This window comes from Ixodes scapularis, unplaced genomic scaffold (genome assembly GCF_016920785.2).
Source record: "Ixodes scapularis isolate PalLabHiFi unplaced genomic scaffold, ASM1692078v2 PGA_scaffold11__112_contigs__length_91849675, whole genome shotgun sequence".
Taxonomy (NCBI): Eukaryota; Metazoa; Arthropoda; class Arachnida; order Ixodida; family Ixodidae; genus Ixodes; species Ixodes scapularis.
In genome coordinates this window covers 30,841,483-31,106,705 of record NW_024609837.1, presented here as the reverse complement: position 1 = coordinate 31,106,705, position 265,223 = coordinate 30,841,483, and the positions used below count along the sequence as shown (strand labels likewise).

At 46.7% G+C, this 265,223-nt stretch overlaps 8 protein-coding genes and 3 pseudogenes across 8 annotated transcripts; 1 reads left to right on the top strand and 10 right to left on the bottom strand.

Moving 5' to 3' along the window:
* Positions 1–13,879: 13,879 nt before the first annotated feature.
* LOC115319901 (legumain-like) lies at positions 13,880–15,205 on the bottom strand. Its single transcript, XM_042289099.1, has one exon. It carries the CDS (start codon positions 15,203–15,205, stop codon positions 13,880–13,882), a length of 1,326 nt encoding a protein of 441 aa, XP_042145033.1.
* A 13,692-nt stretch (positions 15,206–28,897) lies between these two features.
* On the bottom strand, positions 28,898–30,126 carry LOC115319903 (annotated as a pseudogene).
* A 4,537-nt stretch (positions 30,127–34,663) lies between these two features.
* Positions 34,664–36,192, bottom strand: LOC115331573 (legumain). Its single transcript, XM_040217667.3, has one exon. It carries the CDS (start codon positions 36,081–36,083, stop codon positions 34,758–34,760), a length of 1,326 nt encoding a protein of 441 aa, XP_040073601.2. The 5' UTR covers positions 36,084–36,192; the 3' UTR covers positions 34,664–34,757.
* Positions 36,193–64,262: 28,070 nt separating this feature from the next.
* LOC120846041 (legumain-like) lies at positions 64,263–64,979 on the bottom strand (the record flags this gene model as incomplete). The annotated part of the gene is made up of 1 exon (XM_040217652.2): positions 64,263–64,979. A coding segment is annotated over one exon (717 nt), but the record flags the coding sequence as incomplete, so codon positions are not given.
* A 1,407-nt stretch (positions 64,980–66,386) lies between these two features.
* On the bottom strand, positions 66,387–67,170 carry LOC120846052 (annotated as a pseudogene).
* Positions 67,171–71,556: 4,386 nt separating this feature from the next.
* LOC121835013 (legumain-like) lies at positions 71,557–73,049 on the bottom strand. Its single transcript, XM_042288872.1, has one exon. The coding sequence runs from the start codon at positions 72,960–72,962 to the stop codon at positions 71,637–71,639; it is 1,326 nt and encodes a 441-aa protein (XP_042144806.1). The 5' UTR covers positions 72,963–73,049; the 3' UTR covers positions 71,557–71,636.
* Positions 73,050–84,486: 11,437 nt separating this feature from the next.
* LOC120846053 (legumain) lies at positions 84,487–85,994 on the bottom strand. Its single transcript, XM_040217668.3, has one exon. It carries the CDS (start codon positions 85,890–85,892, stop codon positions 84,567–84,569), a length of 1,326 nt encoding a protein of 441 aa, XP_040073602.2. The 5' UTR covers positions 85,893–85,994; the 3' UTR covers positions 84,487–84,566.
* A 6,560-nt stretch (positions 85,995–92,554) lies between these two features.
* Positions 92,555–96,092, bottom strand: LOC121835042 (annotated as a pseudogene).
* A 30,868-nt stretch (positions 96,093–126,960) lies between these two features.
* LOC8034299 (legumain-like) lies at positions 126,961–128,286 on the bottom strand. Its single transcript, XM_002408726.4, has one exon. The coding sequence runs from the start codon at positions 128,284–128,286 to the stop codon at positions 126,961–126,963; it is 1,326 nt and encodes a 441-aa protein (XP_002408770.4).
* Positions 128,287–133,314: 5,028 nt separating this feature from the next.
* LOC8040604 (chitinase-3-like protein 1) lies at positions 133,315–134,715 on the top strand. The gene has a single exon (XM_002414345.3). It carries the CDS (start codon positions 133,315–133,317, stop codon positions 134,713–134,715), a length of 1,401 nt encoding a protein of 466 aa, XP_002414390.3.
* Positions 134,716–143,468: 8,753 nt separating this feature from the next.
* On the bottom strand, positions 143,469–255,663 carry LOC8040606 (calpain-C). Its single transcript, XM_029993694.4, has 19 exons — positions 255,615–255,663; positions 217,392–217,583; positions 215,346–215,415; positions 196,675–196,933; positions 172,911–173,097; positions 167,421–167,495; positions 164,835–164,926; positions 162,729–162,806; positions 161,352–161,524; positions 160,218–160,336; positions 157,959–158,048; positions 156,408–156,526; positions 156,253–156,298; positions 154,397–154,520; positions 151,515–151,573; positions 149,492–149,639; positions 146,997–147,113; positions 144,488–144,546; positions 143,469–143,544 (listed from the first exon to the last, which is right to left on the bottom strand). The coding sequence occupies exons 2-19, from the start codon at positions 217,545–217,547 to the stop codon at positions 143,518–143,520; spliced, it is 1,998 nt and encodes a 665-aa protein (XP_029849554.1). The 5' UTR covers positions 217,548–217,583; positions 255,615–255,663; the 3' UTR covers positions 143,469–143,517.
* Positions 255,664–265,223: the final 9,560 nt, after the last annotated feature.

Sequence of the window (265,223 nt, the reverse complement as noted above, 5' to 3'; positions counted from 1 at the left end):
AAAGAGGGCCTCCTCATGGGTGGCATCTTGTTTCCCATTGACTGCATAAGCATTCTGGCTCTAACAGTATATTGTTCCAAGCATAGAGGAAGAAAAGGTGAAGAATTAACTGTGGTTGCTGGTATCTGGACGATTGAACTTGCACCGCCGTGTCACCGTTAATTGTGAAATTTCTGGTTCCCTGTATATGAAATATACATCGACATCTGAAGTCTAGATACGAGTCCCGGCACATAAACAATTGCACTGAGATTTCCTGACCCAAAATTTGTATTCGATGTATGACAATTTTGTCGGGTATGACCAAGGTAGTGCTGCAAACCTTTTTTCCACGCTATACTGATATCATGAAAGACGCAAAATGGTGCCTAGGGAGCATGTTTTATTGTGCATGGAAATTCTGCACCCCCATGAGGGGCAGCACGAGTGTGGTCAGTGAAGATGACTGCTGGCTATCTGCAGCTGCTTGTCCCTCCACAGCCTGCAAACAAAGTACACGAAAAGGGTGAATGTTTATAAAAAACAAGCATTTTTAAAGACTATGTTACAGAAATTGCATAGAACAAGAGAATCCCAGGGGTGTGGTGAGCAGTAGTGTTATGTAAAAATTAAATAGCGCAAAGGTTAGACAAAGGACAAAGGACAGAACATGTAGACAGGACAAGCGCTAACTCACAACTGGCGTTTTAATAGAAAAGAAGAAAAGGAAGCAGCATAGAAATACGCCGAAAAAGGAAGAAAAAAGATTTATAATAAAAGGAAAAAGTGAAAGGTATATACAAGAATGAATAAAAGAAAAGAGAAGAAAATGAGAGAAAGGGGAGCTGCGTAACTAAATTAATTCCTGGGAATATATTGAAATTAAGAAAAGGCTGTAGCTTAAAGAAAGAAGAAGTTGAGAAGACTAGAAGTTCCCGCTGAATCAACCTCAAGTTGGCCACCGAAGGTAAGTTAATTCTTTTTCAGTTAAAGCCACTGAAGGTGCACTCACACAGGCGTCTTCCTTGTCTTTGATGGTTAAGGCCTCGTAGATTTCTCTTGAAGTTTTATCGCGGAACCGTCGTAGGATTTTCGTTTTTGTCAGGATCGGTAGGCATTTACAGTCTCTAACATGTACTGCGAGATGTCCCGCAGGAGTTGAATTGAGTGAGGAGGCGTGTTCCCGCAACCTGGTGTTGACGCAGCGGCCTGTCTGCCCGACGTATATCTTGCCACAAGTGAACGGTATTTCATAAATTACCTGGCTTTGGCAAGGTACATATAATTGCTTGTATTTGACGGTGCACGGTACTTCTCGATCTTGCGGATTATTTATCTTTGGACATAGCTTCTTGAGCTTGTTAGGTGCAAAAAATATGACAGGGATGCTATATCTAGACGCCACCTTTTTCAGGTTATGCGAGACCTGGTGGATATAGGGTATCACTGCAGGACGCTGTCTTGGGGGTTTTGTATTTTCCTTTCCCTTTCGAGGGCGGATCATTCTTTCAACTGCCTCACACAAGATGGTATTTGAATAGCCAGAAGTCGCAAGCCGTTGCAATTGCTCTTCAAAGCTCTGTCCCGCCTTGTGTTCGCACGATTTCTTGAGGGCCGCGTTGAGACAGTTGTTGATGATTCCCGTCTTTATGAGCTTTGAATGCGAAGACTCATATTGAAGTAATCTTTTCTGCGACCTTGGTTTATACATCCAACACGAGTGGTATTCTTGGAATTTTAGGTGTAGATTGAGAAATTGTAGGGAGAAGTCTGTAGGTAGCTCGTAGGTAAACTTTAGCCCTTGAGAATTTTGCGTAAAGATTGCTCGGATGTTGTTGATTTGCGTCTCCTCTTTTTCACCTGGTTTTTTGCTTAGAAGCACGAGATAGTCGTCAACGTACCTGTATACTTTTGGTACCTGGTCGTTGGTTATTTGCTGAGCGATGGCTCGATCGCACAGAGACAAAAAGATGTCGCATAGCACCGGAGCTACGCAGGAACCGATGCAGATTCCCTTCTTTTGCAGGTAGTGATTGTTGTCAAAAGTGACGACTGTGGATGCAAGGTAGTATGTCAGCAGTTCCATGGATGAATCCAGATGTAAGCCAGAGTTGTTTTGGAAAGAAACTGTACCATTGTGCTCAATACAATCTCTAACGGCTTCGAACAGACGGTCATGAGGTATGGAATAGAACAAATCTTCCACGTCAAGGGAGAAACCTTTGGTGGCCAACTTGAGGTTGATTCAGCGGGAACTTCTAGTCTTCTCAACTTCTTCTTTCTTTAAGCTACAGCCTTTTCTTAATTTCAATATATTCCCAGGAATTAATTTAGTTACGCAGCTCCCCTTTCTCTCATTTTCTTCTCTTTTCTTTTATTCATTCTTGTATATACCTTTCACTTTTTCCTTTTATTATAAATCTTTTTTCTTCCTTTTTCGGCGTATTTCTATGCTGCTTCCTTTTCTTCTTTTCTATTAAAACGCCAGTTGTGAGTTAGCGCTTGTCCTGTCTACATGTTCTGTCCTTTGTCTTTTGTCTAACCTTTGCGCTATTTAATTTTTACATCATGCATATCCAACTAGCCCACCTCAGTATCTTAGAGCAGTAGTGTATGGCATACCACTGCTTTTATCTTCTTTTAGAACTCTTATGCAGTGCTCGGAATATCAAGAATGCGAGACTCCTGAAAGACATTTTGTTTATGCGGGCACCTTCCTAACCAAGGAACTGCTCAGACCAGCAAGCTCATGCTGTGGGTCTTCCAGTACAACACGCAACCTATGAAGCAAGCAGCCTTGAGCAATGTGCACCTAGCATGATCCAATTACTTTGCAGCAGACAGGCCTGCTCTGTCCATGACATGAAAAATGGAAAGCGAAAAGTTGGAAATCACTCACTTCGAAACACAACACAAGGTCCGAAAATGAAAAGGAGCGAAAACAGAAGAGTCCTGCATTCGCTTTCCTTTATCTGTCATAACTGATTCCCAATGACGAGTTAACTGTTGTTCCCGACAATGTTTTTGGTGCTGTGGAAGTCCAGCTCTTCCGCACTGCACTGAGCAAACAACAAAGACTGTGAGCCCAAGCTGCTCTGGGTGTAACTCAATAAAGCAAGGACGAAGAAACTTGGCCTGGAATAATTCATTAGTGCCATATGACACAAGTTTTCTTTCGACGGTTCTCCAAACAATGCTTGCCAGCCAATTTTAGACCTTGACTTGAGCTTAAACCTTGAGCAAGCGCGCCCGTGGCCATTCGGCCACGGGCGCGCTCGCTCGGAGACGTGCGGGGAAATATGTGCGAGTGCAGGCACTTGGGCTAAGCCCAGGCAGAAGTTTAAACCGTCAAGTGATGATGACAAAGTTTGTCCGTGTTTGTCCAGTTCAGTACGCAGAAAATATTGCTCTGTGTGGTGGCGAGAACCATCTGGACCGGAGGCACCGTCTTTTTCCTGACACAGTCTCATTAACTGGATCTGTGTCTTGTCCGACACAAAACTCAAGTAACCATGTGTGGATTGTCTCTGCACCATGTGTACACTTAAGTTTTTGTAAGTCTTGCTGAGGTGTCACCTTGTTAGAAACATCAACAACAACCTTGGGAGCTACCGACCAGGCACAATAGGTTAATGACAGCATCTTCTACATAGTTATGCACAATGCAGGTCATGTTCACATTTTTGTACAATTGCTGAGATGGGTACAAAAGCTGTCACTTTGGGCCACTGGAGCCAGCGCAGTTCACCATGATCATAGTGTAGCAAAGCTGCAACCCCACAACATCAATGGCCACCAGCATGAGGTTACCGACGGCACTCATGCATAATATATGTCCTGACACAGGCGCAAACCACGTATTATGGAGATGAATCCAGACTGTTTTTTATACCTACCATTTGGTGGTGGTGGAGCTGCCATCTGTGCTGGGTCCTCACTAGCACCTTTAGCCACAGCAGATGAGTCCTGCATCATCCAATCAAACACAAGTTAACGCACAACAAATTGGCAGCCTTTCTGGTTCCGCGTTGATGTAATGCACATTGCCTACACTTTAGAATTCAGGTATAGGAGTGCCTCCTGCACAGCTCTAGAGAAATTAACTCGTCAGCTTGAGCGCTACGATCCGAGCTTTCAAAGAAACATCACGAGGCAGCACACTCGTGCAAAGTCAATAAGACCAAAAACAACACAGTGTCTGTTTACTACAAGTAGCAAGTTTTAGGAGACCGTTACCGTGTTCTGCGGTGGCCACGGTACGGCTGGTAAGGCTTTAAGCGCGCTGAAAAGCATGCTTCAAAGTTACAGCGCGAGCTCCCAGTAGCGATTTCGCTGCGCACGCAACGGTACGCTAAAACCGCCCATTGAGATGCCATGCACTTACTTACCGACACTGTAGCCGAGATGCCGTGTGGCGACGGAAGAGGCGCGTCCGCCCTCGAAATCATGCGCCTTCTTCCGTGTCTTAGCGAGGAACCTTTTTCATATGGGCCAAGATTCTGTCCTACTCCTCGAGTTCAGCGAGGACAGTTGGTTCACGTCCCCCACCAGACTGCCGAGTGGTAATCGCGACGTGAAAAAGCCCGACTTGACAGCAAAAATTCCAAAAGTGAGGCAAATCTTCGTACAGACACACGAGCACTTTACGTGCGACACCCACCGTCGGCCATGACGATTCATCACGATCGCGATGCAGCTCACGCATTGCGATCACCTAAATTGTTTCACTTACGTAAAAAGACATGATTCATGCGACCTAGACTTGACACCGGTAATTATATTTAGATTGTACCGCATTATACATTTTCAGAAGTTAAAAATGTTGCTTTTACAAGACCCTTCGATGCGGCGTTGCGCATTTCCTTCTAGGGACATATTTTGGGGACAAATCCCGATGAAGTTTCAACTCAATCGCCACTCTCCGTCGACGTCATCAACGCGCCGCGATGAAGTTCCCTGCCAGTTGAGTTCGCCGCCGATTGAGATTAGGCTCCTCCCACCGGCAACGTCACGATGAAGTTTCTTCATCGCTTTTTCCAGCATAGACAGACAGGCCAACCTGTCCTTGCGCGGTTCAGAGCTCGCCGCTCCCTGCCGCAGAAGAAAGGGGCCAATGGTAGGTGTCGTAGATAGTGACGTTGCGATGCCATGGCAACGCGCAAGCCGCTTTTCCGCGTGTCTTTCACGTTGCAAAGGAGCGTAGCGTTGTTTCGTTCCGTCTGCTATCCCTATTTCCCCAATGCCTTCCCCAACGGAGAGGTTATTCCTCGAAACTGTGCCACTGTTTCTCTTTTTATTCGCGACTCCAGCGACCTATAGGGGGCGCCACCACCAAACAAACATGGCGGCTGAGTCCAGGTCGCGTCGGCTCGGCCGGGCCGCCTGAACAGGTGGCGCGTTCAATTTAACAGATTTTCTTTTGTTTAATGCCTAATTTTATAGGTATTTGAACTGAGACGGTTTAGTGTAGCCGGTGCACATAAACTTGCAGAGCATAGTTTTGTTTTCCAATTGTGTTTTTTGTTCTTTTCATGTCAAACTTTCGTTTCGGAGATTTCGTTCGAAACCGAAACTATGGGCTCTCGAGAGACGGTAATATACTAATCAGTTTTGATCATCTAAGGAAAGCGGCAATGAATGCAGAATTCTCCCACCGACAGTAATTTTCAGCCAACTCGGATGCCTCGATCATGCGACTTATCTGTCCGCGAAATCGAGCTTTTGTGCGTATCCGCGTTTAAGAAACAGCTCGAGTCGTCTGCTTGGTCAACAACACAGGCTGCAGGAAAATTACGAAAATTAAGCAAGCGCTTCTTGAGCCAAGGAGCATGTTAACCCGCCGGCACCCCACTAAGCAGCTGATACTTGTATTTCAATTCAGGTTTTAGTAGAAATCGAAAAGTCATTTTGATGAGCGGATTATGTATTATATTACGTACTATGGTCCCACTAAAGCGATATTAGTATATTCTTCGGTTTGAAATATGAGCTTAGTTAACTAGCTATTATGTGAACTTCTGAATAAAAATATATATAAGAGAGAGAGATACTAAGTTAAACTTAACCAAATGGTTCTAACCAGTAGCACGGAGACGAATGCGGACAAACTGAAGAGAGCCTTCATTGGAGATTCACGCAGAACCTCTCTGGCATTGAACTTGACTTCGAAACCTGAACAGAAAAAATGAGTATTTTTGTGGTCGGTCAGCCTGAGCAATGTAGACGTATATTGCTGCTGGCTTAATTCGACAGAGGTATAATATAAATATTGGAGGCTTGATAGATCATAATGCCGTGACAGCTTCTAACGTTGCGAGACGCGTCCCCCACCTTTTGAAAACAGATAATTTCCCTCATTCATCATTTGCAGCGAGCAAGTTTTCCTGAATCAAGTAATTGCGAAATCAGCCCAACTCCTTCAGTGTGGTCCAGAGGCTTTTTCGGCGGAAAGCAGCCAAGATGAATAGCCAACGCACCGACCGGCGTGGGTGGCTCAAACTTGAGGCTAATCGAACACAACCAAACTCAAGAAAAGCAGCTGTCGAACCTTCCATTCACTTGATTGCAGCATTGGTGTTCCCTCCAGTGAAATGCCTCGTCTGTCGTCCTCCCACTGTTCTACATCCTCATAAAGAAACCCCTTATCAGTTACCAAGTAGTCGTCATTTTGAATGTGATTCGAGACAGACAAGAAATCAAAACGTTTTTCCACGATTCCTCCCCATCCAAGAAATCGAAAACACGTGATGGAATGAAGCAATCTATCTGAGGCTTCACCACACTAATGAACACTCAGGCAAACTTAAGAAATTTTCGGACCTTCGTGAAATTACGCTGTTCGCCATCGCACCGACAACACGTGTCCGCGCAAGCCCCCAGAGATGCGGAGGGGCGCGGAGCGACCTGGACCGGCTGGTTCCCGGTTTTCCCGCTTGGTGGCGTCCGTTTTGCTGGAGTCGCGAATATGACAATACGCAGCCAGACTACATGAGGACGCTCAGAACAACCGCTGGGAAATTATACGCCTCGCAAGTGGGCTCATTTTCGTCTTCTGCGCATGAGAAAGGAAGTAGCGGTAACGTCAGAACGCCCAGCCCTAATTGGCTGATGGCGACCCCCTATCTGAGCGTCGTCTGCTCCTTTGCAACGTCGTCTGCTCCTTTGCAACGTCGTCTGCTCGCAACGTCGTCTGCGTCTGTCTTAACTTTCCTGCGACTTTCGGAAGTCGAGCGAGCTCGACTTCGCCTTTCAGAGAGGGCAGACGAAATAACTCGAGCGGCACGTTGTTTTTGTCCAACAACTAGCAGACGCGAATAAAGGAGGGGAAGTCAAAGGACTCACTGGCGAGGTTCCGAGGCGCCGAGGTTTGTTTGCTAAGAAGCGAGAGGTGAGCGTGTAAGTGTCCGCAAGTTCCCTCCCAAATACTTTTTCCCTCCTTTCGTGTGCCGCGAGACACCTCATTCTTTAACGGCGTCGGCGGGTTGGCGCAGCTAACGTCGTCTGCTTTACGTAGCCATGGCTGCTTTACCTTTCCTGCGTCTGTCGGAGATTCACCGCTTTTTCACCGGCGAGAGTCACCGTTGCCCCGGGAAACAAGGAGATAACAAGAGGAAGAAATTGACCTTTTAATATAAAATTGAGGTCAGCGATCAAGGTATGATACGGGAAGGGTTCACAAGGGTCGCGCGGGCATATTCCATTCAGCACGCATGCCGGTCGTGGGCAGACGGTCGCCGAGTCGCGGAGTGCCTGCTAGGCCTAACTGCCGTACTCCCTTGGTCGCGTTCGATGGAATCGTGGCCGTTGGAGCTTTTCCTGGGTGTTTCTGGATCCAGCGTTCTTGTTCGTCGTGGTCTTTTTCAAGTACTTTTTACTTTTTTCTTGCTGCTTGAAGTCGGGACGCGTGAGAAGCGCACGTAGAAAAATAAACGTCCGTGGGTCGTCGCGACCGCATCGCTGTCGGCCATGCTGACTTGATCGTAAGAAGTGCGTAAGACAGCTTCGGAGCTGTCGTAAGATTTCGTCGTAACCTGCGCAAAACGTACGATAATTTCGTTTCTTGAATACGAATTTGTTCTTAAGTTTTGTCTTACGCACATTTTTGGCGTAAGATCGTTCCGTGGCCTCTGCACTTCCGAAAGTCGCAGGAAATTCAAGAAAGACGCAGACGACGTAGCGAGCAGACGACGTTGCAAAGGAGCAGACGACGCTCAGATAGGGGGTCGCCATCAGCCAATCAGGGCTCGGCGTTCTGACGTCACCGCTACCCCCTGCGCAAGAAGCAGACGAACTTGCCCTCCGCATTGGAAAGAAATTCGAAATTACAGGTGAGTTTCTCCGTGACACTTGTTGCATGTCGTCTGTGTTGTGACAGATGTGTTGATTTGGTAATACTCTCGAAAGTAGCCTTGATCTCTGGTGCGCAGCCGGTGTTTCGGTAGTACCAACCAACACCTCGGTGCGCTACGGAAGGCCGTAGCGCTCCGAGGCGCCAAGATGCTCGAGGCTCCTGGACTCGAGGCACCAAGATGGCGGCTCAATGTTTTTTTATTTACTGTGGTCAGCATGAGGTTTTAGAAAGCATTTCTGTTTGTGTAAAAACAATCGAAAAAAGTTATTTTTATAGGAAATGTTATTCGAGATAAGTACAACAAGACAGGAGCGTGATGTTTTCATAAAGTTTTAGTTTACAAGGTTTTGCAGCAGAATTAATATTGCTTTTCTACAACTATGTCTCACAGCTGATTTCAGGTAGCGGTTAATTGCGGCGCGTCCGTTTGGGAGACGGGGGTCCGCATCCCTGAGACCCCTTCCTATGTTTCGGTGCCAAAATGGCCGATTAAGGCCAAGATAGAGCAGTCACAGCGGACCCTATCAAATGCGATACTCCCGAACCAATACAAGCAGCCGTGAAGTTTCACGAGTAGCCGCGGCGGCAGAAATGGCGGGGTTGCGATCGCCATTATTTCGGTTCTCGAGTACGGATCGGTGCCACTTTTTCAGAGCAGGATCTATGGCAGTTTCCCAAGTGAGTTGTTCTAGTAACGTTGGCTTCAGCATAGAGGCTCGACACAGGGGATGTACGGAACGCACCGGTGGCAAGTCGTATCCCCATGTGATGGATTGTATCCCATATTTTCAGTGTTGATGCACTCGCTGATCCATACACCAAACATCCCTAACTTAGGCGTTACCGTGAGATGGACCCGTAGATTGTTAGCGGGCACAAAGGGCCGGAACCCTAAGTCATGTAGGAGAAAATTGTATGAATATTAAGGGATTTATGGCATTTTAGTTTTAACGTTTTGATACGGTGGCTGAGAGCAGTGTTGGACAAAATACTCGATAAAAGTATTTAAGTTAAGTTACTAAATACCCGCGTCATAAAGTATTTAAAATACTACTCAAGTTACTTTCACTGCAAAGTATCTTGAGTAGAGTACAAATACTTAGAAATGTTTTTCAGTTACTTTTGAAGATACTTCCGCATTTCTTAATTTGTATCGACGTCACTGACAACGACAATTATACAGCTACGCAAATATGGGTTACCAGAATGGTTTATTAGCACGCAACAACACAAAACGGAAAAAAAAAGAAAAGTATGGTAGGGCTATTTAATGCAGTCCGACTATAAAGAGCAAAATATTGTCACGAATGGTAAATGATGAGGCGGCGAATAACTGAAGAAACTAAACGTTTAATGGGGCGAACTTGTTCCTAAAACAAAAGAGAGAAAGGCTAGCGTCGCAGGCGTCGTTGTCGGCGTAACAGCAGGATCGACCGCTGGGGCGAGACTGACTCCGGACCGCCACTCGGAGCACCTTTTGTACCCGCGTGTGTTTCTGGAACACTCGGCGAAGAAAGTTCGGCGCGTAGACATTCGTAACTCGATCAGACGACAAAATTCTCGAACTTACCGGTACGTCAAGTTGAAGAAATAAATAGAAGAGAAGTCCGCTTTCTGGTATCGAACCCGGAGCCTCCGCGCGAAAGCCAAGCGCGGTAACCATTCGGCCACGCGCTTGCTGGGCAACGCACATGGAAATATCGCTGATAGTGGTAACAAAACATTTCTGGGACAACAAGAAAGAGGTCGCTTTTGCTTCAGCTTCAGCGTTCGGCTCGAGTTCGTGTTCTCCGATGAGGGGGAGGAGGGGCTCTTTTGTTACCACTCCGGCCTGCATGAAGAATGCAGCATGCACCCTGCCCAGCTCAGCACATAAGCCCAAGTGGGTCAAGCTCGCATCGTCTGACGACTGCTTTCGAGGCAGATCCGGCACTTAACGTCACTTCACTAATTGTTGGTATTTTTTCATTACACTATGCCCCGCGCTTTATTAAAAAAATGACACGAACATGCCCACAAGGCCTGTGGGACTGTGCACAGGCCTTGTGTTGGGTAAACACCGAGGTGTGGGGGTGACAAACGGGTAAAAGCGCTTCGCCAATAGTGACATCGCTGAATATCACATCTTGCGGCGCACCTTAGACGCATCGTTTAACTACAATCCATATTCCCTATACGCTATAAAATTCACTATAAACGAACTTGGGACACGGTTATGAGTGAATGGATAACAAAGAGAACCCACATAATAGCCACGGCAGTGGTCGCACCCTCTTCAAAAAGGTCGTTTCCCGGTCTGCTTGCGCCTCAGGGCAAGCAGACCGGGATCTTTACTCCCGTAAAACCACACCTTTGGTTTGAGGATTTTTTTGAGGGGAAACTTTATAGAAACAAAAGGCGCCTTTGGGAAGGCGAGGGGAGAACCTTCATTGTACGAACTTTGGGCTGAAATATGACTCACTGTCGGCAAAAAAGCGATATTTTCACGAGCTCAGTCAAAGTCACCGTAGCTAATCGGAGCTAGAAACAGGAATCGGTTGCTTGAAAAAATTTTCACGTTTGCCCGTGCACGCCCACCCCACTTCATACCGAAAAACTCGGAAAATGGCGGAATGTCAAAAATGTATTTAAGATAAAGAGTACAAGATACTCGGAATTGTAATTAAAATAGAGTATTAAATACTCTCTCTATCAAAGGTATTTGCAAGATGCCAAGATACTCCAAAAAGTATTTAAGATACAGTATCTTGAGTAGAGTATTTGAGATAGGCACAAGTCTGGCTGAGAGCGCGCGCTTAGAGTGAAACATAAGCCATACAAACTTATACTCCGTTTTTATCTGATCTGGTGCATTGTATATGGCCAACGAGGGCATCGGCAACACTCAACGTTTTCGTGAAAAACGGAAGAAGTTTTCTGGGTGGACAACTTGAAACCTTCATTGTCAGCCCATCTTGACACATTATTAATTAGCCCCGAGAAGATGGAGTGGCTCCACTTGGCGACTTCTTGTCGTAACGTAGTAGCAAGGATCACGTGACCGCTTGTGCTCTTCGTTGACAGCATGCGGTTGAGGTTATCGTCCGCAATTTACGGTTAATTAGTAAACTCGAACGAGAGTTTAGGGTTGCCTTTGACCTAATCCTTTGGTTGTACTCAGAGGTCGGCATTTTTGGTTGAACTCACTCACATCTAGCTCTAAGCATAAAGTCGCGCTTTGTTGGGATACAAGGGCGCATCATCACAAGTGTGGTGGAGAAGTATTTTGTTCACGGTGTGGCAGTGTTTGTTCGCGACAGCTTCGTACAAGTATGGAGGGAGCGTCTGCATCGCTGTTTATTCATGTGTGAACTATTCTTATTCCAACACGGACCATCGTGTGTGTGTATCTTTTTTTCCTGCATAGCATATCGCGAACTTCTCGTTTAGGGTGCAAACTCTCGACAGTGTACAGAGTTCCTTTCTATAACGGGTGTGGATGGTCTCCAACAAATTATCACCTCGGCAACCCGTCGTGACGCGATATTAAATCTGTTTTTCACTAATAAACCCGAATGTGTGACGTACTACACTATCAAGGAGCATATGAGTGATCATGCTTTGATTCAAATCGAAACATCATTAGGAGTAACGCGCTCTAAAAATACGCCGAAAGAGATATTCACATTTTCACGAACCAATATTGAAGGACTGACAGTAGCCATAACGAACTTTGAACGGTATTACGTCTTACCAAATTGTGACCGATCCGCAAGTGAAAACTGACTGCTCATTCAAAATACTTTCATAAAACTACTCGAAATATTTGTTCCCAAAACTTCAGTTCGATGTGATGATGCATCTTCCTGGTTTAATAACAATTTAGAACGTATGTTAAATAAAAAGAAAAGATTATTCGGAAATGCGAACAAAACAAATAATTTTGATGTTTGGTCATCATACCACTCCTTCACAAAATTGTGTAAAAGCGAAATAAAGAAAGCGAAATTGTCAAATTATCATCACTGGTGCTAATTCTAGCATTTTTATTTAACAGGTTAGAAAATAAAAAAAATAGTGTAAAATCAATAAAACATTTTAGCTAGTCGGAGAAATCCATGTAAGATGATATTAATTGTGGGTATAGCATATGGTGCTATCAAAGTCGTGACTTTTGACAATCGAAACTTTCGAATTGGCCGCTAACCTTCCGGACCAAGTGCCCCAAAATAAAAATATTACAATAAAAAAAGTCCCGTTTTTTATCACAAATTAATAACCAAATTATTTTATTTTATTTTTATGCGCCGATGTTTTGCCAATCTCAGCCTTCGCAGTTCGAAGGAACCCCTAGCCGCTTGCTGGTCTGCTCACTGAGCGAGTTTTGTGGGCGTTGGATGGCCGGTGAAGAACAATAGCGAGTTTCAGTCTTGCGTTTACCAGCGAACGCAAGCATTGTGAGTTTGCTTTAGCGTTGCGCGTTTTACACTGCGAGTAAGCAAAGCCTAAAATTTCCGGCCTTCGAAACCAATCACGCACAAAAAATTGGCGCAGTACTGCCGCGCGTTCCCTGTCCGCGATTGGTTCAGTCGGTGACAGCAAACAAACAAACGCAGTAGGGTGGAAAGTTGGGCTAGTTGGTAGTTATTCATCTTGGTTTTAAAAGCGCACAAAAGACGAGGACAGAGTAAGAAACACAAACGACGGACGAGCGCTCACTCGCAATTGATAGGTTTTATTGGAACCTCAGAACATGGTATATTGCATTCCTCTATCCTGTGGCAAAGTGTACGTGGGCCAAACTGGTCGCTGTGTTAATGAAAGGCTTAGGGAGCACCGTGCCTCTCTTCGAGCGACTCTGTCGGGCCACCTGGCTGTCCACTGTGACAGGTGCGGCTGCTCTCCAGCGTTCGGTGACACAAATATTTTGGGCACGTATAAAGAACAGAGGGCGAGAGAGATCTTGGAGGCCTTTCAGATAGCTTCTCGGGGAGAGGGATGCATAAGCCAACCCTCCCTTGCACTGACTGAGGCCGAGGTGGCGTTTCTATAGACAACGACACGTGTCAACACGTAAACATCGTGATTTTACAGTTTTTAAGGTGTATAGTTTGACAACAAGGAGCTGCGGTGCGCATGAGCGATTGGGGGGGGGGGGGGGGGGGGATGCTTTTTTTTGTGTCTTCTGAGGTTCCAATAAAATCTATCAGTTGCGAGTGAGCACTCGTCCATCGTTTGTGTTTCTTAATCTGTCCTCGTCTTTTGTGCGCTTTTAAAACCAAGATGAAACAAACGCAGAAACGCGATCAGCGCTGTGACGTCACACTTTTTGCGATGTTTGATTGGCTCTACCAAATTATGACGTCGGCTGCGGTCGAACCTAAAGTAAAACGGAGTTTAGTGGCTTACTTTTTCAAAGCTGCATACTCTAAATATTTCACCTAGTTTGCCTTTCCCAAAGCAAAGCAAAGGCATAAAATAAAGGGCACGCGCACGCGTGGATGAATTTATTGATTAGTGTGTTAGATCAACCAGAAAAATGAAGAGGCTAAATCAACGGGAAGTACAACACTAGACGATGCCGACGACCGTTGGATGCGTGCAGACATTGTCCATCGCTTCGCAAATCTGACTGACGGAAATTTTTTGTTCGCACATGTGGACGAGCAAGTGCAAGTGGGTGACAGCGTGAGGGTTAGTTGAGAGTTCAAAGCACGTGGCGTCGAAGTATCGCACGGCTTGCTCGTAGCAGATGTGGTCCCTCAGAGGAATCTTCGCCTCGAGCAACTGCTCAGTCTTCTCAGCATCACCGAGCGTCACAAACGACACCAGCTCCACCATTTTTTCCTTCAGGAAAGCACGGCTTCGAAGAATTTCTTCGAGCTCGTGCTTCAGTGAAAGCTTGATCTGAGGGTCCGTCGCCTTCTGAAGTTTCTTGCGAACAATGGCAATGGGCACATCCCTGCTGTCGACGGCATCCAAGGGTGCAAAGGGCAAATTTATGGAAAGAGCAGACTTGGCGCCTTGGAAATCACTGACCTTCAGGTTGGCTATCTTCAAGTCACCAAATTCTATGACGTGACTCGTGTTGGTCTGAGATCTGACGAACTTGAACTGTTCCTGGAGGGTTACCATGTCCAGACCCTCGCGATCAGAGTGTTTCATCCAATTGACGCTGTACAAATTTCCCAAAAATGTTTTTCTGGAATCGTCCCAATAACAGGCGTAGGATTTTTCGTCACTGTTGGCCGCCGTCGTCGCATACACGTTGATGTCGTCTGGCAAGAGGTTTTCGAACATTGACCCGGAGTAACAAGCTTCGGGGTAGAAGACCAGTTTTCCAAACGCTTTCTGCTCGTGCATCAGTTTTATGACACGGATCAAGTTTGTCGCTTGAAGGTAGTCGTTCGGGAAAACAATTAGGCCAGGACTACCATGATCAGAAAAGTAGACGAACACGTGGTCGTTTGGACCACTTGCGATTACCTTCCCGCTGCCTCCTTCGATTTTCTTACCCTGCAGGATGCTCAAGAAGTTCTCCGGAGTGACGAGGTCTCCCGCGTAGTCCTTGGGCACTCCTTCGTAAACGTTGGAGCCATTGGGATGGTTGAGGATGATTCCGGGCGTTGGATTGGATGGGTCTTGAGCGATGTCGTCGTACATCATAACCACTATGTGTTCATCTGAAATGCCGTGGTTGTGCAGAACATGGTACGCGTGACAGATGTCTGCCTGGTGGCGATAGTCACTATATCCCTTAGATCCCGCCACCAGAAGGGCCCAGTGCTTTGCGTCAGCACTTGCTTGGGCATTGGAAGTAGGTGCGAAGGATGCGATTGCAACAAGGAAAAGAATAGCTACAGCCAGGGGCGAAATAATTGACCGTAGTGAAAGCATGGTGACTGCAGTCAAAGTACCCCATTTGCCACTTCTGACGGCGTTTTTAAAGAGTACGTTACCTAAGTATACTGATTTTAATTTCTTCGAATGGTGACACCGGTCACGGGACAGATTCAAGATTACCCGGAATCCTGATACCGATTGTGCGTTGTAAGATTATATTGTTTTAGTGCTGTTCTACTCGTCGCACAGAACACCTTTGAGTCAAGCTTCCAGATAGCGTCCGGTGCGCTGATAACCCTACTAGTGGCTCACTATCTGGAGGCAGCTTTTTCACTTTAGACATTTTTGCAGGCTTAGAGTGTTCCTAAATATCAAAAAAGCTATAGAAGAATTACTCGTTTATGACGAAACAATTATACGAAAAAAATGTTACGTCTACAGTTCCGATGTATCTGCTTTTTTTTCTTTTCGAGAACTGATCGAGACAGAAAAGACACGAGGACACCATGGAACATGTTTGAAGGGATGTGACGGTGCTAGGGCAACAACATGCTCATCATTGATGATTTTAATGAACATATCAACACATTTCATGGTTTCATGCATCTTACTCAGGACATGGTAGCAAAGGTTGTGTGTCCCTTCTAGAAGATCGAGTAAAGGAGTGGCGCAACAGGCTACATGGAATACGAAGTACCTGCTTCGGTGTTTATGTATACTGTGTTTATACAGTGTTTATACAGTGGAGATATTTACATATAAATATCTCCACTGTATTGGAAAAATACTTTCTGCAAACTGCTTGATATGTGAAGAAGTGGAGTCACTGGACCACCTTTTATGCAACTGCTCAATTTATGATGGGGAAAGAGAGGTGCCAATTGAAGAACTCTCCCAACTGGACTCCCGACCGTTCTCTCTCCAAAAGGTCTTTTATTTATTTATTTATTTATTTATTTATTTACCCTCAAGGCCCGAGGCATTATAGAGGAGAGTGGATTACATTTCATAAGATAGTACAACATTGTGAAGTTATTAATAAAAACAAATAAAAGGCTCCTAATCATACGATGATAGCTAAGGCGTTCTTGAAAAGATTGTGGTCTTGGATGGCTGCCGTAGGTGCGGGAAGGCGATTCCACTCATCTGATGTGTGTGGGAAAAGGACTGAAAAAAAGCGTTAGTTTTGCAGAGTGGAATTCAACCTGGATGAGATATACGGGGGAGGCAAAATAAAATCGTCGCGCAGATATGGGTGATGAAAGAGCTTGTGAAATAGACATAGTCGAAATAATTTACGGCGAGATGCTAGAGTTGGTAGGTTGAGGCTAGATTTCATTGAGCTTATGCTGGCAGTTCTGTTATAGTTCGATAGGATAAAACGAACTGAATTATTTTGAACCATTTCAAGTGAACCTATTAAGTTTTTTTGGTAAGGATCCCACACAGATGAAGCATATTCAAGTTTTGAACGGATTAATGTTTTATATCACAAAAGTTTTAAAGACAAAGGAGCTTTTGAAAAGTTACGTCGGATGTACCCAAGCGTTGTTAGTAACATACGAGATGTGAGCGTTCCAGGTGAGATCGGCTGTAATGTGAATACCAAGGTATTTGTAAGAAGTGACGGCATCAAGGGGACGGTGATTTAGACAGCAGGTGGAAAAAACTATTAGCTTTTCTAGATACGCGCTTATATTTGCATTTATTAACGTTTAGGTCCATATAGCATGCTTTGCACCATTCCGAGATGGCATTAAGGTCCGACTGAAGATTAGTTATATCGTCGTCACGAGTTATTTCACGAAAAACCACGCAGTCATCGGCAAACAAGAGATTGTTAGAAGAAACGCAAGAAGGTAGATCGTTTATGTAGATAAGGAAAAGGAGAGTACCAAGAACAGAACCCTGTGGCACACCCGAGTAAACACCGGTTGGCTGCGAGTTAGAGTTGTTAGCTGAACCAAACTGTGAACGGTTAAGAAGAAAACATTCAATCCATGTGAGAAGCTTGTGATCAAGGTTAAGTTGGTGTAGTTTATGTAGTAAAAGTTTATGGCATACCTTTTCAACTGCTTTAGAGAAGTCTAAAAAAATGCAATCGTCAAATGAGGAATGATCAAGAATGAGGTTTAGTTTATGCGTAAATGATACCGATTGAGTTCCACAGGAGCAAGTTTTGCGGAAGCCATGCTGTGAAGGTGTGGAAAAGCAGTTTGATTCAAAGCATGTAACGAATATGAAAACAGAATGTGCTCAAGAAGTTTGCAAGGAATGCTGGTTAGTGAGATGGGTCGGTAATTGAGGGGAAAAGACTTGCTACCTGATTTATGGAGTGCAATCACCTTGCCGACCTTCCATTCCCCAGGAAGATAACCGTAGTCGAGCGACTGCTGAAAAATCTCAGAAAGTATAATAGAAGAATATACACTTGTACTTTTCAAAAACTTGGAATCGCATCCACTAGACGAAGAAGGTTTAAGTGATCTAATGAGGCTCTCTACACCAGTAGGTTCGATGAGCATGGGAGACATGGCGAGAAAGTCAAAGCCATGAGTATCGGGTATGGGGACACCTGACGTAACAGAAAAGTTGCATGAAAACACTTCAGTCAGCACCAATGCACACTGGCTAGGTGGAATTACGTTTCCAGTGCTGTCAGATAAAGTGATCGTATCCTCATCTTTTGGTTGTTTAACACGCCAAAATTTTCTAATGTCGTTTATTAACATTGATGGCAAAGTGCTTTGATGAAATTCTTCCCTAGCATTTTTTAGCGCAGGAGCGTGGAGCGTGGGAGAGTCCAGAAAAGCTGGCTGATGCGACCAAATACCTACTACGTTTTTTACGTGATACCCAACTTTTTTGTCGTCTTCAAGAAGCAGATATGGAGCTCCATGTTATTTTGATGTGTTTGTATTAATTTCATCCCCTTACCCTTCTTTGGTATCCCCTATTCCCCTTCCCCAGCGGAGTGAAACCGGTTAATGCAAACCGCATGAAGCGATCTCTCTGTCTCTCTAAATAAACATCGTCTGCTCCGGTAAACTTCAATAGTCAATTATTTGTTTAAAAATTGGTTGAACATATTTAGAGACGCATCTGAACTATTATCCAAAGTTAAAAGTCACCAGAACCTTCTTTTTTGACGAAGGTATCAAATTTGTGAATTCGGTCTGAGAGGCTCTATCGGCATTAGTGAGAACGTGATGTCAGATGTTGTAATATAGGGACAGAACAGATTGATCCCCACAGGTAAGAAGAAGTTCGATGGTGTAAAGTGAGTCTTGCTAAAACTTATATATTAAAACAAAAGTGCAAAATGGTGTGTTGTTTAGACTGCCTTCTCCACTTGCAAGTCATACAAACATGTAACGTTATCGCACTTGAGTGCGGGCAAAAATATGTTGGTCTTCAGAGTTTAATTATTTATTTTGGTTTGTGTACACCAGTGGTAACTCTGTCTTGCCATCGTTCTCCTTTGACAATCGTGGGATCAGTGACTTAAAGGGCAACTCCGCTTCATTTTTGGTTTTGAAAAAACAATGCAGTCCTCTTCAGTATCACCTAGGAAGACCACACGTGAAATCTTACGACGCAGTTCTGTCTAAATGTTTCTTGAACGGTCCGGCAAACTTTGCAACTCGCCAAGTTGCCGAAATCGGCTGCCTTGAGCGGGCGAATTCAGGCGCAACCAACAGCGCGGTCAAGGCTACGGCATGGGCGGAGCCAACATTGAGCTAAACGCCATCTACATGGCCCCCTTTTGCTTGTTTTCACTTCTCCGGGCAAGCGTAGCGCATGACGTCAGCAACGTTGCCTCTCGGCGCTCAGCAGTGTCCACGTGATTGGCGTAACGCGCCTGCGCAGCGCGCTTCTTGGGAGCCGTCCGGCCGCCCGCCGTGGTTCCGCCGTTACCGCCGTCGTCGTCTCACCGATTGTGATTATTGTCTTTCGGAGTTTCGTCCACACTACGACACCACGTGCGCGCACACTTATGCCGCAGTTGTGCAGACGTCGTCGAATGCCGTAGACACCAAAACGTGGCGAAGAGTGCGGTGCAGACGACACTCGCGCCTGCCACACGGCCTCCCCGATCCCGCCCGTCATTGGGCCGAGGATCACGTGACATCTCGTACCACGTGATGGCCATGTACTTGGCGACCCGAGGCCAATGTTGCCGGGCGGAGCCGAAGTTTCGGTTTCGATTTCCGCTCGTGTTTAAAATCAGATTTAAAAATATATATCCCATTTTTCGCGAAGCAAACGACGTAGTGTGTTTTACTAGGGCTTTTTAATTCGAAATCAATCATTATCCCGAAATCTTCGGAATTCAGCGGAGTTGCCCTTTAACAGTCTCTACAGAAGGGGTCCTTGGCAGCCTACTACGGATGGACTGTCGTGTGGCCGGAATGAAATTTCTAACGCTTTCCTAAAAAGAGGTATTTAGGTAAAGGTTCTAAAAAAATGAAAGCCGCCGTTTACAACTCCCTGCAACGCCGAATTATACGCGCAGCTCTTGAGGAGGAGGAGGGGAAAGTACGGAGAGGAGGCTATCGTGTCGCCTTTTTGCTATTTTTACGCCTGCGAGCCCTGTTTATCGCTGAAGCTCCGCTGGATAAATGTTCCGGGCACCCGGGCACCCGTGGGATCTGGACTGTCGACTCCCCAGCGGGAGGATCTCCACCAATACCGCCGCCAACCTAGTGCACTGCTCGGTTGCCATTAGGCCTAAAAGCCTGCCACTGCCGTCCGCCCGCCCGCACGTCGCCTGGCTGCTACTCATTGCCGGAGACGTCTCGCTCAACCCTGGCCCGCGGAACCCTGGACCACGCCCCATCTGCCCCCGATGCTGTAAGCCTGTTTACGACAATGCGGCCGCATTACAATGCGACCGATGTGACGCTTGGCTGCATAGGAAGTGCGAACGCCTCGCATTGTTCACGTATCGGCGCTTGTCAAACTGTGTTGAACCCTGGTACTGCGGCATGTGCCAGCTGCCTTCATTTGACGACAGCCTCTTCGAGGCATCGTCGACCACCTCCCGTGACATCTCTACTGCCGAGCCCGCACCTTCGACCAAGTGCTCGCTTCGCAAGCCGGCCGTGTCAGCACCTCTCGCGGTATGGTTCTCAAATGTTCGCTCTGTGAAGAACAAGCTGCGAGACTTACATACACTCCTGGCAACTTCGCCAGCCACCGTTGTGGCGCTATGTGAAACGTGGCTGGATGACTCCATCTACGACAGTCAACTTGCCGACCCCAACCGCTTCGCCGTCTACCGGAAAGATCGCTCACATCATGGTGGAGGCGTGATGATCCTAGTGCCACGCCAACTTGTGAGCCGCAGACGCACCGACCTGGAACGCCCTGACCTGGAGGCTGTGTTTGTAGAGATTGTACACAAGCAGGGAAAAATGCTGCTAGGCTCTGTGTATTGCCCGCCTACCAAGCAAGCAGAAAGCTATGGGCTACTTAATCAGTCTCTTCAGTCTCTCGACCCCAAGGCGTACTCGAACATTTGCATTTCTGGCGACTTCAATGCTCACATTGACTACTCCGACCTCACCTCCCCCATCCCCTCGAACCAAACCCATGACCTCCTGCTTGATATCATGGAGACTTCTGGGTATACCCAGGTGTACAGTGAGCCTTCATATACCTCTGCGGCAAAGAAGGAGTCCTTCCTCGACTTGGCTCTTGTCAGCAACATGGCACTCACTTCAGAATGTTGTTTGGAGCCCAGCCTTGCTGGTTCAGACCATAGTGCCATTCTCCTCAAGACTGTGTTCTCTGTGCCTAAGTTCGGTCGTTATGCCAAGGAAGTCCGAAATTTCTCTGCGACTGACACGACACATCTGAACAGACTTGTTCACCTTGCCCCCTGGTCCATGGTCCTTGACGTGCCCTCGCCTGACATTGGGTATGAAACTTGGTTGGGCTTTATGGACGCCATTCAGCGTGACTGTGTTCCTGTGAGATTTGTCTCTGGCTGCAGTAGGTCTCCCTGGATCACTAAGGAAATTACCAGATTCTCCCATCGCAAGAAGCGACTGTTTCGGAAGGCCAAGGTGCAGCGCCGCCCTGAGATCCTTGCCCTCGCTAGACAAGCTCAAAAAGAATTGAAAAAACTCGTCCACCTCTCACACCGACAGTATGTGCAGAGAATTGCCGAAAAGGCTGCCCGCTCCCCCAAACTGTTCTGGGCCTACATTAACAGCCAAAGAAAATCTTCCGCCATGCCAGAATTCACTTGTGACGGCAACATTTTACAAAGCCCATATGACATTGCTGAGCTTTTCAACGATCATTTTTCTCTGCGTGGACACTGCCACAAGACTGCTTAAAGTATGCAACGTTCAACACAGTTCCTGGATCTCCTTCCTTTACCACACCTACCATCACGGAAGACGACACCATAAGGGCATTACTTCGGATCAAGCCCACACAGTGCGCTGGGCCTGATGGACTTCACCCGGCGCTCCTTAGTGCCTGCTCCGCCTCGATTTGTCCTGTCCTTACTAGAATGTTCGGAAGCCTTCTTTCTAGCGGCTCCGTCCCACGACAATGGAAGACGACACACATCACTCCAATTCACAAGGGCAACAGTGTACCACTCTCTACTGTGTCCTCTTATCGACCAATATCTTCCACATCCATAATCTGCCGCACAATGGAGCGTATTCTCAATGCCAAAATCCTTGACTATCTGGAGTCCGAAGCACTACTATCACCACACCAATTCGGCTTTCGTAAGAACCGCAGTTGTGAACTCGCTCTCGCCACCGCTGTCAACAGACTCAGCAATAGCTTGGATGGCAGAATCCCCTGCGAAGTTGTCCAGCTAGATTTCAAACAGGCTTTCGACAAGGTAGACCATAGCCTACTCCTTCAGAAAATCCGACGCCTAGGATTTACAGGAAGCTGTTTTGACTGGATGTCCAACTTTCTGACTGGTCGTCGCCAACGGGTTGTCTATCACGGAGCTTCCTCCACCTGGTCTGATGTACTCTCGGGCATACCACAGGGCAGTGTTTTTGGACCGACCTTTTTCAACATCTTTATAAATGACATCACCGTCAACGTGGTCTCCAAACCCCTGCTCTACGCCGACGACTTGACCCTGATTATGCCGGTAGCTCGTCCCAGCGTTGACTACCCACGCCTGCAAGAAGACCTCAACGCTGTCGTCCGGTGGTCTCGGATGAACCGCTTGCCTCTGAACGAGGCAAAGTGTACCTCAATGCTTGTTCACCACCATCAGCAGCAGCCTTCCCGCCAAGCTCCCAACCTTGCCGGGACCCCCTTGCGTCGGGTTGCTGCCATAAGGCTCCTTGGTGTAACCCTTGACAGCAAGTTGCGCTTCACTAACCATATCAGCAGTGTTCTATCCAAAGCCCGAAGGATGCCCGGCTTTGCTCTGCGGGTATCCAGGGGAATGGGCCCACAAACTCTGAAACACCTCTTCACTGCACTGGTGCTCCCGCACCTAGAGTATTGCAGTTCTATTTGGGATCCTGCGCAAGTACACTTAGTAGCTGCTCTGGAGAGTGTTCAGCGACGAGCAGCATACGCCAGCCTTCGCCAGCGGTCCCCGCTGGTACGCCCTTATCGGGATACCGGAACAGCCCAACTGCTGCGCACGGTTCACTGGACCCCATTGTCCACTCGTCGCAAAGTCTCCTCGATGCGACTCCTGGCTCTCGTTCTCCAATTTGACGAAAAATCGCTGCCTCTTTTGCAAGTGCGGAAAACCCGTACAGGGACCCTACAGCCCCTTCTATCTCGCACAGAGCGTCATAGAGGCTCTTTCCTGGTGCGGTCAGTAGACCTATGGCGCTCACTGCCCTGTGAACTGACGGACAATCTCCCCACAAATAAGGATGAATGTAGAACGTTCTGCAGTGCCATCGCCAGACACCTGCGTGCTGAATGAACCGAAAGTGTAATGTAGCATCCCGGTTTGCCCTGGGGTGGGTTGTGGCGGAGGCTGCGGACCATCGAGCGGGTTGGTGTAGCAGAGCGCCCTACGTGACCACTGACTGTAGGGTGCAGTGGGGCGCCTGCGCCGCTGGCTGGTTTTGGGGCTTCCGCGTTGTCGGCCACGACTCACTATAGGGATTTCCCAGTCGTCCTTCTTTTCCTTTATTTTTTTTCTCCTTTTGGTGCTGCAGGCCTTTGGCATGGACACTCGGTCTTTCTGCTCTCACCGGCATCTCTTTCTGAGTGCAAATAAATATTATCATTATCATTTTCATTATCATCCCCTCCTCCTCTCCTGCTCGCCTCCTATTTAGGGGGAAATTTTCCCCGCTAAGTTTAGCGGAAAAATTTTCCGCTAAATTTAGCGGGGAAAATTTCCCGCTAGATTTAGCGGAGAAAATTTCCCGTTAGATTTAGCGGGGAAAATTTTCCGCTGAATGTAGCGGGGAAAATTTTCCGCTAAATTTAGCATAACAGCTGCGGTACCTTCGGGCTGATAACAGTACGGAGTGAAGAGAAAGGGGGGGGGGGGGGTCTTTAAGGTTGTGCTCATCGAAGTAAAACACCACCTCCTACAGATGAATAGGCCGGACAGCTGAGTTTTCTGCGTCATCTCAAGAGGCAAGCGTCGGGCATTGATTGGACGCGAGCACTTCGTCAGCATTTGGCTGAAACTCCTGTCCTCACTGCTTTGATACAAGCCTTAGCCAAATTCTGACGCAACACTCGGACCTAATCCTTGCTCCGCGTCTGTCCCTATAGGTGACGTTGATAATTAAGCTCCATCACCTTGTAATCCAGGAGTTATTGAGTAAGGGAAAATAGCTTACTCGTGAATACTTCTCACTCCGCGAATATTCAGTGGCCTTGGAGGAACCGACATTTGCGTTGTTGAAACCGTTGGACGCGCGCAGCCTTGTAGGTTCGGGGGGGGGGGGGGGGGGGGGGGGCTGCCGCCATCTACCGTTGTTGAAACCCGTCAAGAGAGCGGAGACAGTCGTCTCTGCTGTCTCAGCCAGTCCGGTATCTCGGTGTGCTGGCGGGGAGCAGCCCCACCCGGCGCAGCGCTAAAACGCGAGGGAGTGTGTACAGCGCGATGCATATGCGTTCTCTGGGACGCGGTGTTTCCATACCGCCCAGGGAGGATATGGTGCTGTAGGCTTGCCGTTGAATACAAATAAGCGGAATAGGGTGTATTTTCCCAGTAAAGTATTTGGTTAGGGCACACACTCGCAGCCCCCTCTCCACTCTGCGGTTTTACCAGCCTCCAGGTGGCGCAGCATGCACCCAAGGCCCCGCGTTCCGACCTTCGCGTTACATTCCCTGTCGATGGCACATGCCGATTATGTGGTCAAAAGTGCTAACCACATATTAGATCACTCAAAAAGAAACTTCATCCTCGCTTCGACTTCACTGGAACTAATTCCTCGTACAAAACACTCGTCCGCCCTACCTTTGAATATGTAGCTGTTATGTGGAAACCCAGTCTTTCATCGCAAATAACTTCAATTTACTCCGTCCGAAATCACTCATCACGCTTCATTTTAGGCAAATATCACAGCACTGCCAGCATTATTGTAACAGCGGCTAACTTTCTGCGGCACTTTCGACAAGAAATGTGCGCGTGGACAGCATCAATAGAAAGTGGGAACACATAAGGGACGATACAGGCAGGATAATCTTCTTCGTATACGTTCGTTGTGTGTCTCCACTTTCTAGATGTTTAGAAAGCACCAACACGCTAAAATAGTGCAATCATCAATAGACTTTCATGCACGCACCCCCGTACCTTCGACTGCATAGCCATAAAAAGTTGTCCACGAGTATGCCATGAAAATGTTTTTTTTTTAGGTTTGCGGTCTTTAACGCACCGCCGTATATTTTATTCGTGTTCTTAAAATGAATATTTCATTACAACGCTGTATTTTTCCATAAACTAATAAATTCATAACTCTGCATGTTTTCTTCATTGATAATAATCATAAAGTTTTTATTCCTGGTTTTAAAACGCAATTTTAAGAGGTTCTTCATTACCTCATACGTCGACCGATTGGATCCGCCTTTCAGCTTTGATGTAGCGATAGTGTGTGGGGATTGCTACCGAGCTCGCAACTATAGGTCAGAGCTAACCGGGCTCGTGCCCCAACTCCCACGCCCGCAGTGTACTCGCGTATCAACCACTGCGGCGGGTTCTCTGGTTTGCTGCCCAAAACGCAACTCTTACCGAAGAGTCAAACGCACCACAACGATGTGCAGGGTGTCAAAGCGTTTAATTAGCGCAGCACACTAATTACAACAATGGGTATCGTTAAGGAGCATAGCGACTCACTCACCGATACGCCTCCTGCGAGCCGGCTGGAGCAAATATGAGGAGGCCGGTCCAACACAACCAACCGCCACCAAATCCCACTCGAGAGTCCCCAATGGATGAAGGCCCTATCCTTCCCACGTGCATCCCCAGCCTTCGGCTCTTAAGGGTCCTTTTCTCCGTGTCACTAGTTGCGTGCAGTACAGGTGAAGGCAACGCCAGGCGACGGGACGAAGGGCAAGCGCTAGACAGGCTGGGGAAGAGGAGAGAGACCTCTTCTCCTCTCTGACGTTCCTAATGCTCTCCCTATCTCCCCTCGCCCTCCACTGCCCACCTCTCCTGTCCTGCGTTCTTAGTGCTCGCCCTTTCTCTCTTCGCCTGGTCCAATTGCCTTCGCCCCCACTGCACACAACTAGTGGTACGGACTCGCTTACCAAACTGGCGGTTGTTGTTAGAGTCGGAGCTGCGTGCTGGTATACCATTTGCAGAGCCTGTGTAGTGTGCTGGCTTCACTGAGCGACAGAAATTATTCCCGTGTATACGAAGAAGTTAGGGTGGTATGCACGCAGGTCACTTCTTTATCCTAAAGAAAATGAACAAATCCGGTGTTTAGCGTAATATTTACACCAGGGGGCATGTTTTAATTCCGGAACGATGCCGAAACTAATTCCTATTTTGGATTTAATTTCTGAGAAAATTTCTTAATTCCGGTTTTTCTCCTATCTCAGAATGTGCGTCGCTTCGTAATTATTGAGCTGGAAAGATTGTTCCCCAAAGTTTTATTTTGTGACATATGTGTCTGATCTTGGCACTCCAGTATATTTTAGAGAGTTAGTGTCCCTTTAAAAACAGGGTCTTTCCTACACATTAGAGGTAACAAGAATATTGTAGTTGTTAAAAAATCTGTGCTGATATGTGTGTGTTCTTGATGAATTTTTTTTACTCACATAATTGTTATTCCAAATAATTAACGGCGGGTCGTGCAATGGGTTTGAATGAGTTGAGTTAATTAATTGTTTTATAATTATTCCCATCTAAAGAAGAAAATAGTTAAACCAAAAGTTTACAAAATATCACCATTGGTGATAAATTTAGAATATGTTAACGAAACTTATAATTAAGAAAAGTTGTTTTTACTACAAAATACCATAAACGGAATTCGTGTAAGAGAACAGAAGTGTGTCTACTTTTTAAGCAAGGTGTGATGCACATGACTTTATATTACATCCTGTGTTTGTCTATATTGATAGCGATGTCAGAGTTTTTCACATGCCAAAAAGAAAAACCGATATCTTTCCGGAAAGACTATTATGGTTAAGTGGCGTTTTTTTGTGATTGTAGCGTTTATTGGGGGCCTAGATGACCGCAATTCGTATTACTGCTCTTCACTCATGAACTATCCGTGGGCAAGTCTATTAAGTTCCTTTACCTCGCACTTGAGTTTAAGGATGGACATGTGTGCTGGAGGTAAGAACCTCGTTCAAGTAAAGTTGTTTTTTTCCATTTGCATCCTGCCATTCTAAAACCGTAAAACGGAGTGTTGCATGCCAACACGGCACTCGTATCAGCGCTGCGCAAGTCATGCAACCATCAAGCTGACGCCAGCTTTCAGAAGCAGATGGCCCGGCTTCGTGACTCTGGGTACCCAGGTGTCCTCCTTGGAGCCGTATGTGAGACAATATGCAGAAAATTCTCAAGAGGATCACCAAGTACCGAGCGAGGTAGACAGACTTCACGAGAGAACTTCGCAGTAGCCCCCTACATCCACGGTGTCACCCACCGGCTCAAAAAGATCGCTGCACGACGAAATATCAGGGTGGTGTGCTCGGCACCGAACAGAGGGAACTCTATGTGCCGCAGAGTTAATCGGGCCAAGAACCGCCAGCCAACCTGCAACAGCGCGCACAGGACTAAGTACGCCATGTGCCAGACTGGTGTAGTGTACAAGATTCCAATGTCATGTGGGAGCTGCTACATTGGGCAGACGGGACGCTTCGTTAATGACAGAGTCAGGGAGCACGCGGCGTCGGTGCAGGGCACGGGAGCTGGGCACCTTGCAGCCCATTGCCGCACGTGCGGGTGCTGGCCCAATTTTAGCAGCGTCTCCATTATTAACAGACACAGAAATGTCTTTGCGCGCGAGATTCTCGAGGCCCTGGCCATTGAGCAAACCGCCGATGACTGCGTGAGCATGCCCTCCATCACGGTCAGCAAGAAAGAAAGGCAGTGTTTGCAGTGTGGCACGGCCCCGTGAAAGGGAATAAGAGGGATATGTGTCGGCGGTGGTATGTCGGTTGGATCAGAAGGCGTTAGTGACCAAATTTAGTAATTTAATGTAATTAATTACTTTTATTTAGTATTTTAATATAGTAGTGTAATGTAAGGATTTAGGGTGATTCATTGGCATTACTTTAGGTGTGAATCTTTGGGTCGAAGTGATGAAGAAGAAATATAAAGTCTTAGTTGATAGTCAGCGGTGTGTATGTCTCTGTTTCTCCCTGTCTGTGTTTTGTCCCTATCGTTATAGTTGATAATTTACCTAAATTATGTACCAACTAGCTCAACTTCAGCCTGTTTTAATTAAGGTGTTTTAATTTGTTGTTTCTTCAAACGCGCGAGCAACTATGGTAATCCAAAGTTTTTAAATTATTAACACTGGTGCCAATTCCAGCATTTCTAATTAACAAGTTATAAAATTAAATTGGTCCGAAATCAACGAAAACGTTTTAGCTAGTTGGAGAAATTAATGTAAAATGATATGACTTGTGGGTAAAGCACACTGTGCAATCGAAGTCGTGACCTCTCACCATCGGCAAAACTTTCGAATTTGCCGCCAATCCTTCAGGACCAAATGCCCCCACAAAAATAATAAGAACAAAACAAGAATTCCGTTTTCTTTATTACAAATGTTTCCAAAATGACTATTTTATTTTATTTTTATGTGCCGACAATTTTCCAATCTCAGCCTTCGCAGTTAAAAGGGACGCCTAGCCGCTTGCTCGTCTGCTCACTGCAGCACTTTTTGTTTGTGTTAGAAGACCGGTGAAAAAGTGTCGAGTTTTAGTAATGCATATACGAGCGAACACAAGTACTGTGTGCTTGCGTTAGCGTTGCGTGTTCCATACTTCGAGTATGCAAAGCCTAAAATTTCCGGTCTTTTAAACCAATAAAGTACAAAAAATTGGCGGAGGATTACGGCGCGCTCTCTGTGCGTGATTGGTTCAGTCGGTGACACCAAACAAACAAACGCAGAAACGCGATCAGCGCTGTGACGTCACACTTTTGGCGCTGTTTAATTGGCTCCACCTAATCGTGGCGTCATCTGCGGTCAAATTAGAAGTTAAACAGAGTTTATAGGCTTAACGTTTTCAACGCAGTATACGCTCTAAATATTTCACCTACTTCGCATTTCCGAAAGCAAAGCAAAGGCATAAAATAAAGGGCACTCGCGCGTGTGGATAAATTTATTCATTAGCGTGTTACATCAACTAGAAAAATGAAAAGGCTGTATCGACGGGAAGTACAGCACTAGACAATGCCGACGGCGGTTGGATGGGTGCAGACATTGGCCATCGCTTCGCGAATCTCACTGATGGAAATCATTTCTTCGCACATGTTGACGAGCAAGCGCAAGTGGGCGAGGGCGTGGGGGTTAGCCGAGAGTTCGAAGCACTTGGCGTCGAAGTATCGCACGGCTTGCTTGTAACAGGTGTGGTCCCTCAGAGGAATCTTCGCCTTGAGAAACTGCTCAGTCTTCTCATCGTCCCCCAGCGTCACAAACGACAAGAGCTCCACCATTTTTTCCTTCAGGAAAGCACGGTTTCGAAGCATTTGGTCGAGCTCGTATTTCAATGAAAGCTTGATCTGAGGGTCCGTCGCCTTCTGAAGCTTTTTCCGAACAATAGAAATGGGAGCATCCCTGCTGTCGACTGCATCCAAGGGTGCCTTGGGCAAAACTATGAGAGGAGGAGACTTGGCGCCTTGGAACTCACTGACCTTTAGGTTGGCTATCTTCAAGTCACCGAACTGCATGACGTGGCTCGTGTTGGTCTCAGACCTGACGATCTTGAACTGCTTCAGGAGGGTTTCCTTGTGCAGATCCTCGCGATCCGAGTCTTCCATCCATTTGACGCTGTACACATCTCCCAAATATGCTTGTCTGAAATCGTCAGAATAACAGGCGTAGGATGATTCGACGCTGCTGGCCGCCGTCGTCGCCTACACGTTGATGTCGTCTGGCAAAAGTTTTTCGAACATCGACCCGGACTCAGAAGCCTCGACGTAGAAGACCAGTTTTCCAAACTTTTCCTGCTCGTGCATCAGTTTTATGACGCCGATCAGGTCTGTCGCGTGAAGCTCGTCGTCCGGGAAAGCAATCAGTTCATAGGCGCCTTGACCATCAACGTAGACGAACACGTGATCGTTCGGACCGCTTGCGATTACCTTCCCGCTGCCTCCTTTGATTTTCTTCCCCTGCAGGATGCTCAAGAAGTTCTTCGGAGTGACGAGGTCTCCCGTGTAGTCCTTGGGGACTCCTTCGTAAACGTTGGAGCCGTTCAGGTGGTTGATGAGGATTCCGGGCGTTGGATTGGATGGGTCGTGAGCGATGTCGTCGTACATCATAACCACGATGCGTTCATCTGGAATGCCGGTTATGCGAAACATGGTACGCGTGACAGATGTCTGCCTAGTGACGATAGTTGTAATATCCATGAGAACCTGCCAGAAGAAGGGCCGAGATCTTTGCGTCGGCACTTGCTTTGGCTTTGGAAATAGGTATGGAGGAGCCGATTGAAGCTAAGAAAAGAAAAGCTAGCGCCAGAGGCAAAATAATTGACCGTAGTGACAGCATGGTGACTGCTGTCAAAGCACCCAATTTTTCATTTCCGACGGTCTTTTTAGAATAGAAAGTTATCTACGTATTCTGCCTTCGATTTCGTACAATGTCGATGAGAGACAATGCTACTTGTAACACCGGTCGCGGGACAGGGATGCTAGAATACCCGGATCCCTGATACCGGTCGTAAGTTGAAAGATTACATTGTTCTTGTGCTGTTCTTATCGTCTCCAATAATGACTGTGATCAAGCTTCGAGATAGCTGCCAGTGCGTTGATAACCGTACTAGTGGCTCACATACATGAAGGCAGCTTTTTAGTTTTAGCCATTTTAGAGGTTTAGGGTGTTCCTAAATATCAAATAACGTATGAAAGAATGACTCGTTAAGGATAAAACTATTATACGGAATAAATATTACGTTTTCAGTTTCGATTTATATACTTTTGTTACTCTCCGAGAAATCAGCGAGAAAGAAGAAACACAAGGACACCATGGAACATGTTGGAAGGGATGTGATGGTGCAAGGAAAAGAACGTGCGCATCATTGATTATTTTAATGAACATATCAACACATTTCATGGTTGGGAAGATGCCAATAACCGGAGACTAGCAGAGGACCAAAAGCTAGAAGTGGTGAACTTCCACGGATCATGTAAAAAAAGATGTTCCTGATCTACAAGCAACAGAGTTTGCACCGACTACATGTCCGGTCGCTTAAAGCGTCGGGTGTTTTTTTTTTTTGGGTTCTTTTTTTGCGTTTCCATACGAAAGAATATGGCAAGAAAACAGTAGACAGTTCGCTCAACCGGCTAAGGCGGTGCTTACGACGAGAACTTAGAAGATGCCGTAAGAAAAATCGCAAACATTTTTGAGGCCGTACCTTACAGAGGACATGGTAGCAAAGGTTGAATATCCCTTCGAGAAGAGTGACTGGTTTATCAAATGTCACGAATGACAATTGATGAGGCAATAATAACTGAATAAACTAAACGTTAAATGGGACGAACTTGTGCCCAAAACAAAAAGGAAACAGAAGATAACTGTAGAGCGTCGCGGACGTCGATGGCAGCGTTACAGCAGGATCGTACGATGGGGCGAGACTCACTCTGGCGCGCTACGCGAAGCCCCTTATGTACACGCGTGGGCTTCTGGAATAATCGGCGCAGAAAGTTCGACGCGTAGAACATTCGGACCTTGAACAAGCACCAGGATTTTCAAATTTACTAGAACACTAAATTGCAGGGATAAACAAAAGACACGTCGCTCCCACGAATCGAACCCTCGCTTTTCGCGTGGGAGGCAGGCACAATACCCGTTAAGCCTTTTTTTTTTTATTGTTCACAAGTTACACATTACATATTAAAAACCCATGTACTCCGACTTGAAGCCGTTGAGAGCATTAAAATTCCTTCATTCCTGTTAGCTCTTCTAACAGGTCAACCCAGCCTGGTGGGGTTTCGAAACGTTCAACAACGCTCTTCATTTGCACAACGAGTTCGACAAAACACAGGCGGGCCGACTTAGCGTGCTGCTGTGCGTAGCACACCGCCACACGGGACTCCCAAAGGCTATGCAATCTTAATTCCATAAACATGTCTTAGGGTACGCTTTCACGGTTCTCCACCGGGAAGAAACGAATTGAAAAACGCTTGACCTGTAAATCCTTTTTCAAAGTCCGTTGCAAAACGTCCCAGAACACTGCATCCCAGCAGTACAAGAAAGCATGTTCAATCGTCTCAGGTTGTTTGAAAATTAGACAATTTACACTCCACGGGATGTAAATGCCTCGTCTATCAATACCTTCACCGGCAACGTTTCGCTATGTAGACGGAAGAAAAAGGTTTTGACACAAGGCGGGACGCACATTTTCTTTACACGGATAAGAACATCTTGTCCCGGACACGAAACATAAGGAAGTCTATAAAACGGAGCAGAGAAAAGCACCTCAAGGAGGTCGCGCGTCAACTTTTTAAGCGTTACTGTTGATAAATATTCCCGTGAAAACCTTACGTCCAAAAGGTAAAAGGCTTCTGTAACTTCCTTTGTAAACCCAACGGGTTTGGCTCGAGGCGTCGAGTCTGACGCGACAAAAAAGAACGTTCGGGCATATCCGAGCCTTGTCTGAAACATCTTTTGTAAAAGGTGTTGTCTCTGGTCACGCAAAAAAAGAAACCGTGGCACAGTTTGACGAATGAAAATATGCGACAGTCCAACCCCTCCCTTAGCCACACGACGGAACAGATTGTCCCGACAGATCCGCTCGCTTGACGACATTCAGATAAACAGTGCGAACACGCGGTTCACCTTCTGGATATAGATTCGGGGGCAGCATAGCACCTGTAGGACATACCAAATCTTCCCGGTCAGAAAGATGTTTCAGACGGTTGCTCGCGTAAAAATAGACAGATCACGATTACACCATAAGGCTGCGCGTTTCTTTGTGTCCTCGACAACATTTTCCCAGTAAGGCTTCGTTTTCCTCGGGCGCTGCAGTGGGATTCCTAGGTACTTGCACGGGGTGCACTCCCATCGAATACCTTCGTACAAAGCTGGTGTTGCAGCCCAAGTACCGTGCCAAACGCCGGAATACGGATCGAGGTTGACCACCGCAGCCGTGGTGGCGCAAAATGACCATGTCAGTTTTAAAACCTCTTCTACGCTTCTTTTGTTACTATAAAACACGGCAACATCGTCTGCGTAAGACAACGCTTTTTTCTCGACTGAGTCCATTCTAAAACCGTGTACTTGTTCACATTGAATAACGCTCAGACAAAAGGGCTCCAAGTAGAACGCAGACAACAACAGTGACATGGGACACCCTTGTCTTACGGAGGAAGATACAGGTATTTTAGGGGTCAAAGAGTTGTTAATAACTAATTGTGTAACACACCCAGTGTACGACATGCGTGTTCTCTCCAAAAGAACTCCCCCTATGTTAGCGCGTTCTAGCACTTTCCAAAGAACCTCGTGTCGCACACGATCAAAGGCCTTCTGTAAATCTATCTGCAGCATCGCCACTTGGCCTCCTTCGTTGGTAAGTGTCTAAAATTGTTCGCGCGAAATGTATGTTTGTTTGGATACAACTTCCCCGTATACCACATGTTTGGTGTTCACCTACTAAATTACATGTGACTTGCCGGAGTCTCTTAGTTAAAACCCGTGCAAAAATGTTATAATCATAAAGCTACATAAAGTGATCGATCGGTACTTGCTTACGCGCCTTGCCGCCATTCACATCAGTTCCTTTTGTTATAAGCGCAGTATATGGTTTCAGAAATAAGGGTGGTAATGCTTTAAATTCATACGCGAATGACTTCCAGAAAAAAGGGGATACTAAAACTTTGAACTTTTGATAAAATTCTGCACTTATCCCGTCAAGTCTTGGCGTTTTATGAAGCGGCAAACCATCTATTGCCGTTCTATTTCTCCAAGCGTAATTGGTTTCTCCAACCACTCTTTTTTATCATCTGTAAGCTGTGGTGTTCCTTCAAGTAAGCTGTTAAACTCGTCCGTGTTGATCTGCTGTTGGCAACCTACAAATAACTGTTTATAATATCCAAGAAATGCATTCTTGGATATCATAAACTTTTTGACACCACTTATAGTACCATTAAAACTAATCATCGTTATCTCCTTATCTTGCGCGTACTTCCTTTCTTCGGCCAGGGTACACCGAGTGGGCTGCATGCATAACCGAAACTTATCGTTTCTAGCTCACACGATCGCACCGCGATAACGCTCTTGGTGTAAGTTATCCATGTGGCTTCTTGCTTCTTTTATTTCTGCCATGAAACCGAAAACCTCAATGAGGTTGCAGTATTAAATAAATAAAAAATATTAAATAGAAGACTCTCATATTCGCAGTTCGTACCATCGTACCATATCGAGTGTGCGAAAATGGTTTCCTAAGACTCTCTAAAGTGAAACGGAGTATAGTTCTGTACGGCCATAAACGCACGTTTTGCCGATCTCAGCTTTCGCAGTTCGAAGGAACGCCTAGCCGATTGCTCGTCTGCTCACTGCAACACCTTTTGCTGGCGTTGGAAGACCGGTGAAAAAGAATAGCGAGTTCCAGTAATCTGTATACGAGCGAACGCAAGCAATCTGTGTTTGCTGCAGGATTGTGGCGCTTTCCCTGTGCGTGATTGGTTCGGTCAGTGACACCAAACAAACAAACGCAGACACGCGATCAGCGCTGTGACGTCACATGTGAAGTCACAGCGCTGATCTTCTGGTGCTGCTTGATGGGCTCCACCGAATTTTGGCGTCGGCTGCGGTCGAACGTAAAGTAAAACGGAGTTTATAGGCTGACTTTTTCAGAGCAGTATACACTCTAAATAACTCACCTACTTTGCATTTCCCAAAACAGAGCAAAGGCATAAAATTAAGGACAGTTCGCGCGTGTGGGTAAATGTATTGATTAGTTTGTTACATCGACCTAGAAAAATGAAAAGGCTGAACCAACGAGAAGTACAACACTAGACAATGCCGACGACTGTTGGATGGGTGCAGACATTGTCCATCGCTTCGCGAATCTCACTAACGGAAATTTTTTCTTCGCACATGTTGACGAGCACGCGCAAGTGAGCGAGGGCGTGAGGGTTAGCAGAGAGTTCGAAGCACGTGGCGTCAAAGTATCGCACGGCTTGCTCGTAGCAGGTGTGGTCCCTCAGCGGAATCTTCGCCTTTAGCAACTGCTCAGTCTTACCAGCGTCACCGAGCGTCACAAACGACACGAGCTCCACCATTTTTTCCTTCAGGAAAGCACGGTTTCGAAGCATTTGGTCGAGCTCGTGTTTCAGTGAAAGCTTGATCTGAGGGTCCGTCGCCTTCTGAAGTTTCTTGCGAACAATGGCAATGGGCACATCCCTGCTGTCGACGGCATCCAAAGGTGCTTCGGGCAAAACAATGGGAGGAGGAGACTTGGCGCCTTGGAACTCACTGACCTTCAGGTTGGCGATCTTCAAGTCACCGAATTCCATGACGTGGCTCGTGTTGGTCTCAGACCTGACGATCTTGAACTGTTTCAGGAGGGTTTCCTTGTGTAGGTCCTCGCGATCCGAGTCTTCCATCCATTTGACGCTGTACACATCTCCCAAATATGTTTGTCTGAAATCGTCCCAATAACAGGCGTAAGATGATTCGTCACTGTTGGCCGCCGTCGTCGCATACACGTTGATGTCGTCTGGCAAGAGGTTTTCGAACATCGACCCGGACTCACAAGCCTCGACGTAGAAGACCAGTTTTCCAAACTTTTTCTGCTCGTGCATCTGTTTTATGACGCGGCTGAGGTCTGTCGCGTGAAGGTCGTCGTTCGGGAAAGCGATTAGTCCAGGAGCACCATGATCAGCAAAGTAGACGAACACGTGGTCGTTCGGACCGCTTGCTATTACCTTCCCGCTGCCTCCTTTGATTTTCTTCCCCTGCAGGATGCTCAAGAAGTTCTTCGGAGTGACGAGGTCTCCCGTGTAGTCCTTCGGGACTCCTTCGTAAACGTTGGAGCCGTTCAGGTGGTTGATGAGGATTCCGGGCGTTGGATTGGATGGGTCGTGAGCGATGTCGTCGTACATCATAACCACGATACGTTCATCTGGAATGCCATGGTTGTGCAGAACATGGTAGGCGTGACAGATGTCTGCCTGGTGGCGATAGTTGAAATAATAATTAGAACCTGCCACAAGAAGAGCCCAGAGCTTCGCGTCGGCACTTGCTTCAGCTTTGGAGTTAGGTATGGAGCTTCCGATTGCAAGTGAAAAAAGAAGAGCTAGCGCCAGAGGCGAAATAATTGACCGTAGTGTAAGCATGGCGACTGCAGTCAAGATACCCAATTTGCCGCTTCTGACGGTGTTTTTAAAGAGTGCGTTATCTACGTATAGCTACGTATTCTGCCTTCGATTTCGTCGAATGCGACTGAGAGACAATGCATCGCGTGACACCGGTCACGGGACAGGGATGCTAGGTTAGCCGGATTCCTGATACCGATTGTGAGTCGAAAGATTACATTCTTCTCGTGCTGTTCTACTCGCCGCCAACAATGCCTGTGCGTCAAACTTCGAGATTGCTGCCGGCGCTTTGATAACCATACTAGTGGCTTGCTATTTGGAGGCAGCTTTTTCGTTTTAGCTTTTCTTTTAAGCTTAGTGTTCCTAAATAGCAAATAAGCTATGCAAGAATTACTCGTTAATGATGAAACGATTATACGGAATAAATATTACGTTTACAGTTCCGATTTACATACTTTTGCTTCTCCCTGAGAAGTGGGCGAAACAGAAGAGTCACGAGGACACCATGGAACATGTTGGAAGGAATGTGACGATGCAAGAGCGTGGTCATCATTGATGATTTCAACCTACATATCAACAAATAGCATGGCTGGGAAGGTACTAATAACAGTAGACTCGCAGAGAATGCACAACTGGAAGCGGTGAACCTCTCCGAATCATGCAAAGAAAGATATTCCTGGTGTGCTAGGGACTGAAGTTGTGCAGTCTACATGTCCGATCGCTCGGAGCGTCGAGCGTTTTTTTTTTTTTTTTGCGTGCTTATACGGGCGCTTAGAGTTTACACTTAGCAGAACTGGCCGAAGCCGGTACTTACGAGGACAACTTAGAAAACGTCGAGAGAACGATCGCATGGACTTCTAATGGCGTATGCACCTTACTGAGGACATGGTGGCAGAGGTTGTATATCCCCTCGAGAAGATTGAGTAAAGGAGGGGCGCAAGAGGCTATATGGAGAACGGAGTACCTGCTTCGGTGAAACTTGGATAGTCAATGATTTGTATGAGAATTGGTTCAACGTATTCATAAACGCATCATGAACTATTATCCCAAATTAAAAGTCACGAGAACCTTTTTTTTTGACGAGGGTATTGAATTTGTGAGTTCGGTCTGAGAGGCTGAGAGGTTAGGTGCGGCAACATTGGAGAGTAGCCAAAGTGGTGCCTATATATATCAGAGTGGGGGGAAAAAGTGTTTGCGATTATAGACGAGTCTAGTTGTTGAGTACGTGTAGTATAGCTTCTTGAACATGTATATTTCAAGCACGTCACACGTTTTCCAGAATCTGCAGTGTTTATAATAAATTAACAACAGGGGTTCCGTAAAGGGTGCTCGAAATTGACAGAACTTCTCCACACGGTCCATAACTGTACTACAGTAATGGATAATAGTGGTCAAGTCGATGCGAACGGCGTATAAATATTTATCCCGCTCTTCACTAGAATATGATGACAACTTATGGGACCCTCATTCACAATTGTATATAGCCAGTTAAAAAGGGTTAAAAACCTCTTAGGTTTATTTATAATTCGTGTGAAAAATAATAACGTATGTTGCGTCTGGACTGCCTGAGTTGTCATGTCAAAGGAAAGTAAAGCGTTTAGACATTCTTCATACCATTCCAAATAGGCAGTGATGTATTTAGTATTAGGCTGAAACTTTCACTCTTTCTAACGCACCAGCAAGGGGGAAATCGCCAGTAGCCCTTTCCCCTCTTCTCTTTCGCTCTCAAAATGGCGCTACTCACGATAAAACGGTCTATTAGAGGTCTCTAGGTAAAATCTTTGGAATATCATCAGCGACCCCCGGATTTTTCAAGACGCTCTTATGCCTGTATAACTCCAAGAATCTATCATTCGAAATGTTCATTTTTACATGGATATGTGCGCATCAAGTTCCATGGCAAGAAATGCTGACTTTTCAGTTGATTTACAGCTGGCGCGATGTCTGAACGGCTCCTTGTTTTAGGCTTCGTCCCATACCTTGTTCATTGAAGCTCCCATCAAGCGACTGTTTGCCGTAATAAGTATTGAACCCTCCTGAGTGTTTGGTGCTTGGCGAGGTTCCATTTGAACTCACTTCTCAAGGAGAATAAAGTGCCGTTGACAAAGGCTCATCACGTGCCTACCGCTGGCTTGAGGGTACAGGGGCAGAAACGGGGTTGTAGTCGAAAATTTCAAATATTTCCGAGTATGATATTTATACGTTTACGATACGGCGAAAGCGCGATTTGCAAGCTAGAGAACGCGCTCAAAATACAACACTTGTTGAAGCGGCAGTTAATGAATACACCATAAGCAGAAGTACTTCGACATACCTTAACCGAGTTCCCTTGACTTGTGACTTCACAACAGATCAAGTGTAGTGCTGCAGCACCGCGAATCCAAACCGGATCCCGCAATGATCAGAGACGACACAAGGAGAAAAGTGGCGACCAGCTTCCCACGAAGGCTCTATTTCAGCTTCCAACTTACTAAAAACAGGTGCTTTTCAAACAAAGACCTCTTGCCATTTTCCCGACGGACCCTGTCTGCCCCATCTGCCCAACCCCCTCCCACTACAGACAACACACGGACACAGCACAGCCCCCAAAACGGGAGAAGGTCGCCATTTTTCAACATGCCGGTGGAGTGACGTCCAAGCAAACACGTTTTTCCTCTTTTTTCTTTTCTCTCTTTCTCTCTCTCTCTTATGTGTTTTCAATTTTCTCGGGTGCCTTTTTTTTTAGTTCGCATTTGTTCTGTATTAGCAGGGTGTTGCCATGGATGACGTTGAGAGCGCGGTTCGTTCTTCGTTGTTCATCTGGAATGTTATCTGAAACAGCAACGACGATGGCATGAAGGCGTTTATACTGCCCCTGAATGTGCTTTTTGAGTGGAACGTGCCGTGCATCAAGTGTGTCGTTGCGGATTTTGAGTTCGATATTGGACTACCCATGAAGGTTTGTCACGGGGAGACGCAGAGACGAGGCTCGATTTGTTTCTGTAACTCAGTTTTAGCGATTGAAGTGACCATTTTTCTGACTACGAGACTCCGGTGTTGAAAGCACGGCTTCTACAAACTGTTAAGTTTCATTTGAAAGAAAAAAAGTGTTAGTATTTGAAGGTGTTGAGTTTGGATAAATGCTCATTTTTTTGCGGGAAGGTAAATTGCGTGAATGAGACTTGTGAAATGTCAGCAGATCATTTTTGACGAGATAGTTGGGTGAAGTCGAGTCAACACATTCCCCAGCTTTTGCACACGGTACCTAGTTTGAACCAGATGGTCCTTTCGGGGAGCAACGGGGGTTCAGAGGACCAAATGCTGCCGTTAGTTCCTTGAGGCCAACTTTTTTATTAGAGTGTAGTGGCAGCATTGAAAGTACCCAATTTGCCGCTTCTGATGGTCTTTTTAAAAAGTTCGTTATCTACGCACTTTCCTTCCATTTCGTCGAATGTCACTGAGGGATAATGCTACTTGTGACACTGGTCACTGGACAGGGGTGCTAGAATACGCGGATTCGTGGTACCGATTATGAGTTGAAAGATTACATTGTTTTTGTGCTGTTCTCATCGTCGCGAACACTGCATGTGATTCAAGCTTCGAGATAGCTGCCGGTGCGTTGATAACCGTACTGGTGGCTCACTACCTGGAGGCAGCTTTTTTAGTTTTAGCCATTTTGGAGACTTGGAGTGTTCCTCAGTATCAGATAAGTTATAGAAGTATTACTCGTGAATGATAAAACGATTGTGAGGGTAAAAGCGCTAAAAACAACGGACGAGTAAACGAAACGAACAACACAGAGCGCTCTGTGTTGTTTGTTTCTTTTACTCGTCCGTTGTTTTTAGCGCCTTTACCCTCACAAAGTTGGATCACCAACTAGCCCAAGTGCATACCCTTCTACAATGAAACGATTGTAGAGAATAAAGTTTACGTTTACAGTTCCGATTTATATGTTCTTGGTTCTCTCCGAGAGGTGAGCGAAACAATAAAAACACGAGGACTCTATGGAACATCTTGGAAGGTATGTGACGTTGCTAGGGCAAGATTGTGCTCATCATTTATGATTGTAATGAACATAACACATTTTATGATTGGGAAGATGCCAATAACCTGACACTAGCAGAGGACCTAAAGCTGGAAGTGGTGAACCTCCTCAAATTATGCAAAAAAATATTCCTGTGTGCAAGGGGCAGACTTTGTATAGACGTTTTCTTTTTTTCTGTCGTTCTCAGTTACGTGGGTTGGTATCTGGTATGCGGGACGAAAAAATAATAAAACTTTTCAAGCTGGAATATGCGAGAAAGTATAGGGGAGGGAAAACAAGAATGTGTGACGGTCAGGCATTTTTCGTAAACACCTTCCAGCGGCGTGGAGAGATCAAAACGATGCTTTACCGCATACCAGAAGTGATGACATTCAAGATGGCTGCGCCCTTGTGGGAAAGGTGTATAGACTACATGTCCAATCGCTCGGGGCGTCGGATGCTTTTTTTTTTTTTTGTGCTATGCGGAAGAGTATCGCGAGCATAGAGTTAACAGTTTCCACAACCAGCTGAAGCCGGTGCTTACGAGGACAACTTAGTAGACGTCGAGAGAAAGATCGCAAGGATTTGTGAGGCTGTACCTTACTGAGAACATGGTAACAAATGTTGTATATTCCTTTGAGAAGATCGAGTAAAGGATGCCAATGACCTATACTCCGTGTAGCCAGAGGCTACACGGAATGGAGTACCTGTTTCGGTAAAACTTTGATAATCAATGATTTGTCTGCAAATTGGTTCAACACATTGATAGACACCCCTGAACTATTAACTCAGTTTAAAAGTCACCAGAAGCTTTTCTCTTCTTTTTTTTTGCGAAGTTATATAATTTTTCAATTTTGTGTGGCAGATTTTATTGGCGTCACTGAGAACCTGACGTCAGATTTTGTTACAGGGGTAGTGCAGATCCCTCCCCACAGGTAAAAATGTTTGATGTTGTGAAGTCTTGCTAAAACTCACACATTTAAAAGACGTTCAAAACACTGTGTTGTTTAGACTGCCGGCTCAACTTGCAAGTGATACATGTGAAGGCATCGCACTTGAGTGCGGGGAAAAATATGCGGGTTTTGAGAGTGAATTTTTCAAAACACACATTTTGAAGTGAATTGAGTGAATAAGTGAGTGAATTTTTAATTTCTTTTCTTCTGTGTACAGAATTGGTAACTCTGTCTTGCCATCATTCACTTTCAACAATCGTGGGATCAGCGACTTATCAGTCTCTACAGAAGGGATCCTTGACGGCCTAGGACGGGTAGACATTAGGAAGTCGTGGGGCCAGAATAGAATTCCTACCGCTTCCCTAAAAAAAGGTATGCCGAATGGTGTTTGGAGTTTGTTGACGTGATTTAATCTTGCAGCTTAAAAACGGGTCGGGTGCTACAAGATTGGAGAGTAGCCAAAATAGTGCCTATACAGGTGTTTATTTTTAAGCGTAACATGTTTTTTTATATTTTTTTAAATAAACTGTCAGAGCATCGTCTATGGCGTTTTTCACAGATAGGTGGTAGGGCTAGGTGGACATTACACTCCGGAAAAAAATGGAACTACCAGACGACTAATTAACAAAAAAAAAACAACACAGAGTAACTTTTTAAGTGCAGTTTTTAGGACGGTGGTTTATATGTTAAATTTCGAGGCAGTATTTGTTTAAGAGTATCCCAATTTTTTTAAAACCCCGAAAAGCGCACATAGTTTGAGCTGTGAATTCTCGAAATTTTGCCATTCAGTCCAGCGCAAACCGAAACCAAGCGTATGAGGAACGTCGGAAGCACCATGGCCATCCTACGTCGAAGGGCAAAGCCCAGTGACGAAATTCCCGTCATGATTTTGATTGACGGCCGAGTGAAGCCCGCTCATTTGGACAGTTTTAATTTAAACAGTGACGCCAGCCTCACAACTGTCCTTACAACAAAACCACCGACAGGATAACGTCCTAAGAATGTTAGTTTCCAAGAGAACAAGTCTACCCGCAAATTTCCCCGGCTCCTCGCAAAAAAAAAAAAAAAAGGAGGGGGGGGGGAACTATATAGCGGCCAGTTAAAGGGGCACTGACAACCTCCAAATATTTTGTTTTCATTTTTTGGCAGGTGATTTATTATGGTTGTCGGAAGACTACCCAATTCATATTTTGCAACAGAGTCACGTATATTTTTTACTAAAGCCAAAAAACGCAACTGCTCGAAACCGAAACTGAAACCCGCGCACAGAGGTAGGAGAAGTGGAGAGGAGAAAGTAAGTGGCGGAAGTCACGTAGCTACATCCGACCGCGCGCTTTTTTTTTCTCTTTTTTTTTTCACCTCCATTTTTCTTTTCTTTTTTTGTGCGCAGCAGACGACATGCGTGGCGGGAACTGTGCGCCGTGCGATTCCTTCGCAGTTACGTTTGTTCCGCTCGCTGTTCTGTACTTCAACATGAGTTGTTTTGTACATTTAGGAGTTGGAGGTGAGTAGTGAGTGCCCGTGGTGAATTTCCGTGATCGGCTCCGAAAAGAATACCTCACAAGTCTTGCGTCTGAAAAAAGTGGCATTGTGCGGCAGTCTGCACATGTTTCCGAAATATAAACGGGATCGGCACTAATGGCTGGCTGCGATTCCCGTAGAACATTTGCGGGCACTTCGGAAAACGGACGATACCCGGGTTATATGCTCCTTGCATTTACTGCAAAGTGATTACATTGAGTTCGCAGGTGTCAAAAAGGAAATCCCATACCATTTAGTTCAGCGGCGTTTCGCCCACAAGATTTGTTTTTTTCAGTGATAATTGTAAAAAAAAAAGAAATGTAAATATCGCGAAATGTTTTCTTTTTCTTTTTCTTTTTTTTAAGTAGGCTTACACGGGATCGAACTTGGTTTCGTCGCGTGTGAAGCGGACATGTTTCCACTGCGCTACCGGGGAAACTCTCTTATTATAGTAATAATGCAGCCGGTCGACTGTAAGTTGGAAAGTTTGCTGCCAATTTTCCTCCGGCAAAAACACTCCCGGGTCCAAGTCTGGCAGCACCAAGGAGGTTATACGTACTAGGAGGGGGCACGTTGGAACATTGGTGAAGCCTATGTCATAAAAAGCTTAAACGCTATTGTGCCCAACGGTGACCGCAGATCTCTCTGGCGATTGGTGCGTGTGATAACACACCACCGCCAACCTCGTCCTCCTCCTCCTTCTTCTTCCCTGTTCCTCCTTGGGTCCTTTCGCCACCAGCATCTCATTAAATAATTGTTGTGAGTCGAAAGATGTCTCGTCTTGTCCGTCCTTTTGTTTATTCTTTCTGATAATTTAATCATCAACAATGCGCTCACCATAAATTTAGTGATTTGAAGAGTCGTGGAATAAAAGCGATACGCTTCGAATGGTTTAATTACAGTTGATTGATATTCTATGACTCTCATATAAAATGTTCCCGGGGAACATTGCGATGTTTGTTTATGTTCAGTCTAAATTCTCAGTTTAGTGCGTGCGCCGAGGCATTCATGTCAAAAAAAAAAAAAAAATAGAGATATCGTTCAGGCGAAAATGTATTTCCAAGTTGGCAAAGTCTATCTGGAATAATGAGCACAAGATAGGTGATCAGACATGTAACTTAGATAGAGTAGAAAACACTCCGAACTACCTGTATTTGCAAGATGCCAAAATACTATCAAAAATATTTGAAGTCACGGTGTTTGCCGCCCCCAAGCGGCAAACACCGTGAAGCTGTTCGAGAGACGCCGCAAAGCGTCAGACGCGTCCGTCTCGGCGTCACCGCGTGCCGGCGTCGCCGCGTGCCGGCGTCGCTCTCGCTGTGAGGCGCTGCGAGACGCGCTGACGGCGACGCTGACGCTAGTTGGGAGGCATTGCGTGAATTCACTTTTATGACGTTGGGGGCGGGGGTGCGGTATCGATATACGCCTCGCAAGTGGGCTCATTTTCGTCTTCTGCGCATGCGAAAGGAAGTAGCGGTGACGTCAGAACGCCGAGCCCTGATTGGCTGATCGCGACCCCCTATCTGAGCGTCGTCTGCTCCTTTGCAACGTCGTCTGCTCGCAACATCGTCTGTTGTCGTAACATGCGACAACAACCCAGACATGTCACCCCCCTTTTCCTTCCCCTACCCCCGAGCAGTGGGAGACACTGCTGCCCAGCTCCCTCCCTCAAGATCAGCTCTTGCTGGTGGAGAGAGCCGATCGAGCCAGGACGGCACATTGGTACCTGAATTGAGGATCCACCCCACAGCGTAAAACGCTTGTCCTCCTCCTCTGCGTCTGTCTTACCTTTCCTGCGATTTTCGGAGCGAACCCGACTTCGCCTTTAAGAGAGGGCAGACGAAATAACTCGAGCGGTACGTTGTTTTTGTCTAACAACTAGCAGACGCGCATCCAGGAGGGAAGTCAAAGGACTCACTGGCGAGGTGTCCCGGGGCGCCGAGGTTTGTTTGCTTAGAACCGAGAGTGAGCGTGCTAGTGTCCGCAAGTTCCCTCCCAAATACTTTTTCCCTCCATTCGTGTGCGGCGAGACCCCTCATTCTTTAACGGCGTCGGCGGGTTGGCGCAGTTAACGTAGTCTGCTTTACCTTTCCTGCGTCTGTCGGAGATTCACCGCTTTTTCACCGGCGGGAGTCACCGTTGCCTCGGGAAGCAAGGAGATAACAAGAGGTAGAAATTGACCTCTTAATCTAAAATGGAGGTCAGCGATCAAAGTGTAATGCGGGAAGGGTTCACAAGGGTCGCGCGGGCATATTCCATTCAGCACGCCAGCCGGTCGTGGGCAGACGGTCGCCGAGTCGCGGAGTGCCTGCTAGGCCTAACTGCCCAGCTCGTTTGGTCGTGTTCGGTGGAATCCTGGCCGTTGGAGCTTTTCCCGGGTGTTTGTGGATCCAGCGTTCTTGTTCGTCGTGGTCTGTTTCAAGTACTTCTTAATTTTTTTTTTTTGCTGCTTGACGTTGGGACGCGTCAGAAGCGCACGTAGAAAAATAAACATCCGTGGGTCGTCGCGACCGTGACACTGTCGGCCATGTTGATTTGATCAAAGACAGCTTAGGAGCTGCCGTAGGATTTCGTCGTAACCTGCGCAAAACTTACGAAAATTTCGTTTCGTGAATACGAACTTGTTCTTAAGTTTTGTCTTACGCACATTTTTGGCGTAAGATCGTTTCGTGAATCTGGCCTCTGCGCTTCCGAAAGTCGCAGGAAAGGTAAGACAGACGCAGACGACGTTGCGAGCAGACGACGTTGCAAAGGAGCAGACGACGCTCAGATAGGGGGTCGCGATCAGCCAATCAGGGCTCGGCGTTCTGACGTCACCGCTACCCCCTGCGCAAGCAGCAGACGAACTTGCCCTCCACATAAATCACACATCTTCTATGCTTGAAGCTTGATTCCGACGCGCAGCATTCGAGTCGGCACGCGGCATTCGAACCACGGATATTGTGGTGACTCGTGTTTGCAGACTGCCTTATGTATAATGTATGAGCAGTGTGACCCCGGTCTTGCAAGAGCAGTGTGACCCCGGTCTTGCAAGTAGGGTTGGGCGCTTAATTGATTAAATTTCCGATTAATTGATTAACGTTTTAATCACGATCAAATTCTTTAACTGGTTATTCGGTTGAACTAAAAAAACGAGTGAACAATTTTTAACAAATTTTACGTTTTTTTATATTTGTTTACCGCTCTGTTTTTTTATTCTTAGAATGCAAACAAACGCCACCCTCTTTTTCGGCAGAAAACTTTTCAATAAGAACAACATTAGTCATGGTTAAGGCAGGGCTGGTTCCAGCGAGAAGGCCTTGTTTATTGTACGAAATGTTCATTAAATTTTCTTGGTGTCCGTCGCGAACACGGCGTCCAGCTAGCCCAGCGCACGCAGAAGGGGCGCTCTTCAAAGACTGCATATGGCCGGCAGGCGGAGCTTCCCCCAAAACGCACAGTCCAACAGCTTTTTTTCACTATATTATCGCTTTCAGCTCGCCGGACGTTGCTTAATTGAAATTTGGCTCAACAATAACATTTCTGGTTGTGAAATGGTTCTTTAAGAGTTCAATGTAACTAGAAAAGACGGAGATACTACAGGAGGTGGGGTGGCCATACTGTATGGGAAAATATCAGCAATCGTGAAACTGGAGGATATCTCCAGTGTCGAGGGCGTATCCTGTAAAGCGACGATAAATGTAACAACGTATTTCCTTGGAGTCGCCCACAGGCCCCCAAATTCCGCCATTTCAGTTCTCCAAACTCAAATCTTATCTCGCGCAGTAGGTAACGAGCCAAACCAAGCTATCTTGCGCGGAGACTTCAACTTACTTAACATAGATTGGCTCAACTATTTTTCAGGCAGTGTTGACCTTGAACACAAGGAAGAATTGCTGGACCTAGTTTTTACATTTGACTTACCGCAAAAAGTGAAACTTTTTGCAGGAATCCACGGCAACTCGCAGTCTATCTTAGATCTTGTTTTTCTTGGAAATTCTGTATCAAAGTTATCTTCTCCTGAAGTGGTTGCGGGAATTTCTGACCACAAGGTTGTACTACTATCGCCCTCGAACGAGGTTGTCAAAGATAAGACTGATGTCACCAATGTGCTGGACTTCGCTGACGCTGATGATACATCAGTCTTAGATAGCTTTGATTTACAATTTGATGAGTTTTTCTTAATTTCATCAGAGTGCCGTTCTGCTGTTAACCAATTGTGGCTTATGTTTAAGAACATTGTGAACCATTGTATTAAAATGTATATGCCAGTACGAACTATAAATCGAAACCGTAACAATCCATGAATCTCACGCGAATTCATTCATTTGAAACGTCAATTATGACGTTTAAAGGCGAAATGTATAAACCCTTATAAATCAGTCCCTAAAAGCACCATTGAAGATCTTTACGTCAAGTTAAAAGAAGAAATGAAAGCAGATAAACACAAGTTTCTTAACATCTCTCTTCCCAACGTTCTAAAATCGTCGCCTAGAAAGTTTTCAAATGGTATCTTACAAAGCACTACAAACAAAAATATGTTTACAATTGATGGCGCTCTTGAAACAGACTCCAGAAAAATGGCTGATCAATTCAGCACACAGTTGAAATCTGTGTTCACACGTGATAATGGCATCGTGGCCCCTTTTACCGAGTTTGACCACTTACCAATCCTTGAGAACGTGCGTGTGTCTGAACAGGGGAATTGTAACTTATCTCTTAGACATAGACCCACGGAAGTCTAGTGGGCCAGATGGCTTGCCAAGCCCGTTTCTAAAACGATATGCAGAGCTTGTGTAGAAATATCTAGTCATCATATTCAATAGGTCTGTAAATGAAGGCGTCGTGCCGATCGATTGGAGGGTGGCAAGAATTAAACCGCTACATAAAACGGGAAACAAAGAGCTGATTACTAATTATAGACCTATCTCATTAACCTGTTCCGTTTGCAAAGTCCTTGAATACATTGTTATTAAGCGCATTTTTGAATTTCTCGAAAAGCATAACGTACTGCCGAGCAGCCAACACTGCTTCAGACGAGGATTTTCCACAACTGTTCAATTGCTTGAGACAGTTCATGAGTTAACCTCTGCCCTTAACAAGAAAAGTCAGGTAAATGTCATCTTTATCGATTCCGCGAAAGCGTTCGATAAAGTGTCGCAAGCAAACCTCCTATAAAGAAAAAAATGAATAACTAGTTAAAAACAATGAAGTTATTGGTTGGATAGGCCTACTTAAAAAAAAAGCTACCGATATCTGAAATTTATTAATTAGGAGTCTTCTCTACTTTCAGTGGTCTCTGGTGTCCCCCAGGGATCGGTACTTGCGCCTTTGTTGTTCTTGATATTTATCAACAATATTCCAGACGAGATTTACGCAAAAACACGTCTTTATGCCGATGATTGTGTGCTGCATATTGAAGTCAAGTGCGTTGATTACCAAATTAAGCTTAACGATGATTTGAACACAATTTTGAAATGGTGTGAAACATGGCAAATATGTATAACTTATGACAAAAGTGTTTGTATGTTCGTCGAAAATAAAAAAAATAATGAAGCCACATTTATTTTCCTATCACATGAACTAACATATCCTAAAAGAAGTTACTGAAATCAGATATCTGGGTCTCTGTATCAGTTCCGATCTTAGGTGAGATAAACAAATCAATTTAATTTCCTCTAACGCCCTCCGTAGACTATTTTGTCTCAGACGAACACTAAAATCAGCCACTTCAGATACTCGACTCCTGGCGTACAAGACTCTTATCCGACCGACCTAAGAGCATGCAAACATTATTTGGGACCCATTTACACGGGTAAGAATTAATCGCATACAACGAATACAAAATAAAGCTGTCAGATGTATTTTTAATGCCTATAGGCGTCTATTTCCGAGCTTAGCAAACAGCTTGAGTTTGTCCCGGTACAAAAACGAAACCGTGTATGAAGACTTCGATTTTTATTGCAATTAATTAAGGGGCAATATAAAATTAACGTTGACGAATACATCACTTTTCTACTGGTTATGCCACGCGAGGAAGAACCCCACTTACCATTGCACCTTACCAACCGCGCATCAACAGTTTGATATTCTCCTTTTTTCCTCATTCCATTGTAGAATGGAATGGGCTTTCTTAGGAAATTACTAACAAAGACTCTGTAAATGCATTTGTTTCCGCTTTGTGTTCTGAATGAGTAACCGTTGGGTACCTTATCGCTTCGTTTTATGTTACTTTCCACCCTGCTACGATCCCTCGTAAGGATCAGCAGGATTTGTAAATGCAAATAAATAAAGTTAATAACTAATCTGTCTGCGCGTCCAGTCGGTGTCCTATCTGTCGGGCGTGTGACGTTCACGCAGCGATGGACACCCTTTGAACCCATCAGACAGCCGTTGGAATTTTCGTTCGCGACTTTTTTCTTTCTTTTTTTAGATTGAAGTCAGGTGTAATGAATAAAGTGATTTCACTCAGAGAAATATTTTTAAAGAATGTACGTGTTTTTGATTTTTGCGAAATTGAGAGAATTAGTTTGTGTGTTTATTGCTTCAAAATAATGCCTTGTACTATTAAAAAAAAAAAAAGATTAGTCTTGCACTTCATTTTGACAAGTTCTTCGCAATGCTAGCAAAGAAACTAGCGCGAGCCTGCGAATTTGAAAGCGATACGTGTGCTGATATAAGGAACATGTTCTGCAAAGCTACGTCCGTGCACCCGTACCTTCAATAGTGCTACACAGATGTCGGATAGATGAGGAAAGCACATTATTTCACTTTGATTTCGTTTGGACCTTGATAGAACGCAAGCTTCATACTTAGTGGTTCTGGAGGGCGATAGTGGGGAACTGGACTCGCCGACTGTAGGTACCTATGGGTGTATTCAGTAAAAGTCCCGACATGCGGTTCGTGCAAGGGTTGAAGCTGTCAAGCCGCTTTACATAAGGCCTGTTCAAACAAACAGCAAAGCGCTATTTCAGCGCTATCAATCAGCGCAAGAAATAGCTCTGCCTTTGCTGATGCAGCCTTGAACTGACGCTATATTACTGATACAGCGCTGATACAACGCTGCATTAGTGATAAGTTAAGTTCAAGTCAGCGCTGCCGCAGCGCCGTTCCTAGTGTTCGTTTAGCGCTCCTATGTATATGTCTGTACCGGCCTTTAATTAAAACGTCAGCTGTAATATATCTCCAAGCGCTGGATCTAAGCGATTACGCCAAGCTTCGAAGGGCTACACTCACAGACAATTCGCTAGGACGACATTCGTTTCCATTATCGTGAAGCCCGCGGGAAAAGCAAAATTGAGTGCGTTTTTTATTTTACAAACAGATAAACAAACATAATAAAAATGCATAATAGGAAACCATGCGGTGTTTAGAGCGCAGCTCATAGACCTTTCCAAAAACCGCTTTCTGTGCGATGCCATTTCTGTCTTCTGGGCTGTAGAAGGCGTTCTGCGCGTGCGCAATAGATGCGTTCCACGAAATATGAGACGCCACGCATGCGTCCACAGTACAATGACTCAGCATTTTTCGACTGGAATATAAGAGCTGGAACGGGTCTATAGGCGCCCGTTTCCTGCTTGAGCGGTGTCGCCGTCACCGTCGGCGTCGGCATCGGCGTAACCACGTGTTGCATTTTGTAAACGTGCCATAATGCAACGCGCGGGTCTCACTCGTGACCCGCACGTTTCATTATGGGACGTTTCCCATAATAACGTCAAGCGTGACGTTCCGAGGGTCACGCGCGTTGCATTATGGGAAACGTCGCGTGGTGCAACGCGTGGGTCTCACTCGTGACCCGCGCGTTGCATTGTGGGACGTTTCTTATATTGACGTCACACGTGATGTCACGAGTGACGTAAAGGGTGACCCGCGCGTTGCATTATGGGGCGTTTCCCATGATGACGTAACGAATCACGTCACGAGGGTCCCGCACGTTCCATCATGAGACGTTGCCTATAATGACGTCACGCGTGACGTCATGGTCACTCGTGAAGGTCACGACCTTCACATTAGAGGTCAAGTGAAGGTCACGACCTTCACGTGACCTTCATTTCACGTCAAGGTTCCTCGTGAAGGTCACGACGAAAGTCACAACCTTCACAGTGAAGGTCACAATCTTCACGTGATCTTTACTTCACGAGGTCTTCATGAGTGACGTCACGAGAGTCACGAGTGACGTCGCGAGGGGGAGGAAGAAGGGAGGTTAATGAGAGGAGGAGGGAGGAGAGGAAGAGGAAGGAGGAGTTGAGGAGGGGAAGGAGAGGAGGAGGAAGGACGAGGAGACCAGGAGGAGGAGGGGAGGAGAGGGTATGGAGGAGGAGGGGGAATACCCTCCTCTCTGTACCCTCCCCTCCTCCTCCTCAAGAGCTGTGCTCTAATTTGGCATTACAGGGAGTTGTAAGCGTCTTTAATTATTGTTATGTTTTCTTCTTTCCTGCTGCTCTTCACGGAGCTTCATTGAACAAGCTGTTTTGGTTATTATCATTGTTCCTAGTGAAGGCTCTCAAGGCAGCCGAGTATGTAGTCTAACACTGTGAGTTAGGAACTTTCAAGAATTAAAGTTGCAACCTATGCTCGTCTGTTTTAGTCTGTGGAAAGGAGCTGTGAAATGGCTTTATACACCAACGTGCGGGCATGACGTCATGCCGCTGCGGTGGCGCTGCTGTCGGCGCGGCGCATGCGCGCGCAGACGCTCCACTTGACGGGAGTCTGGCTCCTGCTCAAACGCAGTGCCCACACCTCGAGTGGGCTCGTTTTTAGCAGCGCGTTGGCCCGTCGGCGCTCGAAGAAGGTATGGCTTCTGCGAACTGCAACAACAAAAAGAACTTCCTTATTCACGGTTTGTAAATAAGTGGGTTGCGTCCTCGAGGCATCAAGCATAAATTAGCGTGTCTCAAAAAAAAAAAAAAAGGAAAAAAAAAAGAAAAAGAAAAAAAGATGGTGCTTTTTTTGACTGCAAAACTAAAGTATGCAGCGCCGAATGCGGACTCTCGCCTTAAATGTAGCGCTAGCGGTCCGGGAGAGATGCCAGAGTTTCAGAGTGAGCCGTCATCTTCAAAAGTTCCGAGTGATTTGTGAAACTTTCAATGGGAAAATCGAGCCTGTTCTTTCTAGTCTGTCCCACTCAGCCCCATGTAGTCGTGGGCTGCGTCGGCCAATATCTTACCATTTACATTTGTGATGATCGCTAGTATCGCCACGGCGAAGAAGACGAAGCGCGCTTTGGAAGCGCGCGCCAGGGGAACGCGAACAGATATAAAAATGGTAGCCTAAGACCGAACGCTGTCGCTTCTTGGTCATCACGTTACATTTACGCTGCTGGTCAACATACGCTGCTGGTCAACGCCGCCGTGGGTAACACTTCAGAAGCCACTACGCGACCCATGGGCGATGCCATTGCGGCGTTGACCAGCAGCGTGGCGGACCTTCGCGCCACAGTGAACAGTTTCATCGAGTCGCAGTGTCACTTCCAGGAGCACAGCCAAAGCTTTCCCCGCGGAAACACTCCTAGGAGGCGACCACGATGTTTTCAGTGTGGCGGTACCGGCCACCTCGCAAGATCGTGTGCAAACTTTGACCAGCGTGCGCCACTGCGAAGTGACAACCCTACATTTGTAGAACGTGGAAATCAGGGAATTCTTCCGCACCCCCAAATAACGGTGAAGGGGAAAGTGGGCGGAATTTTCATGAACATGCTTGTCGACTTCGGGTCGTCAGCGACCATTTTACGAGGCGACAAGTGGCTTGAGCTCTCGCGCGACAACCCTGACCTTGATTTCGCTCACCGAGAGGGAGTCATTGGCCTTAACGGCGCCGCCTTCGAAGTATGGGGAACATGCAGCTTAAACATTGAGGTTGCAGATCTCTCAGTGAGCCATCCTGTCATTGTTATTCCCGGCATCCTACATGAGTTCGTCCTGGGACTGGACTTTTTAATAAAACACCGATTTCGGGTTGACTTCAGCGAGAGAAAACTCGAACGAAAAGTAGAGAGCCCGTGTGCCCAGACCCAAAGAGTTCAGCTTTCTGTCGCGTCGGTCCTGCCACCGAGGACCGCAACCATCGTTTTCGAGACCATTTCACCGAATGCGGCAGAGTTCGGTAGTGGGCTTCTCGAACCTCGCCCGGATCTCCTCGTGAAAAGGAATACTGAAGTCACCTGGAGCGTGTTGACAGTGTCCGATAAGCTACCAGTATGTGTCATCAACCATTCCGAAGAGCCGGTCACCTTATTCAAGGGTACAAGTCTCGGAACCCTGCACGCTTTTGAACACCCTGAAGGCGAGTACTCCGCTGCTCCGCTTGATAAGAGGCACGCGCAGGCGGCACGAGACAGCGTCTGCTCTGCAACGAAAAGAGAGAAATGGACACTCACCTCGCTGAAAGATGAGCTTGCCACATCACAACACCTCCAGGGTAATCGACAAAAACTGATCGAAGGTACGCTTCTTGACTTCGAAGATGTAATTTCTCAAGGTGATTGGGACTTGGGGAGAACGTCAGTTCTGACGCATTCGATCGACACTGGTGCGGCCGGCCCAATCAAAGAACCCCCGCGCCGCTTACCTCCAAACCGCCGCGAAGTTGTGACCACGAAAACGCATGAAATGCTGGACACGGGAATAATTCGTCCTTCTAACAGCCCGTGGGCTGCGCCCGTCGTTCTGGTGAAAAAGAAGGACGGAAACTTGCGCTTCTGCGTAGATTACCGTCGGCTGAACGAGGTCACACACAAGGACGCATATCCACTGCCTAGGATCGATGACACTGGCGAAGCCCTGAACGGTGCTAAATATTTCAGCACCATCGAGCTGGCGTCAGGATATTGGCAGGTAGAGATGTCGACGGGGTCTCGAGAGAAAACAGCGTTTGCCATACATCAAGGACTCTTCGAATTTAATGTCGTTTCATTTGGGCTGTGCAACGCTCCTGCGACGTTTCAACGGTTGATGCAAATAATCATGGAAATATTTGACTTCTGTCTTTGCTATCTCGACGATCTTATCATCTTCAGCAAAACGGAAGCCGAACATGTCATGCATCTTCGACAAGTTCTCAAGGCGTTTAGAGATGCAGGTCTCAAGTTGAAACTTTCAAAGTGCCGCTTCTTCAGCAATAGCGTTTTGTACTTGGGCCACAAAATTTCGGCTACTAGAATCGGAACCGACGAGACGAAAACAGAAAAGGTCTCGAAGTGGCCACAGCCTTTAAGCGTCGAGGATCTTCGCTCATTCTTAGGACTTGCCTCGTACTATCGGAAATGTTTTGCAAACTTTGCCGGCATCGCGGCCCCACTTCACAAATTGTTGGAGAAGCAAGTTCAACTCGCCTGGACACAACAGTGCCAAGACTCTTTCGAAGAGCTCAAACAGCGCCTCATGAACTCTCCAGTTCTGGCGTTTCCAAATTTCGACCTACCCTTTATCCTCGACACGGACGCAAGTGAAAACGGTATCGGAGCGGTACTATCCCAAGTACAGGATGGGAAGGAGAGGGTAATCGCCTACGGCAGTCGTACCCTCACGAAGCCTGAACGCCGCTACAGTGTGACCAGGAAAGAAATGTTGGCCCTGGTTTATTTCGTCCGTTACTTTAGTCACTACCTGCTTGGACGGCGATTCACATGCAGGACGGATCATAGCGCGCTTCAATGGCTACATAGCTTCAAAGAACCGGAAAGCCAAGACGCTCGCTGGATTGACCAACTCAGCGAGTATGACTTTATCGTTTCGCATCGGCCGGGAAAACAACATGGAAATTCAGATTCGCGGTCCCGACGGCCTTCCCCGGCGTGTGAAGGCCAACATGTCGCGCTCATGGCAGTTGCACAGTCTTCATTCACCATGACAGACCTTCGAGAAGAACAACGACGTGACCCGCAGCTTTCGCCCATCATCAACGCCCTGCTTGCAGGCACGCCTAGAGTGCCTTCATACACACGCGCGCTTTTGCTTGAGTGGTGACATCTGAGCCATTTTTCCGCCCAATCGTTTTTTTATGCATTTTGAAGCGCGCGCACTCTGGTTGCACTCAGCTCGAGCGCGTAGGTTTGGCTAATGCATAGACGCCATTGTACCTCCCAAGTCACGTACCGAGTACGCCAGAGCGTCACGCGCTGGTACATTTAGGGCAACAATGCATGTCTTCACCCTGAGACAGACAGACATGTAGGCACCCTAGGCACGCCGGCAGGAGAGATTCGTCGATGCAGCGCGGGAGTGCTCTTCCGCAACCGGCAGAAGCTAAGGCTCGTCGACGGCTGCCTCATGTGGGCAAAAACACCAGAGTCAACCCCTGTTCCCGTGATCCCCGAGACATGGATACCGCTGGCCCTAGGCTCCGTTCATGATGCACCGGGGGGCGGACATCTTGGGCGTGCCAACACATTAAAGAAGGCCGCAGAAAGGTTTTTCTGGATTCGAATGGGGGGGCACCCAGTGTAGCCGACTGGTGCTCGAGATGTGTTAAGTGCTCCGCTCGTAAGGCACCAAACCCCAGACCACGAGCACCACTGATTCAGGAAGCGGCCACCTTCCCTTTTGAGCGAGTGGGTATTGACATCACTGGTCCGTTTCCAACGACGGAAAAAGGCCACAAGTACATCGTGGTGGTGAGCGACTATTTTACTCGATGGGTTGAAGCGTTCCCTCTGAAGACTCAAGAAAGCAAGGAGGTCGCCAATTGCCTCGTCCACAACTTCTTCAGTCGCCACGGAATACCGTCAGCACTACACTGTGACCAAGGCAGAACTTTCGAGAGCAACGTCTTTCAAGAAATGTGTTCAATTTTGGGCATCAGAAAGACAAGGACCTCCCCTTACCACCCCCAGTCGGACGGATTGGTTGAGCGATTCAATCGCACGCTGGTGAACAGCTTGAGTGCGTACGTCAATGGCACACGGACTGACTGGGACATCAAGCTCCCTCTCGTTATGATGTCGTATCGCTCGAGCGTGCATGAATCAACTGGTTACAGTCCTCATTATCTGCTCTTCGGCAGACACATGAATATACCAGCTGACATGGTGCTAGACGTGCACGTCCATACTAACATGGCGTCAACGTCCAGTTATGAGCAACACGCAGTGCGCCTAGTGACAACATTACAAAGGGCTCGCGACCACGCAATTGTAAACGACGTGAAAGCAAAGGATGCACAGAAGCGCCACTACGACAGCACGACCAGTGAAGAAGACTACGAACCTGGTGACAGAGTTCTTCTACATTCTCCCGCTGTGCCGCGAGGACAGTCCTCGAAGTTATATTTGCCATGGTTGGTTCCTTATGTAGTCCTCAAGAAGCTTCCTAACAACGTGTACAGAATCCAGGAAGAAACTGGAAAAAGGAAGCGGCGGGTTGTACACCATAACCGTTTGAAGCGGGTAGTCGATGGGAAGGAGCCAGTCTTGTTGCCTGCCAGGACGTTATCACACGTCACGGATAATGACCTGCCTTTATCTGCACCAGCACTCAAAGACTTCCCCGATACTATCATCACAGAAAACAAAGATAACGACCCGACTTCTACTCGCCCAGCGGTCCCAGACTACCCAGACATAATAGACATTGAAGGTGATGATCTGTACGTCGATGCGGTCGAAAGTCTACCACCGGTACAAGCAGCTGAGGATCCGAACCTGGCCGACGCTCATGAGAACCCACCGCTGTTAGACATCCTCGACAGCGAGCTTCACGTTGACGACCAAGTAAAAGAAAACGGTGACCAGGGCACTGACGGAGGCCCGCACAATACGCCACCAGCGAACGGTGTCGAACTCCAGGACGACGATCAACTTCCAGTCGTTCTTTTGCCCCCTGATGACGTCACTCCAACAGATTTGCCTGTAGACGTGCCGCAGCAGGCAAAGCCAGCAGAGCGATACGTCCTTCGGCCACGAGAAACATTGAGTCGACCCGCGCGGTATCGCGATTGTAGCGCTTCTAGCGTGAGAAGCCTAGTGCCGGGACGGCAACTACCTCGTGAAGGGGGATAGTGTGATGATCGCTAGTATCGCCACGGCGAAGAAGACGAAGCGCGCTCTGGAAGCGCGCGCCAGGGGAACGCGAACATGGTAGCCTAAAGCCTAGTTCACATGCAGCGGTTTTGGCCCTAGAGCGGCGCGATTTCTGCCGTCGCGGCGCTCTGGCCAGCACCAGCAATTCTGCGGCACGAGCGCCGCGACGGCAGAAATCGCGCCGCTCTAGGGCCAAAATCGCTTCATGTGAAACCCGCTTAAGACCGAACTACAGTGTCCTAGAGGGGGTTGTAGTGGCAAGAGCGGCGGCCGCTTTGTGAAGATTTTGCGCGTAGACGACACCATGGCGCTGCTGTTCTGTGCCCTAGGAGCGTGCCCCCGTCAGCCCCATCATCAGCGCTGTTCGGCGCTTACTACTGTGGTTGGACTGGCGCTTTTCGCGGTGCGAAACAACTGCTAATGTTTTTCTGTATACTCTGTTTCACCTTATGATGTACCGCAGGAAAGGCTGCAGGCGCGAGCTTCTTGCTCTGGGTCACATCTCGGCGGAACAAGCTCTCGTGAATTAAGAGCAGCTGCCAACGCTATAAGCTCGCGCTTCTAGCCTTTGCTGCGGTACAACATAAGGTGAAACGAAGAATAGTAGTAAATTGTAGTTCTGCCTTTGGACTAATGCCTCTAGAGTGTCTACGGTGCTACATTTTGGAGACGCGTACCGTCACCCTCGTCGTCTTCTTCGTTCATCGCACACGTGCCATTAATTCTCCTAGGGCACAGAACTCCAGCGCCACACGCGGTATCTACGTCGACCGTCTTCACGCGCTTCATTCTAAGCGGGCGCCGCTCTTGCCACTACACCCTCTAGAACACTGTAACCGAACGCTGTCGCTTCTTGGCCATCACGTTACACATTCTTAAGAAAATCGTTTATAACCTGTGAATAAGATAACGGTCAGTTTGTAAAAGTTTGCATCTGGTCCGGACCGCTAAAGCTACATTTGGGCAGAGACTGAGAGCTCGTTCGTTAACGTGCATTTTATGTTTAATAAAAAAAAATTATTTTTGTTTCGTTAGAAAAGAAATTTTATGTAAAATTTCATTCACATGTCTTCGATATGCTTCAAACTTTTATCGGACGTCGTTTCACCGAACACGATTTTAAAGAGTAAGCGGGCATTTAATCGAATGGCGAGACCGTAATCAAATGTCTTGGTGGTCTCCTATTCTTGCTGATTTTTGTTAAGCGATGCCAACTGTAATTGCGTCGGTGAACCGTGTCTTGTTCGGGAAGAGTAAATTAATAAAAGCTGCGTACTGAAATGACGCCTTCAAAGAAGCTTTCATTAATCTGCGAAACGTGGCGCCCCATCCATGTCTCCTCCATCAGTCGAACTGTAAGCCATGCGAACAACGATCTCCTCGTCTCACCCCCGCGTGAAAGTTTCGTAAATCAAAGTCTCCGCCGAATCCAGCTGTCGCCAACAATAACTGGAAAATCAACCGGGATGACGTCGTCCTCCAGCTGCATCACTTGGTGTTAGGGGGTAGACAACGTACCATTTTCTCGACTGCGGAGGTGGCACAACAGAGAGACGCCTAGCTTGGCACAAGCTTAACAATCCCATGGGCCTAACTAGGGCATAACACGGGTTTGCTCCAAAGCGTTAGCGCAAGGGTAATTTTGTTTCGTGTTTCTCTGGATTTTCTCTGGCTCGCCACATAGATGCGAAAGTGTCAGAGTTAAGCCAAATATATCACGCTTGAATCGAAGAGCCAGCAGCGAAGCTTAATTCTGGAATTTGTTTTGGCAATAGGCCCGTTTCTCTCGGCCAGGGGGCGCTGTAGCATACACAAGACACGACCACAAAAGAGGCGCCTTTGCAAGCATCTGCGAGACGCGACCATTTAATGCTGACATGAAGGGGCGTCTTAGCGTCCCATCATGTACCGTCCACGGGCGTAGACAAGCGTCTCTCAGTTTCCCTCGGCGTCTGCTCACGGTTCACGCGCACTAGCACAGCGTTTGAAAGGAACGCAACGCTGAGCACAGTAGAGACGCGACCAAAAAATACCCTATGTTTCTCGGCAGGGCCGCTGCTCACAACTTCAGAACTACAGGTCTATTTAAGCTTAAAGTTGTCAGATGGAAACCAAACTTCAAAAACAAATACCTCCGACTTGCATAACAATACCAAAAATTTATAAGACGTTTCGTCTGCTATGCGGGAGACATCATCAGTGCGGCCTAGGAACTCTAAGAGCAGTCGAACGCTTGCTTCTTCCTTTTCTTCATCCGTAGCGCTGGTTCTGCCGACTTTTTTGTCCATGGCATACGGGAGACATCATCATCGTCGGCTCTCGTTTCAACTTCTTTTACGTCAGTCGTAGATGGGAAGTTAAATGAAAAGTCATTTCATGATGTCGGTGAGGGGGCTGCGGTTAGACTTACAGGCGGATGGGTCACTGCGAATACACCATGATTCCAGAAATCTTCTGGGGCCCCACCGTTGTTCGCGTACCAGGTTCACAGTGTTCGCAATGTCAAAAGTGTGACCAGTCCTCCAACAATGGTCACAACATTGTTGGACAGCAAGTGAAGCAGTGGAGCCGCGGAGCCGCAAGCGGCTCTGCGGCTCCACTGCTCCACTTGCTTTCCTGATCATGTGACGACGCAACACATACGCGCTTAAGCCCAGACTGTGCGAAAGGCGTCCGCCATTGAATTTCAAAAGCTCTACCGCTCTCTCTCTTTCTTCTAACAACCAAAATACACTTGTGGCGCTACCTAAATGCGAGAAGTTGAACTATCAACGAGTGAGTGCTTGCGTACGATAGTGCCGTGACCAGTGCTATTTGACTTGGCATCTTCCTTTTCCGTATTGTAGGAGCACTTCGACGCGACTCGTCTTTACTCTTGGCCATCTCCTTCCCGAGATCACCGCCGGCCTCGTAATCTAGTGGCGTGGTCGCTGCACCACTCAAATTATTTTTCCAAGGTCTGCACAGGCAGAGTTCATGATAACTAGCAACAGACCAGATTGCAGTACGTGCGCAGCAACGGCGCGCAGTTTTGAAGCATGATCAAGCTGAGCCAGAAAGTACTCAACTGCACTCTCTTACATGCTATCTATCGTTGCTAGTTCATCGTTTCGCGTTCATACAGCGCCACCGATATCTTTCGGTCGTCGTTTGGTTCTTTCAACCGAATTTGTCCGCAACTGTAAACATTGCTCTATACGTAGTGGTCTCTGGCGGCGATGGTTGGGTCCGTTGACACGAAGCGTGAGATTACGATGAGCTTTCACGACGCTTCTGCAAAGTTCATTTCACATCACAGAGCATGCATGTTCTCCTTAGAAAATTAGTAGGGGTTTGTTCTGCGCAGGCACTGTGAACACCGCGCTCAAATAGGGCGCCCAGTGAATACTAAAATCCCCGATGACCTTTCTGAGCTCAGTGAATGCCACATATATACAGTGTAGTATTAAGTGTGCTTCTCTAGTTTTTAAACAAATGGTTCCTCCAGCGTACCAACCACGGCGCCGATCATCAACACGCCCATAGACATCATGGACCCATGATCAATTTTGGATACGAGTACTCCTCCGTTTAACTCCAAATCAATAGCCTTCAGCATCCGACGGAGAACATCTTGTACATTCTCCTTGGGCTTTCCTGCTTTGCAGGGGGCTGACAACAGCCGGCATTCCACAAGAGGCAGCATTTAAGCCAGTATCCGTTCTCAGCAGTCCCCTTCCAGGCTCTGCGTATATCTTCAATAATGTAGGCCAAGAACTAATCACTACAACAATTGCGTTTGGCGTATATTTAGACAGTAGGTAGCTAGTCAGCCCCAATGGCGATCTGGTGTTTACTCTGTATATGAAGCATTTTGCTAATGCAGTACGACCTTTATAGCATGGAGCCTTTAACCTGCATCACGCGATTGCAAGGAATGACCGCACGCTGGTAGGATGCTCATCCAGATGGAAAGGGGCAGAGGTTGGGATTGAGTCCTAGATTCGTGGGTCCTGAAGCTAGAGCTTTCGCTCAACGTGCTCCAAGCTCTCGGCCATTGATCCCCTCCCCCCGCTCCGCCCCCCCCCCCCCACACACGCACACACAAGCAACTCCGAAGTACACTAGCTTTTTAATATATTGTTAGTACCTGCCTAAAAGCGCAGCGTAGCAGCCGATGGGCTAGCAATCGTGATTTCAGTGAGTGTGGACGCCTCTTCATGGAAGTGTCAGACCTACAAACAGAGAAAGATATATCATACTGTAGAAGCTAAATAAAAAAAATGAAAGCCGTTTACAATTCCCTGTAACGCCGGTTAGAGCGCAGCTTTTGAGGAGGAAGATGGAAGCGTACTGAGAAATAGGTGACTCCCTGAGGTCACGTGACCTCAAGGGGTCACGTGACGTCAAGGGGGTCACGTGACCTCATGGGGTCACGTGACCTTTGGGGGTCACGTGACCTCGGGGGTCACGTGACCTGAAGGGGTAACATGACCTTAGGGGGGTCACATGACCTCAGGGGGTCATGTGACCTAGGGGTGTCACGTGACCTGGGTGGGTCACGTGACCTTATGGGGTCACGTGACCTCAGGGGGTCACGTGACTTCTGGGGGTCATGTGACCTCCGGGGGTCACGTGACTTCTGGGGGTCACGTGACCTCAAGGGGGTCACGTGACCTCAAAGGGGTCACGTGACTTCTGGGGGTCACGTGACTTCAGGGGGTCACGTGACCTAGGGGGGTCACGTGACCTAGGGGGTCACGTGGCCTTGGGGGGTCACGTGACCTGGGTGGGTCACGTGACCTCGGGGGGTCACGTGACCTCGGGGGGTCACGTGACATCGCGGTTACGCCGACGGCGACGCCAATGGCGACGCCGACGGCGACGCCGACGCCGCTCAAGCCGGAAACGGGCCCCTAAGAGCTGCGCTCTAAAACCAAAAACTTACTACCCGTCAGCCGAAACTGATACGAAGGACACGAAAGAGGGTACACTTACAGGGGCAAAGAACAACGCACACAGCTCTTTCAGGGACAGAGGGCACACAGTGCTTATGGTGACAGTGGACAACACACAGTTCCGAAAGAGCTGTGTGTGTTGTCCCTTGTCCCTATAAGAGTATACTTTTTCTTCTCTTCTGTATTTCATCTCCAACGTGCTCCCTCCCACATGCATAATACAAAAATGCAGAGATTCCCACAGAATAATATTGAACTTTCAACCCCCCGGCGGTTGCTACCAATATCGCCCTATGTTCAGTACTAACACACTGGCTTTATTTAACATGGTTAGCCTCTTGGTTAAAAGAAACAATTGGAAAATTCCTTTAAAAAATCAAGCGGGTTCAAATCAAAAGACACTGAACATTCTTTCAAACTAACTTATATTATATCATGCAACGGACGATGGGAACTTCTATTAAGGAGAAAAAATGACGGGGCGGTGACTGCTGCCATCTGTCGAATTCAACTAGTCAAAGCGCGGTATCGACCATGTCAAGCATACAAAAAGCTATGTCAGGTCTCATGAGGATATTTGAAATACTTAGCACGTGCTATTTGTCGAAATGTATATATGGAAAAAGGATGCGCTGTGTAGGTAAGCACCCGCGTCCCGTTTCTTTTTTTAATGATGATTTTAGTCTACGTAAGGGGCAGATCCTTTGTCTGACTTCACAGTTGCTCGTGACCAAGCGACCGAGTCGGTCGCGAAATGTCAAGTATCTGTTTTTATTAAACTTTGGTTAGAGGTGTTACAAAACTCAATCACTTCCAAAATAATACCAAAACAAGCTTGGTAGAAGAGAGCCAAACCCTTGCGATAAAAGCAGTGCCGGCAACCAGTGTGAGTATATATATATATATATATATATATATATGCACTCATTTACACAATGCGTCGCAAAAGTTAGGCTGCATTAACGACATTAAGTGGCAAGTTGCTTTACACCTCTGAAATGGAAGACGGGCAAGGTGCGTTGTCTAATTCCTCGTCAGACAGGCAGTTCTCCGCTCACTCATTTTGAGTTTTGTAAATCCCAAAACATTGCAAAAGGTCATTCAGACGCTCGTGCGCACACTAGACGTTTTGAGCTTGGTAACACCAGCCTTGTGGCATCAAGTCTGTTTTAATTCAGCATTTGCCATGGCGGCGTTTTATGCTTTTTGACAGACAAAACATATGGTGAAATAGTTTCTATGCTCTCTCTGATGTGTAGACTCTATGGCAAACAGCCACATCCAAGTCTAGGACAGGCTTGCACGAATCACCGAATCTCCACAAAGAATTTCTGCAATCTCAAATGGATCGTCTTCCGGATGTATTCCTTTTTGTCCTGCAGGTCGTTCACCCCTTGGTAGTGCTCTTGTTTTGTAACTTGAGGTGCACATGTCTTGTTGTCTGCACTTGTGTTATGTTTTGATTTTGACTCTAAATGATTTAACATAATTTCTAATCCCCTTCAAATTAGCTGCGACTGTTATTACCTCGTCAACAATGTCACTTAAGTATTTTACGCGATTTCAAGCCTTCTGCTTCAGTTCTTACTTATCGGCATGAGTCACTATTGCCTTCAAACAATATTTCCTTCTTTTTCAGCCCTTACTCACGAGCTAAAATCAGAAAACACACACCAGATTAGGCTGGCAAAATGTTCTGCTTTGAAACAGGGCACAACTCAAACTGCAAGAGAAAACCCTGCCGACACAAATTCTCACCTGTATACCGATCAAAAGTTCGTAAAAAGACACAGCTGACCTTGCTCCCACTGCGGAACTGATCCACGGTCGTATTATGCGATGCGTTTTGTAGGTTCCCGATGATGGAACGCGCTGACGGCGATCCTTGTTGACGCGTCGGCCTTGCAGGGTTGCGCATGGTTCATCATGTTCTGCTTTCGCTGTCAGCTTTGAAATAAAACGTCGTGCTTACAATAGTTATTCTTGCAGCTCGCCGCAGATGTAAACAAGCCGATTTTTCGTAGTTTCTCACCGCTGATTGTGCATCGGCTGCCAAACTGCAATTGATGACCAGATGGGGAGGCTCAAGCTTGCAAACGAAGGTTGCAACCAAACTGCATGTGACCGTTTGCAATCTATGCTTTTTGCTTGTTTATGATCTCATACGGGGCCCCAGGTACATCGATAGTGTTACTGTTTCTTAATTCACAGTAACTAAAACACCTGCTCACCATAGAAAGAAATTTTGCAACGCAATTCAACGTGGGACGGCCTGCACGATTTCGAGGTGAGGGATCATGTGAAAACTCTGACATTACTCCTAATTGTTTGTTTCCAACAGACCAGCAAAACAATCTTCTTGAAACCATTAAAAATACATCGCTTTTTTTTTCTAAAAATCATTTATAAGCTTGCGCTCCACCAACCGCGTCGAGAGATGCACCCGGGACAAAAGGGACAACAATGTAATTTTTGCAATTTACCCATCGCCCGTCTTCATCCTTGTAATGTCCATTTTATACTTGCTCACCTGAGTCTTTGTTTGACTGAAAGAAGTCTTTCATCAGACGTTATTCATAAAACTTGCCCTCACTAGTCTGGTGTAAATGTAATAAGGCTTTGAAAGCAACCCAGCAAGCAAGGTGGCTGGGTTGCGAAATTAAGCAAAAATGTTTGACCTGATTTCTGTTCGTTGACGTGGTGTGCGCAGGTCTGATTTACGTCTTGTTTACGGAGCTGATAAACAATGGGTGGCTTCAAATGGAAAGGCTTCATAAAGCTCACAGTCAAGAGCTAGACTATACCGACTATTCTTTCATGAGTGCATATATAGTCCATCGCTCGGCGAATGTCATAAATGGAAATGTTTTCTTCGCACATGTTTACAAGCAAGCGCAAGTGCGCGAGGGAGTGTGGGTTAGCCGAGAGTTCGAAGCATTTGGCGTCGAAGTGGCTTGCGGCTTGCTCGTAACAGCTGTGGTCCCTCAGGGGAATCTTTACTTTGAGCAACAGCTCGCTCTTTTCAGCGTCGCCACGCGTCACAAACTTCACAAGCGCCGCCATCTTGCCCTTGAGGAAAGTACGGAGTAGCAGCATCCGATCCAGATCTTGCTTCAGCGAGAGTGCAACCTGAGGGTCCGTCGCATTCATGAGTTTATGGCGGACAATGTCAACGGGCAGATCTCTGCTGGGAACTGTGTCCAGAGGTGCCTTGGCCAAAACTTCAAAAGGGCCACCTTCTGCGCCTTGGAACTCACTAATCTTCATTCTCCCCATCTTCAAGTCACCATACTCCATGACGTGGCTTGTGTAAGTCTCAGACTTGACGATTTCTAACTGGTCCTGGAGCGTTTCATAACCCGGGATCCCGCACCGAGTGTCATGCATCCAGTTGACGCTGTAGACATCTCCCAAATACGTGTTCCTAAATTTGTCGTAGTAACACGCTGCGGACGGTTCCTCGCCGTTTGCCGCCGTCGTCGCATACACGCTGATGTCGTCAGTCAAGAGGTGTTGGGCTCCAAACCTCGCCTGTTGGACACCGATTCAGTGGACGCCGCCATCGCTGCCATGAAATATTGGGGCAAACAACAGTGTTGCCACGGAAATGCCGTGGCAACGAAGGTTGTTTGCCCCAAAAATCAATTTGACGAGCTCCCCATTGGTTGAGAAGAGTTCGTGGTCACGCCTACTTCCGTTACACTTCTCTCCATGTATGGAGAATACGGACGCCACCTCCTGCCCCTTACAACGCCACCTCCTGCCCCTTATGCTGCAGAGTAACTCTGCGTCCTTTATAGGAAGAAATTAGCGTTGTGATGGCGGCCATTTTGCTGCACCCCATCTCACAGATACCAACCCTACCAAAAAAAGGAAATAATTCATGATAACTTTCCACTATCTGGATTATGGAACTAGAAATATGTTTCTGGAAACCTTAAATCCAGATGAAAAGCAAAGAAATATTTAAAAAAAAAACTTTACATACAGATGGAATTGAGATAGTACATTTCCAGTTCCATAATCCCGATAGCGAAAACTTATTCTGGGTTTTTCGGCACAGTGCAGAGAAAGCACAGTCGCACGATGTCTGCTCAGCAGACTGCTTTGTTTTGTGCGAGCACCCGTGAAGAGAGGAAACGTTTCAATGTCACGCGCTGCTGCCTGTGACGGCAGTGCATAGGACTGCAGTGCACACAACTGTGCGATTGTGTTTGTGACATCTCGAGTTTTTTCTGTGTGTGTAAAGAAAACGATTCCATACTCCGTTTCACTTTGAGCCCATAATGCGGCTGACACTGCGAGGCAATGGAGCCAATCTAACAGCGCCAAAAGTGCATCGCCAAGGAGGACGTTTTCTTCGTGGGTTTGCTATGATCGGCTAAACCAATCGCGTACAGAAAATTGGCAGGATTGCGGCGAATTCACTGTGCTCAATTGGTTCAGTCGGTGATAATAAACAAACAAAAGCACTACGTGATCATCGCTGTGACGCCACACTTTTTGCGCTGCTTGTTTGGCTCCCCCGAATTGTGGCGTCGGCTGCGGTTGAACCTAAAGTAAAACGGAGTTTAGTGGAGTGCAAGTTCGTCTGCTTCTCGCACAGGGCTTGCGATGATGTCAGCACGCCGAGCTCTTATTGGCTGACTGAAAACAAAATAGTGGGTAGACTTCGAGGAATCTCTTCGCATTATCCTTTCAATCAAAGCCAATCAGAGCTCGACATCGCTCTGACGTCACTGCATCCCCTGTGCAAGAAGCAGACGACTTCCTCTCCGCACAGGCTTGCTCATTCAAAGCAGTATGATCTGTAAGTAATTAACCTACTTTACCTTTCTCAAAGCAAACGCATAACATAAAGGATACTCGCGCGTGTGGGTTTATTTAATTATTAGTATATATATGTTATATCAACTAGAAAAATGAAGAGGCTGAACCAACAGGAAGTACAACACTAGACAATGCCGACGACTGTTGGATGGGTGCAGACATTGTCCATCGCTTCGCGAATCTCTCTAAAGGCTCTTTTTTTTCTTCGCACATGGTGACGAGCAAGCGCAAGTGGGCAAGGGCGTGAGGGTTAGCAGAGAGTTCGAAGCATGGGGCGTCGAAGTATCGCACGGCTTGCTCGTAGCAGGTGTGGTCCCTCAGCGGAATCTTCGCCTTGAGCAACTGCTCAGTCTTCTCAGCTTCACCCAGCGTCACAAACGACACGAGCTCCACCATTTTTTCTTTCAGGAAAGCGCGATTTCGAAGCATTTCGTCGAGCTCGTGCTTCAGTGAAAGCGTGATCTGAGGGTCTGTCGCCTTCTGAAGTTTCTTGCGAACAATAGCAATGGGCACATCCCTGCTGTCGACTGCATCCAAGGGTGCTTTGGGAAAAACTATGGGAGGAGCAGACTTCGCGCCTTGGAAATCACTGACCTTCAGGTTGGCTATCTTCAAGTCACCGAATTCCATGACGTGGCTCGTGTTGGTCTCAGACCGGACGATCCTGAACTGTTTCAGGTGTTTTTTTTTTTGTTTTTTTTTGTAGGTCTTCGCGATTTGAGTCTTCCACCGGACTGCCTTTCCTGCGTTGTAGTGTGTGTGCGTGTGTGTATTTGTATGTGGGGGAAGGGGGGGGGGAAGCACACGCGTGCGGAGGAGGGAGTTCGAGCTGATGATAATTCAAGTGCTACCTTTTTAATCGAAGTGTCATCGAATTTAATCAAGTGTACACCCGTTTAGCCAGTCTCCCCAAATGCAACGTCTATTAGTTATCCCTCTCTCTCTCTCCCTTTCTCTCTCTTTCTCTTTGCCTCTCTTTATTTCTATCTATGTGTACACATATTTAATTCATGTTGCAAGGAAATTAATCTAGGTGCAAACAATTTAACTAACGTCTCAAATTTAACTGAAAGTTCTTGATTTTCATTCTAAAACAACTCCTTAATATACCCATATTCCGCATATTAGGTATCACCGCTGATCACTATGTTTTGACACTCTAGTGGTCCAAGGTACCTAAAACACATAAAAGATGTTTCAGTGGATATCACGTTTCACGACCACGAAACAAGGCCGGGCGGATAGGTGGGAAGCTGCAAAACCAAAAAAATATCACTCATACGGCGATATATCTACCGGATCACTGTATTTTTCGGAAAAGAAGTGCGCAATTGAACCCGGCCGACGAGGCCGACGAGACAAAGCACGTCACGATTCCCTTCTCTCTCCCCCTTGCTACGTCCCGTCAAGCTGGTGAACCGAAGCGAGGAGGAGAGAAGCGAGGCCGCTTCTCCTCATTCTCAAATTCTCCCGGAGGACAGTTACGTCAAAGAACTCGCTTGATCGCGCCCTTCTTTTCCAAAAGTACGGCCATCCGTTTGAGATATCGATGTACGAGTGATGTTTTGGAGTTCCTTGCGTCCGGTTCAACATTTCTGCAGCCTTACTTTGCGAAATACAAATTTCGGTTCAGTATCCCTTTAAGGCATCAAGTGCTTTATTTTATTTTTTTTTTGCGTTCCCATACGAAAGAATATGGCGAGCATACAGTTAACAGCTCGCACAACCGGCTGAGCTTACGACGACAACTTAGAAGATGCCGTGAGAAAAGTCGCAAAGATTTGTGAGGCCGTACCTTACAGAGGACATGGGAGCAAAGGTTGACTATCCCTTCGAGAAGAGTGACTGGTTTATCAAATGTCACGAATGACAATTGATGAGGCGATGATAAATAAAGAAACTAAACGTTTAATGGGACGAACTTGTGCCCAAAACAAAAAGGAAACACAAGATAACAGTAGAGCGTCGCGGGCGTCGATGGCAGCGTAACAGCAGGATCGTACGATGGCGCGAGACTAACTCTGGCGCGCTGCGCGGAGCCCCTTATGTACACGCGTGGGCTTCTGAAATAATCGGCGCAGAAAGGTCGACGCGTAGAACATTCGGACCTCGAACAAGCGCCAGAACTCTCGAATTTATCAGAACATTAAATTGCAGCAATAAACAAAAGACACGTCGCTCCCACGAATCGAACCCTCGCTTTTCGCGTGGGAGGCAGGCACAATAACCGTTAGGCAACGCGCGCGCTTTTTTTTTTTTTTTTTATTGTGCACAAGTCACACATTACATATTAAAAACCCATGTACTCCGACTTGGAGCCGTTGAGAGCATTAAAATTCCTTCATTCCTGTTAGCTCTTCTAACAGGTCAACCCAGCTTGGCGGGGTTTCAAAACGTTCAACAACGCTCTTCACTTGCACAACGAGTTCGACAAAACACAGGCGACTTGGGGTGCTGCTCTGCGTAGCACACCGTCATACGGGACTTCCAAAGGCTATGCAATCCCAATTCCATAAACATGTCTTAGGGTACGCTTTCATGCTTCTTTACCGGGAAGAAACGAATTGAAAAACGCTTGACCTGTAAATCCTTCTTCTAAGTCCGTTGCAAAAGGCCCCAGAAGAACACTGCATCCCAGCAGTACAAGAAAGCATGTTCAATCGTCTCAGGTTGTTTGAAAAGTAGACAATTTACACTCCACGGGACGTAAATGCCTCGTCTATCAAGCCATACCTTCAGCGGCAGCGTTTAGCTATGGAGACGGAAGAAAAAGGTTTTGACACAAGGCGGGACGCACATTTCCTCTACACGGGTAAGAACATCTTGTCCCGGACACGAAACATAGGGACGTCTATACAACGGTGCAGGGAACAGCACCTCAATGAGGTCGCGCGTCAACTTTTTGCGCGTTACTGTTGATAAATATTTCCGTGGAAACCTTACGTCCAAAAAATAAAAGGCTTTTATAACTTCTTTTGTAAATCCAACGGGTTTGGCTGAAGGCCCCGAGTCTGACGCGCAAAAAAAGGACGGTCTGCCTTGTCTGAAACATTGTTCGTAAAAGGGGGTGCCGCTGGTCACGCAGAAAAAGAAACCATGACACAGTTTGACGAATAAAAAGATACGACAGTCCAACCCCTCCCTTAGCCACACAACGAAACAGATTGTCCTGACACATCGGCTCGCTTGACGACAACCAGATAAACAGTGCGAACATGTGGTGCATCTTCTTGATATGGATTCGGGGGCAGCATAGCACCTGTAGGACATACCAAATCTTCGCGGTCAAGAAGGTGTTACACTCGGTTGTTCGCGTAAAAATAGACAGGTCACAATTACGCCATGAGGCTGTGCGTTTCTTTATGTCCTCGACGACATTTTCCCAGTAAGTTTTTTTCTCCTCAGGTGCTATAGTGGGACCCCTAGGTACTTGCACGGGGTGCATTCCCATCAAATACCTTCGTACAAAGCTGGTGTTGCAGCCCAAGTACCGTGTCAAACGCCGGAACACTTATCGAGGTGGACTACCGCAGCCGTGGTGGCGCAAAATTACTGTCAGTTTGAAAACCTCCTCTACGCTTCTTTTGTCACTACAAAATACGGCAATATCGTCTGCGTAAGACAGCACTTTTGTCTAGACTGAGTCTATTTTAAAACCGTGTATTTGTTCACATTGAATAACACTCAGACAAAAGGGCTTTAAGTACAACGCAAACAACAACGGTGACATGAGACACCCCTGTCTAACGGAGGAAGATACAGGTATTTTAGGGGTCAAAGAGTTGTTAATAACTAATTGTGTAACACACCCAGTGTGTTACACAATGCGTGTTCACTCCAAAAGAGCTCCCCCTACATTAGTGCTTTATAGCACTTTCCAAAGCACCTCGTGTCGGACACGATCAAAGGCCTTCTGTAAATTCATCTGCACCATAGCCACTTGGCCTCCTTCGTTGCCAAAAGTGTCTAAAGTTGTTCGCGCGACATGTATGTTTGTTTGGATACACCTTTGGTGTTCACAGACTAAAATACATATCCCTTGCTGGAGTCTCTTAGTTAAAACCCGTGCAAAAATTTTATAATCGACGCTACATGAAGTAATCGGTCGGTACTCGGTCACGCGCCTTGCCGCATTCGCATCAGTGCCTTTCGGTATAAGCACAGTATATGTTTTCAGAAAGAAGGGTGGTAATGCTTTAAATTCATACGCCTCGCGAACGACTTCCAGGAAAAAAGGTCATACTAAATCTTCTAACTTTCGATAAAATTCTTCACTTATCCTGTCAGGTCCGGGAGTCTTATGAGCCGGCAAACCATCTATTGCCCGTTCTATCTACCATCTGTAAGCTGTGGTGTTCTTTGCAGAAAGCTGTCAATCTTGTCCGTGTTAATCTGCTGTTGGCAGCCTCCAAATAACTGTTTACCATATCCAAGAAAGGAATTCTCTATAAACATTTTGTCACCACTTATAGTACCATTGTGACTAATCATCGTTATCTCCTTATCTTGCGCGTACTTCCTTTCTTCGGCCAGGGCACACCGAGTGGGCTGCATGCCTAACCGAAACTTATCGTTTCTAGCTCACACGATCTCACCGCGATAACCCTCTTGGTGTAAGTTATCTATCTGGCTTCTTACTTTTTTTGATTTCTGCCACGAAACCGAAAACCTCAATGAGCTTGCAGTATTAAATAAATAACAAATATTAAATAGAAGACTCTCATATTCGCAGTTCGTACCTGAGGGCCCATCGTACCATATCGAGTGTGCAAATATGGTTTCCTGAAACTCTCTAAAGTGAAACGGAGTATAGTTCTGTACGGCCATAAACGCACCCTTTGCCGATCTCAGCCTTCGCAGTTCGAAGGAACGCCTAGCAGATTGCTCGTCTGCTCACAGCAGCACGTTTTGCTGGCGTTGGAAGACCGGTGAAAAAGAATAGCTAGTTCCAGTAATGTGTATACGAGCGAACGCAAGCAATGTGTGTTTGCTGCAGGATTGCGGCGCGTTCCCTGTGCGTGATTGGTTCGGTCGGCGACACCAAACAAACAAACGCAGAAACGCGATCAGCGCTGTGACGCCACACTTCTGGTGCTGCTTGATTGGCTCCACCGAATTTTGGCGCCGGCTGCGGTCGAAAGTAAAGTAAAACGGGGTTTATAGGCTTGGGTTTTTTCAGTGCAGTATACACTCTAAATAACTCACCTACTTTGCCTTTCCCAAAACAGAGCAAAGGCACAAAATTAAGGACAATTCGCGCCTGTGGATAAATTTATTCATTAGTGTGTTACATCGAACTAGAAAAATGAGAAGGCTGAACCAACGAGGAGTACATTACTAGACAATGCCCACGACTGTTGGATGGGTGCAGACATTGTCCATCGCTTCGCGAATCTCACTAACGGAAATTTTTTCTTCGCACATGTTGACGAGTAAGCGCAAGTGGGCGAGGGCGTGAGGGTTAGCAGAGAGTTCGAAGCACGTGGCGTCAAAGTATCGCACGGCTTGCTCGTAGCAGGTGTGGTCCCTCAGCGGAATCTTCGCCTTGAGCAACTGCTCAGTCTTCTCAGCGTCACCCAGCGTCACAAACGACACGAGCTCCACCATTTTTTCCTTCAGGAAAGCACGGTTTCGAAGCATTTGGTCGAGCTCGTGCTTCAGTAAAACCTTGATCTGAGGGTCCGTCGCCTTCTGAAGTTTCTTGCGAACAATGGCAATGGGCACATCCCTGCTGTCGACGGCATCCAAGGGTGCCTCGGGCAAAACAATGGGAGGAGGAGACTTGGCGCCTTGGAACTCACTGACCTTCAGGTTGGCGATCTTCAAGTCACCGAATTCCGTGACGTGGCTCGTTTTGGTCTCAGACCGGACGATCTTAAACTGCTTCAGGAGGGTTTCCTTGTGTAGGTCCTCGCGATCCGAGTCTTCCATCCATTTGACGCTGTACACATCTCCCAAATATGTTTGTCTGAAATCGTCCCAATAACAGGCGTAAGATGATTCGTCACTGTTGGCCGCCGTCGTCGCATACACGTTGATGTCGTCTGGCAAGAGGTTTTCGAACATCGACCCGGACTCAGAAGCCTCGACGTAGAAGACCAGTTTTCCAAACTTTTCCTGCTCGTGCATCAGTTTTATGACGCCGATCAGGTCTGTCGCGTGAAGCTCGTCGTCCGGGAAAGCAATCAGTTCATAGGCGTCTTGACCATCAACGTAGACGAACACGTGATCGTTCGGACCGCTTGCGATTACCTTCCCGCTGCCTCCTTTGATTTTCTTCCCCTGCAGGATGCTCAAGAAGTTCTTCGGAGTGACGAGGTCTCCCGTGTAGTCCTTGGGCACTCCTGCGTAAACGTCGGAGCCGTTCAGGTGGTTGATGATGATTCCGGGCGTTGGATTGGATTGGTCGCGAGCGATGTCGTCGTACATCATAACCACGATGCGTTCATCTGGAATGCCATGGTTGTGCAGGACATGGTAGGCGTGACAGATGTCTGCCTGGTGGCGATAGTTGTAATAATAATGAGAACCTGCCACAAGAAGAGCCCAGAGCTTCGCGTCGGCACTTGCTTCGGCTTTGGTGGTAGGTATGGAGGTTCCGATTCCAACTAAAAAAAGAAGAGCTAGCGCCAGCGGCGAAATAATTAACCGTAGTGAAATCATGGCGACTGCAGTCAAAATACCCGATTTGCCGCTTCTGACAGTGTTTTTAAAGAGTACGTTATCTACGTATTCCCCTTCGATTTCGTCGAATGCGACTGAGGGACAATGCTTCCTGTGACACCGGTCACGGGACAGGGATCCTAGAATAGCCGGATTCCTGATAACGATTGTGAGTCGAAAGATTACATTCTTCTCATGCTGTTCTACTCGCAGCCAACAATGCCTGTGAGTCAAGCTTCGAGATTGCTGCGGGCGCCTTGATAAGCATACTAGTGGCTAACTATTTGGAGGCAGCTTTTCCGTTTTAGCTTTTCTTTTAAGCTTAGAGTGCTCCTAAATAGCAAATAAGCTATGCAAGAATTACTCGTAAAGGATAAAACTATTATACGGAATAAATACTACGTTTGCAGTTTCGATTTATATACTCTTGTTACTCTCCGAGAAATGAATGAGAAAGAAGAAACACAAGGACACCATGGAACATGTTGGAAGGGATGTAATGGTGCAAGGAAAAGAACGTGCGCATCATTGATGATTTTAATGAACATATCAACACATTTCATGGTTGGGAAGATGCCAATAACCGGAGACTAGCAGAGGACCTAAAGCTGGAAGTGGCGAACCTCCGCGGATCATGTAAAAAAATATATGTTCCTGATCTACAAGGGGCAGAGTTTGCACAGACTACATGTCCTTTCGCTTAAGACGTCGGGTGCTTTTTGTTTTGCGTTCCCATACGAAAGAATACGGCAAGCATACAGTTGACAGTTCGCACAACCGGCTGAAGCTGTTGCTTACGACGACAACTTAGAAAATGCCGTGAGAAAAATCGCAAAGATTTTTGAGGCCGTACCTTACAGAGGACGTGGTAGCAAAGGTTGAATATCCCTTCGAGAAGAGTGACTGGTTTATCAAATGTCACGAATGACAATTGATGAGGCGATGATAACCGAAGAAACTAAACGTTTAATGGAACGAATTGTGCCCAAAACAAAAAGGAAACAGAAGATAACAGTAGAGCGTCGCGGGCGTCGATGGCAGCGTAACAGCCGGATCGTACGATGGGGCGAGACTGACTCTGGCGCGCTACGCTAAGCCCCTTATGTACAGAGCGCGACACTGTTAGCTCGAACAAGCGATCTCCGGGATTTCCAGTTTTTTCTTTGAAACCCAAAGATTTCATCCAAGTTATTATTGCCGCGGAAAGAGCTCGTTTAGTTCTATAATGTAAGCGATGAAACTTTGTGCTCGCTAATACTATTTAGAAGTAAAATGCGACAATGCGCAGATGTCGTGTTCTCGCTAACAGTTGTGGGGATCCGTCCGGCCGCCCCACCCGTCTTTCCCGCATTTACCCCGCTCCTTCGCCCGTTCTTCCCGCGCCCCTGCCAGGGCCGAACATTCCTGCTCACCCGGATCCCTGGACGGGAGAGTGTCACCATACGGCGCGTCATCCCGGCTCGGAGATCGTGCGGGGACTGTGGCGGGGGCGTGCCTGTACACGTGGACGAGTCGTGGTGGGCACGTGATCGGTGGGGGGGGGGGGGGCGAGTATATAAAACGGGGAACAGAGACAAAGGAAGGCTCTCTCTCTTGCGGCCGACTTGGGGATCAACAAGTCAAAGAGGCCAGCTTGGACGGCGGGGGACGCTGGCGCGGGGAGTGCGGGCACTACGTCGAGTGGCGGACTCAACAAACGGACCAGACAGCGACCCTGGACGACGACGTCCCCATGACGCGGTGTGGACGAACACCGCTGGGACTCGGAGGAGCTGCTATGGCAGCGGACTCTCCCCCGGCCTCACTGATGACCGTCGCCCGATCCCGAAACCCCCCTAGGCAATGAGTGAGTAAGTAAACCCTTTTGCCGAGGGCGAAGTATTGCTGTGTCATATTCATCGGGGAACAGGGACTGAGGGAATCGGAGCTAGAAGAAGCCCGCACAAACTGGCGCCGCAACGTGGGTCGATCCTGATTTTCGATCAGGCTGGCATTTCGATTCCTAACCTGTTTCTGGCTGAATGTTTCGCGCTCTTTTTGGGGGTCATCTTTGTCGCGGGAGCGCCGCACGACGTTTCGTTGCGGGAGCACCACACGGAGGCCCTGACATTATCGCCTGTCTGACTAGGAGGCGCGGATTTGGACCGCTGTTTTAAGGGACTAACCCTTGTCCCCAGCCTGTCAGGAATTTGCTTGTCCCCGTTACGAGAAGCGCCTCGAGTATTCACTGTTCAGCGCACCGTTGGATGCTGGCAGGTTGATCCTGCTGCGCAAGAGGGCTGTGTGCGTCGACATTACCGCACTTCCCGAGCCCTGTAGCGTGGGGCGTCACCTTACCTATGACTCCGGCCGTTCACGTCCGCTGGGAAAGATGCCAGCTCACGGTTTGGGGGATGTGATGCGCCTAACCCCCTTTACTCGCGTATCGATGTATTGTTTTGGACCGCTTGTTACCGAATGGACGCGTTAAAGAGGCATCGCTCTGGGTTGACAACGCTCCCATTGCGAATGGCGGTTGCATGGACTGTGTTTGGAAATTATTCCCGCATTGCATTTTGTCCGGGAGGAGACTAGCGTCTCGGTTTGACCGCATGCTAGCTCCCAGTTGGCCTTGCTTGAGCTGTCAGCGCGGTTTTGAGCTTGGTTAATTGACAGCGTCTCAAGGTACGGATGCGCTCTTGTGGTTCCGACCAAGATCACTTTGAACGAGTACCTTGTGGCCAGAGGCTACACTTAGGGGCTAAGCCCCCTAAACGTTGGCGGGTACGTGATGTCTAATGCGTAGACATCAAAATCCAGAAAGCCACAGAGTTTCCGTTTTCACTTTATCAGTGGCTGTGCGTGTGTAATGCTCCGTGGAGTCCAGTCTGACGCGATGGGCATGACCCGCGCGTATCTGGTTGTAGAGTCGTGAGGTTGATTCCGTTTGATTGTGCGCACAGTTGGTTCCGGATCCTCACACCGCCATATCGAGGTTGAGCCTCGCGGCGGTAGTTACTCTTTCATTTCGTTTTCTCCGTCTCCGGAGGAGCGGCGGCTAGCGCGCGCTGTGCGCAGCCGCCGGATACAGTACGGTTCATGACCTTGTTTGGGTTCGCGTCGGGACGCGAGTACGTAGAGTGCGTAATTGGTCGGGCAGAGACCCGGATTAGAGCTAAATTATAAATTTAGGGGAGAAATGATAGCTAGGATTGGAAAGAGCTGTGCTCGTGCAGTGAAAAGCTGCACGAGGGGAATGGCGGTCTTGCGAAGATGTGACGAGTTGTTCATAGTTTTATCCTGCACAGATGCGTGCTTGGCCCGGGAAAACGTACGGTTCACGTCGGCGGGTACGTGCCCGGGAAGCCTAGAAATTATGGCAGCGGCATGGCCGTCGGCGGCCTATAACTGTTTTGCGTTGGGTCAGCCCGTCGCTGTACAAACTGCAGCATTTGCATGAATGGGTAGCGGGTGTTGGAATGCGGCGGTAAATGCGGTAGACACTTCGACGCTGCGGAAACTGTTTATGCAGAGCAAATATAGTTTATTAGCTCGTCCATTTCCAGGACCGGCCGGTTAGATTATTTGGCATTTCGGTATCGCCCCCGTTGCGCGGACGTTGAGAGGTGCGCGTGTGGGATACTTATATTGTTCGAACCTTGCCTGTCTTTACAGTCGCAAGAAGACTTTTCAGTCATGTGGCGTGTTGACTTGGCTGGGGGAGAGCTTTGTGCGTAACCTACTGCGTTTGTATGTGGACACGTTGCTCGATTCGAGAACATTGAAGAGTCGCGTGACGCGTTGACGCCGTACTTTTATTGCTCGATCCCCGCCGGCCTTCACATCAGCTGGAAGACTTTTTAGTTGCGGTGTCGGGGTTTGACAGGGGGAGAACTCTAACGTGCGTCGATGCGCTTGTCGCGGTTGTCGAGCCCCTGCGGGGTTCGGTGCGGACCGCCGTTAAGCGCTCGTTGCTCCTGTTGGGTGGTCACCTCCGAGCGGTGAAGCGGTAACGTCTGTTACATGCCCAGACGTTACGGACATAGCCGTGTAAATAGGCTGTCCAATGAGATCTGCTGTTCGCACGATCCAGGTACTGTTCCCTTTGTACTGGTGTAAGTGGCCGGTACCACGGAACAACGGCCTCTCAGTAAGGTGATTACCCCTTCTGATGAAGGCGTGCTGCGTAGCTTGGCTGTAGCGTGTTTATGGCTCGGGTGTCGCGAACGACGAGTGCATGGGTGCCTGTCTTGGGTAATTGCTACTGTTGACAGCGTGTTTTTTCGAGTCGCACCTCGCGAACGGGACTGGATTTGTGGCCGTTTCTGTTTTACGGAAGGTTATTGTTAGTTTTTGAGGTTTTGTGCGTTCTTCGTGACTGTGTTGGATATCAATATTGTTGTCAGAGGCGTGTGGTTCTAACGCCCTGGTAGATTGTTTTCTTTTTTAAAAGAATGCGGTGGAGTGTTATAGGAGCAAACGTTGTATAGTGGGCGTAGGCACGATTTGGGTATGCAGTGAGTGCTCATACTTTTTAGTTAAGGAATGGTTTTCCTCTTATATACCTCTTGAACGTGTAGCGTGACGTTTTTGATGATTGCCTGCCTGTTGGTATTGAAGTGAAGAGCTTTGTTTTTATTTCGTGGCATGGTTCAACGATCGCAAGATTTTAGTTTCGTCGCGCTCTCTGATATAACGTGCCGGTATTCGTTTTTGCGCGATTCGCTGTCTGTTACATTAGGAACGGAAGCGAACTTTAAGAGCCGGCGTGTGGTGTGTGCCCGAGTGCCCATGCGTGTTGTGAGCTGTGGTGCTCCGGACCAGTTCGTGCACCGTGCTCCGTCGGTCACGAGCTTCCCAGTGAATGGACGTTCACCGCTGACCTGCTTGGTTCGATGCCATCATCGTCATCGAGGGTGCTCGTCGTCATCGGCGACATTCAGCCGAGCGAGCTCCCTGCCAAGGGTCCTGGGGACCACGCAACCTCAAGCACCCCGGAGTCCGAGCCTTAAAGGACCCATGAAACGAATTTTGGGCTGGAGTAAATCAATTTATATTCGGGTTTTACTAATAGCACATCGTTCAGTGGGCCAAAAGAACAAAGGTAGAAAGTCAGAAGCCTGACTTTCGCTACAAAAATTTGCAAAACATAGCGGACTATTTCGTACCTCCTTCCCTTCGTAAACTCTCCGCCTTTTCACTGTGATACATCCGCGGACCCCGCAGCGCGTCACCGGGCTACTAGCCACCATAACCGGGCCCCCGCAGCGCGTCACCAGGGCCCAAGCGCACGTCACACGACACCGGACCTCACTTAATCCCTTTACCCCTAAGCTGACATTGCGGTGGAAGCTACGCGCTTGCCGGACCAGTCAGCCGCCTCCCTTTCATCACCTGACCTCATTCTCTGCGGGTCGGTATGCGCGAGAGGGTGTGATCACGTGGAAAATGTGTGGCTGGCCCAACGAGCACGTAGCTTCCACAGCACTATCAGCTTCGGGGTGAACGGGGTGGGGAAAGCAACTATAGGCTCCTTGCACTGACGTCACATCGCACACATTTGAACACCAAGTAAAAGGAGGAGAGGGAAGCTGCTTTTGTAAGAATTTTGAGTGACAGGTTAATCTTCTATAATCTTCTGGGAGGAGAATGGCGACGCGTGTGCAAATCCGGGAAGCACAAAGGAGGGTCCTGATAAGAGGGGAGCTCCCTCTTCCCCTCTTCTCTGGAGGGCAACGGAAATTACGTCCTGTGCAAGGAGCCTATAGGCTCCTTGCACATGACGTCATTTCTGATTCCCTCCAGAGAAGAGGGGGAGAAGGAGCTCCCCTCTTATCAGGACCCTCCTTTGTGCCTTCCGGATTTGCACAGGCGTCGCTATTCTCCTCCCAGAAGATTATAGAAGATTAACCCGTCACTCAAAATTCTTACAAAAGCAGCTTCCCTCTCCTCCTTTTACTTGGTGTGCAAATGTGTCCGATGTGACGTCAATGCAAGGAGCCTATAGTTGGTTACAAGTCAAGAAGGTAGGAGAAGCTCCTCCCACAAGTGTGATGCGCCCGTTTCAAATCTCTCCGCAGTCGAAAGAAGAGTTCACTGGAAACGCTCCTTGTTCCGCTTCAATGGATTCCCACTTGTCTCCGATCCCACTTTTTAAGAAAGCGACCTTTGTATTCATCGGAGAGGGAACCGAGCCCCTGAAAGCAGCCTTTGTATCCATCGGGGGGGAAGCTAATCCCCGAAAGTCGTATTTGTTTCCGTCGGTGGGGGGGAACTCTAATCTCCCTCTCGTGGCTTCCACAATGCTAAGTCAAAGTCGAAAGATAAAGCAAATATGTACAGAAAGGCAAGACCCTCCTCGCGCGTTGGCCGCGACGTCAAGGAAACGGTGGGACGCCATTGGATGCGGAGGTGGCGGAGGGATATCTGATTCCCTTTGAGGGGCATTTGCCGCTACCTTCTTAAAGGAGTCATGAAACGCTTTTTCAACTTTTTTCTGTTTAGCTTTCCTTCTCAACTCATTAATCGCGCATTGTACCAAACAGTTCAAGAAGTCGGAAAGGGGGGAGTCCCCTCTTGCTCGGAATCTCGCTTGACTAGCCGGACACAGCCATTGTCCCCCTAGAAGATTAGCCCGTCGCTCAAAATTCCGACTAGTTGCTTTCCCCACCCCGTTGACCCCGAAGCTGACAGTGCTGTGGAAGCTACGTGCTCGTTGGGCCAGCCACACATTTTCCACGTGATCATGCCCTCTCGCGCTTACCGACCCGCAGAGAATGAGGTCAGGTGATGAAAGGGAGACGGCTGATTGGTCCGGCAAGCGCGTAGCTTCCACCGCAATGTCAGCTTAGGGGTAAAGGGATGAAGTGAGGTCCGGTGTCGTGTGACGTGCGCTTGGGCCCTGGTGACGCGCTGCGGGGGCCCGGTTATGGTGGCTAGTAGCCCGGTGACGCGCTGCGGGGTCCGCGGATGTATCACAGTGAAAAGGCGGAGAGTTTACGAAGGGAAGGAGGTACGAAATAGTCCGCTATGTTTTGCAAATTTTCGTAGCGAAAGTCATGCTTCTGACTTTCTACCTTTGTTCTTTTGGCCCACTGAACGATGTGTTATTAGTAAAATCCCAATATAAATTGATTTACTCCAGCCTAAAATTCGTTTCATGGGTCCTTTAACCTGTAACTGACTATAGTCGGAATTTCGAGCGACGGGCTAATCTTCTAGGGGGACAATGGCTGTGTCCGGGCTACACAAGGGAGATTCCGAGCAAGAGGGGGCTTCCCCCTTTCCGACTTCTTGAACTGTTTGGTACAATGCGCGATTTATGAGTTGAGGAGGAAAGCTAAACAGAAAAAAGTTGAAAAAGCGTTTCATGACTCCTTTAAAGGCCGACGACCAGACTCGAGATTCTGCAAGGCAGAAGACCCTCCTCTCCACGCGTTCGGGCGAGGGAAGCGAAGGATGGAAAGAAGGGACCAAGAGGGGCGGGCATGGGTGGAAAGGGTAGGGGGAGAGGAGGAAGCGGGTGAAAAGTGGAAAGCGCGAACTGGTCGTCGGTCTTTAAGGGAGGGGAGGTGTGGGGATCCGTCCGGCCGCCCCACCCTGAAGTCCCGTCTTTCCCGCATTTCCCCCGCTCCTTCGCCCGTTCTTCCCGCGCCCTGCCAGGGCCCAACATTCCTGCTCACCCGGATCCTTGGACGGGGGAGTGTCACCATTCGGCGCGTCATCCCGGCTCGGAGATCGTGCGGGGGCGTGCGTGTACACGTGGACGGGTCGTGGTGGGCACGTGATCGGTGGGGGGGGCGAGGATATAAAAAGGGGAACAGAGAAAAAGGAAGGCTCTCTCTCTCTTGCGGCTGACTAGGGGATCAACAAGTCAAGGAGGCGAGCTCGGACGGCGGGGGACGCTGGCGCGGGGAGTGCGGGCACTACGTCGAGTGGCGGACTCGACAAACGGACCAGACAGCGACCCTGCACGACGACGTCCCCATGACGCGGTGTGGACGAACACCGCTGGTACTCGGAGAAGCTGCTGTGGCAGCGGGTTCTCCCCCGGCCTCACTGATGACCGTCCCCCGATCCCGAAACCCCCAGGCAATGAGTGAGTGAATAGACCCTTTTGCCGAGAGCGAAGTATTGCTGTGTCATATTCATCCGGGAACAGGGGCTGAGGGAATCGGAGCTAGAAGATGCCCGCATAGTGTCGTGATGTGTACACGCGTGGGCTTCTGAAATAATCGGCGCAGAAATTGCGACGCGTAGAACATTCGGACCTAGAACAAGCACCAGGATTCTCGAATTTACCAAAACACTAAATTGCAGGGATAAACAAAAGACACGTCGCTCCCACGAATCGAACCCTCGCTTTTTGCGTGGGAGGCAGACACGATGAACCGTTAAGCCACGCGCGCGCTTTTCTTTTTTTTTTTTTGTGTGCGCAAGTCACACATTACATATTAAAAGCCCATATACTCCGACTTCGAGCCGTTGGAAGCATAAAAATTCCTTTATTCCCTTTAGCTCCTCCGACAGGTCAACCCAGCCTGGCGGGGTTTCAAAACGTTCAACAACGCTCTTCACTTGCACAACGAGTTCGACAAAACACAGGCGGGCCAACTTAGGGTGCTGCTCTGCGTAGCACACCGCCATACGGGACTTCCAAAGGCTATGCAATCCTAATTCCATAAACATGTCTTAGGGTACGCTTTCATGCTTCTTTACCGGGAAGAAACGAATTGAAAAACGCTTGACCTGTAAATCCGTTGCAAAAGGTCCCAGAAGAACACTGCATCCCAGCAGTACAAGAAAGCATGTTCAATCGTCTCAGGTTGTTTGCAAAGTAGACAATTTACACTCCACGGGACGTAAATGCTTCGTCTATCAAGCCATACCTTCAGCGGCAACGTTTCGCTATGGAGACGGAAGAAAAAGGTTTTGACACAAGGCGGGACGCACATTTCCTTTACACGGATAAGAACATCTCGTCCCGGACACGAAACATAAGGACGTCTATACAACGGTGCAGGGAAAAGCACCTCAATGAGGTCGCGCGTCAACTTTTTGCGCGTTACTGTTGATAAATATTTCCGTGAAAACCTTACGTCCAAAAAATAAAAGGCTTTTATAACTTCTTTTGTAAATCCAACGGGTTTGGATGAAGGCCCCGAGTCTGACGCGCAAAAAAGGATGGTAGGACGTATCTGAGCCTTGTCTGAAACACTGTTCGTAAAAGGGGGTGTTCTTGGTCACGCAGAAAAAGAAACCGTGACTCAGTTTGACGAATAAAAAGATGCGACAGTCCAACCCTCCCTTTGCCACACGACGAAACAGGTTGTCCTGACACATCGGCTCGCTTGACGACAACCAGATAAACAGTGCGAACACGTGGTGCATCTTCTTGATATGGATTCGGTGGCAGCATAGCACCTGTAGGACATACCAAATCTTCGCGGTCAAGAAGATGTTACACACGGTTGCTCGCGTAGAAATAGACAGGTCACAATTACGCCATGAGGCTGTGCGTTTCTTTATGTCCTCGACGACATTTTCCCAAGTAAAACTTTGTTTTCCTCAGGTGCTGTAACGGGACCCCTAGGCACTTGCACCGGGTGCACTCCCATCGAATACCTTCGTACAAAGCTGGTGTTGTAGCCCAAGTACTGTGCCAAACGCCGGAACACTTATCGAGGTTGACCACCGCACCCGTGGTGGCGTAAAATGACTGTGTCAGTCTTAAAAGCTCCTCTATGCTTCTTTTGTCAATACAAAATACGGCAATATCGTCTGCGTAAGAACGCACTTTTGTCTCGACTGAGTCTATCCTAAAACCGTGTACTTGTTCACATTGAATAACACTTAGACAAAAGGGCTCTAAGTACAACGCAAACAACAACGGTGACATGGGACACCCCCGTCTAACAGAGGAAGATACAGGTATTTTAGGGGTCAAAGAGTTGTTAATAACTAATTGTGTAACACACCCAGCGTACGACCATGCGTGTTCCCTCCAAAATAACTCCCCCTACATTAGCGCGTTATAGCACTTTCCAAAGCACCTCGTGTCGGACGTGATCAAAGGCCTTTTGTAAATCTATCTCCAGCATCGCCACTCGGCCTCCTTTGTTGCTAAAAGTGTCTAAAATTGCTCGCGCGACATGCACGTTTGTTTGGATACACCTTCCCCGTTTACCACATGTTTTGTGTTCACCGACTAAATGACATATAACTTGTTGGAGTCTCTTAGTTAAAACCCGTGCAAAAATTTTATAATCGACGCTACATAAAGTAATCGGTCGGTACTCGCTCACGCGCCTTGCCGCATTCGCATCAGTGCCTTTCGGTATAAGCACAGTATAGGTTTTCAGAAAGAAGGGTGGTAATGCTTTAAATTCATACGCCTCGCGAACGACTTCCAGGAAAAAAGGGGATACTAAATCTGTGAACTTTTGATAAAATTCTTGACTTATCCCGTCAGGTCCGGGTGTTTTATGAACCGGCAAGCTACCTATTGCCCGTTCTATTTCTCCAAGCGTAATTGGTTCCTCCAACCACTCTTTTTTATCATCTGTAAGCTGTGGTGTTCCATGCATTAAGCTGTCAATCTCGTCCGTGTTAATCCGCTGTTGGCAGCCTCCAAATAACTGTTTATAATATCCAAGAAAGGTAACTCTATAAACTTTTTGTCACCACTTATATTATCATTGTGACTAATCATCGTTCTTTCTTTATCTTGCGCGTACTTCCTTTCTTCGGCCAGGGCACACCGAGTTGGCTGCACGCCTAACAGAAACATATCTGCTCTAGCTCGCACGATGGCACCGCGATAACGCTCTTGGTGTAAGTTATCTATGTGGCGTCTTGCTTCTTTTATTTCTGCCACGAAACGGAAAACCTCAATGAGGTTGCAGTATTGAATAAATAAAAAAATATTAAATAGAAGACTCTCATATATGCAGTTCGTACCTGAGGGCCCATCATAACCATATCGAATGTGCAAAAATGGTTTCCTAAAACTCTCTAAAGGGGAACGGAGTATACTTCTGTACGACCATAAACGCACGTTTTGCCGATCTGAGCCTTCGCAGATCGAAGGAACGCCTAGCCGATTGCTTGTCTGCTCACTGCAGCACGTTTTGCTGGCGTTGGAAGACCGGTGAAAAAGAATAGCGAGTTCCAGTAATGGTGAATACGAGTGAACGCAAGCTATGTGTGTTTGCTTTAGCGCTGCGTGTTCCCTACTGCGAGTGCGCAATGCCTAAATTTTGTTTTTCGGTCTTCAAAAACCAATCACTCACAAAAAAAAATTGGCGCAGGATTGCGGCGCGTTTCTTGTGCGTGATTGGTTCAGTCGGTGGCACCAAACAAACAAACGCAGAATTAGCGATCAGCGCTGTGACGTCAGACTTCTGGTGCTGCTTGATTGGCTTCACCGAATTTTGGAGTCGGCTGCGGTTGAACGAAATGTAAAACGGAGTTTATAGGCTGGGCTTTTTCAGCCTACTCTGTCTTTCCCAAAGCAGAGCAAAGGCATACAATTAAGGACACTTCGCGCGTGTGCATAAATTTATTGATTAGTGTGTTACATCGAACTAGAAAAATACAAAGACTGAACCAACAAGAAGTACAACACTAGACAATGCCGACGACTGTTGGATGGGTGCAGACATTGTCCATCGCTTCGCGAATTTCACTAACGGAAATTTTTTCTTCGCACACGTTGACGAGCACGCGCAAGTGGGCGAGGGCGTGAGGGTTAGCAGAGAGTTCGAAGCACGTGGCGTCAAAGTATCGCACGGCTTGCTCGTAGCAGGTGTGGTCCCTCAGCGGAATCTTCGCCTTGAGCAACTGCTCAGTCTTCTCAGCGTCACCGAGCGTCACAAACGACACGAGCTCCACCATTTTTTCCTTCAGGAAAGCACGGTTTCGAAGCATTTGGTCGAGCTCGTGCTTCAGTGAAAGCTTGATCTGAGGGTCCGTCGCCTTCTGAAGTTTCTTGCGAACAATGGCAATGGGCACATCCCTGCTGTCGACGGCATCCAAAGGTGCTTCGGGCAAAACAATGGGAGGAGGAGACTTGGCGCCTTGGAACTCACTGACCTTCAGGTTGGCGATCTTCAAGTCACCGAATTCCATGACGTGGCTCGTGTTGGTCTCAGACCTGACGATCTTGAACTGTTTCAGGAGGGTTTCCTTGTGTAGGTCCTCTCGATCCGAGTCTTCCATCCATTTGACGCTGTACACATCTCCCAAATATGTTTCTCTGAAATTGTCATAATAACAGGCGTAGGATGATTCGTCACTGTTGGCCGCCGTCGTCGCATACACGTTGATGTCGTCTGGCAAGAGGTTTTCGAACATCGACCCGGACTCACAAGCCTCGACGTAGAAGACCAGTTTTCCAAACTTTTTCTGCTCGTGCATCTGTTTTATGACGCGGCTGAGGTCTGTCGCGTGAAGGTCCTCGTTCGGGAAAGCGATTAGTCCAGGAGCACCATGATCAGAAAAGAAGACGAACACGTGGTCGTTCGGACCGCTTGCTATTACCTTCCCGCTGCCTCCTTTGATTTTCTTCCCCTGCAGGATGCTCAAGAAGTTCTTCGGAGTGACGAGGTCTCCCGTGTAGTCCTTGGGGACTCCTTCGTAAACGTTGGAGCCGTTCAGGTGGTTGATGAGGATTCCGGGCGTTGGATTGGATGGGTCGTGAGCGATGTCGTCGTACATCATAACCACAATGCGTTCATCTGGAATGCCATGGTTGTGCAGAACATGGTACGCGTGACAGATGTCTGCCTGGTGGCGATAGTTGTAATATCCATTAGAACCTGCCACAAGAAGAGCCCAGAGCTTCGCGTCGGCACTTGCTTCAGCTTTGGAGTTAGGTATGGAGCTTCCGATTGCAAGTGAAAAAAGAAGAGCTAGCGCCAGAGGCGAAATAATTGACCGTAGTGTAAGCATGGCGAATGCAGTCAGGATACCCAATTTGCCGCTTCTGACGGTGTTTTTAAAGAGTGCGTTATCTACGTATAGCTACGTATTCTCCCTTCGATTTCGTCGAATGCGACTGAGAGACAATGCATCTTGTGACACCGGTCACGGGACAGGGATGCTAGATTAGCCGGATTCCTGATACCGATTGTGAGTCGAAAGATTACATTCTTCTCGTGCTGTTCTACTCGCCGCCAACAATGCCTGTGCGTCAAACGTCGAGATTGCTGCCGGCACTTTGATAACCATACTAGTGGCTTGCTATTTGGAGGCAGCTTTTTCGTTTTAGCTTTTCTTTTAAGCTTAGTGTTCCTAAATAGCAAATAAGCTATGCAAGAATTACTCGTTAATGATGAAACGATTATACGGAATAAATATTACGTTTACAGTTCCGATTTACATACTTTTGCTTCTTCCTGAGAAGTGAGCGAGACAGAAGGGTCACGAGGACACCATGGAACATGTTGGAAGGAATGTGACGATGCAAGAGCGTGCTCATCATTGATGATTTCAACCTACATATCAACAAATAGCATGCTGGGAAGGTACCAATAACAGTAGACTCGCAGAGAATGCACAACTGGAAGCGGTGAACCTCTCCGAATCATGCAAAGAAGGATATTCCTGGTGTGCTAGGGACTGAAGTTGTGCAGTCTACATGTCCGATCGCTCGGGGCGTCGAGCGTTTATTTTTTTTTTTTTTTGCGTGCTTATACGGGCGCTTAGAGTTTACACTTAGCAGAACTGGCCGAAGCCGGTACTTACGAGGACAACTTAGAAAACGTCGAGAGAACGATCGCATGGACCTCTAATGGCGTATGCACCTTTCTGAGGACATGGTGGCAGAGGTTGTATATCCCCTCGAGAAGATTGAGTAAAGGAGGGGCGCAAGAGGCTATATGGAGAACGGAGTACCTGCTTCGGTGAAACTTGGATAGTCAATGATTTGTATGAGAATTGGTTCAACGTATTCATAAACGCATCATGAACTATTATCCCAAATTAAAAGTCACGAGAACCTTTTTTTTGACGAGGGTATTGAATTTTTGAGTTCGGTCTGAGAGGCTGAGAGGTTAGGTGCCGCAACATTGGAGAGTAGCCAAAGTAGTGACTATATATATCAGAGTGGGGGGAAAAAGTGTTTGCGATTATAGACGAGTCTAGTTGTTGAGTACGTGTAGTATAGCTTCTTGAACATTTATATTTCAAGCACGTCACACGTTTTCCAGAATCTGCAGTGTTTATAATAAATTAACAACAGGGGTTCCGTAAAGGGTGCTCGAAATTGACAGAACTTCTCCACACGGTCCATAACTGTACTACAGTAATGGATAATAGTGGTCAAGTCGATGCGAACGGCGTATAAATATTTATCCCGCTCTTCACTAGAATATGATGACAACTTATGGGACTCTCATTCACAATCGTATATAGCCAGTTGGAGGGGGTTAAAAACCTCTTAGGTTTATTCATAATTCGTGTGAAAAATAATAACGTATGTTGCGTCTGGACTGCCTGAGTTGTCATGTCAAAGGAAAGTAAAGCGTTTAGACATTCTTCATACCATTCCAAATAGGCAGTGGTGTATTTAGTATTAGGCTGAAACTTTCACTCTTTGTAACGCACCAGCAAGGGGGAAATCGCCAGTAGCCCTTTCCCCTCTTCTCTTTCGCTCTCAAAATGGCGCTGCTCACGATACAACGGTCTATTGGAGGTCTCTAGGTAAAATCTTTGGAATATCATCAACGACCCCCGGATTTTTCAAGACGCTCTTATGCCTGTATAACTCCAAGAATCTATCATTCGAAATGTTCATTTTTACATGGATATGTGCGCATCAAGTTCCATGGCAAGAAATGCTGTCTTTTCAGTTGATTTACAGCTGGCGCGATGTCTGAACAACTCCTTGTTTTAAGCTTCGTCCCATACCTTGTTCATTGAAGCACCCATCAAGCGACTGTTTGCCGTAATAAGTATTGAACCCTCCTGAGTGTTTGGTGCTTGGCGAGGTTCCATTTGAACTCACTTCTCAACGAGAATAAAGTTCCGTTAACAAAGGCTCATCACGTGCCTACCGCTGGCTCGAGGGTACAAGGGCGGAAACGAGGTTGCAGTCGAAAATTTGAAATATTTGCGAGTATGATGTCTATATGTTTACGATACTGCGAAAGCGCGATTTTCAAGCTAGAGAACGCGCTCAAAATACAACACTTTTTGAAGCGGCAGTTAATGAATAGACCATAAATAGAAGTAGTTCGACATACCTTAACCGAGTTCCCTTGACCTGTGACTTCAGAACAGATCAAGTGTAGTGCTGCAGCACCGCGAATCCAAACCGGATCCCGCAATGATCAGAGACGACACAAGGAGAAAAAACGGCGACCAGCTTCCCAGGAAGGCTCTATTTCAGCTTTCAACTTACTAAAAACAGGTTCTTTTCAAACAAAGACCTCTTGCCATTTTCCCGACGGACCCTATCTGCCCCATCTGCCCAACCCCCTCCCACTACAGACAACACACGGACACAGCACAGCCCCTAAAACGGGAGAAGGTCGCCATTTTTCAACGTGCCGGTCGAGTGACGTCCAAGCAAACACGTTTTTTTCTCTTTTTTAATTTTCTTTTCTCTCTTTCTCTCTCTCTCTCTTATGTTTTTTCAATTTTCTCGGGTGCCTTTTTTTTTAGTTCGCATTTGTTCTGTATTAGCAGGGTGTTGCCATGGATGACGTTGAGAGCGCGGTTCGTTCTTCGTTGTTCATCTGGAATGTTATCTGAAACAGCAACGACGATGGCATGAAGGCGTTTATACTGCCCCTGAATGTGCTGTGATGAACAGAACAGCGCACACAAAGACAAGGACAGAGAAAAGGAACTGTCTTTGTGTGCGCTGTTCTGTTCATCATGTCATCATAGCAACTCGCCCAACTTACAACACCCCTGAATGTGCTTTTTGAGTGGAACGTGCCGTGCATCAAGTGTGTCGTTGCGGATTTTGAGTTCGATATTGGACTACCCAGGAAGGTTTGTCACGGGGAGACGCAGAGACGAGGCTCGACTTGTTTCTGTAACTCAGTTTTAGCGATTGAAGTGACCATTTTTTCTGACTACGAGACTCCGGTGTTGAAAGCGCGGGTTTTACAAACTGTTAAGTTTCATTTGAAAGAAAAAAAGTGTTAGTATTTGAAGGTGTTGCGTTTGGATAAATGCTCATTTTTTTGCAAGAAGGTAAATTGCGTGAATGAGACTTGTGAAATGTCAACAGATCATTTTTGACGAGATAGTTGGGTGAAGTCGAGTCAACACATTCCCCAGCTTTTGCACACGGCACCTAGCTTGAACCAGATGGTCCTTTCGGGGAGCAACGGGGGTTCAGAGGACCAAATGCTGCCGTTAGTCCCTTGAGGCCAACTTTTTTATTAGAGTGTAGTGACAGCATAGTGACTGCAGTGAAAGTACCCAATTTGCCGCTTCTGATGGTCTTTTTAAAAAGTTCGTTATCCACGCACTTTCCTTCCATTTCGTCGAATGTCACTGAGAGATAATGCTACTTGTGATACTGGTCACGGGACAGGGGTGGTAGAATACGCGGATTCGTGGTACCGATTATGAGTTGAAAGATTACATTGTTTTTGTGCTGTTCTCATCGTCGCGAACACTGCATGTGATTCAAGCTTCGAGATAGCTGCCGGTGCGTTGATAACCGTACTAGTGGCTCACTACCTGGAGGCAGCTTTTTTAGTTTTAGCCATTTTGGAGACTTGGAGTGTTCCTCAGTATCAGATAAGTTATAGAAGTATTACTCGTGAATGATAAAAAGATTGTGAGGGTAAAAGCGCTAAAAACAACGGACGAGTAAACGAAACGAACAGCGCGGAGCGCTCTGTGTTGTTTGTTTCTTTTACTCGTCCGTTGTTTTTAGCGCTTTTACCCTCACAAAGTTGGATCACCAACTAGCCCAAGTGCATACCCTTCTACAATAAAACGATTATAGAGAATAAAGTTTAAGTTTACAGTTCCGATTTATATGTTCTTGGTTCTCTCCGAGAGGTGAGCGAAACAATAAAAACACCAGGACTCTATGGAACATCTTGGAAGGTATGTGACGTTGCTAGGGCAAGATTCTGCTCATCATTTATGATTGTAATGAACATAACACATTTTATGATTGGGAAGATGCCAATAACCTGACACTCGCAGAGGACCTAAAGCTGGAAGTGGTGAACCTCCTCAAATTATGCAAAAGAATATTCCTGTGTGCAAGGGGCAGACTTTGTATAGACGCTTTCTTTTTTTCTGTCGTTCTCAGTTACGTGGGTTGGTATCTGGTATGCGGGACGAAACAATAATAAAACTTTTCAAGCTGGAATATGCGAGAAAGTATAGGGGAGGCAAAACAAGAATGTGTGACGGTCAGGCATTTTTCGTAAACACCTTCCAGCGGCGTGGAGAGATCAAAACGATGCTTTACCGCATACCAGAAGTGATGACATTCAAGATGGCTGCGCCCTTGTGGGAAAGGTGTATAGACTACATGTCCGATCGCTCGGGGCGTCGGATGCTTTTTTGTTTTGTTTTGTTTTTTATGCTATGCGGAAGAGTATCGCGAGCATAGAGTTAACAGTTACCACAACCAGATGAAGCCGGTGCTTACGAGGACAACTTAGTAGACGTCGAGAGAAAGATCGCAAGGATTTGTGAGGCTGTACCTTACTGAGAAGTTAGAACATGGTAACAAATGTTTTATATTCCTTCGAGAAGATCGAGTAAAGGATGCCAATGACCTATACTCCGTGTAGGCAGAGGCTACACGGAATGGAGTACCTGTTTTGGTAAAACTTTGATAGTCAATAATTTGTCTGCAAATTGGTTCAACACATTGATAGACACCCCTGAACTATTAACTCAGTTTAAAAGTCACCAGAAGCTTTTCTCTTCTTTTTTTTGCGAAGTTACATAATTTTTGAATTTTGTGTGGCAGATTTTATTGGCGTCACTGAGAACCTGACGTCAGATTTTGTTACAGGGGTAGTGCAGATCCCTCCCCACAGGTAAAAATGTTTGATGTTGTGAAGTAAGTCTTGCTAAAACTCACACATTTAAAAGACGTTCAAAACACTGTGTTGCTTAGACTGCCTGCTCAACTTGCAAGTGATACATGTGAAGGCATCGCACTTGAGTGCGGGGAAAAATATGTGGATTTTGAGAGTGAATTTCTCAAAACCCACATTTTGAAGTGAATTGAGTGAACGAGTGAGTGAATTTTGAATTTCTTTTCTTCTGTGTACAGAATTGGTAACTCTGTCTTGCCATCATTCACTTTCAACAATCGTGGGATCAGCGACTTATCAGTCTCTACAGAAGGGATCCTTGACGGCCTAGGACGGGTAGACATTAGGAAGTCGTGGGGCCAGAATGGAATTCCTACCGCTTTCCTAAAAAAAGGTATGCCGAATGGTGTTTGGAGTTTGTTGACGTGATTTAATCTTGCAGCTTAAAAACGGGTCGGGTGCTACAAGATTGGAGAGTAGCCAAAATAGTGCCTTACAGGTGTTTCTTTTTAAGCGTAACATGTTTTATTTTTATTTTTTTTTAAATAAACTGTCAGGGCATCGCCTATGGCGTTTTTCACAGATAGGTGGTAGGGCTAGGCGGACATTACACTCCGGAAAAAATGAAACTACCAGACGACTAATTAACAAAAAAAAAAAAAAAAAACACAAAGTGCAGTTTTTAGGACCGTGGTTTATATGTTAAATTTCGAGGCAGTATTTGTTTAAGAGTATCCCAATTTTTTTTAAAACCCCGAAAAGCGCACATAGTTTGAGCTATAAATTGTCGAAATTTTGCCATTCAGTCCAGCGCAAACCGAAACCAAGCGAATGAGGAACGTCAGAAGCACCATGGCCATCCTACGTCGAAGGGCAAAGCCCAGTGACGAAATTCCCGTCATGATTTTGATTGACGGCCGAGTGAAGCCCGCTCATTTGGCCAGTTTTAATTTAAACAGTGACGCCAGCCTCACAACTGTCCTTACAACAAAACCACCGAGAGGATAACGTCCTAAGAATTACCAGTTCTGACGAATGGTACTTACCTGAAGTTAGAGCGGGAATTATACGAAGCCTATGGAAGCACTTACTATCAAGTTCACAACTGCTTTCCCTTCTATACCGGAACTGACGTCAACGTTTCAAAGCTATTTTGAAAATAAAAAATAGGTGGCGCCTTAGGCGCTCCCCCTTAGGGAAGTATTCTCCCCTTCCGTCTTCATCTTTCCGAGTTAATGGTTACAGCACAGCTTGCGGCTGCATTGAGATGGTGGGGCCCCCACAAGAAAGATAGAGTATAGGCACTTGTGCACTCAGAACACTTTTATTTCCTGTTCTGGTGATGGCACCTGGTTGGAGCTCTCGCTATGCGTTAACTCTGGTGCCACGTTGAACCACCTCGACCTGCGACAGGGAAGAGAATGTGATAATTTACCCCGAAAATGGGCAGGGATGTGGTGGGAGTGGGAACTTGATAGTAAGTTCTTCCATAGGCTTCGTATAATTCCCGCTCTAACTTCAGGTAAGTACCATTCGTCAGAACTGGTAATTATACTTCAGCCTCTGTCGCACTTACTATCAAGTTCACAACTGCTTGTTCAAAGCTTTCGCATGTGTTCTTAGCACCTGGGTTCCAAAGTGAGCCCGGGTATCTGATTGCCGTCGGTAAAAGCGGTTAAATGTCGCCTCGGAGGACCAGTCGGCTGCTGCTAAGATGTCGGCAAGTGGTACTCCGACCTCCACAGCTTTGGAGGTGGCCGCTCCTCGCGTTGAGTGCGCTTTGAAAACCGACGTGTCAATGCCCGCAAGCGTTAGTGTGTGTTTTATCCAGTGAGCTACTGTGTCCCGTCCTGCTGGGCGGAAAGGCTTCTGCGTAGTGAGCAGAAGCTGCGTGTGGGCGCCTCGGAGTCCTGCAGTTCGTTCGAGGTACACCTGCAAGCATTCCACTGGACACAATTCCCGAACCTCTTCGAATGCTGGGAAGAAGAGGGTGGGAAGGGGTTTAGATGCCCCCGAAGTCTTTCTGAGGCCACTGAGCCCAAGCTCCCAACCCGCGGATTGTTTACGGATGTGGCATGTTGAAAGCAGGCACAAGTCTGACGTCCTGCCTGCTGAGGCAAGGGCTAATAGCATAGCTAGCTTGCTAGTGAGCATCTTGAGGCTAAGATCTTTGTTAGGACCCCACGACTGCAGGAGGGTTGTCACCGTTTCAACCCTCCAAGTTGTGGGGTATCGGGGTTTGGGGGGGTTAGAATTAAACACTCCCTTCATAAGGCGCACAACTGATGGGTGTTCCCCTAGAGGGCAACCGTCAAAGTTATGCAAGATCTGAGACAAGGCAGAACGGTAACACCCTATTCGCGTCTCCAGCTCGACGCTCGCCCTCCCGCGGCGGAAACGGGAAGCGCTCTAGTGAGGGTCCCCCGATTCTCCTCAGCGGGCATGGCGGAACTGCTCGCGATCATGGCTCGCGAAATGTCGTTTCCGGATGCAAACAACTCTCTTCACTGTTCCAACGTAGTGCTGCAGCCGGTATGGGATTGTACCTTACTGGAGAGTTTTCGTATTGCGCATAGAAGCAAACGCAAGCGGTGTGCGTTTGCGTTAGAGTTGCGTGCCCCACGTTGTGCGTGCGCCTCATCGCCACGCGCCATCCAAGACCGCAATTTCGGGCTCCGCGCACGCGCAGTGTGGAACGCGCAAAGTTAACTTAAACACAAAGGGCTTGAGTTCGCTCGTATACGCAATATTAAAACTCACTACTGTTTCACCGGCTTCCATCATCAACGAAACGTGCTGCAGTGAGAAGACGTGCAAACAGGCAGGCGTTCCTTCGAACTGGAAAGGCTGAGATGGGCACAACGACGGCGAGCAAATACAAAAGTAAATAAATTTTATGAAAGAAACTAGTAATTAAAAAAGGCTCTCTTTTAACGTTTGGGCATTTGGTCTGGAAGTATATTGACGGCGACTTTGGACGTTTCGCCGATTGTCAAAAGTTGCGACTTTGATAGCACAATATACATTACCCACAATTAATGTAATTTTACATGGATTTCTCACATTAGCTAGAATGATTTCATTGATGTTAGACTATTTTTATTTTATTTGTAATTAAAATGCAGCAATTGGAACCCGTGATGATAATTAGCACAGTTTTCATTGTCATATTTCTTCGCGCGTTTAAAATTAGATCATAAGCAACAAATTATATTAGAGCTTGAATAATTACTTATTCGAATATGTGAATTTTAATATTATTATTATTATTACAAATTGCGGCAATGTATGCCTCTAATTAACGACAAGATCACGAGAACACTCTATTTAACCATAATAGTCTTTCCAGAAAGGTATAATTCTGTCTTCTTTTTAGCATATGAAAAACTCTGACATAGTTATTAAGATAGACAAACAGTTAAACGCTGGATGTAATATGAAGTCCTGCGCGTCACGCGGTGCTATAAAAACACACACACACACTTCAGCTGTCTGACTCTGATTCCGTCTTGGGTTGTTGCAGTGAGAGCAGCGTTTATTAGTTTATCCGTTTCGTGGACATATTGTAAAAATTGGAATTATTCTCTTATTCTTGTGCTGGGATAATTGTCATTATTTCCCATGACAATTATCTAAGCAAGAAAAAGGCAGCGAGAACGCACAGATATCAGCACTGATTTTTTTAACAACTACGAATATCAGCCTGGATCGAACAGTATGTCACAAAATAAAGTTTCCACGAACAACTTTTCTAAGTAAATAATTACGATGTGAGACACATCTTGAGTCATGAAAGAATCCGAAATTAAGACCTCTGTCAAGAAATTAAATCCAAAATATAGGTAAGTTTCGGTTTCGCTCCAGAATTAAAACGCGCATCCTTCCGTAATTAATACGCTAAACACCGTCTTTGTTCTCAGGTTAAAAAGGTGACCTACGCTCATTAAACATTAGCTTCCTCGTATTACCAGAAACAATATATGTCGCTCAGTGAAGCCAGCACACTAGACAGGCTCAACAGCGGCAGGCATCTCTGACCCTCACTAAACCCGCCATCTTGGAAAATGAGTGGCGCCACCTATAGTTAGTTGGAGTCGCGGATAGTGCGATACGCCAGGCCCTCCTTAAAGAGGCTAGCGAGGAAGTTGAGCACCTGTGTTAGAGTGGGAGAAAAGGGATCAACAGTCCTTGAATGGCACCAGCGTTCCCACCTGCGCCAGCAAGAGGTGTAGGTGAGCTGTGTTCCCCGCCTCCATGATGCCTCAATGAGGTGTGCAGCCTACTCCGAAAGTTGGCTATGAGTTTGCTGGAGTTGGTCAGTCTCCATGCTGCTAGTGTCAGGCTCCCCGTGCTGAGCATTGGATGTACCTGCCCGTCGTGGCTGCGCAGTAGGTCGTGTGATTGGGGAAGAAGACGCGGTTCCTCGTATGAGTGGTGCAGCAGCGAGGCATACCATGGCTGAGATGGCCAAACTGGAGCTACTAGAATGAGCGGACTGTTGGAGCTCTGCAACTTGGCAATGCATCTGCTCACAAGGCTGAACGGTGGGAAGGCATAGAGGCCCTGACCCGTCCAGTCCTGGCTGAGAGCATCCACTGCTGCCGCCTGAGGATCCGGCTTCCAGCTGTAGTAGTGCCTCACCTGGTGGTTGGAGAAGTCTGCAAAAAGGTCCGTGTGCACGGGGCCCCACAGACAGTTGATCCTGCTGAATGTGAACGGGCACAGCTTCCAACTGCTGGCATCCATCACTCTCCTGGATGCTTGGTCTGCATCCGTGTTCATGTGCCCCGGAATATGTTGCGCCCTGACTGATATTCCCCTCGCCCAACACCACGACCATAGCTCGTGGGCTATCCTGGTGAGTTGTGGAGAGCAGGTGCTGCCCCTCCTGTTGATGGCCGCTACTGCTGCTGTGTTGTCTAGCTCGAGGAGGATGGAGCCCCGGGACACATTCTTTGCCAGCGCCTGAAGGGCCAGGAAGGCTGCCATCAGCTCCAGGGCATTGATGTGCCAAGTGGATTGGAGTGGTGTCCAGTGATGCCCGATCGTCCACCCCTCCGAGCATGCTCCCCACCCCTTCAACGAGCTGTCCGACTGTATCGTCTGTACTACTGGGGGTGTCTTGATCTGGCCCCTTGGGGAATGTTAGTTTCCACGAGAACAAGTCTACCCGCAAATTTCCCCGGCTCCTCGCCAAAAAAAAAAAAAGGAGGGGGGGGGGGGAATTATATAGCGGCCAGTTAAACGGACACTGACAACCTCCAAATATTTTGTTTTCATTTTTTGGCAGGTGATTTATTATGGTTGTCTGAAGACTACCCAATTCATATTTCGCAACAGAGTCACGTAAATTTTTTATTAAAACCAAAAAACGCAACTGCTCGAAACCGAAACTGAAACCGGCGCACGGAGGTAGGAGAAGTGAAGAGGAGAAAGTGAGTGGCGGAAGTCACGTAGCTACATCCGACCGCGCGCTTTTTTTTTTTCTCTTTTTTTTTCACCTTCATTTTTCTTTTCTTTTTTTGTGCGCAGCAGACGACATGCGTGGCGGGAACTGTGCGCCGTGCGATTCCTTCGCAGTTACGTTTGTTCCGCTCGCTGTTCTGTACTTCAACATGAGTTGTTTTGTACATTTAGGAGTTGGAGATGAGTAGTGAGTGCCCGTGGTGAATTTCCGTGATCGGCTCCGAAAAGAATACCTCACAAGCCCTGCGTCTGAAAAAAGTGGCATTGTGCGGCAGTCTGCACATGTTTCCGAAATATAAACGGGATCGGGACTAATGGCTGGCTGCGATTCCCGTAGAACATTTGCGGGCACTTCGGAAAACGGACGATACCCGGGTTATATGCTCCTTGCATTTTCTGCAAAGTGATTACATTGAGTTCGCAGGTGTCAAAAAGGAAATCCCATACCATTTAGTTCAGCGGCGTTTCGCCCACAAGATTTGTTTTTTTCAGTGATAATTGTAAAAAAAAGAAATGTAAATATCGCGAAATGTTTTCTTTTTCTTTTCTTTTTTTTTTAAGTAGGCTTACACGGGATCGAACTTGGTTTCGTCGCGTGTGAAGCGGACATGTTTCCACTGCGCTACCGGGGAAACTCTCTTAATATAGTAATAATGCAGCCGGTCGACTGTAAGTTGGAAAGTTTGCTGCCAATTTTCCTCCGGCAAAAACACTCCCGGGTCCAAGTCTGGCAGCACCAAGGAGGTTATACGCACTAGGAGGGGGCACGTTGGAACATTGGTGAAGCCTATGTCATAAAAAGTTTAAACGCTATTGTGCCCAACGGTGACCGCAGATCTCTCTGGCGATTGGTGCGCGTGACATGTCACGTGCGAGATAGATGGTTGATTGTAGAAGGATTCCTTGCAGGCCTGCGCGCGCACCGTCCAGTAGGTTTTATCAGATCGAAGGTTAGACAAAGACTAGCCACGGTCACGCGATGTGGTCATGTTGGGCTGATAAGTGAGGAGAGTAAGGAGGAAAATGAGAAAGAGGCGAGGATTGAAGGGAGCATGGCTTGTGGATGCTACGCGGCTCACGTAATGCCCTCTCCTACCCTTCTATCCTCCTTGGGCAGCACCACGAATTGGCCACATCCGCACCCAGTAAGGAAATCGTACGTGCGCATATTCAACTCGAGTACACACTTCGTGCTTGACGTTTGCGCAAGCGATGTCTTCAGCCACGAGAAGGGGGCGACGGCTCGGCGACGTCTTCGTACAATTCGGCTTGGTGGTCGGGTGTGTCGTACGGGATCAATACAAATTCTTTTGATCGGTCCCAAATTTCTCTTTCAAAAGCAGACAGAATTCGCCGGCCCCGCGAACGACTTTTCTGAAATAGAGGTCCCACGCCCGTCGTCCACTGCCATCACCGTCCCCGCGAGTCCCACGATACGCGAAGCGACGCCATGTTGAGCTTTGCAGCTTTTTAGAAGCCACAAAATATAGGCTTGATAATATTTTTCTATTTTTAATATTGAGTGTGTGCCTTAAATGGCCCACAATTTCGATTAAATTTGGTGGTTGTGTCTAAGCCTTAGAAAACGGCCTGTGACCGCGAAAAGAAAGTGAGCGCGACTCAAACCGGCCAGTTATTGATCGGTGGTTTTCGGGCGGAAAGAAACCGAATATCGAGCCACAAATTCTGTTCTGGGTAGTTGAGCTCTCATATGTCACGTACAACTAAAGACCTCGGTGAGCATAAATACCCTGTCAGTGTCCCTTTAACTACAAGTTTGCAGTCGGTTCAGCTTTACCCTGGAGTATGACGATCCTCAGTTCCGTAGATCATGCCCCACTCTCTGGGATATTCCGTGGTATAAAATGCTTTTAATTAAATACCAAATTTCTAATTGATTTGCGCTTCAACGATTCTAAGGCAATTACATTCCCTGAGAACATTACGATATTTCGTTACAGAAAAGCAGAAATCGATAACGATTTAAGCCTGGCCCACAGGATTGAACGCCATATTGCGCGGAGAATGCCATCCGTCATCCTCCGCGCAATATTTTCGCACCCTCGCTTTCCCTTTCAGAGGGAGATGTCGCGTACCTGCGGCAGCAGTTCATGTCCTTGGCGACCCGCGCGGCCTCCACCACGCGACCACACTACATATATGATATATAACAAGGCAATAACGAACGTTCTAACAACAACAACAACTCTTACCCTCGCCACCTATTTCCCCCTACCTCTGTCCTCCTGTTTGACCACATTTGCCTTTCCCTCTCTGTTCCTTTCCTCCCCTTCACTTCGTGGGGACCGGTTGTGATAACACACCACCTCCTCCTCCTCCTTCTTCTTCCCTGTTCCTCCTTCGGTCCTTTCGCCACCAGCATCTTATTAAATAATTATTGTTGTGAGTCGAAAGATGTCTCGTCTTGTCCGCCCTTTTGTTTATTCTTTCTGATAATTTAATCATCACCAACACGCTCACCATAAATTTAGTCATTTGTAGAGTCGTGGAATAAAAACGATACGCTTCCGATGGTTTAATTACAGTTGATTGATATTCTATGACTCTCATATGAAATGTTTCCGGGGAACATTGCGATGTTGGGTGATGTTCATTCTAAATTCTCATTTTAGTGCGTGCGCCGAGGCGTTCATGTCAAAAACAAAATAATAGAGATATCGTTCAGGCGAAAATGTTTTTCCAAGTTGGCAAAGTGTATCTGGAATAATGAGCACAAGATAGTGAGACATGTAATTTAGATAGAGTAGAAAACACTCCAAACTAACTGTATTTGCAAGATACCAAACTACTATCAGAAATATTTGAAATCACGGTGTTTGCCGCCCCCAAGCGGCAAACGCCGTGAAGCTGGTCGAGCGCCGCCGCAAAGCGTCAGACGCGTCCGTCTCGGCGTCGCCGCAAAGCGTCAGAGGCGTTCGTCTCGGCGTCGCCGCAAAGCGTCAGACGCGTTCGTCTCGGCGTCGCCGCGTGCCAGCGTCGCTCTCGCTGTGAGGCGCTGCGAGACGCGCTGACGGCGTCGCTGACGCTAGTTGGGCGGCATTGCGTGAACTCACTTTTATGACGTTGGGGGCGGGGGTGCGGTACTGATACAACTCACACCTCTTCTATGCTTGAAGCTTGATTCCGACGCGCGGCGTTCGAGTCGGCGCGCGGCATTCGAACCACGGATATTGTGGCGACTCGTGTTTGCAGACTGTCGTTTGTATAATGTATGAGCAGTGTGACCCCGGTCTTGCAAGTAGGGTTGGGCCATGAATCGATTAAACTTCCGATTTATTGAATACCATTTTAATCGCGATCAAATTTCTTAACTGGTTATTCGGTTGAACTAAAAAACGGGTGAACAATTTTAAATAAATTTTACGTTTTTTATATTTGTTTACCGCTCTGCTTTTTTTATTTCTAGAACGCAAACGCCACCCTTTTTTCCGGAAGAAAACTTTTCAATAAGAACAACATTAGTCATGGTTAAGGCAGGGCTGGTTCCAGCAAGAAGGAGGCCTTGTTCATTGTACAAAATGTTCATTAAATTTTCTTGGTGTCCGTCGCGAACACGGCGTCCAGCTAGCCCAGCGCACGCAGAAGGGGCGCTCTTCAAAGACTGCATATGGCCGGCAGGCGGAGCTTCCCCCAAAACGCACAATCCAACAGCTTTTTTTCACTATATTATCGCTTTCAGCTCGCCGGACGTTGCTTAATTGAAATTTGGCTCAACAATAACATTTCTGATTGTGAAATGGTTCTTTAAGAGTTCAATGTAACTAGAAAAGACGGAGATACTACAGGAGGTGGGGTGGCCATACTGTATGGGAAAACATCAGCAATCGTGAAACTGGAGGATATCTCCAGTGTCGAGGGCGTATTCTGTAAAGCGACGATAAATGTTACAACGCATTTCCTTGGAGTCGCGTACAGGCCCCCAAATTCAGCCATCTCAGTTCTTCAAACTCAAATTTTATCTCGCGCAGTATGTAACGAGCCAAACCAGAGCTATCTTGCGCGGAGACTTCAACTTACTTAACATAGATTGGCTCAACTATTTTTCAGGCAGTGTTGACCTTGAACACAGGGAAGAATTGCTGGACCTAGCTTTTACATTTGACTTACCGCAAAAAGTGAAACCTTTCGCAGGAATCCAAGGCAACTCGCAGTCTATCTTAGATCTTGTTTTTCTTGGAAATTCTGTATTAAAGTTATCTTCTCCTGAAGTGGTTGCGGGAATTTCTGACCACAAGGTTCTACTACTATCGCCCTCGAACGAGGTTGTCAAAGATAAGACTGATGTCACCAATGTGCTGGACTTCGCTCACGCTGATGATACATCAGTCTTAGATAGCTTTGATTTACAATTTGACGAGTTTTTCTTACTTTCATCAGAGTGCCGTTCTGCTGTTAACCAATTGTGGCTTATGTTTAAGAACATTGTGAACCATTGTATTAAAATGTATGTGCCAGTACGAACTATAAATCGAAACCGTAACAATCCATGAATCTCACGCGAATTCATTCATTTGAAACGTCAATTATGACGTTTGAAGGCGAAATGTATAAACCCTTATAAATCAGTCCCTAAAAGCACCATTGAAGATCTTTACGTCAAGTTAAAAGAAGAAATGAAAGCAGATAAACACAAGTTTCTTAACATCTCTCTTCCCAACGTTCTAAAATCGTCGCCTAGAAAGTTTTCAAATGGTATCTTACAAAGCACTACAAACAAAAATATGTTTACAATTGATGGCGCTCTCGAAACAGACTCCAGAAAAATGGCTGATCAATTCAGCACACAGTTGAAATCTGTGTTCACACGTGATAATGGCATCGTGGCCCCTTTTACCGAGTTTGACGACTTACCAATCCTTGAGAACGTGCGTGTGTCTGAACAGGGGAATTTCTAACTTATCTCTTAGACATAGACCCACGGAAGTCTAGTGGGCCAGATGGCTTGCCAAGCCCGTTTCTAAAACGATATGCAGAGCTTGTGTCGAAATATCTAGTCATTATTTTCAATAGGTCTGTAAATGAAGGCGTCGTGCCGATCGATTGGAGGGTGGCAAGAATTAAACCGCTACATAAAAGTGGAAACAAAGAGCTGATTACCAATTATAGACCTATCTCATTAACCTGTTCCGTTTGCAAAGTCCTTGAATACATTGTTATTAAGCGCATTTTTGAATTTCTCGAAAAGCATAACGTAATGCCGAGCAGCCAACATGGCTTCGGACGAGGATTTTCCACAACTGTTCAATTGCTTCAGACAGTTATTGACTTACCCTCCGCCATGAACAAGAAAAGTCAGGTAGATGTAATCTTTATCGATTCCGCGAAAGCGTTCGATAAAGTGTCGCAAGCAAACCTCCTATAAAAAAAATGAATAACTAGTTAAAAACAATCAAGTTATTGGTTAGATAGGCCTACTTAAAACAAAAGCTACACATATGTGAAATTTATTAATTAGAGTTCTTCTCTACTTTCAGTGGTCTCTGGTGTAACCCAGGGATCGGTACTTGCGCCTTTGATGTTCTTGATATTTATCAACAATATTCCAGACGAGATTTCTGTTAAAATACGTCTTTATGCCGACGATTGTGTGCTGCATATTGAAGTCAAGTGCGTTGATTACCAAATTAACCTTAACGATGATTTAAACAAGATTTTGAAATGGTGTGAAACATGGCAAGTGTGTATAACTTATGACAAAAGTGTTTGTATGTTTGTCGAAAATAAAAAAAATAATGAAGCCACATTTATTCTCCTATTACATGAACTAACATATCCTAAAAGAAGTTACTGAAATCAGATATCTGGGTCTCTGTATCAGTTCCGATCTTAGGTGAGATAAGCAAATCAATTTAACTTCCTCTAACGCCCTCAGTAGACTATTTTGTCTCTGACGAACACTAAAATCAGCCACTTCAGATACTCGACTCCTGGCGTACAAGACTCTTATCCGACCGACCCAAGAGCATGCAAACATTGTTTGGGACCCATTTACACGGGTAAGAATTAATCGCATACAACGAATACAAGATGAAGCTCTTAGATGTATTTTAATGCCCATAGGCGTCTATTTCCGAGCTTAGCAAATGGCTTGGGTTTGTCCCCGTTCAATAACGAAACCGTCTATGAAGACTTCGATTTTTATTTCAATTAATTAAGGGGCAATATAAAATTAACGTTGACGAATATATCACTTTCTCTACTGGTTACGCCACGCGAGGAAGATCCCCACTCACCATTGCACCTTACCAACCGCGCATCAACAGTTTGAAATTCTCCTTTTTTCCTCGTTTTATTGTAGAGTGGAGTGGGCTTTTTTAGGAAATTATTGACAAAGACTCTGTAAGTGCATTTGTTTCCGCTTTGTGTTCTGAATGAGTAACTGTTGGGTACCTTATCGGCTTCGTTTTATGTTACTTTCCACCCTGCTACGATCCCTCGTACACTCTCAGAAAAAAAGGTGTACTATTACACCCCTTGTCCCATATAATACACCCCAAAATTTCAATTCGACGTACAGCGCCCCATAATCGAATAGGCGGCCCCAAAGTTTACGAGGGGCTTGATAGCCGTGTGGTACAACTTATTAAGATAGCTGACGTACGTATTATTGACTACAAAAAAGATTATCGGAGTTTTCTTGACTGTACTTCAAAAGCTCCGTGTTCTGTTTCTGTGGTCATTGACACGTATTTTAGCAATTTAATAAGTTATATCGCACCGTTATCAAGCCCCTGGTAAAATTTGGTGCCGCCTGTTCGATTACAGGGCGCTGTACGTCGAAATGAAGTTTTGGGGTGTATTATATGGGACAAAAGGGTGTAAGGTGATACCCTTTTTTTTTAGAGTGTAAGGATCAGCAGGATTTGTAAATGCAAATAAATAAAATTAATACCTAATCTCTCTGCGCGCCCAGTGAGGGCCTGTGACGTTCACACAGCGATGGACACCCTCTGCACCCATCAGACAGCCGTTGGAATTCTCGTTCGCGACTGCTAGCTTGGTGATTACTTTTTTTTTTGCTTTTTTGATTGAAGTCAGGCGTAGTAAATAAGGTGATTTCAGTCACAGAAATATTTTTAAAGAATGTATGTGTTTTTGTTTTTCGCGAAATTTAGATAATTTGTTTGTTTGTTTATCGCTTCAAAATAATGCCTTGTACTATTAAAAAAAACAGAGTAGTCTTGAACTTCATTTTGACAATTTCTTCGCAATGCTAGCAAAGAAACTAGCGCGAACCTGCGAATTTGAGAGCGATACGTGTGCTGATATAAGGAACATGTTCTGCAAAGCTACGTCCGTGCACCCGTACCTTTAGTAGTGCTACACAGATGTCGGATAGATGAGGAAAGCACATTCTTTCACTTTGATTTCGTTTGGAGCTTAAAAGAACGCAATCTTCATTCTTAGTGGTTCTGGAGGGCGATAATGGGGAACTGGACTCGCCGACTGTAGGTACCTATGGGTGTATCCAGTAAAAGTCCCGACATGCGGTTCCTGTAAGGGTTGAAGCTGTCAAGCCGCTTTACATAAGGCCTGTTCAAACAAACAGCAAAGCGCTATTTCAGCGCTATCAATCAGCGCAAGAAATAGCTCTGCCTGTGCTGATGCAGCCTTGAACTGACGCTATATTACTGATACAGCGCTGATACAACGCTGCATTAGTGATAAGTTAAGTTCAAGTCAGCGCTGCCGCAGCGCCGTTCCTAGTGTTCGTTTAGCGCTCCTATGTATATGTCTGTACCGGCCTTTAATTAAAACGTCAGCTGTAATATATCTCCAAGCGCTGGATCTAAGCGATTACGCCAAGCTTCGAAGGGCTACACTCACAGACAATTCGCTAGGACGACATTCGTTTCCATTATCGTGAAGCCCGCGGGAAAAGCAAAATTGAGTGCGTTTTTTATTTTACAAACAGATAAACAAACATAATAAAAATGCATAATATGAAACCATGCGGTTTTTAGAGCGCAGCTCATAGACCTTTCCAAAAACCGCTTTCTGTGCGGTGCCATTTCTGTCTTCTGGGCTGTAGAAGGCGTTCTGCGCGTGCGCAATAGATGCGTTCCACGAAATATGAGACGCCACGCATGCGTCCACAGTACAATGACTCAGCATTTTTCGACTGGAATATAAGAGCTGGAACGGGTCTATAGGCGCCCGTTTCCTGCTTGAGCGGTGTCGCCGTCACCGTCGGCGTCGGCATCGGCGTAACCACGTGTTGCATTTTGTAAACGTGCCATAATGCAACGCGCGGGTCTCACTCGTGACCCGCACGTTTCATTATGGGACGTTTCCCATAATAACGTCAAGCGTGACGTTCCGAGGGTCACGCGCGTTGCATTATGGGAAACGTCGCGTGGTGCAACGCGTGGGTCTCACTCGTGACCCGCGCGTTGCATTGTGGGACGTTTCTTATATTGACGTCACACGTGATGTCACGAGTGACGTAAAGGGTGACCCGCGCGTTGCATTATGGGGCGTTTCCCATGATGACGTAACGAATCACGTCACGAGGGTCCCGCACGTTCCATCATGAGACGTTGCCTATAATGACGTCACGCGTGACGTCATGGTCACTCGTGAAGGTCACGACCTTCATATTAGAGGTCAAGTGAAGGTCACGACCTTCACGTGACCTTCACTTCACGTCAAGGTTCCTCGTGAAGGTCACGACGAAAGTCATAACCTTCACAGTGAAGGTCACAACCTTCACGTGATCTTTACTTCACGAGGTCTTCATGAGTGACGTCACGAGAGTCACGAGTGACGTCGCGAGGGGGAGGAAGAAGGGAGGTTAATGAGAGGAGGAGGGAGGAGAGGAAGAGGAAGGAGGAGGTGAGGAGGGGAAGGAGAGGAGGAGGAAGGACGAGGAGACCAGGAGGAGGAGGGGAGGAGAGGGTATGGAGGAGGAGGGGGAATACCCTCCTCTCTGTACCCTCCCCTCCTCCTCCTCAAGAGCTGTACTCTAATTTGGCATTACAGGGAGTTGTAAGCGTCTTTAATTATTGTTATGTTTTCTTCTTTCCTGCTGCTCTTCACGGAGCTTCATTGAACAAGCTGTTTTGGTTATTATCATTGTTCCTAGTGAAGGCTCTCAAGGCAGCCGAGTATGTAGTCTAACACTGTGAGTTAGGAACTTTCAAGAATTAAAGTTGCAACCTATGCTCGTCTGTTTTAGTCTGTGGAAAGGAGCTGTGAAATGGCTTTATACACCAACGTGCGGGCATGACGTCATGCCGCTGCGGTGGCGCTGCTGTCGGCGCGGCGCATGCGCGCGCAGACGCTCCACTTGACGGGAGTCTGGCTCCTGCTCAAACGCAGTGCCCACACCTCGAGTGGGCTCGTTTTTAGCAGCGCGTTGGCCCGTCGGCGCTCGAAGAAGGTATGGCTTCTGCGAACTGCAACAACAAAAAGAACTTCACGATAAGGAAAGAGGGACATTTAAGACAAACAGACAAGACAGGCTTTCGACTTTCAACAAAACGTTTACTGGCTTGACTTCGCATCCTGAAGCTCGACGGGGGGCGTCGGGGAAATAGAGAGGGAGGATGGAGGGTGAGAGAAGCGCGAGCCAGCTCGCAGCTAAGCGTGCATAGCAGAAGGGGGGTCTGCTGAGTGTCAATCGACACGTCGCCGTTACACGCAGCCCCGAGTGCGGGCGGTGCCCTCTTGGGGAAAGAAGGGAGGAGGGGGGAAAGGGCGACGGAGGAGAAGATGTGCCGGCGGTGCTCTCTTGGGGAAGGAAGGGAACGGGGGGGGGGGGGGGGGGGGGGGCGCTGAGGAGAGAAGGAGAAGATACGCGAATTTAGACTTTTTATGTCTTTGGAGGAGCCTTCTCGCCCCGCAGGAAGCGAATCTCTCGATCAGAAAGAGAAAGGGATGGGCTGGACAGGTTTGAGACGGAAGATTTGATATGTAGGGACTCGAGGATTTCCCTGCCGAATCGAGATTTGTGCCCGCCGAGAATTTTGGTTTTCGAGAACTCGGGGGCGCACGAGGGGCAGTCTTTTTTGGCGTGAACCACGACTGGATGGAAGGAGTCCGGAGAAGGAGACAAGATCTCCTTGGCGTGCTCCCGGAGACGGTCATTCACGCACCGCCCCGTCTGGCCGATGTACTCGGCCCCGCACACAAGTGGAATACTATACACCTTTTCCCTTGTGCAGGGCCGGAAGCACAGCGCGTGTTTTTTTGTGCATGTGGGTGGGGGCTCTGGGTTGGTTACTGCCCCTCGTGCGCCCCCGAGTTCTCGAAAACCAAAATTCTCGGCGGGCACAAATCTCGATTCGGCAGGGAAATCCTCGAGTCCCTACATATCAAATCTTCCGTCTCAAACCTGTCCAGCCCATCCCTTTCTCTTTCTGATCGAGAGATTCGCTTCCTGCGGGGCGAGAAGGCTCCTCCAAAGACATAAAAAGTCTAAATTCGCGTATCTTCTTCTTCTCTCCTCAGCGCCCCCCCCCCCCCCCCCCCCCCCCCCCCACCCGTTCCCTTCCTTCCCCAAGAGAGCACCGCCGGCACATCTTCTCCTCCGTCGCCCTTTCCCCCCTCCTCCCTTCTTTCCCCAAGAGGGCACCGCCCGCACTCGGGGCTGCGTGTAACGGCGACGTGTCGATTGACACTCAGCAGACCCCCCTTCTGCTATGCACGCTTAGCTGCGAGCTGGCTCGCGCTTCTCTCACCCTCCATCCTCCCTCTCTATTTCCCCGACGCCCCCCGTCGAGCTTCAGGATGCGAAGTCAAGCCAGTAAACGTTTTGTTGAAAGTCGAAAGCCTGTCTTGTCTGTTTGTCTTAAATGTCCCTCTTTCCTTATCGTGAATTAATAACCAACACGCTCAACCATCTACAAAAAGAACTTCCTTATACCCTAGTTACACGGGCGCTCTCAACTGCCATTGAGTTCAATCACAGTTATCGGCCCCAACTGTGATTGAACTGAACTGAACTGAGATAGTGCTACACGGCTCTCTAGAACCCAGTTGAAGCTAAAACGAAACTAGTTATTGTGCCTCGTGATCAGTCTAATTGTTAAAGTAATCTACTCGGAGAAACATATTTTATTTACTATAAGTATATCGTACATCATGTTCAATACCTTGTTGCTTTTTAGCGGCGTTTACATCAGTACCAAAGCAAATGCAAGGCTAAGTTGCGCATATTTTAGGCTAGGTGGAGCTAGCTACAACCCGCTACGATGGGTGCACCCATTACTATCTGTCCATTCACACAGCTGGCCCCGCCGCCATCTTCGCTCGTTTGGTGGCTTGCCGGCTAGCCGGGATCGTTTTAGCGGCAGCTCGGACGCCTAAAGCAATTCCTTCCCGGATATTTTGCTGCTACGATTCTTTCTAGACGCCTCCCCCTGCATTCCGAAACAGTAAGGGCCTCGGAAACGATGGTCGGCGGCAGCGGTCCCGCGGACAGGCGCCATTTTACCTCAGTTGGGGAAGTCCGTTCAGTTGAACTGAGGTAGGGGAGCTCAGTTGAACTCAACTGTCATTAGCGGGTCGATGACAGTTGGCGCCGCCGTGTAACTCCGGCCGATCGCGATTGAGTCAACGACAGTTGACTCAATGGCAGTTGAAAGCGCCCGTGTAACTAGGGTATTATTCACGGTTTGTAAATAAGTGGGTTGCGTCCTCGAGGCATCAAGCATAAATTAGCGTGTCTCAAAAAAAAAAAAAAAAAAAAAAGGAAAAAAAAAAGAAAAAGAAAAAAAGATGGTGCTTTTTTTGACTGCAAAACTAAAGTATGCAGCGCCGAATGCGGACTCTCGCCTTAAATGTAGCGCTAGCGGTCCGGGAGAGATGCCAGAGTTTCAGAGTGAGCCGTCATCTTCAAAAGTTCCGAGTGATTTGTGAAACTTTCAATGGGAAAATCGAGCCTGTTCTTTCTAGTCTGTCCCACTCAGCCCCATGTAGTCGTGGGCTGCGTCGGCCAATATCTTACCATTTACATTTGTGATGATCGCTAGTATCGCCACGGCGAAGAAGACGAAGCGCGCTCTGGAAGCGCGCGCCAGGGGAACGCGAACAGATATAAAAATGGTAGCCTAAGACCGAACGCTGTCGCTTCTTGGCCATCACGTTACATTTACGCTGCTGGTCAACATACGCTGCTGGTCAACGCCGCCGTGGGTAACACTTCAGAAGCCACTACGCGACCCACGGGCGATGCCATTGCGGCGTTGACCAGCAGCGTGGCGGACCTTCGCGCCACAGTGAACAGTTTCATCGAGTCGCAGAGTCACTTCCAGGAGCACAGCCAAAGCTTTCCCCGCGGAAACACTCCTAGGAGGCGACCACGATGTTTTCAGTGTGGCGGTACTGGCCACCTCGCAAGATCGTGTGCAAACTTTGACCAGCGTGCGCCACTGCGAAGTGACAACCCTACATTTGTAGAACGTGGAAATCAGGGAATTCTTCCGCACCCCCAAGTAACGGTGAAGGGGAAAGTGGGCGGAATTTTTATGAACATGCTTGTCGACTTCGGGTCGTCAGCGACCATTTTACGAGGCGACAAGTGGCTTGAGCTCTCGCGCGACAACCCTGACCTTGATTTCACTCACCGAGAGGGAGTCATTGGCCTTAACGGCGCCGCCTTCGAAGTATGGGGAACATGCAGCTTAAACATTGAGGTTGCAGATCTCTCGGTGAGCCATCCTGTCATTGTTATTCCCGGCATCCTACATGAGTTCGTCCTGGGACTGGACTTTTTAATAAAACACCGATTTCGGGTTGACTTCAGCGAGAGAAAACTCGAACGACAAGTAGAGAGCCCGTGTGCCCAGACCCAAAGAGTTCAGCTTTCTGTCGCGTCGGTCCTGCCACCGAGGACCGCAACCATCGTTTTCGAGACCATTTCACCGAATGCGGCAGAGTTCGGTACTGGGCTTCTCGAACCTCGCCCGGATCTCCTCGTGAAAAGGAATACTGAAGTCACCTGGAGCGTGTTGACAGTGTCCGATAAGCTACCAGTATGTGTCATCAACCATTCCGAAGAGCCGGTCACCTTATTCAAGGGTACAAGTCTTGGAACCCTGCACGCTTTTGAACACCCTGAAGGCGAGTACTCCGCTGCTCCGCTTGATAAGAGGCACGCGCAGGCGGCACGAGACAGCGTCTGCTCTGCAACGAAAAGAGAGAAATGGACACTCACCTCGCTGAAAGATGAGCTTGCCGCATCACAACACCTCCAGGGTAATCGACAAAAACTGATCGAAGGTACGCTTCTTGACTTCGAAGATGTAATTTCTCAAGGTGATTGGGACTTGGGGAGAACGTCAGTTCTGACGCATTCGATCGACACTGGTGCGGCCGGCCCAATCAAAGAACCCCCGCGCCGCTTACCTCCAAACCGCCGCGAAGTTGTGACCACGAAAACGCATGAAATGCTGGACACGGGAATAATTCGTCCTTCTAACAGCCCGTGGGCTGCGCCCGTCGTTCTGGTGAAAAAGAAGGACGGAAACTTGCGCTTCTGCGTAGATTACCGTCGGCTGAACGAGGTCACACACAAGGACGCATATCCACTGCCTAGGATCGATGACACTGGCGAAGCCCTGAACGGTGCTAAATATTTCAGCACCATCGAGCTGGCGTCAGGATATTGGCAGGTAGAGATGTCGACGGGGTCTCGAGAGAAAACAGCGTTTGCCATACATCAAGGACTCTTCGAATTTAATGTCGTTTCATTTGGGCTGTGCAACGCTCCTGCGACGTTTCAACGGTTGATGCAAATAATCATGGGAAAATTTGACTTCTGTCTTTGCTATCTCGACGATCTTATCATCTTCAGCAAAACGGAAGCCGAACATGTCATGCATCTTCGACAAGTTCTCAAGGCGTTTAGAGATGCAGGTCTCAAGTTGAAACTTTCAAAGTGCCGCTTCTTCAGCAATAGCGTTTTGTACTTGGGCCACAAAATTTCGGCTACTAGAATCGGAACCGACGAGACGAAAACAGAAAAGGTCTCGAAGTGGCCACAGCCTTTAAGCGTCGAGGATCTTCGCTCATTTTTAGGACTTGCCTCGTACTATCGGAAATGTTTTGCAAACTTTGCCGGCATCGCGGCCCCACTTCACAAATTGTTGGAGAAGCAAGTTCAACTCGCCTGGACACAACAGTGCCAAGACTCTTTCGAAGAGCTCAAACAGCGCCTCATGAACTCTCCAGTTCTGGCGTTTCCAAATTTCGACCTACCCTTTATCCTCGACACGGACGCAAGTGAAAACGGTATCGGAGCGGTACTATCCCAAGTACAGGATGGGAAGGAGAGGGTAATCGCCTACGGCAGTCGTACCCTCACGAAGCCTGAACGCCGCTACAGTGTGACCAGGAAAGAAATGTTGGCCCTGGTTTATTTCGTCCGTTACTTTAGTCACTACCTGCTTGGACGGCGATTCACATGCAGGACGGATCATAGTGCGCTTCAATGGCTACATAGCTTCAAAGAACCGGAAAGCCAAGACGCTCGCTGGATTGACCAACTCAGCGAGTATGACTTTATCGTTTCGCATCGGCCGGGAAAACCACATGGAAATTCAGATTCGCTGTCCCGACGGCCTTCCCCGGCGTGTGAAGGCCAACATGTCGCGCTCATGACAGTTGCACAGTCTTCATTCACCATGACAGACCTTCGAGAAGAACAACGACGTGACCCGCAGCTTTCGCCCATCATCAACGCCCTGCTTGCAGGCACGCCGGCAGGAGAGATTCGTCGATGCAGCGCGGGAGTGCTCTTCCGCAACCGGCAGAAGCTAAGGCTCGTCGACGGCTGCCTCATGTGGGCAAAAACACCAGAGTCAACCCCTGTTCCCGTGATCCCCGAGACATGGATACCGCTGGCCCTAGGCTCCGTTCATGATGCACCGGGGGGCGAACATCTTGGGCGTGCCAACACATTAAAGAAGGCCGCAGAAAGGTTTTTCTGGATTCGAATGGGGGGGCACCCAGTGTAGCCGACTGGTGCTCGAGATGTGTTAAGTGCTCCGCTCGTAAGGCACCAAACCCCAGACCACGAGCACCACTGATTCAGGAAGCGGCCACCTTCCCTTTTGAGCGAGTGGCTATTGACATCACTGGTCCGTTTCCAACGACGGAAAAAGGCCACAAGTACATCCTGGTGGTGAGCGACTATTTTACTCGATGGGTTGAAGCGTTCCCTCTGAAGACTCAAGAAAGCAAGGAGGTCGCCAATTGCCTCGTCCACAACTTCTTCAGTCGCTACGGAATACCGTCAGCACTACACTGTGACCAAGGCAGAACTTTCGAGAGCAACGTCTTTCAAGAAATGTGTTCAATTTTGGGCATCGGAAAGACAAGGACCTCCCCTTACCACCCCCAGTCGGACGGATTGGTTGAGCGATTCAATCGCCCGCTGGTGAACAGCTTGAGTGCGTACGTCAATGGCACACGGACTGACTGGGACATCAAGCTCCCTCTCGTCATGATGTCGTATCGCTCGAGCGTGCATGAATCAACTGGTTACAGTCCTCATTATCTGCTCTTCGGCAGACACATGAATATACCAGCTGACATGGTGCTAGACGTGCACGTCCATACTAACATGGCGTCGACGTCCAGTTATGAGCAACACGCAGTGCGCCTAGTGACAACATTACAAAGGGCTCGCGACCACGCAATTGTAAACGACGTGAAAGCAAAGGATGCACAGAAGCGCCACTACGACAGCACGACCAGTGAAGAAGACTACGAACCTGGTGACAGAGTTCTTCTACATTCTCCCGCTGTGCCGCGAGGACAGTCCTCGAAGTTATATTTGCCATGGTTGGTTCCTTATGTAGTCCTCAAGAAGCTTCCTAACAACGTGTACAGAATCCAGGAAGAAACTGGAAAAAGGAAGCGGCGGGTTGTACACCATAACCGTTTGAAGCGGGTAGCCGATGGGAAGGAGCCAGTCTTGTTGCCTGCCAGGACGTTATCACACGTCACGGATAATGACCTGCCTTTATCTGCACCAGCACTCAAAGACTTCCCCGATACTATCATCACAGAAAACAAAGATAACGACCCGACTTCTACTCGCCCAGCGGTCCCAGACTACCCAGACATAATAGACATTGAAGGTGATGATCTGTACGTCGATGCGGTCGAAAGTCTACCACCGGTACAAGCAGCTGAGGATCCGAACCTGGCCGACGCTCATGAGAACCCACCGCTGTTAGACATCCTCGACAGCGAGCTTCACGTTGACGACCAAGTAAAAGAAAACGGTGACCAGGGCACTGACGGAGGCCCGCACAATACGCCACCAGCGAACGGTGTCGAACTCCAGGACGACGATCAACTTCCAGTCGTTCTTTTGCCCCCTGATGACGTCACTCCAACAGATTTGCCTGTAGACGTGCCACAGCAGGCAAAGCCAGCAGAGCGATACGTCCTTCGGCCACGAGAAACATTGAGTCGACCCGCGCGGTATCGCGATTGTAGCGCTTCTAGCGTGAGAAGCCTAGTGCCGGGACGGCAACTTCCTCGTGAAGGGGGATAGTGTGATGATCGCTAGTATCGCCACGGCGAAGAAGACGAAGCGCGCTCTGGAAGCGCGCGCCAGGGGAACGCGAACATGGTAGCCTAAGACCGAACTACAGTGTCCTAGAGGGGGTTGTAGTGGCAAGAGCGGCGGCCGCTTTGTGAAGATTTTGCGCGTAGACGACACCATGGCGCTGCTGTTCTGTGCCCTAGGAGCGCGCCCCCGTCAGCCCCATCATCAGCGCTGTTCGGCGCTTACTACTGTGGTTGGACTGGCGCTTTTCGCGGTGCGAAACAACTGCTAATGTTTTTCTGTATACTCTGTTTCACCTTATGATGTACCGCAGGAAAGGCTGCAGGCGCGAGCTTCTTGCTCTGGGTCACATCTCGGCGGAACAAGCTCTCGTGAATTAAGAGCAGCTGCCAACGCTATAAGCTCGCGCTTCTAGCCTTCGCTGCGGTACAACATAAGGTGAAACGAAGAATAGTAGTAAATTGTAGTTCTGCCTTTGGACTAATGCCTCTAGAGTGTCTACGGTGCTACATTTTGGAGACGCGTACCGTCACCCTCGTCGTCTTCTTCGTTCATCGCACACGTGCCATTAATTCTCCTAGGGCACAGAACTCCAGCGCCACACGCGGTATCTACGTCGACCGTCTTCACGCGCTTCATTCTAAGCGGGCGCCGCTCTTGCCACTACACCCTCTAGAACACTGTAACCGAACGCTGTCGCTTCTTGGCCATCACGTTACACATTCTTAAGAAAATCGTTTATAACCTGTGAATAAGATAACGGTCAGTTTGTAAAAGTTTGCATCTGGTCCGGACCGCTAAAGCTACATTTGGGCAGAGACTGAGAGCTCGTTCGTTAACGTGCATTTTATGTTTAATAAAAAAAAAATTATTTTTGTTTCGTTAGAAAAGAAATTTTATGTAAAATTTCATTCACATGTCTTCGATATGCTTCAAACTTTTATCGGACGTCGTTTCACCGAACACGATTTTAAAGAGTAAGCGGGCATTTAATCGAATGGCGAGACCGTAATCAAATGTCTTGGTGGTCTCCTATTCTTGCTGATTTTTGTTAAGCGATGCGAACTGTAATTGCGTCGGTGAACCGTGTCTTGTTCGGGAAGAGTAAATTAATAAAAGCTGCGTACTGAAATGACGCCTTCAAAGAAGCTTTCATTAATCTGCGAAACGTGGCGCCCCATCCATGTCTTCTCCATCAGTCGAACTGTAAGCTATGCGAACAACGATCTCCTCGTCTCACCCCCGCGTGAAAGTTTCGTAAATCAAAGTCTCCGCCGAATCCAGCTGTCGCCAACAATAACTGGAAAATCAACCGGGATGACGTCGTCCTCCAGCTGAATCTCTTGGTGTTAGGGGGCAGACAACGTACCATTTTCTCGACAGCGGAGGTGGCACAACAGAGAGGCGCTTAGCTTGGCACAGGCTCAACAATCCCATGGGCCTAACTAGGGCATAACACGGGTTTGCTCCAAGGCGTTAGCGCAAGGGTACTTTTGTTTCGCGTTTCTCTGGATTTTCTCTGGCTCGCCACATAAATGCAAAAGTGTCAGAGTTAAGTCAAATATGTCATGCTTGAACCGAAGAGCCAGCAACGAAGCTTAATTCTGGAACTTGTCTTGGCAATAGGCCCGTTTCTCGCGGCCAGGGAGCGCTGTAGCGTACCCAAGACACGACCACAAAAGAGGCACTTTTGCTAGCATCTGCGAGACGCGACCATTTAATGCTGACATGAAGGGGCGTCCTAGCGTCCCATCATGTGCCCTCCACGGGCGTAGACTAGCGTCTGTCAGTTTCCCTCGGCGCCTGCTCACGGTTCACGCGCACTAACACAACGTTCGAAAGGAACGCAACGCTGAGAACAGTGGAGACGCGACCTAAAATTACCATATGTTTCTCGGCAGGGCCGCTGTTCACAACTTGAGCGCTACAGGTCTATTTAGGCTTAAATTTGTCAGATGAAAAAGAAACTTTAAAAACAAATACCTCCGACTTGCATAACAATACCAACAATTTATCAGACGTTTCGTCTCCTATGCGGGAGACATCATCAGTGCGGCCTAGCAACACCCGACTAGCTACCAGCAATCGAACGCTTGCTCCTTCCTTCTCTTCATCCGTAGCGCTGGTTCTGCCGACTTCTTCGTCCATGGCATACGGGAGACATCACCATCGTCGGCTTTCGTTTCAACTTCTTTTACGTCTGTCGTAGTTGTGAAGTTAAATGAAAAGTTATTTCAGGATGTCGGTGTGCACGTCGCGGGGGGGGGGGGGGGGGGGGGGGGCCGCGGTTAGAATTACAGACGGAAGGGTCACTGCGAATACACCATGAGTCCAGAAATCTTCTGGGGCCTCACCATTGTTCGCGTGCAGGGTTCGCAGCGTTCGCAAGGTTCAAAGTGTGACCGGTCATTCAACAATGGTCACACCATTGTTGGACAGCAAGTAAAGCAGTGGAGCCGCGGAGCCGCAAGCAGCTCCGCGACTCCATTGCTCCACTCGCTTTTCTGGCCATGTGACGACGCAACCAGGGTGTCGAACCGGAACCGAACCGAACCGAAAACCGGAACAGAACCGTTATTTTTAGCCGAACCGGAACTGAACCGAACCGAAATCTTCGCCGCCATCTTGGAACTGAACCGGAACCGAACCGAAAAAAAAATATAACAGTAACCGGTTCGAAACGGTTCAAGGTAATATTTTTTTTCTTTTTTCTTAGTATCACAAAATGAACATATGGGAATAAAAAATTGGCGGCTGTATTTCTATCTATGGATCAAATCGTCATATATTCAGAGTTGAAAAGTATGGTAAGTTGTGGGTTTTTATGGCACTATGATTAACCATGTGTCACGTTGTCACGTGACGCCACGGTGTCAATTCGTGTTGTCATGTGACCTTGTGACGTCACGTGACTCAGTGCGTCAACTCGATTTTATTTGAGGAAGTCATTAGATGTATTAACATTGTTGACAGCATGACATAACATGACATTACGATTTCGCACCGAGAGTCACGTGACACCGTGACGTAAGCGATTCTCATAACCCCTAGTCGAGTGCTCGGGTTCAGGACAATCAGCACCACCAAACATTTGGGTAACGGCTCATGTCAATTACATATGATAATAGCCCAACTCTAACAATATCCGAAGCTCAGCCCAAGCTTTTGCTTTCCAAACCCTAGCCGCCTAGAGCATGACTGTGATGAACACTGGCGGTATCATATCACGTGGCCGCTTGTTTAAATTTTGAGTTGAGGAGATATCGACAGCTGTCTCTTTCCTTTATTTTTTCTGCTTCTGCTATTAGGGGAAAACTAATGGATGTTTCCGCAAGCTATCAACGTTAGGGGTTATTTCTTAACACTATTTATTGAAAGTGCAAGAAAAAATGTTGCAAGACCCATTTTACATTGTTGAGGCACCCAAATATTTTTTCGTTGTTGCTGAACTGCATCCGAAAGATGTCCCTGAGAATAGAAGTACTAAAATTACTAAATGCGACTTATCAATATGACGTTTCATAGAACTAAACGTGTGTACGGAAGGAATACTAAAAGAAAGGATATTTTAGTGACCTGAGAGAGACAAGCCGAACGTTGGCAGTTGCTGTAAGTCTCACACGAGCGTCGATCTCAAGTTATTGCCCAAGTTTCGACTCCCTCTGTACTTTGCTTAAAGGAGCTATAAAAATATTTCTATACGTCACTAAATACTACTCAGGATCACCACCCTAACGTTAATAACTGCTTGAACTTGACTTTGCTATTTTTTTCTAAGCAATGGCAGTCGCCGAAAAATTCGAGAAATATGCGCATCGTTCATCTTCTCAACTCGGAGCCAAAAGCGGCCATGTGACCTGGTGCCTATCTTATGCCGCCAACGTTAATCATACCCCCGCGCAGAAGTTTTAAAGGAAGAAAACGCGTGCTCAACTCCAGGCATTGTTAGAGTCCGGCTATTCTCATCACGCAGTGGTTGGACACGAGCCACTACCCAAGTGTCTGCCAAGACATTGATTGTTACGAGCCGAAGTACTGTGCTCACACAGTCCTCCTGTCCAATCCATCAGCCGCGGGTGGTTTTGATCCTACAATTTCGACATCAATCCTTGAAAAGGCAAGGCTAAAAGAAATAGTCTCATTTAATCCTCGCAATTTCACCGCGACAAAGAAGCTTCTGAATTAGTGGCGGCCTGTGCGAGTGTACTTGGGTCGGAGGACCAGTACGCCTCGGAAAAGTCATGAACATTCCAACCTGATGTCGTTTTATGACCCATCAAAACTTCACGGGGTGCAAAATAAAATCAATGAAGGGTTGCGGTTAACAAGTCTCAAATAAAATTGCCGAATTAACAGACACCAACGGAGGAGGCAATTCCTCAGGATTACTTTCAGCCTTTTCACTCTGGTGAAGAAGGAAGACCAGCGAAGTTGTACTATGGTGTAAATGAAGTAATGGCCGGCCGCAAGTAGGCAAGCCAGAGTGGAAAGGCTGAAGAGGTTGCCGTCGTCATTTATAGAGGGCGGTAGCTTACCAAAAAGCACGTTTTTGTAGTGTCAGACGCTCGCGCCGTTCCTTGTGAAAAGCGTCTGACTCGCAACTAAAGAGTCGTGGGTTCGAACCCCGCCTAATATTCTTAATTTTTTTTTGTTTAAGGCAAAATATTTACTTTTAAAAGTGAAATCATTTGAGACATACGGCGACCTTTAATTCGCATTACATGTCATGTTTTAATCACTCTCATTCCACGCGTGATGCCACGTTTCCCGTGAGCATTGTGGGTTGCTTGAAATTCTTGCACGAGGGCATGTAGCTCTGACGTCTTGAACCTATCGACCAATCAGGATTTTCCAGTCACGCCATCGAAATAGGCTTTTCTGCGACATGAGCTCCTTAACGCTATCGAGTTAAAATCATCAGTTAGCAAAGGTGATGCTCATTTGCAAATTAAATTGACCGGCATCTTCTCAAGAAGAAACCTCAACAGTCAGACTATGCCAGCGTATTCTGCATAAGAAAATGTTCACTTGGGCAAGCGCTATTTCGGGTCAGATTCGAGAGAGAGAGAGAGAGAGAGGTGGCTTGAGAGAAGCAGGGGAGGTTGTTCTAGCGGGAATGCTGAACTGGTTCCCCATGAAAAGAAGTAGAGAGAAAGGATCTGAGTGCGAAGGTGCGTATAGATTAGAGTGAACAACTGCGATTACTTCTTGTTGCATGATTAGTGGCATGCATGCGGTGCTGAGTGTAAACAATGTTTGGTTAGAACAACAAGCATTCGGGTTGCCGCTCGGTGTTTCTATAAAAAATAGAGTGAAAGGAATTATCCTCAAACTTTCGTTATATTCTGAAAATTTCATTGCTTTTAGATTAATTGGGTCGTCATCATGTACATATATATTGTGAAGTGTATTTCGTAAACCTTATTTCATAATTAGCATGATCACGAGGTGCTCATTTCATAATTTTGTGTGATGTAATTATTCCCTTAGTTCAAGGACTCGATCACGATTTCAATTTTACCACTGCGACACAAAGTTGTACCAATCACGGGTATTTTAGGCAACCTGCATCACTTTGCGATAACATTTTATACCGTGTAAATAGATCAGCTTGAACTTTAGAATTTGACTTAAACACGAAGAAAGCACAATAAAATACATACAGTATAGTTCTAAATTTGAAGCTGATCTATTTACAGGTATATACCTACCAGCTCAACTCTTTACTCTTGTACTTAAACATTTTGATTCAGGTAAAATATATGTTACTGGTAAAGAAAGGGATGTGGAGTCGTATGAACAAGACGTTATGTACGTTAATATAGATTTTTTCTACTCTTGCGTCGAAATTAAATAACTGAATTGAATATTTTGGTACCTAAAAACAAAAGTAAATAGCACGGACGATCGAAGAAACTATATAGTTAATCGTTTCACGGCGTAAATAGTGTATATTGCCAGAACAACGCGAAAAATATATTCTCAATTTAGCGGTTCAAACCGGTTCGAACCGGTTTGAACCGTTATTTTTTGCTACCCGGAACTGAACCGGAACCGAACCGAAAGCTGTGAACCCGAACCGGAACCGAACCGATAAAAATTTCGGTTCGACACTCTGGACGCAACACATACGCGCTTATGCCCAGACTGCGCGAAAGGCGTCCGCCATTAAATTTCAACCGCTCTACCGCTCTCTCTGTCTTCTAACAACCAAAATACACTTGTGGAGCTACCTAAATGCGAGAAGTTGAACTATCAACGAGAGAGTGCTTGCGTACGATAGTGCCGTGACCAGCGCTATTTGACTTGGCATCTTCCTTTTCCGTATTGTAGGAGCACTTCGACGCGACTCGTCATGACTCTTGGCCATCTCTTTCCCGAGATCACCGCCGGCATCATAATCTAATGGCGTGGTCGCTGCACCACTCAAATTATTTTTCCAAGGTCTGCACAGGCAGAGTTGATGATAGCGACAGACTAGATTGCAGTACGTGCGCAGCAACGGCGCGCAGCTTTCAAGCATAATCAAGCTGAGTCAGAAAGTACTCGACTTCACTCTCGTGCACGTGCTATTTATCGCTGCTACTTCATCTTCTCGCGTTCATGCAGCGCCACCGATATCTTTCGGTCGTCGTTTGGTCCTTTCAACCGAATTTTTCCGCAACTGTAAATACTGCTGTATACGTAGTGTTCTCTGGCGGCGATAGTTGAGTCCGTTGACACGAAGCGTGAGATTACGATGAGCTTTCACAACGTTTCTGCAAAGTTCATTTCACATCACAGAGCATGCATGTTCTCCTTAGAAAATTAGTAGGGGTCTGTTTTGCGCAGGCACTGTGAACACCGCGCTCAAATAGGGCGCTCAGTGAATACTAGAATCCCCGATGACTTTTCTGACCTCAGTGAATGCCACATATACTGTAGTATTAAGTGTGCTTCTCCAGTTTTTAAACAAATGGTTACTCCAGCGCACCAAACACGGCGCGGTCATCAACACGCCCATAGACATCATGGACCCACGATTAATTTTGGATACGAGTACTCCTCCGTTTAACTCCAAATCAGCAGCCTTCAGCATCCGACGGAGAACATCTTGTACCTTCTCCTTGGGCTTTCCTGCTTTTCAGGGGATTGACAACAGCCAGCATTCCACAAGAGGCAGCATTTAAGCCAGTATTCGTTCTCAGCAGTCCTTTCCAGGCTCTGCGTATATCTTCAATGATGTAGGCCAAGAACTAATCCCTACAACAATTGTGTTGTGCGTATATTTAGACAGTAGGTAGCTAGTCACCCCCAACGGCGATCTGGTGTTTTCTCTGTATATGAAACATTTTGCTAGTGCAGTACGACTTTTAGCATAGAGCCTTTAACCTACGTCACGCGATTGCAATGCATGACCGCACGCTGGTAGGATGCTCATCCAGATGGAAAGGGGCGGTGGTTGGAATTGAGCCCTAGATCCGCGGGTTCTAAAGCTAGAGCTCTCGCTCAACATGCTCCAAGCACTCGGCTATTGATCCCCTCCCCCCGCTCCGGCCCCCCCCGCCCCCCCCCCCCCCCCCACACACACACACATGCATTGCAACAAATACGTCAATCAAGCAACTGTCCGAAATACACTAGCCTTTAATATATTGTTAGTACCTGCTTAAAAGCGCAGCGTAGCAGCCGATGGGCACCGATCATAATTTCAGTGAGTGTGGAGGCCTCTTCATGGAAGTGTCAGACCCACAAACAGAGAAAGATATATCTAACTGTAGAAGCTAAAAAAAAAAAAAAAAAAAGCTTACTACCCGGCAGCCGAAACTGATACAAAGGACAGGAAAGAGGATACATTTACAGGGACAAAGAACAACGCACACACCTCTTTCAGGGACAGAGGGCACACAGCCCTTATGGTGACAGTGGACAACACACAGTTCCGAAAGAGCTGTGTATGTTGTCCCTTGTCCCTATAAGAGTGTACTTTTACTTCTGTTCTGTATTTCATCTCCAACATGCTCCCTTTTACATGCATGAGACAAAAATGCAGAGATTCCCACAGAATATCATTGAACTTTCAACCCCCCGGCGGTCGCTACCAATATCGCCCTATTTTCAGTACTAACAAACTGGCACTATTTAACATGGTTAGCCTCTTGGTTAAAAAAAGCAATTGGAAGGATCCTTTAAGAAAATCGAGCCGGTTGAAATCAAAAGACACTGAACGTTCTTTCAAACTAACTTATATTATATCATGCAACGGATGATGGGAGTTTCTATTAAGGAAAAAAAAAAAAAGGACGGGGCGGTGACTGCTGCCGCATCTGTCAAATTCAACTAGCCAGAGCGCGGTATTGACCACGTCAAGCATACCAAAAGCTATGCCAGGTCTCATAACGTTATTTGAAATACTTAGCGCGTGCTCTTTGTCGAAATGTATATCTGGGAAAAGGCTGCACTGTGTAGGTAAGCACCCGCGTCCCGTTTCTTTTTTTAATGATGATTTTAGTCTACGTAAGGAGCAGATCCTTTGTCTGATTTCACAGTTGCCCATGTCCAAGCGACCAAGTCGGTCGCGAAATGTCGTGTTTTTTTATTTTTTTTTATTAAACTTTGGTTAGAGGTGTTACAAAACTCAATCACCTCCAAAATAATACCAAACCAAGCTTGGTAAAAGACTGCCGAACCCTTGCGATGAAGGCAGTGCTGGCAACAGTGTGAGTAGCTTTACACTTCTGAAATGGAAGAAGGGCAAGGTGCATTGTCTAATTCCTCGTCAGACATGCAGTTCTCGACTCACTCATTTTGGGTTTGATAAATACCAAAACATTGTCAAAGGTCATGTCAGACGCTCGTGCGCACACTGACGTTTTAAGCTTGGTAACACGAGTCTTGTGGCATCAAGTCTGTTTTAATTCACCATTTGCCATGGCGGCGTTTTATGTTTCTTGAGAGACAAAACATATGGTGGCATAGTTTCTGTGCTCCCTCTGATGTGTGGACTCTATGACAAATACCACATCCAAGTCTAGGACAGGCTTGCACGAATCACCTAATCTCCACAAAGAATGTCTGCAATCTCAAATGGATCGTCTCCCGGAGGTATTCCTTTTTTCCCTGCAGGTCGTTCACCCCTTGGTACTGCTCTTGGTCTGTAATTTGAGGTGCACTTGTTTTGTTGTCTGCACTTGTGTTATGTTTTGATTTTGACTCTAAATTATTTAACATAATTTCTAGTCCCCTTCAAATTAGCTGCGACTGTTATTACCTCGTCAACAATGTCACTTAAGTATTTTAAGCGACTTCAAGCCTTCTGCTTCAGTTCTTACTTATCGGCATGAGTCACTATAGCCTTCAAACATTATTTCCTTCTTTTTCAGCCCTTACTCACGAAGTAAAATCAGAAAACACACACCAGATCAGGCTGGCAAAATGTTCTGCTTTGAAACAGGGCACAACTCAAACTGCAAGAGAAAAAACCCTGCCGACACAAATTCTCACCTGTATACCTATCAAAAGTTCGTAAAAAGACACTGCTGACCTTGCTCCCGCTGCGGAACTGATCCACGGTCTTATTATTTTTTTTTATTTTTATTTATTAATACTACTGTCTCCTATTTCAGGAGACGTGGTAGGAGTGGTTTACAACATATGGGTACACAAAAACAATAATAACAAAAAAAACAGCAGGTAACAAGCACAAGGATATTCGTTCTAGCTGATACAAAAACACACAAATAGCGTTATACAAAGACTATATTCATCGCAAAAAAATTAATAAATGAGCATCAGATACAAGTATCACAAAAATCTCGGAGTTTATTAAAGAAGGAGGACTCTGGTGATGCTGTTATTTTATCGCCTGGCAGGGAGTTCCATTCGTGAACAGTCCTTGAGAAAAAACAGTACTTAAATGCATTAATCCGACAGTTGAATTCTTTGAGCGTTTTGCAATGATAACTTCGCATGGGATAATCTTGAGGTGCGGGTGAAATATATTTAGAGATATCGATTTTGAACCGGTTGTTTAATAAATCAAATAGAAACTTTATTCTCGTAAACATGCGTCTATGCTTTAGTAAGTTCACCCCACAAAGGGCGTGCAGTTCAGAGACGGGATATTTTCGCTGGAATTTATTATGAATGAAGCGTAAACGTTTTCTTTGAACATTTTCGAGGACGTTTATGTTGGTACTTGTAAACGAATCCCAAACCACCGAAGAGTATTCTAGGATGGGTAATATGAAAGTTTTATAGGCTGTCAATTTAACGTCGGAAGAGGCATGTATTAAATTTCTTCTTAAGTACCATAACTTGGATAGTGCTTTGCGCGCAGTAGACATGATATGAGTGTTCCAGCGTAGGTCATTCGATATAATGACACCCAAGTATTTATAAGAAGTAACTTCGGCTAGTGAAGTACTATTAATGGAATAATCGAAAGCAAGATGACTTAATTTACGAGTTATATGCATTCGAACACACTTCTTGACATTCAATGACATCTGCCACGAGTCGCACCAGTGCGCCATCTTGGACAAGCAGGTGTTTAGTAGAATCTGGTCACTTATTTCATTGACTTCTGTAAATGAAACCACATCGTCTGCAAACAGTCGAACACGTACTGGAATATTAGCGGTGAAATCGTTTATAAAAATTAAGAACAGTAATGGCCCTAGGACCGACCCTTGCGGAACACCCGATAAAACAGGGATTAATGATGATTCACTCGAGTTGATCTGTACATACTGCTTTCTGTCCTGTAAGTAGTTCTCGAGCCAGCGAAAGATTCCTTCGTTTCGAACAATTGATTTAAGTTTAAGGAGAAGTTTACTATGTGATACTCTATCAAAAGCTTTAGAAAGATCTAGGAATATGACGTCAATTTGTTTGGATCGATTCAGGATATTTGCGAAATCATGGACTGTTTCAAGTAACTGAGTCGTAGTAGAAAGGCCATGACGGAAACCATGTTGATTTGAAAAGAAAAAAGCATTTTTTTTCTAAGTAACTCGCGAGGTGTTTAAAAACAATATGTTCTAGCAGTTTCGAACAGTAAGGAAGTAATGAAATAGGCCTATAGTTTACCGGAAGTAGCAGGGAGCCAGTTTTATGAACGTGAATTACTTTTGCATATTTCCACTCAGCAGGAATGACAGATTCTGTTAAAGATCTTTGAAAAATAAGGTAAAGATATTTCTAGCACCACTCAGCGTAGTGAATCAAAAATGAATTTGGAATACGTCAGCACCAATGGCTTTCTTTGCTGGAAGATTAAGCAGAGCTGAGAATAATCCTTGAGTAGAGATAATGATATCAGGTAACGTTGATAAAGTGGACAGCTGTTCAAAACAAGCCACGGTGCCGTTATCCGTAGTGAAGACAGACGCAAAATATTCGTTAAAACCTTCTGCGATAGCGATATCATCGTCTACCAGATTGTCTGAAACGAAAAGCGTGGAAATCTTTTTTCGGGCCGGCAATAACGCCCTCCAGAATTTATCAGGCGATTCTTTGAAAAATGTTTGCAGAGTGACACTATTGAATCGAAACTTGGCGAGGCGAATTATTGCTTTAAGTTGTCTTCTCATTTCAGAGATAGGTAAAAATTTGTTGCACTTCCTAACACGATTAATTCTCCGTTTCAAGTGCAGAAGTTCACGAGTTATCCACGGGTTATGCTTGCGTGCAAATTTAGTGCTCATCGGTACAAAACGGCGTAAACATTCAAGCACAACCTCCTTAAAAAAGCCCCAAATAAGCGATGCCTTTTGTAGGTTCCCGATGATGGAACGCGCTGACGGTGATCCTTGTTGACGCGTCGGCCTTGCAGGATTGCGCATGGTTCATCATGTTCTGCTTTCGCTGTCAGCGTTGAAACAAAACATCGTGCTTACAATAGTAATTATTGCAGCTCGCCGCAGATGTAAACAATTCGATTGCTCGTAGTTTGACACCGCTGATTGTGCATCGGCTCCAATTGGTGACCAGATGGGGAGGCTCAAGCATGCAAACGAAGGTGGCAACTAAACTGCATCTGACCGTTTGCAATCTATGCTTTTTGCTTGTTTATGATCTCATACGGGGCCCCAGGTACATCGATAGTGTTACTGTTTCTTAATTCACAATAACTAAAGCAGCTGCTCATCATGGAAACAAATTTTGCAACGCAATTCAACGTGGGACGGCCTGCACGATTTTGAGGTGAGGGATCATGTGAAAACTATGGCATTATTCCTAATTGTCTGTTTCCAACAGACCAGCCGGACAATCTTCTTGAAACCATTACAAATACATCGCTTTTTTTCCAAAAATCATTTATAAGCCTGCGCTCCACCAACCGCGTCGAAAGATGCACCCGGGACAAAAGGGACAACAATGTAATTTTTGCAATTTACCCATCGCCCGTCTTCATCCTTGTAATGTCCATTTTATACTTGCTCACCTGAGTCTTTGTTTGACTGAAAGAAGTTTTTCATCAGACGTTATTCATAAAACTTGCCCTCACTACTCTGGTGTAAATGTGATGAGGCTTTGAAAGCAAACAGTCCAATTCCTCCTATGTAGTCTTGAACACCTGCAAGGTTGCTGGGTTGCGAAAGTAAGCAAAAATGTTTGACCTCATTTCTGTTTGTTAACCTGGTGTGCGCAGGTCTGATTTACGTCTTGTTTGCGGAGCTCATAAACAATGGGTGGGACTAGCGTGTGCAAAAGCAGTACATTTACGGCTGCTGTTAGGATCGTCTAGCCGATGAGATATGACTACGCATTACTGCGAAGCAGAAAAACCATGCATTACATGGTAGCAAATACTTGATTTTGCAGCGCTGAGTATTATAAAGTTGTGAGTAGCTTGACAGTAGGTGGTGAGGCCCTCTAAATGAATATAATGTATGTATTGATATCTTACAGTTATAAAATGATATTTTTGAAACACAACCAAACAGAAACAATGCCTTATCTCCTTTTGCACGGTCCTGTGCGTTTCGGACGTGCTCGCAATACGCCTAAACCCCTAAAAATAAATAGAAGCGAAAAGTATAATGCACAAAATGTCAGGGAGCAAATAAACAGGTCAGAGATGAAATGTTACGTTAGAGAATGTGTGTGTGTGCGTGCGTTTGCGTGTGTATGTGTGTGCGTGTGTGTGTCTGCGTGTGCGTGTGTGTGTTTCGTTTTTTTCCGCTTTATGCAGTTTCGGGGTTGCGTTATAATGTATGAGCATAAAATATTTTACTGAACAACGAAAGTAAAAACCACAACACAGTTTGTGGGGATCCAACGCTCTACCTGCTCGACAAATGGCTTGGCCTAAACATTCAGGCGAATACAATGAATCTGCGGTAGCATTAATGAGCGGTTCCTACTACGCAGCCCGCGCTCCTACTCGTCGGAGGGGGTGAGGGCGGGGGGGGGGGGGGGTTGATTTTAAGCATCCAAGTTTCTACTGTGCTTTTTACACATAACATCAAAATTGTCATGCTCAACCGATGACACGTAGGCAAGGTTAGAATTTGTGACTTTATGGCGAAGCAAAACCCTGGTCATGACTTCACAGATAGAAACCAGAAGATGGCACCGCCAAAGCACTTTCACGCTCATAGAGGAGGCTACGGTCGAACGTGATCCTCAGACAGTCTTGATCACTTCATACAGATTGCTTAAACAACCTGTTAATTTACCCTATTTATGCCTCTGTACATATGCAAGGCGAAAATTTGATTCGCTTTTGAGTTTATACTCGTTTTTTTCACAGATATACTTTAGTATAGTACCGTATTTAACGGACTATATATAGTCCGTGAACTACACATATTCAAAAGTGGAATTTTTATGCGGTGCGAACTAGTCAAGGAATCAGACAATGCAAAGATTTTATCAAAGCAAGGCACACGTGATAAAAAAAGGCGTATTCTCATGTGGAGAATACATTTTTTAATTACTGTACCGCATCATCTTGAAAATGGAAAGGCTTGATAAAGCTGGCAGTCAAGAGCTAGACTATACCGACTATTCTTTCATGAGTGCATATATAGTCCATCGCTCGGCGAATGTCATAAATGGAAATGTTTTCTTCGCACATGTTTACAAGCAAGCGCAAGTGTGCGAGGGAGCGTGGGTTAGCCGAGAGTTCGAAGCATTTGGCGTCGAAGTGGCTTACGGCTTGCTCGTAACAGCTGTGGTCCCTCAGGGGAATCTTTGCTTCGAGCAACAGCTCGCTCTTTTCAGCGTCACCACGCGTCACAAACTTCACAAGCGCCGTCATCTTGCCCTTGAGGAAAGTACGGAGTAGCAGCATCCGATCCAGGTCTTGCTTCAGCGAGAGTGCAACCTGAAGGTCCGTCGCATTCATGAGTTTACGGCGGACAATGTCAACGGGCACATCTCTGCTGGGAACTGTGTCCAGAGGTGCCTTGGCCAAAACTTCAAAAGGGCCACCTTCTGCGCCTTGGAACTCGCTAATCTTCATTCTCCCCATCTTCAAGTCACCATACTCCATGACGTGGCTTGTGTAAGTCTCAGACTTGACGATTTCTAACTGGTCCTGGAGCGTTTCATAACCCGGGATCCCGCACCGAGTGTCATGCATCCAGTTGACGCTGTAGACATCTCCCAAATACGTGTTCCTAAATTTGTCGTAGTAACACGCTGCGGACGGTTCCTCGCCGTTTGCCGCCGTCGTCGCATACACGTTGATGTCGTCAGGCAAGAGGTGCTGGAACATAGAGCCGGACTCACAAGACTCGAGGTAGAAGACCAGCTTTGCAAATTTGTTCTGCTGGTGCATCAGCTTCAGAGCCCCGTTTAGGCTTGTCGCATGAAGATTGTCGTTCGGAAAAGCTATAAGACCAGGACCGCCATGGTCGGCGAAGTAGACGAACACGTGGTCGTTCGGACCGCTTGCTATTACCTTTCCGCTACCCCCCTCAACTGCCTCTCCTTGCAGGATGCTCAAAAAATTATACGCTGAAACCAGGTCTCCGGTGTAGTCCTTTGGCACTCCAGCGTAAACATTAGGTCCGTTGGGGTAGTTGAGTATGACTCCTGGTGTTGGATTCAGTTCGTTGTGCGCGATGTCGTCGTACATCATAACCACAATGCGTTCTTCTAAAACACCATTTTGTTTCAGGATGTGGTACGCGTGGCAGACGTCTGCCTGGTGGCGGTAGTTGATGTACCCCTTAGAACCCGCCACGAGAAGGGCCCATATCTTCACATCGTCTTCTTCTTGGGTTTTGGTGGCAGGTATAAGGGTTGCGACGGCAAATGCAAATAGAAAGGCTAACGCCGGAGGCGGGCGAATTGCCATTAGTGACAGCATGGTTAATGGAGTCAGAGTACTCCAGTTTGTCGCTGTTGAAAGAGGGTTTTAAAAAGCTAGGCATCTATTTTCTTCACCTCCACTTTATTAGATATTATAATAAAACGGTGCTAAATGGATCTCCGATCCCGAAATCGACATAATATAATTCGTAGATTCCTGACTGCGATTGTGAGTCGGTAGGTACTATAATCCTTCTGTGATCATTGTCTTCGCCAATAATATATCTGTTATAAGCCTTGAGAAAGATTGCATTGATACCGCTTCATTATTCACACTACACAGAACACATTTTCCTCTCAACTAGCTTGAGGCGTATAGAGCTGCTAAATACCAGTGAAGCGATAAAAATATATATTCTTGGAGATGTGTATATGCCTCTAACTTTTGTGATGTACTCCAAACGCTAATCGTTACGAAAATTCAGACTGTCCGGAGTACAAAAGCTTCGGACACATTGTGAACACCTCTTTGAAAACGCAGTGCCACAGCCGATGTGGCAGCGGCCATCATGTCAACGAGTGCTGTTGCTTCTTCATGGAAATATCCCACCTAGAAAGTGCAAACCAAGCAAATTATCGAAGCCAAAGAAATACGTTTTGAGCATAAGCGATATCAGTCATTAGGAGTAAGCAGAAAGCCAAGGATTCTTAAATATAATGCACATATCGCAGGAAATGACAAGAATTCTTGAATGCATATTAGCTTCATGGGACCGCGCACGCCGAGATAGATCCAAACACACCAGCCAAGACCGGAGGTGGGTCCGGACTTTACAGCGCTCCTGATGTTATACCAAGACAGTTCCTATTTCTTCAGCACTACATGCCACAGGTAGCTTTACAAACGCATGGCGTGGCGACTCCCGAACATTTCATTATAAGTTCGCGGCCAACGATGATGCGGCATAAGCTGATAAGAAGGTCGAAGACCAAATTACTAAGCAAGTATCTTGAACGTAATAAGCTTGGACAATCAGTATGCCCAGTGAGCATTCCGCTGACACGAGCTATATGTTAAACATATCTTCTAATTAGGTTCTGTCAAGGCAGTGATGATACTGGTGATGTGAATGGAGCCCCGACTGCCAAGTTCAGCAGACCAGAGGGAAGGTCCGACCACACCAAGCGTGCTACAGTCACCGACATATTGAGAACGTTGGAGCGTGTCTTTTGAACGCCTGGCCTCCAGCATGCACTCCGTGCCTTCTGCCGCGCTATGGCTTCGCGCGCGCAGTCAAGGTGCAAGGGACGCCGAAGCGTTGCCGAGGCGTCTTCTTTCTGTCGTTCTCATCTTGTCAGTGACCACAGTCTACACTAGGTCTTATGGCGAAAAGATGGGACACTTACCGCGTGCCCTTTGACGAAAATATACCCCCGAGGATGTGGTTTTTCGGGTAGTCATCTCAAACTCTCTTCAAGGAGACCCGTTGTGACGATTCATAACTATCGGACGATGTCGGACCTAAAGTGCCGCAAGCAACGTGCCTCACGCCGCAGTGGCCAGCGCCGTGTTGGACAGTTTGTCACGCAACCTCTACGAGGCGTACTTCTGAATTTGATCACTTCACTGCACAGCACATCTTCTTCAACTTCGACTACTACAACAACAAAGCAACCAACCTTCCTGCGCCGAAATGCGAAAGTAAAATTTAACCTTTCAGTGGACCTATCCTTTCTTCTTTGGTCTGAAAGCGAACGTACCAAAACTTCGTCTGCTAGATGATCTCGTGACGAAGCGAAGAATAAAATGTAACATATTGAACAGAGCAGCGCACAAAAAGACAAGGACAGTGAAAAGGAACATGCATAACACACAAGCGCTGACTCGTAACTGAATTTATACACAAAAGGAAGAAGAAGAGGACGTTCCGAAAGACACGCAGGGCATGCAGTGCGTGTCACACGCGACACAACATCATTTAATTGCAATGTATTTGCGCCATAGTTCAACCTAAAAACAAGGTTTTGGTTTGAAGCAGTGCCACTGATGGCCGGGTGGCTAACGCAGCAGTCTCCCAAGTTGTTCATGCAATGCGCTTCCGAGATTTCGCGAGTCGTCTTGTCTCGATAATGTCCAATTATCGTTGTGCCTTTAAGAATCGAAGAACATGAGCAGGACTTGAAACGTACAGGAAGATGACCGCCCACCGAGCATTTGTGAGTGTTTTATTCCACTTCTGCAATAAACAGGCACGTAGCCAGGATTTTGTTTCGGGGGGGGGGGGGGGGGGGGGGGGGGGGGGGGGGGGCCCGCCCATGACAAAATGCTGTATGAGGGGGAGGGGGGGAGAGGAGGGTCCCAGCAAAATGGAAGAATTCGGGGAGGGAGGAAAGGACCCCCCCCCCCCCCCCCCCTTGGCTACCGTGCCTGGCAATAAAATATAAATACCCTGTCACGCGACAAACTTTATGGCGAATTCGTGTTGTTGTCTCCATGCAAAATATATTTTCGCTTCTGCATGACTGTTTCGCGTGGTCAAGAGCAGTGCACGCCGTTCGGGTGGTGGTGTTTAGGTGGGTGCTGGCAATTTGCTCGATCAGTTTTTATCCGAGTTCTAAGAGGGCGGGCAGCTTGTCGGCCAAACTGTATCCGGTATCGTCATATCGGAATCGGGAAAGAAATCCAGACCATGGTGGGCTTGAAATGTAGGTGTGATTAACGTACGGGCGATAGCGATTTTACTATTCTTGCATATAAAACGCTTGCATAATTACCATAATGGAAGCAGAGCCACCTTGTATTCCAGGATTTAAGAAATGCTAACAAAAACGGGCAGAGTTTGAGCATTTTGTTCCACTCTGCAGAGGTAGTAGCGGTTGTGGAGTCAGCCTAGGCAGCTATATTGAAAACTGCTTTAATTTTCGAAGCAGAAAAAGATAAGAAAGCAAACAATCAAAGAGCGCGCAGCAGCTCGCGCGCTCTTGGCGCGTGCCGTTCCGCAGCGTCGCAGGTGTTCGGGGGACGCTGCCACAGATGGCTATACTCCGTTTCACCTTATGTTGTACCGCAGCGAAGGCTAGAAGCGCGAGCACATAGCGTTGGCAGCTGCCCTTAATGCATGAGAGCTTGTGCCGCCGAGGTGTGCCCTATAGCAAAGAGCGTGTGCCGCCGAGGTGTGCCCTATAGCAAAGAGCTCGCGCTTGTAGCCTTTCCTGCGGTACAACACAGGGTGAAACAGAGTATAGCATAGAAGGAACAACACGAAGAAGCGAAGTGGATTCGAAACCGACCTGAACATAACAGAGGTATTCTTCAGCCGTAAATGTAACCACGGCCATTCATAATTCTATAATTTTTATTCTATCGTTTAGTATGGATGGTTAGGATTATTAGTTGCATTTACTGTCTATGTGTTTCATCTCTGATGTTAAGGCTGAACTCCATGGAGCGAATTATGCCACGAATAACTGACGTACGCCGCCCGACGGCACGCTCGCTTTGCGTGTGACATAGCAGCCACTGAGTTCATTTCACACGCAGAGCAAAAGCCGAAGGGCAAAATTCGTCGATTTTTCGCAGCGTATACGCCCCATGGAGTTCAGCCTTTATGGTGACTTTTGTACATTATTTCTTCTGTGTATCTTTATTTCCTGCTTTTCGTCCGACGCTGTGCGCTTTAACAATGGTTGTAGGTGACCAAGGACACGTCAGCTCAATAGGAAGCTCCGTGCTTTGATCGCCACCACCAAGTTGTGATAGAAATAAAATGAAATTATTATTGTTATATTCTTTCTTATACTCGCCGTATGCTTCAGTTTTTTGTGTTTTTTTTCCACACCGTTTACAAAGACTGGAATTGTCTTTGCCGCTGTTGCACTTCTGCCAGCTTACAGATGATACTATGGTGAGAGCGATATATGAGGCATAAAGCTCTATTACGTAGCGCCGCTCTCGGCTGCTGGGAGAAGCGAGCCAGAGCCCAATTTCCCCTCGTAGTCCCCCCACCATATACAAAATAAATACAAACTAATTAAAATAAACGTACTTGTTTTTTTTTTTTGTTGTTGTTGCTGTTGCTTTTTTGATCAAGGGAACTAGAGTCAGCGAGAACCGATGTCCGAGCCAAAACCGAGTTAAAGGGAAGCTGAAACACTTCTTAACAAAAGTGAGTTAGAGGTGAATTCTGGCTTATTTTTATCCCATTAATTTGAATATCACAGTTCGTTTTCCCAGAAGATGTAACTAAACGCGAGAAAATGCGGGAAAACTCCGACCTGTCGTGTCGCCTTACTAGGATCTTTGGGCCGTTAAGCGCGTGTCGCTCGTGGGGCAGCGCGTGCAATTGCACGCTTTCCAAGTATATTTCTCCGCATTCGCACCAGTCGTGACGTTTCTTTTTAACCTCTTTCAAGACAGCAAAATTGCGCGTGCATAGCTTTGACAGCGGCTGGAGATGCGCGAGAGCAGGGATTCCGAAAACTCATAGTGTGACGTCACGCCATGGAAGGAGGGGCTTCTTCGGCGGTACTTTGAAAATTAATCTCTACAGCCTCCGTTCACCAAATTGAGAAATAACGCCAATATTCGTGATCCTTGAGACCGAATGAAGGCTATTGAAGTGTTTTTTTTTCTCAAATACAAAATCGCTTCAGTATACCTTAAAAAAAAAGAAATGAAGAAGACGAGAAAAAAAAAACAAATTAGTCGTTAGTTGTTTATACAGCAGGAGTTTAGTCTGCCAGAACATGGCGACATTGTTACCCACTGTAGATGAGCAATTTAGCCAGTGCGGTACAACCGCTAGCCTGGGGTCTTTAACGTGCACCACGCAGTAGTGATACACGACCGCACGCCGGTACGATGCTCATCCAGATCGAAACGGGCAGGGGTGGGGCTCGAGCCCAGGATCCCTGGGTTCTGCAGCGCGAGCTTTCGCTCCACGCGCGTCGAGCTGGGTGTGCGCTTTAGCCCACTCGGCCACCGATCCCCCCGAGAGAAGACGAGAATCAAGTGAACCTCGGCGTCCATTAAGTCTACCCTCGACGAAGAAGAAGCAGATGCACTCGCTCGTAGCGCAGCGCCGCAATGTCGCTGTCGCTAGAAGACGAGCAGTGGCTCCTGCAACAGTCCCGCGGGAGAAGCTTCTCGGCACACCGAGACCCCTCCGTAAGGAGATGCGCCTCGTACACTGTCACCACCTGCGTTGCCGTAACCATACTCCTGTTGGGCATCTTCCTCTGCGTCGTCACGCATGACGCCCGCAGCGCCGACGACATCCGGGCATCTCCAGTTTTCCCGGTATGGTTACGAAGGCAGCGTCACGGTCCCGTGCCGATCCTCTGCCATCTCAACGTCGGTCTCAAGTACGACAAGGAGAACCCGTACCGAGCCACTGACTTACCGGGAAACTACTGCTCACACCTGGTGCTGCCGCTGCGCATTCTGTTCGGCTGGGACAATGAAAGCGTCGACCTGACCTCGGCGTTCCTGGAGTCCAAGGAGCATATGGGACAGATCCGGGATGCCATAAAGAAGGCGTATCCCCATCTTAAGCACTTGATTTCAGTCGGGGACGAAGCCCACGATGGGAAGCTTCATTTCTCGGACGCCGCAACTACCAACACCACGGCCTACATGATCTTCATTGTGGACATCGTCAAATGGGTCATCGAGAACCACTTCAGTGGCCTTGTGCTCCACAGGGTGTTTCCAGTAAAGGCTCAGGACCGGAAGCACATGGTCATCTTTCTGTCGCATCTCAAGCAGATCCTGCACCGCCACGGACTTCTTTTTGTCATCACGGCGCCCTATGATGCCGGCGTTTTCAAGTCTGGCTCGAGGCCGGGAAAACTGGGTAAATTTCTCGACTACGTCGCCGTCATTACGCACGGCCTGGTCAAAGCAGCGAACAGATCGGATCGGGTTCTCATGCCTTTTCACCATTACACCCACACAAGTAAAAGCATCGAAGACGCTCTTGAAACGGTCATCTCCAGCGGCCTTCCACGAAACAAAGTCATCCTGACCATTTCCCTGACGGGGTACATGTGTACTCTCGCCAACTTTATGGAGAAAAACAAGAGCATACCCAACTGGAGTGACGCTACGGCGGTGCGTGTGCTGTCCTACAAGGAGGTGTGTAACATTGTGCGAAGCCCCAACTGGACGTTTGGGTACGACAAAGAAAGTGAGAAGCCGTACGCGGTGCGTAACAACTTGTGGATCGGTTATGAAGACGAGACGAGCGTACGAAAGCTGGCGTCTCTCTTAAACAAGAAGTACCTTGGGGGTGTTCTGATCTGGGACGTGTCCAACGATGACTATAGCGGTCAGTGTGGAGTCCTCAATCCGCTGGTCAAGTCCATTTTTACTGAGGTTGAGGACACGCCAGTCGAAGACAACACAACGACACTAGTCACGAGAGTGAATGGGAGCCGGGTTCACATTGCAGCGAGTAGAATCGATAAAGTAGAGCAAACCAAGTAAAACACAAAAAGCAATTCGCAACAGCTCTCACTTTCTGGAATCAAGACTACAATATAAAAAAGGCCTGCGCGTCTATTAACCGGAAAAATACTCTAAGAGCCAATCTTTGCGATCTACGAAATCAGCCCAGCGAATGATGAGGCGGAACATCCGTTTAAACCTAAAATTGAAGTCTGCGCTGTGACATTGTCATGCTTGCTTCGCATAATGTCCCACCGCAGACTTCATTTTTAGGTCTAAACGGATGTTCCGCCTGATGACTCGCTGAGCTATTTCGTAGATCGCAGAGATCGGCTCTTCGAATGCTTTGCGGGTGAGTAGATGCGCAAGCATTTTTTAGAGTGAAGTTAAGCGTCCACGCGTTTTGACTGTGTGGCGAACTTTGGGCTTAAGGCATACTTTAGAGCGATGTGATCGACTCTTTTTAACTGCTTGCAAGAGATTTGGTGAACTTCCGTTGTAGACCACCCATATTTACTGCAAAGAGCAAGAGAGAGAGAGAAAGCTAAGAAAGAGATAGTGAAATACTGAATATGTGGGATGATCATGATCATCAGAGTTCCCGCACTTGTACCGCATGATGTCGGTAGCGGTTGCTGTGCTATAAGAAATAACGCCGTTTTTGAGTGAACCAAAAAAATATATGTTTGACTGAAACGTGTTCTACAAATTAAGTAAAGTTTAATGCAGTAAATGCGCATGATTTAATTTGAAAGAACGCCCTGAAATTAAAAAAAGAACATAACCAAGAGTAAACTGCAATCAAGCTTGGCAGATTTAGCATACCTGGAAACCAACGCCTGCTTCCACCTGCTTCCACCCTCACCCCTTGAGTTCACCTCCCGTCGTTTGACGCGCCACCGTTTCTTGGGAGCACGGCTGCTATGGTAACTTCAGTTACAGTTTTTGCAGCACAGGGTCTATATGGCGCTTTACCTAAGCGTCTCCGAAGAATTCGAAAAGCAGACTAGTATAATCGTGGTGAGAAGCTCGCTAGGGGCGCTCCTGTTTTCCTCACTATGGGTAGTGTAAGCGCTACCCACGCGTTTATGGTTTCATTTTATAGTGCATAGAAGCCTGGCATTGCACGTGCTTGCACCAGCAGACGAAGTTGAAATATCCTCACTCTGGGTAGTGAAACGATTCCACCAGGCGCCGATATTCAGTTCATCCCTACGCTGACACTGGGGTGGAAGCTGAGGGCTCATTGGACCAGTCATAAGCCTATCTCTCATCACGTGATCACGCTCCTCCGCTTATACTCACTAAAATTAAACGAAAACGGGGTTAAGGGATGAAAGGGAGGCGCTTGATTGCCCCGTCGAGCGCATAACATCCACCACACTGTCAGCTGGGGGGCGAACTAAGACCAACACGAGGCGCTGACTTCATTCCGCTGTGGTGGCGCTGCTATTGGCGGGGCGCATGCGTAGACTTCACTTGACGCGAATCTGGTTCTTGCGCAAGCGCAGTGCCCCCAACTCGTGCGGAAACTGCGCGTTTGCCCAAACCTCGTGAGGGCATGTTTGTAGACAGCGCGTTAGTCTACCCTTGAAGGGGACAAGGGGGAACCCCGGGGGAGGGGGGGGGGCGGGGGGCGGGTACCCCCTCCACGGGAGTTACACAAATGCAAGAACGTTGCTAGAAACTATATTTTATATGATGAAACAGTTCGGTCCGTCTTTGTGAGGAGCAGAACTGAACGTGTGTAATTAAAGTACACCTTCCTTGCTCAAGGTCTTATGTAAAAAAATAATAACAAACATCATGTCCTCCTTTATTTTAGAAAGTCTGTCAAATCGCGAAAGAACGTGGCAGCTGTTAAGGGGAAAAGAAATCAGAGTAGAGGGCGCACGGGAGCTCTCTCAGAAAGCGCCAAACAATGCCCCAACGGTGCAGTCTGGAAACACAAAACGCCGGTTGCTGCTTTTGTTTTTCCTTCGTTGCTGTTTGTTGTCATTTCCGGGAAAGGCCACGGCGCGTGTAGGGAGTATTCACTGGCGGCCTTTGCTGGGGCCCCCTTTTTTAAAACTCTCTGTGGACTCGGTGGTTCTGCACGCGGTGCTGTGTTGGGTTTTAGCGGGGCGGAGCACTGATCTCTCTTATATTAAGGGCTGGATGGCGCATATGAGCAGGGCACAAGTTAAGCCACCGGAAGCTTGATGCTTCCCCCGGAAGTCGGGCGCCTGCTGGGCTTCCTAGTGCATTCGTCGATGTTTTTGTCCGTGCTTTCCGGTTTCTTCGAGCGGGTTTTAATAATGATGCTCTGAATTAAATCCCGAAAATGAGGCATTTGAAATTGAGACATATGCACACTTGATGAACTAGAATCTCAAAATGATTACATTGAATGGCTTCCCATTCAATGTAAACTCTCGGGTCCCGGGTCTGCATGAAGGAGGTCTCGGGTGTGCTTGAGCCCTTACTGCGCAACGAGCAGGCTCTCTTGAGGTAACAAGCGAAAATCCAGCGCCCTCGACGCTTTTCCAACCAGCACTCGGAAGGGTTACAAAGCTTGCCAAGCGCTCACTCCCGAGACAAGCCGCTTACTCCCGGTGGCTTCATACCTGTTTACTGAATGCGCCATCCAGCCCCTTAGAATAGAGATCAGTAGGGCGGAGAGCCATCGATAAATGGTTTTGTACAATATCATTTTATCATCATTAGAGGCGGCGCCGCAAGCTTTTAAGGTGTGGTGGGCATGGCTCTCATGAGCTAAAATAAATATATCATATATCATATCATATAAAGCAGGGCCACCCTGCACTGGGGGGCTAAGCTCGCCTCCGGCGGGAATCTCTCCGATGCCACGTCACGAGGAAGGGGAGGAGCTTCTTTTGACTCCGCCCCGGCGAGTTTCCCACTCCCCCTCTTACATTTCCGACCTTCCCGGCAGCGGCGAGTTCCCCAGCGTAGCTCCGATTTTTCCCTACGCTCCGCAGTGAAGGTTTTTTTTGTTTTATTTAAATCGGGGGATCGGTGGCCGGCTGGGCTAGCGCAGACCAGCTCGGAGCACGTCGAGCGAAAGGTCCGTTGCAGAACCCAGGATGCTGGGTTCAATCCCCACCCCTGCCCGTTTCGATGTTGATGAGCATCGTACCGGCGTGCAGTCGTGTAACACTACTGCGGGATGGACGTTAAAGACCCCAGGCTAGCGGTTGTACGGCACTGCATGGCTAAATTTCTCATCTACAGCTGGGAGAATCTTCCCCGTTGAGGCAGACCAAGTTTTAGGCAGCATCAACATACATACAGCCCAATTTTTTTTTTATTTAAATCGTAAATGACAAATAAGAATAGGTAATAGCAGGGATGCTAATTATACAAACATTGCTTGGATGTGGGCTAGTTGACTAGACATTGTGATGGTTTGCTGCGCCACGTAGATCCAAGAAAAACGCTCTTGATAAAGGTATAAAATAAAGCAGAGTATAGACGAAAAACAACATACAGGAATGGAGCAGACTAACAACTGTGTAATTTCTTTCTCATCTTTCTCCCCCCACACCGCCACACAGCCACAATATATATATATATATATATATTTCAGAATAGGGTGCACGTGGAGCGAAAGCTCGCGCTGCAGAACCCAGGATCGTGGATTAACCCCCACCCCTGCCCTTTTCGATGTTGATGAGCATCGTACCGGCATGCGGTCGTGTATCACTACTACGTGGTGCACGTTAAAGACCCTAGGCTAGCAGTCATACTGCACTGGCTAAATTGCTTATCTACAGTAGGTGACAATGTCGCAATGTTCTGGCATGTTCTCCTGCTGTATAAACAACTAACGGCCAATTTGTTTGTCAAAATACGGTGTGGAAGAAGAAAGATGAGAAAGAAATTACACAGTTGTTAGTCTGCGCCATTCATGTATATTGCTTTTCTTCTATCATCTGTTTTAGTTTGAATTTTATCAAGTGCGTTCATCTTGCATCTACGCAGCACAGCAACCCATCAAAATAATTGAAAAAGCCTGTAGGTAATGGTAAATTGCGTTCCTGGTTGCAGATTGCCGTAAAAACACATTTGTTTCTAGGATTCACTTTGTAGAATTTGGATGTATAGGATTCACGACGGGGGCGACGGTTCATTCACGGCTCCTTCGCCTCAAGCCCGGTTCGCCACGCAGTTCATCGCACAGCCACCTTACCACGTCTTTCGAGAGGCGATAGTGTTGTTGAAAATGAACGTCGTCCATGTCAAACACATTGGCGTGGTTTAAATACCTATGCCGACGGCAAAACACGAACGAAAACGCTGCCATTTTGGACGCTTCTCCCTGATCTCGCGCCCAACTCGCCCAAACTCGCCTAGGTCGGAGCCGGCAAGCTTTTCCCATCCGCGGCGGCTTCTGCCACGTCAGAATGACGTCACCGCATCTCGCCGCGAGTTCCGAATATGCAACTCTCCGACTGCCTCAAACCCTCCGATTAACGTCACGATCTAGGGAGTGTCGGCGCGTGTCGTCATGCACGGCGCCGACCAATCGCGGCGGTCGGCGAGTTTGGCAGAGAACTCGCCTCGATCTCGCCGCGCCGAGCTTAGCCCCCCTGCAGGGAGTAGAAGGTTAAAGAAGTATCCTGAGGGCATTCACATGCCCAGCATAGCTTCACTGCAGTCCGTCTTCATGGCCTCGTGCTCAATGTGCCGTACCCAATTTCGTTACTGCTAACAAGGAAATATTAATTAAGCAGCACTTCACGATTGCGATCAGTGGTGAAGACATTTTCTTCTTCTCTAGTGTTCAAAGTGCGGCGGAGTGACGTTGTGGCGCTGCGGGATCAACGGGAATTTTCTTCGACCCCCTCCTGCTCCCCAATAGGAGTTGCTACACTTCGTGGCAACAAGTAATTAAACAGCAAGTCCAAGTAATCCAAATTAAAAGGTGATAAAAAGGCCTCGAGTGGGAGCGCAAGAAGCAGTCGATTTAAAGCTACTCTATCTTGGGAAAACTGGCGCTATTCATTGTTGAGGAAACGCTCAAGACACGTGCCGCGCGTCACTTCTGGGAAGAACATGGCGTCTGAAATCTAGCTTAGTTAGTCCTGCGCTGTACCGCCATGATCTTCCCAAGGGTTGTAAGTTGCACGTGCCTCGTGCATCGACGCACCTTGCGCTACATTTATACATGTTCCGAAACTTAGATCCGAATCAAGCGAAAACAAAAAAGTGTTGTGATCTTTCGCTTTTTTTTTATGAATGGTGCTTGGCGTCAGCAACATTGGTTTGAATGGTACGCGGCTCGCCACTCAAGGTCCGTTTCTACATTCGGTGAAGCGGAAACCCACTTGCGGGACATGAAAGAACCTCCTATAAATTCAGCATGGTGTTGGGCTGGCTGCAATCGAGTTGAACGTGGAAGGCGAGGTGAAGGCGTAGGACTGCTTTGGCAAAGTCATGGACCAGCATGCCTCCGGGCATGCGAGGATTGCCGGGAGCATCTATGGGTACACGAAAAGATCGGTAACCTGCTGACAGCCGTCTGCATCATTTATCTTTTCTGTGGGAAATAACCGCCTAGAAGAGAATAACAATATCCTTGAGTGTGTTCGTCGGGATATAAGCAACCGGCATACCGGTCTCTGTGTGCTGATAATGGACGGGAAGATAATAGCGGCAGGATGATGAGACAGTTGGCGGAGGACCTCGGACTGAAGATCTTAAACTTGAGGAAAGGTTGTGAGAAACAACACACTTGGACTATGTGAGACCGCTGGACATGTATAGACTATGCACTCGTGTCAAAAAGACTTGGGGTCAATCTTCAAAACGTGGCCGTGGACGAAGAGGGGGAGTAAAGTGCCAGCAGCGGTCACAACAGAATTTTCCTCCACTTCGGCACTGTTCGAGGAACTTCGAGTAGTTCACAGCGCAAAGTTGTAGCCCAACTACGCGAAGACGTCATATTCACTGTCGTCCAAATGTATGACGAGAGCGCTAGACGTGTTCACACACTAAGCTACGACGACTTTGCAATGGAGCTCAGAACCATTATCGCTAATCACACCACCGTCAAGAGCGCACGAGGAAAATAAAAACTTGTTTTTATTTTCCTCGTGCGCTCTAAAAACTCGTGGTGGGATGTTGAAAAAAGAAGTCCATCCAAGCACTACAAGAAGCTAATCGGCGACAAGGACAAGCACTGACGACTCTTGGAAATAATCCTTTGACCTTGCAACTAAGGGAAGAATACCGAAAGTGCAAGGCATAAACGCAGGACACTGTGGAAGCAAAAATACAAGCACATGACTGCAATGTGATGCCGGATGCCACACGACTTCAAGGTGACGCCTGAACTACCTAGTACCAACTTGGAGGAACTCCTGCGTCCAAGAGTGTCACGAGCTACTACAGGCAAGGCACTCAAGAGTGTCGTAGTCAGCTTCCTGAGAAGCGCGGAACTCCTCGATATGCTCTAAGACTTCCAAGAGATCCGGGTTGCTTGCGGCTCCTGGGGCTCCTGGAGATCTTACATCGAGAGGTTTTCACGAGTTCCAAGAGTCGCGATTCTGTACCGAAAGCCGTAAGAAAGTTAACACTCTGAAAAGATCCCCTTTCCCCATCCCCCTCCCTACTTCTTTATACCTTTTTTTCCCCTATTTCCCTTCCACACCGACAGTGACATGTGCGCCCATAGCGCAACTAACAACGTCGATTTTGTAATAAGCATCACTTCAACAACAATTGGCGCGAGCGCGTGACATGGTTTCGTTCGCGAGAGAACGCGAGCAAATGATCTGCGAGATCGAAATAATCAAGCCTTATGCTCGCTCCAGCAGCTTTGACAGCGTTGTACACTAACTATGAAACAGAGTACCGAGGGTGGTAGTTTGCAGGGCTAAAAGCGTCGGCCATTGATATTAATCGCTCTGATTGCTCATGCCCGTAACTTCTGTAGGTCCAGCCAACGTATTTTTGACCATATTATTCTTGGATCTACCCAAAGCAAAAAGCAGAGGCGACAAGACGGGCTTCACTGTCATAACGTTTATGTTTATTGCGGCTCCAAGAGACACGGGTAAATACACCTGGTAATTTATGACTTCGGATTTAGTGGCGGAACGATTGAAGCGTCGTATATTGCAAAACAAAACGATGACTGTGATTTATATTACAAAGATGAGGCGGCATATCTTTTGCAACACACAATGTCAGCAAACACTGCCCGATGTACACAACAACAGCGGGAAAAAAAAAATCAACACTGACATGTTCGCGTCTTCTTTCGAGAAGTGTAAATAAAGCGTGAAATATTTGCACGTTCTCTAAGTGTATATATACTATGTCCTGCTTAGTGGTTGAATGTACACGGTAAACCCCAATTAGTTAATCTTCTTAAAGTCGAAGAATTCAGTTCGTTGTTAGCATCATACACTCGCAGAAACAGAGAGAGAGCAAACGTCAGCACTGGTGTGCTGCGTTACTAGATTGTTTTATTAAATGTTTGCTGCTCCTTCCCACGGGTCATTAAAGTTACCTCTTGGTTTTCACGGCGCAATGTCCTGTTCTAGTAAAAGCTTTGTCTATACTCTGTTTCAGTAAAATAAATTCGAGCGTAGCCGACAGCACAGTCTTATGGCCAACCAGGCAGCGCCAAAAGTGCATTGTCATGACATCTTGGTTTTAAAAGCGCACAAAAGACGAGGACAGAGTAAGAAACACAAACGACGGACGAGCGCTCGTTTGTGTTTCTTACTCTGTCCTCGTCTTTTGTGCGCTTTTAAAACAAGATGAATAACTACCAACTAGCCCAACTTTCCACTCTACTGCATTGTCACGACGCTCGTCGTTTTCGTGTGTTTGATCTCATCGGCTAAACCAACCACGCACAGTGAATGGGCAGTGATCGTGCCCTTTTCTTTTTTGTGCTTGATTGGTTTAGCAGTTGATATTAAATCACAAAGACGACGAGAACCCTGACGATGCCATTTTGGTGCTGTTTGGTTGGCTAAATCGGATCCCAGAGGCCGGCTGGGTTTTGGGCTTAGTGTGAAACAGTGCGTAAAATCACGGGTCTCGCAATTTCAGGAGAAAGTAATGTTTCGCATTAACTGGAGAAATTCTTGATGTTATAACATTCAGAGGTTTGCATTAGAGGTGAACAGCAGTTGCAGTCTCCTCAGACAAGAGTAAGTGTAAGTATACTGCTTCGTGTTAGACAATCAACTTGTGTCCAAAGATTGTTCTTTTCAGCTTTATTGCGCGCTTTTGAGTAACGTTCGACAAATCGTAGATAGTTTTAGAATGAGAAAGGGGGGGGGAGGGGGGAGGGCAATGCTTTTTTTTTATTCTAGAACTATCTATTGTCAGATAACCTTAGAAAGTATTATGTAAAGGGTAGACGATGACGCTCCTGTAAGCGTCCGAATGGGAGTTGGGGGGAAGAGGCAATCTCGAACGTTTACATCTTTATTATAGAAGCCGATGAAACCGGACAATTTTGACGTTAAGCGCAACGTTAGTTTACCTCACTTTTTCTAGGAGTGTAAGAACATTGCTGATTTCATGGCACTTAGTGTTTAGGGTTTAATGCACTTTTTTTTTAAGTTGGCTCGTTTATGAACATGTGTAAGATCATCATCCGTTTAAACAAGGGCAGACGACAACTTGCGTGGTGATTCGAAGTATAACTCCTAAAAGAAAGAAGAGGAGAGAAAAAAAAATCGAAAATACTCTGGGGCTATTTTTTTACAGAATTTGATTCGATATTGCATTTGATTTCATTTCCTCTAAATATCTATAGATTTGAGCAAGCCTTGTCTCTTTCTGGAATTACGATGACTTGAAGCAGCTCCACGATTAGCACTGCAGGGATGTCTTGAGCCACTGCAAAATATATTTTATTTGACGTCACTCTTTGCTCGCTACATTGTCAAGAAACTAATTTTACATGACGACCATGTAACTAAGTTGAAACACGGAACACAAATTATTAGCAAACCACAGAGCTATACAGTGTATAAGGATTTCGAGTATAGAGTGACATAACATAATCTGTTTTATGTTATTACCCTTATTTGTGGCAGCCTTTTTTATTGTTCTGGCTTTCAAAGATATTTTAAAGAGTGAATGACGACAGAAAGCACACACTCTAGGAAAACGTTCATACTGAGTGATGTAAGAAGAGACAAAAGAGAGGTCAAAATTCAGTGTGCTGTAAGCTATAGTTTGTTTAGGTTATATGCTTATCTAGAAAATGTCTTGCTGAGAAGCAACTACATTTCCTCATACAAAAACAAAACATTATATGTATTGGACTTGAGCCTCGTTCCTTATTTTAGACGTTTTACAAAAATTATGTGCAATCCATTGCTTTTATTTTTTTACGTCTACGATTTTTCAGCATCGTTTCAACACCGTATCACTCTCAATGTTGCTCATTAACATAAGTTTTATCCGAGTTCTTCCGTTTTAATTTTAGTTTTTTAATGTGATGTCCCAAGGTCAGAAATGTACTTCGGAATTAAAAACAGCGCGGAAAGACGAGGACCAGACCAAGAAGTGACGAGGACGTAGCGCTACGTCCCTCTCACTTCTTTGTCAGTTCCTCGTCTTTCCGCGCTGTTTTTAATTCCGAAGTATGTACCAACTCGCCCAAGCCTCAACTTTAGCATCAGAAATGTAGTCACGTTGACGACGTCTTTACGACAGTGTCAGCTACAAATGGACATTGTGAATGGTTTCGGACATCGCATCTATTTTGAATGTATTTACTGACTGAACTGGGCAGGAAGTATAAATTTCTTCAGATCATGGCTGATACATTTACCTCAGAGAGGGTCATCTTGATGAAGCCATTCTGCAATGGGTCCTTTTTCTCGAAAGTTGCTGTAATTTTCAATAAAACGAAATTACCAAACAGGCACAGCTTATGGAGTTCAACCAAATATAATTTAAAATTGCATTGTTCACAGAAAACAAAATGTAGGTATTGTAAATGTTTTTTGTTTCATTAAATAAAACAGGTTTGTTTTTGAAAGAGAACAATTAGTTTATTGGAAAGACGAGGAGGTCAACCAGATCTACTTTATTTTTCCATCGTTTAATAAATAAAGGACTGCCGAAATGCAGACTATCTGAAACAAACAATGACATTCACGAGACGCAGAGTTTTTTAGAGCGCAGCTCTTAGGCGCCCATTTCCGGCTTGAGCGGCGTCGCCGTCGGCGTCGCCGTCGCCGTCAACGTAACCGCGCGGTGCATTATGGGAAATGTCCCATAATGCACCGCGCGAGCCCCCCACCGGGGTCACGTGACCCCCCTGAGGTCACGTGACCCCCCGAAGTCACGTGACTCCCCTGAGGTCACCTGACCCCCTCCCCGAGGTCACGTTACCCCCGCCGATGTCACGTGACCCCCCCCGATAACGTCATCGTCACTGATGACGTCACCGGCATCCGCATCGTCATCGTCATCATCACTGATGACGTCATTAGTGACGTCACTGATGACGTCACCGGCATCCACATCGTCATCGTCATCATCACTGATGACGTCACCGGCATCCGCATCGTCATCATCACTGATGACATCATCAGTGACGTCACTGATGACATTACCGACATCCGCATCGTCATCATGACTGATGACGTCATCAGTGACGTCACTGATGTCGTCACCGGCATCCGCATTGTCATCGTCATCATCACTGATGACGTCATCAGTGACGTCACTGATGACGTCACCGACATTCGCATCGTCATCGTCATCATTGGTGAAGTCATCAGTGACGTCACTAATGACGTCATAGGTATCCGCATCGTCATCGTCATCATTGGTGAAGTCATCAGTGACGTCACTAATGACGTCATAGGTATCCGCATCGTCATCGTCAGTGATGACGTCATCAGTGACGCCAGTGATGACGTCAACAGTGACGCCAGTGATGACATCATCGGCATTGTCATCGTCACGTGACCCCCAGGTCACGTGACCTCCTCCCCCAGTACCCTTCCCTCCTCCTCCTCAAGAGCTGCGCTCTAATTCGGCGTTACAGGGAGTTGTAAACGCCTTTCACTTTTTTATAAACGCAAGTAGTAAAAAAAAGTCATTGTACAGAGTGAAGATTCAAGGATCAACACCTTGGGCACGCCTTGTAAAATTCAAAATTTTAATCGTAAGTAACCTGAAACTTGGCACACGAACTTCGTTTAGCACCAAGTTTTATGTATATTCTAAAGCTCAACCTTGGCGGTGCTGAAATATTAAAAACAGAGCAAAAACGGCGGCCGCGCATTTTTTATGTCCTACATCGGATCTTCATCGTCTGCACATTGGTCTGCAGATTGCGTTAAATGATTACTTATCGCGAACCAGCCTCTACTATGGCGCTCTTGGCGTTCTTTGCGTTCAACAAGCCACCCTGGAGCGACCTCGCAAATTAGTCAACCGACGACGAACAGGTCGGTATAGGACATATAAAATTCAGAACCGCCGTTATTTATTTATTCTTATATTTCACCCCCTTTGAGGTGATCTCTTAACAAAATATACTTTGAACTCCTTGCGAAATGACGTTCGCGTGTCCAGTTTCTTGCACGTACGTTCAGAATTCAATTTTGCAAGGTGTACCCAATCTGCTGGTCCTTACGGCCCCACCCTGTAAGTACTGTTCAAATCTTTCACGAAAATAAATAAAAAAATAGTTGGTTTGAAATTAATAGCAAAATAGTTCGCGCAACTCGAAAAACTGTTGCTCAGTGCTTCAAAACATACAAAAAAGAAAACACTCACGCAGTGCTCACTAACAACTCTGTATTGCGTGATACACTTCTGCTGCTATTTCTATTTAAGACGAGTTTCATATAAAAAAAAAATGAAAAAAGACGAAAAATTGAAAAGGGAAGAATTCCTCTTTAGCGTCTAGACAAATTTGCGGCTAAACAATCAATATCTTTTTGTGACAATATTATTGACGCCGTACGTACTACCACATTACTAATCATCCCTCCCCCCTTTTCATGTGGGAGACGCTGTAACGTCGACCATCATGGACGCTGTAATATTGACCATCATGAACACCCAACTCACCCAATTTGAAGTTTTCATAGTTTACTTAATATACTGAAATGTTTCGTTTTGATTTTTGTTTTTTTGCAATGAATAATGTTTTTGTCTTATTTTGTTATTGCGATACTTTCATTATCTGTTTTTTGTGTTATTCCCCTCACCAGCTTAACCTATCTCTCAAGACGTACTACTTCTTTATACCCTCAAAAGGGGTTTTTAGTAATTTTAATTAGAGTTTGGGCATAGGATATCTCTAGTGCGATACTTACCGAAAGAAACCGAGAGGTGAAGAATGCAGGACACGAAATCGCCGAATCTCAAGGTACCGTCTTTCCTCATGTACCTCAGCATTAACATCGCAAGGATCTCCGTGTTCAGCTGAAAACCTGGAATCAAAATGATGGAACGTATGCTGAAACTTGAATCAAAATAGTACAGCGACATTTATTCTGCATGGTTAACAGATCACTCCCGCCTTTCTCATGGCCTCAGCTGTCACAGTTTTCAAGTTAAGCAAACGTCCGAAATTCTAACGCAAGTCCCACTTTCCTTTCACAATTTTGTTTTTAGACGTTCGATCAAGTTGCTAGTACATAGTCCAAAGCCATAACGCAAGAACTTCAGGACAACCAAAATCACAAATTTCTGGCTTCTCTATATCTATTCGTGCTATGAGAACATTCTTCAGACAGTAGCGGCTCCGTTAAAACTTCGTACTAAACAAAATGCGCTGAAAAATCGTGAAGTTGTCAACCTTGGTTTCATCTATTTTTTATACCAGATATTAGAACCAAGTTGTAGCCATTTCAATGTGTTTTAATCTTTTTCGCAATAAAATTGTTTCTCTATTACAGAACTGATCAGGAGCCTAAGCTACTAGAAAAGGTGTTGAACAAAAAAACACAAATTTGATAAAAGAAACAAAATATGCTGGATGGTGGCTACAATTTTCTTTCCGCGTGTTAAAGTTAACCAGTTTCTGTACACGTTACATCTGTTTTATATCATTTGAAATCCGCCCACAGCACTCCCACAACGCAGTATTTGAAGCAAACTCTGTGTCAACAAAGAGCTTGTATTATTAGATACCCAAATGACGCCACTGCCTAACAGTTAAAAAAAAGAAAAGAAACCCGACGCGCTGCCGAAACGTCAAAATTTGCTTACAGCCCATGACGCATAAAATTAGGAGTGGTATGAACGCCTCAGCCATCACGGTCTGAAGCTGAACCACTATCTAAACTGGAACGAAACCCAATGCTCTAAGTAATATCAACACCCAAGAATATGAAAGCTAAGCACAATAATGTGACGAGGACGGACATGGACATGATCCTTGTCCTTCATCTGTGCTTGGCTCTCAGACCCTTAGTAACTACGTCCACACGCTAGTTGAACTCTTCAAATCTCAGTAGCACATAGAATTCCAGTTATCCGCCAGAAACGCAGACAGCAACCCCGGCCGCCGGATCAGATTTCCGTGAAAGAGCACGAAGCGCACGAACATTTACAAAATCTTGTCTGACAGCTCACCCGCCGATGGCACTGTAAAGCCGTGGTCGCAGTGCTAACACATCGTACAAAATACAGTTTGCAGACACTGCCTGAGCAGAGTTTCTTCTTTGTCTGAAGGCCCTGTCACATTGGTCGTTCAGAAAATGTTTGCAGACAAGTCCGCAGATAATAGTGTCCGCAAAAAATTGTCTCACCATGTCAGCAGGAAACACCACGTCGTTTTTACAATGTACGAGCAACGCGAATGCGGCTTAAGGATCTCATTAAGATCAATGTCAATGGTGGTTCAAGCGAGGATGTCAGCGTCTATTTGGCGTGTCATTTTTGGTCATGCGTATTGTAGGTCCCACTAAACGCCGGGGTCACATTCCTCACACATCATACGAACGACAGTCTGCAAATAGGAGTCACCGCAATATCCGTGGTTCGAATGCCGCCTGCCCAAGTTTTCTCCTTAAAGGGGTCATGAAACGATTTTCCTACTTCTTCCTCCTTAGCTTTAATCCTCAACTCAAATGCGAATTGTGAAATCACGTGGTCGTGACATTCCTTCGGCACCGGTGCGATGACTCCTAGCTTCCACCGTGCTTTTTATGGACACCATAGAACTTGTCATTCCCTAGTGACAATAAGTTCCGTTAGGGCACTCATTGGCCACGAACGCGAATCCAAATATTCGTCGACGGATTGATTGTTGACGAGCGCATACGTCCGAGTGACGCAGTTCTCGTGTCCAATCCGTGAGCTGGGCTCTGCTGACGTCAGTTTGGCGCCGGTGACGCGCTTTTGGAACCGCGGATGTATCATAGTGAAAAGGCGGAGAGCTTTCGAAAGCAAGAACGTACAAAATAGTCCGCTATATTTTCAAAGGTTCGAACCGAAAAGCTGGCTTTTGACTTTCTAGCATCTTTCTTTTGGCCAACTAAACGATATACGATTAGTAAAGTCCCAATTTAAAATCATTCATCTCAACCCAAAATTTGTTTCATGGCCCCTTTAACGTCAATGCCGTGCGGAATTTGAAGCAAGGATCTCGCGGTGACTCGCGTTTAAATCTGTATGCAGACTGTTTTTCTTATGATATATAAGCGGTTTCACTCCTGCTTAAAAGAGATATCACTCGTTTCTTTTTTTTTTTCTGACCTTCAGCGCAGCGGCCCTTCAGCTAAACATGAAAAGGTGTTGACAACGCTGAACATTAGTGCCAGCATCTTTACGATTCAAGAAAGAAAGATGAATCTGCATATACCGATGTCGATCAGAGCTTCGCGTAGCTTCTCGGCTCTCAAAATCCCCGACGTGCCCTTGGTGTGCTTTTTGAAGGTGCCCTGCCAGTACTTGAGGCTGCACATGAAGTTCTTGTACTCCTGGAACCTCAACCGTCCGACTCCAGTCGTCTGTGCCATATGCGTTAAGGTTCACAAATAACTTGGCACGAGCTCGGCAATCCTATGCGGATAACTTGGGCCTTATACGGTTTGGCTCGAGGCCTTAGTTAGTGCCAGAGCACTTTGGCGTTTCTGTGGCTTTTCTTTGACTCACCACATAATTAGCAAAGGGCAAGATATGAGCCACGTAGGAGCCGAAAAATCTGAAGTGAACCTTAATTTGCGCACTTGTTTGCCGATAGGCCCAAAAATGTGTGATGAAGTGAAGGCCAAAGTTCGCCGCCTGTTCGGCGAATTGGGGTAAAGACACCCAGACTCGGGCCTAGAAATGTCACGTTTGGCTCTAACCAGGCTTCTTCTAGTTTTTTTTTTAATCCCCAAACCCCCCTCCCCCCCCCCCCCCCCCAAAAAGAAAAACAAAAAAACAAACAAACCAAACACACACAAAACAAAACCGATTTTTTTTTCTTAAGAACTGTGCTACCTGGGGTCTGGTCACAAACATATGGTGCACTTTACTAAACCTTGCTGAGCTTATGTTTATCACCACCGGTGGCATAAATGAGTTGCTGCATGCAACTCATGCTGCATGCTACGACTCTGCTAATTCCCGGTGCACTAAGAACACCGAAACAATTAATGTATTTTTCATCTGTTTGGTCAATCGAGATAGCGAGCGGTATTGAGCTCGAATTCTGATGAGTATCAATCGTGATGGCAATGATAAGCACGCACTTATCACGAGAAAGTGTGCGGGGTGCAGGAGGAGAGAACAGGCACGTGCTTTGGCAGAAACAAAGGGGAGGGGGGAAATTGAGAAATAGCAGGGTCAAACGCGAGAGACGCGAACTTGGCGTTCCTGCACCGCTGGCGCGTTAGCATTAGGCAGGGCTTTCTTTCAGAGATTCCACGCACGACGATGATGTTCGCGGCGTATATGCAGAACATCCATACCACGTTTCTCAGTGCACTATGAGAGAAAAAAAAAAGAATAATGTACTCTGTGTCACAACTGCCATTGCCACGATATTGTTGGAATTTTTTAAGTGCTGTCCTTCTAGTCACTGATATGGTTGCTGACATCTTAGGAAATCCAAAGCGTGGTATGCTATGTTCGCGCCACTTACTCGGTGACTGGTTTTTCGGCGTTCTGATGGGCTGAGAAGATATAATGAAATGCACGGGACTCTTTACGTACCGCCTTTCTTAAGTACCAAGTGCCTATGCAGAACGAAAGTTCGTCTGCTTTTTTTGCAGGGGTTGTGGTGACGTCAGAACGCCGATCTCTGATTGGCATTGATTAAATAATAGTGGGTAGACCTCAAGGCAGCTTGCTTTAGGTCTACTGACCATCCTTCAATCAGAAACAATCAGAGCTAGGCGTTCTTACATCACTGCAACCCCCTCAAAAGAAGCAGAGGAACTTGCGCTCCGCATAGATGTTTGCAAGAGCGGCCTCTGGGCGCCGCCATCTTGCTGCTGGTGTGGGTAAGTAGTCTGATGGTCAAGCATTGCTGAGGACGTAGGTACACCTCAGCAATGTTTGATTATCAGATAATCTACCCACACCAGCAGCAAGATGGCGGCGCCCAGAGGCCGCTCTTGCATACGTTTATAGTTAGTATCAGTGGTTGACTTGGCGCGGAGGAAAATGTAGGTGATATCTTTAGGAACAAAAAGGAAGGTATCGCACAATTTTAACATCAATAGGGTATTGTTGAGACAACAACGCGCATAAAAAAAAATGAAGAAGTTGGCGGGTTTGTTATTCCGCATTCCCCGAAGAGCTTCTACAGTCTCCGCTCTTAGTATGTAATCAAATGAGATTCTAAGAAAGTTTCAAGTTCTCGGTCAAGGTTCTCGTTTTTGTTATGAAAAGGATACATCGAGCGCCATCACCACCTGGCGGCATACCTCCAAGGTTGCGCAGCTCTTGACGTAATCTGAAAAAAAAAATGAAAAAAAAATGAAAGAGGAATAAAATGTCATTTGAAAACGCAGGAAGCTCAACCTGTCCGAGAACGGAGGTAATACTTCGCCAAGAAAGGGAAAACAGAACGGCGGATTTCGGGGATTGGAAGAACAAACAAAGAGAAATAAGAACCTTAAGAAGAAGAAACGGAAAATAATTTATCACATTATAACATAATAATAAATATAAATTATAACTCGCAATTTTGAAAATGCGAGACAAGTAGATCGTATTTCGCAACTAAGCGTAAACAAGTTTTTTTTTTTTTTTTTTTTTTTTTACAGATGTTTACAATTAAGGGTGTTGGCAGGTGTCTTTTCGAGTGCTTGTGCGCATATACTCTACAGCGTGTCTTATGAAACTAAAGGTGCTAACAATGGACAAAGACAATAAGGAAGGAGAACAGGACGTGCGCTAGTCCTGTTCACCTCCCTTATCGTCCTTGTCTATTGTTAGCGCTTTAATTTTACAAATCAAGAACCAGCTCGCCTGCCTCACCACTTTAGTTCTGGAGCTTGTTCTCAAATCAGACGGCCGTGTTTTTTTTTGTTTTTTTTTCTTTTTTTATCACAAATATAAATTACGCATCGCCAAACGTTGTCTCTGCCCACATCTAGCTAGCGCTGGCGGTTCAGACCAGATTCCAAAGTTTCATAGGTAACCATTTATTCATTTAAAAGTTATGTGATCTTATGAAGCGTTAAATGGAAACATGACAGCCGACGAAGCCCACGGATACATGGAGATGAATGGTGCCAGCTACCAAGAACACGAACCATTTTTCCATCGAAAGTATCAGGAAATTGCTTGTGACTTTTGAATTAAATATCGGTAACCTCTGAAACTTTGGCATCTAATCTAGACCACTAGCGATACATTTGGGTGGAGTAAGCGCTCGGCCATACGTAATTTTATTTTGCGGTGAAAACAAAAACAAAAAACAAGCAGTGAAAATTTGTTTCGAGAACACGCTGTACTTCGCTCACTTTTCAAAAACGAGCTTTTTTAGGGATGACGTGCTGGGCTCTAGAAGACATTAAAATATTATATTGGAGGAGACTGTTTGAACAACCAGTAATTACACTCTAAAAAAAGCCCGTGCGTCTACTTTCCCGCACAACACTCGGAGAGCTAATAACTGCAATAACGAAGGCAACTTAGCGAATGACGATGCGGAAACATGTTTAGACCAAAAAACGCAGTCTGAGCTGTTACATTAAGCAATGCAAGCGTGACGTTTTGCATTGCTTAATGTCACAACTCAGACTGCGCTTTTAGGGTCTAAACATATGTTTCGGCATCGTCATTCACTGAACTGCCTCCGTAAGTTGCGGTGATTGACTCCCCGAGTGCTCTAGGGGGAAGTAGACGCACGGGCATGTTTTAGAGTGTATGCCGTTACCCTATAAGCATCGCCGTACAAAAAAAAAATTGATATTTTAATAAATAATGCGACGTTGCTGTTTTTTTTTTTTGTTTTTTTTTGTTTTTTCATTTTTCAATGCAGCTTGGCCAGCTTGTTTTTTTCAAGCAGATCAAACATAGTTGTCGAAAACATTGTGTATTGCCACGCGCATCTGCGAGCGAACGCGTGCGTGGCCGAATGGTTACCGTGCTTGGCTTTGGCGCGGAGGCTCCACTTTCGATCCCTGGAAGCGAACGCTTTTTTTATTTTTTTTTTTATTTAACGTTCTCTTACGTTCCAGAAACTTATATCCTGATCGAGTTACGAATGTTCCAGAAGCCGACGCGTGTACATAAGGGGTTCCGTGTGGCGAGCCGGAGTCAGTCTCGCCCTAGCGCTCGAGCCTGCTGTTCCGCCGACATCGACGCCTGCGACGCTAGCCTTCTTCTATTTTGTTTTGGCCACAAGTTCGCCCCATTAAACGTTTAGTTTTCTTCAGTCATTCGTCGCCTCATCACTTGTCATTCGTGACAATATATAGTGCATCGAGTTGGCTTCATAACGCCAACCACTTAATGAGCCGAGCCACTGAGTAGAAAAGGCGATACAAGTTCCTACAGTCGTGCAGTTTCAGTGGAAATAAGACGTTTGTCCTCCCTTTCACCACTACAGCAGCGTGACTACTGGAGAGTGCTACCATTGGCCCTTTTAACTAACTTAACTGATTAAGACAATGTGGGCGGCTTGTGTTCCAGGGTAGCGCGGTGTATTATAAACGCGAGCAAATTTCTTAGGTTGCACATGCTGACTTTCAGCGTACGTGCTCATTTTCTTTGGAGTTGCTGGTACGCATTTCCTCGGGTAAGCTCCTTACATCGTCTAAAGATAACTTATGTCTCGTTACAAAAAGACTGGAAGCTTCCAGAAAAAAAAACTGAAATGTCTTTTCTATAAAGCTTTAATGTCGCACTAAGGGTCTAGGCTTTTGCAATGCCCCAAGGAAACTAAGCTTTACAGAAACGGGCCCTCTTCGCAGAAATTTCAAAAGAAACCCCTACAGAATTTTTTTTTAAGCACGGAATGTTTTTTAGCGGAACAGCCTAATACCAGGATGGTGTCTGTCCATCCATCTTCTGTCTATTACCACGCTAAACATAGCGGGGAAATTTATGCCCGTGACGCCATGGTTGTACCTTACCCCACGACTTGACACTGTGACGTCACAGCACAGGTTGCTAGTAATTCATTCTTCAACATATGATCGTCCGTGCAGCTTAGTTAAATGTCGGTATATTCAATGGAGCCTTACTGCATCCTACGGACATGGTCGCGTCATTCCGAGAGTTTAAAGTAAATTACTGAGATTGAATGATATCAAGGTGATAGTACCATTCGGCAAACAGGCCTCGAGGAGCTCTTGCAGTTCGAAACAATTCACCGAGGAATGCTCGTCGGCGACCTGAAGGAAAACTGCCTCGTACGAGCTGACCTTGCTGTCGAAAGATGGCGTGGCCTGCAAAACAATGGCACGTCACTTTTACTTATTGAGTACGTTCTTTGCAATGAAATGTACTCCTTACAATATCGCAACACCGCTATTTGAGAGTATTGCTCTTGACCGTAAGAGGAGGGTCCTACTTCTGCTTTCCCGCAGTGCTTGGAGAGCTACTCACTGCAGTCTACTAGCTAAGTTGGCAATTAGAGCAGACAAAGGAGAATAGGTGTGGCCTTAAAATTAAGTCTGCGATGTGAGAGGGAACTAGAGGCGAATATATTGCTCAGGCTTGGGGAATGGGAAAGGGGGAGGCTCCTCCAGAGAGATCTTACGTCACGGAATGATGTGACGTTACGTGCGAAACATTGTCCAGACTTGTTATTTTTTTTCCCTTTTTTTAAAGCTGGTGCACGCTGTTTATTTTCTAAAAACTGTGGCGTTTGGGAAACTGGGGAGGGGTAGTCGCCGCCCCCATCCCTAAATCCGCAGTTGCAGTGAGCAGAACGCAGTTATGTGAAACGCCCTGCCTAGCGCCACATCGCAGACTAGTTTTCTGTGAAAGCAATGTCTAGTTCCTCGTGACGAACAGCGATGAGCTACAGTGTTCTGCTCACTCATGGTGTATATGTTAAGGCGTCAAGCCAATGAATTATGTCAAGCGAACGTAGTTCAGCTGGAGCGAATACAACATATCAGGACCTACCCTGCAACTGTTACTAGAAGAGTAAGCGCCACCACATCAAGCCCTGCGGGTTCAAAATCGGTAGAATTGGTAGACTTGTTGGACTATTTTTAAAGCATTGAACTGCTATGACCTAGCACAACATGACAAACATTTAACAAACGCTGTCTGGGGACGTACCGAATACCCTCTAACGGCAACACCCTCGAGGGTTACCAACTGGTGTTAGATTACTGTAGTTGTGATTCATGAACAAAACTGATCGAGTTAACGAAAGATTGGTATTTTTATGTAAGTAAGGCAGAGTTTGAGCAGTGTTCCTTGATTGTCTGACAATTGAGACCAAGAGTTTGTTATGCTTTGATAGCTCGAGCACATTTGGGGTAGCCGCAATTTTTAGAGGCCAAGAAAGCTGTGTCGGCATTGCCGTTCGCCGCCTTCCTAATCAGAAAGGTGAACCCAGTGGCGTACAAACTTGTTTTTGAATGGGAGGGGGGGGGGGGGGGGAAGGGGGCAAACCAGACCCCCCCCCCCCCCCCCAAAGCCGGGGGCCGGTGCCCTTGGTATCCCTTAAGCACCGCCGGACAGTGTTTGCCCTGCCCAGTGGCGGCTATTTTAGGGGGGGGGGGGGGGGGGGCAAAACACACGCCTTGCCCCCCACTCTGAGAACTGGGGGGGGGGGGGGGGCAAGCGCTTGCAAGCCCCCCCCCCCCCCCCGGTTGGTACGCCCATGGGTGAACCTGCGAGATTTTCTCTGCATGCACTTGCTCCATGCTCCTTAGACTCACTGGGGTGCACTCCATTCAGCTCCTCCATATGGCATAGGTATAAGGCAATGCGTCAGAATAAAGCTACGGATAACGAGATATGAGATTTGGTCACTTATCTTTTGCATTTATTGTGCTGATGAATATATTGACAATCGATATGATGACATCAAAATACATGATAATGATATAGTTGATTGTCGATTTATTGTTTTATATTTAGCGTGCTTATGAATGAATGAGCTTTCATGACAATGATGACGACACCCGACGGCAAACGTTTGGAAACAAACCGACTCACCTTCATGATTGCAGGCTTGACTGTGCTGGGTGCACTGTCTATGAGCCTTTGCGAGAAAAGAAATGGGACGGACAATCACTGGTCAGCTTTATACCAGTTGAAGCTTTTAAGGTGATACGGTGGGATTTACAGAATAACGTGCTAATAAGTCTTACTTTAACTTGGTCGGTTTCCCCGAGAAGACCCGTAATGTGAATGCAGCCTCCTGACCAAGTTCGAAGGTGGTTGGTAGAAGTACGTAGCCTCCTTGCTCCAGCACGCACCTCACGGAGACCTGCGGATGTGAAGGTGTCCTTGAACCTATCAATGTACAAACTAAGTAGCATTTCTTTTTAATTAAAATTGTGGACGTATTTCAGTTATTGATCAACATTATGTTGTTTTAAATGGACTCAACAAGAGCAAGACTCTATAGAAATAAACTTGGTCCATAATTTTAGTGAAACGCATCCACTTGAGCAACCGGGAAGCACCATTCCAGACCATCCCCTATTTACTGCAGACTTGGCTCAACTTCCTTTTTCAAGTTGAAATTAAGTATGAGAGCTATGAAGACGAATTCTGTGAAATGTCACCGTTAGATATTTTGCGCCATGAAAGGGATACTGAACCGAAATTTCGAGTTCACAAAACAAGGCTGGACGGATTGGCGGGACGCTGCAAAACCCAAAATCATCACTCATGCAGAGATATCTCTAACGGATCGCCGTATTTTTTGGAAAAGAAGTGCGCGACTGAACACGGCCGACGAGGCCGTTTCAGACAAGTCACGTCACGATTTCCATTCCCTCTCCTCGCTATGTCCCGTCGAGCTGGTAAACCGAAGCAAGGAGGAGAGAAACGGGGCAGCTTCCACTCATTCTCAAAATCTCCCGGAGGACAATGGTGTCAAAGGCTTTGCTTGATCGCGCCCTTCTTTTCCAAAAGCACGGCTATCCGTTTGAGACATCGATGTATGATTGATGTCTTGGAGTTCATAGCGTCACGTTCAACGCTTCTGCGACCTTATTTTGCAAAATCCAGATTTCGGTTCAGTATCCCTGTGTGATGAGTGCTCTTTTTTATAAGGTGAAATGGCACGGCGGTGCATCTTTTTACAGCTTCGCGAATTCGTCAGTTAGAACTTTCACATTATGACGATGGACAAACATTATATGGTATATTGAACCTAAACACAATGAGATCACATAATACTTTCACAAGCCATTGTATCTAAAGAATGAAATCACTAAAGTAGGTAGGAAGAAAAACATTTTGGGCAGTGACTGATAAACAAAAAGAGAGGACGTTTCACAACTCTAAAACTCCAGAAAGGTTGGAAAGCTGGCACTAGAAGTAAAGTTATCTATATTAAATGCACTCGTTCAGTGATTTATTCACACACGCCCAGCATCCCTTTAATGAACCCCCAAGCTGAGCCCCCCCCCCACCCCAACCGAATTTCCTACACAAAGTACCCCAACCTATGTTACATATCCTCCCTTTATAAGGGGGGGGGGGGGGGGGCTTTCCAGAAATTTGCAACAGAACCCTAGATTCGCAATCTTAGGTAAACCTCTGGACTCCTTGGAAATCTTCAGTTGCCAATGGCTAAAACATTCCCAAGGGGCATTTCAAGGCTTCTTAGTGTTATTTTAAGTAACACCCTTAACTGTCGGTACTGGCAGCCAAGTGACTTGATCTCCATTGAAATTACGATGACTCACTTGTTTGCAGTTGCTGTACTGGGAACTGAGGAGGGATTTGTTTTTCTTGAAGAATGCTTTCCCAAGTGCTTCGTTGGGCGGTTTTGCCATCTGGAAGAAGCATTTCCGGCGTCCGACATTACGTCCCTTTGTCATCGATTAAAAGCCTAAGCTGCAAGTATTGTTCTATAAGAATCACTTAGAAAATTATTCAAATGTTTAGGCAAGCTCACGCCTGCCACGTAAAAAATGAAATGTAATTTCACGCTTCGGATGTTAGATTTGAGCATGTTATCTTCTTTATTTGTCGCTCTCCTGTTTGTTTTTGTTGTAGAGATGAATAATAAACACATCTTATTTTGCGTATTACGTGCATAGTGTGAAATAATGTGGTCGGCAAATTTAGTCTAATAAATGCAAGTTCGCTTAATTTTAGTACAATACTCATTCAGCCAAGAACTACGATCTACAGACGGTGCTCGGCAAACACTGAAGCGGAATAAAGTGCCAATCAAAAAATGAAAGACGTTTACGATTTCCTGTAATGCCGAATGAGAGCGCAGCTCTTGAGGAGGAGAAGGGGAAGGTACGGAGAGGAGGGCTTGCCCCTCCCCTTTTTCTCCTCCCTCATTACGCCACTCGTGACGCCACTCGTAACGTCGCTTGTGACCCTCGTTACGTCACTCGTAACCTTCGTCAAGGCACTCACGGAGGTCACTCCTGAAGGCCTCGTGAAGGTCCCTATGAAGGTCGTGATCTTCACGAGTGATCTTTGTGACGTCGCTCGTGACCCTAGTGACCCTCGTGACGTCACACGTGACGTCATCTGTGACTCAATTGTGGGAAACGTCCCACAATGCAACGCGCAGTACGCCGACGGCGACGGCGACGCCGACGCCGCTCAAGCCCGAAACGAGCGCCTAAAGGCCGACCCACATAGGGCGTATTCTAGACGAATTTACGCAAGTTTCAGAGGGCATAATCACGGCATTTGGCGGGTAATTTTTTCACAGAAGGGAAGAAGGGAAGGTCGCCAGACGACACATGGCGCTTTTCGTCAACGTGTCCTCGGCGTTTGGCGCAGTGTAGCCGACTCGCGCTTTTCACGAAAGGAGGCAAATGTATTGGCTGCTATATTATTGCGTTCCGCAAGGGGCACAGAAATAACTATATGTTAATCAACCACGAAAGCCTAATTTGCTAACGCCTGTTTCATTGATGTCCCTTGCGATCGCCAAGTTGCCAACAAGTCCTGGCAGGGGGATGGCCGCGGCCTCTGCTCAAAACCCTTCCTTTTATCGCTTTTTCACATCGTCCGCAACATAGATGCTATTTTCTTCTATCTCAGTCGTTCTTCGCTCGTTCCAAAGAGATATAGCGATTTCCTATACAGTTCGCAAATAAACCGCCGAGCGCGCCAACCGAGCTTCCATTTTGGCGGCTGAGTCAAGCCAGCCAGCCGGCCGCTTAGCTAGGCAAGCCGATCCTCGAGCAAATTCCGGTTGTCAACTCTGGAAGCTGATTGGCCGGCACAGCGCCGTACGCTTCCGGATACGCCACGCCGAAATACGCCGAAGCGTCGAGATCTGTCTCGGTCGGATCGCTAAATACGCGCGTATTTACGCGAAGCTCGAAGCATCGAGGACGTGGTCGTCCCGACACCTGCTTTCCGTCGGGATTACGTCCGCCGAAACGCCCGTAAATACGTCGAAATACGCCCTATGTGGTTCGGCCTTAAGAGCTGCGCTCAAAAACTGCCCTCCGCGCTCGGACACTCAATACGACGTCATACAGGAAATGTCATTCTGAGCATTGCAAAGAAAAGTTAATTTCTTTGTGTAACTGTTTTTTTTTTTTTTTATCTCGCGGTGCGCCAAGCTTTCATTCGGTATAACGCAGTAGCTGACCCCAAAAAGATTTTTTTTTTTTTTTTTTTTGGGGGGGGGGGGGGGGGGGGAAGGGGGGATAGTAAGCACTTTATTTCCGTGTGTTATAAATGTACTGATTAAATTTTATTTTATTTTGTTCACAGTGATTGAGAAATTATGTTACATGGCCAATAATTTCCTCCAACGATAAAATTGTTACTTAATCGATCTAAATAAAGCTCATCTATGCCGCGCTAGACTGCTCCAGTTACGTAATTTTATTTCCTATTTTTTATTCTACAGTACAAATTTAAACACTATCATACATTTCTGTGCGCAATACCAATTTCTTTTGACTAAAGGCACCGGAAGATGTACGCAAACTGTCAGTGGTTGGTACGTGCAGTATTACCTGGTAGATTGTGAATCCCATGACTTTTGGCTCGATAACTGCGTCCTGACTTAAAGAGATGACAACTTCCTCACTTTCAGACAGTATCAGCTGGAACTGAGGATTTATGTGAAACGTATCTGAAAAGAAAGAAAAAACCTGCAACATCAACAGATAGAAACCGCTTTACGCACAAAGCTAAAACTGTGCCAGTACTAAACTCGGATGTGGCTACTCTACCTCAAGTAGCACAGCGAAAATTAGATTGGGCATGTCCCCTTTTTAATGCGAATTTTCTTACGGGTGGTTGGGAGGTTCTCACAAGCAGACGCGTCACGTAAATTTTGAGGAATCTACAGCGTTATCTTATCACGCGGGTAACGCTACAAGCGCACGCTCTAACCCTTGGTGCCCCTCCCACCGCACAGCGCGTCGCGCAGAGTCAGAGCCGTTCAAGGCCTTGCACCGGCAGCTTTTGCTGCACTCCAAACTTAAGTAAAGTTTATCAAACTCACCTTCGCAAAAAACGCTAGCTTTAGCTTTCGTTGCCGAGTTCGCACTAATCGAAACTCATTTCCCGAAAGGTGAGATCAACTTTTGTTAGGGTTAAGCGCGCTCTGGTTACTGAGGGTTTAAAAAATGCAGAGCGTGGTGATTCCTGGGAATCATATTATCATTTCGCAGCCACTGGGAGTGTGGCATAAGTCAACAAGGACGTTGAAGAACGAGTCACCGAAGCAAGGAGCGCGAAAGTATTAAACCACGCCCTCCGTTTCTTGAAAGCCATGCTAGGTTAGGCTAGCACAAACAAACAACGAAGATAGTCGAACCGGGGCTCTTCGGCTTTCTTATCTTCTAATGTCGCAATTGTTACGGTCTCGAAAATTAGTATGCGTTGTGTTTATTACGCTCTCAATGTCTATAGAAAGAACTATCTTCGAAACCTTAAAGTGGTAGCAGATGCTTCTCTGAGATGCCTAGCACCCTGGAGATGGCAAGTAACTTAGCGAAAGTCATCCTGACACTCTGAAACATCTAGGACGTTACGTTTTAACTTAGATCAAATTAGGTTTCCTAATGACTGTAAGTAACTTTATCGCGTTAGTCTAATCAAGTATAGTGTCATTCATCGGCCATTCCTGCCGAAGGGCTTACCGGTGTGGTTGCGACAGCCTCCGGCCGTGACCCCTCGTTGCCAGTTTCCTTTCCAGACTTTCATCTGCCATGGCACCTTTTCCCTGAGTGTGACTTCGTCCCGACTCGTCTCGCTGTCCAGGTGGACCACTTCGAGGGACGTGAAGGTCTTCATGAAGTCCTGGTACGACATCCTGTGGGCAGTCGCCGACAGAGCGAGCACGTTTCATTCTGCCTCGGAGACAATTCTTTCGAAAAGTCTGCTTCTTGCTACGGCGATGGTTTAGGGTGTTCATTTCAGACGGCTATTTCGTTGTGTCTTTGTTTAGACAGCGGGAGGCTAGTCAGCCTCGATTGGCGTCTGGTGTCTGTACTGTGAATGCATTTAGTTAGTACAGTACAATTGCTACCCTGGAGTCTTTAACGTGTACATCTCAGTAGTGGTACACGAGCGCATGCCGGCACGATGCTCATCCAGATCGAAACGGTGGGTATCGAGCCCAGGATCCCAGGGTTCTGCAGGGCGAGCTTCCGCTCCACGTGCTCCAAACTGCGGCGCGTTAAACCTACCCCTTCATTTTGGGTAGAAATAGGCGCAATAAATATGGGCTATTCAAAGTACTATCTTTGCGGACACAACAACAGTGTAAAGTCCCTGAACAAGTGAAGCAACAAACCCAGCTGTGGAGAGCAAAGGCTGGCAAAACGCTGCACTTTATAACATTATAACACTCTTTGGTTTTATCAACTCAGACTTTCTAGTCGAATATCTTGAATGCAAGAGATAAAATCAGAATAATCAAATTATTAGTCCAGTATTTGTTTATCGATATGTTAAAAAGTCCTTGCTTATATTTACTTCGTATTTTCTTTTTCAAATAGCGAAAATCGAGAGATGTGGAATGATAAGAATGCATCCCATACTATCAAGCAACAACGAATGTCGTTGTTGTGTATAATGCGTCACTACAACAAACCTCACTACACTATACTTCTGTTTACTTTAGGTTCCAACCGCAGTTTACGCTACAATCCATTGAAGTAAATCACGCAGCGCTAAAACCTAATCGTCATGGCGCTTCTTCGTTACGCTACGTTACGTTACGTGAGCTTACGCCTGCTTACAACGAGAGTCACTGGGACATGTGTACTTGGTACGAAGCATGGCAAACAGTTTATGAACCAACTTTCCACGGGACATTTTATTCACGGATGTCCCGGTGATACATGACGTAACGTAACAACAACGTAAGCAAACGCGCCTGTATGAAGGGGCCTTTAAAGTGAAACGAAGTTTACATCAGCATCAGTCTTGAGAGTGTTGTGCACTAGAAGCTAATATCGATGTGTTCTCGATAACAGTAAATGGCGTTTGGTGACCGTGCCAGTGCGACTTACCAAAACTCTCCCTCTGACGTGCTCTTGTAGTTGAGCCTTTCTTGTTCTTCGGGCGGCACCTTGTCCCATTCCAAAGAACTGGAAAGTAAAAACAAAGACAAAAAAATGACCGTATATGGCACAGTTATGGAGTACACACGATCGCCTATCAATTGTGATTCTCACTTTTATAATATTTAACATACTGCCAGCCACGAGCAGGCATTTTAAAAGTTCAAGCACACTTAAATTTAAATGTTAGAAAGGTTATCAAGAAAATAACAGATATTTTGACTATTTACACCATCCGGGATGGCGACACATTACCAAGCACAAGAAAACGTTTTTTTTTTTATTATTATTATTAGGAATTTCAAAATCCGCTGAGAAGACGCTGCCTCTACGAGCACCTGGGTATTCGAATACGTTCATGCGTGAAACCAAACTGGGTGGTTTATGTTAATACTAACGCCAGAGACTTTTTTTTTTTTTTTACATCTACGCAATGTCAGCAAGCGTAAACTCTTCGTCATTGGAAAGTTTTAGTAGATCGTGTTTTCGGACCACGCTATTTGTAGCGGGAACTCACGCTGCCACTTGGATGCATGTTCTGAAGCGCGCGCCCGTAGCGATAGCGGGCCTTTGAAAACGATATACTAGAACTCCATCTTACATCGCCCGATTAGGTCGTACCCTGCTCGAATGCTAACAAACGCTTGGCGAGTCTAAGCACTGATATACACCCAACACACTGCTTAAAAACCAAACTCGCACTTGCCCAGACCAGCACTGCGCGCCCGCAGAAACCGAATCAGGGAAGCGTCGGCGCACGCGCAGTACCGATAGCACCATCACCGCAATGGCATGACGTCAGAGAGTTGAGCTAGTATATGCCAGCGTTACTAGATTACCTCAGTTGTGGAACTCCCGCGGAAGGGGGTACCCCCTCACTCACTTCAGTCCGGCTCCCGTCGTTCGTACCGCCATCTAGGTTTTCGTTTACGAACTGTGTGTTTCATAGAGTACGGTGGAACGCCATCTAGACGCTGCGCTTCGAAACGCACGTGTCGCATAGAATGCATTGCAGTTACCAAAGCAGCCGTCCGGCGCGTCGAACGACGGGAGGCGAGTCGTGGTGAGTGAGCGGGGGTACTGCTCGTGCATGCAGCGTCTATGAGCAGTTCCGTAACTGAGCTAATCTAATAACGTTGGTCTATGCGGACAGCAAGTCGTCTGCTTCCTGCGCCGGAGTTGCGGTGCCATCATTACGACGCCGAGCTCTGAATAGCTTCGATTGAAAGGAGTGGGTTGACCGCCATGCTAGGTTACTCGAGTTCTACCCCAATACATGATGGGGAAAACAGCTCAGAAAACACGGACTACAAAGAGGAACACACACGACAGGACAAGGCTGTGTGTGTGTGTTTTCCTCTTCGTAGTCCGTATTTTCTGAGCTGTTTTCCCCATCATGTATAACTTCAACCAACTGGCCCAGTTCTCCACCTTATTACAGTCTACCCCCAATATTTTTTTCGATCAGCCAATAAGGGCTTGGCGTTGTTCTGACGTCACCGCAACTCCTGCGCAAGAAGCACACGAACTTGCGCTCCGCATAGTCACTGACAGCTGTAGAAACGCAATGCGTGACGAGTTCCGAGCATCTCATTATCGCTTCGCAGCCAATGAGATTGCGGCATTAGCCGATAAGAACGCCGGAGAACCAATCAGGAAACGAGAAGCGTGAATTAACATAAAAAGCCACGCCCAGTGTTTCTTAAGCTGTCCGTGACAATAGCCAACGTACCCCAGAAAATCTGGAGTGCCTGGTTTCCCCTTAAAGCACGTGGGAGAACCACTCGCTGCAACCAACGAAGCGAGCTCGGGCAACGACAAGGCTGATAATATGGCTAAACATTAAACAAAAAAGAGCATTTGATACGTCATACTCGGTGTCCCCGTGCAAATGGCCGACTTTTTGGAGTCTAAGATTAGGTTCAACTCATTCGCCGAGCTGGCTCCGTGGATTGCCACGATGGGCTGTCCGAAGTCGGGAAAGTAGACGTTCGATATTTCGTAGAGTGATACGCAACTACGGACGCTGACGTGCGCGAGTGAGTTTCAACTTACTCGAGCGACCAGCTGCCGATGTAGTCCGACCCGACGCCGACGGGGTTTCGAAGTTTCAGCAACTGCACCTGTTCGCCTCCTGCAGTGGTCACCTTCGAGAGATTTCACCGCGAGCACGTTAAGTTCGAGTACAGCGAGCAGCCCGATATAGACTGATTAAATAAGTTATGCTTAGAGTATCCACACTCTATTCCCATTTTTTTTCGTGAGTGCCGTTATTTCGGTATTTGGTCTACAGGCGGCACAAGTGAAGATCGCTATAAGATTCGGAACTGCGGTTTACCGAGAGCTCAGGCGCTATCGCGTTGCTTTATCGCAATCCGTTTTAACATTTCTAAAAGACAAAAAAAAAAAAAAAGCTTTTCCTGCCATTGTAGTTAAAGCTTTACATAGATAACTGACAACAATGATAGTACCAAGATGACTGGCGTATCGATACTCTCAAGCGTGGCTTCTTTAGTGACTCTATGCTCGTTTTACCTTAAGAACCTTAGTTAAAAAAAGTCCGGCGCCTCGCGGAGCATTACTAATTTCTCTCTTTATGTACAGTATTAAGGTATATGTAGATGCAATTTAGATTGTATATGTGTTATCTTACCAAAACATACACATTTCAAACACCAAAAGCATCGCTTCTTCGTCCGACCACCGAATTGTGTAAGAACCACTTCGCGCGGCGCATGAACAATGCGCAGAACTTCCCTTTTTCTTGAGATGAAAACGAGTACAGTGTAGACTAGGGGTTTCAAACACGCGGCCCAGAGGCTGCATGCGGCCCGCGACTCGCTGGGACGCGGCCCTCAAGATTCAGCTACTGAGAAAAACCCCCAGTCCCATGTTACTCATGTTACTCTCATATGCACGACAATTTACTAGGCTACAAGGGCGCAGGCCGCACCAAGGCAGCTCAACAGAAGCAACCTCCAAAGATAAAGCTATAACCTCCGATTTCTGGCAGTCAATTAATACTATTTAAACGCAAAAAAAAAATGAAATTCTTAAAATGGTGATATAAAGATCGCCAGGCAAACCAGAAATGTCGTACAAAGGTATATATATATATATATTTTTTTTTTCAAAACATGTTGAATTCGATTCATTTAAGAGAGAATTCAGCGGCATGGCAGCGACAGTGTGCTTGCTCTTTTTTCTTTCTTTTTTTTTTAATGTCAGCACGTTAGCGGTGCGGTGGCCTTTTACATATTGTAATCACACCAGAGATGGGCCCAAAGTAGTCACATCGAGGGATCAAAGTTAAAACTGCGCCGCTGAGAAACTCGGCTACTTTGCAACGCGATAACCACTGCTGTTTTTATTTATTGCCCTAACACATAATGCGCCCCCTCCCCGCTTCCTAACCAACCGACGTTGGCCTTCGACCTTTCCGGCATGGGTTATCTGGCCCCAACAACCGAATGAGTCTGAAACCCCTGGTGCAGACCGTTTCAAGAATCTCCTTTGGAGGGCTGCCATTGCCTGTCTTATGCAATCTTTTTAGACGCCACGCTGAAAAGGCGTATTGATTACTGTACTAGTTTTCTTATTGCCTATACAGCAGTACTCTTATTTACATGGTGTATGTGCGTGTTTTGTTTTTTCTCGCAAAAATGGGCGCTACTCACATTTCATTCTTATCGTCCTATCTTATCGTCCTAATCGGGAGTAGGGGTGAGCGTCACTCTTGCGCAATACTAAACGTCATGTGAGACATGCGGCATTAGGCGTAATCACAATCAGGATTGTATGAATTTTATCGAGCGCTACTCACACGCAAATGAGAGATGCGGTGACGAGCTCTACCCGAAAGTATAGTCGGGGACAGGTTAATTCGATTACGTGCTCCTTGCCCTCCTCCGGGTTTTGGCTCAGAGTGCGGCAAAGTGCTGTCGAAGGCCGAAAGCTCGCGCTCGAAGCCAAGTACCTAATGAGTTCTTAACCTGTCATCGACTAAAGATAGCAGCCTGAACTTACACTTTCTAGAATCTTACGTGTGTGTCACGCTAACGGAAAAGAATATAGTGCTTCCTCTTTTTTTTTTTTTTTGTCTTGGTATTGAGGTAGCTTAGATTAATTCATATATTAGATATATTTAGTCACATATTGTACATATTAATTTCCTACCCCCATCAAGAAGGGTAAGAATTGTTTTATTTACGAAGCCCTTCGATTCTACCCGTAAAGGCAAAAGCCAGGCAGTTTATTATGCAATCAAATGGGTTAAACAATTTCTGCCTGAACCAGTCTGGACGGTTGAGCGTGTCGGTGACACAGGACACAAGCTTGTGTCGTCTGTATTATTTGTTATGTCTCTCTTGCTTTTTTTTTTTCGTAATTAAGCCTATATGTGTGTAATTATGAAAACTAAAGCTTGACAAAAGCACACTAATAACGGTATTTTACGACACAATATATGGGTAAGAAACTGAACAGTTATTAAAGCACATGGAAATATACATTAAGTCACCGTTCAAATTGTGTTCCCCAATCTCAACATAAAATACAGCTAGTAGCCCAAGTTAGACAAAAAAATATGTTGGCCACTAATTGTCAGGGTATTGAAATGTCGTAGCCAAATGAAATACCCACCTTCTGAAAAGACAATATCCTGTAATTGGTGCCTAGTGAAATTCCGTTAGCCATCTTCTCTGGCGACGTCCTCGACTGAAACAAAAATACGAAAGAGGCATGTTAATTTTTCAAAGAAGTATTTTTCAAATGACAAGACTCAAACAAATTAATTTTTCAATTCACAGCTCCGCTCGTCATCTCAGAGTTAAACCAAAAAGGATATAGCGTTCAATGGCGTTTTAAGTTTAAACACAAACAAAACTACATTATTTACTTTTAAAGTTTTCGTTTGGGTTTTGATTACAAAATAATTCCGACTAATCAAGAACTAAGTTGAACTTCTCAAATATATTTTGAAAAAAGAGCTCAGACACTGAAAGCTTATATCGGTAGATGACATTTCGCTGAGGTTTAGCAAAACTTTGCTATCCACTCAGAACTAAAACCTTAAAAGAAACCAAACTCTGCCAGGTTTGTCGAGAATCTTTCTTCCTTTCTTTAGTGTGTCCTGCTTGCGTAGCAAAATATTTAAAGATAAAAAAAGCAAAACAATTTGAGTGTATATTGCAGCGGACAGAAACGCTTCTAAGAAACCAGACTACGTTTTTAATCCGGATGCGGAAGCGTCCTCATGTATTAAACATGAAACCTCTGGCAAACTTCAGGAAGTCGGCAGTAAAAAGCAAGCTATTTTTTGTTGTGGTTTTGCCTCATATCGTCGAAAGTTCATGCACCGCCCGAATAAAGCGCTCGCGGAAGGGACTAAATGCGAGAGTTTCGGAACTTAGCTTTATTCTAATCGAAAGGGAAACGCACGTTCGAATATTTTCGCTATCAAAATGACTGCCGGAGGCACCCACCAACACGTGCGGGCAGGCGTAGCGTTTGTTTCCCAAAACAGGCGCCATTCTCCCATTGAACACAAAAAAAAAATGTATTTTCAAAAATGTAAAGATGCATTTCGACCATTTGGCATCTTATCGCAAGCGCTAGCTCTATACGTTAATATGGAATTTGAGATTTCGGGGATGCATTACCTTTACCGTACGTTTCTCTGTTATAATACACATTTTTCTGTTTGTACGTTTCTGCGTTTCAATATTTTCACATTATGTTCGGTTGCTTCAGTACATTGCACCTTTTGAATGCGCATGTATCGAAGTGCGGGATTTAGAAGCGCTCAAATCCAAGACTTCTTCAAGTCTCGTTTGTCCATTTGAGCATCAAGGTCATTATTTATTTATTTATTTATTTTCAGTGCCTACCAACGGCCAGAAGCCTAGGACGGTAGAGAACCAGGTGACATTGCACAGGTGAAAGCGACGAAGCAAATATATCCAGAAACCGACCCGGCGACAACGCACTAAATCAGATTGTCAACGCTTTTCTTAAATGATGTGATGTCATCATTAAAAAATTCAAGGCGCGTAGCAAGATGACTAAAATAGCTCTGCATGCGAACTACAAGAGAGAAACAATGCATGGGATTAACGGCAAACGTGCGGTTGTTGCGAAAATGCCTAACAGGCACATTTAGATTGATGCAAGGCACAATAAAAAGGCAGTCATAATACCCATGCAGACACTTGAACAAAAATATGATATCACATCTGCCGCGTCTTGTTTTTAACTCCATCAATCCTAAGCGATTGAGCGCATTCACATATGAGTAGGGCTGGGACAGGTCTTGTCCAGCGTGAAACGTACGAACAAATCGGTTTTGGACACGCTCTAACGTTGCTGCAGCAGGGCACTAAGGTTGTTCCGGACAATTGAAGCAAAGTATAATTTGGGCAAAATAAGGCTTCTGTACGCTCAATACTTCAAAAGAGGCTGACAGGATCATTCCAACATGACTGTTGAAGTTCAGCTTTCCATCTAGCATAACGTCAAGATCCCACACAGAAGTGTCTAGACAGTAATAAATACAAATAGGAAGGGTTTTGCGTGTGAACGAAATGACCTGCGTTTTACGAAGATTTAGGTCTTCGTAAAAACCGCACAAATAAACTAAGCATCGCCGAACGCTCATTCTCCGCCCAAAGGTAGCGCTAGAGGTCACAACCAGATGCCAAGGATTCAGCCCAAATGGGCACCTTATTTAAAAGTTATAAGTGATTTTCTGAAAATTTCAATGGGAAAATGGAGGCCATTTTTGCCCGTTCTCGGTTTTTGGTGCCATAGTGCCTACACTCTAAAAAAAAGGGTATCACCGTACACCCTTTTGTTCCATATAATACACCCCAAAACTTTATTTCGACGTACAGCGCCCTATAGTCGAACAGACGGCCCCAAATTTTACGAGGGGCTTGATAACGGTGCGATATAACTTATTAAGTTGCTAAAGTACGTATCAAAGATTAAAGAAAGAAAACACGGAGCTTTTGCAGTACGGCCAAGAAAACTCCGATAGTATTTTTTATAGTCAATAATACGTACATTAGCTATCTTAATAAGTTGTACCACACGGCTATCAAGCCCCCCGTAAACTTTGGGGCCGCCTGTTCGATTAAGGGGCGCTGTACGTCGAATTGAAGTTTTGGGGTGTATTATATGGGACATGGGGTGTAATAATACACCTTTTTTTCTGAGAGTGTAATGTATTCGAAAACTCCGTCGGCCGCCATTTTCCCATTGAAGAAGAAGAAAGGGCAGAAAGGAAGACAAAGAAGTTAACCTGGGGTATTTTGTCCCGGTTTGCTACTTTGTTTTAGTTATACGTTTTAAGTGATTTTAAGAAAATCACTTATAACGTTTGAACAAGATCTCGGATCGGGCTGAAACGTTGGAATCTGGTTGTGATCTCTAGCGCTAACTTTGGGCGGAAAATGAGCGTTCGGCGAAGCCTAGGTTATTTCTGCGGTAATGCATATGCTGTACTCAAATTCCCATGCAGTTTATTTTCTAGGTCGAAACGTTTTCTCTTCCACGAGATTTCCCAAGCACCCTCATTTTAGAAAATTCGCGCGAGTCAATTTTTCTGCACAACACTTAAAAGCTAATCGCTGCCCCTATAAAGAGAGCTAGACAAATGAGAGTCCCAAATTATATCTAAACTATAAAAATAAAGTCTGCGATGTGACATTCAACATGACGCCAGCATGCGAAACGGCAGGTTGTAACTTGTCATAGACTTGTCATGCCCTCTAAGCAATGCCTGCGCGTCTACTTAGCCGCAAAACACTCAATGAGCCAATCTCTGCTATCTACGAAATCAGCTCAGCGAATGATGAAGCGAAACATTCGTTTAGACCTAAAAATGAAGTCTGCGCTGTGGCATTACGCAATACAAAGCGTCATGCTTGTATTGCGTAATGTGACAGCGAATACTTAATTTGGAGGTCTAAACAGATGTTCCGCCTCCTCCTTCGCTGAGCTGATTTCGTAGACCATATAGATTGGCTCTTCGAGTTTTTTGCGTGTAAGTAGACGCGCAATCATTTCTTAGAGTGTAGGCCATAGACTGTGCATAGAGTGAACTCCTGAGTGGTATTTGAGCAAGTAGATTCATAGACATTTTCTAGACTGTCGTAAATCACAGTCGTTAAGAGTGCTTTCTAGGCATGTTCACGCATGTGTATGTTTAGAGACTATAGCTTATATAAAATGCCAGGTAAAAAGACATTAGGGGCAACTTATTTCTAACTTGCTCACAAGTATGGGAATATGTACACTAGCTGTTTTCACACATCCGCCTCGGGAGTATCTTTAAGTAGAGTTAGCTCGAAAGAGGTGGCCACTACAGTTTACATTTAAGCCACGCATTCAACTATTTCCGCTAGCGACCGAAACATCAAGGTGTAACGTCAGAAGGCTTAGAAACATAGACGAAAGAAAAGTTGCAAACGGACTAAGTAGGCCGGGCGGCAAGCAAGCGCCGTGGACCACGATTGATATTTAGCTGGTTTTCGGAGAGCAAATCGTCTGCCTCTTGCGCAGGAGTTGCGATCACGTCAAAACCACGCCAAGCTTTGATTGGCTTTGATTGAAAGGATAGTGGGTAGACCTCGATGCTAGATGCCTTGATGCCTACCCTCTATATTTTTTTTTTCGATCAGCCAATAAGAGCTTGGCGTTCTCATATGCAAGAAGCAGACGAACGTGCGCTCAGCATTCGCTTATTTCGTCATCGAAAACCGCCGTGACAAGAAGATCACGTGGTTTTCTTGTCAATTGTCAGGTTATATAACTTTTCGACTCCAGTAACGCTGAACGTGGGAACGAATGGTACTGTATCTCAAACCTCTCAGAAGTCTCCTGAGAAGACGTCTTCTTCTCAAAAGACCACTTCTCCGAACTCTTATGAAAAGATCCTTCCCAGAAGAGTTTTTAGAAATTCTTCTGCGAAGACACTTTTTTATGGCAAAACTGCCAGATGCAAAAGACTTAAAAAGAGAGTTCTAAAAAGATGATGGAACATTTTATTACGCATCGCCAAAACCTTACGTGCGAAGGGCCATGTTCACGTACTCTCCTGACGTCTCAGACACCCTAACAGGGCCGTAGCTTCCCGTACAGAAGCGAACAATGTAAACAACACTTCATTTTTTTTTTACTATGACTGCCGTCTCCACAATCCCAATTACCTCTCGACTTGTTACAGAGTAAAGAGACTGGAACCTAAAGTGACAGTTCCAGCCCTAAGTTGGACTATGTAACGTCCTTAAAGCCGTGGTTACACTGCTGATATATTATAGAAAAGACGGAGTGCGGACACTGTCTTTTATGTGTTTTTGTTTGAGTGTACTTTTCTTGTATGACGGTCCTGGCACATGGGTAACGTGTCCGCAGACATATTATATACTTCGTTTCAGCTTCGGTCCAGACGCAGCCGATGCTACAAGCGCGAGCATGTGGCCCAGAACAGTGCTTGCACTGCACGAGCGCGCGTGCTTGGCAGGGATGCTGAAAGCCCGGAGCTCGCGCTTGTAGCTTTGGCTGCGTCTGGACCGAAGCTGAAACAAAGTATAGGCATGTGTGAAGCAAACCCGCTTAATTCGAACATGCGTGAGGCTTGTCCGTAGAGAATTCTGTCATCATGTCTGCAGAGAAACTCCGTGACTTTTGTATGGTGTATGTGGTGCGCCAATGCCGCATAAAGTTCCAGTTTCAGCCCCAGTTTGGACTAAAATGTCCTTAATGACTGGCGGGTATAATGTCGAGATCGGTTATAACGATGTCAACGGGAATCGGAAATCACTTCGCTATACCCGCTATTTCGTTATAACCGACTTCGGTTATAACGAAGTGCAAACGGGAATGGGAAATCGTGATCGATTCGCTGTAGCCGCTATTTTGTTATAACCTACTTCGTAATAACGAGCTGCAGACGGGAATGGGAAATCGTGATCACTTCGCTGTAACCGCTATTTCGTTATAACCGGTCTCGACAGTACGTGCCCCAAATAAGCACCGACGGGCTGTTCCCTCTCACGTATCTTACTGTTCATGCCTTACTGTCTCTTATCATATATCATATCCCCTCACGTATCTCATTGTAATACGTACCTGCGTGTGCTGCTGCTGGACCAGGGCAGTGACCAGGGTTGTCCGCGCCAGCAAGGAGCCCGCCAAGGTGCGCGCGCAGCTGCTGGGGTCCTGACGTATGCTCAGGGTCTCGGTGACGCCGCCGGTCAGGTCCGCTAGTCCGTCCAGGCTGCTGCCGTACTTGAGTGCCTCGTACGAGCCGTACAACCTGGAACAGTATAGACGGCCGTCTTTGAGTAAAGTAATCGCAGTGTTACTATGGTCACTGAAAACGCAGGACGCGGTGAGTTCCGAGCTTCTTATTGAAGCGTCCTAGCAATCAAGACTGCGGCGTTCGCCAATAATGACGTCGAAGAAGCAGTGTTAGGTAAAGTACATCTAAAAAGAGCTTGAGGTAAAGTACAAAGTGAATGATAGGTTGTGTAATTCAAGTAAAATTATGAGTACTCCGAGCGCAGTGTACTTGAAGTAAAGTGCTATAAATACAATGTACTTTCAAAGTAAAATTCAAATACTTCTTAACACAATCTTTCATAATGCACTTCCGCTTCTTTATCCTGTTCTTTTTTTCAGTGTCCCCCAGAATAATTGGGGGTGCATCAGTTATTTTTTTAAATGGTGGCAAACATTGGATAAAGTCAAGACACTTCAGAGTTGACAAGCCATCATTTTGTGATATAAATTTGACAAAACCAAATTTGGGGAGTGTACCTCAGAGACAAAGTACTAGAAAAAATACTTTAAGTAAAGTACAAGTACAGTACATACTCAATAAATGTACTTCAAGTAAAGCACAATTATTCTATACCTCCCCGAAGTAGTACTTAAAGCACTTCCTAGCACTTTGATGAACGAATCGCGAATTAAATATGTGTAAAAGCGGCACCATGCCGTACTTACATCTAAGAAAAGCAGAGGTGGTTCTGAAAGGCGGCCAAAATATATAAATAATCGGCTCACCTGACACTACACACACACAATAGAGAAAGCTGACATGGAAACGTTACTTTTTTGTCGAAATAAGAGTCGCTCGATCTGGAAGCGGGAAACACCGCGCGAAACTATTAGAGCGTTACACTGGATCCCGATCAGGTTAAGTATGCACTTGTGACCAGATCTGAGTTTTATAGAATCCTGACAAGTTCCCGGTGTCCCCAAGAAACAGGAGTAAATTACCGTCCGAGCTACACGCATAAATGCAAAGTAGTGGAAGTCACATTTTTCTCTTTACTTCAATTGCTATCATACCACTTGCTGTCGTAGCTCCCGGAAGAGCTTGCACTCTTCATACCGATACAGTACCGCGTTATGTCCTTCAGTGGTTCGTTAGGCCGGTGGAAACAAAGATGACTAGACTAACAAGATAACCTGCTCCTCATGGGCCAAAAAGGACTTACCTTGAAAAAGGTGAACGAGGCATTGATCGTCCAAACTACAATCGGAAAGCGTTTTTTTTTTTTTTAGGACCCACAGTTGAGTGCAGGTTTTTGAATTTCACTGTCATATATTATACACACAAAGAATAATAAGGTGCTGTCCTTCGTCACATTACAACGACTGTAATATCCTCGAGCGACGGTGGTAGCACTTGCCAGTTGCCCGGTAAAAGATGGTTGCTGCGCACATGCGCAGTCGAGACAACCACGTACCCGGTACTACACCGGGGTAACCGGAAGTTTTCTAATGTCACCAACTAAAAGAAAAGAAAACACAAAGTAGTAAGACCGCACAGTATACAAATTATTTGATCATAGATTGGTAATTGCCACACGATCTCCGAAACCATGCTCTATCTTGCATCCTAATCTTTGTACGTTACACTTCATTTGACCTTATTATGAACTGCCTCAAAGGCTGTAAGAGCGAGTTCATAGTTCCGAATGATGGGAAATGAAGTTACCAAATCGTTATTGAAGTTATGGCCACCAGCACGCGCTCCGCAGCAGGAGACTCAGCTGTGGTAATCAATGAACTCCAGCTTTTAGCGGTAGTTAATGGTCATGTAGCTATCTCAGCAGCTATTGAGCGCGTACAGTAAGTAAAGAGCCTCCACAACGCTGCTGCTGCGTGCACTTCACATTCCTAAGACTGTCGCTCTTAGCAGACGATGAGTCAGATTTCGCTGTGACTATAATCGGTGACAAGTTAAGAGCAAGTCGATGCTCCGCCTCTAGATTGCGGTCACTGCCTTCCGCCAAGCTTTCGCTGCACGTGTGATGAAGCGCTATCAACGGCAAAGAGTTCGCAGGCGAAGCGGAGCACCCACTTGGAAGCCTGTAACCAACAAAAGGTTCCATCCGACAGTGTGATAAACAATGGCAGACAGCAAATGACACCTATCAGCTACTAAAACTCACTTAATCAAAAAATGTTTTCAGAGATTGCTGGGAAGACCACAAAAAGAAAATAACAGCGGAGCGGCATCATCAATGTACAAAATACGGGAATGTCAATAGCGAAAGGCACATTTCAACTTGGTAAATACAAAGGTTAGTGTTTTGAAGAACAAATTTGGTCACCAGAACTTGCACTTGTGTGCAGGGTTCATCGGATCGTTCCGGCGGCAACCAAACGCCCTCGCAAAGTCTGGGATGTTCTTGAGCGGTATATTACAGCGTAACTCGTCAGCGGAGTATCCCTTGCCGATGGCCTTTCGATTGGAGCACCATTTAAAGCAACTCATCACGTAAAATGCCTGGTCCGGCGTGAAGTTCTTCAGCAGCGTCGTTTCGGTTGCCAGATTTCCCCTGTCCAAGGCCCGGTAAGCCTTATGGGCTTGAGCAAGCCCAACCGAGTCGGCGATGTCCTCCGATATGGCCGAGGCCTGGTCGTGCAAATCGCTGTTGAACTCAGCATAGGACCTCTTGAGGCAGCGCACGCGCTGTTCGTACTGGCTCCTGGTCTCCGGCGACCACCAGTCGTGGACCTCGCCGCGGACGTCTCTGCGACTGCTGTCGACGTCGAAGCCGTGGACTATTTCATGGGCGATCACGTGACCCAGGCCACCGAAGTTGATGCTGATCGGGAACCTATCGGAGTTGGCAAGGATAATGGTGGACTGATTATACTTATCCTCCTTTGGTGTGTGGTTCTCATTAACTCGAATCGCGATAAAGAAAACAAAGTAATGTGGGAAACTAATGTACTGGTGTCGTTACTGCTTTCAGTTTGGTACGGCACAAACCTCACTTAGCACAAGGTGTGCACCCGTTTCCCTTACTATATACACCAGCACGTGGTCCTCACGTCACGCAGCTGCGGCGGAGCTGCTATTAGCCGGCCGCATGCGAAGGCACCCCACTTTACACAAATCTGGTCCCTCTGCGCGCGCAGTGCCTACACCTCGCGCGGGCCTCCTTGTAAGCAGCGCGTTTAGCCGATACACCTTTCTAATCATTACAAACCCACCGAATAGGCCTCCTGCGCTGAAGCTTTGAACAAACGGCAGCGCACTCATTTTGGGTAGTACAAGCTCACCTGATTGAGCCTCGCACTGCTTATGGCACGTTGGTGGAGCTTTATTAATTCCGTGTGGTGCTGAAGAACGAAAAAACACCTTTAAACGCCAGAAATCGACCGGACTCAACGTTGCAAGACAATCGAAAGGGCCAAGTTCATGACACCACCGCTAGGGCACGCGTCTCTTGTCTCTTGGTGGTGACGTCAGAACACTCGTGTCGCGACGCTTTCATTTTATTTTTATTTTTCATGTCTACTTTGGAGCGCGTGAAACGGCATCTCTTGGCTCACGCTCTTAGCGTCTTAGCTTTGACGGCGTTCGAATTTTTGTTGTTTCTTTGTATTTTTATCGTGATCTCGCGCTGCGCACCAGAGCAGGCACGCTTCTGCATGCGTGACAGTTTGAGACGCTAAAATTTGTACTACCCAAAACAAGTCCTAACAAGTCTCTTTTCGCAGCACCCTCTGGGCAACGCAGGAGGCTCATACGCGCGTATTCACCGCTTCGGAAAGCAAGCAAAGCACTACCACACACACGAACGCTGAGAATGACAGCGGCCTGGAACTCTTTTCTTGAATGGTTTATAGACAATTGCATGCATGGCGCCCCGACTAGGGTGCCTTCATGTGCGCTCTGCTTGGGGTGATGACATCTGGCCATTTTGTTTCGAACGTTTATTTTTATTTTTTGTTCTGAAGCGCGTGAAAGAGCGTGTCCCTGCACGCGCTCATGGCGCTGACTGTGTTAAGGCGACATTTTGTTTCCTGCGATTTCTTTATATTTTCCCTGTGAGCGCGTGCTGTCGGCATCGGGTACTACAAACGATGGCATCACCCTAAGGAGACAGTCATTGAGGCACTCTAGCCCCGACTGGTGCCCCATTGAGTGCAAGCACGTACAGCTTGCGCGTGAACATAGCTTTGGCAAACTTGACATTGCACGGGCTTGTCCGCACAAGCAGAGGTATGGTGGCGGCCAGTTGCCTTTGCTTGCTTCTGGACGGTTTTATTTTTGGTGTTCGTGCACATAGCTCGTGATTTGCTCGCTTTGCGAAGCAACGAACATGCGCGTGTTGGGCTGAGGAGATCGCACGCTGGGATTAGGACTCGTAAATGTTGGAATGGTGTATAGACCGTCCTAAAAGGGAGTTTCCGGGAGGCGTCATCTTCTAAGTTTCTAGGTTCGTGTATGTGGCGCGTGCTTTGCTCGTTTTTGGAAGCCGAAAACACGCGCGTGTGCTGAGGTCTGGAGACCACACGCTGGGCCGTGGGTTTCTTAAAATTGTAGAGGTGCAAGCGCGGGTACAAAGTTTTGGCATTTCAAAGGAAGTAAAGATCGTGCGTGCACATCTTTGATAGGCGCTTAAAAGTCACAGGCTCACGGATACCCATAGCTTTGAATTCAATGTCAGAAGTTGTCTGTCGGATCTATAAGATGATGGCCTCAAGTGCTAACATAGGTACCTGTTTATTACATTACATAAATGATTGTTGAAATATGCTGCGTGCCAGAATATATTTAGTAACCTAAAAATATAATTTTCATACTGCGCTACTTCAAGACGCAATCGCGATTTTGACTCAACTCCTTATTTTTGACTGGAGATAAAAATACTTGGGCACAAAAATTAATCGAGCTTAAATAGGGACTGCCCTTGACACAGATGTCTGGTTTCCATTAATAACTAATACATATGCTTTCAAGTAGGAACAGTTGTATATTGATTGTTCGGTTGATTTTTGTTTTTTAGGCCACCCTAGCGTTATTTTAAGGAAAAGAATGAGTTGTAATAAAATTATAAATTTTTTAAACACCTAGCGTGGAAGAACGGACTGTTGATGATACCGGCGGGGATGATCATCATGTTGGAGATCGGATGATAGAAGGCATTTACATCCGTGAGCCTGAAGTCGTACCCGGCGTCTCGCCGCTTCCAGAGGTCATCTTTTCGAGACCTCATGGTCACAAACCAGGACTTCAGTCTGGACTCCAAAAATACAAGACCAGCGTCTGGCATAAACGCGTAGAACTCGTCCAATCCTCCCAGGACAAAGTCCGGATAGGCGATGATTGTCTTCATCGAGTGGAGCTTGAGCAGCGCTATTTTGAGTGTGGCGTTGTCCATCCACTTGCTTTGAAGAAAGGACTCTTTCAAGGAGGACTTCACCTGCTGCACCATGTGGAAGACCTCTTCGCGATCATTAGGAGGAACCGATTGCAGCGCGAACGGTTGACCGAACGCGTATGGCATGAGCGAGTTGACTTCTTCGAAGCAGCGACTGAAGACGTGACTCTTGGCATCCGCGATGTCGGCAAAAGCCCGTCTGACCAGGGCCAAGGACGTGAACGGCCCTAGGTAGTGGACTACCATCCATGCCACGTACGTCAGCAGGACACCATTCCGCTTTCGGCGGTCGTCAAGAATGACCTCGCTGACGCTGCGGAGATACATGGTGTCTGTGACTTTGATCGTGTCAGTCACCAGCAGTTGAGCTGGATCTGGAAGGTGTCTGTTGAGCACGTCTAGCCAGTCTGAAGACATGATTCCTGGAGTTCGGCTCTCAAGGCCCGACATCTCGATGGTCTCCGTGACTCGTGACGAGTCACCGGTGGCTCCCAGCGTCGACATGAGATAGTTTTCGAACAAGATCAAGGTTTCGGGGTTTACGTTTCGACCGATAAACTCTGAACAAGCCAAGATGTAGTTCTTTAGTGTTGTCCCGCTCAACCGACTTCTCCGCAAGAACCAGTTCATGAGGCAGTGATTGCGGACCAAGTAGAGAGTCTGACGGCCGTTCATCATGTAGTCGGGTTCGATGGTAATCTGGAAGAATATGGGGACATTCCAATTGAGGCCCAGGTCTATCACAACGTCAAGGATGTCTGCCGTTTCTGATCTGGGATCCAGGAGGTGAACGGACTTCAGGAAGCTCTTGAGGTTCTCCGAGTTGTCTACGCCTCCCTCAAGAACCTGGAGGCAGGTCTTCAACATGACTGACGACTTCTGAACAGCCGTCTGTCGCAGCATTGGCGCTTTTCCCAAGCGAAGCAGACCGTTCACAGCAGCGCTGGCGACCCTAACTTGGAGGTCGGAAAAGACGAACGCTTCGGCGGATTTGCTCGCTTTCCAGCCGTCGCAGACGAAATGGTAGAAGTTATCACATGGACTGGTGGTGTAGTTGAGTGAGCTGTATAGGGCGCTTGTGAAGTCCCAGCAGTTGGGGCTCTCGCACGATGGGTAGAGGTAGACAGCGTGTGAAATATAGGACAATGTGCCCACAATGCCGGCGGCGAGTCCCATGCAGCATAAGCACTGGGCCCAGCTGCAGCTGGTGCCTCGGTGGCGGCTCTGCACGATAACTGCCTGAGGCGTCGACATTTCGTGTGACTCAGCGCGGTTCGAACGAATGATACTGGTAGCCATGTCAGTGCGCGCGCGCCACATAAAAATTTGATGATGATAGACGCGAGAAAGATAAAAGTTCTCCGATTGATATTATAAATACCCCAATTTGCAATCCGAATTTGTAAGTCTGCTTTCACGAGTATTTAAAAACACTTATTTGCTTTAGTGTAATATTTATTCTATTCAATGATGTCAGATTTAACAGAATCAAGCTGTTCCCTCGGCACGTGTCAATAGGTTTGTCAGCCCCAAAGGGCGTCTGATGTTTCCCAAATGCATGAGGAAAGTGGCCAGCGACGTAGGACCGCTAGCCTGGATTATTTAGCGCCCATCACGTAGTAGTGATATACGAACGCCCGCTGGTACGGTACCCATACCAAAACTTGTGGAGGTGGGGTTCGAGCCAAGGATCTTCGTTCTCTACAGCGCGAGCTTTCGCTCGAGATGCTGCGATGAGCGTTATTCTACACCCGGGAACAACTTCTTGCGGCTATTGGCGACGAGCGCGACCGAAAGCGTCGCTGTGGTCGGCCTTCCACGATTGGCCGAACGCTGACTTATGACGTCGGAAAGGGTATATCATCGACGGAAATAAGAGGAATGAAAGACCTTTAATTTTGACGGTGTTGGCAGTGTTGCTTTGAGAGCGCAATGATTTCAAGCTTCCACCATGCTATTTACAAACACCATCGAACTTGTTGTTTGCAAGGTAATGACGTCACAAGGGGGAACCGTAGGAGGGCGCCACCATAACTTCTCGCCGCTAATAATCCAATCAAGGCCGGGTTATACTGCAGCCTTTCTTGTGGCTCTCTCTGCTCAATACTGTTTTATGACCACTAAAGCCTACTAGGGTCGCTAATGGGCTAAGAACTCAGCAGAAGCTCCGCCTCTAACAAGCGTTCGTTGCTTTCCGCCGGGCTTTAACTGCGCGTGCGACGAAGGTTTCAAATGCGGAAAAATCGCGCTGGAGGCAGCACCCTACTTGTTTCTTAAAAGGATCGGTGGTCGAGTGGGCTAGCGCACACCAACTTGGAGCACCTGGAGCTAAAGCTCGCGCTGCAGAAACCAGGGATCCTGGGTTCAATCCCCACCCCTGCCCGTTTCGATCTGGATATGAGCATTGTACCAGCGTGCGGTCGTGTATCACTACTGCGTGGTGCACGTTAAAGACCCCAGGTTAGCGGTTGTACTGCACGTGCTAAATTTCTCAACTGCAGCTGGGAAAAACGTCGCCCGTTGAGGCAGACTAAGTTCTAGGCCATATAAACATACACACAAAACCCAATGTTTTGTCTTTAAAAATTTCTTCATGTGTAACCGACCATACGTAAGCAATACATATAGTTCTACCAATACAAATTAAATAACAACTCCGACCGCGCGTCCTAACTGTCATCCGCGGAAATACTCACCCTCATGTTCTGTGACAACAAAGCTCCAGTCGCAGTGCTCGTTACATCATACAAGAGACACGGAGTTTCTCTGCAGATATTGTGAAAGAATTATCCGCGGACTCGGTCTCGAGCACGTTGGAAGCATGTTGGCCTTAAACATGCATTGTTTAGACGTGTTTGCAGGCAGTTCTTATATGACCAGGAACGTAATGCGAGGAAGGAAGACGCCTTAGACTGCGTTTGCAGAACGTCTTTTGTACGATGTATGGGCAGCGTGACCACTGCTTAAAGCTTTAAGGCTTTAAAGTTAAGGTCTTAGGGCTCTAGGCCCTAGGGCTTTAGGCCTTAGGGCTTTAGGTCTTAGGGCTTTAGGCCTTAGGGCTTTAGGCCTTAGGGCTTTAGTCCGCAGTCAGACTGCTAGTACATCATACAAAAGACAGATTGCAGACACTATCTGATGGTTTTTATTTTTCTTCACGACGGTCCTGCGCTTGCGCTAACGTGCCGGAAGTTCGCTAGGCGCGCGGCGTATCAGCCACTGTTCTGACGCCGCGTGCAGACGCCGGGCGAAATTCGTCGTCTGCTCGCACCAGAGTCACTTCATAAGCTAGAGACGCTTCAGAATAACGACAATTTCAGCCATTTAGGCTTTATGATGCGCGAACATGCCGTCCAGAACCATTCGGTAACTGGAGAACCAAGGCCGACAGTCCCCGCCACGGTCTCCGCCGCCGTCCCCGCTTCTCTGGTTCTTCGTTTGTCCGCGAGAGGGCGAGCAACGGGTTGGAGCTGCAAACACCTATAATGCTCAGGGAAGCCGCAATGTTAAAATGATGACTGTCACCAATTGGGCCTCGAAATGGCGGCGCACACGAGACATTCGGAGAATAGAGTGGTTATGCTTTAGGCGTATACATTATTTAGCAGCTCTAGTCCAGTGTTCACGCGACAGTCCCTGTCAGCGCAGCCTACCGCGCAGCGAGTCGCACGAGAAACTCATCCTCGACTAACTGCTGTTCCTGAAATTTTCTGCCCAGCCACCGGCACGCTGAGCATTACACGGCACATGTCGTGCCGTCACGCCCAAGCACTTACTCCTCTCCAACTTCGAATGAATTCACAAAAAAAGAATGAAACCCATTTTTCCCACTTTTTTTCTGCCTCTTTGAAAGGTCGTTGGCTCTGTGGTGATGCTCCTACGCGGGTTACTGACCTGGCCGCCCACCCGCCTTTTTAACGTGGGAGCATTCGCAAATACGCTTCCATTTTACAACAGCAGTTGTCAATATTACTTTTAAAGTGCAACAAAGCCGAGTTGGTAATCAAACTATGTTTTAGCACACAAACCACGCCATTTTATAATAATTAATAATTGCGCTGTGTTTTTAGTCGCCAGGAGGTGTGTCAGCCTCAGTGGGCGCCATGGTGTCTCTGCAGTAGACGAGAAATGTTTTAGTGCAGTTCCACTGCTTAACGTGCTTCATGTCGTAATCGGGACTTTTAGCAACCGGTCGTTACCGTGTTCCGCGTACCGCAACACCGGAGCCTTTGAAGCACGCTTTTAAGCGCGCGGCCGGGCGATACCACGACCGCAAGGCGCCCGCTTAAAAACATGTTTCAAATGCTCCGCTAGTGCGGTACGCGGAACACGGTAACGGTTTGCTAAAAGTCCTAAATAGGGAGTTTTCGTAGATCGTTTCTGCTGTCCCGCAACGCTCTCCGCAACGAGCTACACTAGCCGGAACTGTACAGTCAAGGCCATCGGCGCGCCGGCGCAGTAGCGGCTGCTTCGTTGCGGAAGGCTTAGCGGAGTGGGAAACGCGGTCTACGAAAACTCCCTAATGACTCACAACACGCCGGTATAGACGCTTTCAGGCAGCTGTGCATGGGCGCCGCCATAACCGACCTTCAGTTTTTGTTTCCTCTTATTCCGTTTGCTTCCCTTTATCATTCCGAAATCAAGGCAGGTTATTGCCATTTTAAGTGTTAATGTGTCCTTCTCCCCAGCATAGGCCTTTGTGGAGGGTCGTCAACACCCGCTTCGGTGGCTCGGAATCTCGGTAAGACAAGACAAGGTCGGCTATGGCGGCTCAATCTGGCGCGCGCTGAAAGCGTCTATACGATGCTGGACCAGACCGAAACAGACAGGAGAGATTTGAAGCCAGGAACCCTGGGGTTTTAAAGCACGAGCTTTCGCTCCACGTGCTCCGAGCCCGGCCAGCAATTCCCCCCCCCCCCCCCCCCCCCGGCTCAAGAGAAAAAAAAAGGAAAAGGAGTTTAGTTGCTCAGTCAGTTCTGACGACTTTGGGCAATAGAGCTTTTTTCAAAGTTCAGTCGGGCAACCTCAATAACTATCTTCACATAAGGGTATATTATCTGCAGGTGATAATGGCTGCCTTTTGATAGTTGACGAAGGAAAGATTTGAAGACAGACACGAATGGGGGGCTTGAACATTTCAGATATTGATCCGCTGCATTGTTTGCTGCGGTGTTGTAGGCGTTACCGAAACAAAAAAGTCATGTAACACGTTCCTCGTTAATTGCAAATAGAAGGGACGCGTTTCCCACTTACGTTACCTGAGAATAAAAGAAGCGCGTTATCGTTATCGATAAAAAGAAACGCACGCCACTTTTGCGTTATTTTTTTTAATCATGAAATAACACGTTTAACTCTTTTGACGTTAGAGGTGCCATGTTTCAAGAAACATTATGTCCTTCCAGAAACTGAACATATTTACTTAACTTTTCTCACGACTCCACCTACATACTTACGAAAAGCAATGCAAAGAAAAAGGCAAAAAACTCAAATTTATAGGGCTTGACTCCTAAACACACGAAACAATTTTAAGTGGAATTTTGTTAACCCTTTGTTTCCCATGATGTAATTACCTGTACAAAAACGTTTCATACTTTGTGTTTTTATTCTGTATGCATCGAGGAACACAGAAGAAATAGGGCAGGGCTAAATAACGTTTCTTTCTTTACCCAAATTCATGTGCACATATGTGCACATATGTGCACGCCAGGAATACCAGGTTACTCCTTGTGAAATTGTTCGAAACAGTTGGATGGCCCATCCTCCTCAATACAAAGGTATGCTTTGCATACCTTTGTATTGAGGACAGAGCATTTTGCTCAGAAAAATTGGGGTTCCTCTTGGATCCCCCTAATTCTAGAACGGTCGCATATGCTGGGAATATTTCAAGGAGAACAAAAACAAACCAATTATTGTCAAGTTTCTCGTTTCAAAGACAAGGAAACCGCGTTAGCTTGCGGAGTAAAGTTAAAAGGTACTGTTTTTGCTATCTGAGAGGGCTTCTACGTTTCAGTTTGGCTGGCTCGAAGTAGACTTTTTGAGTATGGGAAAAACCTAAACGTTCCTTTCAAGAAACGTTTTCACACATTCTTTGTTGGTAACGAACGTTATTTTTTTTTTTTTAACAAAGCATCTTAATCTATCGACGAGATTTATGCCCCCCCGCCTAGCTCGTAGCAAACAACACGTAACGGGCCTATCACTTCTTGCAGATTCGCACCTCACGTTAAAAACAAGTTTTATCCAGTCTTATTCACTGAAACACGAAGCGTCATCCCGAAACGCAACGAACTTCGTGGTGTCATAGAGGACAGTTCGTCAGAAATCGTTATCGTAACAAAAATATGGCTCAATCCCAGCATTAATGGTAGCGAGATATTTTTCCATGCCATGCCCATTGGAATATCTTCTGTCATGAGAGAAATGCTCAAAGCGAGGGACGTGTGATTAACGCTGTACAAAAAAGAATATTCCTTGTCGGACTTGTAGATAGCTGCATATACATTTCCGCAGAATGTGTTTCTACCAACTTTAACAAGATGATTCTTTGCTTTCTACAGACCACCTGGCTATGACTCGCTTTTTGCTGTTCATCTGTACTCTATTTTGGTCGATATTAAAACTCGCTTTCCGAAAAGCTGATATTCTGCTATTTGGTGATTTCAATTTCCCCCAGATTGATTGGACCAGTTTATCATCCGAAGGTTCTCGCGCATCTCCAGATTTTCTTGATGTGTGCCTCACGCATAGCCTGAGGCATGTAGTAAACAAGCCCACACGCTCGTCTAGTATTCTTGATCTCATAATAACTACATATTCTGACCTCGTGAAGTCAATCTAACTCTTTGAAGGTTTGAGTGGTCTCAGGATCCTGCACGTTGTTCTTTCTTTGCCAGTTGTCGTGAAAAGTCACACTTTCCAAACTATTCATGATTACAATAAAGCTAAGCACGAAGAAATAAAAAATGAATTAGGAACTTTCTATAGCACCTTTTAACCCGAATATTCACGAGGACCTCTCGAAGAAAATTGGGCTCTTTCTCAAAAATAAGGTTATTGACTTGGTGCAGACACATATGCCCACTATTCGAATCCGCACTGACTCATCCAACCCATGGTATAAAAAAAAAACAAAAAAACTTGAAGGTAGTTAAGTAACAAAAAACGGCTTTTCGAAAAGGCAAAGCGAACTAACATATCATGTGCTTGGGACACTTACTACGCTACACTTAAGAACTACACGAAAAACCATTGATCATCGAAATCAAAATTTGTGTCTGAAGACTTACCGACAATCTTTCACAATAATCCGATAATATTTTAGAACCTTATGCCACCCAAGACCACTTCCAGGACCATATATCTGAACAACCGCAACGGTGAACCAGTCAGGAAGAGTGACTACGCTGAAGACTTAAATGACTAGTTTTCTTCCATATTTACAAACGAACCCCCATATAATATTCCGACCCAACCTGAAGAGTGCTATGATCTTATGCCACCAATTGCTATTAACGCAACCGGAATAATTGAATTTATTGAGAAACTTGACCGTTTATCCTCGGCAGGCCCTGACAATATCAATACGAAAATTTTTAAAAATACAGATGCTATTTCCAGCAAACTTGTTTATCTTATTTTCAAACAGTCACCCTCCAAAAGCTTTCTACCTTCTGATTGGAAGATCGGCAGGGTTGTCCTAATCTACAAGCAGGGAATTCGGTCTTCAGCGTCTAATTATTATCCCATCTGCTTAACTTCTATATCATCTTAACTAGTAGACAATATCTTGTACTCGAACATCATGACTTACCTGTCTACGAATAATTTTCTCTTTAGACATCAGCATGGCTTCCGCAGGGGTTTATCCTGCGAAACCCAGCTGTGCGAATTTGTTCACGAGTTACATACTAACCTTGAATGTCACGTACAAACTGACTCCATATTTCTGGAGTTCTCAAAAGCCATTAACCGTGTTCCTCAACAACGTCTTCTCTCTAAGCTGTCATCTTTACAATTAGACCCCTTAGTGCTTTCCTGGATTTCTCTATATCTTGCATCTCGAGCTCAATAAAGAGTAACAAACGATCACGAATCGAGACTAACAAAGTTACGTCAGGGGTTCCGCAGGGTTCCGTTTGGGACCCCTGCTTCTCTTTACCTACTTTAACGATCTTCATTGTAAACTTTCCTCTAAAATACGGCTTTTTTTCAGATGATCGTGTCATATATAAAAAAGATTGCATCAGTAAACGACAACTATCAACTTCAGAATGATCTAGCGAAAATTGGCCACAGGTCCGGAAAATGTCTCTAAATAAATCCAAGTGCAAATTAATTCAATTTGCCAGACAACCGTACTTTATAGCATATCAGTATACCATACAAAACGAAGTGATTGAAGCTGCTTCCATGTACAAATATCTTGGCATCATATTAACTTCTAACCTTCCTTAAAAACCCCGCATTGAAACCATTTCTACAGAAGCATCCAAGACTCTCGAATTCATCAGACGAACCCTACGAGATGTCCCTCCACATGTTCGAAAAATGGCTTATGAAGCCAACGTTAGACCTAAACTAGAGTATGCTGCAGCTCTTTGAAACACCAACCAATCATAGCTTGTTGCCGCATTAGAATCATTGCGAAACCGAGCCACTCGTGTCATCCTATCATCAAACGATAATTTCACCAGTGTTTGTACCTTAAAAAATAAACTCGGACTAGCCCCTTTGCACCACCGAAGAACTATCCCGACTCTGCCTTCTTCACAAAATCTATTACTAATAATCAGCAACGGCTCACTAACAAAAAAAAGAACTAATAAAAAAGTTTCATAAAGAAATGAACTCCCCCCCTCTTCCCCAGAAAAAAAAAATCAAATAACACAAAGGTAACAAAAGCATAAAAAATAACCTGGGAGAAAAAAAGAATGTAGGAATTTAATTAAACGAGGCCGAAGATCTCAAAGGTCAAGCAAAGCACAGAGAAAACCCTTCCCACGATACAAGCATCTTCTTTTCTTTAGATGCTGCTAGCCTCTCTTGTGTTTGTGTTGCTTCTGGGCTTCGAAAAGGGGGTCAGTTGTTGCGAGATGGGACGAAGAAGGCATCGTCTCGCGATATAGATACGGGTCCATGAAAGACGCCATATAAACGCTCGCTACTCGGCGCAGTCTGCGGGTCACTCTCTGCCCGAACCAACAACAGGGCTGCTGACCTTGATTTCAAAAGCAACGCTATTGGAAAGGTTTCGGCCGAAGGCCTGAAGTCAAAAAGCAGCCGCCGATTTTTGCTTTCTTCGCGTCTAGGCGGAAAGAAAGTAAACTGTTAAAAAAAACGCGTAAGTGAACTGTCTTTTGGTTTGCACGCTATAGACTAGCGAAATGAAGACTAGGGAATAAAATGAAAGCCACTTTCACACTGAGAATGCGTCTGTGTTCAGTGAGGACCCTGGGTCCAAGCCGTACGATCTGTGCCCAAGAAATGGAGCCCACACATCTTGTTTGGTAGTTTTTTTTAATGCTTATTTAAAAGGAAGATAGTTCCATAAACAAACGAGTGAAAGAAGGTGAGGAAAGGGGAGAGGGCTTTCACCGTTTGCCAGGTTCCCCTGAAACGGAGTATTAAGCCAGGTCAGTCCGACCAACAGAGCTGACCCTGATTCGGAAAGTGGTCCCCTGCTCGGAGCATCGCTTTGTTGCTGTCTCGCGAGATGCGTCCGTCTGCTACACACGGCGGCAGGGACAAAGGATTTTGCCGGTTACACGTTGCGCTTTTTTTATCCTTTTCGTTGTAACTTTGCGTTTCTTTGGTTTGTCTTGGAGATGCGTACTTTTTAAGCGGTGAGTCATGGCGAGATTAAGGGGGCAATGACCTCTGTGTGCTTTGCCCCAAGGTCGCTCGTCTAATGGATTTTTAAAAGAAGATGGAGACATTCCGCTTCTACTTTAGTTCAACGAGGTCTACTTTCAATCAGCGATAGTCTCAAGAAACGCGTCGTACTTTTCAATAATTCGTGCCAAGTGTCTCGCTTTCTCTTTACTGGCTTGATCAATAATGTTGAAACATCACTGGACCCAAATTTTTCGTTATCATTGGCTTCAAATAAACGCTGGAAATGTAGACCAAAGTGATGCCTCGACCGATAGGACATATCGAAACGTTAATAGTTAAAAATAAATTAAAAATTGCTGACAGTGCTTCTTTGTATAAGATGCCTTAAAGGTAAAGCATTGCATTACTTTCCGCGTAACGTTAAGTATTATCATGTTACGCAAGTAAAAAAAAAACTCTTAATACCTTTCAATATGTAACGCGTGGCATTGGCTTTCCCGCTAACGTTAAGACGGCATAGCGCTACTATTTCTTCTAAAGTAACTCAGAGACGGATAGAACTACTTTTTTTTTCTTCTTTAAGCAACGCTAAGTGTCATGCATTCCCCCATCTGTTGCTCTTAGCCGTAACCTTCAATCACATCGAATCGCTGTCGCCGATGCGTCTTTTACGGCAGCACGCGTGTCACGCCTCCAAGTTGTCAAACGAACACTACAAAGACTCAAGGAGCTTCGGGAGAAAAGGAAGGGGAGTGAACTGTCGCGTGCCGACGTCCTGATCCTCCCACACTGGAGACGAGCTTGTTCGCGCGTCGTGCGTCTTCGACGTCGTCGGCGGCCGCAGGAAAACGAGGGAACGCAACAATGGAACCGGGTCTCCTGTGTCATCGTCGTCGTCGTCGGCGACGCGAAGAAACCAACAAGAAGGCCGGCAGCAGCCTACAACGCCGAGTAGAGAGCCTGGATTTCAGAGAGGCCGGAACTCGAAACAAAGAGGGTGCGTTCGCTAATTGTAGGCCTCGGTCGTCCAACTCACGCATCATACAAAAGACACGGAGTTTCTCTGCAGATTCGATGACAAAATTAAAATCGTGGAAAATGTCGTCACTTGACGTCAACTGATGTCACGTGCCCGATACACCTTGGGTGAATTGAAAGCAGCTGACCCATACGTCAACTTCAGTTTTCCCGCTTAATTTAGCGGGAAATTCACGTCTTGCGGCCAAAAATTCGATTTCGTTTCCCCGCTAAATTTAGCGAAAATCTTACGTGACGTGACCTGGTCGAGCCGTTGGAGACACTCTGTCGTCAGGGCACACTGACGCCGAGGGCCCACGCCCAGGCCACAGGAAACGATTACGGCGTAACGCTTGGAAACACTCGAAACCGTCACGCCTGCGCAGTTGCTCTTCTCTTCTCGACGGACTCGTCTCGTCCGTCTTCTGCTTTGTTACGGTGGCGGAGACGAGAAATATATAGCACAACAAAACAAGACGGGCTGCCATCCGCGTATGTGGGTGTATTCGCATTCCCCCACGGTGGGCGCCATTTTCTGTGCGCGCGCGGCACTCGGACGTGGGATGAACGGGGCACGCGCGCGGCGCTTCTCGCGGAAGGGCCCTCCTGCTTTCACTGTTCTTCGTCTTGACGTCGCTGGCGTTGCACGGCCGGGCGTAGTCCTCGCCTTCCGTCATGCGTGGCAGTCTTGTGTCGTCGCTGCGGTCTGTGATGGCCTCGTTTAACCCAAAAGTGATACACGGTTTCCAAGTTGCGAAATCTTTTTTTTTTTTAAACGTCTGTTTCAATAGAAACCCTTTTCAAAGGTCACTCCATCTACCCCATCCAGAGCCAAACCACTCGCTTCCAAAGATATTGCAGTCCTATAGTCTGCGAAAGCCTAGGAACACAGTATAGAAGCTCCGCCTCGTACACTAGCTTTCTGCCACTTCGTCACACGAGAAGGAAAAAAAGCCCGGTGGAAGGTGGTGAGTGTGTGCTAGGGGTGGAGCATTTACTGAATCATTAACCTGCAGCGACAAATGGCACCGAGGTGCTCCGGTGGCGCCTTGTTATGATTTCCATCCGTGATTTCACGACCAGGGTTTCGTTTCCCTTGACGCCACGAGTTGTGACCCTGGCTCCTTATCGCTCGATGCGACTGCTTGTTCCTCGGTGCGTTTAAAAAGCATAGTAGAAGCTAGGAACCGTCGCGTTCTCGAGCGGGACTTGGGCATACGCGTAAATCAACACGCGATAAACAGCGCCCGCAGACACGTCAAAGGTATGTGCAGGGCTATCCAAGGAACAGGCGCGCAAGGTCTGTTCCGCAACATGATTTGTTCGTACTAAAATTCACGCGACAAAAGCGCACTTAAAAAATAAACTGGAAAAGCGAGCCGAACCGCGGGATAATTGCTCGAGTCACTCGTAAAACCGATTCTGTTGATTTAGTGGACCCTGTCCACAATTTTTATTTATTATATATATATATTTTTTTATCTCCACTCTACGATGACGGAACGTCTTCGAGAGCTTATGAGCAAGGAGAGGATTGGTAATACCGCGGATTGGCCCCACGTATACGCCGTCTTCGATACGCGATTTTGTTTATCTCTCTGACTAGCATCCTCGTGACACTGTCTTCTCAAACACAAATTTTTTTTTTCCCAAAAGTCCACCGAGCAGCGTTAGCCGTCGCCATTGCTCGGACAAAAGGCGCGTGATTGGATCCGAGTCGTCGCCGAACGCTGACGTCACACTCGTGTCCAATAATGTTCGGAGCACATGATCAAGCAATGGCGGACAGGCCTTGGCGCGGACATTTTGAAAAAGGTCTATTACTCTTTCCTTGAGTGCAAACGGCGGGCTTATAGTCGTTTATAGTCGTTGGCAGATTAAACAAAAAACGCGGGGCGTGTCTTATGATGTTCATTCCTCATGATTCGCTTCTTCGGCATCTTTATTCGTGATAACTACCCAGCGCTAATAAGACCGTCAGAGCTCGTCGCTACGCCCTCAGTTGCTTAAGCTCTCTCAGTGAGTGGCTATAATGGCACGCCATCCGGAAGAAAATAAAAGTGTGACTCTTACCGTCGAAACCTGAGCTACAATGTTCTACGCAGACCCAGCTCTTTCCGAGTTTGTGCGCGACAAAGTTGGGTTTTATAGCTACTCGGCTGTGTGAGCGAAAGAAACAATTTTTTGTAAATTTGATTGACATTGGAGAAATTCAGCTGCAACATTGTTTCCAGGTTCTAAAGGGGTAGATGAAAGCGCACATCACGAGACAAAGTTCGCTAGTTATGCTGGTTTTTATTCCTAATCTCAAAGTCTTCGATCATGTCGCTTACGGAGCGAGGTTCTCTGCTTCATTTCTCTATACTTTAGGTCAAGCTGTGTTTGTTCTAAAACAAACAAACGCAAAAAATGAATTTTCATGGTTATACAGGAAGGCGCAACACTATCAAACTATTTGCGGGCGTATTCAACGAGTAAATCCCTCAAAATTTACCAATTTCACAGATGTGAGATTGGCACCCCAATTCCCACAAACTTTTTTTTTTCATTTGAACTATAATAAGAAAACGCGCCGAAGGAACGGTCATATTCCTATTTTGCAGGTTAACGTTCGACAGTGACGAAGGAAAATTAGTATTCCAAATCCTTTAACAAATCGAATTTCTTCTACAAAAAGCAGGAATTTGTGTTTTCTCTTTCTATTTTTTAGAATAATAAAAAGAAGAGCTTCCGATTATGACTCAGGGGCGGATCCAGACCTCCATTTTAGGGGGGGCGGTTCCTCGGTGTAAAACGGCGGGGGGGGGGGGGGGTGGAGTGTTTATATTTCTTGTGGAGTTATCGTTTTTACTGAACTCGGATAACATAATATAGATATTGAAAGCTTTTGTATCGGTTTACCTGTCGGAGATAAACTCTTTGAATTAAAACCTTTCGGGTGACCACGCTAGAGGTAAGTATCTCGAAAATTGTGGTGATACTATCCTTTCTGAAACATGGGTTTCAGACCGACACTACGTGAGCAGTCGATTTAGGGCAGCTTAAAGACATTGCCTTGGCAGACATTCTGGTTGGAGCTAGTGCTCAACTGCTGCGGCAACGGGAAGAGCGGCTGAAATCAGCGGAGCGAGTACGTTGCAAACAAGCGACAAAAATGGCCCGGCGGCTTCGACGCTGCTCGCGGCGTCAAAACACTGTTGACGCAGCGAGCGAAACGAACGCTGCCATGCAAGTTCGTCGGTTGTTCGCCGTATATATTTGGAATGTCCAGAGCGCAGAATTCTGGAAGCATAATGTTATAGTTCAAAGTTATAGTTCGGCAACTATAACTTTTGAACTTAGACAAGACCTTAAACCAGCAATGGATCCTTCCAAATTATATTCAATTGCACTTCGCCTGGATATTTTCTGTATCAAAGCAACACTTACTTGTTTCTGGGTAGTTAGCTCATTCGTCAGGGTCGAGAGGACAGGTGCAGAGATTTGACAGGGCAGAGCGGTTGTAAGGTCGGCGAATCTCAACTGGGTTAAAGGCCGATCACGACTAAAGCATGGATGTTTGGGAGTCGGTGTTCACTCGAACGGGCACAGGCACTGTCTATTTAATTTATGTATACACGTTTGCAAGTCCAGTCTCAAGGATCCGCCATCTTCCTCAGTGGGGTGCGCTCTTGGGCGCGGTCATAATCTGATTACGACGCCTTAGCAAGGCTTCGTAATCGGATTATGACTCGGCCAAGCGCACCCCAGTCAAGCAAGATGGCAGCGCCCTGAAGCCGGACTTGCAAACGTGTATAGTCGCATCTTTGAAAGGGCTCGTTTTTCCAAAGTCCGTTCGACACACACATATTCGCTCCTGCAAAGCCGCGCGAAAGCTCTGCCGTCAATCCACAGAAGCCGCGTTTAACTGGAAAAGACGGCGCCAAGGGGAGACAAGGGGTAGCGGGCGCCTTCCCTAAAATATGTCCCGCCACCCTAAGTTGAAACGGCATTGTATACAAATAAATGCCTACGGCGTCGGCTTGAGGACCCCGTGTAAGCAGCCTCCAGCCTTTAGAGTGCTCGTACCGTTTATCTTTCATTAGCTTCCCGCCACGAGAAGTCGTACCGCAGGCAGTATAGGAACCGTGCGCATCTAATTCAAGCCCCGACCAGGGCGCCCCTAGCGGCAAACGGGTCCATCGCATCGGGGAGCTTCTGCCAGTCGCTGCGTTGGTTGTGCGTTGTGGTGGGTTAGCGTTGTAATTTCTGAGATGGTTATTCCGCACCAAGAAAGTCGCAACAATTGCTGCGTGGTCGGCTGCAACAGTACGTCGAAGATCGCACACGGCACGACGTACTACATCGCCCCTTCGAAGCTGTACGGCCGTACGAGGCGGAGTACTGCGCGACCTGCAGGTGCGACTTGTGCGTCCATACAGGTTAGTGGCGTTTCTTACCTTTCTGTTCGCGCTTTGTTTAAGGTGCTGACGAATAATACAATCAACTTCTTTCTATTCTAGCGACGATGGAACAGCATCGGCACCGACGGCATACTCTAAAGTATGCGGCAAATACTTCACCGGAATCGAGAAGCGGAGTGCGGTCGCCCACCTAAGCCTACACTTGCATGTTTCCATCAGCCTACAGGAAGATAGTAGTGGGAATCGCGGAACGGCGCGAAAAGAAATCGCCCAGTTATTGTCAAGCTGATTCAGAAATAAACGTACATGATTACCACAGTCCACTCAACGCCAACTACATTTTTTGCGGGCGCGCTTAATTTTGTTAGCGGAGTACGGCGCTCCGTGACATCCACTTGTCCGTCGAAACGGACCTCCTTCACGTCGTACACGCCGCCAGATTCACGAAGGAGTTTTCCGTACTTTATATTGGTACTATGGAAAAAGCTTTCTAGATTCGTAACCGCCTTAAACCCCGTCGTAATCACCCCGGGAACACTGTCCACTGTGCTGCTCATCGCCACTGCTTCCCCCCGATGATTCTGCACCGGCTACCGAAGAAGTTTTCCGGATTCGTTATCGCCCTCTGTCCTCTGTGGTGTTTGTTGCTATTACTTCGCGATGATTCTGCGCCGACGGCACCGGCTTCCGAAGGAACTTTCCGAATTCGTAACTGCCTTAAATTCCTTCGTAATCACGACGGGGATACTGTCTGCCGTGCTGTTCGTCGCCATTGCTCCCCGTTGCTCCTGCGGCGGCTACCGCTAGGTCGCGGCGAACAATAGGCGACCGCCGCGACACGGCCGGCATGCTCGCTTCCTATGAAGCCCATTAGAGGAAACATCTCCCCCTTCTGGCGCTCGTCGGCTTCTTTCTGTATTCCGCGCTGCGGCGCTGATCCCCACTGAGGAATGGAGGCGAGGACGAAAGCGGGCTTATGTTTAAGGCAAGGTCGTGGGGAAGTCCGGAGCGTCTTCAGGAGAAGCTCAGACCCAGACTACACTGTACACAGAGCATTTGCTTCCTCTCTCAGTTGAGAAGAAAAGCAATTGGTCACCTGGTTGTACAAGCTGCACCCCCCCCCCCCTCCCCTGGAACGTCTCCTCCCGGTACGTCCCCTCCGAACTTCCCTTGGCAATGAGCACACCCTGCCATTAAGATACCTTTAGTGAGCCCGTGGGCGACAGCATCTCAAAGCAAGCCAAAAAAGACATGCCAAAAGACAAGCCCAGAACCACGAAGAAACCATCAAACGAAAAGTGATGAAAAGGCGGCCGCTAGAGAGGAAGGATAATCCGCTACCCTTGCTTGGCGTCTGCGTTTGGGAGCTTTCAGGGCACAAATTTTTCGCAGACAACCCCCAAAAAGAGAGAGGGAGACAGGGAGAGAGAGAGAGAGAAAGGGGACTAGATATGTTGAAGGTATTTTCCCCCCGTGCTCGACGTGCTGGCGTTGTTTGGAAGTGTGCCTGCAGTCGAGGACCCTGATATTTGGTGCGCCTCCCCACTGTCTCTCCACTTCGAAACTCCTGGCGCCGTCCCTGTCGGGAAAACGTACCGTGACCTTGACGGAGATGAACCCCACTTTGGAAGCGCCCAGCAGGCGCGTCCACCCACCGCTGTTTTAATCTTTTGTTTCTCGCGCCGATTGCCTACGTTTTTTCTTCGAGCTGACGAAGAACCCCGGGGGGGGGGGGGGGGCGGTCGCCCCCCCCCCCCCCTCTTAAATGAAAACTCGTACAAATAGAAACTTGCCCAGATACTCATCAGTGGACACAAGGACCAGCTATGTTCCTCTTCGAAACGAAATGTCGACAGGCGTGTCAACAGATTACATTAAAAACTGGCTAAAGTCGGGTTCACACTGCTCGCGCATCATACAAGAGACACGGACTTTCTCTGCGGACACGTCTAAAGAATGTTCGAATTAAGCGAATGTTCGAATTAAGCGGGTTTGCTTCATACGTATGTTTGCTTCGAACATGTCTACAGAGAGTTTTTGTATAATCATTGTAACAGGACAGTTATACGAGGAAGAAAGACGCCTCGGACAGCGTCTGCACTCTCTCTTTTGTATGATGTGTGCAGCGGCAGTAAAACTGTCGATACATCATGCAAAAGACAGTATGAAGACACTGTCTTGAGGCGTCATACAAGAGAAACTTCGTGTCTCTTGTATGACGTACGAGCGGTGCGAATGCGGCCTTAAGGAGTTTGTTTCGAGGGCCTTTTTTGAGTGCGCGTGAAACGGGGGTTTGGCACACAAGGATCTCTTTTTTAAAAGCAGCCTCGAGCAACACTGGAAGGTGCACCATTTCTTGGGCACAAAGCGTGTGTGATCGAAGCCAAGTCTTCGCCGAACGCTGACGTCACACTCGTTCTCGATACGAGCCGAGCCCGGGTTCACGCCGAACGCTGTCCCAGCCCTCAAGTGTAATGCATTCTCAAAGTGTGTGTCCAAATAACGGTGGACTTGTATACTTTGCGCGGGAGCGACTACTAGGTGACGCGCCCTTTTCGAAAAGGGTCTATTCAGTAGACACGGGGTTCTGATGTGCACCCTAAGAAACCAATGCGGAGCGCAAGTTCGTCTGCTACTTTTGCAGGGGCTGTGGTGACGTCAGAACGCCAAGCTCTGATTGGCTCCGATTGAAGAATAGTGGGTAGACCTCAAAGTAACCTGCTTTGATGTCTACCCACTATCCTACTATCAGGGACAATCAAAGCTCGGCGTTCTGTCGTCATCACAACCCCTGCAAAAGTAGCAGACGAACCTGCGCCCCGCATACTGTTTGCCAAGAACAGTCAATCGAATATTTAGAGACCTAAGCCTTTCGTCGGAGTTTAGAAAAGATGCGACAGATGAACGTAGAGGAGACGCGATCTCAGAGAGCAGGAAGGACATTCTCACTTGGCGTATGCCTTCTCGAGGAGCGCCGCCCAGAAGACGTTGCCCTGTCCGGACTGCACGAAGACGAGTCTCTGGTTGACCGTGGGCAGCCGGTCGTCGATGAGGACCTCCTTCCAGTCGCCGCACCACCACAGGCGAAACCGGAAGGCGCCGTCATAGTGGTCTGTGTCCGCGAAGCCCTGGTCGGCCGGAACCACCCGGTAGAAGAGACCTCGGCACGTGGCCAGGACCCCGAGGCAGGACACGAACCAGCGGTCTCCTGAGGGCGAACGAAAGAAGAGGGGGTTTTGTTGTCGAGACCACCCACAGATTGGATATACGAACTCTAAGGAATCTGGAGTGTTTACTTTTACGTAGAGGTTTTGGGAGAGCCAGTTGTTTTTACCTAAAGGCATATTGTGCTCACGTCATGTTTATTGTCACAAAGCTTACTGGTTTTGGTGTTGTTGTTTTTTTTAGGTCTAAACACATCTGCAGTTTGGTAATTCGCCCACCTTCCTCCTTAGGCTGCAGCGAGTGGTTCTCCCAAATGCTTTGCGGAAAAACAGAACCCACTAGATTGTTTTAGTTCCTTAGTGTGTATAGAACGACGCACGGCTCTGGCGTCACATCACAGCGGCGGCGCTGCTGTTGGCGCATGCGCACAGGCTTTACTTCGAGCGGATCTGTTTATGTGCACACGCACTGCACACGTGCGCCACTTGGTGTGGGCCAGTCTTGTGCACGTCACACTAAAAAAAAGCAACCAAGTACAATTAATCTAGGTTAAAAAGTATTCAATTAGATTACTGGATCGAAAAGTAATTGAGCCATTACATAAAAACGTAACCGTCACTTCTCTGATTACTTTAGATTTTCAAAGCGACATTTTTCTGCCGGTTTGAAGACGGGTCTTTCGTATCGCTCAGTAGGGAGTTTTAGGGAACCGTATTTGCACTTGCGATACGGTGCGATGGGTCCTCCGGTACGCACTGCGCATGTGCGAGTCATCTGCAATAGCGCATGCGCAGTTCGTACCGGAAAGCCCATCGGTACCGTATCCGGTGTGCAAAAGCGGATCCCTAAAACTCTCTATTCATGGATTAGAATTGCCGAACTATAAACAACGTATCTTTTTTTAATCCACCAATATCGGTATGCGTAAACAGTAACGAGATGCCGAGGTACAAAAGCGCGAGACTTGCGGCGATCGGAAATCGAGAATACGACACGGCGGTCTTATGAAACGTCAATGCCGTTTTACTCCGGCCTAAGTAAAACAACAAATAAGGATCTCTGTGGCTCAATTAAGCGCGGGTAATGCGACTCTACAGACGTCTCATGAGTAACGTAGGAGACCGAAGTTAGGTTTGAACGAAATTACTGGGAGTTTTGGGGATACCGAGCGTGGCAGCCCGTGCTTGTCAATCCCAACAATGCGGGTTCACATCGGCCGAGTCGTGAATTCATTGTCATTAGTATCTATGAGAGTCAGGCGATCATTTTCGACGAGGAGCATCACCGCGAGACTGGATAAGCGGATCTGTGTGACAATACATATTTCATTAGAAATTTTCGCTAGTGAGCAAAATTAATTCAAAAGTCCAATTAGTCGATAGTAGTTTATAGAGCAGGAGGTTAGTCTGGCAGAACATGGCGACATTGTTACCCACTGTAGATGAGCAATTCTGCCAGTGCAGTACAACCGCTAGCCTGGAGTCTTTAACGTGCACCGCGCAGTAGTGATACATGACCGCACGCCGGTACGATGTTCATCCAGACAGAAACGGGCAGGGGTCGGGATTGAACCTGGGATCCCTGGGTTCTACAGCGCGAGCTTTCGCTCCACGTGCTCCTAGCTGGTGCGCTCTAACCACGGTGTGGCTCTAACCCACTTGGCCAACGATCCCCCCCAAAATTAAGTGCATCTGCTCGCGGGTTGCTCCTTGCTTCTTCCTCGTCACGTGAGTCGCGATTTCGGTTGAACAGCCCTTCTCGCCATACCTTTAAGCTAATACGTTACCACAACAAACCATTTGAATAAAGTGGAACGTAATAAATATTTTGTCATATTTGTGTATCACTTATAATCTATCGTTCATAGGAGAAAAAAATTGTTTTTCCTATCTACACAGATTTCGCTATGCCTTGGTTCTACGTAATATCTGATCAACGTAAAAATAAACACAACTGAATCGAGCGCAGGCGAACATAATAAATAAAAGAAATCACACAAGTACACGACTCACGCAATCGGAAAGGAGGAAACGATTAAATCGGCGCCACTCTCCCTACTGGTCATTAATCGGCATGCGAAATAGACCCCAGTTGCTATCTCGGGCCGATTTCGCCCCGACTCTGTCGCACGCTTTCCCATGTGAAAAGCCTATATACGATAGCTTCTGCACCTCAAGTGTCGGCTGCAATCTATTTTTGAGGGTTCATCGAACTCTCTCAAAAAGAAAAAGCTCAGCCCGGTTAGCTCGAGGGAGGCTTGGCGGGGAGCCACGAGAAGAAATATCGAAGGGATTTATCGAGGTACCGCTATCGGCGGGAACGAACCGCTTAAATGCCGCGCCCCGTGATTGCGCGGGGAAGGAGCGTTCTTGCAGCGTCGACCCAGATAGCGCAAAGACTCCTCCGGCGTTCCCGGCGTGTCCGCGCGTCGCATCGAGTCAATGAGGAATCCAACTTCGTCTGCTTCTTGCACGGGGGTTGCAGTGATGTCAGAACGCCGAGCTCTTATTGGCTGATTGGACAAGACAAAACAACAGCCTTTCAATCAAAACCAATCAGAGTTCGGCATCGTAGTGACGTCACCACAACTCCCACGCGAAAAGCAAACGACCCACTATTATTTTTTTTTTTCAAACAGCCAATAAGAGTTAGGCGTTCTGACATCATCGGAATATTGTGCAAGAGCCAGGCGTATTTGCACTCCACATATACCTGCATTATAGATCGAAGTTTGTGGGGAAAAGAGTTGAGAGATAAAGTTACGTTTCGACGCGGTGATTTTGCATTTGTTTGAAATGGCCCAGTCCTTATGAGCAAATCGAAACGGTAATTTTTTTACACGAGTGATAGCATAAGTTAGATAAGGTTAGGTTACGTTAGGTCGGGAAACGGGAATAAGAGTGCAGGGGGGGGGGGGGGGAGAGAAAGAGAGATAACGTATAGGGTTACGCCGGCTACGTCAGGTTATGTCAGGTTTGGTTGCGCCATGCTCGGTTAGGTTAGATCGAGCTTGGCTAAATCAAGTTCGGATGTTTAATGTTAATTTAGGTTAGGCTGGGTTATGTCAGGTTAGGTTGCACTTGAGTGTAAGTGGCACACCACATTGATGTATTACCAGACTTAATGTGCTAATACATTATGCAAATGACAGTTTGTAGTCACTATATGAGGTGTGTTTCCCCCTTGTAAGATGGTACTTCCAGATCCGTCGTATAACACAACTGTCTGTAAACATGACGGAAGCAAAGGAGGCCATGACGAAGCCTACACATGTTTGAAGCACAGATGTTTCGAACATGCCATCATGTCGTTGGTGTGATGTACGGGGAGGGTGACTCCACGCGCCTTCAGACTCAGCCGTTGTCTTCGCGTCAATAGACGAAGCTCCACCCGGCTCCGCTCGCAATCAGGAAAAAAAGCGGAGCAACGGCGTTATAGTGGGTGAGTCGCAAGTCGCGTAATTTCCCTCGCTTCTCCGTATGCTTTGCTTATTCCTTCCCTGACTGAGGTACGTAATTAAGGGTAATTTTCGGGCTGCTTCTAGTTCAGTCGGAGGAGCGCGGCTGGGGCCTCTCCGTGGACGCCCAACGGTTTGCGGCGGAGTTTAGTGGATCAGCCCGTTTCTGCTCGTACGAGCGTGGAATTCGCGGCGCGCTACAATTTCGTCGGGTTATTTCGGTAGCCGCTAGCGGTCGACGAACGATTCGAAAGATAGAAAAATGGGCGAAGTGGTCGCAGTTGTATTTGATGGTGCGTATTTAATCGCTCGTGATCGGATTGCCGTACTGGGCACTTTGCATTGTGGACGGCTCCCCTGATTTCTTTGCGCAATTATTGCCGTAACTGCTGCGTGGCTTTTTAAGTAGAGAAAAAACGCGATAAGAAGAAGGATTTTGAATCAGATTTCTGGGCGGGCTTTCTATGGGGTTCTTAGTTTATATAAAACATACAAATACACTAAAGAGACACCTAAGCACTTCTTATGAGTTGTGAATGCGAAAGCATGAATATCGTTCTTTCGCCCCCTTAGTTCGTCTGCGGCGTGCTGGCGTGGACGTCCACGTTTCGCTATGGCGGAAGTCCCGGCCGACGGCCGAGCGCCCGCTCTCGTGAAGGGGCCGCGCCGCGCTGAGCTCGGCCGGGCAGCCTCTCCGGAGTTTGCCCGTGCGGGCTCTTTGGCAAGCGGCTCCCTCTTCCCGGCGGCCCGCGCGGCAACCAATGCCAGCCTCGTTCCTTGAAACTATGACTCGCGCCAGCCAAGGGGAGCCTATCCATCAGAGCGCTGCTACGGACGACAGGCGTGGCTCCATTGGGACAGGGGAGTTTAGGTGCCGTTCGGCACGGCTTCAAGAGCTCAAAGTGCCGGTTCGCTCCATGAGACAGTTAGTGCTTTCGTATTAATAATTCGGTACCGTGCATATTTAGAGAGCTAGCGGTACAGTCAGCCCCTATGGGGGTTATGGTGTCTCCGCATGTAGGTGAGAAATTTAGCCAGAGTAGTTCACTGCTAGCCTGGGGTCCTCGAGGTGCTTCACACAAAAGCGATTACACGCCAGCACGCCGGAACAATAGCAGAACATAGCCAATCATTCCGCAGAGTGTAATGATTGGTTATATGAGGGTTCCGCGCTGCGTCCCTATTAACATGACGTGTACGTTCTGCGTGCGCAGAATTCTTGCACGCTACCCTTTTCGAATACAAGCACATCGTGAACTTTGTCAGTCGCACGCACGCAACCAATCATTTTGGAAATCGCATTGATTGGCTATAGGCGGGTTCCGTGCTGCGACACCGCAGCACGGCGTGTATACGTTACCATACCAGCCGCCTCCAAAACCGTGGCGCTTCGAACGGCAAACCTTTTGCGCAGGATCGTTGCGCATTCAGTATGCGAGATCGGTATAGTCGGTGACAGAAAACGTACAAAGATGATTGCCGTGACAATGCACTTTTGACGTTGTTTGATTGGCTCTGTCATGTCCTGGCGGCATCCGCAGTTGGACCTGGCGTGAAATGAACTGCACTAACGTTGCACGGATCTAACTAAAAAAAAATGCAGAAGGGACAATGTTCGCGTCAAAACGGTACATCATTTTATTCCGGGAACTGTCGTTCCTCGACACGTGTCGCGGTCTTTTTTTCTGCTGATCTCCCGAGATCAGGAATAGAACACACATAAGTGGCGTGCCATACATACACCCGCTTCTGTCGCCACACCCACTGTCTAATCGCTCTTTTTTTGAGCGAGTTGAAACGTAGTGGCGCCAGTGTGCAAATAGCCCCCACCTACTTCCGGTTCTGAACTAGACGGCGGGTTTCGCAGTACTGGCGAAATCAAATGTGCGCGCTGTCTTCTGGAAGTGACCGCTTATAGCAGTGTCAGACTTAATGCACTACTATGATAGAAGAACGATGAGTAAAATATTAGGAAATAGCCGTGAACCGGAACTGTGTCGGGACTAGCCAATAGCCGGTACCACTGAGTTCGTTGCCAAACAAAAAAGGGCGAATACTGCAGCTTCCGTGTGCAATCTGGGAATAAAACACCTAGCCAAAAAAAGAAAAAGAAACAGAGTTAACATCAATAACCGTCTCGTTCCCGGTTCCTTTTAGGTTTGTCCGTTGCTGTTTGGTTCGTTTTGTTTTTCGTAGAAACTCGTCCGCTACATATCGGCTATTTATAATCGGCGCGTGTAATTGCACGCGCGGGAGTGCGTCGCTTCTTCCTGGTTTCCAGTCGAGAGCGGCCTCCTCCAACCTCAATCTGAAGATTACTCGCTTCGGCGAATACGCCCGTATCCGTCATACCGAGTAACACGTGTCCGTTTCCTCCGGTGACGCAAAATTCGTTTCGAGAGAAAAAGGATGCCACCGATGTCTCCCCTCCAGAAACGTTTCTTCCGCCGTTTCGACAGGATGACCCCATTCCACCGTAATTACTCGGCCGTCATCAACTTCTACCCTCCTCCTCTCACCCCTATACGCCGACAGTGTGGTGGAGGGAGAATGTTTGTCGGACCAGTCACACAAGTCCATCTTGTGACACGGGATCACGCTGCCGCTCGTAGCCCACGCGCAGAGAACGGAGACGGGCGATCAAATGGAGGCTGAGGACCGGTCCGCGAAGGGACGCGCACATATAGCTTCCACTGCAATGTCCGTTTAGGCGCGAACGGAGAAGAGACGGAGAAATGGGCGCACGCCAGTGACACCATATTTCGGAGGGAGTGTCGTTGAGGATGCCTGCATTCCGCGCAGCTTGTAGGTCCGTAGGCGGTAGCGTGTGGTAGGTCCGGTAGGTCCGGAGGTGGTAGCGTGTGGAACGGATGCCACGCAATGCGGACTCAGAGATCAACGTGTCCCGTGTCCGCTCTTGCGTTCCTGACACGAGCAGAATGGCAACGAAGTCGACCAGTTGTCCGGCCTCCAGCGCAAACTTATACCTAACGCGTTACAAGTATCTCTTTCTAGTTACTTCTTTTGGTAACGTCGTAACGACCTAGTTACTTTTTAAGAGGAGGAACGAGTAACGTATTTTTGATACGTTTTGATGAAGCAACAATGAACGATATTTAGTTACTTCTTGAGGGGAAGGTGTACAACACGAGTACCCGACCTAGTTTTCACCCCAGCTCGCGTCCGTAATTTGCACGACGAGACTACGCTAGATAGACCGTAAAAAGATGTTCACAAGGTACGTCAGTTTAGTCGCAGTTATCCCCGAATAAACGTGTTAAAAAGTGAGAAAATCATTAACGATGACAAATATTTGAAGCGGCTACGAGCAAAGGTATTTAGCTACTTTCTTTCAGTAACGTGTACACATGTCTGCTCCAACGCGAGTTCCTCACCCTTTTTTTTATAACTCTTCTGCTTATCGTGAACTTCGAGCGTGCGCAGGCAACCAAACAATTGAAGGCAACGAGCGCATGCTCGTTGCCTTCAGAAAGAGACGCACTGCCCGCTCTCATCTTGGTAGGGCCACTGACAAAATTATCACGGCAGGGCGTGTCTTCGACCGTGCTTTGGCTGCGTGCGCATGCTCGAGGCTCACGAGACGCAAAATAGCGTTACCAAAGGAGTGAGAAACCTGCGCTGAGGGAGGGACGACTGAGGGACCTCCCTGTTCTCCCCCCGTCTGTGACGATGTATTAACTGTGCTCAGAGCCGCATTCCAGGCGTCTTAACGATACCGCCACGACAACCAACTTTCGAGCTCTCTGCTTGCCGAGGCGAATACGACCGGGTCGCAGCACGTAACACAAAAAACCGACCAACCGTGGAGATCGACCGGGTTTCTCTGCGGAGTTTGGCGACCACACCGCGCCAGAAAAAAACGAGGAAACGAAAAAAAAAAACATGTCACTGTTTTACCAGGACCCTATATTTCCCACGCCTCTGCCGTCTCTAAACCTACGCGTAGCATCGGGTACCTCGCGAGCTCCTTATCTCGAGTCGGCGGCAGAGAAAGCGACCGTTACTTATACAAGAAGTGTGCCCACTTCTCTCTTGCGCCCTGTGGCGTGCATCAAAGAGAGTTGCGCGATAGGTATCTGTTTGCATATAACGACTCACCGCGGCGATCGAAAGCGTCAGGGTTCGATAACCGTTGGTCGTGTGGCGCGACTGGCTTGCAGTCGAGCGTTGCGCCTGTTTCCTCGTTTGTTTGTGTGTTGCAGTTTGCTGTCGTCCAACGGCTTTGCCCTAGTTCCTTTTTTTTATGACCCGCGCAAGCGGACACGGTACGAACTCGCGTGATACGTGGTTACGGTGAGTGGCATAATGTTAGCCGCACTAAGTGTAGCGAACCTCGAGCAACTTATCATCGCTTCGCAGCCAATGAGGTTTCGGCATTAACCGATAAGAAAGTCGAAAGACCAATCACGAAGCTAGGAGCGTCAACATAACATAAGGAGCGCAAGTTCTTCTGCTCCTTTCGCAGGGATTGTGGTGACGTCCGAACGCCGAGATTGATTGGATCTGATGGAGGGATAGTGGGTAGACCTCAATGCTAGCTGCCTCGAGGTCTACTCACTGCCCTTCCAATCGGAGCCCATCAGAGCTCGCCGTTTTGACGTTGCCGCAACCCTTGCTCAAGGAGCAGACAAACTTCTGCTCCGCATACGCCAAGTCCAACGTTTTTTAAGGTGTCATCGACAATAGTCTGTAAAAATAATGCTTTGAATTAAAAAAGAAAAAAACAGAGCAGCGTTATTTTAATAGCTCGACTGCTGCAAAGGGAGTCGGTATGTTCTGAGATTTTCTAGCGCCATAAACGCTATGAATGACGCAGCGATCTTCCAACCCACTATTCGCACGTGCACCCCTACTATTTACGGCTGAAATCTGGAGGGAGCCCGATGGTCAAATAGATGGATTTTGCTCGATAGAGGAGATATTTTGTGGCATTAAAAATGGTGTGTTTCCTCGTGGTTGCTCTTAAGGCCCTGTCACACTGAGGCGACAGTTGGACAACTCTATCCGGCAACACAAGGAAATCGTGTTGCCGGCGACCCTCTCACATCCGAGCAACAACAAAAGTCGGGCAAAACGTTGCTGCCACCCGGCAACTGTGTTGGCCGATTTGTTGTCCGACCACCCTGTCACACCGCGCTGACGGTGGGGACAGCACGGGGAACACTCCACCAGCTTGATTGTTTACCTTTGATCGTGTGCGGAGCGGAGTCGCTGGAAATGTGACTCTACAAAGAGCTAGTGCGTTCGAAGGGCCGGGAATCACCATAGGACGACATCAACCAGTGACTGTGATTAGAAAACTTCAGACGGGGAGTACTCTCCAGCCTTCAGTTTCTTAAAATGTTCTTCATTTGCTGACAAAGCGGATAGCCCTAACTGAAAAAAGTGAGATCGTTGATATATGTTCGGGATTTGCGCCACCGTATGAAGTGTTTCTGCCTCGTTCTTTGTTTCAGGCAATTCCTATTTCTACTGTAAAATTGAGTTAGCACCGGCAGTACCTAAAACTGATTTTTGTAGCGTGGTGTCGAACTAAATTGACAGTGCTTAAAAACTGCGACACCGACATAATCGGCCTTCACAGCAATCGGTGGAATAAATATTTTTCAACGCTGTCTATTTGCCAGCCGCCTGCTATGTAATCGCTTCATTCCCCAAAACGTCCTGGGTATTTTTGAAACAAATCAGTCGTCTGGTAGAGGCAGTTTCCAAGTTCCAAGCATCGACAATCATGATCAGAGTGGTCTTTTTAATGCTTCAAATTTTAATCTTTGCTTTCCTAAATTATTTTTTCTTATACTTTGTCAGCGGGTGAGTAGGCTTGCCATTTTATTTCCCTAGAAGTAATGTGAGCTGGTCTCTCGGAAGTTTTAATTTCAACACCAGTCTGAACGTTCACGACCGTATCTGTGATCCTTACGACAATCCCGTTCCTTAATTACGCAATAAAAACATTCATCAAAATATTTTAGCTGCGCGCCAGCCTTAATTATTTTTTAAATAATCTTCCCCAAGCCTTTTATTTCATTAAGACGTTATTGATAAGGAACTAGCTCTACCATCGAAGCTATCTGTGTTGTCGTGTTGCCGGCCCGAAATTTCCTCAGCCGGAAATCAAGGCAACCCACGTTGTCCAACACAGGTTTCTGTTGTTTTTGTTGCCGAAAGCTGTCATACCGAGGTGACATTTTCGTTGTCGTCCATGTAGTGCTGTTGTTGCCGCGATGTGACATTTTTGTCGGACAACACGGAGAGCAAGCAAGAAGTTGCCGGACTGTTGGACAACGTGTTTTGTTGATGTAGCCTCAGTGTAACAGTGCCTTTAGGAACTACTCGAAAGAGCGTGAACTGCAGCGATATATTTAAGTAGTTATCAAGGATTGCGACAATTTTTTTCCTTAGCTTTGTGCACGCACATATAATGGCGCGTTCGCCGATTACGCTATAGTAGTTTACAATTAGGTAGTCCACTAACTTCGAATACGGCAACGTTATGTGTAAACATATTTCGGAATGTACGTCTGAGTCAGGTTGGTATATCAACTAAAATTATTTGTTTGCAGTCCCTAATCATTCAATTTTAAACTTTCTAAATACTATTTAAAATGTATTCATAAATAATGCTGTAGTAAATCTAAGAATTATTTCACGAGAAAACGTCTCTAGCGTTTGCTTCTTTTGCAGTGAGAGACCGTTAAATGAAATCCCAACGTTTGTTCCGAAGTTACATGACTTCGAAATTCTCAATCCAGAATGCATTCGAAGCAGACAGATGACATATCACATTACGTCTGCGAATTTCCACAGGATAAAAAGGAAACATCTTTGCTTCCAAAACTGACGCAGGATTATTATCTTCCGCCTGCCATGATATATATATATATTGGAGCTTCAAATAGAAAAACAAATAATAAACTCAATGGCAAAAAAAAAGAATTTATTACTTAATATATCTCACCTTACCGACCAGCTCGTAAAAATAAAATATTGATCGTAATTAAACCACTATTAATTCGATAAAGATAAATAAAGCGATCTGTTTCGCGGCTTAGTTGCAGGTCAATCTGTGCCCATAGGGGATATCTTCGAGATAACACAAGCAGCCGCCGTACAACATTCCTGCATCAACTAAGGTAGTGATAATTTATTAGCTACACACACACCAGAAACAATACTTCCTAAGAAAAACAAACAAAACAAAACACACACATTCTACGGACGCCCGGTTTTCCTAACGTGCCAACCAACTCACCGCGGAGAGCATCCTCCGAGCCCCTTCTGCATTCTGTTCGCCAATTATCTTCGTTTGGAGGTCTTAAGGTAATCGTGCACCCCCTGCTGCAAGTCAATCGAGATACCGCTGCCGTGCTAGGGTCATGAATCGAGCGACCCCCTGTGAATGGTTGCACTACAAGGTACGCTTTCCCATTAACACCACGTTTATGTGTTCACGCGGGTTTGCGTTTCTCCCGGCAGCGACTGCGGCTCTGGATGGCCAAGGACGCAAGTGTTTCTCTACGCGGTGCCCGGAATGAGTCTTCGACTCGTCCCTTTAGTGTACCTATAGACATTTTCCACAGGGGCGCCGCCATCTTGAATTGTCGTCACTTCCGGTATGGGCGACGACGAAATAATAAAACGTTTCAAAACGTAGCTAGCAAAAAAATAGAGGGGAGCCAAAACGAGAATGTGTGACGGTTAGGTTTAAATCCTAAATGTCTCCTATTGGCGTGGCGACGGCAAAAACACTGTTTTCGCCCATAATGGAAGTGACGACAATTCAAGATGGCGGCGCCCTTGTGGAAAAGGTCTATATAGAAAGAAGCTGAGGGAGAGGGGGAAATGGTGACCGTGCGGTGATCTCAGAGCGGCTCTGATTGGAGGGATTAGAGTGTAGACGCAAAGCTTAGCTAAGCATCCTTCGACGCACCGACGGGACACAAAGTCCAGTCAAACACTGAGACAGCACTCGCGCCCAATGTATCTCCAAAACCCCAAAACCTTAATACAATTTCGCCTAAAATTTGCTCTCCTTTGTTAATTTTTTTGCGTAGTTTAATGTTTAATGCTGCTGGTATGACAGGCCTTCGGCACCGTTAAGTTCGTTACTGCAACTACTAAATAATTTTGTTCTGTTTTGAGTATTCTGCGAATTCCACAAATGAGCCATAATCGGAGTTTTTCATTACGCGAAACTTGTCCATAACGCTCTGGGAGAGCTTGGTACACGACCACAAGCGGCGCTATCATCGACAAAGAGGCTGTTTTTTTCTGCCACTATACCGAAGAGACTGACGTCTCTTTCAAGCTTCAATTTGTGTACTTCGCCTTCTTCCTCCACCATCTTTTTCGCCGATGGGAATAAACATTTATTTTTAATTATTATCAGTATCATCGTTATTATTACTCGACTACCTTAATCCTTTCATAAAATTTCGAGAGTTCCTGCCCATTCTGTCTCCGAAGGGCAACTTTCCCGCGTTATTTTTCCCGCGCAAATTCAATCCGGGCTAGTCCAGCCGAGACCTGTTGGGTCGGTACGCTGACTGTCACTTGTAACGCGCGGCAATGTACGTGCAAGCCAGAAAGAAGGAGATAAAGAGAGAAAGAGGAAGAAGGAGAGAGAGAGAAGCAGAGGGAAGGGGTTTAAATTTATCGTCACCGTTGGCCTCAAGGTGCCTCTGGTTTTTGTGAGGATGGCCCTTAGACTTCTTCTCGGGGGTGCTTTGACCTGCTTCGTCGTTGGCGTCCCAGTTATTTTTTTTTTCTTTGTACGCTGAACGGGATACGCTGTTTGTCTTACATTTTACGACGGTTGTTTCTTAGTTAGAGTGTCGGGTTGCTCCTCGCGTGTCTCTTTGCCAAACGGGAATCTGTCAGTCGTTGTGGGGGGTAAGAGGTAAGATTGATTTGATGCGTACGGGAACACGACGGCGGCGCCTAGGCTACGACCAGTTCGGCCAATACGGCAGCGGCGGGAACTGCAGAACGAGCAAAGTGGCAGCCGAGAAAATTGCTTAATTGCGTTTTCGGGCCACATTTAATCTTTCCCGGCAAGCCAGTACCGCTTCTTTAACAACAAGGAGGGAAGAGGGGCATGAGAAAAGAAAACAGACCTGTCCTGGTAACGCCTTTGTAAGTCGGTTTATTCCACATTTGTTTCGTACCGCCCGGTGGTTAAAGATTGCTTACGTTTCATTCTTCAGTCTTTGAGTTGGTTGACGCGTCCGTTTAGTTCGTTATTTTTTCCCTATCTGGCGGAGATCGGTGGCCGAGTGTGATAGCGCACCGCAGCTCGGATCCCTTGGAGCGGAAGCTCGCGCTCCACGTGATCCGAGTGCGAAACGAAACACATCCTCATCGAAATGGACCGGGGAATGTAGTCCCGCGCCCGTTTCGATGAGGATGAGCAACGAACACCTGCGTGCGGTCATGTCCTGCAACTGCTTGATGCACGTTTAAGACCCCGGACTAGCAGTGGTACTCCTCGTCTACAGCAGGCACACCTAAACTACCCGCTGCCCAACCAAAAAGAAAACAAACGCAACACGCTTCTTTAAAAAAAAAAATCAAGCAACACTGGCGGTCGCTATTGATTGGATACGAAGCGCGTGATTTTATCCGATTGCTCGCCGAACGCTGACGTCACACTCGTGTCCAATACACGCTCAAAGTATGTTCCCAAACAATGGCGGACTCGGGAAATTTGGCGCAGCTACCTGATGGAACACATTTTTCAAAAGGGTACATGTATATTTTTTTCCTCGATGCCATTGTCTCTATTTTCGTATTTGGTGAGCTGTTCCGTGTACGTTTACGTGAGGCCGTTTTTTCTTGTTTTTTTTTTTAGTTGGTTAGCTGTTTGTTTCTAAATATACCTTTTTATTCTGTCTTGTGATTGACAGCTTATACGAATTTGTTTTCTAGTTCTAACAATTTTCCTGGACGTTCCTCGTTGACGTTTTCCTTTATTTTTTTCCCCCTTCAAGACCGGTTGAAAGAAAGCTTATCTGTTGTTTTTTTGTTGTTGTTTTTTTCTTGTTTCTCTGTGTTTCTGGTGTTTGTCTGGCGTACTATGTATACGAGATCTTGCTTTCTCGTACGAGTTGACTTTTGATAATGTATTGGACTGTTCCCGCTTTTGGCCGCCGACACGCTACCGAGTTGGGTGTTCGACCTCTGGCCAATTTTGATAGTGACCCCGTTTCGGGTACGTGGGGTCGTTTACCTCTGAGCGAGGCAGGGGCTTTAAGTAAGACACTCAAAAGACACGCCTTGAAACCTGCTCTTTGAGGTTCCTCCAGTACTGGGAAGTACTTTAAGTACATTGCACTTAAAGTACCACTTCAAGTAGGTTTACTTGAATACATTCTCTGAGCATGTACTTGCAATTAAGAAATACATTTTTGAAATTAATTAAGAAATAAAACCTCTTAATTATGATTGTTCATTAGCTCGCCTGCGTTTTGGCTTTTATTACATGTACTTGTACTTTACTTAAAGTATTTTTTTTTTGTACTTTCCGGGGAAAGTGCAACTCCTAATTTCAAACTAAATTCTCCAAATTTTAAAACAAAAAAAAAATGGCGTATCGTATTGTGAAAACGCGTTATCGTTTTTCGAGACGTCATCTCGTCATTTCCCTGAGTGAAGTAATGGCGGCTATAGACGGATACAAATAAGTGCCTTACAAGTTGATTGTGTTAAATAGTTTGTCAGCGAGAGTAAAACGAACTTGGCCACTTGAATATATCCAATATTTGCCGCCGTTTCCTAAAATAACTGATGCACCCCCGATTGCCCACAGGGCAATGCACACACGTTTAGAAAAACACTATAGGGAAATGAAAGCGCATTATGAAAGATTGTATTAAAAGTACTTATACTTTACTTCGAAAGTACAATGTATTTATAGTGCCTTACTTCACGTGCATTGCGTACGGTGTCCTACTACTTCACTTGAAGTACATAACCTCCCATTTACTTTGTACTTTACCTCAACTACTTTTAAGATGTACTTTACCCAACACTGGGTACGTTATACCGCGGTTAAATATAAAACGGACAAAGGAGGCAAATTCCGTCTTTTTGCTAGCATTGGTAATTAGTGTCTACAACTTTGAACGAATTTCTATGTAAATTATATTTACAATTTAAGTTCTTTTGTATCGGTCGGGGAACACTTTATAAAAAAGAATTGACAGCGACCTTTATCTCCAAATTCCTATAACGCATGAAATGCTGTATCTAAGGACAGATCGTCTAAATTTATTGAAGAAACCTTAAACGTTTCAGAAAGTGAAAGAAAAGCTACTTTTTTTCCATCTTCTTTTATTAATTTCCTCGCCAAAGTTAGCAGCGAAACTGACTTGGTACAAAAGTGACGTCACGTAAATGTTTCCGCTAAATTTAGTGAGAAACTAAATTGGTGTATGGGTCTCGTCACGTCAGGTCACGTGACATCAATTTCCCGCTACATTTAGCGGGGAAAACTGCATTAGTGTTTAGGCCACGTGACATCAATTTCTCCGCTAAATTTAGCGCGAAATGCAAAAAGACGGGCGGACACAATTTTGGAATTGGGGGATTCCTTAAAACGCATTTCATGCTTTCAAACTTCAAACAAAGTAAAACTTCGTCGAAATTTGTCGAAATTCGAAGGTTCGCCGGACAAGTCAAAAATCAGGTTCGACAAAAAGTTCGAAGCATCTTTACAATATTAACGGCCTGCGCGGTTGATTGCACGCGAGCGCATCGACGCAGCGGGAGGGCGCGCAGAATAGCGCGCGGGCAATATACGGCTCTGCGCGCGGGTTCCCTCCACGCAAAATCGGTGTCGCTTTCTTCCGCGTTACAACGGGATTTCGAGGTCGCGCCGACTGTGTGTCTCTCCTACCGTGTCGATGGACTGGATGTATACGTAGCGGATGGCTCGTCGCCTAGAGAGAGCCTAGATTTAAGAGAGAAAGCAACTCGAACCATGGAGAGTGTTTGCAATAGACCTTTTTTTTATATAAAATTCAGCGCCGTCTGGTGGCTCAAAAAGCAGTTTCCCTTTCGAAAAACTAATGGTTGGTCATACAACCGCACTTCATGAAACACCGTCGCTTTCGCACGTCAATGGGGTTCAATCCCCGCCCCTGCCCGTTTCGATCTGGATGAGCATCGTACCGGCGTGCGGTCGTGTATCACTACTGCGTGGTGCACGTTAAAGACCCCAGCTTAGCGGTTGTACCGCACTGGCTAAATTTCTCATCTACAGCTGAGACACCAGACGCCCACTGAGGCAGACTAACTTCCGGCTGTATAAACATACACACAACAATTTGCTTTGCACGTCAATGGCGGATGAGAATTAGTTCCACCATCACCGTATTGTTCTTTCTTGATTTCTTTAAGTTTCGATAGGGTGAACATAAGAACTGACGCAATCGGTGACCCGTAAGTCCCCTGAATAACGTTGGGTGACCAAAAGGCCATAGAGTCCAACTTGTGCCAATAGATCGACTGGAGCACACTTCGAAATGAACGCTTACGTAGCCGTTGAATCTGAATCCTGCGTCGTGTTGTACTGACGTCTCGGGCGGACGGGCTTCATCTATCGTCCGCTTGGCAGTATCTTCAACTTCGCCCTTCATCAGCCTCAAGAGGGCCGCCATTAGTTTGGCAGAGGTGGCATACACCGAGATGATGATGATGATGTTAGTGATCAAAGTTGCCCGACTCGATTTCTAAAAGGATATACTGAATGGCGGACACCTCCTTGGCGGATTGGTCGCAACTGCGCATGCGTTGCGTTCTCCAGTGGCGAGGAGAAAAGCGGGGGACAGGTGGAGACGCTGGCAGACAATCGACGCCACCTTCCCGCAGATCGTATGTAGAGCGCAAGTTCGTCTGCTTCTTTTCTAGAAGTTATGTTGACGTCAGAACGCCATGTTGTGATTGGCTCTGATTGAAGGATAGTGGGTAGAGGCAGCTTGCTTTGAGGTCCGAACCAATCAGAGCTAGGCGTTCTGACGTCACCACAACCCCCGAAAAAGAAGCAGACGAACTTGCCCTTCGCATTGCAAACTCGGCCCACGAACCACGTGATTTCGTTTGAGCGGTTGGAAGCACTCTGATATCCAGGCACACTACTCGTCGCCGCTTGAATGCACCGCCTCGAGCGGGAGCAAAGATAGCTGCGGCGTACGCGGGTCGAACGTGGGACGAGTCAGAAGAGATTCGACACAGACGCCGCAGGAGACTTCGAAGACCTGCTTCGAGCCATTCTGGACCGCCTTCAGTTTTGTTCGCTTGTTTTTTTGTTTTTTTTTTTGTTTTTTTTTCAGAGGGAAGAACCGCCGAGTGCGGCTGCGGTAGAAACGACGTTGTCGTTGCGATATCTTTGTGACTCGCTGTTGTGGTTCATGTTCTGATCTGTCAAATGTATCTGTCTTCTGATATGCCCCCATGCACCGGTGAATAGCACAGAGCTGTCAAAGCTACGTTTGTAAGGTAATTAGGCTACAGTTTTTGTTTTTCTCGTTGAAATGTAATTAGAGCATAGTTTTTTTTTTTTTTTTTTTTTTTTATGCGGCGCTCGTCTCATCACGAAGAATTTGATAATGGCAACAATTTGAAACTAAATCTATTTGCATTTGTGTAGTTAACGTATTCATGAGAAGCAACTGTAACAAAACTTAATCACGGAATGACCAAAAATAAATGCTTTTTGTGTGAGGCTCATCAAAATATTAGGCGCTGAAGAAAATAAGTCAGCTGCATTAAGTCATTGTTTCGAACCACTTTTTGTTCCCGTTCCGCTCGTTGAAACGAACGGCGAAAGAGCCGAAGCACGAACCTGATCCCGCCAGACTGCCGTCTCCTACCGCACAATCCTATACCCGTTGTCACGTCAAGAAAAAAAAAAAAAAGTTTCGCGCATTGATCTGGGGTTGCGCGAAATAGTCCTTGAAAGATTTGGTTGTGAAAGGAAGAAAGTATGTGCTTGACGTCTGACACGTGTACACTTTGATAAAATGATATAACGCTAATCAAGGATGAGGATATACCTTAATTTTATACACGAGGGGGAAAAGTAGAAACATTCTGCGAGGGGCCGGACTTTTGTTTATGATTTCTGTTCTTGTGGTGAACACGAGTGTAGTTTCTACTTCACTGTACTTCAGTCATCTTCGTGCTTTGCTACCACTTACCCGAAGATTAATCTGAGAACGCAAAAAAACATTGTTTGCGTTGTCCAGAAATGTTTAAACAGTCCTCGACAGGACAAACCAACTTGAGCTTCCCTGAAACCCGTATCCAATGATCGGGAAATCGTCATTTTTCAAACCGTACACGATCGCCAAGCGCGTCCGCTCTGCGCAAAGCCCCAAAATGGCGGCGGCGCTCACAAGATGATCGGCTGCGCGTGCAACGAAGTGTTAGCTCGCACTTGAAGGGGAGCACCTACTGGTTTTTAACCCGTTAGCAACTACAGCCCGGAGTGTACCCAAGACGATCTGGGCCCCAGTCCCACAGTTCATATATCATTCAAAAGACACAAGCAACAGCCCATCAGACAGTGTCTTCACACTGTCTTTTGCGCTATGTATTGAGCAGTCTGACGGCGGCTTAAAAAAATTCACAGTCTCTTATATTATCCCTGTGACGACTTGAAGCCGAAAACCAAGGCGCCCAACCCGGTGATAGCTAACCTCCGAAGACAGCGCGCTAGCTGACGACGCACTTTTGACCCTTTTAATCTCACAGCATGTCGCACGCACGCTTTTCACCGCTGCCCGAGCGAGAGTGTCCTCCTCTCCCGCTGGGTTTGCGCCGCGCGCGCACTCCGCCAATTCTGGCACAAGTCACACCATCTCGTGGTCCAGTGGCGAACCGTGGGTTTTGGTACCTTTTGTGTCGCCGACGCGTTTTCGCTCGAGGACTGAACGATAAGACATATAAGGCTTTCGCCTTAATAATTCACACTCACCCAGTTTTCCTGGAGAGATGTCGAACTGGGAGGGACCATCGGATACAAACTGTGGACTAGATGAGATTTCCTGGATCGGGAAAAAAAAAAGCGACACAATATTCAGGAAGGAGGTGAGGGTGAACTTTGTTTGCACGGTGTGAATATATTTCGTCTCACAAAATGGCTTTCTCTGTTCGTCCTAACTCTGATCTTAACAACCGTTCGACGCTTACGAAGTCACGACCAACCTCGCCTCAACTTACCGGTGAACGTTGTCCCCGAGCGTTTGTGATTGGGGCAAATTCCTACGTCGGTTTCTTTTCCGCAGCTTCCTGCTTTGGCCAGCAGATTCGAGTACTCTTATTGAAGCGACCACAAATAAATTACGCCGCAGGCCTTCTTTGCGCGTTTCTATACTCCGTTTCACCTTACGTTGTACCGCAGCGAAGGCTAGAAGCGCGAGCTCACAGCGATGGCAGCTGCCCTTGCGGGCACGAGAGCCTGTGCCGCCGAGATGCGCCCTAGGGCAAGGAGCTCGCGCTTGTAGCCTTTCCTGCGGTACAACACAAGATGAAACAGAGTATAGGCAGAGACTCGTGACAGCATGCAGCCTCCAAATCCCCCGGGTTCATTGCAGCAGATACAGCCATTTATGAGTAATCGGGTTAAGAATTCGGGGCTGGATCTTCGGCTAAAATACCGGCCGTTAAAAGGACATTGATAAAAGTGCCCGTAGCGTCATCAATATATGTTTTTAGTGAGCGGCGTAATGAGCGCAGTCATATATCAAACCACAAATAGCGCTACGTACAAGGACCAGTAAAGAACCGCGGACACACTGCTAATACATCATAGAATAGACAGTGTGCAGACACCGTCTTAGTCGTGTTTTTTTCCTGTACGACGGTCGCCTCACATCGGTGATACAGAAACTGTCCGAAAAACCACTTAATTCGAAAGCGAACCAGCTTAATTCGAACCTGCTTGAGGCGTGTCCGCAGAAAAGTCTGTCATGATGTCTGCAGAGAAACTCCGTGACTCTTGTGTGATGTATGATCAATGCGACTGCTGCTTAAGACGTGAAAAGGACAAACGCTTGCCCTGTCCACTCGTCCTACACGACTCCGCCCATTTCACTATTTGTGTCTCGCTGTTTCGCCGAGTTTACCCAACTAGACTGAAAGTCCTTTTTGGGGCTTACTATCTAGACCGGTTATAACGAAGTTGGTTATAACGAAATGGCGGCTACAACGAAGCGATCACGATTTCCCATTCTCTTTTGCACTTCGTTATACCTAAATCGGTTATAACGAAATAGCGGATATAGCGGAGTGATTTCCGATTCCCGTTTACTTTGTTATAACCGGTCTCGACAGTATAAGGTCCGCAATTTTTGTTTCACATCATTTACTCCCCTGACCTGGGGGACTTTACCGTGCCTCACGTAATAGTGATCCTTGCGCTAACGCAAAAAGTTTTAATAAACTTTTTAGACGCCATTTTGTCCTTATCGCCAAAGTTGTCTTTGCGTGGATTTATCCTTGTCAATTTAGGACGCTAAGCAGCTCCTTCCTAGCAGGTGTCTGTACAAGTTTGCCAAATAAAAGTATCCATTCTCGTTCCCATCTTGAGAACCATAATATAAAAAAGGTCGGTTCCTCGCGGGGCACTATTAATTTTCCCCTTTACGTGGTGAATCAGGACACTTCTTTATGCATTTAAGGTCATTCATTTTACCATTGATATATACGCAAACAAAAAAAAAAGAGTAGGTTTGTTTTCTGAGAACTAAACCTCCTAGGAAATACTCTCTGCAGCGTATACTACCAGCGCGCAAGGTTACAACGAATTCATACCATTGCAGTGATCACCTTCTACGAGCGCCATCTTTATCATGTATGGAACGGGCATGCGCCGTAGCTACTTCTACATAATACCGGAAAGTGCAACAATCTGATTGGCTGCGGAAAAATTATAAATATTAGAGCTGGCCACGCCTGCGTTTCTTAAAATGCCGGTGACTAAGGTGACTCGTCATGTTTCGCCCGGTTGATAATCACCTACCTTGGGCCTCAACCAGGCGAACTTGAACGGGGGCGTTTGGTGATAGAACACCGACGTCTGGTTGGCCGGGAAGTCGGGGTCCTCGAAGAGGACGTGGCTGTCTCCGTTCGTCGTGGCCTTGATGAGGCTCTTAGGGACCTTCTCGAGGTCCGCCATCCGGGAGGCCGATGTCGCGAGGCCCGGTCACGCCGCCTGCGAAAGGGAGAGACAATGGGGCCGTTACATCCCGGTTCCTCTGCTCCGCACTCTAGGGTTTGGTAAAATAGCTGGCGACGGTAGCTTGAGGAAACTTCTGTCGACCATTCTGGGTTCCCGTGAGTCACGCTTAGTCCAGCTGCTTGCAATCCGGCTCGCTCGTGGCGCCGAGCAAAGACGACGAATTTGAGCGTATTTTGTGCTAAAACCCTCGGTATTGCGAAGAGCGTCTTTTGCAAGTAACAACCACCAACACAGATGACCATGAACTTTTGACCGGAAGTACTAAGCGTTTGCCTTGTTTTCCGTTGTGTGTCTACATTTGATAGTGTTTACAACTGCTCAGTCGGGATAACGTGCTTATGGATCGCGGTTACAAAACAAGGTGTGAGGAGGTGGACAAAGCGCCCAATGCCTGCAAACGTCTCGAAGCATTGTTCAGCATCTCTGCCTTCCTCGCCATGGGCAACGCGCGGATGCGCAAGAGCAACCGATCTACGTGGTAGGTGCCCGCCACTAAATTCCAAACGCTTCGCATGATGGTAAGTTGCTCTCTTTCTTAAATCAAAACTTTTTCTTTTTCCGTTGTTACGCGAGAAACTCGGGGAACGAAGTGCTCACTCTCTAAGCGTAGATCATTTAGTGGCTCTGCCATAAAGTTTGTCTGTCACGAGTAACGCTCATACGCCTCTATTGAAAAACCATACCCGTCGCAAACGACGTTTTAACGTGAGTCGCGTTGCACTCAAGCCTGCCCAGAAGCAATTGAGTCTGTTTTATGAATGTTTAGAGAGTGGGATGTTAATCTGCCTCTAGGGGGGATCCCGGTGTCTCTGCAAATCGATCCTCTACTACCACAGCAAGAAACATTCATTCAAGCAAGCAGCAACGAGCTCGGCCGACCGCATAATCTCGAACCAAGGTCGAACTATTAATTAACTCGACGATTAATGCCCTAAATCGGCGGAGCCAATTGTCCGGCTCACCGATGAAGTCGTAATATCTGTCAGGCTTGTCGCGGCGCGCGAAGATTGCATAACCTTAATAACCTCGCGCGTTTAATTAGTCGAAAACTCCATTGCCTCGTGGCGACATTGGGGTCACTTAGCTTGGGCAACCACAGTTCTCGATCGCAGAAACAAAAGCGATAACGTCAAGACAATGCCACTCCCCCCAAAAAAACAGCAAACACTTAACGTCAAAAGTTTCAAACTGAAAGCGAGAGTTCGCTGACCGTGCCCGAGGAGCGCGCTGATTGGATTAGGTGTCACGTGACTCTACAATCCGGGCACCGCTCAAGCTTGTATACGAGACTGTCATTGTCCAGCTGTGTTTTCATTGTGTCGGGACGGCTTTTTCCAAACGCCGCACGAGTTGTGTTGTTTGGCAGTTGCGTAATTGTCAATGGAGCGCTCAGCTCACGTCGTACGCCCCACCAGTCCTTCTGGTGCCACAGCGAAGAGAACGAGCCGGTGCTTTCATTGTCTTCCGTAACTACGAAGACAATGACGTGTATGCCGTGTGTCTTTCTTTTCTTCCTAGGCGACAGTCTTTCGTGAAATCCTAGTCTAGAATGTGACCGAGGCTTTGCTCATTATTTTTTATTTAATTCCTTTCGAAGGAAGCCGTACGTTTTTGTTGCACTGCTTGGTTTGTTTAGGAGATAAAAACCTAAAGATTGAATCTTATGGGGTTTGGCAATTAAGTACCTTACAGTATCTATTACGTGGTTTTTAAAGAAATATTGTTTTTAGTCTTGTGCTTTCTTTCGCGTGTCTCCATGTTCAGCTGCTTGTTTTAGCATACGTATTTTGTTGTTTAGCGTACTTAGCATACATATTCCGCTGTCGTAGATTGTGCATACGTATATAGCTGTTGTCCTGCCCTGATCTGTAAGGGGGTGGGCCCCCTGTCGGGCCAACACCACCTAACATATTCAGGGTTTGCGGACACATCCTTCTCTTCTTCCATGGAACGTCATCACAGCCGGACGGCGCCGACTCGGGTATTGGAGCCGAGCCCAACTCCGAGCGTCCATGGACGCCCTGATTGGACACGAGGGCCAGCCGAACGCTGACGCGGCACTCGCGTCCAATCGGTGTTTCTCCTCGATCTCACCGTGAGTGCGTCACAATTAGAGTGCACAGGCTCGTCAGGTACCTTTGTCCCTGCTTCACTCCTCGGCATTGCCGGTGAAAAACAAACAAACAAGCAAGCGAACACATAAGTAAACGAAAGAACAAGCAGACAAACGAACAAACAAATATATCAATGTTGACAGAAAGCCTAGTAACCACCAGCAGTTGTTTACATCGGATTTGGTAGAATGAGAAAAAGGTATCAGACAAGCGTTAGGAATTCAGTGTCTATAACTCGGACCACTTTACGTGAGGGGCGTCAGATAGAAATACACCAGGTATTATGAAGAAAAAAAATGAAAACCGAGTTTTTGTCACTTAAAAAATAAACTATAGGTATCGCCGATCGCTCATCACACTCCGCCCGAATGTAGCGCTAGCGGTTCAGTTTACATGCCAAAGCCTTTAAACTTTCCGTTTTACCCGATTCAAAAGTCACGAGTGATTTTCGGAAATCTTCAGTGAGAAACTTCGGGTTCGTTTTCTGTATCAAACTCCATTTATATCCGCGAATTCGCAGACTTCATTGACCGCCCTTTTTCTCGTTGAATATTTTCTAATATAACGAATAACCGTCGGTCTTAGGGCACGTGATCAATCTTTGTACGCATACTCAAGCTCGAAGAACAGGCTCAGGAGATGAAAATAAGGTGATTGATTGGTCCGGTGAGGAGGCGTACACTTCAACTCTCCCACTTCAATATCGAGAGCTCTTACCATATCTTGCTTCCTAGTCATTCACCTGTCCTTTTTTTTACGCCCTTTTTGCATACATAATATGCCTTTCATGTGGGTCACGCATTCTTCGCTACCCCCTTCTCACTTTCCTACTTTCCCATTCCGTCAGCATATATATGATCAGGTTTCTCTAGCCAATCCATTGCTCAAACTCCTTTCCGGGTCGCCGCCGGCCATTTCAACGAACCATCGCCCATTAACTTTCTTCTCGCAAACCCGCGCGTGAAACAGTATTGCGTGAGCACCCAGGAATCCATTAGCGGTCAGTAGTTGACTGACGCCAGTAGTTTCTTAAGCCTTTCTACTTTCTAAAAGATCAGGTCCCTCTGATCTGATAACCCCCGACCCCGATGTGCTTCAAGCGAATATACTGTCGGGAACTTTCATCGAAATTGCAGTTCGACTGGTTCGCCGAACTTTCGTAAATGAACGTTTATGTTTTGACTCGTCGCTAAGGGGTGGCGCTGTAATCGTATTTAGTTCGGTCTCGGTGGACGCGAGCGGTCTGGGTTTCAAGGGTGAGTTTCCCAACTGAGCGTTTTAGTCACGTTGAGTGAAACGGACGTTGGCGACATATCCGTGCTCAAGTGTGTCTCGCAGTCGCGTGTCCGCGTCGACGACGCAATAGCGTAGCCGACCACTATCGGAAACGTCGAATCCGGTTCGAGAATTCGGACGCATATCGTTCCGTCGAACGCTCGAAGGGCAATCGGTGCGTACAATTAGCTCGCTCGGCGAAGGGTATACAGTATAATAGGAGTGAGCACTGGCGCGCGACCCGAGAGAATGTGTGTGTGTGTGTGTCCTTCGGAGGCGAAAGTGAAAAGGGGAGCGTGCCGCTGTATACGCCACACCCCGTACCAAGGTCGATAGTGTTGGGATTTTATAAGTCACCTATAACGGAAGTCAGGCGTGGGAGCGCAGCTTGGATACGAGTGTGTCGTCGGCGTTCGTATCGGTCGTTTGTTCGAATTAATCTGTTTCGCAATAAGTCAGTCCGAGAGCAGCCAACGCTTCGACCCTCGAACACACTCTAAAAAAAAGCCCGTGAGTCTGCGAGTTGTGACATTAAGCAATGCAAGCGTGACGTTTTGCATTGCTTAATGTCACAACTCAGACTGCGTTTTTTGGTCTCAACAGATGTTTCGGCATCGTGATTCACTGAGCTGCCTCCGTAAGTTGCGGTGATTGGCTCTCGGAGTGTTGTGCGGGAAAGTAGACGCACAGACACTTTTTAGAGCGCAGCGTCAAAATGTATTGTCACGGCGTGTACACTATATGACCGGATAAACCAATCGCGGAAGGTGAATGCGCTGTGTTCCTACGCTTTTTTGCTTAAATGTACTCTAATGCGACTTATGACCCTCTTAATGTAACCTGTACAGTAATCAATGTACTCGCGTTTGAGTGTATGAATTATTGTATGTAAATTGCGTAACGAATCAATGCGCTTTCGTATGAATAGTGCACTTTTATTATTTCGAGTGTATTACGGGGTGTACTGTGCAGTGCTTGGTTTAGACGAAAACTGTGAACTCTCCCAGTGAATGAACCCTAATTATTTTCAAGTTGGAAGGTGTAGCCGGCGCCGCTATAGGGGTGGCCAATGTCGCCTTTTTATTTATTTTTCTTCTCAGTTATTAAAGAAAGATGATTGAGCGTGTTGGGGGGTGGCAAAATTATGAAAACGAAAGAGGGGCATAGAAGGCAATACAGACGACACATCCTTGCGTCGTCTGTGGCGTCTTTTATGTCCCTCTTTCGTCGAACATCGACTTCCATCGAACTCTAGGCCAACGTCGAGTTCAGATTTCGAAAACAAAAGCAAACCTGGTGGAACTCGAAACGTCACCAGGTTCGTGATATCCCTAATGTTATCCCCCCCCCCCCCCCCCTTGTCGTGCGCGTATAATTGTAACTTACAATGGCGCCCTCTAAACAACGAGATCAAAGACTATACCAAAAACAAAGACAATGCCAAACAAAGTAAACAAAAAGAAGTAACGACCTTACTTTTGTTGCGAGGCCAGAGAGAAATTAGCGACGCTCGGTTTTCGCTCGTAATTTCTCCGAAGCCCGCTAACCTCCAGCACGGCGTCGCAGGCGTCGCTCTCGTCCGATGCGCACGCTGGTCACGGCGCGACGGAGAAATTGGAGCAGAACTCAACGAGGTAGCAGAACTATACAAACACCCAGACGTACGCGCGCGCACGCTTGTTAGTGCCGTCTCGGTCGCCGCCATCTTGAACTTTCCTTCGGCGCAGCGTTGTCTCAAGGAGGAAAGTGGATAGGAGTTCTCCAAGGGCGACAGAGAGGAAAGTTTGTATTTAAAGAAACACCGCGCCATTTGAAGAACACCACGACGGCGAGACGAGACAGAGGGGGAAAGATGGAGATGACAACAAACAAGGAGGGCAAAGATTGAGCCGCAGACCAAGAAGTAGTACAGCGAATGCGACGGGTAATCCTGAGTTGTTTTTTTATTATTATTTCTGTGAATGATTGGTTTAGCCGATGATAGTGAACCCCCAAAGGCAATAGCCGCCATGATGATCCACTTTTAGCGCTGATTGATTGCCTCTACTAAATCGTAACATAGGCCGCGGTCAGACTAGAAATGAAACAGAGTACGGTTGTCACAGTTCTCGCGTTTTCGATAGGCAGTTTTTGGAAGTTGTGGTCCTAAGATATTGATCATGATACGGGGTGTTATCTTTTTACTCGATACAGATTTTTCAAGGGATGAAACACTTTTTGGAAAAGAAAAAAAACGAGTTAGAGGTGAATTCTGCGTACTTTTAACCCGTGAATCTGAAAATCACGTTCGTTTTCCCCGAAGACGTAACTAAACGCGAGAAAACGCGAACAACCTCCGACCAGTCGTGACATCATACTAGGATCTTTGGGCCGCCAAGCGCGTGTCGCTCGTGTGGGCGGCAGTGCGCGTGCAATTGCAAGCTTTCCAGGTAAGTTCCCCTGCACTGACACCAGTCGTGACGTCTCTTTCTGACCTTTTTGAAAATAGCAAGGGTGCCCGTGCGTAGCTTTGACAGGCGCTGAAGATAAGCGAGAGCGAAGGTTCCGAAAACTCCTATACTTCATCTCACCATAGTACGGACTAACTGCGAAGGCTGTGCAAGCGCGAGCGGTTAGCTTCGACATCCTTGACTGGAGCACTCGCTGCACGAGGGCTCGTGCAGTCGCCGAGGCTTCATCCAAAGCAACTAGCTCGGGCTTATGGCACGCGCGGCTAACAATAGTCCATGCTAAGGTGAGACGAAGTATAGTGTGACGTCACGCCCCGGGAAGGAGGAGCTTCAGTGGTATTTTGAAAATTACTTTCTGCAGCCTCCGTGCCCCAAATTGAAAAATGATATCGACATTCGTGATCCTGGAGGCCAAAAAAAGACGATTTAGGTGTTTTCTTTTCTCAAATACGGAACCGTTTCAGTTACCCTTTAAAAAAGGCATCTTGACTGCTACGTAAATGCCGTCTTCAGTATATGTTCCTTGCGCTCGGTGGATATTCCAGGGGCGAGCAACCGTTGCTATCTGGTGAGTAATTAATCAAAATTTGTCAGCTTACTTTGCAATTTTTGAGAATAAACATGCGGTTCCATAAAGAAAATCGCCGAGCGTTTTATAGATTCACTAAATCACTAATTCTCAAAAAAAAAAATTTGAGCGCGTGAGAAGCCCAGTAGTGCGCTAAATTTACCACTCGTGCAGCAGGTATAAGGCTGGGGCCTTATACCTGCTGATTAGAGACGGAAAAAATCGTGCGGGCGCCTTATCGCACCGGTAGCTTTGTACCTGTCGCACGAGCGGTAATGTTAGCGCACTACTGCGCTACTCACGCACTCAAAGTCTTTTTGAAAATGAATGATTTAGTGTTTTCTTTTAATTACGCTCAGCGAGTTTCTAATTGCAACCGTATGTCTATTTTCACTAATTAAGTGAATTAACGAATTTCAATTCCCAACTCTTCAAACTGCGACGGTTGTTCGCCCTCGAATGTCCGCCGAGATAAAAAAAAAAAAAAAAAGGCATAGCGAAGACGGCATTCACGTAACCAGAAAGACGCCTTTTTTAAAAAATGTATTTCGAATAAAAAAATAACACCGGGTACATGATCTCATTCTTGTTGCGCCACTAGGATGAGAGATGGCGTTGATTGGGGTCCAATGAATAGTAGACAATTGATACAGAGAGCGCCTCCTTAATTTACTCTCTATAAAAACTTCGCTCCGTCCTCATAGTCACGTTTTTTAGGTCATCAAATGCTCGAAACACCGCTGTTGGAGTACGCATTAGTTTGCAATGCTCCCAGTCTCAAACATTTCCTCATGTGACACTCCAGTCTCCGCCACAAGAAAAATGCATAAGCAGAGCATAAAATAAAACAAGGGCACGTTTTAATTTTATACTTCGTCAAAAAAAAAAAAGAAAAGATTATATTCCTAAAGGAGTGATTCGGAACTAGCGACAGCTGCTATCGATGTGTAAAAAGAGAGAGGGAAAAAAAGACGACGAAGTGAACATCAGACTGCGTGTAGAGCCGTGAAAACACTAAAGCCGCAGTTAGCCCGCTCATCCATCGTGCAAAAGACCCGATGTTAGCAGCGGACACGATGAGAGTATTGTCTGCGAAAAGGCCCCAGGCGCGTTCGAAGCAAACTTTATGCACGCTTCAAACGTGTCCGCAAACAGTTTGTTTGTATGACCAGTGTGACACGACCGCCATACAAGCAGGAAACGCGCGTAGGTGTATGCCGCCTGTCGCTTGTATACGGTGTATCGACAGCATGTACCTGCGAGTTACCTCACTGACGCCCCAACAAATCCCTTCTTTTTCCGTTCAGGGTGGCCAGACTGATGCCTCGAACCAATCTTTTTTTTTTTTTTTTTTGTCGTTCAAGGTGGCCAGACTATATAGCTTTCGAAGTGTGGCTGCTCACAGACGCCTGTAGAGGTCCCACGAATGGAGGGAATATCGGGCCTCTCTCTTCTCGCACCTGCTGAGCCGCTTCGCTGCAGGGCGCTTAATAATACGAGACCGGAATTTCGACCTGTTCAATGACCTCGTTTTCTCGACCACACGTGTACGCCGCCGAAGAACGCCTACCGACCCCTATACTTTCCGAAAGCTTATATTGTGCTCCAGCATTTTTCTTTTCTTTTTTTCCACTTACTGTCGCACCAGTTATTAGCTCCCCCCCCCCCCCCCCCCTCACCCCAAGCCTGTTTGCAGTCACCTCTTGTCTGTTCATGTATTTCGTCAACAATTCAAATTCACTTCGGTGGGATCGGTGGCCGGATGTGCTAGCGCACCCGAGCTCGGTGCATGGCGAGCGCGAACCCTCATTCTGCCGAAACCAGAGATCCTGGCCTCAATACCCCCCTGGCCGTTTAGATCTGGATGGGCATCGTACAGGAGTGCGGTCCTGTACTGCGCGATGAACGTTAAAGCCCCCGAGGGGCTTTAAACTCGTCGAACACAAAGTTGAGGCCGAAGTTGACGGAATGCACCGATTAGACAATCACGACGATGACTTCGCATTTTTTTCGCCGACGTACAATCGTCGCGCTTCGCGAACTTTCGGCTCCAACTTTGTGTTTGACGAGTTTAGGGCCCCAGGGTAGCAATCGTACCGCGCTGGCAAAATTTGTCATCTACTGCAGTGACACTAGACGCCTAATGGGGCTTTAGAGCTTTCCATTGCTTAACAACCGCGCGAAAAATGCTGAGTCACCGAGCTGTGGACGCATGCGCAGCGTCCGATATACCGCACAGCAGAGCAACAGCGCATGCTCAGAAGGCGTTTCACAGCCCAGCAGACGAAGATGGCATCACGCAGAAGGCGATTCTTGGAAAGGTCTATAACTAGCACCGCGCTGTCTAAAACATAAGCGCGAGCTAATGACACCAATAAAGTGGCGCGAGTCACAGGTTCTTTTCTGTTTATGATTGATCCAGCGATGACAGAACACGCACAGAAACACGACGAGCACCATGACGGTTCGCTTTTTCGAAAACTGTCTGATTGGTCTCATCAGCTCGAAGCGCCTGCACTTGATGTGAAGCGAAGTATAAACCCGGAGTCACACTGCACATCCAGAGTGTCTGCAAACACGAGTCACCGTAATATCCGTGGTTCGAATGCCGGATGCCCAAGTTTCTGCTCGAACTCATTGCTTCGCGGCATTCGAAGCACGGATCTCGCGATGACTCGCGTTCGAATCTTTTTGCAGACTGTCTTTTGTGTAATGCATAAGTAGAGTGACTCCGGCTTAAATGCGAAAGTTTCGAGTCGTCGTCAGTGTCTGTTTAAATAATCTTCTAGTCTTATTAGCGGTTAAAGTGACTAAGGACACTTATAGATTGCGAAACGTAGAGTGTGGCTTACGCTGTATATGGTTCCTTGCTCGTGATTGGCTCTCCGGCGTTCTGATTGGCTAATGGCGCAGTCTCATTGGCTATAGGAGCGGTAATGAGATGCTCGGCCACGCCGTGCGTTTGAGATTTCAGTGACCATATCGCTAGACATATGCAGTCTGTTGCTACCTTACTATTGTATTTACTGTTTCGTATGCAAGCGATTGAGTGAACGGTTAATAAACTATCTTTAGTATTTGCAAATTCAGAAGCTAAAGTAACTATACCGGTCGTTACACGTATGTACACTGTTCAAAATACAAAAATTATATCGATTCAGCAATTGCAGATGTACTGTCTTTGCACGCACCTGTTTGAACGTTTGTTTCACGTACAGCGGTTGAAGTGGCTATCTCCATAAATATGACTTCTATTCACCCTTCCGCATACAAGCGATCAAGCGACACGCTGTGAATAAGTTGTTCGCATAAACCTATTTATTGTTCCCTATAGAGCAGCTGTACAAATAAACCGATTCTTAAAAAGGCATCTCTCGTTCTACCTTTGAAGTTGACGTGACACTCAGAAACATATACTTGCACTTGTATTATCCACTACTAAATACGAAGAACCAAGTGACCAAAACCCCATAAGAACGTACTTACACGCATATCAAAATACACGTAAATCTCCTACCTGCTCCAAATGCCGCCTTTGGATGGCAGCTAAGGTCACTATAACCAAACACGTATACTATCCTTATACTTCACGCCGTGCGCACACGACAGCAGATCGTGTATTGTTTATGCGGACGCAAACACGGAGCTTGCCACGTTCTCCTCCACGCGGATCTGCCCGTCACGTCTAAACACACAGTTAGGTTGCTGTCAACTTGCTTTTAGGTTCAAGGCTTTCTTCCTTCGGGGGTCCTGTCGTTAAGTAGAGCACTGACTGACTCCCCAAAAGCGGCAGCGGCCGTCATATTTTTTTTTCTTTTTTCTTGCCTGTCAGTTGTTTCTGGTGTTTGAGGAGTTGTCGAGCGAACACGCGTCCTTCGCAGCGCGGCCTGTCAGACTTCGTTGTTCAGGAATGGTAATCGGCGGCTACCGTGAAGTATCAAGGTCGAATTTGATGGGCTTCTGCGCGAACCTTTTTTCTTCCTTCTCGTCTACGGACTTGCCGGCATGCTAGCTCTGATGCGGGTTCTGAAACGAAAACGAATCTGGAATGCCTCCATCGGCGAGCGCAAAGCAGAGTAGGCGCGTTTGATAAAGATTTTTTTTTTTTTTCTGGCTGCGTTCTAAATTGGCGGTCGGACTCTGCTCGTTTTGTTCATTGGCTAATTTATACAATTTTTTTTTACAGCATAGTGTTTGACGACACCCCGCAGTTTGTGGGCAACCTGGCGATTCCAAGCGGTTGGCCCAGGCTGCCCCTCCGACAATCATAAGTGGTCATCTTGGCCACGAGGGGGCCAAGGGCAACTGGCCACGCGAGCGGCGCTCCGCCGCTGATAAAAGGCCGTCGCAGCGGATGCGCGGGGGCTGTTGGGATCGCGGCGCAGGCGATAGCGGTCATTAAATGTTTACGTGTTGTTGAACCGGTGTGCTGTGTCATTCTCCGAGACGGGTAGCAGCAAGGGAAATCCCACACTGGCGCCCAGACGTGATATGCTGCTCGTCTGGGAGGATGGCAGCAAACTGGGTTCGTTCTTACGTTTTACATAGTCAATTTTGCGTTCCTGAGTTTGCCCAAAGTTGAGGGGGCGTTTCTTCGGAAGCCCACGTTCATCGAACTGCGCAAGTCTCCACTACAAGATGATGCCGTCTACAGAGGACGCCGACAGAAACGTGAGTGAGGACGACCTTTTGACGCTCGGTGCACTCGCGGATAACGCCGCCAGTGACATAAAACCAGACGCTAAGCCTGCAGTCTCAGTCCCGGTAGACGCATCATTAGAGGGTGGTCTGGCAGAACTAAGAGTGGCCATGACCATGCTTCTTAACATACAACGAGAGCAGATGATGCGCTCAAGACCCACTCCTGCTGAAAGTACGCCCCCCAGGGACTTCCTAAGGCTCTCGCTTAGCGTTCCGGTTTTTTCGGGGTACGCAGATAGAAAGTCAGTTGCGATGTTCGTCTCAGAACTGCGGGACTACCAAGCTGCGTCGGGAATTGACGACGAATCCATCCTCACCCGCCTTTTGCCGGTTGCACTGACAGACAGTGCAGCACTGTGGAGGCAAAGACAAACTAAATTCACAAGTATGTCAGATTTTGAGGCACGATTTAGGATGGAGTTCCTGCCTCCGGATTACAGCGTGCGGATAAAGGACGAGCTGCGCGCGCGCACACAGCACCCGGAAGAGTCACTTATTGAGTTTGTAAGGGCTCTCCAGGGCCTGTACGATATCGCCGACGCCGCGGCACCGGACGCGGAGAAAGTACAACGCGCCATCCGCCAAAGCCACCCGCGTTTCCATCCCCATCTCAGGGGACGTACCTTTACGAATTTAGACGAGATGGCACGGGAGGCAATCACCATCCAGGCCGACATCCTCGCGGAACTAAGATACCGACCCCCTCCACCGCAGAACATGACTCTGGAACCATCATTTGCGTGGTCTGGAAACGCACATGCACATAGAGTCGAGAGAGAACAAGACGATTCCAATCAGGCGCCCGTCCCCCGAACCCCAGATCCTGGTGCATACGAATCACGAACCCTAGATCCTCGTGCATACGAATCACGGAGGTGCAGCGGTTACGAAGGCACGCAATCACAACGCTACAGCCCCTCCATTGGTCAAGATGAGTTCTTGTCCTCTGGACCGGTAACGCGGAGCTCGGGAGAGGCAAAAGAGAGCGGGACACCGCACGAAGCCGACGGGCGGGTCACGCCCCGTTGTTTTCGATGCGACCAGCCAGGACACATACACCGGGACTGCAGCGAACGGCAGCGGCCGCCTCAGACACAGGGAAACGGCTACGGCCGGCGGTGGTAAGAAATTTCTACTCTCCGCCGGCCGCGTCAAAAACACAATCCACGAGATCGAGTCGCCGCAGCCGCCTCCGGGCCTCCCGGAGGCTCACACGGGCTCCGGGGACTGACGCTTTTCTATCGACCCTCGGTGGCCCTCCATCACTTTTTCTTCCTCATAACACTCCTCGTTGTGAGACTCCCGGCGTGTTCGATTTTCCATGGACACCCGGGCGCCCAGCTCACACCGTTCGCGGTGTTGAGACTCCCGGCGTGTCTGCTCGTGCATCGACAACCGGGCGGCCAGCTCACAACACTTTCCGTCATGAGACTCCCGGCGTGTCCGCGTTCGCGTCGACAACCGGGCGCCCAGCTCACACCGTTCGCGGTCTTGAGACTCCCGGCGTGTCTGCTCTCGCATCGACAACCGGGCGGCCAGCTCATAACACTTTCACTCTTCGTCGTGAGACTCCCGGCGTGTCGGCTTTCACACCGACACCCGGGCGCCCAGCTCACACCGTTCGCGGTCTTGAGACTCCCGGCGTGCCTGCTGTTGCAGTGACACCCGGGCGGCCAGCTCACAACACTCTCCGTCATGAGACTCCCGGCGTGTCGGCTTTCACACCGACACCCGGGCGCCCAGCTCACACCGTTCGCGGTCTTGAGACTCCCGGCGTGTCTGCTCTCGCATCGACAACCGGGCGGCCAGCTCATAACACTTCCACTCTTCGTCGTGAGACTCCCGGCGTGTCGGCTTTCACACCGACACCCGGGCGCCCAGCTCACACCGTTCGCGGTCTTGAGACTCCCGGCGTGCCTGCTGTTGCAGTGACACCCGGGCGGCCAGCTCACAACATTCTCCGTCATGAGACTCCCGGCGTGTCGGCTTTCACACCGACACCCGGGCGCCCAGCTCACACCGTTCGCGGTCTTGAGGCTCCCGGCGTGTCTCCTTTTGCACAGACATCCGGGCGGCTAGCTCATAACACTCTTCGCCGTGAGACTCCCGGCGTGTCGGCTTTCACACCGACACCCGGGCGCCCAGCTCACACCGTTCGCGGTCTTGAGACTCCCGGCGTGCCTGCTGTTGCAGTGACACCCGGGCGGCCAGCTCACAAAATTCTCGGTCATGAGACTCCCGGCGCGTCTGCCTTTGCACTGATCCCCGGGCGTACAGCTTCCACTGTTCCCGGTCCTACGCTACCCGAAGCAACTGCATTTGAGTTGGACCCTAATGCGATTCCCTTTCAGCCAAAGGCCGGCACGATCCCCAGCGTCAGAGCCGCTTTGAAGTTCTCAACACCAAGGATGGTCGCTCTGGATGGCCGGCCGCTAATGGACTCGCACCAGCCGACGGGGGTAGGAACAACCTCACTAAACGAGGAACCGACATTGCTCATCCCAGCTGTGAGTAGAATCGAATCTACACCCAAGTCTCTTGAACCTCGTATGACCGTGAATGTACTAGGTATGCCAGTAGCCGCTCTTTTAGATACTGGAGCAAACATATCGCTTATTGGGGATGCAGTATTTGCGGAATGTAACAAGAGAAAGATACATCTTCGGTCAGCAAACGTGAAATTGCAAGTAGCATCGGGGTCCGTACTGCCTGCTGCCGGCGCAGTCAGGTTACGAATTTCCTTTCATGGTAGAAAACGAAGACAACGGTTCGTATACCTCCCAGAACTGCCGGTGCCCATGATCCTTGGTAGAGATTTTATTGCAGCGGAGCGGGTTTTGCTCGACTTTGCCCAGGCTGGATATTGGTTGGGTGGCGAAACGAAATTAACGCCGTTTACCAGACGGCAGGATTGTATTCGCGGCCAAGCGTTGCCGTTAAACTTTGCCGGGCAGATGCCTTTACTTCCAGACAGCGTGCTCAAAGCCGTGCAAAAGTGTTCCGGTGAAGACAAACAGAAGCAGCTCCAGCAACTGCTGGAACCCTTCTCGCCGATGTTCACGGAAAGACCTGGGAAAACCGATCTCCTACAGCACCGCATCGAAACCAAGGATGCACCTCCCCGGAGGTGCAATCCGAGACCCATAAGTGCTCACAAGCGCGAACTTCTTGATGCGGCGCTATTGGAAATGATCGACACAGGCGCAGTACGTCAGTCAAAAAGCCCGTGGGCTTCCCCGGTAGTCCTTGCTCCAAAGAAGGACGGCACAGCAAGGCTTTGTGTTGATTACAGGCGCCTAAATGAAGTGTCAGTCAGAGACAGTTACCCGTTTCCTAGTATTTCCTCAGTAATGTATGCCCTTGGAAACGCGACTGTTTTCACAACCCTCGATTGCAGCCGCGGATTTCTTCAGATCGAAGTTCATCCGGCTGATGTAAAGAAGACCGCATTCATTTGCCATAGGGGGTTGTTCGAATTCACTCGCCTTCCCTTTGGTTTGTCCAACTCTCCCGCCAGCTTTCAACGCCTAATGGACGTTGTCCTCGGTGACGCGAAGTACGAGTTTGCGATGGCATACATGGATGACGTAGTGGTCTTTTCACGAACATTCGAGGAGCATCTCGTGCACCTTCAGACCATACTCGAACGAATGCGTCAAGCCGGCCTTACGATTCATCCAGATAAAGTCCAGTTGGCATCGCCTGTAATCAACCTTCTCGGATTTGTTGTGGATAACGGAACGCTGCGGCCGAATGAAGATAAGCTGCGCGCAATAACGGAGTACCCACCCCCTTATGACGTCAAAAGCCTACAGAGATATCTCGGGATGATTGCGTTTTATAGAGATTTTATTCCGCAATGCGCTGAGATAACTGAACCCCTGAACCGATTGCTCCGCAAAAAAATGAAATGGTGCTGGGGGCAAGAGCAGCAAACCGCATTCGCGTGTCTTTCAAGGGCTGTGACTGAAAACGCGTGTTTAAACCTGCCCGACTTGAATCGTCCGTTCGTCTTGCAGACCGACGCAAGCGATTACGGATTAGGAGCAGTCCTTCTGCAGGAACATGACAGCGTTCTTCGTCCCGTAGCTTTCGCCAGTCATACGTTAACCGGAGCGGAGCGAAACTACTCAACGACCGAAAAAGAGTGCCTGGCAATTATTTTTGCGCTTAAGAAGTTTGACATGTACCTTGACGGCGCTTCGTTTAGCATTCAAACTGACCACATGGCTCTCTCGTGGCTCAAAGGGCTTCAAAACCCTGCAGGACGACTCGCTCGATGGGCCCTTTCGCTCCAGCGCTACAAATACACAATCGAGTACAAGCGTGGAGTGGCTAACCAGGTTGCAGATGCGTTATCCCGTGCTCCACTTCTCGGGCAGGAAATGCAGGTGGATCCCGACTTGGTGGCACTGGCCAATGCGGCGCCCATCACACCAGAGTCGCGGTGGGGTACCCTGGTGAGCAGAGAGGAGCTCCGAGCGGCCCAGCTGTCCGATGGACTTTGTCAGAAGGTGATGCACCAGCTGGCAGAAGAAAACTCAGCCGACGCTGGGAATCCCAGAGACTTGGACTCATACCTGCTCAGCAGCGACGGCATCCTGCTGCGATACATCCCCCAAGCGGACGATGGGTCCAGCGGCCCGCCATTCCGGTCTGTAATACCACGTAAACTGCGTAAGTCATTTATAAGATATATGCATGATCCCGCCTTGGCAGGCCACAGCAGTGGGAGCAAAACTTACGCAAAGTTGTCCCAAATTGCAACGTGGCCAGGTATGAGGCAGGATGTGATGAGGTACGCTCGTAGCTGCCCGGTTTGTCAGAAGGCAAAACCCCGAGGTGGCCAACCACCAGGTTTAATGCAGTCGGTCGAAAGCAAGTACCCCTGGGAGTGTGTTGCCTGCGACGTTGTCGGTCCCTTTCCCCGTAGTCCACGCGGCAATCAGTATTTGCTAGTAGTGACCGACCATTTCACAAAATGGGTCGAAATGTTTCCTTTGCGCAAACTAGACTCTAAGAAAATCTGGGACTGTCTTCTCGAGACGTTCGCGCGCTTTGGCTTTGCCGCAACGCTTATTACAGACAACGCTTCTTATTTTATTAGCAAGGTGTTCGTGGATGCGTGTAAGGCGCTAGGCATACGGCACAAACGGACTTCGCCATACCATCCACAGGCGAATATCACGGAAAGAGTGAACCGTAACCTGAAGCAGATGCTTGTATCGCATACAGAGCGACACAAAGACTGGGACGCGAAATTAGCAGAAATGGCATTCGCTACCCGCACAACAATCAACCGGTCCACGGGTTTTACTCCGGCCCAACTTAACTTTGGAAAAGAGCTCGTGTTTCCCCTGGGAAACGGCCTCCTTTGCACAGATCCTGCAAGCACGCAGCGCACAACCACGCAGTTCGCAGAAGATCTCCGGAAGCGTTTCACGGAGAACCTGCGTGAAGCTCGAGAGAGCCTCGACGTCTCGAGACTGCAGCAGGCAAACCAGTACAACAAGGGGAGGCGAAATCTGCAGTTCAAGGTAGGAGATCTGGTACTGAGGCGAACTCATCCGCTGAGTGATGCTGCTAGAGGCTTCACGGCCTCTTTAGCAAAGAGGTGGGATGGCCCCTACCGTGTTAGTAGCAAGCTCTCCAACCTGTCTTATGAGCTGGTGCATTGTGAATCTGGTGAAGTGTGCGGGTCTATTCATGTCGCCGACCTAAAAGCTTTCTATGAACCCGAGGAGGTAGATGTGTCGCAGGTTCCAGATGACGACTATCCGGACCACCTCTCGGAAGATTCCACACCGTCTCTACCGCGGTACAACTTGAGACGGCGGTGAAGACGACAGGGAGTAGCACGAGTTCTAAGCGTATTATCTTCATGCCCTCTTCGGTGTTTTGGGGGGGGGAGAAGAGAAATGGTCCGCGCTCCCGCATGCACAGTGGGACAGGCATCTTTCGTGTGCGCGGCTACTTTTTCCTACCGCGCCATGGCCTCATGTTGTTTTTAATTTCTAGTTCCTCGTGCCAGACAGCGGCGACGCAGCTCCCATCATCAGACCACCCCCCATGGCTGCATCGGTACTGTCCGGAAGTACTGACGTCGGACCCGTGCTCGCTCATCTGAGAAGACCCTTGCTGACCAAGAAGGAAGGCCCCCCCCGAAGACCATCAAAGACGTCCTCTGTTTTCGTTTTTGGAAGGGGGGAGATGTGTGGGCAACCTGGCGATTCCAAGCGGTTGGCCCAGGCTGCCCCTCCGACAATCATAAGTGGTCATCTTGGCCACGAGGGGGCCAAGGGCAACTGGCCACGCGAGCGGCGCTCCGCCGCTGATAAAAGGCCGTCGCAGCGGATGCGCGGGGGCTGTTGGGATCGCGGCGCAGGCGATAGCGGTCATTAAATGTTTACGTGTTGTTGAACCGGTGTGCTGTGTCATTCTCCGAGACGGGTAGCAGCAAGGGAAATCCCACAAGTTATAGGAAGATACCGCAAAGTTGGCGGCACACGGGCACACCTTTTGGTATAATTCCAAGCTTCCCCTGGAGAGGACTGGCAGAGCGTAGAACGTGAATACGACACAACTAGGCTGCGGTCGATACATATTTATAGCCTACACGAGACATCGTAAGCTCAGTAGTATTAACACCGACAGTAGGCACCGTTTATCTGCTATATATGTATACATATATTCGGCATACCAGTTTGAGGCCTCAGGCTGCGTTCCGTAGACCTTAAATAAATGGGTTCTTACATCGACGAGATTTATCAAACTTTCTCCAAGAACAAGATTAAAGTGTCGCAATATAATACTACAAACGTCTATAGTGTGTGTGTGCTTTGTGCCACGTCTAATGGATGTCCCCCGGCTTTTCGCGAATGTCAGTGCGTAGAACACGCGAGCGATAATACGTAGATTAATAGATATCGAAACACGAAAGCGGTTCCAACATGTTACGTTATTTCTCAGCCAGACCCCGATAGAACGGACGAACGTGAGCTTTTCTTTATTTTGTTGATCCATGAATCGCTTTTAAGAGTTCCGTGTTGGTACGCTGTGTTTCAGTGGCTTCATCAATTCGCTGATAAGAACGACGTGGCTATTTCTGGGAGGACTCGGATGTGGATTATTATTGCGGCTTGTTTTAATCTCGTAATAGCTCCGATCACGAAAGTAGGTAAGCAGAGGACTGAGGGCATCTAGGCAAGCAATTACTCACATCCGAAAGCCACAGCTGTTTAATATAAAACAAAAGCTGAATATTGATCAAAACATTCAGAAAGAAAAAAGAAAAAACGGCTTTTCCTAATGCTCACTCTATGATTTGAACGTGATGTACAAATAAGTCATTTTCTTTCTGTTGCGTGATAAACAGACGTTTATATTTTTTTTATTGCTACGTTTCATTTACGAAAGCTTGGTAATTGACTAGGATAGAAGATGGATGAGTCCTATTATAACAGTTATATGTACCCTCTTCATTGGGGACAATTTATGTATCATAAAGAAAAATAAGTGACCATGTTCTCGTTGTGATCGCGAATCACCGCCCATTGGTAAGTATTAATGATGAACGAGGCTGACTGTGCAGAAACAAAAACAAAGTGCGATAATTATTTGGAATGCTTATTTATCGTGCGAGTAGTGGTTGCTCTCTGTTGCTGTCGCTGGTAACGATGATCGAAACAGAGTTAAACCCATACAAGCGCTATGAAGGAGGGGCAAATAAGTAACAAAAAAACAGTTAAAGAGTTGTTTTTTTTTATTATTGCGGGAATTGTTGAGCAACACATTTCGCCACTAACTTTGAAAGTATAGTTATACACTTTAATAGAAAAGTGACATCCAAGTTTGTTCAAGAAAATAAAATCCCGTTAGTGTCGTCGCGGTAATCATAAAGCGTTTTATGCTTATTTTCGGTTCCGTGTTTCGCTCTAATAGGATAAAACAGTCATTCGTGAAGTTTTCAAATGATCATTCTAGATGTTGTAACCCCCCCCCCCCTTTTTTTTTCTTCGTGTAAGTATATTTACGAGTACTTGTCAGTGAAGTAAGAAATAACAAACACGTTTACCCAATAAGGCCTACATACAGAATAATACGAACATTAGTTACTCATATTTTTCTCAACCCAGCGAAGAGACTAACATAACAAATAACGTGCCGTGTCCTTATTTTTTTTTTTTTTTGTTTGCGTAAGCGAGCACACGATTGCCAGAAATATAAAAACCCAGGCCAAAGCGACACTATAGCGATGGATTGGGTCTAGATCAGAATACATTCATCTTCCAGAAGCGAAAGTATGCAGTTTACTTGGTTAGAAAACATCATAATCCAAACCGGTTAAGATTATAACATTTATTTTGTTTGTTTTGTTTTGCTTTTGATGGAAAATACGCCATGTTTTCAAGCATGAGTCCTGACTTGACGCATGCATCGTGTAATTCCGCAGTTCGATACCCGTTTGCAAGCAATCGCGCTCCAACATTGACTCTGGTCACAGTGGGTGTGATGAGAGTCTCGTCTCGATTCGGCTGAAGTGCGAATTCTGCCGAGATCTTAATTCGGCTAAAGCTTTCAATTCGGCTGAAGGTTGGCTTAATTCTCAGCTCTGCCGGATGTTCCAATCCAGAAGAATGTACCAGTCCAGCAACTATGGGCATATCTTAGCATAGCTTGAATATTGGGCGATGGACGCGCTCCTAAAGCGAAATGGCGGTGTTCATAGGCGATCCCTATAAACGCTACTGAGATATGAACCCTTCCAATAATCGTTTCTTGCGCGCTGCCATCATCGTCTACGTGGCTGTGGAACACGTTCTGAGCATGCACAGTAAAGCTCCCGCGCATGCGCCGAGAACCCAATGACTCAGCATTTTTTCGTATAGGGGACAAGCACTGGAAAGGTGCGCACAAAGCTATCACTTTTCCTTGATGGTACCTCAAAAAGAAAATCTTGTGAAAGCTTGTCTCACTTGCAAGCTTCCAGCCTATCCGAACACGCCAGCCTTCCTAACGTCTTGCCACATTCTATCGGAGGAGCTGTCGCCAACGTGGCGAAGAGCCAAGCACGGACGGAATGCATGCCTCCCGACTTTCCTGGTCGTCCGCCCGACGACGCTCCTCCCAAACTAAAATGTTCGGCGCCCCGTACGAGCCAGCGCACCTGTAGGGCGTACACTCTAAAAACAATCCGTTTTTGAGACGTTCTTGGACGGCCCCAAGAACTGCTTCAGCTCCTGAAGAACGGTTTCGCCCCACGCACTATCGCCCCTTGGCGACCTAGAACGGCGACCGGTGGATGAAGAACTCTTTCGCAGGGAACAAGAAGCTTAAAAGAACCCCTTGTGGGTTTTACGCGACGATCCCTTTTAGAGGATGCTTAAAGTAACTTTATGAGGGTGCTAACTATGGTGGTTTAGAGAGCCGGAAAACAACGACGCCCCTGCTCGAGCGTTCCTGCTCGTACGCATTAATGAACTCGGAGACAAGTGAACATCTAGTTCAATGAAAAAGAACACAAACAAACCGAGCGACAATCGGATCGCGGTAGCGCAGCGGATCAGCATCCCTTGTGTGCCTGTGAGAAACGGAGCTAGTGGCCAGGATTGTGCATCACGTTTAATCGATAATAAAATAAGAGAGCCAAATAGACTTTGTCTGGAAGCGATAGTTTTTTAAAGTCGTTTCATTCTGGTTGACAGCCTGTGCGAAGGCGTATACAGGTGAACGGCGGGGAAAAGCCTGCACACAAACAAAAACGATGTGCAGAAAGAACATGGCTGACGTGCCGTACCAACTCGCGCCTCTCAAAGCGCAGCAACGGTGCCAGATGCCTAAAAATATTGGGCGGAGATGAGTTTGCGTGTACAAGTTCTATTCAATTTTACTTTTTTTTTTTTTTTGTTTGCGCGAGCTTCGCAAGCTAACAGTGGCCCGACGTTTAAAGCTTAAATTTTCTTCGGTCTCGATTGGTGTACACCAACCAAAATCAAGACGTGGCATAATAGACCGCCACAAAGTGCGTGAGGTTTTCTTGCTGCCGGTTTGTCGGTAACTGTTACACTTCTAAATTGCATTATGTGGTGTGTTCACGTTTTGTTTAAAAAAGAAATAAAAACATGCGTTCGAAGAAGTCGGTTACTCTTCAAGCGGTGCATATGGGGAATCAATGCATTCTTTTAGTGACTGTCCTTATTCTTTTAAGCACAGTTATGCTTAAAACACGATGTCACAATCACATTTTTTATCACCAAAATGCATTGAGCAGAGAGTGTATTAAAAATGGTCGCCGCAAGGCAGCGCGGAAGTCTCTTTTGATATAGACCACTACGGAGCGCGCGCCCAGGGAGATTCAAATGCACGGAACAAGTCGGCGTGCCCTACTATGTCTCGTGCCTTCATCTTTCGCTAACGAGCAATGGGGTGAACATAAATTATGAAGCAATTCGCGAAACAATTAAAAAACGCTCTTTTTTCTGCGGATCTGTCCGGCTCTGTTTACCTTAGAAACTCTTGTCGGGGGTTGCTTTTTTTCTGGAAGACATAAAATTCTATACCTTTTTGCCTGGTGCTGTTATTGTAGCACCAGGCAAAAAGGCGTAAGAAGCCACCCGTTAAAAACTGTGAGTAAACACCCGATTAAAACTATCATGAAAACCCGAAATTTTCCGAACACTGGGCAAAGAACGCGCACTGACGTGACCAGAATGCACCGCAGCAGCGGTGGCGTCGCGCAACTACTGCTGAGATCGGTCTATTCGTATCCTTCTGCGGTGGATCGGTAACGAAGTTTGTGAACGAGCCGCAGCTCGGAGCGCGTGGCGCGAAAGCCCCAACTGCAGAACCCAGAACACCTGGGCTCAATGCCCCCCTGCCCGTCTCGATCTGGATGAGCATCGTACCGGCGCGCGCGGTCGTGTATAGTCCGGTTCAGACACTTGCGTTTGAGTGCGTTTGACTGCGTTGCGTCGAGTGCGGAAAGCTAGTCACCGGCACATCTGTGCTTCGTATGAAGCGTGGAATCCAATCCAAGGAATCATCTTGGCACGCGATATAAGCAGCAGGGATGTCCTGGTTTCTCGCTACCGCAACGCAGTCAAACGCAGTCAAACGCAACTGTCTGAACCAGGCTTATCACTGCCGCCTGATGCAGGTGAAAGCCCCCATGCTATCAGTGGTACTGAACTGGCTAAATTCCTTATCTAAAGCTGAGACACTAGGTGCCAACTAAGGCTGACTAACTTCCGGCTCTCTAAACATACGCAACATTATTATTCTTTAGCGCATTTCTTCTGGCCAGGGAAAGAGCAAAAACAAATATTAACCGAGTCGTCACTCCCTTAGCAAAACGTAAACACGCTGCAAGTATCAAATTTGCTAACGAAATACAATGGTAGATGTATACAAGAGGCTTTCTAGCGCGGCGTTACACATCCGGCTGCCAGCGGCCTTCGCTTTGGGCAATCTTGGGACGCGAACGAAGCGGAGCTCTTCTTTTTGGAGCCCATTCTGCCCTCTTTTCTTTTTTTTTTTTTTTTTAGCTTCCTTTTGGCGCTGACTTTGGAATGTGGCGCGTATACCGCGAACTTTGTTGCGAAACGGTTTACGAAACTGGCGAGAGACCACGGGGGCCTATCTTTCTTCGTTCCAATTCACGGGCTGCTCGCTATTGAATTCTGGTGCCCCATTTTATATCGCTCGGAGCCAAAGCTTTGTACAGTCGTGTCTATACTTATTATCAAGTCCGTTGATGGAACACTTCGGTTTTAGTGACTTGGTTCGCGGGGCCATCTGGGAAAACGCGAGAGTCTAAGAGACCTGAACAAGGAGGCATTGGATTTTGTTCTTAGCTTCCAGTCCTTATGCCCGGAAGGCCTGTTAGCTTACTATTTGTTTTAAATAAAAATTTGTAAAAATTTGATAAAGACTCCTCGATAAAATATTTCTCAATTCAGATTTATCCGAAAACCTCCAAGCTTCGAGGTCACAACAAAAAAATAAGGATAAAAGCATAAAAGATGGTGCTTTACAAATGAACTTTACAAGAGTCCAGGGTTAGTGGTGCTGAGGAAAGGCCGGATTAGTTACTCTTGAAATCTCGGACTACTCACAAAAAGGGGTTTACCATTTAGCTCTTCAGGGGTTAATTAACTCCTTCGGGACATCTGGCCATGGTACCTTTGGGTCACGACAAAAGTCACTCTTGAGGTTTCTAGTTCGGGCCCTATATTATTTGCGCTTCTTAAAAAAAAAAAAGAAAAAAAAAAAGAGGTAGAGTGTTTTTTTTTTTTTTTTTAGAACAGTGAAAGCTACGATCCCCTATATTCTAATGGACTGGGAGCATAGCTGTAGCACGCATCCTTCCCAGCGACTGCATTCGAGAGTTCAGTTGCTCCGAAGTATCGACTCTCGCATTGAGGGAACAACTCTTTGCAATATTTGTCGTGGGATAATTGGTGCTGCCAATGGCAAAAGTGTCACTGCGAAATACGGCTGCAAAAATATCGTTCGGTACTGGCGAGTTCTGATTCATTTAGGGTACGTTTTAACCGGCCATTATTTACTGTCTTTTTAATTTTGAAAACAAAACTGAAAATACAGTCAGCTTAATATCTGTAGTCATGGATAGTTAAAGAAACGCCGTGCGTGAGTCATTATGGTCACACTTCTTGCTTTGTGAATCGTTCTTTGGCGTTCTTATCGGCACATACCGCAATTCTTAATGTCAAGAGAGCTATGACAAAGCTGCGGAGAAATCGAGCCTTCACCTACTATTCCGCAAGCCTCCTGCCGTTGAAACCTCAGTCGTTACGTCTTTCACGGGTTATGTCCTCTCCTTTATCTGCGCCTTGAACTGACCTAAGCTCCTTAATACGCTTCGCATCTTGTTGAAATGTCATAGGCGGAGAGTCGGAATTTATTATTGGAGAACTTGTTACTTTGAGTAGTTTGTATGTCAGAAGAGTGGAATCGTCTTTCCGTACACCAACCACATATATCGAGGCACATTTAAAGAGCGGCTTTGCTAACGTTACGTTAGTATGAGCCATTTTAATTGTTCAATTAATATGCAATGCAGTACTGTAGTTTATCTATTTATTGTAGCCACTCGCCTCCCCAGGGACTTAAGGCCCGAGGATGTAGAAAATAAATACCCCTATAAAAAAAATATTGGAATACCGAAGTCACGTAGTAAATGCAGGCAGCAAGAATGAAAGAACGCCGAGGTGTATTCCTCCTTCATCCTCAATGAAATTTCAGCAATGCGGAGAATCCATAGTTTTCTCCTATTTCAGTCCATGAGGGAAATAAAGGAGGAAAATGAGAGACAAAGAGAGGGACGTGCCCAAGCATAGCTCTGTCAGGAGATGAAAATTCTTGGCGGAGGAGAGGCGACGCGTAGAGAGAATTTGAGAGATGGGGTAGCAAATCAAAGGGGCAAGAGCAAGTTAACGTGTGTTGGATGAGTGTGAAATGTCTCAATCCCAAGTAGCTTAAATTCCTGAATCAGAATTTTTTTTTTTTTGGTAGACGAGTGTGTTTGCAGTGAGCAGACCAACGTTAGACCAGACACACCAACGCATACCACAACCAGAAAAAAAAAAAAGAATTTAGAACGTCTATTTTCCTTCCTAAGTGAAAAAAACAGCGGAGTATAAATAATAACTAATAAAATCCGAGTGTGTGCACCGTACATTGCATATCATTTAACTCCTTGAGTGAATTGCACAAGGATGTGCTAGTCGGAAGGAATCTGGAATGGTATGGTATATATTTCTTCTCCCACAACGTACAGCAATCGGTAATAGTTGTTTATTCGAGGAAAAAAACTGTAATACGATTGTAAGAGCCTACGCGCGTTTCGAGCAAGTCGTTCACCAAAGGGACGCGAAGCACAAATAAAATAAGAAAACCAGAGGGCGGTAGCGAGCTTGCTTGCTTGCTGGCAAACACCAGTGAATACCAAGTGCTCACTTTCCCATTAGTCTGCGAGTCATCCGCGACCAATCCTGCGTCGCTAACGGGTCACGTGACCCTTTTGAAAAAGATCTGTCTTCGAGTGGAGCAAAATCACGTGACGCTTCATAAAAACTCGGCCTGACCGCTCAGCTCGTAGCTTTGACTCCCATTACATCCAACCAACGCTAATCCCTCAAGGCACAAAAATGCTGAGTCATTGGGTTGCGGACGCGAGCGCGGCGTCCGATAATCCCGCAGGCGATGCAGCTCCTGCGAGTGCTCAGGCCTCGTTCCACAGCCAAGTAACCTAAGACCTAAGCCTAAGCCTAAGGCCTAAGCTGAGTAACCTAAGTAACTGGTCTCCAAGAGCTAACACGGTAGGTATAGTTGATCTGGAACATTGCGGCGGGCCATAACAGGCATGAACTGGATCGCTACAAGCGAAGTTCTCTGAAGGGGAAAAATAACATCAACAACAACAAAAAGAAAAGCAGGATTTCCCCGAGGTAGTCTATCGATAATAACCGAGGTGCCCTAGCTGCGTATACCTGGCTTCCGAGTCGGTTAATTCGAAAGCCTTCGCAATGTTCGTTGCGCACCCGCTCCGTATAGAACCTATTCTGGAGCCCTTCTTTTTCAAGGTCAGTCTGCCTCTCAATAAGTGAGAAAGATATATATATAAAGAGAGAGAGAGAGAGAAAGACTGGCAACGGTGTTGCGTCACATTGACTTCCTCGAAAAAACTGTCCCATTTCTTTTTCTTCGTGAACGCCAAAGGGCAGTACAGAGAAGCGGACCCTCGACCAAGAAAATAAAGTGCTTGCAGCGAAATACGACGAACGGAGAGAAACTTGCTCCAGAACAAAATAATAAATGGGAGCAGAGGAGAAGGAGGGGGGGGGGGGGGGAAGGGGAGGGTTGAGGTTCGATACTTTATGATAATTAAAGATCAAAGGCAGAACTTCCGTCCTAGTTGTTGCCGAGAGATATATGGTGCCGCGTGTGGTCACTGGAAATCCGAGCAGGGCAGGGCGTCGCCTGATTTGCATTACCCCACCCTGGGGTGGATGAGGCCGTGTTGGTGAGAGCGCGCTTGACTGAGATCAAATCGGTTTCGGAACTGATGCGATTAAGGACTGCGATTTATAAACTACCTGGTTGGCACCGGAAGGATATGTTTTGTATCTGCGGTAGTAGTTGATTTTGTTATTCAACTTTTGATCGTGGTTACTTGAAATGGAATCTGGTTCATTGGATTGAATCGAAATGTAAAAATTATTGTTGTTTTAGCAAAGCTTGGTGATATTCATTTGCATGATATAAGCTTATTTCTATCATAAAGAAGGTCGTTAAGCCACTATAAAAGATTTGCGAAATATACTACACCCTCCCTCTCCTACCTTTCAAAGCTTTGATGATTTTAAGCTTGCCTAAACGACTATTTGATAACTTAGCAGCTGTCGATACGCGTGGATATTATATAAATGGGGTCTTGCTGCGATCGTGACGCCTGACGCTCTGCACGTTCATAAACGTACGACATGTTTAGAGAGACTCTAAATTATTTTCAAATAAGTTATTTTGGGGCGCCTTTCAATAGAAACGAGAAGAAACAATGTGTGCCCCCTTCACCCCGCATCCTATTCCGTTTCTTCATTCTTATTTTTTGAAATGCAAGCACCGTCAGGTATTGTTTACCTCTTCATCTGAACGCGGTATGTCGATAAAGCGCCACTATAGGGACATACCATGTTGACGTAATGAAGCTGAGACATGACTTGCGGTACGTACCCCTCTCGTTCGCTAGGACAAGCGAGCGATCCTACCATAGCACGGCTATAAAGAAACTTTGGACTAAAATGGCGTCCAAGTATTGGCCAACTCAAAACGCTAAACGTGCGTTAAAAAAAAATCTTGGGTGTTAAACTTGGTTGAGATGTCATTACTCACCAAAAGCCCTACGGCACTTTCCGTACACTTTGCATTCTCAGAGGGACGTCGTCACCAGTACGATATGCATACTTCATAGCATTCCCTAGCAGCACACTTCCACGGCTCATACTTGGGCCAGTTTGGTGCAAGCTTGAGCCAGACTTCAGCCAAGTTGGCTCTAGCTCACGCCAATCTGGCCCAAGCCTGGTAGCATTGTTTCATTAGTATCGATGCCGTGAAGCCGGTCCCGGATGCATATCTGCATCAGTAATGCCGGGAAGATACCATCAACAAATACTCATCGCCGACTGCAAACTTGAGCTTCGCTTCAGTGTCCCTTATAACTTCCTCTAATGCCTGACTCCGATGGTCTGATCTCACTTGCGATTTCGCAGTGCAACGTCGCTCGCGCGCCAAACTGAAACGTGTCAGAAGCCAAAATAAAACGTGTCAACGTCGCAGCCATGAAATCGCACTGTGTGAATTAAATCCGATTCACATGGCGTGATTTCGCAGTTGCGACGCTGAACACCGCAGCTTCGGCCAGGCTTTCTTTTTGGCGCACAACCGACCCCGCCAAGTGAGAAATCGCAAGCGAATTCGCACCGTGCGAATCGGGCATCAGGCTTGAGACAAGTCACCAGCTGACACCAGTTTGTAGATTGCAAGAGATTCACGAATCGCGTGCACCTAGGTTAATGCGTGAGTGATTTCGCACTTATGGACCATAGCCGTGACATTTACGAATCGTCATTTTTCCATAGCAGAGTCGTCGTCTTAGCAGGTCTTTGTGCGCGCGCGTCCCCATTTTGCGGCTCTTGCCCCGTATATTTTGTTGGCGTCTCTTTATTTAAAAAAAAAAAAAGGCGGAAAATTTCCGCGGTCTCGAAAACACCCGCGTCTCATAAAACTATAGTGTCGCCCCTGGGACCAACTTCAAACGAGAGAGAGCGCCATGACTTCCATGGAACGAAATTAATAGGAAAAGAAGTGCAGAAAGGCGAGGCGAAGAAAGCTCACAAAGAACGTCGAGCTTACAGACTTCACGCTGTCGTCTCTACGGTTTGTTAAGTTGTCGCCCAGTTATGAAGCGAACGTCGAGCACGTGCGAGTTGCTTTCCCTTGTCTGACCTATTTCTTTTTTATATTGTATTTTTATTTTAGTTTGTTCTCACTCTGGCGGGATGTTAGATGGCTAAGTACAACCGCATATGAGGCTACAACGTACAGTCTCCAGCAGTATGAACGACCCACTCGCCGAGGCGGTTTACGTGTGGCGGTGCTGAACTCACAGTGGCCAGAGTCACTTTATTTATAGAGAGAAAGAGAATGAAATAAAGGTTTATTTTCTCTTTGATTTCAAGCAATGTGGGTATGATCAAGGCGAATCCTGCACATCCGCCCGAAGCTGCCTCGACGAGAAGGTTTTTCACATTGTCGAATACTGTACATTGTTATATTCCTCGTATGTTCCTTCGGCCGCGAAATCAATCTTGGAAAAACTAGCGCATCAGGGCGGAGAGCTGGAAATTTCCTTCAAAGTACGCGGTTTTTTCCCGACGGAACTTAAAAATTACAACGCTCTTTAATACTGCATTGACATTGGTGTTCGATAGGCAACAGCGAAGCGGATTCGCCCGTTTTTATTATCAACATTCGCGGGGTGCATTCGCCTCGCGAACGCGGCACAACCGCCAGTGGGAACGAAGCTTAAAGGCCTCGTTCCCACTTGCTGCATAAAGGCCAGTTCGCATATGCGCTGCGTGTGTGAACTGGCCTTTGGGCAGCGTTGAGTTGCCTCGAGCGTCAGTGCTAAGTAACGCCCCATTTAAAAAAAAAAAAAGCCGGGTCACACGCAGCGGAGAGCTGATACAGCTCTGTCACGGCACGAAGTCATCATTGTGTCCAAAAAGAAGAGTTAGCGCCTGTATGTGTTAAAAGGCCTTTAGAGCGAAATAGAAAATACAAACAAGAAGGTACAACGAAGGTGGACGAAGTTGCCGCTTTACAATTTCATTTGGATGATGCGAGCCGTAGTAAGAAACAACTTCGATTAGAAGACGAGACACTGCAATTGAAGAATTATTTGGCAGTAGGCCGACTGGACTTTCGTTCTTCCATAGCTGTGACACCAAAAACTACCAATTTCTTTGAGAAGCATTATACAGGTGGATCAATATATCGTATACATTGCAAAAATATGTATGCTGCAACCGGTCTGCACCCCAGCAAACAAGTTCGATCTATTTTTTTGCAGTTATCATGATTGTACGATAACGAGAAGAATCAGAAGGTCAGAATATGTTTTCAGAACTGTTTAAAACAAGTGTTTTTCATTTGTTATAAAAACGATTTCCAAAATCAAAAACCCAAAAGAAACAAAACGTGTGCATTGTGCCCACCTCCGATCTCTCGTCGGGTCATTACAATCACCCCTCAACTATGAAGTCACAGTCGATTGATACTTGCAGATCTGGTAGCAGGCAGCACGATACGGTACGTTGTTCCACGGAAAAAGCATGTCTAAAAGCTAGCCTTTAAGGAATCTAGACTGTATATCTCCTCTCAACAACCTGTAAAAAAAATATAAAAATATATAACAATTTTTCTTTTCGTTTTCTTTTTTTGTGCAAAAATGAGCTGGTGTCACTGAAGGCCCGTTCTCCGCTCGAATGTAGCGCTAGCGATTCGAACCAGACGCCAAAGTTTCAGAACTAAACGTTATCCCATTAAAAATTTACAAGTTATTCTTTGAAAATCTCAAGGGGAAAATGGAGCTCGTCTTCGGTAACCGGCCCCATTCAGCTCCGTGTATTCGAGAGCCCCGTCGTCCGCCATTTTCCCATTGAAAGTTTCAGAAAGTCACTCATAACTTTTTTTATTTAACAAGAAAGGGTTCCTTTTGATACTTTGGCATCTGGTGCAGATGTGTAACGCTTACGTTTGGGCGTAGTACGAGCGTTTTGCGATGCGTCGCTGAATTTTGCGGCGAAAAAAAAATCCTGTAATCCTTCTTCTTTTATTTTTTTTAAGGGGAGGGGGGGACATTCTGTACTTGAGAGAGTCAACCGCTGCATTCTACAAAAAGGGCTTGGTGAACGACGAGGCCAAAAATATTCGACATAGAGAAAAACAACTTGCACTATAGCACTGGGTGAGCATGGTCAGACACCACGCAAGGTAAACAGATGTATGTAACGTGTTGCTAGTGACGAGTACCTTCTGTTATTTTTTTCAGTACTGAGTAACGTATTCAACTGTTGTTTTAGAAAAGAAATGAGTAACGTACTTTGTTACTTTTAAAAGGCCAGGTAACGAGTAATGGTATTTCGTTACTTTGAGAAGTAACGTGTACAAAAGCGTTTGAACAGCCTCTTTTTAAGTCTAACCTGAGTAGGCGTCTACTGCGAAAAGGGCAGATGGGCAACCCGATAAACAACTGAACAGTATGACTGTAGAGTTACGTTTATTACTGAACGCGTCAGGTGGAGCTCTGCAGATGGGAATGTCCTTCACCCAGCGAACACAATAAGGTTCGTTGGTTCAACTTTCTAGAATCGTCTACAGACTGAATGTAAACCCGGAGGCTGCCAACACTGGAAGGCACAGAACCCATTGTCAACTTCGAACTTTACAAGCAGAGACAACCAAAGAGAGAAGAGAATCCCAGATTCGCCAGCTCTTCCAGAAGCACAACACTGCCGTTGATTTGAGCGCGTCAGTGGAACGACTCATCATCGTCGCCCAAAATGCATTCTCAAAGGAGCGGGGAAGCATAACTGATTAAAACTTGGAGAGACAGCTACTGCTTAGATCTAACGACCAGTGAAAAGAAAACAATAAACCACGAAACAAAAGCAGTTGTGTATCTGGTCGTCAAAGTAACAAGAAAGGTAACTCTTTGCCGTCGAGGTAAAGTAACACGTTCCTTATGAGAATCGGTAATCGTACTTTGTTACTTTTTGAGCGAGTAACGAGTAACGATATTTAGTAATTTTGGGGGGTAACGTCTAAATATCTGTCTAAATGCTACAACGCCGACTTTTTTTATCTATACATTTTATGATTTGTCACTCTTCGAGCTTCCCCTGTAGATTTCAGGCACTGGTTCTCCCAAATGCCTCGCGGTAACGCAGACGCTTCATAATGTTTAGTGTCTTTAAAGTCACTGACAGCTGAACTAACAAAGGGCATGGCGGTTTCCGACGTCTTCAGCAAATGAGATGGCGGCATTAAGGGGAGGGGGGTGCTTTCACTGGTGCTATACTTTTTGTACCTTTCTCAAAGACTTCTGACGTTGTTTTTGAAACCCTTTTCGAGCGCATACTCGCATCGGTAGGTATAGAAAGACACCAGCAACAAATAGCTATAGTCTAGTGTAGACTCTAACCTAAATTTCAGTGCCTCTGTTTGCAACAAAGAGATCTTATTACGAGTATATTCTTGTATCTAACCATAAGGATGAAAGATACTGACGGAAGGAGAAGCGCCTGGTTGTCCCGGAAAGACGCGTACAAACGTGACGCGAAGACAATATTTACGTCTCGATGCGAAGCCGACTGAGTGCATAGGTCAGCACCAAAGACCTGCAGGATTGTCCTTTGTTTTTGGATAGCTCCTATGCGCATCACCCTGCAGCAGGTACGCCTGCAGTTTTGTATTCACCAATTTATCAATTTTCCCAACCCCTGCCCGTTTCGATCTGGGTGAGCATCGTACCACAGTTATAGCAGTGGTACTGCGCTGGCTAAATTTCTCATATACAGCGGAGATACCAGACGCCCATTGAAGATGACTAACTCCGGCTGTCTAAACAAAACAAAATGGAATGGTTTGTCCAATTACGTAGTATTAGTCAGTGAGCCAGATATTTTTAAAAATGATGCGATACAAACCCAAAATATTTCTTTTTGCTAATTTTGTGTGTTTGTTTTACTCGCATGCTACTGCTCCCCATTAACATTTTCTTCTTGTATTGCCTCCTCCCCCCCCCCCCCCCCCCCCCCCCCTTTATGTCATTCCCCTGCCGGGGCCCTTAAGGAATAATAATTGAATGACACGCAACACAATTATTGATCCATTCTGTTTTTATTCCTTCCATGTCCGTCCGCCCGCGTGCACAAACGATACGTTACAACAACAAATGACACTCGTCATGCTTACCAGTTAAAGGAACTACATCTGCTGACGTCAACTAACCCTACAGAACTCAAACAAAGAGAGTCAGATTCGGCGGTCGCTCGTGGGAACGGTACCCACGAAACGGCCTCTACTCAGAAAAGACAAAGCAATTAGGTAAATCAAGAACGCTCGAGTACAGCTGGAGCGACGAAGTCTCACGCGACAGCGGCAAACCTTTAAGTGGCAGAGAAAAAAGTTTTAAAAAGCAAGAAAGAAAACAATAAAACGAAACTAGGAAGTTACTCTTCCTACAATGCCCGCTGATGACGTATGCTGTACGTTTTGAGCAGACTCACTTAGTTTGCATACAATGGCGGCTCCGAACGTACCTCGGCGACCGTGAGCTAGCCATTCCGAACATGCTTTGCGGCATGCGCGTTTCTGATTGCCGTAGATTTGCCACGGTGCGCGCCAAGGCGAGTGCATTTAAATTAGTTGATTTCACCGGATTCGGCTTTGCCCCTAGTGCATAAATAATTGTCCGATAAAAAGAATTATATCTGTTTCTGTCTGAGCCAACGATAGAGCCCGGTTCGAGACAGCCTAACTATGGTGACTAACTCGAGAAACGCTGGGCCTAGCGTCGAAGAACAAATCACGAGCCATGATCATAATAGGTCACCTATTGAGGTCATGCATCGTGATTTGTTTTTCGACGACCTTATTGGCTAATATACTGCATTCGAGTTGGGGAAATAATAAGATGATAGCGACTCGCCACACCCTGCGTTTCTGAAGTTGTCAGTGACTATACATGCAAGAAGTACGTAAGGTCAAGATTACAAGATAAAGACTTGATCTTGTAATCCTGATCAAGACAAGATCAAGACTTGATCTTGCAAACTTGATCAAGACAAGGTCAAGGCGATCTTGTAATCTTGATCAAGACAAGATCAAGACTTGATCTTGTGATCAAGACTACGGAAGGTCGAGGTTAAAGTCAGGTTAAAGTTTCTTAAGGTTTACATAAATGAAGATACCAAACGGTGCCGCCATATATGGCTTATAAAAAGATAAATAGTATATGTTAAGTAGGCTTTCTAGCATACGCTCAATTCTAAGCTGGTGAGTAAGAACCAAGCTCGATAGACCCTTTTCAAAAGTTCACTGGACAACATCTGCGGCCTCCATTGCTTGGACACGAAGCGTGGGATTGGATCCGATTCCTCGCCGAACGCTGACGTCACACTCGTGCCAAATACAGGCTCAGAGCATGTGATCTAACAATGGCGGACAGACGTCGGAGCGGACTTATACTCCTGCATATAAAGCGTTACCTATACTAAAGTTCTAAACGAAAACAAAAAACGTTTCGACGTAAAGAATTAGTGAGCGACAAACCAAAAACAGCACGCCCATATTCCGTTAAGCTGAGACTGCAGTCAAAGGGAGCTACCCTGCGCTCCTGGTTTCGAGACGTGCGCGCGAGCGCTCGTTCTGTGGAAGAACGCTTGAAAGCAGCGACCTCGAGCTTTCGCGCTTGTGGCAATGGCAGCAGTGTCAGTTTAAGGGCGAACGGAGTTGCAGTCTTTCCCTGGAACTAGTACTATCCTGCTAATGCGCTATATGTATTGCCAGGATCCAAAGTATATTTCAAGTCAACTTGATAATCTTTTGAAAGCCCAGCCCATTTTATATAGAATTAACGAATAACAAATAAACACTTCGTCTTGCAATCAATAAAAGCCACAGTCGGAAGTAACAAATACATATTTTGACAACTTTGTAAGAGTTATCAAAATGTTTAGCGACTATCAAAATTTGCGCTTCGGGCGAGTACAAATTTTTCTTTCGTGTATTGATAAACACACTTCCTTAGTTTAAAGAAAAAAATTGTTTTCCTTAATTTCTCAGTTTCAATACCTACATAGCATTTGTCAAAACACCTCTGAAATATCTAGAGGATAACCAAATGAAAATACTGACGGCAGTTGATTACTTTATCGGTACGTTAGTACGCAGAGTTTTCTACCATATATATGTATATATATTTATTTATTTATTAACCTAAAGATGAACGGTAGTGATTGAGTGCAGGCCCTGTTTTTCTCATTTATAATATTGTGATGATGAATGCTAATTATGACAGGCTGCCTCATTAGAATCGTTATTAAGTGGCTACGTAATAACCGGAAAATAATGGATTGGTTCATAACATGTCACGAATGATTAGACGTACATGAAATGAGTTTATTTTGTCTACTTTTACGATTATATATAGCGTCTTTATCTTAAACATTTTTGGATCATTAATATCACAGACCTTGACCTTGCGTTCCTTAATCTTCGGCAAGTTAATTGAAAAACTGGATTGATTCACTATATCGAACAGGGCGCAGCTTGCTGGGAGGGGCCAAGGTACATAGCTATTTTTGTGTGCTTAAAATGATTTATGCGATCTGAGGTACCTGCAGTAGGAATTCTGATTTGTTATTTCTGGTTGTAAATGCGCGATGACCTCGTTAGGATTCAATGATTTTTGTTCTTTTGTGTCACTAGCAAACACGTTGAAAATGGATAAAATATTTGGAGTGTCCGACTTGCGTCAGCTTCGTGATAGCTGGGTTTAACTATGCGACAACTATTGCAGGAAATATTGTCTAATTAGCAGTCTTGTGGATCGAAGTGACACCGACAATCCAGAAGAAATAGTGCAACTTCTACCTTCGGCGTAAAATTTACGTAAGTATTCGCTTCAAAAATGCATTTATGAGTTGCGTATTGCACGTCCACAAGAAGAAAAAAAAACGCCAACATCGACCACAGGTACTATAAAACGTCAACTATCTATATATCTCTATGAATATGATTTGCGGCGGTAGACATACAAAGTTAGTAAATAAATTCTGAAATGCATTTCAGCGGAGATGACGCCAAGTGCATAAAGATCAAAAACCAATAAATGAGTTTTCCGCATGAAGGTGTTATATAATTGTATTTTCGGAATGGGATAAATTACATTATGATGTTTGCGAGAGTGTCTTGTTTATTTTATCAACAGCATTTGAAGTTCGCTGTATATAAATTGCGCGTCAGGTGCTCTTATTACATCTACAGCCATCCATATTTATCAAACAAATATGCGTGATCTTACCCACAGCTTGTATGGAGCATACGACAAAAAAACATGGGATCTGTTATTTTGCTTGTTTGGAGTATGTAACTTTACAAAGAACGCATAAAAAAAACGGCTAATTCATAAAGAAAAAAAACTCTCTAAGCAATTTTAAGAAACGAGAATACATTTTTGCCAATATCTCAAAGGCGACAAACCTCTTAAGCCGGGGCCACACTGCTTATACATCATACAAAAGACAGTCTGCACACAGACTCCAACGCAAGTCACCGCGTGATCCGTGCTTCGAATGCCGCATGGCAATCAGTTCAAGGAGAAAACTTGTGCAGGCGGCATTCCAACACCGAATATTATGGTGACTCGTGTTTGCAGACTGTCTTTTGTATGACGTACGAGCAGTGTGACCACGTTGCTAAAAAACAGCAATAAACTTAAGCTATACTAATTGTCACATCAATGAAAAAAAACTAAGTTCTTTGCGCATTACTCTTGCACTGAGCGAAGTAGCTCTTCCAAGGTTTAGTAGTGGACGAAAGAAACGGTGATTTTGTAGATTGTAACATGTACGTCTTGATAACATGGCATAAGCCTAATCTAAGATGCGTCTACAGATACCGTAATTCAACACATAAATGAGAAATTTCCGTTTCACAAGGAGCCGGCTTTTTTTTTTTTTACTGCGGTTTTTGATCTGAATACGACCATGGATTTTAATTAAATATCCCGGGTTATAAATCAGACCAATGAGCATCAATTAGTTTATTCTCATAATTACATATTGTTTCTCGAACGGGTTCTAAGGGGCGGATGTAAAAAAAAAGCGTGGTATGTGGTGCAGCTTAAACTTTTTCTAAGCCCAAACTCACGGGTCATATCTAAAGTTAAACCGTGTTTACACAGAACCAAACCGGATTAATTGGAAAACCCACACTAATTACTTAAAGCGTGTTAGCGTGATAGCTGACAGATGAATCGCGCAAACCGTTTAGCAATAAACACAACGAATTATCTTTAATGGTAGTTGTATCCTAGTTTCCGGGTGCTAATGAAACCAACCTAAGCATTGCCGGTAACGATGGTCTCGCACCATCCAGTTATGTTTTTAATTATGTCGGCTGAAAACCTTGAAACCTTTAATGACGTCGGATGGGAATGCTGACAGCAAATTCGTATCATTCTCAAAATGCGAGAAACCCCCGTGATTAGCCACTCCGTCGGAAACCACGCTCGATTTTACAATCCGCCAGTCACTTTTATCAATGTTTAGATGCATGTTTGATGGATTTACCATTCGTCAAAGATCCAAGGTAAGGTATCCTACCACCATTTTATTTGTATAAAATGGTAGCAGTATACTTTACCTTGAATTTTCATTGAATGGTAAATCCATCAAACATGCATCCAAACATTGATAAAAGTGACTGGCGGATTGTAAAATCGAGCGTGGTTTCCAACGGATTGGCTGATCCCGAGGGTTTCTCGCATTTTGAGAATGATGCGAATTCATTGTAAGCGTTCCCATACGACGTTATTAAAGTTTTCAAGGTTTTCAGCCTTGAAAGCCTTTCAAAAACATTTTCCTTGGGGAACATTTTATTATTTTTGAATAAAGAAACTTCCAAAAAGTGCCTAGATTTTTTAGGATCGTTTATCCATTTGTGTCGGGAATAGCTTACGTGTTTCGGAAACTTGATAAGATTAATATAGTGTAGTGAAAAACCCGTGGCGCCGATGGGACATTATTATTTGAAGTAACTTTCAATTTGTAGCAACTGTTTTTAAGGATTACCTACAAATATAAATTATGGTTAACGTCATTCACTCAAAAACTCAAATATAGTTAATTATATGCCAACTACTTTTTTGACGAAGCAGAAAAATAGTATTGGCCATTCAGAGTTCACTCCTGATAATGTGAGAAGTATGACGCCAAAATCGGCAGGAATCTAAGCACATGCCGATCCCGCTAACGTATACATTTTAAAATATGCAATAGTAAGACTCAATCTACCGAAGAAACGTCAATATTAAAATAGCAGCACCTTCGCTCTGGTGAGAGAGAGAAAAAAAAACATGTTTATTGGAAAGATTAAGAGGTTATCCCGCGGGAATTTGCAGGATCGCTACTGTTGCTTCATATTTGTCATTTCGTTTCACTGATCCTAGGTACTGAAGTCAAATACACTGGTAAATGCCAGAGATCAGAAACCCTACGAAGAAGTGAAACGCCGCTGAGTTAACATGAAAAAAGTCATAGTCGAAGTCGCATTACTAGTACTTATGGCAGAACAAAATATCGTCATCTCTTCATTGTGGACTTTTCTGATATCAAAGAAATCGTTCAAACAAACTCACGCAAAAAAATAAACCAAAGAAAAAAAAATTGGCGATAAAGCAACAGCATTAGATCGCAAGAATTATAATATGCGTTTAAGTCATTTAATTTGTAACATCGATTATGGTCAGGAACGCAGTTTCCATGGCCGGTATCTATAATAAGCAGTAATATAGTTTTATAAATATACAAAAATATGATGATAATAATAATAATAATAAACACCGATGAATCAATCAGATCACTGCTGATATCATCTACTCCAATCTATTAAAATATTAATGGGTGCACATATGCATGCATTTTTTCAGTAAAATACCCGAAACCCTGAGTACAAATAATTTCCTAGTTCAAAATTAAGAGAACACAGTGCAAATGAGACTAGTACCTTCGAGGAACTGTATACTCACTTGCAACTCCGGACCGAAGTCGGTATCCCCAGCGCCCTGTCCACAGAAGCACACAAACACAACTCAAGCTCCACGTCCCAGGCTGCTAGGGTTACTCCTCGTGGCTTCTAGCCAGAGCGGACACCTCTTCAGGAGGTCCTAGAACACACCAAGACACCAGTGGCGCCTGACGCACAACAAACCACCGAACGCTAGGGGACGTTCTAGTCCGCCCGAAAAAGCAGACGTCCCGCAAGCACACGCACTGACATGGCAACAGCGCAAACAAAATCCACGCTCTTCACGCCTCAACGTCGACTCGGCGACTGACTGGTCTGGCGCGTTCGCTCCCTCACTCGAAACACAACACGGCAGCCACGCTGCGGCGTCGGCGAAGTCCGCGAGCGAGGCAGCCTCAAGAATTGGCCCCATTACCAAACTGGCCGGGAGAGGGTAGCACCTGGAATGCAGCAGACCCCCCCCCCCCCCTCCACCCTCCATATTCGCGCGCGTAACAGACCCCCCCCCCCCTTTTTTTTTTTTCTTCTGCCGACCCCCAAACCTGTCATGTGACGTCACAGTGGGTGCTTCTTACCGTTCGGCGGTGCATGGACCTGATTCGGTGGTGGATACTCTCCTCCTGTTGTCGTGATTTTTTTTTTTGTGACTTGTTGATGCTGTTGGTATTGTTGCCGACTGTTAATAATGATGTTTTCTTTTTCTTTTTTTCTTTTTTTTGTCTTTGTAGTTGGTGGACACTCTCCTGTTGCTTTTGTTTCCGTAATTTTTCTCGTTGCCCGTCGATGCTTTTGGTATTGTTGCCGACTGTCGATGATGGTGGTGGTGGTGTTCTTTGTAGTTCTCGCTTCTTGCCCACCTAGCGCTCGCTGGTCGCCCCAGCTTCTTTTTGAACTTCTTGAGGGTGGAGACCTCTCCTCCGTGGACTCGTTCTGAGGTCATCGAGGTCGCACGACCCCTGAACTCTGTTGGCTTGAGGGAGCCGCCAGTCGCCTCCCTGCGCTGCCTGCTCGTTCAACACGGAAATTAGAAGCCCATCTCTTTGCCACTGATGTCCCGCTCCGACGCGGGATGCCGTTGTTATCGGGACTGGGCCGTGATTAGTATGCGTGGTAGCTTCTTCGCCGCCCCGAGGGAACCGACAAAATTGAAATAACCGAGCGTACTGAGACCCCGTCAGGTGAGATTCCAGGTATACAGTTCAGCAGTGTTGAGTGGTCACAGCGTTCTCTGTAAAACGCGCTGCTTGGTTTGGTGCATGGCAACGCGTGCTGTTTACAAACAAGCCCGAGCCCGCGTTTTCTCACACCAAGTGTGGGCGCACGCACGTGCGCAGAAACGAGATTCTCGTGAGGTAAAGCGTCTGTGCGTGCGCCGTGCCGTCCGCAGCGCCACAGCAATGGCATGACGCTAGAACCGCGTGTTGGTGCACGTGTGAGGTTGTCAAACAGATTTCTTTTGAACCACTAACGGGCGACAATTGCTCGCATTGCTTACTTTCTAAACTAATAACTTCTTTACGTATTTGCATACTGCAACTTTACAAAAGAGAGGTGGAGGATCGATGGCCGAGTGTGTTGACGCACCACAGCTCGGAGCACGTGGAACAAAAGCCCGCGCTGCAGAGCCCAGCGGTTCGATCCTAACCCCTGCCCGTTTCGATCTGGACGAACATCGCGTCTGAGTGCGGTCGTGCGATAACTACTGCGTGATGCGCTTTAAAGACCCGATACTAGCAACACCTGGGGCTACACTGGCTGAATTTCTCATATATGGCGGAGACATGCACCAGCCAGCCACCGTGCTGACTACGTTCCCCTTGTCTAAACAAACACTTAACACAGTTTGGCGAAACCCGATGGACGTATTGGCGCGTAAACAAAGCTCTATGTGCGCGTGACAACAGTTCAGAACACCAATGTCACCGGTGCCTTCCAGGCGAACGACAAGGAGCAGACGATTCACTGTATACTCGTTAGTTAACTTATGACCACAGCCACTGACGCCTCGCGAAGTAGTAGTTCTCATTTTTGGCTGTCAGAGAACAAGAGGATGCTCTTTGCACATAAAAGTTCTGTCTTAAAAATAAAATGTTTAAGTGCAGACACAGCATACCATTATATGTCTCCTCCCCCGAAGCTCTCTCCCACCATGACTGGTATTTTCCTTCTCTCCACTCGCCTCTTTTCCAGCGTTCGCTCTGATAATATAAAAAGTGAAACATTTCTAGGCGCTGACTTGAAAATTGAACCGCCATAGGCTCGTGGAAAACAGCAAAATTTACCCGACCTTGTCCACAGGGTTATTACAATCACTAGCCTGCAGCCCAGCATTCCTCTGCCGTCTGTGGTTCAATTTCATCACAGATTCGACCTCATTACAGGCAAGGCGCCGCTGGATTCTGCGGTATGGCTCACTGCCACATATTATTGTTATTATTATAATTCCACGTCTTTCTGTTTGCTTTGACTTCGTTTTCATTTTGGAATGCTTGCGCTGACGTTTACGCATTCTAGGGCATCATATCATGCCCTTCTTTGGCTATTGATGTTGACGTTCCCGTACTTACGCCTCCCTTGATACCATGTCTACAAACACATTATTAAAGCGATAGCGTTAAGGAGCTTGTGTCACAAAAAGTCCGGCGTCGGTGGCGTGACGAGAAAATCACGGACGCAAAAATCCTGACTGGCCAATAGGGTCATGACGTCAGAGTCACATGACCTTGCGCGGGAATTTCAAACGATCGACAACGCTCACGTGAAACGTGACGTTGCGGACACTCCATAAAGGAATTCATTTGCCTTAAAGGATATTTTGAAAAATTTTGGCCGAGATTCGAGCCCACGACCCTTCGGTTGCAAGCCAGACACGCCGCTGACTAGGCCACGCAAGGCATTTTTCTTTTTTTTATTTCGCACATAAAAGCAAACTGCCCAGGTCCATGGGCAGCCGTGGGTTAAAAATCTTTAATCTGTGGCACATTGTCTAACACAGGTATTCACTCAAGCACATCATTCCCATTCAGATCGTATACACTCGTCAATGGGTCACGAATTCAGTGAAACACATAGGTACAGTTTCGGATTGGGCTTCGCATGGCATACCATCATCTGCGATTTCTAGAGGCCGAACAAGGCCAAAACCGTTATCACTATCAGGAATGTCGTCATCTGTGTTTAGTGGAAGAAAACGAATGAAGTGCGAAATTCTTTTTTCAAAGTGCGTTGAAGCACATCCCACATAAAGAGCGCATCCCAACAATCAATGAACACATGTTCAATTGTTTCTGCTTGTTTGCACAGCAAGCAGTTAACACCCTATACACCATTATACCCCTTTCTCCCATCCACACTTTAACAGGTAATGTGGCGCTTTGCAGACGAAAAAAAAAAAAAAAAAGAACGATTTAGCCAGCAGGGGGCCCATCTTCTTCACTCGAACTAGAACATCTTGACCATCCCCTTCTGCATACATGGTGCGATATAGCGGTGCGGGAAAAAAAGACTGTCAATGAAGTCACAAAACAGTTTTATTTATTTTTTGTTGTTGCTGTGGACAAGTACTCAAGCGATTAATGCACCGTTAAAAAATCAAAATCACTCACAACTTCTTTAACAAAGTCAGACATTTTTGCCGGGGGACCAATGCGTGAAGAGACAACGAAGGATGGCAAACGCGCCCGCCAGTCTCGTCTGAAACATGACCTGAAGAAATGGGTTTTTCTAATGTCTCAAATAAAGAAATCGTGAAACAATCTGACAAATAAACATGTGCGACAGTTCTATTTCACAATAACAGGTTCATCGAAACAGATTATCTCGGCAGATTGGTTCCGCCACACTTTTCCAGATGAACACTGCAAAAACCCTGTGCATTTTATGTAACCTGGTTCTAGCGCAGTGCTGTGTCCAATAGTGATCATAATTTTTCACGTGCTGGAGGGGTAGACCAATGTATTTACTAGGCACGCCCAACTCCATTGTATTCCTTCACAATATAACGGTGTTGCGGCCCATTCACCATGCTATACACCCGCACATTTGTTTCTGTTTACAGCAGCACCTGTTGAGCCACAAAGCATGTTACACAATTCTAAGGCATTTGTAACACTATCTCTGGTGATACAAATGACAGAGGTGTCTTTCGCATAAGCCATAACTTTTGTTTCCACGTCACCCATACAGACACCTCGTACACGTTCAGACCGAATAATGCTCAAACAAAAGGGCTCTAAATAAAGCGCATACAAGAGGGGAGGGGACAGTGGGGCATCCCTGCCGCATGGAAGAACGAACGCTTATTTTACAAGTCAACGAAATGTTTGTCACTAACTGCGTTGTACAACCGTTTTAAGTCCTTTTAACTCCTTCCAGAAGAAGCTGGCCAACGTTAGCTCGGATTGCTATCTCCCAAAGTACTTTGTGACATACCCGGCCAAGTGCTATTTCTAAATCAATCTAAATCATCGCGACCGGACTCCTCTCATCTGACGAACAGTTCAATAGTCCGCGCCACGTGGATATTAGTTTGGATCGACCTACCTTTAATGCCGCGAGTATGGTGCTCACCGACCAGGTGAGCACACTGCAGTCTTCTGGCTAAAATCCTTGTAAACATTGTATAACCCACGTTGCTCAGAGCCATGAGTTTATTCCCACTGACACGCTGACGGACACCCTCCTCATTCGATTTGGGGATGAATACCGTGTGCGACTGCAAGGAGGGCGTCAACACGACGAGCTCATAGCTATTTTGTAGTTTATCAGAGAAAACGGGAGATATTTCTTTTTCAAACGTTTGATGAAACTAGGCACGAAGGCCATCGGGTTTAGGAGTTTTATGGGCCACCAAACCATCAATCGCGTGTTCTATCTCAGGCAGCTTAAAAGGTTGTTCCATTCTTTCTGCACTCTCTTCCTATATCTCGGGTGCTATCTGAGTTAGACTCCTTATACCTGTAACATCCTCGGGCATTTCCTGGCCCCCAAATAAACTATCGTTGTACCCAAGAAATGTGAGTTCAATAGCGTCTTTATCGTGGCTGAGAACACCGTCATGCTCAATGGCTAATATTTCTTTCGACAAAACAATTGTTTTTTTTCATCTGCCAAGGCCCTTGAAGTAGGCTGTTCATTCAAAAGAAACTTGTCAGCCCTTGCACGCACTACCGCACCGCGATAACGCGTCCGCTGATATGCGTCTAACTTCGCTTTATCTCTTATTTCTGTCGCGTTTATACCCGGGTTATCGCATTCATCTTTGACAGCTCGAGCAAATATTTTTGCATCACTCTTTCCTCCTGCCTCGAATTAAACTTTACAACAGACGACCTTTCTATCGCTAGCTCCTTAACGCGTTGTTTGAAAAATTTCTATCTTTTTATGCAGCTTATATTGCCATTACCACTCAATTCATTTAAAACACTCTTTCACGCCTGAAATAAAAATATCATCCTTCAACAAACTAACGTTCATTTTCAGAGTTCCCAATTGAACCTACGCGATGGGTACCCACCCGTTTCCAGCGTCACTGCTACAAGACAATTGTCGCTAAAAGAAAGAGGCTTTACACAGTATCCTGATATTCTGTGGGTTGACTCAGCAGAGACATAAATCCGATCCAAACGTGCCAGCGAAGACAACTAAAAGTGAGTAAACTTAACACCATTTTTGGGAGTCGCCAGCATTGCAAAGTCTTCACAATTATATTCACTTAACATTGCACTCAAAACTACAGCGCTCCGGTCAGAAATAGGTTTAAAGGTTAAAGGGTACTACATACAAAATTAAAATCGCCCATCAGAACAATTATTTTGTTACACAAAAAAATAATCTTCTAAATGTTGAAAAAAACTGTCCTGTCGGTTATTTTGTTGGTGCATACACAAAAATCACTCGCATCTCTTGATTCCTAAATGTAAGGTCACAAACAATGAGGCGACCTTGCCCGTAAATGACAATATGCAAATCACGCAGACCACAGGCTGGTTTAAGAAATAAAAAGCACCCGGCAGACATACCACCAGCACGACTCACACAGACCTGGTAGCGTTTGAGAAATGGTTGCAGTGACTGACCAGTTCCGTTGATAATAATCCCCGTGAAAAGTCCAGGTCCCAAAAAGAGTCGTACCGCGGCAAAGCCACGCGTATCACTAGGTGATTGCAGCCGTAAAAACTCCAAGTAAGTGCCCATAGCGAACGGTTCCCACGAGTGGGAGGTGTTCGACCTTGACTAAGTTAAAGAAGTGTTCCTCTCTTGATTCGGGGCGAGCTAACTACAAAGAATATGTTTATTCCTCCTCAGCCTATTCGTTTTGCGGCCTTGAAGGTTCGAGGCCTGAGTGCAAGGAGGAGTAAACAATAAGTTAAGATTAATATTTTAATGGCACAGCGGCAACGGTGGCCATAATGCGCCAAACAAAATGTGTATTACAAATCAAGAAAAACAGATGGTATACGCTAGAGAAACTTTTTACAACTGGTGTAGATATCCAGTTCTGTTAATAAAATCAAAAAGTCGTCTAAGTGGTACTAAAGTGTTGTCTCCAAGTAGAAACATAGGATGAAAGGGAAGATGGTCTCTAAAAAGTTCAGGAAAACATGATATCCGCAGTTGATGATAAAACCTACACTCCCACAGAATATGTAAAATTGTAAGTAATTCCCCGCAATGGGCACAAATTTCAACATCTTTGCCACTGAGAAGGTACATATGTGTCAAACGAGAATGGCCAATTCTCAAGCGGCAAAGCAGAACCTCAAGGTGGCGGTTTTTGTGAAATGAACTCTCCCAGATGCCTATTACGGGTTTAATCACATGGAGCTTGTTGTTGGTTTCAGTGTCCCATTCCAGCTGCCAAGTCTTTAAACAAAATTTCTTTAGAAGTGGTTTAAAATCCTGGTAGGGCAGGCCAAAAGATACTATTGATTCTGTGGCGGATGCAGCCAGGCGATCTGCATTCTCATTTCCTGCGATTCCCACGTGACTCGGCACCCGGCAAAATTTGATATTGCATCCAAGGCGAAGAGCTCTGTTTACTTTAAAACTGTTTACTAAAAACTTGTTGATGACGCAAAACCTGCGTGTGCAAGTCAGTCAAGAACGTCTCCTGTAAGCAAATAGCAACAGGACGGAGCTCATAAAAAATGAATTGATGTCATCTATGTTACGAAGAAGGCCGGCGGCAGTTCCACTGCATAATGCCTATATGCTTAGCCAGTGCAAAGTGAATATAAAATCTGGTAAAAAGTAAAATGAAGTGAGTATGGCTAAAAATCTCTTTTTTTGCGCGGGGCATTTTTCTTCTTTACAGCCTCTTTCTGCTCGCCAGTGGAGTCACTGGTGGCAGAAAGAGTAGTCAGATCCAGCGAGGGGACTTTCCTCGCCGGACTTGGGTCCCCCCCCCTCCCTCCCTCCCTCCCCTCCCCCCCCCTCCCTCCCTCCCTCCCCCTCCCCCCCACCCCCCTCCCCCCCTCCCCCCCCCCCCCCCCCCCCACACACAGGCTCCTCGGGGGGAGCCGGAGGGAGACCCGCTGGGGTCGGCAGCCTTAGCGGCTCGCTAGGTTTCTGCGGAGTCGAGACGGGTGGCAGGGGCGGCAGGGGGTGCCATCCCCTGCTTCAGGGAGGACATTGAAGGAACAGCGTCCACCGTGTGGTTTGGGTGCAGTGCCGCTGGCACTGCTCCCATAGGTTTTAGAGGGGACACTGACGGGAGACACACACCCTCTGGGGGAGTCTGTGTTCCCGTTGATGCCATCACAGGCCGTGCGGGTCCCCTGCGCACGACCTCGGCATATCCTCCTTTCGAAAGGAAGGAAAAACGTTTCTTTGCCTCATGGTACGAGATGTTTTCTGTGGTCTTCAGAGTCAGTATTTCCTTCTCCTCCTTCCACTTCGGACAAGAGCGAGAGTATGCTGGATGACGACCATCACAGTTGGCACATCTCGGTTCACTTTCGCAAGTGTCGGCAACATGCTCCTTACTGGAGCACTTCGCGCAAGTGTCACTTCCTCGGCAGCTCCGTGACCCATGGCCGAACCTTTGGCACTTAAAGCACAGCTGAGGGTTCGGCACATAGGGGCGAACACGGCACTGGAGGTAGCCTGCCTTTATGGTCTCTGGTAGTGTGGTGCAATCGAATGTCAAGATAATGTGTCTTGTTTTTCGTTCGACACCGTCTCGGCGGAGGGTGATGCGGCGTGCTCCTAGAACCTCTTGGCTGGCAAGGCCCTCAACGAGCTCTTCCTCGGATGTTTCGAGCAAGTCATTCTCAGAGATGACTCCCTGAATGGTGTTCAGCTTGCGGTGAGGTGTCACGCTAACCTTGTAATCTGAAACGGAGTTCAAGGCGAGAAGAGCGTCACTTTGTTGTTTCGTGTTTATCTCGACCAGAAGGTCGCCCGACGCCATCTTTTTGGCATTGAAGTTCGTACCAATAACTCCTTCAAGGACTTTTGAAACAAGGAAGGGAAAAAGCTTTGCAATTGGCTTTTCAGCCTCAGAATGTAGGACAAGCAACTTTGGAAATTTAAAAAGCTCAGGGAATTTTGCGGGATGGTAATGGACTTCGGTGCGGGCCCTTTTCAGGGCCCGATCAGTGTTTTTTGGTTTAGAACCCATATAGATGGGAAGGGAAGTTCAGTGCCCGGGTGCACCGCCCACCACGGAGCCCAACAAGGGGGTAGGTAATGTGCCATAACAAGAAAGGCTTGGCTGACAGAATTACCGCCGAATTCAGAAACCTCATTCAAACTACACTCAAACTGAAGAGCCCCTCCACTTCTTCGAGAAAGGCGCGAGGGCCGGCGCTGGCCAATCGCGACGGCGGGTCCGTCCTCGCGATTGGCCAGCGCCGGCCCTCGCGCCTTCCCAAAGCCGCCTGTATAGTATACAGGCGGCTTTGGCCTTCCTCGAGGAAGTGAAGGGGCTCTTCAGTTTGAGTGTAGTTTGAGTGAGGTTTCTGAATTCGGCGGTTACTCTACCAGTGCTGCCCGGGCACTATTAGCCCCGAGAGCGAACACAAGCGTCGCTGCGGTCGCCGCGCCCTGATTGGGTGAGGTGTACCGTGACGTCAGGGCGATGACTCCGCTCCGCGATCTCGCATCGGCTCGCTTCCCAGCACCGGTTTCCTGGTTTGGCGTTGTGTGCCGCAAGCTCTTCGAGGAGCTGGACTTCGTTTACCCGGTGTACAAGACGTTCAGTTAGGCCGATATTGACGTGCTTCCGTACATTTTATAAGCCTGCTCGTCCCTTTTACCTTTAAAATTGGGTTACGAATTCCGAAAGCTATCGGCGGAGGCAATTCCGCGGATGAACCTCCCTGGCCGTCCACATGACACAAGGCAATTTTGCGATGGATCGGTAAAGCGGTGGCGTAAGTGTTTCAGACGCTGGAATTCTGTTCCTTGCATGTTCATGATTTAGGACGATATTACATCCCGCTTTCAAGGCATTTGAAGTGGCATTTATATCATGGGCCTTTGGGTGGTCGGCAAATTAGCTCGCGACCCCGACTTTGCGCTGCCACTCTGCATGCGCTGGTTCGCAGATGTTTTAAAGGCCCTGCGTCTGATTATCTTTGAAGTGCTCGTGGAACAGGGTCGTTTT

Coding starts and splice junctions, on each gene's coding strand:
- LOC115319901 (XM_042289099.1), bottom strand. CDS start 15,205: ATGCTTTCACTACGGTCAATTATTTCGCCCCTGGCTGTAGCTATTCTT.
- LOC115331573 (XM_040217667.3), bottom strand. CDS start 36,083: ATGCTTACACTACGGTCAATTATTTCGCCTCTGGCGCTAGCTCTTCTT.
- LOC121835013 (XM_042288872.1), bottom strand. CDS start 72,962: ATGATTTCACTACGGTTAATTATTTCGCCGCTGGCGCTAGCTCTTCTT.
- LOC120846053 (XM_040217668.3), bottom strand. CDS start 85,892: ATGCTTACACTACGGTCAATTATTTCGCCTCTGGCGCTAGCTCTTCTT.
- LOC8034299 (XM_002408726.4), bottom strand. CDS start 128,286: ATGCTGTCACTAATGGCAATTCGCCCGCCTCCGGCGTTAGCCTTTCTA.
- LOC8040604 (XM_002414345.3), top strand. CDS start 133,315: ATGTCGCTGTCGCTAGAAGACGAGCAGTGGCTCCTGCAACAGTCCCGC.
- LOC8040606 (XM_029993694.4), bottom strand. CDS start 217,547: ATGGCGGACCTCGAGAAGGTCCCTAAGAGCCTCATCAAGGCCACGACG. Junction 156,527..157,958: donor AGTACAGCAACTGCAAACAA/GTGAGTCATCGT, acceptor TCACATCCGCAG/GTCTCCGTGAGGTGCGTGCT. Junction 143,545..144,487: donor TCAAGATGACCCTCTCTGAG/GTAAATGTATCA, acceptor TATATTTTGCAG/TGGCTCAAGACATCCCTGCA.